Genomic DNA, 243,793 nt, shown 5'->3' on the forward strand with positions numbered 1-243,793 from the left:
ATGGGCAGTCCGTTATCGCCAGTACTAGCCAACTTTTTTATGGAGAAGTTTGAAGAAGTGGCACTCGACACAGCTTTGGCTGTCCCTAAAGTATGGTGGCGCTACGTCGACGATGTCTTCGCTATTTGGCCTCATGGAACGGAGAAACTAAACGAATTCCTGGACCATCTTAATTCTCTCCACAGCAAAATTAAATTCACAATGGAACTGGAAAACGAAGATAAAATCCTGCCTTTTCTAGATGTGGAGGTGATGCGTAAACACGATGGTAGCCTAGGGCATACTGTATATAGGAAACCAACCCATACGAATCGGTACTTACACGCTGATTCACACCACCACCCAGCGCAGAAGAGAGGACTTATCCATACATTGGTGACCCGAGCGACCAGAATATGTGAAGAACATAAAATCGGAGCGGAACTTACGAAGCTGACCGATGCACTGGAGCGTAACGGTTACCCAGCAAGTCAGACTAGGCAAATCATAAGAGCCAAATCTGCACCAAACGAAGACAGAATTGAACAAGAGTCGAAAGGCTGTGCCTTCCTGCCTTATGTGCACAATGTGACAGACAGAATTGCCAGGCTATTGAGAAAGGAAAATATCAAGACTGTCTTCGGAACAACAACTAAGATACAGGACTTACTGAGGTCTGCAAAGACTAAGTTTCCTCTGGAAACAGATGGGGTGTATAAACTCAGCTGTTCCGGATGTGACAAAGTCTATATAGGCCAGACAGAGCGGACTATCTCCAAAAGGATTTCAGAACACTTCAGAGCTTGTAAACTTGGCCACCCTGACAAATCGGCAATTGCCGAGCATTTGATTGACACCGGGCATTACTTTGGATTTGTTCCTGAAATCCTGGGGAGACCCAAAACTTATAGAGCACGGCTGATTACGGAAGCCATTGAAATTCATAAAAATCCCGTAAACATTAATAGAGACGATGGAGCTAAGCTCAATAGTTCTTGGTATCCGGTAATTGACGGATACACCAGAGCTAAACGAAGAAAAACCATTTTAAATAATAAAAAATAAAAAATAAAAAAATGATACATTAATGTTAGCTCAGAGGGTTGGAGCTGGCAACACGGTAACACAACCTCATACTTAAGCTCACATTTTAACACAACCTCAAATAACACATCTGCCCTGATGATGGACACTGCAATGCTGTCCGAAACGTTGGCTAAAGAAGGAGTTAGCGCAACACGGCATAATACCCCAAAAACAAATAACAAAAAAACATTACATCATATTTAAATGAATGGAATGATTATAAACACATTACATCATATTTAAATGAATGGAATGATTATAAACACATTACATCATATTTAAACGAATGGAATGATTATAAACACATTACATCATATTTAAATGAATGAAATGACTATGAACACATTACGTCATTTTTTAAATGAATGGAATGATAATGAACGCATTATATCAATATTTAAATTAATGGAATGATTGTGCACACAATACATCATATTTAAACGAATGGAAGGATTATGAACACATTACGTCATTTCTTAAATGAATGGAATGTTTATGAACGCATTACATCATATTTTTATTTTATTAATCACGCATTTATAAATTAATGTTAATGTTCAGAACTTTAACCTCAATAAAAGCGAATATGTTTAATACGACCGATCCGCAATAAAAACTAGCACAGCTATATACTCGGACAGTTCAAAGCTTAGCGGAGCTTAAGCCTTGAAAATTTATGACATGGTTTGGAGTGCAACGTCGAGCGAAAATTAAGCTTAGCTGAGGTTGGTGATAGCGGAATTGTGGGCTTTAGCATTTTTTGTTCGTGGATATTTACAAAGGTTAAAATGAAGGACGCAACAGTATAAAGAATGAAAATAAATTTTGGTAAATAATTATATTTTTAATTTAATATTCGGCAATCGCTAACAGCCCCAGGGTGACAAATACATTAAGTCCCAGAGTATAATTTAATTTACGAAGTTTCTTGGGAAGTATTAAGTTTCACATTTAAACTTTTTTTTCTATTTTTCGTGAAAAGTTTAAAATTGTCTTTTTTTAAATTTTCTTGGTGTTACTGTGTGAATTCTAAACTAACTAACTACCCATCACGCCGTTTCCTCGCAGGGGTAGGCAGAGAGGACGGGCCGCCAAACAACTCAGTCTTGGCACGCACTTCTTGCATTCATACATCGTCTAATGCATACTCTTCTGTTATTTTGACTCAAGTATCTGGATCACGTGATCATGCCGTGTCTCCTCGAGTGTCCCCGAATTCTTCTACCATTCAAATTCATGTCATATATTTTTATTACACTCATTTTTTCGCTCATTCGCTACAAATGCAAGCGTTCACCATCCCAAGCCTCCTAGCATTCTTTGCGAATCTCCACATTTCCTACACGATTATATATAATAACTAAATGGAATCATTTCAATTTTTATTTGACAATTAATGTTGTTTATAATAATTATTTCACTGTTTTCTAGCGTCTATGGTAAGTTTTGGAATGCAAATACAAAGCGGGGCGTTCTCTCCTTCTAATACTGTTTAAATAATACATCTCACCATAATACTCAATGAGATATCATTATTTTAAGTGAATTACTTGTTGAGTCCTTGTCAGGCTGAGAGAAATGTCTCCTGCAACGACTCTAGGGATTAAAATTATTTACCTGGACTAACTCATCAGTGTAGTCGAGAGAGACGCTCCTTCGGATATGTTGAATAGATAGTAAAAATTGCAATCTTTAATTTTTAAATTAATTACCTGCAGCCAGAACAGTTGCTCCTCCAGCTGGAATCCCAAGTCCAAGGTTCGTTTCCCGCCTCTCTTCAATAAACGCCACACTCCCCATCACCAGAGCTGATATCCCACAAACGATCTGAAAAAAAAACAAAATTTATAATAACAAAATAAAAACAAAAATTAGTCTGAAAATCACTTCTGTGACTCCATTTTAAGTCATCTCCCTTCAAACTGACTATCGAAAAATCTGCTAAAAGTAGCAATTTTGTAAAAGGTCATCGGAAACGAATTAGTAATTTGAATCAGCCGCCAAAAACTATATATTTATTGTTTCATTGATTGTATTCTTTGCCTCTTACTACCAAGAGCCAAAGAATACTAATTGGCGGCTGATTCAATTAGTAATTTGAATCAGCCGCCAAAAATATAGTTTTTATTGTTTATACTAATAAAAAATAAAAACTATATATTTATTGTTTCATTGATTGTATTCTTTGCCTCTTACTAATAAGAGGCAAAGAATACTAATTGGCGGCCGATTCACTTAGTAATTCGAATCAGCCGCCAAAAATATAGTTTTTATTGTTTATACTAATAAACAATAAAAACTTTATTTTTATTGTTTCATTGATTGTATTCTTTGCCTCTTACTAAAAAAATTCTTATAATTTTACAGAACTGATAAACTACCATTTACGTTAAATTAACAGTTTTGTTAAATTTAAAACACGTTTATTAGTATAGCTGTAGATGTTTAAGAATGATAAAAACTAGGGTAAACTAGAGTACGATTGCCCACAACTAATGATTGCCCACTCTCATTCTGATTGTCGTTTTCTCAATAACGTATGTAAACATTTCACTTAAATCTTAACAGACGCCTATATTAATTTATTTTTTCCTCACAGAAGAGATGGAACGAAAAAGAGAGCAATCAATATACAAGCCAGAATGCTTTCAAGGCGGTTCTACCACGGTAGCGAAGAAAATTGCTCTGTACTGCACTGCCCTACCTGTACGTCTGAACAACTGTAACATAATACACTGTAATGCAATGGGACAAGCAGAGGTTATGCTACAACAATGCATGCAGGCAATGCTTACAGATTCTCTTCACTCGTTCCCGGCCTTACTTCGCCACTGCCAGCTTCTGGGGCAGGACGCGAAAATCATATAACGTCTTCGTCGTGTTTACTACCGAGTGGCTCAGCTCCCCACTTACTGTTGCGGCGACCTCCCTGATGGACGATCCTTTAATTTTAATTTTTCATGTAATATTTTATTTTATTTTTAATTGTCATATTCACATAATACCTCTCGGCTCATATACTGCAGATAAATCAATTGAATTGATTTTCTGTCTCCTGAAGAAATAATTTCGAAATATGAAAAATATATCAATCTCACCAGACATAGGTAAAATTAACTTAACTTCGGAACAATGACACACACACACAATACTCTTTTATAAACTTGGGTTTGATTTGTAATTGGCATAATATCGCAAATACGAGTTCTAGAGTTCATTGGACCAGAATTACGCAGAACAGACACTCAACTTAATTAAGAATTTTTCACTGGCTACTACTTTGACGGTCCATTGATTTTGATAAAAAAAATTACATTCATTGCTTTAGACAACCAAGATTGCCTCGAATGACTTGGGAATGAATACTGGAAAATACAACTATTGTAAAGTTGAAGTTCTACTTGAAGACAAAAAAATATAAAATATGAAAAAAAAATTAAGTTTAAAAATCATAAAGTCTCATTTTTTTGAAAAATTTGCAGAAAAAAGTTTTCTTTTTTAATCCGAATGGTAGTTTCTACATGTTAGAGTGTATTCCTTATCTTACCAAGAACAAATATGCAGTTAGACAGATGTATTTACATTTTATTTGTCCTGGCAGGATTTTTAACGTATGACCTTTGGGCATAGAGTCAAGGATATCGCGAAGGTTACATCTCTGCCACGGAGGTCATTGCAAAATATTGAGAACACAAAATAAATTGACGCTCCTGCAAAAGTCCACAGCTGAAAACAAATAAGGTTTTGAAATAAATCGAAAATGGTTAAAGAGATTTCTGAAAAATTTTGTTTTCACATTTGAATAACTGACATACTGCTTTGCAAATCAAAAATTTGGGAGCTGCAAATTTTAATTTGTTCACAGAGATGTCACACAAATCTGATATAGAAAAGTTTCTTTTGGAATAATTTTAATAGTATATGCCGTTAGTTGAGTAATTTTACTGTATAATATATATTAGCATAAAGTAATATTTATGTAAATTCCCCTGCGGGTGTAGTGTGGAGTTGGAATTGATTAATTGCGTTGTTTTTCAGGTAAAGCCACTTTTGTGCAATTCTGTTAATCATATAATAAAATTATCTTACTAAATCTGTTTAATGATTATTGTATTTTTAAATTTTATTTTAGAAACTCGATTGTACCTCCCCAGCCAGGAGCACTCTTGTCCCGGTGAGACCGGTACACCAGGGGGCACTCTTTTGTTAGAACTTGGAACACTTACTCAGAATATTTGAAAGAGGTTGGAGTTTAATCAACCGATATACATGAAAACCTTATAAGCCAATATTGGATTTAGGATGAGCAGGAATAAAGCATTTGATTTGGCGTTATTGTTTCTTCTTTGTGTCGTCCTTCTTCTAGCCTCTCATTTCAGTTGCTTGCCTCTGCTTGACTCTTCCCGGTTCATCTTGTCTCTTCTTGGCTCTTCTTGACTCTTCTGTTTCTTCTTGTTTTTTCTAGTTTCCCTTGGTTTTTTCTTATCTTTTCTTGTTTCTTTTAGTTTCTTCTCAACTCTTCTTGGCTCTTCTTGCCACTTCCTGCATCTCCTCACCTTTTTTTGGACTTTTTCTTGGCTCATTTGGTCTCTTCTTGCATATTCTTACGTCTTACCGCCCTTTCTTAACTCTACTTGCCTCTTCTTGCCTCTTCTTGCAACTTCTCACACCTTCTTGGTTTGTCTTGTCTCTTCCTGGCTCTTCTTGTATCTTCTTACTTCTTACCGACCCATATAGCCTAATCTTGCCTTTTCTAGCCGACTTCTTTTTCTTACTTCTTCCTGGCTTTTCTATTATCCGTTAAATACTTAAATAAAATAAATTAAAACTTACCCAATAAATTTAAAAAAATAAAATATTAACAGTTAACTAGGTTTCAGAAATTATTATAAGATCTGCAAAACTGAAATTTTTCTTTGAAATATCTGGTGACTGATTTTAATATAAATTTTACCTGCCAGGTTAGTTACATGCTAGGAAATGATTTGAAGTAAAACTAAAGATATAGGATATATGTATATATTTATGTAGTGTAAATGTATGTGTATGTACATGAACGTGTAGGTGTACCTGTGTGTATGACTTGTGTTATGTAGCGGAGAGGTGTGAGATCGCATTGATTAAGTTACGAGTTATGTTTTTTCTTGTAACGGTAGGGATTCAAAATATATGTCAAGAATTCTGTTGTGACAAAAATTTGAGAATGTTTGTAGAATACGGGAAATTGGTGAGTTTAGTGAGAATCTTACTAACATACCAACATAAATTTCAGCAGTTGCTGGATTGAAGGTTCCCATGTTAACACAGAAATACTCAATCAAAATACTTCGATGCTAATAGAAAATAGATAAAAAATATGTTAAATCATAATAGTTATAATTTTCGATTGTAAAAAGACGGGACATTTATTATAACAATTTCACAATCTTGAAAATATTAATATTAATTTCCGCAGATATACAAATCTTGAAACGGATGCAACATCGTAAATCTGCCACGAAAATACATCCAAGAAGAATGGATTTTATAAAAACTATAGAACAACTCCACAACCAGTAGGTACTTAATACAGTACGAACACCGGATCATATTAATCATATGAACGGTTCGCAGAGCATATAAAACAAATAACAACCATTACACGCCATACCAACAGTAGGAATTCAGTAGAATTTGGATTCAATTCAACGTTGAAGTACACCTACATTCATGCATACTCGTATATAAGAGTGCAAACACATATAAATTCGTTTCAGAGTACCCTGCACTTTCATGCCAATATCGCCCATTCCATTCAGAACAGAAATGTTGCTTTATGAATTTACTATTCGCAGTATCGTTCGTGACCAGAAAAGTTAAGCGACCGATTCAATAGAATTCAGCCATTCAGATTTATTTATCCGTATATATAGTACACTTTTGTATTTCTGTTAGCTCAGATGAAAATCTACGTAACGTATTTTATTTCAATGCACCGTGTATTTTGAAATGAAGAGGTGTGATATATTGAAGTTTTCAAGTTTTAAATAGAAAAAAATTGTAATATTTAAACATTGAAGACAATATAGAAAAATCAGAAAAGATTTGGTCGCATCTAGGAATTGAAACATTGATATGCGTTAAGAAAACGAATTTAGTGTTGGTAGCTTTTAATCAAAGTATGACACAGTTAAGTATGACCGAAGGGGATAGGATCAAATTATGAGTCCCGGCAAAACTGAGGTCGTGGGTTCAATTCCTAGTTCACTTTTTTCATTTGAGAGTCGTGAATGTTGTCCCAATGATTAAAGAAAATTATGTTATTAGATTTTCAGGAAATATATTTTGTTTATTATTTCTCCGATTTATGTCCGGGTTAAATCTTCCCCACAGGAAAAACTAAACCCTTCCACACACTTTTCCACAAATGATCATCTAGTCAATCCACATTATGCAAATGCATTATATAAGCATAATAAATACAAAACAATACGTCAACTCACCATAGATCAAATGGGAACATAATTCACCGACTCCAGATATTTTCATATCAGAGGGTTCGTCTCGGTAGAACTCCTAACTGGACCTATAAATCCTACTGATCCCTCAGTATAAATGTTCAAAAAAACTTTCGTAATCCTAAATGTATTTAAAATGACTGATTTTTGTATTTTTATACTTAAATTCTTTGACAGATCTAATACGCCTAAAGTTTTAATGAGAGAGCTAGTTATAATGCCAGTAGCCGAAATAACAAATGGTAATATTTTTATAGTCTGAGAATGCCAAATTCTTTGAATTTCATTTCCTAAATCTGTGTATTTTCTTATTTTTTCAGAATCAGATTTTTGAGTATTACAGGAATTTGGAATAGCGACATCAATGATATAAGTTATTTTTTTATAACGATAGAATTTATGTGATTATATTTATTGCTTCTCTTGCTATTTATCGCCTTGTCACTAAAAGAGGTAGGCCCTATCAAATGAAATAATTTAACGAAAAACCTCGTTTACGTTTTTGTGCAAAAATATTCGATATAACTGTGAACAAAAAATGACGAGTAAAACTGGGGCGATAAAAGCTTATAGTCGAAAAACTTCACGTTGAATTATGATACTTTCCAATTTATTTTTGTCTATTAAAAATTGGTAACATTTTGACAATATTAAACGAAACACAATAACTCTTTGTACAGCAATTTTAGGCGCGTTAATTAAAAAATGTATTTCGTTTCATCTTTGTATCGGCCGTAGAAACGATACTAATAAAAATATTGTTAGAATTAAATTGAAGGGATTATTGAAAATTACAATTATGATGGTGATATACAATATATCGTGGGTATTCTGTAAAAGAGCATCGAAGTTTTGCTGATTTGACTTAAAGATGCAGTTATATTGTTCCGCGGTCTCTCTTTAGGCTACAAAAACGCACTGTATTATACCTATAATACTTTTCGAGTTATTATCTGAAATAAGCCAATTTTGTATAAATCTATTCAACGAATGAACACATTGAACACTAAGGGACTTCATGCATATTTCTTTGCTATATTTGCCGTGTAATATTTCTTGAATATATTATACCGTGTAAACGGTGTAATATTTCTTGGCTATATTATACCGTGTTTTATTCATTCGCTATATTATACCGTATAATATACCGAGAGAAATAGAATTAAGTCGGACTTTTGCAATTTCGCTTGAAATATGTTTTCATTTTTCTATGATGGTTAGGTAGTTTCTTGCTGAATAAATTGAATAATTATTTACAGAAAAATAAAAAATGGCTTCAAAATAAAATGAAAATGATTTCTTGGCAGTTGACAAGAGGTTGACAGGTTAAATGGTCTCTAGTCCAGTCAGCCTGTGTTTTTATATGTAACTAAATAGTATAAAGCTAATTTTTTCCCCATCGACTACTATCATCTAGACAAGTGTTTAACAAAAAGTCCCCGCCCCTACCCCTCTTGCCTCCCCCCCTGTGCCACCCCAAACATGAAAAGTGTAAGGGTTTCGTAAATCGCGTCTATCTCAATTACTAAACAACATATCGGATTGCAATTTTTTTTATTCTCTTTGCTGTACCATTTTCTACAAAAAAAGTTCAGTCAACTTTCGTCGTAACTTTTACCGTTTGTTTGTAATTCGTATGATAAGGTAAAAATTTGTATATTTTTTGGCACATAATTTTACATTTTGTCACAGAACTTTTCAGGCCGACATTTTATGAAAAAATATTTCCTACAAAAGTTGTAGCCCCTATTATTACCTTTAAAATGATATAAAATAGTACTTACTTTTGTTGGAGATCCAGCGAGATTATCATGGCGGGTTCGGTCGAGGTGGGGCCGGCCGGCGCGGCGTTGCAATGCAGATATTGTTGTATAGTGATAGTGTTTTTTATCTTCAAGGTACACTATTGCATTTTCCATAAATAAAACTAATCGAGTCTCGGTGAAACCTAAATTCCCCACTTTTTAAATTTGTTTCAAATAATAATAAGTTCTTGTATACAGCGAAAATAGGTATTTTAAATAGTTTTTGGTTTGAAAATGCATGTAATATTTTTTAAAGATGTTATTTTAGAACAAAATAATTGCGGTATCTTAATTTGATCATATCCTAAACTTCCATGAGAGGTTCTTCATTTTCCTCGACTTCAACCAAAGTTACATTGCTGCATGATCCACCACAGCTCCCGCACATTTCTGTGCAATCAAGTGATGCTTTAAAGCAGCTACAATTATTTTTGCAAGCCTTTTTGCAGTTGCAGGAAACTAAGTTTATAACTTCTTCAGGTGCCGGTGGTTTTTTTGAGTGCACTGGGTACAGCATGTTGTCTGTTAAAATCCATCCCCAGTCCGTAGCGCTGATTTCCTTATCTCCAATCCATTTTTGAATCTGATAGTATGTTCGATAGGCGTGTTGTTCAGCAGCATCAGATGTTGGAGGGAGGGACGCCATTTTAAATTTGGATTTTAATGACATTTTTGCAACAGCTTTAAGGTACATTGAATATCTACTGTCATTCATTCATCGGGTGTAAACTGCGATGAAGCGTATGATGTAGGAATGAAATGCTTGAAAGACATCGAAGGAAATAATTTTGCAGATGTTAAATTGAAAAGAAAAAATAAAGTTAAAACTATAGGCTCCGTAGTAAGTGGTATAAATGTGAGATCTGAAGAAGTGCCAATTAATCCTGATCAGCTGTTTAATAGGGTTATATGTATGCCTCAAGGAACAAATAATCTCAAACAATACTTCAACTATGAACTTAGCCCATACCCTTTGTCTTTATTTGAAAACAATAAAATGATAAGAAAGGGAACTAAATCAAGTCTTATGAAAATATTTGAAAAGTGGACAGTTAGCAACGAAGTTTTTAAAAATTTGCCCCCAAAAATATATGTAGTAGATGGAGGGTATCTTTTGCACAGTGTTATTTGGCCTGACAAAGTAACATATTGCGGCATCATAGAGAAGTATGTTGATACTGTAATGAAACGGTATGGGAAAGATTGTCATGTTGTGTTCGATGGGTATCCTGACTATCCCACCACAAAAGGGGTCGAACATATGCGGAGAAGTAAAAAAACATCTCTAGAAATGAAATTTAACGTTAATATGGAATGCTCTGTGAAGCAAAATGAATTTTTGGCAAATCCAAAAAACAAAAGCCAGCTTATTGAACAGCTCTCTCAGAAGCTTAATGAAGCAAACATTCCAACCATTGTGGCGGAGGAAGATGCAGATACTAAAGTGGTCGGAAGAGCAATAGATGTCTCCCAGATTCAAAGTGGGAGGCCTGTAGTTGTTGTCGGACAGGATACTGATCTTTTCGTTCTATTGTTAGGGCTACCACAGTGTCAAAATGTGCAACTATTCTTTAACAAACCCTCTGGCACACCATCAACGTATGACATCAGCAAGATTCGTGAAGAGATTGGTGATATGAAGGATGTGGTATTATTTTTGCATGCTATCACAGGATGTGATACCACATCTTATTTATTCGGCAAAGGCAAAATTAACGCGTACAAATTGCTAAGTTCATCAAATGATCTCCGCACAAAAGTTTTACAGTTTTATGAAAAACAGGCAGACAAAAATATTCTCAAAGAGGTAGGAGAGGCTTTTGTCTTGAAACTATATGGATGCACAAGGTCTGCAAGTCTGAATGACAGTAGATATTCAATGTACCTTAAAGCTGTTGCAAAAATGTCATTAAAATCCAAATTTAAAATGGCGTCCCTCCCTCCAACATCTGATGCTGCTGAACAACACGCCTATCGAACATACTATCAGATTCAAAAATGGATTGGAGATAAGGAAATCAGCGCTACGGACTGGGGATGGATTTTAACAGACAACATGCTGTACCCAGTGCACTCAAAAAAACCACCGGCACCTGAAGAAGTTATAAACTTAGTTTCCTGCAACTGCAAAAAGGCTTGCAAAAATAATTGTAGCTGCTTTAAAGCATCACTTGATTGCACAGAAATGTGCGGGAGCTGTGGTGGATCATGCAGCAATGTAACTTTGGTTGAAGTCGAGGAAAATGAAGAACCTCTCATGGAAGTTTAGGATATGATCAAATTAAGATACCGCAATTATTTTGTTCTAAAATAACATCTTTAAAAAATATTACATGCATTTTCAAACCAAAAACTATTTAAAATACCTATTTTCGCTGTATACAAGAACTTATTATTGTTTGAAACAAATTTAAAAAGTGGGGAATTTAGGTTTCACCGAGACTCGATTAGTTTCATTTATGGAAAATGCAATAGTGTACCTTGAAGATAAAAAACACTATCACTATACAACAATATCTGCATTGCAACGCCGCGCCGGCCGGCCCCACCTCGACCGAACCCGCCATGATAATCTCGCTGGATCTCCAACAAAGTAAGTACTATTTTATATCATTTTAAAGGTAATAATAGGGGCTACAACTTTTGTAGGAAATATTTTTTCATAAAATGTCGGCCTGAAAAGTTCTGTGACAAAATATAAAATTATGTGCCAAAAAATATACAAATTTTTACCTTATCATACGAATTACAAACAAACGGTAAAAGTTACGACGAAAGTTGACTTAACTTTTTTTGTAGAAAATGTTACAGCAAAGAGAATAAAAAAAATTGCAATCCGATATGTTGTTTAATAATTGAGATAGACGCGATTTACGAAACCCTTACACTTTTCATGTTTGGGGGGGCACAGGGGGGGAAGCAAGGGGGGTAGGGGCGGGGACTTTTTTCTAAACACTTGTCTAAATGGTAGTAGTCGATGGGGAAAAAATTAGCTTTATACTATTTAGTTGGTCTAAATGGTGTTCTACGACACAGGCTGACTGGACTACTCCCTCAACCAGTCTCTCCCGACCCATGCCCCCACGCAGTAAGAAGGCAGACGCACTCGCCGCCAAGACATAGAAAAACCTCACCCATCAAACTGGGCACCCCTGCTAAGCAACAAAATACAGTTAACCACTCGAGGTAACCTATGACAGAAGTGTAGGTTATCCAATAAATAGTTCCCGGGCGGCAGTACCCATACCAGCCTACCAAATGTGAATACAAACTTTATAAAAAAAAAACATATTATTAAATTTAAAATTTTACACCATGATATTATTTTTTCATCTATGCTTACCATAATTTATTAGCGAAAAGGCATTGAGTTATGCAATAATTTTCTAGTTTTAAAAAAAGCAAGACAAATTCTATTATTTTTATTTTTCGGAATAACTTTATTGAGTTAAACCTCAAATTGTAATATTTAAATATTGAAGACAATATTAGTGATTTCTAAACGAAAATCTGAAAAAGAAAAATCAGAAAAGGAAACGGTCACATCTGGGACTCGAACCCAGGACCCTTGTCTTTCCGGGACAGTGCTCTACCAACTGAGCTAATGGGACCCTATTCCCCTCGGTCACTTTTAACTGTATCATACTTCGAATAAGAACTACTAACATTGTCTTCATTTTTTCACCGCACATTTTTACACACAGTTAAAAGTGACCGAGGGAAATAGGGTCCCATTAACTCAGTTGGCAGAGCACTGTCCCGGAAAGACAAGGGTCCTGGGTTCGAGTCCCAGATGTGACCGTTCCCTTTTCTAATTTTTCTGTTTCAGATTTTCGTTTAGAAATCACTAATATTGTCTGCAATATTTAAAAATTCTGTTAATTTGAACAAAAGTGCGGGCATCAGTAAACAATAAAATAATCTATATTATTCACTATTCGTCACTACAATGACGTCAATACATTTTTTAAAAAAAACTAAATATTAATCAAACCTGAAATGAAATTATGTCGAAACTGATTGTTTTGACTTATCGGTTTTTGCAGAAAGGCCACGATATTTTCACAGTGGGATTTCGGTATTACAAGTCAGGAGTCACTACAGGAGTCTACCAAAAAATACTAGGAAAACAAATCTTCAGGGATCATCGGGATTAAAAGCAGGTGACATTGGTAACTTTTCTTCCGCCTAGACTCACGATACTTTTCCAGGTAGGGATATATAAAACTACCGAAAAGCCTCTTAGAGGTTCGTTGGAAGCTTTTAAACAAACTTCGTAACATTTTTTGTATGGGTATATTCAAAACTACGCCAAGTCAATGTGAATCTTGGAAACTGGGTTGCCTTAGTGAAAAAATAAGATACCTACCCCGGGCGAAATGGTAACATTTCATTTTTGTTTTCATTCAATTTTTCCAATATCATTAAAAAGAAAAGAGTAATTTAAGCAATATTTTATTATTTCCTAATGTAATCTGATGCTTGTGTTGTAGAAAGGTGGCGTTCGTTAATATAAGAAGAAGAAAATGTACTTAGTACCTCTAAAGAGACATAAATTTCAATTTAAAAAATTACCTAAGTACGTAAATAATAAAAATAAGTGTGCTATTTAAAAAATGAAAATGTTTTATGCGTGACATAAAATATCTTGCTTGCATAGTTATATTTCATAGGTGCATGAGATAAAATATTCGAAAAAATCCTTCATCGGTATTTGTACAGCCATGTCAAACCTCTTCTTGACGATCTTCAAGATGGGTTTAGACCCCAGATGTCAGTATCATCAAATCTACTATGCATTTCCGACTTACTATCAAGAACTCTCGACCAAGAAAATCAAGTAGACGTTACATACTTTGACCTTGAACAGACCTTTGATAAGGTCGATATCGATGACCTATTAAAAAAAATAGCTAGGCTTGGCTTTTCCAAAAAACTTTTATTACTTTTTGTTTCATACTTCACTAATCGCAAACAATACATTTTTTATAAAGGTTCTCGCTCTGCTGAATTCCTGTTTTTTTCTAGAGTCCCGCAAGGATCAATTCTAGGACCGCTATTATTTTTGTTGTTCATCAACGATATTGGCTCAATCATCACTCATTCCTATTATTTATTGTTTGCTGATGACCTAAAACTCTACCGCATAATAAAAAATCTCGCTGACTGTGTCCTCCTACAAATCGATGTGAACTCTGTCGCAAACTGGGCAAAAATTTACTGCTTAAGCTTCAGTGCACCTAAATGCAATGTAGTCTCTTTCACAAGGGCAAAACAGACGATCATATTTGAATATTCAATTAACGATAACATTTTTCATCGCCTTAGTCAAATAAAAGATCTAGGGGTTACTTTTGACAGCAAAATGACATTCCACCAGCACACAAATGACTTATGCAACAGAGCATATAAACTGCTGGGCTTTGTCATTCGCAATTCACGCTCATTTCAAAATCCACTAACAATTAGGCTACTTTACAACTCACTGGTGCTAAGTGTACTGGAGTCGAATTGTATTATCTGGGCGACATTTGAAGCATCTTATATTTTAAACATTGAAAGAGTTCATAAAAAATTCCTACGTTTTTTTTTATTTTTACGCCTCTATGGAACATATCCATATTTATATCCATCGAGATTTATTCTAGGTATGACTAACTACCATTATCTAGAAACTCGTAGATGTTTTGCGTTGCTAAAATATTTCTTTCAATTAATCAATGGCCTCGTCTCTAACGGTGAGATTCTGGCGCAAATCAATTTATTTGTCCCAGAGTCTCACTCTCGGGCACGTCACCATAACATATTATATTGCCGATTGAGTCGTACAAATCTATACCCGAATTCGCCCGTGGGAAGAGCAATACGCTATTTAAATATATTAGATTAAAATTTCGACATATTCTTCGGAAAATTCAATGAGTTTGTAAGGTTTTAAAATGGTACTTTTACAATTAGTTAGATAAAATATCTGTAATGTTGTAAAATTTTTTGTACACAAATAAAATAAAATATAATTACATGCGTGACATAAAATAAGTGTGTTATTAACACTACTTATATGAGTGACATAAAATATCTTGCTTGCATAGTTATATTTCATAGGTGCATGAGATATAATTTTATGCGTGACTTAAAATAAGTGTTTTATTAACACTATTTATATGAGTGACATAAAATATCTCGCTTGCATAGTTATATTTCATAGGTGCATGAGATATAATTAATCATACTTTATCATGTATAAAATCACTTATAAATAGTATATCTCACATTAAAACAAGGTAAAGCATGCATTTTACGTACGATTTAAACATCGGAATATCAGTGACTATCGTTGTATATAAGGTGCCCGGGGGTAATGTGCGCTAACTTCGGGAGGTGATTTTAACTTGTGGTAGAAGAAAAAAAAACTTTTAGGAAGTTTTTAAGTAAAAAAGTTGATTTTTTTATGGGAAAATAAACATTCATACATGGAAAAATATTTTTGTGCCGGAAAAAAAGTATTGTAATTTAAAAAAAGATTTTTGTGTTTTTTACTTGTACTATCATATAGAATCACCTCCCGAAGTTAGTGCACCTTACCCCCGGACACCCTGTATAAATAGAATAGTAAGGAAATGCCATTTCAAATATATTCGAAATCGAAAACATTGAAATAATTTTATGTTTATTTAGTAAATAATTAATTACAAATTTCAAATTATAATAGTATGCAAAATAAATATTTTTCCTAATTATTCTACAATTCCATAAGGTGAGCTTCAAAAGCAAGTGTTTGTGGGAGGAGTAAGTATTTACAAAAAGTTAATAATTTTTAAAAGGTGATGTGTGAACAGTATTCAAAGTCTTATTAAAAACTACACACGTAATTCAACATACTAATTAACATAATTTAATATTTAAATTAGCTAAAAACATAATTCCGTACAATATATCATTTTCTTTTGAATTTTTCAAATTTCAATGTTTCCTTAATTTTGGTATATAAAAATTGCCACACTCCGAAAGGTTACTCTTATCACAATATTTTATTTGACCTCGCAAACACATTAAAGTACAATTTTTTTTTTATATTTTTCAATATTTTTCATAAAAATAGTTATTTTGTTTCAAAAATGAAAATTGATCATGGGGTGACCGGATGAATCATCACAACGATAATTCATCGCATCTTTAAAAAGTTATATAAAGTCATGGAAAATTATGAAACAAAAACTTTATTGACTGTGTTAAGTAGGTTAGGTTAGGTTAGGTTACGTTAAAAAAAATTTCATCGTTACTAATGACTTTATATCACTTTTTAAAAGTGTGTTGAATTGTCACTGTGTTGAGTTATCATGGAACCAAAGGGTAAAAGTCTTATGATCTCCTATAATCCCCGTATTGATAGGTAAGTCTTCCAGGAGTACAAACTAATGCAATTAACTATCAGTCTAAGTATTTTAATGTTGATAGTTAACTTTTATGGACATTTGAAAACGTAAATGGCTTGAAGGCAATCTTTAATAATACAGGGTTTTATTTTAATAAGATATGTTATTCCAATAAGAGGTATTATTTTAAATAGCCCGCTATTTCGGTAGATGTTACTTTTAGGGCTGTAATTTTTTGACATTTGACAAGTAGATACTACGCCATTAATAAAAATGGAACGATACACGCTTCAACAACGCATTGAAATTATTAAAATTCACTTGAGTGAATCAAATGCAAATCATCTTGAGTGATGAGGCCCATTTCCACCTCGGTGGCTTCGTCAACAAGCAAAATTGTGGCATCTGGGGCTCGGAAAACCCAAGATTTATTGTTGGAAAGCTTCTCTTTCCTCAACGTGTGACTGTTTGGTACGGTTTATGGTCCGGCGGAGTCATTGGACATTACTTTTTCGAAAATGAGGCTGGAGCAACAGTTACGGTGAATGGATTGCGCTATTGAGAGATGTTTAATGATTTTTTTATGGCCGGAATTGGATGGTATTGATCTGGAAAACGTTTACGTTCAACAAAACGGCGCTACTTACCACACAACAATGAAACCATTGATCTTTTACGATTGAATATCAAAATAAAACTTCTTATTGTAAAAACCTGTAGTTGCAAGTTTAATGGTATCTCGAGTATAAAAATAATACATTATTAACATGTAAAGTAGATAAATAGGGTTAAATTTTAAAAATTTCTTCAATAAAAAAATAAAAACACAAATTTACTTTTTAGTTTTATTTGCATGGAATAATCACATGAAGATGAAGTCTACGCTGAAAAACGCTGGGTGTCTCTTTGGTAGTCCATCTGTAAGACCTGCTCGCTCTGGGGTTATAACGGAAAAAGAAAGATTGATGGAGTCGCGTTTCTTTCAATATCTCTATCAATCTTCCCACATCTCCTAAAAGTTCTTCCCAAATGAAATGAATTAATTTCCTTGTAAATGTTTAAATAATTACACCAACGGTAACGAAAAAACTTGCTTACTATAGGTTATCGCTTTATCTATTTAGTTCATAGTATAAAAATTAACAAGGTTAAATTGGGCCACATTTCATTAAATATATTATTCTTATTAATTAATTCAACTCGGTTCACCGTAATCTAAAATCCCATAGAAATCATAATAAAATTAAGAAATTCTGTGCCTACTAATATTAAATTAGTACATGTTATTCTCATACAAATTAATTTCGCAGTGATGTTGTTGAGGGTTGGAATATTTATCGGAATTCAATTTGAAGTATCTTCATGATTCGCGCATTCTTGTACCAAAATATATGTAAAATGGATCTATTGCTGACATAGATAAATATTTGTCTAATGATGTTTGCTATTACACGTGTATCGCTCTCATACGTTTAGTGTCAACACTTTGTAATTTATACCCTGTAAGCTACATCTATTCGTTTTGAAATTTAATCAGTCGAGATGAAGGCTACATTTAATAATAGGCATGTTGCGTATCATCTGTACATGTGTAGCAGGTATGAGTAGCTGCTGTGGGTTTTTAATAGAATCGTTTCACTTTTTTTACCTATCCTATGCAAAATATCATCAAATTTAGACAATTTCTTGGCCACTCGGTCTATTCCAACATGCAAAACATCGTCAATTCTGTCCAATCTAACAATTCCAGTATGCAAAATATCGTAATTTTTTTTCCATTTGGACAATATTCTTAATACAATCAAACTTTTCCAATAATGTGCAATATTTTGAAAAATTTGTCAATTTGGACAATTCTTTGATTATTCGAACAATAAAAGTGCAAAGCGTCAATATCGTAAAATTTTTCCACTTGGATTTCAACAGTTCTCTTTGAAAATTATAGATGGTAGCCCTTCTGTTTGTAGCTAGCACGTGGAGGTTATGTACTCAGGGCCGGTGCTCAGCAAAACGACGCCTGATGCTAGTAAAAAAGCGTCGGAGCTATACTTAAAACTCACCTTTTTAGAGAGTCATATCCATAAAGGCAGTAACTAAGGCCCGGTATATCGGTTGGTTTGAATGTTGACCTTAGCGCGGCTTGAAACATAGCCCGTATATAGGTCGGAAACCTAGATATCAGTAATATGCACGTATTGTCTATGATTTTATTAGCAAAAAGTATTTGATTTTCTATGCTGCGTGAGTGGTATATCGCTCCTACGTCATCTTGAGGTCGAGAGGTTTCAAGTGTCAAATGTTTTAGGCGGGTTAATTTAAGAGCTTATTTTTTGATAAAGTTCCCCACTTCAATCGACACGGTGCTATACGTGAGGATACTAATTATTATTTGGTTGGATGTAGACAATGCCCTATTCTTGAAATTATCACAAACAAACCACTGATCATACTATCCTAATGTTGAAATATTCCTCGTATAATATACTATTTGTCAATATTTCTATTTTTGAAATAGAAATATTATCTATACTATCATACTATCCTACTACTGATCATACTATCCTAATGTTGAAATATTCCTCGTATAATAGACTATTTGTCAATATTTCTATTTTTGAAATTCATGGTGGAATTCCATTATGATAAAACAAATATGAAACTTTTTTCCACTATAATTTTACTGGCCGTAACCGGTTTCAGCTCGTTAAAGCCATCCTCAGACTGGTTACCAGTTTAAAGTGGAAAAAATTTTCATATTTGTTTTATTATAATATGTTCTATTTGTCTATTTTAGTTTGATTATCAATTAATAACATCAACATCCCCCATCGCTCGATGAATGTAACAGTCCATACTAATAAAATTATGTAAGTTACGTATATTTATGTGTGATCGGAGTAAGTGATTTCTTATGTAAATGTAATATTTGACATTACTGCTAGCTCTTAGGCGTCTCAAAAGGTAACTATTCTGCGGCATTAGCGGTTGGTTTAGCCCGCTTAAATTTGCGCGATGAATGTCGCATATAGCGAGGATACGGACTGACTGATATACCGGGCATAAATATGTAAAAAAATAAGCATCAAAAAATTGGTAAGCTTTTTAAGGTCATTTCATAAAAAAATCTCCAGTCCTAAAGAATGTTAAATTTTCTTTTTCACAGAAATATCAACTCCACTTTTGCCACTAATCTTCTAATAATTTAATATCTTTATGTCCTCGGCGTGCAAAGTCATAATAAAAGTAACAATAAAAGTTTGTTTATATTTAAAAAATTTAAAAAAAAAATGTAGTGACATGCCAGATAAGTATGTTTTTCTATATATGTTTGTGAATCATAAAATTAGTTAGAGCCTGGGAACTCTTGTGGTGAATTTTCACAAAAACGGCGCTTCTCGAAATTATCATTTACTGGCATTAAAGTATATCTAAACCAAAAAGGAAAATTCAGCTTTGGTATTTTTGCTGAACTCTACGTACAATATACTTTCATTAAGATAAACCTATTTAAGAGAGTTCATTTTGGTCACAACCACGCAATTAGAATTAAATGTACTACACTTTATGAATAAATTGCAACCGCGAACAAGAAATGAACGATAAAATTTATCGTTTTTCTTATGGAAAAAGAACGCTAGACTACATGATACCAAATTGTTTAAATATGTTACCTGCAGAAATCAAAAAATGTACAAATATAAAAAGAAAATTTTTGTTGAAAAATTGGCTAGCTGAAAGAAATAGTTTGTACTAGACTCTAATACAAACTATTTCTAACTGCATACGCTTTAATTGTTTTTTGTTTTTATTTTTATTGTATTACACCTCTCATGATATGAATGTATACATTTGATATAATCTGTTTAAGTTAAAAGCACCCAACGACAAACTACTTTAAAGTAGTTTATTGGGACTTTTTGATTTTTGTATATTATTTTGATATTAAATAAAAAAAAAAAAAAAATAAAAAAAATAAAAAAAAAAAAAAAAACAAAGGCGATGCATTACGTATTAATGCAAAATCATGTGTTTTGGTTTTAAAATTTGGTCGCCTAGAATGTTTCAAATGCTTTAATTAAATACTGCGAGCAGAATACATCTTTGCCTTTGAAATAATCGAGTATTTTTTAGATAAGTCTTTTTATTAGCACAGAAAAAAATAATGTAAAGGCCTATGAAAACTGCTTTAAAGTTCAAAATCTCCTACTTACGAACGCATTTTCGGTTATAATTTTATTGTATAGTGTGGCAAATTAAGTTATTTATTAAATGATCGAAAAAAAATTAAATATTTAGGCCTGAACATCCACAAAATAAAATAAAAGGCACTTTTTGGCCATATTTTTTTCATGCATAAATCAAAACAGGCGGATGGTGTTAAGCGGGAATTTAAACTTTATCGCCATCTACGTAAGGGTTGTTATTGATAGCGGCTGAATTTAAATTATTACACGACGTAGTGCATCGCCTTAATGTTTGTCCTTCATCATATATTGTGAGTTCCTTTTTTAAAACTTTACTATAGAGCAATCACATGACACTTCAAATCAAGTACCATTAGCCAAACTTAAAAACACAATATAATTGTTCACAAATTTGGATCAGGGGTGGTATTTTTACTTAAAATTGATTCTTTAGAAGTTGTTGAAGCGACTGTATGCATCCCTCTTTAACACATGTTCCTGCATTCCTTCACCCAATTAGCTTTTTTACACTAACCTCACTCAGGAGTCCCTGAGGAAAATAATTTATTGATTATGTCAGTGACGGACGAATGCCCTATCCCTCCCACTGCGGCAGAAGGTGATAGGTCGAGAGACCAGTTGGAGAAAGTCTCCCCAAACCATCTTCTCCCGATCTGGCACACCAGGCAGATGGTGGGCAGGTGCATTCTGTACACACCTCTCCCGACCAACTCGGGCACCCCTTCTAAATCACCATACACACCGAACCACTTAAGGTGATCTATGGCAGAGATATTGGTTATCCAATAAATGGTGCCCGGGGCGGCGGTACCCAAACCCGCCTCCCTAACTGAAATATTAAAAATAAAAAAATCTGAATACAAACGGTTCGAAAAAGTTGTTCATCTTCAAATACACGTAAGTAATATAACTAAATGATAACTGTATAAAGATTCAGCAATATTTCAGATTCGTCAGTTGGTCACATGGTTGTACCGCATACAATAAAATACATTCTATACTGCATACAAATATTTAGTTCTCTGTTTCTATGAATGTCTCAATCTTCAAATTCCTTTACGATACAGAATTTCGTAGAGCTTTCGGAATCCTAAAAATGCCGTTAACTCCACCAAGATATATTTCAATCTAATTGATGGAACATTTTTTACCAATAATGTATTTATTACATTATCCGAATTTCTGCTTTTCAAAAGATTGGGTTTTGTTGACTATAGATTATTTATGCACACTAGAGGAAAATGTTTGCTTTGAAACAATAGATGACATTATATTCAGTCACGTATGGTTAAAGTTAGTTACATATAAATTTATTACATGTAAATGTAGTAATACGCGGCGCGACTCGAGCTAAGAGCAGGGGTCGGTGAATTTTTTGGATAATCCAATTTTTTTTTACATCATCAGTGAACGTAAAGTGACGGTTAATTTATTTTCATAATTAAGCTTATTTATTCCACTCACTTTTTCTTTAACTCCATGAAAACCGAAAAATTAGAATTGCATTAAATTTCATAGTAGTATCCAATGTTTTTGTGTGGGAAATATAGTCATTAACTTTAAATGTTTGTAAATAACTTTACACAGCTAAACCTCTCAAAACGTAAAAATTAGTTGAATATCAAGAATGTCTAAAGAGCCACACAATTATGATAAAGAGCTTTGGAGTTAATTAATTAATATATCATTTATCTGGAAACAAAATCAACCCGTAAAAAACTTTTTTTTTACTATGATACAGCTAAAATTAAAAAAAAATGGTTTGTCTGAGGTTTATATCTTCCTTTTCAGGGACTGGTGTCAACTGCGCTAACAACCTCGTCAAATTCCGACCGGGTAGTACCAACATTTAGTATATTACTGCTGTAATGTCATCCAATTTCAGATAACGTATATGTCCCCGTGTGCGTATTTGATTGCCACTAAAAATTGAATGCCTTGTCTTCGGTTCTATCTGTCGAGTTTCAACTCTATCGGATGTCAGGAAGTGACTTGAATTCAGATTCATTTAAAAATAACTATTTTCATTTTAAAGCTATGTTAATTTTCTATGTTGCCTCTAATTTAGACCGCATAAGGTCATTTACCACAGTTCCCGACCTTTTGGGCTAGATTAATTAAACTCTAGTAAGCCATAGTAGAGTCGAGTTGACTTATAAAAGCTAACAATATCGGAAGATACTCGGTCTTTGTTAGGGTGGTATTGAAGCACCTCGAAGCCACAGTATTGTTAAACGTGGACATGATTCTGTCTCAGCTTTCAAAATTGTCTTTCAACATTGTTCTAGCATCTTGTTGTCTTTGTGAAGTTTCCCTTGTTGCATCAGATCGTAATCTAGTCTTCCCGTTGTTCTGACGCCTCCGATCGTCTTGCGAATGACAAGATAAACTAATTAAATTGACTTGTAATCTTACGCTCGTTAATCTACCATTTAGTCGCTTCTTTTAAATAAGCGTTTTCAGACAACTTGGAGACAATAAATCTTTGAAAATAAGTATCAAATAAGTTGGTTCATTGTTATATTCAGAAATATTATTGAATGTTTAGTTGTGCACTTGTTTTTTTAAATATTTTCAAACCGAGAAAAATGTTAATATATTTAGTAAATTCCTCAACTATTGAAAAGTGTAAAGATCATCTAATTTACGTTGTACTAGTGGGCCCGGGCAGACTTTGTCCTACCGCTGACAGTCTTTTATGTAGGGAAGTTAAAATTTTGTTTTTTTTGTACGAGAAATCTAAAAAAAAAAATCGTTTTTTTTTCTTTTAGATCTCGACAAAAGCGCCACTTATCGGGTCTAATTCTATCCCATATTTCAAGCTGGAACTAACCATACACTTTTTAAAAAAACTTATCTCTGCACTGATACGGAATCGAATAAAAGTCGATGTGATGTAGTTTTTTTTATAGTGACGATGTGGTTTTCGATGACACGCCATGACCAAGTGAAACAAAAACTTATAAAAAGTATTTTTTATTATTTCTAGTTACTCTATTTTTGGGTAAAAGTTAGAGTTCAGATGTGAAATTGAGGTATAATTATTAATTCGTTTGATCGTAATCTTTGCCATTAATACTGCATGATGAATTTTATGCACGGACCCATTCACCGTTTGAAAAATCACAATACTTTGTAACCGACTGATTGATAATTCCTTTATAACCGGTCCCTGAAACTTCTACCACCTGCCGATCTTATGATGTCTCCCTCTAATTCCTTATTCAAAGATTACGCAGTATTGGTCACCACACCACACTGAATGCCGCCAACTCTTGTAGGCAAACAAATATTGAAAAAACAATTGTAAATTAATACGTTTTGTGTTGTAAAAAATATAATCAAAATATATCAAACAATTCATGAGTTGTGTTGATTCGAGTAAAAGCTACATTTTCCTTATTTCCACAACAGAGAGTACATAAAGATTTTATAATAGAAAACAACAAAAAAAAGCATAACAAAAGCAATTGTTTAAAATGTCACCAAGAAATAAAGGAAAAAAAATCAATAAAATTTTCAAGGAAATTAGAGCGTTCCATTGTGGTGTTTTGAATACTCACATAAATAAATGAACGAAACGAACGTGCTCCAAAAAAAATTTTGGTTGGAATAACAACATAAGATTTATTGACAGGCGGGCTTGAAGTAAACATGTTCCCACGGGAAGGAAGAAAAGCAGAGATCAATGGTACAGTCGGGTTTTGAATTTGGAGATGAAGAGAGCTCCGAGAAATGAATTAGAATGATTGGTGATTTAAAATAATGTGTGAAATTACGTTCGGTTAGTGAATTCAGATGGTGTTAAGAAATTGTGAAATACTAAATTAAAGTGAAATATTATTGAATCGGTGTTTGTGTGAAGTGAAAGTGGTTGTACTCAGTGAGGATAGAAAATTGGATAATTTGTAGAGCGCCGTTTTGTGAAAAAACCACCTCAGGGGCGCTAGGTGTTGTGCGATCGCGATTGTGTTATAAAGTTGTATTGATTTAAGCGTGATTTCGTATACAGTTCGGACTAGATTGCTTGTCTTAAAAACTTGGAAATAATAATGATAATGATTGCGTTTAAAACAGAGTGAACGTATTTAAAGGCAGGAAGTGTTTGATCGGATTAAGGAAGAATTAACGATTGGCGAGATGGCGTTCTAACCACGGAGACCGTAATCCAGAGAATCAAACAAATCATAAAACTCGGGTTCGAATCCTGACAGATTGACGAATTGTATTTACAGAATTATTTAATTACCCTTTTATAGGCGTAGGGAGGGGACCAAAATTGAACGAATTACAAGGATTTCGCTAAAAGGAGGATGGAATGCCGGTAGGGAGGAGGCCGTAAAACTAAACTGATTTATCTATTTAGTGTGTAACCAGGTAGACTTCACGCTGAGAGTGGGAGATGGCTAACTGGGTGAGTTTTTTTATATTATTTATTAAATTTCTAGAAGACCCTTTAAAGGATGGATACAGCATCCAAGTTTACAACCCCTGCCGCCCAAATAATGTTTCAAAAGGGAATGTGTCAATCAGACTATCTATCAGCTGAAAAAGGGAGACGGGCCAATGACCTTTTCATATATAGGCCAAAGCGCGGTGTACAGTCAGTCGAAGGAGAAGTTTTGCTAGCGTATGACCGCCCGAATAGAAAGCGATCGGATGCAACCAGACAGAACAAAATGAATACTCTTCTTCTGTTATTTGACTTTCTTATTTGATACTTTTCATCTATTGTTTGACTTTCTAATTTACAAATTGGGGTGCACAAAAACAAATCTAGAGTCAAAAGGGGGAGATGGTAATCTCCGAAATAAAACTACCATCCGAACAACTTTTCTCAACAGGTTCCTTTCGAGAGGTAGGCAGCCTCTTTAAATTAAATGCCAAAAATCAAACCAATTGTCCGTTTATACCTACCTGAGAGGATAGGTATTCAATAGAAGTTACCCATACCTAATACACGAGGATGCTAGTATCCTCATGAAATAATTACTGGAACCAAATATTAAAATACAGACAGTCCTCATCCTAAATTTGGCATTTCGAGTAAACCTTTTATATATTTCACATGATAATTGGCTGAATGGGTAGGCACACAACCTATCGATAGAAACGTGCTAAATGTCGACAAGATCGTCGTGTGTTCTCTATCTTATTGACCTAGAAAGGGATGTAGATTCCCGACGACGAGGAATTTACAGCGTTTTCTAGAGGTGGCACGTAATTTAGGACCTTACGTGTCACATTTTCGCGACTAGATTCGTGACAAGGGATGTCATGGTTTTCCCCTTCTACACTCAGTAAAGTAGATTTTCCTGGAGGTGCATGAGGTTGGGGCAATTCTGAAATTGGTAAGGAGACCTAGTTTTCTTTATTCTGGCGTGACGGTTGCCGATTTGGAACAAGGGGAGACCCGGCCGGTTGTGATATCCAGACACGCAGATATCGATCGCCTTGTTCAAATTATCATCCATCGGTTTTGTTTGGTAAAGAGGAGGAGCCAATCTTAACTTGAACAAATTCATTTCCTTTCCTCTCCTTCCCCTCCCAAAATATATACATGGATGGCGCCGACAACTGACACCATAAATTTATCGTATGTTTATCACACATATAAAATCTAACACCTTGTTATACTCACATTACCCTACGATAGATAGAATCACGTAGCTAGTTGGGAAGCAGGCGACTTAGAAAATAAGGTTTATGAAATAGCTTTAAAACACAGCGGTAATGGATTAAACTCACTCTATCTCAAAAGAACCGAGGGGTACCACACACATACAAAGATAACTAGGTTTCTATACCGAGAAACAAAAAAAGCCAACACAACGTTCGGTGAAACCTTTTTATACTGAACCGTCACGTGAAATGATTACGTTCAAGATCGTAAACCACGTAGACAAACTAGGGTGCACACACTTGAAGGGGTGTGTAATAAAGAGAGGGGCAAGGGCTTGTAAAGACGGCAGGGAGGACATTCCTACCCCGGATATATACATAACCAAAGCCTTATGGAAAAGTTACCTATGGGACTTGAAGAAAATTTATCGTAGAAAGAAGAGAAGGAAAAGTTTGAAAAGGACAGATCATTACACCATATAATAGTACCTAATGGGTACATACTAATAGTATTATCAAAATTACTAATTTCAATTGTGACCATGTCTGTCTGTTTATAGTTCCGGTTCAATGAATTCTAGTATCATTTTGAAAAGTTGACGTGTTTGTTTGGAGAATTCAGACAAGAGGGTAAAGTACCTACCTATAATACGATATTTTATTAAATTAATTGTCATTTTCAAAATTCACACTATTCCATGATTTTTCACGGCTCTGCGCTGACAAATTTTAAAATTACTAAATGCCCCACTGCATCAATTTTCCTTCCAGATTACGGACCCCTTGCGATAGATTAATCATAAGATTGATGGCATATCACTGTGCGATTTTAATATAACGTGATAAAACACGTCAGTAGATAGATCTAACATTATACTACAGCAAGTCTGATTTATAGTTCCTTATTAAATTTGTGATTAATGGCTAATATTTGGAATATGTTGGAATTGAAAATTATTATATTAATACGTAGAATTTAGAATATAATCTTGAAACCTTACTCCCTGTTTTTTACTGAACCCCTTGTCCCGTTCTAAATGATGGTAGCAGGAACTGATAGCTGACTCCACGCCCCGAGAGAGAATCGACACCATGCCTTTATAAGAGATAGGTGCAACTTATATTCAAAGCTTGATAACCCTTACACTAGGGCCCAAACGTTGGATAGTTTACTACTTATAATGCACTGGCCCAACGAATATTACACTGTTGCCCTACCACTTATATTACACTGTATATGTTTAAACAATCCTTTTTTTTTTATTTGCCACACGGCTTATGAGAAAATTAGAGAAATGATTTCCTTATTTTCCTTCCAACATTAATTATTCTAGTTGTATAATAGAATAATTTCAGAAACAATTGTTCATCTACAATTCGTTACCTGTGTTCAAGTATGTAATCAAATTACACTTTTTTCCAAGAACCCGATACGACATTATAAATTAATCATTCGTTTAATCTTGACTGTAACAATATTTTAGATTACAGAAATAATGGTAGTTACTTCCCCGTTAAGTACTATACACGTATTATTGTACTCCTAAACAACTTATCCACGACAATGTATATGTTACAGTCATAGTGATTGAATAGCTATTATATTACAGGGTTTTCCAATAAGAGGTGTTATTTTGATATTCAATCGTAAAAGATCAATGGTTTCGTTGCTTTTGTGGCACGTAGCGCCGTCTTGTTAAAAATAAACGTTGTCCAGATCAATACTATCTAATTCCGGCCATAAAAAATCATTAATCATCTCTCGATAGCGCAATCCATTCACAGTAACTGTTGCTCCAGCCTCATTTTCGAAAAAGTAAGGTCTAATGACTTCGCCGGACCATAAACCGCACCAAACAGTCACAAGTTGAAGATAGAAAGGTTTTTCAACAATAACTCTTGAGTTTTCCGAGACCCAGATGCGACGATTTTGCTTGTTGACGAAGCCACCGAGGTGGAAATGGGCCTCATCACTAAAGATGATTGGCATTTGATTCAATCAAGTGAATTTTAATAATTTCAATGCGTTGTTGAAGCGTATATTATTCCATTTTTATTAATGACGTAGTTTCTACTTGTCAAATGTCTAAAAATGACAGCTTCAAAAGTAACATCTACCGGAATAGCGGGCTATTCAAAATAACACCTCTTATTGGAAAACTGGTCATTTTATATAATAAAAAAATTTTTTAGACAATGTGATAAATTAATCACTTTATCCGGATATTATTCATAATATCGGGTCAAAGTAGGCTTTGTTGTAAAACCGATTATCAGCAACGAGCTTAATTCAAGGTACTAAGTTGTATATGTAAAAGCCTTCAAGGCGTACATAAATAAATAAATAATACTAGACTTTTCTCGGTGTTCAGTGTTGGTCGGGTCCATAATATTCCAATCGCCTACTTATTAAAATTTCAATCCATCACAATACAAATCTGTTTTATATATTTATTCATTTCTTTGTTTTTTTAATCAGAGAGTTGTGAGAAAACGCCGGAGATACAACAGTTTCATAGCAACTCTTTTCTTATCTTGACTCATGGCATGGCCCAACTCATCTTCGATTCAAATGATCGTGTTATATCTTCTTCGTCCCTGACTTTTTCTACCATTCACATTCGCATCATGTATTTTCCATACACTCATTCATTACCCTCTCTACTATTTTTCGTAACGTTATGTAGTGTTGGAGCATTCCGATAGATGGTGCTAGTTCGGTTTACGACGAAGATAGCCGAATATTACCGAGTGAAAGCTAGCCCAGCAACCACTCCGTCAACATCAACCGGCAGCGGGTAGAAGCTTTCTAACTGCAGAAATAGCTCAGCCGTTTACACCTCTGTAGATATTTCAATCTCGTATCGTTATATTTAATAAATAAGTATTGTTATTGGAACCACGTGTATTATTATTATTGGGACCATTCAGAAGACAATCCCTTGATCTCATAAATAGAAGAACATTTCACGATTTTCTTGGAGAAAATTTAGTTATAGGTCACTCCAATCAATGTTATACGTAGTGTTTCAGGTCCAAAACCAACAATAATCGATTGCACTGGCACAATTTTTTTTGCATACACATCAATTCCTTCATCAATTACCTTCGCTCTTACGATGTTTACATGCATGGTTTCATAATTGACTATATGGAAGTTATACTAACTCCGCTGCAAATTAATAAAGCGACACTAATTTGTGTATAAGATCATCCTTATTTACAGCCAAGTCCTCTGGGCCATATTAATGGTGTAATGATTCAAGGTATGCCCTAACGGGGCTCAAGAGAAGAGCAATGAAGTCATCATATTACGTAACTTTACCTAGACATATCATAGATGAACACAGTACGTAGGGAATACGATTACAGGGTGTTTAAAAATGTACTACATTATTGGAAGCATAGCTGGGTATCTCGATATAAGTATAGCTGGATATCTCGGTAAATCAATAGAACTCTATATTAATACGATATTGACGATATCCGACATCTATGGTCATTAACGGTATTTGCGAGTAAGGTCACATTATGATTTTTTTTTTATAGTGAATACCTCACAAGAGTCCCAACTGCTCCCGTCTGGAGCCAGTGAGACTATGGCATCCCCAATTGGGGGATGTTGTGAGGCTGAAGGTAAGTGGGGAAGGGAAAGAGGAAGGTGGGGAAGTACCTGGCTATTCAGATCTAGTCACTAAACACGGCTAAAGCCATTTGGAGCAACGTTTCAATTCTGAATAGTGGTCTTACACCAGGGCGATACTGATAGTATCTTCCACTCTGGAACGTGCCGCTAATATACTATATATTATTTTAATTAATTAATTGTGAAATGACACAAATTAATCAAATAAAATTTATTTGCGCACGCCGGGTTCGAACCCGCGACCTTCGGAATGGCTGTCCAATGCGTTACCACTGGACTATGCCGGCCGTGATTGACTGATTGCGACGGTCGGTAGTTAAAAGCCGCTTCTTTTAGCTCCATGGTTCGTTATTCAATTTAACTGGCTAATTAATGAATGGAAGTGAACTAATGAAGCTCTCAAAATTGAAAGAAATTATATACACGATCCATAGACTTAATTAATTCATCTAAGGCGCGATCAACTGATTCTGTTCCGGTTTAAAAGTTGTTAGTTATGACTAAAGCGTGATATCCTCCGAAATCGAAACTAAGCTAGTATCAACTTAGCTTGCATCGTAACGAGCCTTTTTCATACTTTCATATACGCTCGTGGGGGAAACGAAGCTTCGTTCGCGGTGGATTTTGTGTCTATATCGGTTCGGATATTGACGGCGCAACCGTGCTCGGAATATTGATATGAAATCTTTAGAAGTTAAGTCCATCGATGTGATATTGTTAAACAGTTAACTTGATCATGCTAAACCCTCTGGTTTACTCCCAACTGGTCCCAACCGTTATAATAATACAATCATATTATTTCCACATTAAAATGACCAAAATTTTCAGTTATTTTCAATATTCCAAACCATTCATAACCTCGAGCAATGCCAGATACACGTCAGTATTTAATAAAATTCCATTGCGAATAATTATGAAAGATATTTTGCCATTAATTTATTTTAATTTTAGGGGTGGAAGGGTGCGATAAAAGATTCTTAAGCATTAAAATTTGTGATGTAATCAATTTTAACGAGATTTATCGTTTTTCTGCCATCAAAAAATAACCAACTTCGAATAAAACATTTTTTGTTTCGGACTTCAAATTTGCCAACGCTTGAATAAAATATAATTATTCAACAACCGTGGCATTAATTCCGATCCCAAACATCAGCGCTGTTATTTGTTTATTTGAGAAACGTTTTAAATCAAAGTGGAAATGTTTTAGAATCAAAATTCATAACTTGCTTTTGAAAAGCCGTTAATTTTATTTGTAAAAGGTAGATTAAGTCGGCTCTACCCTGAGCTGGAGAATAAATAGATATAAATAAATAGCTTTGATTTGAATGTGATATTTAACTCTCTGTTCAGGAAAATCATTTTAAAGAGGACACGTTTGAATTTATGTGTGTACGTCGATAGTATCGAATCAAAAGTTTCCGTTTGCAGTCCACTCTTATTCTGCAAATGCAATCATTAAATATATCATCGATAATTTAAAAAATATATTTTCATCTAGCATCACTAATTATTTTCATCATTTCCATTTGGGAGGCGTCTATGATTACGACCGTCCCGGTGAACCATTTATTGGATAACCTTACCCTATCATAGTTCACTTCAAGCGGTTCGCTATGTTTGGTGACTTAGCAGGGGGTCTAGGTCCTGGTGGCGGATGCGTTTGTCCACCCTGCGTGGCAAACCAGATCGGGAGATACTGGTTGAGTCAGACCTCTCCAGCCGGACTCTCTCTCAGCCCATCGCCTTACACCGCAGTCTGAGGGATGGATTCATACGTCCGTCACTCTGAGACACAACGACCCCCCCCCCTAGATTCCTACCGACCCCTCATACCATTTCCCTTCCCATAACTTCCCTAAAAGGACCCTCCACACAGCATAGATCCCACAGGCCCTGAAGGATTTTTCCCTCGGGGCCTCGTGTGTAGAGCTGATGTAAAAGATTCGAAATAATACAAAATTTAAGCAAACATAAATATAAACAGCCAATAAAATACGCGTTAAGAAAATGAAGATTTTTTTTTTTTTTTTACAGTATTACCGCACAAGAGTCCCAACTGCTCCCGTCTGGAGCCAGTGAGACTATGGCATCCCCAATTGGGGTATGTTGTGAGGCTGAGGGTATTGGGGAGGAGAGGTAGATGGGGAAGAGGAAGGTGGGGAAGTACCTGGCTATTCAGATCTGGTCACCAAACACGGCTAAAGCCATTTCAAGCAACGTTTCAATTCTGAATGGTGGTCTTACACCAGGGCGATACTGAGAGTATCTTCCACTCTGGAACGTGCCGCAAATATACTATATATTATTTTAATTAATTAATTGTGAAATAACACAAATTAATCAAGAAGATAATAATGATATGATAATAATTACGGGAATGATTACATTTTTATAAATCCCGACCAGAAATTATTAGATTCGTGGTCAATTAAAATGATACACACAAAACACTTCAATTAAATAACTTGATTGATTAACGTAATATAGTACCATATTATGAATAGGTACGAACCAAATTTATTTTTATAAAATATATTATGATAAATCTACTAATAGACCGAACGATTAGTCATAATAGACCCGTTATAGTTTTACATGACAAAATTTAAAAAAATAACTTATATCATTGATATCGCTATTCCAAATTCGTTTAGTATTCAAAAATCTGTTTCTGAAAAAATAAGAAAATACACAGATTTAGGAAATGAGATTAAAAGAATTTGGCATTCTCAGACTATAAAAATATTACCATTTGTTATTTCGGCTTCTGGCATTATACCTAGCTCTCTCATTCAAAATTTAGGCGTATTAGATCTGTCAAAGAATTTATATATAAAAATGCGAAAATCAGTCATTTTAAATACATGTAGAATTACGAAAGGTTTTTTTAAATATTTATATTGAGGGATCAGTAGGATTTATAGGTCCAGTTAGGAGTTCTACCGAGCCGAATCCTCTGATATGAAAATATCTTGAGTCGGTGAATTATTTTCTCATTTGATGTCTAGTGAGTTGACGTGTTGTCCTTGTATTTATTATGCTTATATAATGCACTTGCATAATGTGGATTGACTAGATGATCATTTGTGGAAAAGTGTTTAGAAGTGTTTAGTTTTTCCTGTGGGGAAGATTTAACCCGATATTAAAGTAGTTCTTAGTCGAAGTCTGAAAAAATTAAATATGAGCGTAGGGGATAGGGACAAGTTAACTCAGTGGTAGAGCAGAGCCCCGGAAAGGCGGAGGTTCTGGATCCAATTCCTAGATGCGGCTGAATCTTTTCTGTTTGAGAGTCGCTAATATTGTCTTCAATGATTAAATATTACTATTTGAGGTTTTGCTCATTAAGTTATTCCTAATATAAAATATATAAATGGATTGTAAGTTTTCCAGATATCAATGCGTTGCTTCTATTGCGTACGTGGTCCCAGTGTCCTGTTCGTGAGATGATATACTTACAACGCTAGGTCGTGGCCTAGAAAGTGTTATTAAAATTCAATAAGAAGATAATAATAAATACTAAATTGAAATAAATTAAAATAAATCCATAATGATTTCTTTTTCTGGCAAATATTAGTAGTTGTGGTTGTATAAAATGAAGTGTATATTGGTTTTGTGTATTACGTATATATGTATATAATATGTATTTTAATAGTTTTGTATATTACGTGTATAAGTATATAATGTGTATTGTAATGGTTTTGTGTATTACGTGTATATATCTAAACATAATTGGTTATTATTTGAATGGTCCTTAAGTGTTCTTTTATTTTAATATCAAGAGAGCAATCACTAAATTTTTTTAATACTTAATATATATCCTTTTAATATCGTCAACTATCTTTATTTATTTTCCTTCAAAAACACCATCATGTTATCCTTCAATTTAGCAATTTGTCAACAGGATGTTCAATGACATTGTTAATAGAAGTTTACATTGAGATTATTAATAATTTCATTACGCATCTAATGACATTAATAATAATTTCATATACTACATCTGCATCCAACATTGATATGATCTACTACATATCGCGTACAGAGTATCTGCACTAGGCGAGCCATGTTTTCAGCATCTGAATCTAGTTGGTAATTCACAATTTTTGATGTTACTTGGTAATATGTTGAATATTTTAAGCACGATATACCCAAAGTTATCCGTCCGTATTTATAGTTTTATTTTCAAAAATTATTATTTATTTATTTCTATTTTTTTCCTATGCATAGTTTACATAAGTTTTGTTAACACCTCACTAGATATCTCACTATACTGAATCAATATTCTGCGCCATAATAAGGTCTACGCCGGCAATATTTTAAAGTTCCGATAAAACAGCGAAATTTATATAATTTTATACGTAAGACGTACCATCATAATAATGCTAGGCTTATGTGTATGGGGGATGTGTCATTTAGTTCGTTATTTTTTTATGTGTATGCCAAAGTATTCAGTTTATATTTTCAGTGTACCAATTTTAGGTACATTGCAACAAGATTGTACTCTTCCAGAGAACATTAAAAAAATGTGATAATCAAACAAATTTCAATTTTAAGAAGAATATTATAATTTGGAAAAAAATTAATAATAGTGCCTTTACCGGTGCCCTCACCCAAATTCGAAACTATTGATCCAACAAAAATATCGAGCGATTATATTATAAAATGTAGTGTAGGTATACTCATATGTATATAAATTAACTATTAAAATGACTGCTTCAACACAGGCTAGCCTAGTGAGGCAGGTTGTAAAAAACCTCAATATTATCTATTTGTTAACATGTATTCTTAATTATATTTGCGATTTTTTTTAATAAAGATAAATTTTTATTATGGTGTGTTTTCAAGTTAAATTTAAAATCTCTGTTATTATTCATATTTCGATAACTTCATGGTAATGAATAAAAAAAATATACCCCGTGTCTAAAACTAATTTTCAAATTAAAAGAATTGTTCAAAATCTTCGCAACAACCCATCCTAAGATATGAATCCGATCAACCGAAATAACGAAGACAAACGCCACATTTTTTTGAGAAAATCCCTTTATTTCCGTTAAGTATGAAATACCAAATAATTCGGAACACACAATATCAAAGGAGACGCGCTTACCGTTTATCTCTACGATTGGTTGAATATTGAAAGAGGCAGCCGAAAGAAACTACCATCCGGTATTTCTGTTTAATGATACAGAAACTTTAAAACATTTACAAATAATGGGCGTTGTAGGTACTATCAACCACGGATTCAATGAATTGGAAAATATTTGGTTTACGGCGCGTTCTCCGTAACCTAACTTCACTTCAATTCATCGGAAGTTTGATCAAACAATTTATCGCTTTAAATTTTTTTACCTTCATAAATCAATTTCCTCAAATCATTTTTATTCAATTTCAACAAGGAAAGCCCAATTCTCATTCTTACTTAATGATTTAATTTGGCTACTGTTACTTTTACCGGCTTTTATGAATTAGTCATTGATTTTCAACGTTATGAATTCGTTAATCGAGAAGTTAATACATATTTTCTACACCCATTCGCTTAGGAGATGGATGATTGATCGAAAATCTTTGATGAAATATTAGTTACACCAAAGGTAAAAACACATAATAATTCGAATTTTTCGACCTCATTGGAAGAAATGCGTAGAAAATATTTAATTATTAATGATAATAGGTATAAGATATTTTTAAACGAATATTTGGAACAGAAAATATTCGGTCGCATCTAGGACCTGAACCCAGGACCTTCGCCTTGCTGGGTCGCTGTTCTACCAACAGAGCTAATGGGACCCTACATCCTTCGGTCATTTTTAACTGTAACATACTTCGAATAAGAACTACCAACATTATCTTCATTTACTCACCGCACATTTTTATTGGATGCTATCTTTATGTATGATCGCAAGCTTCACCTCGAACTAAATGTAACCTAGATAGTGTCATGGATAAATATATGATATATTTATGTTAATGTGCAATATCTATTGACTTTCCATGTCTACGATGATTTTTTTTAAATAACTTAAGGTGAAACGCGACGCTCGGTGTTCATAGATGGCGTTAATTAATTTATTTTATTAAAATACGCTTATTAAATAATTATATTTAAATTTTATTAAATTCTTTTCATTCAATTCAAACTAAGTATTCATATTTATATTGCGTATGTACGGGCGCAAGCAAATAATTTGTCTTAATATTGTAAATATTGTATATCTTAATACCTTGCAAAAAGCGTGTATTAGTAAAATAAATTAACTAACGCCATTATGTTATTTTACCTTTATTATTAAAACATCAAATTCTAATAAATAATTATTTAAGATAATTTATATATTTCATTTCAGAAATTCTGGGACCAACTACCATAGTATTCCACTTTGGCCATAATACTAATGGAGAAAACAATTATACTATAATAAGTCAGTGGACATCTTCAATTTATTTTAAAAAAAATATAAAATGTTGTTAATGAAGCAATTCAGTTATGTATATCTCTTGATATTCATGTGTAAAAGCCCCGAAAAAAGGCATTAATAAATAAGATTAGCAATTTTTAAACCAAAATTTGAAACAGAAAATTTAGGAATCTTCGCTTTGCCGGGGCACTGCTCTACCAACCAAGTAAACGTAAAATACAACAAACACAGAAAAAAACGTGAACGATGCATAGTTATACAAGATTTACATTAGCCAAGCAATTCGTCTTTCGCCCGACATCAGCTAAAACTGGCAAAGCCTTTTAATAAAAAGTTTTTTCTCTACCCTATTAGACAGCCTAGCCGGCTAAAATTGGTTCAAACGAAACACGGTCGGTATCTTAAATATGAATAAAAAGTGTTGTACAAACAAAAACATTGCTTTTTATGTACAATGTCGGACGAAAAAATGAGCTCTCTATAAAAATATTTAAGAAACGTTTTTTTTTGTGTTTACTTTGTAGAACGTCAAAAATTATTTTGTGTTTTCATTACAAGCTTAATAGAGGTAACTTATATAAATACATAATTTATCTATCAGGGACTTCACTGCAGTTTGACAGTACCATCAGAAGGCAAAATAGCTGTTGTGCGTAATCACAAATAATTTATATCAAATTAAACACACATTTTAATCCACCACTTATATTGAATTAATAAATGACAGTCAACCAGGTTTCGCTTATCTCAAGCTTCCATAAGGCTTATGTATTAACTAATCATAATTACATCAGACACATAATATAAAGAAAATAATAATAATAAGAAGACATCTTATTGGTGAAAGAAAGAGATACAAATGGAAAAGAGGGAGACAGTTTACCCTGCCATTTTTTAATTCAATAAAAGTGGTATATTACACGGAGATACCTGAGTATTGCGAATCTCTTCAAATTATTGCCAATCCGGTTAAAAACGGCATAGCAAGCTATTTCCTGACAAACTTTTAGTAAATTCGTAATATATTGGAATACGTGTTCATATACGTGCATTTGTCTTAATAATATATAGTGAGGAAATGCGAAAATTTTAGGATTGTCATGAACGGTTCCATAACAACTCAACACAGTGACAATTCAACACACTTTTAAAAAGTGTGTTGAATTGTCACTAAAAACGACGAAAAAATAATGTTAAAGCTAACCTACTCAACCCAGTTAATTAATTTTTTGTTTTATCACTTTCCATGACTTTATATAACTTTTTAAAGATGTGAGGAATTATCATTGTGATGATTTAATAAACCTAACCTAACCTAACCTACTTAACCCCGTTAATAAAGTTTTTTTTCATCACTTTCCATGACTTAATATAACTTTTTAAAGGTGTGATGAATTATCATTGTGATGATTTATCCGGTCACCGTCATGAACACGTGTTCATGTATGATAGTCATTTACTAAAGTTTATCAGGAAACCTATTAATTCATTGGCCTGCAATCCCGCTTTTAACCAGAATACAAATAATTTGAAAATATTCTTAATAAATAAGCAATAGCCATTTTACTCCTAAACAAAGTGTAGTTGTTTCATTTAATATACAATCACACTCCAAAGTTGATTCCTTCGAAAAAAAAAAATAATATACTTAGTTTAAACTTTTATATTCTTTTAGAGTATTTACATTTTTGTTGCTGTTTTTCTCTGTAATGCACACTTTTATTTGTACGAACTTATATACTAAGTGTTTGTGTACTAGGTAAAATTTAACGATCTTTTTCCCCTGCGTCATTTATTTTATTTGTTTTTAATTTATTGTTTGTTTACAAATGTCGAAGAGAATGTGACCTTACTTGGGTATTAACATATTAACCATTGTAAAATCACATAAAAGCCCATCTAAAAAAACGTACGTAAAAAGTAATAATAAAAATATATCACCCTAAATAATAGCTTTCACCTTGAATTCTGTCAGCATCTTTCTAATAAATGACCTCCTAACGCCTCAGGCCATCATTGACTGTCAATATGAACCAATATGTCTGACATATTCGTTTCTTCCACTTGGTTGTCTTTTCCATTAGCTTCTGCCATTAGCCGATAGACGTCACTTAATGTCTGGAATCAGTTTGATTTATAAAATGGGCTTTCTTTTAACGCATTGCGTTTCGCAAAACCCAGAGCGTATGAAAGTAAATCATTATTACAATCCGCGATCGAATGAAATGATTTCATGAAATCAATCATTTCACCCTCAGACTAAAATGAAATCAAAATCACACGACGTAGAAAAAATATTGAGAAACAGATTATTTTTAGACAGATTCTTTTGAGATACAAAATATATTACTTTCTCTTTAAAATAGGCGTTGTAAATTGGACTGATAATAAATCTAAATAAAAATTTGTTACGAAGTATGAACGATAGATATTCTGTGTAAAAGATACAATATTCTGTCACCACAGTGAGACATTTACAATTTTTTTCTCTCAACGTATTTTCGTAACTGTGTTTTGGTAGAAACCAGAATACGTTGATATGGTTGATTTTGTTATAGGTCAGTTTGATCCAATGACATTTAAAAAAAGCACAAGAAAAGTTACACTCATATTAATCGAACAAAATATTGCATCCCTTGTGAAAATGATAGTCATTCAAAAAATATGTGTGTACAAATGAAACAGTAATACCTAGTTTAGTGAAACCATATGAGTTCTCAGTAACTTAACTTTACTTTATTAATTCATCTGAGGTTTGATGAAACAATTTATCACTATCAGGCCGATGGTCATCTCCAATGCACAGACGAAGTATAAGCTTACTATGTCCTTTTTACGGGTGTTATAATTGGAGAAACTATCAATATTGACCCACTGTGCGATGGTTAAGCATATATGTAGATATTAGGTGAAAAGTATAGAGGTAAGCCGGTAAAACAATCCGTTTATGAATGTCTTCCTACAATCTATTACTTTAGCTGACTCATGCAAGGTTCGGTATTTATAATTTAGTTTCGGAAGGGGTGCTGGAATGTTTTTTAACGTTTATTTAGATTAAGATATCAACTGAATTTCAAAATTAAAGGTTTCTTCATCAGGATACAAAGAAGGTATTCTGAAAATGAAGACATATAGGAATAGTCAAATAAGTGCATATTTAAAAAGATATGTTTTTTTATGTGATTACCGCACAAAAGACCCAACTATTCCCAACCGTCTGTAGACAGTGGTACTATGGCATCACCAATTGGTCTATGTTTTGAGGCTGAAGGGTAGTAGGGAAGGGGTGGAGATGAGGAGGAAGAACTGGGAGTACCTGACTATTCAGATCTGGTCACCAAACATGGATGAAACCATTACAAGCAACGCAACGTTTAAATTCTAAATGGTGGTCTTACACCAGGGCGATACTCAGGGTACCTTCCACTCTAAATAAAAACCTTATGAAATAACAAAAATTAATCAAATGAAATAAATTTTCGCACGCTGGGGTTTGAACCCGTTACCTTCGGCTAGCTGGTTGAAAGCCTTACCCCTCAACTACAGAGGCCGTCAAATATAAGATTTATTTTTACATTTTTCATTCGATATTACGTGGTTTTACCACACAGGGATCTCATTTTTACAGCATTCAGACTAAAATAATACAAAATTAAATAAAAATAATCAGATAAGTGTACAAATCACAATGTTTTCACATATTTATAACATATCCCATGTGCGAATGAAAGGTTTTTGGGAGGCTTTTAATGTGTGGACATACATGACACTACATAACCTAACAACCCCACCACTACGTTTGTCCAACCCAACCCATACCATCGTTCCAAAATTGATCTTATTTTTCTCTTTTTGGGCTATCTTTGATTTCTTAAAGTAAGAACGGATAGGATTTTAATTGTATAAAACAAACAAAGAAATGTTCGACGATATGCAATACAAAGAAGAAAACAATTCCTTGACATCCAAAGCTATTATTTGCTGATATGAATCTTGCCATCTTTATTCTTCTCAAGTATTTGAAAGCCTGAACAAAGATTCTTTTGTTTGCAATTGATTTAGAAAGTTCTTCAGAATTACCTATTTAAATTCGTGAGTTTTCAGTTCTCGTCAAAAATCAATAGGTTTTACATTGATAGCTAATTTTTTTAAATTTATTACTTTTTTTCCTTTGTCAGATACCTCTTAAGATCTCCCCTGGCTGTATTCACGTTAAATCATTGAGAACGTTTATTAAAATAATAAAAGAAATTAATCTTACATTATATCTTCTTACAGATTTTTCTCTTTCTCCCTTGCCTACTGTCTTCGCAATTGTTTTTCTTACATGTCTTTCAGACATTTCGTTCAAATCTTCTATTTCCCTGAAGAAGGGAAGACTGGTTCCGAAACTACTCAGCAGCTGTAAAGTCAAATAAAACAGGGTACCTACTATTCAAATATATGTGCTCAACTAAATTTTATTTGATGAATTCATTATTTCACAATTTATTAATTTAAAATAATAAATAGTACACTTGCATCACGTTCCAGAGTGAAAGATACTCTCAGTACAGTATCGCCCTTGTGTAAGACCACCATTCACATTTTAATATTTGCTTGAAATAGCTTTAGCCATGTTTGGCAACCAAATCTGAATAGTCAGATACTCTCCTTTCTTTGTTTTCCGCATTTCCTTCCCTCCCCACTACCTTCAGCCTCATAACATACCCCAAACGGGGATGCCATAGTCTCACTGGCTCTAGACGATTGGGAGCAGTTGGGACTCTTGTGCGGTTTCACATTTAAAAAATCATAATAAATCTAGTACTGTGTGTAAAGGGGGTATTTTAATATATTCGTTTTTCCTTAATTAAATATTAAGTAGCATTAGTAGTATCCTGTTAAAATATCATGAAAAGATTTTCACCTAATTTGGTGCTACAAGTTAAGGTAGAAATAATACGATTTTCGAAAATTTTAGACAGATAATGCACATATTTAGATCATCATTAAAAAATATATTATTTAAATTTACATATTAAAAACGAAAAGGGTTTACAACAGGATGCAATGTTTTACTGCAAATTAATAATAACTAAAATAAACTTTATACTGTCAATTATCCCCTGACCGGATATAAAACAACGATTTTAATAGAAACTTCCCGCCGCAGACACATTCAGCTAATAGTTTGTAAACACACAAAGTGCTGCTGCTCTGCTTTATTCCAGCGCTGACGCCGCTACCCAGTGGCGGCAAAAGTAATCTCACTATGTGAATCTGCCATAATTTTTGCAAATGGCGTAAAATGTCATTGTGTTTTGACATTTATGCTGTAGATAGAGATAGGATTAGTTGACAATAGGCGATGTACCGATACACACCTAAAGAACGCGGAATTATTGTTACTGTTTATTTGACCAATTTCCGTTCTGTTGTTTTAATGCAGCTTGAATTTTGTCGTCATTTTCCTCTTCGTCCTGCACCATGTTCGAAATCAATCAAGCGTTTAGGTTAGGTTAGGTTTGGTTTGACATTTATGTTGTAGACAGAGAGAGAGCGATACACTTTTAAAGAAAGCGAAATTGTTTTTACTGCTTATTTGACCAATTTCCGGTCTGTTGTTTTAACGCAGCGTGATTTTCGTCTTGCACCATGTGTGCGAACAATTAAGCGTTTAGCTGAGCGTCTCGTGCAAACCTTCAAAACTTTCCGAAAAAACATAGCCCAATTTTAATTTCTAACAAAATCACAGCTAATTCACATTAAGATTGTAGCCGCTCCTCGTAGTTCGAAACATATATCATACGCCATTTAAAGTATAAATAATATAAAATAATAAAGATTTCTAACTTCTGGTGAGAAGAATACCTTAAATAAGTATTAGTAAACGAGTATAAAAGGGCTAAATAATTAAAATATTTACATTTTAGGTGCAAAGACTTCTTTTTCTAGATTTTATTTAGTATGCAATAATCACAGAGCGCCTCTGCTTTCAAATATAATATGTAACAGAGCAAGAGGAAATATATTCCTAACTGCGTTATACTAGCAGCGAGAAACAACTACAAACAATGACAGAGTTCGAAAATTTTGCGCATTTAAAATCTAGTTATGAAACTTGTGCAATCTCGTGTTTAAAAATCTAATTTGGGAAGCTTAGTGTTTCTGCAAACAAATAATATGAAACTGAGATTGAAGCTTTCACGGTTTAAATTTCCTTTAACGTAAAAATACAAAATTTTCAAGCTTTCTTAAATAAGCTTGTTTTGGAAGAAACTTCCACGATGTCACATTAAATTATAACTTGTTATAATAATCGATTGGAAAAACTTGAAGAAAAATGGGAAAGTTCTTTAATTTTTAATACGAATTCTGTGGTGTTACGTTATTATAAAAAACTTTATCATTCGATGAAAACTTTTGCTTTAGGTGTGGTGTTTTTTATTTTTTTAGTAAATAAATAAATGTATTATATTTATGTATTATTCGAAAAGGGCAATGATTGAAAATACTCTTTTATAAAATTCTGTTAAATTACAATGGGAGAGGCAACTTTTAATTTTATTCATTCAATGCACGCGAAGCATGTTTAAATTATTAAAATTGTAAAATATTCATAGCAAAATTACCAAAAAATATATTGTGTATTTGCGAGCATGTCAGATTAAAAAGAAGAGAAATTAAGAAAAACATCAAAGATATTGTAGAAAAGGTAAAAGAAGAGATATACGAAGGTTTATCAAAAACAATATTTTGATGTGTGAGACCATACGTTACGTTTCATTGTAAAATGGAATATATATTCAAATTTACTTAGTGCTTTTCAAATATTGAGACTTTTCGAAAATAGGTTCATCTATCTATTTATATATTACAAAGTGTCTGAGGGTGGCTTTGTTTTTTATACAAATCTATAGTTTTATTCCGAGATTGATGAAATTTGAACTTCAAAACAAGAGTAAGGTCAGTGTCAACACGAGATTTCAAAAACTACCCTAACTACCCCTTCCCCAGCTCTTTAACTACTTATGTAATGAAATTTTGTGCGCTTGCACGGCCTTCTGATTGCCGGACAGGTGTCAAATCCGAATCATCCATATAAATTTAAAAAATCTTCCGAAAAAAAATAATTGCCGCCGACGGGAATCATCAAACCCGCAGCTTTCTGATTGCCGTTCAGGTACACTAGCCACTATTCTACATCGACTGGCAATCGGAATATGCATTAGCCGACGTAGTATAGTGGCTAGTGTACCTGAACGACGATCAGAAGGCTGCGGGTTCGATGATTCCCGTCGGAGGCAATTATTTTTTTCGGAAGATTTTTAAATTTATATGGATGATTCCGGCTAATGGATTATTGCTTATAATAATTTGTTATCTTCTGTGCTTTCCATAAAAGCCTTGTCATTAAAAAATAGGAAAATTCTTTTCTAAATGCGATATCAACAAACTCTCTTAATATATAATAATCACGTGTCACCGTGTTCGTACACGCTAATCTCCGAAACCGCCCAACCGATTTAAATGAAATTTTGGGAATATGTATGGATGGTTCCAGCATGAAATAAATGATATTTTTGGACCCGATAAGTAGCGCAGTTGTCGATTTCTAAAAAAAGATATTTTTTCAGATTTCTCATCCGAAAATACATACAAACACAAATTTTAACTTCCCTGCATAAGGGGCGGTCTGTCTGCCCGGGAGATAATACGAAACATGAAACAGAACAAGACACAAAAAATAAAAGTTGTTCCAGAATATTCATTTAGACTTTTAAAAAGTCAAGTTATCTCATATAAATATAAATCGGAAATGTTTATCCTATGCACCAATTTCATTGGAAACTTTGTTTCTATTTAAAAAGGTATGTGCCAAAATATGGAAACAAAATATGTAGTTGTAAGATGATACTGTTAATTCTGAATTTAAAATGAGATCGACAAATATGACGTTTGATAATCAATATCCGTCCCAATGGTCAAGTTGGTATAGACGCCAGTCTCGGTAAAGCGAGAGATGCTGGATTCGATTCATAGTTGTGACCGTTATATTTTTTTTCTGTGTCTTGTTCTGTTTCATCTTTCGTTTAGATTTATCAGAATTATCTTCTTCTTTAATGATATATTACATTTATGGGTACAACCTTCAAAATAAGTTAATAAGAAAAAGTTGTTCCTAAATATTATTTAATCGTTGTTTTATAAGATCTAGCTTAAAAATTTACGATTTTTCATACTCTACGATATCTCGTCTCAAATAATTCGTTCATTGATTTCAAATGGACTCGTTTCGTCTAGAAACTTTGTATAGAAGCTTCAAAATACATTTCGAACTGGTTTTTAAACAATTTCCGATAGTTTCAAAATCCAAGTTTTTTCATGCAGGTGATTACGTAACCGATAAAACATTGATTGAAAGAAGAATAATGTAGCCAATATTAGTACGGTGATTTACCCGTTAAAACTATTTTCAGGACTAATTAGCAGTAGGTGATTTTTATAAATTACAATGAATTTGATAAAAATACGAGTATATCACTTTGTGTAGACCACAATCAAAATAATCGACATGTTTCAAAGCTAATAGTTTCTTCGTCAAGTGTGGTGAAAATAATAAATATAAGAATAGACAAATAAGTAGCCACCTATAGACAAAAAACATAAAATTAATAGTGATTATTTAGTCAACATACTAAAAAAAGGTCATATAAGAATTTTTTAGTAACTCAATGAAATTGTTATAAAATAGGTAATTATTGTTTTTATGAAATAAAAACTTTTATCAAGGAGTTACTAATGATGAATATAGGTATTAATGTGATAAGTGCTATTTTTATGTGAATACAACATTCCAACTGGGGTATGTTGTGAGGCTGAAGGGTAGTGGGGAGGGGAAGGATATGGGGAAGACGAAGGTGGGGGAAGACCTGGCTATTCAGATCTGGTCACCAACCACGGCTTACACGATTTCAAGCAACGTTTCAATTCTGAATGGTGTTCTTACACCAAGGCGATGCTGAGAGTATCTTCTGCTCACATTGTAGGTACGTATTATTAAAATGATTTTATTTAGAACTAACTGTACCCCGCCACGCGTTGCTTCATTCAGTCTGTCTGTGCAGATAGAGAAACAATTCCAACAGATGGAACTGTTGTTGAAAAAAAATTACCTGTCATAGGTGACATCTATATAATATAGATAGTTTATAAAAACACACTTATGTTCGAATGCAACATTGGGTCAGAATGCAACATTGGGTCAGAATGCAACATTGGGTCAAAATTTCAAAGCAATCGATGAAGAACTTTCGGAGATTTAAGATTTTGAACAAACGAACATTTACATTTTTATTTATATAGATGGATAGATAGATTTCTCACAATCAGCTAATATTCTTAGTCGCTAGCTTGATTAAGCTTCTGTAGAATACCAAAGGACGTCACTAATGTTCCTCTCTTGGAAAATTCTAGATGGTAATGTTTTCTGTCGTGTATTCTGAAGACGCCAATTTAAAATCTATTTACATGTTGAAAATCGTATTTTTGTGACTACAGATATTTTCAGTAGACCATAGTCAACGTACAGAAATAGTAATATTCAATATTGCCTTAAACAAAGGCAGGGCAATTTCAATTACAAAATTTACGCATTTATAAATTATACAAAAAAATGTAAAAAGAAATATAGGATAGGTGGTGCAATATGAGCGGATTCATTGGCTTTAAACAAATGTTAGCAGTTTATAAATATGTCTCCATATTTAAAATAGGAGGTACGATTTTTGAAATGCGGCTCAAATCCTCTACGGCTCAAGTCGTTTTTTGCGGATGAATTATTGTCAGTTTATTAATATCCCGGGAATTTTAATCTTCCATTATGTAATGATAATTGATTGCGTACCTGTAAAACCCGTAACCTCAGCACGAGTGCGAAGGGGTAGGTGTTAAAGGGGATGCGACTTTCCGAGTCTTCAGCATTGGGCCGCAGCGGGGACAAGTCTGTGGTCAGCCGGATAGTTGACTCCTTCCGCTGACTGAGACCTACCTGCGGATATAAAACACATCATTGATTAAGTTTTATTTAACATATTTATTTTATTCAAAAACAATGGCCAATTAACGTAACAGTGGACGCCACGTAACCCAATTTCACCACACTCGTCCTAATTCTCCAATCTTCCATTCGCTCTAATTCTTACTTTTACCCTTTAAGGCGATGCCATACGTAGTAATGCAAAATCATGTGTTTTTGGTTTGAAAATTTGGTCGCCTAGAAATTTTTCAGATGCTTTAATACTGCGAGTAGAATACATCTTGGTCTTTGACATAATCGAGTATTTTTAGATAAGTCTTTTTATAAGCCCAGAAAAAAATAATATATAAGGCCTATGAAAACTGCTTTAAAGTTCAAAATCTCCTACTTACTATTTGTATAATGTGGCAAATTAATTTATTTATAAAATGATCGGAAAAAAATTAAATATTTATGCCTAAACATCCACAAAATAAAATAAAAGGCACTTTTTGACTATGTTTTTTTCTTGCATAAATCAAAACAGGCGGATGGTGTTAAGCGGTAATGTAAACCTTATCGCCATCTACGTAAGGGTTGTTATTGATAGCGGCTCAATTTAAAATATTACACGACGTAGTGCATCGCCTTAAATTAGATTTTTGTTTTCAAAACGTATGCTGTATGGATGGTCTTTTGGAGGAAAGTAAGAAATGAACCTAGATCTTGAAGAGGCCAATGTTCTAGAAGGGAGGAAACACAGAGGCCGGAAAATTATTCTACACCAAGTACGAGTCGTAAAAACGACCCGTTCTAATGTTACAAATGTATTTGGCACTCTCATGGTGTTCTTCTCGGCTGTGCATCTTCCATTGACAAAACAAGGACAACATTCCCACCCGAGCTCTAAAGATTGCAAAACGTCGGTTAAGATATAAGAATCTATCAAACGGATCGACCGTTTATGCGCACTCAAGGGTTTTGTACGGGTATTTGGGTGCTCCACACCAGAGGTGCCCGCTAGATTCAACCGTGAGGCGCACTTGCGATTACAACAAGGTTAGTAGTTGGGATGATTTTCATAGCGCCGTTTTTGTGCAAAATCATCTCATGTGCGAGACTAAGACTCTAATAACTAGGGTTTGCCCGACACTCACATTTTAATTATTTCTGATGAACTTAATTATTTTATTTATGTATAAAATTAATAAAAACAGGACCTTAAATTTTATTAAACGTTTTTCAACTATTAAATTAGTGGTAAGAACCAGATTTTATTTTTCTGGACAAAGAATTAGTAACTTCACGAGAAATCCCTTTTTTTAAGGGCGGAGACGGTTTACACGTAGTTCCCGTGAGCACTTAGGCCATAGGCCCATTGTGATATCACCCATTTTACCTCAATCCTTTAACAACAACCCAGTCCCTTTAATAAAGTTCGCTAGGGTTGTTATTGTGTATGTGGCTATGTCTTCTGGTTCTAAAGTATGTCTCCCCAGGTATCTGAGCCTAGTTCCCACCAGGGCAGGAGATTGACACCATAGGTGTATTGGAGTCTCTTCATCCTCTTCACATTTCCTGCATCTATTGGTGTTTTCCACTCCCAATATCTGCATGTGTCTAATGAGATGGCAATGTCCCGTTAGTAGTCCTACCAGTTCCCTGAGCGAGTTTCTGTTCATATCGAGTAGTTTCTTGGTTCGTCTAGAGTCTGGTCCTTTAGAAATCCCTTTAGAAACATTTGTGAATTTAGTAATACGTTCATCAGAAATAATTAAAATAAACCCCAGGGAATGATCGATTTTCTAGCACTGCTAGAGCAAAGTCGCGCTCCGAATATTGTTTTTATACGTGTTCATCATTGTAGTCCTTAAGATTCCCACTGTATCTTATAGATTTGATAGGACAAATTCAATCGCAGGTCTGTCCAATGCACCAGGACCGCGCGTCGCATACTTTTGTGCACGGCTGCTTCACTTACGTCGTTTTGATTTTGGCTTTATTTTAGGGTATTGTTTCATCTCAAAGTATTTGCGGGCCAGGACAACTAGTAGAGTAGACGGATCCTTGTTCCTGCACCATTCAGGGTGATCTTCTTTCAGTTATTGCGCCTTTTTTTCTTGAATAACAATATTGATGTCTTATTTTTTGCTCTCAACCCACATCTCAACTCAAGTTCTAATATCATTTACTGAAGGGTTTATCTTTCTTTTCTTTTAAATTTGTGTTTCACTGTAATTTTACGCCTTCGCTCACCTTTGTACAAATACTAGCCCATCATCCATTAATATGCTACTAACTGTGTTGTGCAGGAACTCTCTAGGACCTTGAGTAGTTTTACAAACTGGTTTTGTTTAATATAAAAAATAGATTTCGTGTGAGACTCGACAGGAGTAACTTTCAATCAATCTCCTCGGGTGTACTCTGTACAGTGTGTTCATCTTCTGACAGGCTAACATAACTCTGGCTTCGATGGAATCCCCGTTTCAGAGCTGGTCATTTAGTCGTGCATATCGATGAAAGGATTGTTGAATGAGAATTTCATCAAAATGCTTTGTTTTGCCTGCTATAATATATAATTTTTCCAACTAGTTTAGGAACAACCCGACATTCTATGCTAAAACGTAAAGAAACGTTAATATTAAAATTAATGTTATTATGACAACTTTTTATTCAAATTTTCGTCAAAAAATGTGACTGTAGATAGTAGTAAGTAGAAGATTCAGATATAAATAATTCTTCCCTCCCAAATTGAAGCGACGACAACCAATTGGATTATGATAATATTATATAATATCCCTCAGTAAGAATCACGAGACTAAGGCTGTCATCTAACGAGCGAGACTTGACAATCAACCACCCGGAGTTATATTTAAATATCTAATGTGAAATCGAAAATCTCAGAATTTGAGAAAATAGAGGAATTCGTAATACCGAATTTCAATATTTGTTTACATTTTCGATGAGAACTTTGGAATTTTTACCCGAAAATAATAAAATCACTACGTCAAAACTAACGCTCATAATAAAAGCTCAAATATCTTCAATAATATATTTAACGGGAACAAATTTTTCTCTTAACTTATTTTGAAGGTTATACTAAACATATATATTTGTAATGTAATACGAAACATGAAATAGAATAAGACAGAGAAAAATAAAAAGTTTTCATTTTGTTTTCATGGTACATCTTTGAAACACAGATAACTTCACTAGGTTTCTAATGAAAATTATATGGAATTTTGGCTCAATTCAGTTCTAGAAAGGTTTTTCAATTTATTTTTAACCTAACCTAACCCAACCAAACCAAAGTAAATAAAATGGATTGATGTATTATGTAAAGACATGTATTATGGAGTATCTCTTGTTACAATAATATATACCTAATACCTGTTGTTAATTGTAATAAATATACTTTTGATTACATAATGTATTAGAACACAGGTTCTCAAACTTATTTCGCACATGTTCATGATATTCGAAAAAAATCTATCTATAATAGTGTTTTACTTAATTTTAAAACTAACTAACAAATTGGCGAACACCCAGTTTTGTTGTAAAAATTGTTTTGTTATTTTGAAGAAAAATAACTATTATTATTTAATTTAGCTAGATTCCTAGATTCAGAATTTTAAAGACAGAAATTGTCTGCCGTCACCCCTCTAGATTGACTTAACGCCCCATTTCTTTGACACTGCCCCCCTGAAAGCCTCCGGCGCCCACAAGGGGGGGTTATCGTCAACTTTAAGATGACTGTATTAGAATATTGAGATAATCCATAAGTATTGGTTGTACACGAGAAATGTGACTATTGCTAATTTGTTAAGAATATCGTAAAATTATTAGTAATTTCGGTTAAAAACAGGATTGCAGGCCTTACGCATAAATTAAAAGATTTACCGATAAACTTTTAGTAAATTACGAAAATATTATTATGATTTCGGAACACGTGTTCCAGAAATTCTGAATTTTTTTGATTTCCCTCTATGTATACATCAATCACATTGTAAACAGTTGATTTCCCTTAAATAAAATAAATAAATTAACAATCCATCAAAATATGTACATTCATTATGAAATAGCTACTTTTGAGCAACTCGTGTTTCACCTACGAAAATCTGTTGGATTTAAATTTCAACCAAGTGAGGTCTTATTGCGAATTCATAATATTCTTCTGTTTCCCGTATGTACACAGTTTCCCGTATCTACTTCTGAACAAGCGTTTCCCGAGACGATACCACGGCGTGTGGTGGATACAGCACCCATAACGGTTCCAGGCAAATACACCATTCCGTTTGCCATTCTGCGAAAATATCATTCATCAAATTTTTTTAACAAAAGTTTCTGAAGGAGAAAAAATATACTTTTTCCAACTGCCAGCAAATATGTTTGGTCGGTCGTAAATTTGAATCATTAATGTAAAACCGAGATGTTTTGAATGTTAGTAATATCTTATTTGTGCGTTTTTTGTGCTTTTGCACGGTAGTTATTCATCATTTTGGTGTCAGAAAAAAAACAACAATGTACATTAATGTTTTACGTGAATACCGCTAAAGAGTCCTAACTGTTCCCAGCCTTCTGGAGCCAGTGACTATGGCATCCCTAATTGAGGTATGTTGTGAGGCTGAAGGTAGCGGGGAGGGGGAGCAGATGAAGAAGAGAAAGATGGGGAATACTTAGGTATTCAGATCTAGTCACTAAACAGGGATAAAACCATTTCAAGCCACGTTTCCATTCGGAATGGTGGTCCTACACCAGGCCAATACGGAGAGTATCTTCCACTCTGGAACGTGCTGAAATTATTCTGGATTTATTATTTTTAATAAACTAATCGTGAAATAACAGAAATTCATTATAAAATGTATTTGCGCAAGCCAGGATTTGAACCTACCACCTTCGGATTGCAAGTCAATTTCTACCCTCGACCACGGAGGCCGTCAAAATATGATTAATTCATTTTATTAATAAAAATTTTCCGTTACTAAATGGGAGCTAACTTTATAGATTGTTACAATAAGAGGAAAATAAAATTTCTTCATCAATATCGGAACATCAAACTCATCATTAAAATAATACTAAAGAATCATCAGCTTTTCCTGAGGAATCTCTTGTTCGAAGATTTGTTTAAAGTTTTTCATTTATATATTCAATAAAATGTACATTATTATTACGTGTGACAGCTGTTTCTTCTTCCGAAGGCATTATCAAACTATCTGTAATAATAATTACACGCCAGATCTTGTACTGTTTTTTTATAAATTGAATAGTAATATTATTAAGCATAAAAGAATAAGTTTAAATTACAATGGAATTCTACAAATAAAACTTTTTTAACAATAAATAAATCATAACAGACAAATAAAATATATGAATTCGTGTCTAAAAATAAAAATACTTTTTTTTGCTAAGAATTTTTTATTATTTTTTTGATAAATTAATGTTTTTAAGACAAGATTTTATTTATGCATAGCACAAAGGATAACAATTATTTTTATAAGCAATAATTGTTCGCCTGAAACACTCATCCACATTGAAAAATCTCCTGATAAAAGATACATGACGCCAACGGGACACGAACCCGTGTCCCTTCGATTTCCGGTCGAAAGCTCTGACCACTGAGCTATGGAGGCTTATCTCTTACCCGCGAAATTATTCAATATATGCTAGTGTTTCATTCAACAATTACTGCTTGTTACATTTACATTACATGTTCGTGTACCGTTGGCGTCATGTATCTTTTATCAGGAGATTTTTCAATGTGGATGAGTGTTTCAGGCGAACAATTTTATTGCTTATAAAAATAAGAATTTTTTGTTTTGTTAATACAAATAATTAACACAATGTTTTTCAATTCATCTTGATGAAAAAATGAGTAATATTTATTATAAATATAAACGTCTCTAGATAGTATATTTAATAAAGTTTCCTCTTAAATTATTATTTCACAATCATTACAATGGAATTCTCTTTGTATTTTCACGAAATTTCCAAAACTTCATGTTCATGTTGTATTAATATTCTAATAACTTTCGAGTTTGATTATGGAAAATTTTTCGTAATTAAATAATTCGGGGGTTTAGAATCACAGGAGCCTATGTACAGAAATACTTATTTATTCATTTAGTGATATTATAAAATAATAACAATACTATTTATAATTAATTTTTCCCAGTGATTTAAAAAAATCATTTCGGGAATTAAAACATTAATTAACATTAATAAAATAGAAGAAACCTATTTTTACATGAGAAATGAATTTAAAGGGGAGTTCGATGAACAGTGAGCATAGATTTTAAATTAGACTAAACAGACTTAACACGGTTAAATGGAAAATATTTCATAAATACACAATATAATCTCGCGGATTGTAATTGAGGTAAATTTAATTTGAAGGCTTTACTTAAGTCTATCCATAAAGCACCAGTCTCTAAATGTAGCTGCTTCCTGCGATCGTGTATACAATACATATTCTTCCCCTGGATTGTAATTTGGGTAAATTTTGTATATAGGCGAGTCCATTTTTTATGAATTCCTCCGATTCAGTTTGGCAAATTTTGTGACATGGTTTTGAGATACACGGAAATAAATATTGGAATGTTCATATACCCATCTGTATATCTTAAACGGCTTATGTACGAGATAGAGTTTCGTTTTACTAAAAAATATGATTATGACTTTACCAATAATGATGAATGTAAGTAAGTCTAAAGTAATGGTGTTTGAAAGAGAAAGTACGAAAACAGTGTGCAATATAGCTGTAAATGAGGAATACTTGGAGCAGGTGGATGAATTTGTGTATTTAGGAAGTATGTTTACGAGAGATGGGAAGGCTGACAGAGATATTGAAAGAAGGGTAAATGCAGGTAATTCCGTTAATGGAGGACTGAACGCCGTTGGCGCTAACAAAAAATTGTCCAAAGAAGCGAAGTTAGCAGTCCACAACGGAGTGCTGGTACCTACCTTGATGTATGGAAGTGAGGCATGGAACTGGCAAAGAAAGGATGAAAGTAGATTAAATGCTGTTGAAATGAGATCCCTGAGGCGTATGTGTGGTAAAACCATGTTTGATCGTATGAGGAATGTGGAGATCCGCAAAGAGTGCAAGGCTGATGTAAGCGTAATGAGTAAGATTAAGAAAGGGACGCTTAGATGGTTTGGGCATGTAGAGCGAATGAGCGAAGATAGGAGTGTAAGGAGGATATATGATGCAAATGCGAATGGTAGCAGAAGTCGGGGACGCCTGAGGAAGACATGGCACGATCAAGTGAATCAGATACTCGAGTCGGGCCATGTCAAGAGTCAGAATAATAGAAGAGTATGTATGAGACGATGTATGAATGTGAATGAGGCAAGAAGTGTGTGCCAAGACCGAGTTGTTTGGCGGTCCGTCCTCTCCGCCTACCCCTGCGGAGAAACGGCGTGATGGTTAGTTAGTTAGTTAGTTATGGCATTACCAAAACCAAACTTAACTCAAAACATCAATTTTTGTAGTTAGGCCACTGTGATCCTAAGCCCTGAAATTGAAAACAATATTATGCAAAAAAATTTATTAAAAAAATATTTCAATGATCAGTAATGCTGAAAACTATTTTGCAAGTTTAAATAGTCAAGTCCTACTTATTTTTATTGAATCGCGGATCCATCGCTGTGTACACAGGTCTCCCAGGAGTCCCAAAATGTTGGGTCTACTATCCCAAAGAAATGTTTAAATATCACATGTGCTGGTTGTATGAACCTAGTTAAAGCTTATGATTAGGTACCATTAATATTTTTTGATTCATATGGTACTTTGTTTGGTAGAAATTGGTAGGAAATTGAAATCTGTTTTCCTATAAAAAAGGGAAAATATGTACTTACTTCATTCTCTATACTCTTTAAGTACCTTTTAATGATTTATCTCTAAACTTATATAAAAAATATTTGCACACTTTTATTTGACACTGAGCATTATCTACACACAAAATAATTTTCTTTCGTACTTTTTCCTTATTTACATGTAAAAAAATATTTAAAATTGATATCTACGAGAATTAGTTAGGATGCAGGCGAATTCTTAAGTTAATATTCTTTTAATTACTGTCTGTATCTGTGTTTTCTCCTTAAATCAATAAATAACCCAAAGTAATACAGAGTTGAAAGTGGACTGCTAAAGGTATAGAAATCCTATACGAATAACGCAGTAATTTTGGTAATAAACGTTAAATTTCATATTCCAAAAACATTATTTTCAAACAATAATTTTATTATTAAAAAAGTTTGTTAAAATAATAGCGCAGGTATTCTCAGATCGTTAGTTTATTTCGTTTTCAAATCAGAGCACCGAATATCAAAGGGGTTGGATTGGGGTAGTTGGCGAAGTTGGGAGATATTTCCGCCATAATGAACGGCAGACATTTTGACTCCATCAATTCACATTTCCGTTTCCGCTTGCAGTTTTATTTAAAATTGCAAGAATAGTTGAGTTATTTAGCCTTTTTAATTAGGTGCAGCAACTCTACAATTCAAGCCTTATTAATGGATAGAGAATAAATTAGTTATTGCCTTCAACCAATCCGTCAATAAATTCATGTTTACTTTGATCCATCCCTTAGCAAATAATTCTAATCTATTAATAAATAGGTTATTGTGTCTATTAAAACCCAAACAATTCAATTCACTTAAAATGTGTGTATGCACAACCTTATTGAAGTGAAGTGAAGCCTAAACTAACCTTATTCAACACAATCATGACTTCTCCAAAGCCAAAAAAATCCAAAACTTTGTTCCTAACATTAATAAAATATCCCATAAAAATATTAACTTTATTAAATTGATTGTTTAATAACTAAATCCCTGTGGTCGAGTGATTAAGACGCTGTGCCAACAAGACAAGAGATCCTTGGTTCGATTCCTAGTTGTAACTGTTATTTTTTTATGTTCTGGGTCTTGTTCTGTTTCATGCTTCGTTTAGTTTTGTTAGTATTAACTTATTCTTCAATAACTAGGCGGTTAAGACGCTGTTCCAATAATACAACAGAACCTGGGTTCGATTCTAAATTTTTAACGTTATCTCTTTTTTACTATGTGTATTTTATTTTATTTTATGTTTTGTTTAGATTTGTTGGTAGGTATTATTGTATATTTGAAAACAATAATGTTTGCGCTATTGTTTAAGGTAATGTTTGTGAAAACGGTCGCCGAAGACCCGGCTTTATAAACACGTACTTTATAATTAAGCAACAATTTAATTTAACACTATTTTAAATTTTTCACCGAACAAAAGAATCGCAAATAAACGTCAGCCACGTATATTGTTAACGTGAATCAATATTTTAATTCGCAAAATCTATTAACATCGCAATTTCAGTTACAAATAAATCGATTGTTAGTCTTGTAAAACTATTTTGCAAAAAGGTTTGGTGCACAACGACAACATTCGTTTTTTTTAAATAGTTATTTAAACCGTGAAAACCAGTGTAATAACAGTGTAGGTTTGTAACACTTTGTAATACATTTGTTATCAACAACAAAATAGGTATATAAAGGTACAGCGTTTTTAGAAAGCTCATAAAAATGCATTCAAAATAATTGTTGCGAAAATATTAAAAATACTGTAGCGAAATCATTAATTTTTGGTATGACGTAACCCTACCAATGAAAATGTTTTGATAAACTTGTCAAATTCCGGTGCACACAAAAAATATGTGAATAGCACTCGGTTTCAACTTAATTACTACAAGACATAAGTATGTTTGTGGTGGAAGATGGTAAAATATGCATTAATATCCATTTTTTCTCAATCGAAGTTAATTTTGAAGGTTATGAAATACTCTTAAATTATTAAAATAACTTAAACTAAAGCTTATAAATCTATTTTGTGCATTTTTACATAAACCCACGATTGAAATGGTTGTCTCCATTAGATATTTATGTTACAATCGAGTGTTTTTTTTAAGAGCATTTGCATGCAGCTAAATTCGACAAGTTTCCCCTCAATATCAGGTGGATATAAAACATAGAAAAAATATATATTTTTCCCCATTTGTTCGAAAAACGAACAGGGGTTGGAATAGCCGACTCAAGGGCTATTCCACACAGATAACAAATCAATTAATTATACGGTTTTTGACAGGCGAATGCGGAAACACAATGCGTAACGTTACTTCACAAGCAACTTACCGGTGAAATGATGGTGAAATCTGCATCAGCCTCATCTGTCAGCACTGGAACTGAACTGTCGTTCGTTATCACTCGTTATTTTAGATTAAATTGCGATAATAAATACGTATTATGATTATTCCGATAACACAACCGGGGATCGATAATTGACAGGTCGAACCGTTTTTGTGCAACTGGCTGGGCTCCCGGCTTTCCGTCGTTTTAGCTGACTTGTGCGAACTTAAACTAAACAGTTCAAATCCTGACGATACGATTGGTTAGTACACGGCCTGTCAAAAGCAATTGGCGTTACGGAACATTCCGCCCACCAAAATACAACAACGTGTATTTTAAATAAAATTTAGAAACAAAACGGGCAATGCTGTGGAACGTTGCGTGAACGAAGAAACAGTGAAAAGAGAGAAGAAAAAGAAAAAAAAATATATTAATAATAATAATGAAAATGATAAGAAAGAATGCGCCGCGGAAGCGAAAATGATTAGTCACATTGACTAGGCAATGGACACAATTTGGGTAATGGTCTCGTGAGAAGAGAACCATTCAATGTACGAACCGTAGCGATACGAACAACGCCGTCGGGGCCTGGATGACAATGTTCTCGATGTAGAGCGTCTATCACAAGAGAAGTAAGCTTAGATTCGCGAGGAAATAGGGCAGGATGTTTATACTCGAATTCGAGCCCAGATTGAGATAACCTGCCACCCACCCTGAGCACACCGTGGTCGTCAATGAAGGGATTAAGCTTCCGCATTTGTTTCGACATAAGGTTGCCCTCTTTCAAGCGTGTGATATCATTATTAAAATGTACATGATGAGTGCGTTTAACTACTGTCAAAAGTGAAGTGTGAATTTCGGCACGGTTTAATGGAAGATACAAACGACGAGATTCTTTATTCTGTAGGTTGTATATGAATCTAAGACAGTAACCGAGAATGCGTTGGATCTTCCGAATCGAAGAAAATTTAACTAATAATAGGTCCACCAGATTTTCGTCCTGTTGGACAAATAAAGATCGAACTCGTTCCTCAGAGTGAAGTTCAATTTCGTCGAAATTGCCATCGAACAACGGCCAAGAATCGGATGACTGGATCAGCCACGAAGGCCCCGCCCACCATAACGTGTTATCGATCAGATCGGCTGGAGATTGACCACGAGAAGCGACATCCGCTGGATTATCTCCAGATGACACGTGATGCCAGGAAGTCCCTTCGAGGGCATCTTGAATGTGACTGACACGGTTAGCCACGAAAGTCTTCCAGCGACACGAAAGAGAACGTAACCAGGCGAGCACGATGGTTGAATCCGACCACGCAAAGGTATTGGAGATCTGAAGCAATGGTACGTATAAATCTTTGACGAATTTTAATAGATCTGCTAGAAGAACTGCCGCACACAGTTCAAGGCGAGGCAATGAAATCTTTTTTGTGGGGGTGACTCGAGACTTGGCGCAAACCAAATATATTTGGACTTTATCGTTAACATTCATGATTTGCAAGTAAACTACCGCGCCATATCCAAGTTCCGAACTATCTGAGAAGCCATGAAGTTGACACGACTCCATGTGAGGGAATGACACCCATCGAGGGATTTTGAACGACTTCAAGAGCGGTAATTGTTTAGTATAACGATCCCATTGACGAACAATTTTAACAGGGGGGGTGTCATCCCACCCAACCTTTAGAACCCACAACTTTGGTACTAGGGATTTGGCGAAAAACGTCAAAGGGCATAGAAAAACGAGAGGGTCAAAAACCCGAGCGACTTCACTGAGGATAGTGCGTTTAGTGCACTCGCGATCGAGGCATAGGACTTCGAATGAAAATGTATTATGTCGTGGCTCCCACTTTAATCCCAATACCTTGAGAATGTGAGAGTTATCAACATCCATGGACACCAAGTCATTGAGGCAGTATTCCGGAGGCAGATCGGCGAGTAATTCTGGTTTGTTACTAGCCCACTTCCGCAATTCGAATTGACCTCGTTTAAACAGCTCGATAACTTCGGTTTTCGTTTGTTGAGCTTGTTCTAAGCTGTTACAACCGGTAACGATGTCATCTATGTAAATATCCGAAGTTAGCACACGACGCGCTAGCGGTAAATCATAACCTTCATCTTTGGTCAACTGTTTGACAGTACGACAGGCCAAAAATGGGGCGGAGGAGACACCATAGGTTACAGTGTTTAGTTGGTACTCGTGGAAGGGTTCCGACGAATGAAAACGCCAAAATATTCTTTGGAAAGCGCGATCTGGTTCTAGAACCAATATTTGGCGATACATTTGTCGTACATCAGCAGTAAACACTACCGATGGTATACGGAATTTTAGCAAAAGCTCCAGCAGGTTCTTTTGAAGCTTTTGACCGATAAGCAAGGTATCATTTAACAAGGATCCGTTAACATCCGTCGCTGAGGCGTCGAAAACGACTCTTAAGTAAATGCTAGTGCCGCCTGGACGAAGAATGCAATGATGAGGTATGTGATACTTTCCCTTGTGCAAATCTTCTCCAGGAACACGAGTCATGTGACCACTGTGTAAATAATCAGTCATGAAAGCAGAATATTGTTCACGTAAGGTTGGATTTGCTATGAGTTTGCGCTCGAGTGAATGGAATCTACGTAAAGCGATCTCACGCGACCCTGGAAAAGAGATATCCCTTCCACTTTCTCGGAAAGGCAAGGATACGATGTATCTTCCCGAAGATCCGTCCCGTGAGTGGTCAGTGCAGTACATTTGTTCACAAAGTTGTTCCTCATGAGTGAGGTGTGAAGACTGGGGAATGGTGTCTAACTCCCACAGTCGCTGGACCTCTTCGTGGAGCCGGTCCTCGTTAGTAACGATGAAAGATTTCGTTTCGTGAGCAGTGTCCGAACCAATTGAACCTAGAAGAAGCCAACCAAATGCAGAATTGAAAGCTGATGGCTGACGTGGACCACCATTCACATTACCAGGTCTCAGAAGACAAGAGAAAACCTCAGCACCCAGAAGAAGATCAATCGGTCCCGGTTTGTGACAGTCAGGATCGGCAAGAGGCAAGTCTCTCAACTGATGCCACGATGACTTATCTAGACGAACAGTTGGCATGTTGCCACAGATACTTGGCAGCGTAAGTGCCTTGATGTTGAAGAGAACCCGTCCCTTAACACCGATCTCTAATTGAATGACTCCTGACGTGGTTGCGGAAGATTGGCCTAAGCCGCTAACTCTCTGAGAACTGGCTTGACGAGGGATGCCTACGAGCTCCGCAGCACGATCGGTGATGAAGTGAGCTTGACTGCCCGAATCGATCAATGCGCGAAAGGTTTGGAAACGGCCGGATGAATCGCGAATGCCAACATTGGCGGTTGACAATAGTACTATGGACTTGTCTCCTAAGTTGGTGAGGACCTGAATTTTAGAGTCGGAAGAAGGCTCCTGGTCCGTAGACGCCGTGGAGTGTTGATACTGATCTTCCAAAGAAGCGTTTTCGTCTCGATGGAGCAAAGTATGATGTTTTTGCTGACATTTTTGACATGTAAACAAAGATTTACAATCTTTAAGATAATGAGAAGAATGAAGACAATTGAAACACCAACGGTGTGATTGAACAAACTGTAGGCGATCCTGAACTGACTTGAGTGCAAATACCTTGCACTTGGAAATGGAGTGGTCTTCCCCGCAACAGGAGCATTTCAGATAAGTGGTGGAGTTCGAGGACCTATTTGTTTTAGGCTGTCCTTTATTAAGATCGCAAAGAAGCGCTGAAGTGCGTTTTTTGGCAGCCTGATTAAAGTTCCGTGCAAGAGGTTTGTCAATAGTACTGCTATCGCGAGTCGAAAAATGTAAGTCTCGTACAAGAGCTTCGCATTTGTTATAAAGAAACTCTTTGAGTTTCAAATATGAAGGCAGGTCGGTAGGAGACTGCAGTTGTTCGAATGCGCATCTTGTAGGTGAATCTAATTTCGACAGAATTAAATAACAAAGCACGAAGTCCCAATTATCTATTGGGAGATCCAATTCTTTTAAAATTGTTAAATCCTCATTAAATACATCGAACACGCGACGAAATTCAAAAGGATCGTTAGGCGGAAAATTTAAATTTAGCATTTCCCGCCAACACGTAAAGGCGAGTTCACGCGCGTTACGATAGCGCGCGATTAATCTTTGATATGCTTCAACGTAGTGAGCTCCTTGTACTGGAAATGTCCGAATTAACCCTAAAGCTTCTCCAGATAAACATGAGAACAAATACTGCATGCGTTCGATGTTGGATAAAGATTTGTTTTCATGAATCAGAGCGTTAAACATGTCGTAAAATTCGGGCCATTGCTTGACATTTCCAGAAAATATTGGAATGTTTATTTTTGGTAATTTAACGTTTGTGCACGCATTCGCGGTCTTACAATCGAGAGGCTGACTGGTTAACTCCTGGTAAATTTCGACAATTTGATAATACATCTCGTCAAAGGTTTCACGAATTTTATCCTCATCAATTTCGTTTGTGTCATCTAAAGCTAATATTTCCGCGTGAGACGTTTCAAATTCAAGAACTATCTTTTCCAGAGTAGTATAATGCGCTAACAATAAGTTGCACTTAGTTGCATCGTGCAAAGCGCTTTTTGCTATTTCATGTGTCTTGACTAACCTATTATTCGCTAATGTCCGTTTCCGGCGCAATGTTTGAATGGCTGGGGCCATGTTGAATAAACGCGATTGGAAACGTACCTAAAAACGAAACGAAATAAATGATAATAATTTAATCTATTATAATTATATACGCGGTAGGTCGTAAATACTATGAAATCGTAAATACTATGGTCGTAAATAAACGAAATAAATGATAATAATTTAATCTATTATAATTATATGCGCGGTAGGTCGTAAATACTCAAGAGCTAGGTACCTACCTAATTACTGTTCGAATTGATTATTATTCAAAATTTAAGAAACATTCCACAGCATATATCCGTTTTGGCATAGATAGATTATAATCTTAAAGTTCCCTGGTTTCGGCACCAAAAATGTTCGAAAAACGAACAGGGGTTGGAATAGCCGACTCAAGGGCTATTCCACACAGATAACAAATCAATTAATTATACGGTTTTTGACAGGCGAATGCGGAAACACAATGCGTAACGTTACTTCACAAGCAACTTACCGGTGAAATGATGGTGAAATCTGCATCAGCCTCATCTGTCAGCACTGGAACTGAACTGTCGTTCGTTATCACTCGTTATTTTAGATTAAATTGCGATAATAAATACGTATTATGATTATTCCGATAACACAACCGGGGATCGATAATTGACAGGTCGAACCGTTTTTGTGCAACTGGCTGGGCTCCCGGCTTTCCGTCGTTTTAGCTGACTTGTGCGAACTTAAACTAAACAGTTCAAATCCTGACGATACGATTGGTTAGTACACGGCCTGTCAAAAGCAATTGGCGTTACGGAACACCATTCGTCAACATTTTTCCATCTTTCGATTTTATCACTTTCATATTACTATTTTCTGGATCACTCCGGATTCTTTTGACTTCCTTCCAAAACAGTTTAATGTTTTCTTGGAAGTGGTCGGTCATTTTGATTCCCTCTTCCCGGCGTTTCTGTCGTTCTTTTATTCCAACTCTTACTCTTTTCTTGCATTCCTTATACACTTCTTTCGCTCAATCCTCTTCGCTGGAAGAACTGCCAGCCGCTATCAGACATAACCGTGCTTTTTTCTTCTCTGAGACCAGTACTTTAACCTCATCATCCCACCATACATCACCTTTCTTCCTACCTTGCGTACTCTTTCCATACACCTCTCTAGCAGATTCACAAAGGCTCACCATTATGTGGTTCCATCTTTCGTCTATGCTTAAACCGTCCATTTCCTTCTCATTAAATATCATCTCTGTACAATTCACATACTTAGTTCTCACATTATCGTTTTAGAGAGATCAGAAATAGATAATATACTAACACCAAATACAGATTGAAACCGAAACCACTCAACTGTACTAAAAAAACACAACATAATATATATTATTTATAATTACTTCATATTATTCAAACCATTTAATTTAAATGATTTGTAAATGAAAACACGGGAGATCCCAGTGAGGATATAATAATAACAATAATAATAATAATATATACATGTAGGATAACAAAAGATTTTTTAAATATTTATGTTGAGGAATCAGTAGGATTTATAGGCCCTGTTAGAAGTTCTACCGAGCCGAACCCTCTGATATGAAAATATCTGGAGTCGGTGAATTATTTTCACATTTGATCTCTGGTGAATTGACGTGTTGTTCTTGTATTGTTTTGTATTTATTTTGCTTATATAATGCACTTACATAATGTTGATTGACTAGATGATCATTTGTGGAAAAGTGAGTGGAAGGGTTAAGTTTTTCCTTTGGGGAAGATTTAACCCGGACAACTAAATCGGAAGTTAAAAAAAAAAAAAAAAATATGTGTTTTATTATATTTTTTTTTGTAATAAAAAGATATAATGAAATCCTCACTGGGATCTTCCGTGCTGAGGATTTCATTTACATATTATGTATAATTTAATTATAAGAAAATTAATATTACATCAAAGTTACGTATGAATTTAATTATGAACATATATCATGTAGTATAATTTTTATTTTTTGTTAAATAAGTAAGATAGTGTTTTTTTGTATAGTTCAGTTGATTCTGTTTTAGTCTGTGTTTGATCTCAGTAAATTTTCTATTTCAGATCTCCCTATGTTAAGTATCCAGCTTTTTATTTGAGATTTAAATGTTAAATTGTTGAAGTTTTTGAGTGAGAGTGGTATTTTATTGTAGAGTTTAATACTATGATATAAGAAGCTTTTTTGCCCAAAAGTTGTATTAGTAGTTATTTGTTGGATAAGTTTAAGACCATAAGATCTAATGTTTCTATTGTACATGTTAGTTTGTTGTTATTACCTCTAGTTTTCACAAAAAGAATAATACGCGTTACTATTAATAGATACCATACAGGTGTTTTGATATCAAAATTGATTGGATATTGGCGCGCGCTCACTATTTCAATAAAAATATACTCGTACTTCAAAGTATCAAATACATGTTTGGTGCTATTTTTCGCCAACGTTTTATAACAGAATAATTTTTTCAACTGTTTTTTTCAAAAAATTTTGTTATCTGAAGTTTTGAACAGTGTCCTATTGAATTGTGTCTTGTCAGACCACTAAATATTTAAATTTTCATATGGACTCAAATGACCGTATTACAAATGTAAAGAATTTGGAAACAATGCAAAGGGTAATGAGCAATTTTAAGAAAAGGACGCTTAAATGGAAGAGAGTATGAATGGAGCGCAGGAGAATAAATTTTGGAGAATATAAAATATTGCTTTTTTATTAAAAATGTTTTCAAAATATTCGTATTACCGTTAAAAACGGGACTGCAGGCCTTTGACGAATGAATAGATAGATTTTCTAACAAACTCTCAGTAAAACGCGGATGTGTTATGAGGTTTTCGGAGCACAAAAACTCAGATATTTTCACATTACGTCATTATATTTATAAGTAAAACAAGTAAACAAGTAAAACAAGAACGGGTAGCTTCTACGATTCGTTCTTAAGTTCAACAACTCGGCTGTGGAACGAACTGCCGGCCTCTGTGTTTCCTCCCTCCTACAACATGGGACTCTTCAAGACCCATGTTCACTCCTTCCTCTCCACAAAAAGACCCTCCACACAGCATCCCCAAAGATAACATAGGCCCTGAGGGAAATTATTTTCTTCAGGGCCTCCTGTGTGGAGTTAATATAAAAATTTAAAAAAAAGTGTTTCGATATATTATAAATGTAGTAATATTTTGTTAGAAAATGACATGCCATCATGTTTGGGTGGCAGTCCATCTTCTACGCCTACCCTTCCGGGGAAACGGCGGGTCGGTTAGTACGTTAGTTGTTTATTTAATAAATAAAATACCTTATATTTCAGAAACAAGAAGATCGTGTTTTGACACCCCTTTCGTTATACCGAACAAACCTGTGTACAAAGTAACCCCCAACGTATTGATCAAACACTTTGTAACACTGTATTCCCTGCACAGTAGCAAGCTGCGAGGCAACCAATTCAGTTGTTTTAGTGTCGATGAGTATTATTTCTTAACGGTCAGACAACATGGCGGAATCTGAAGAAAAACTTAAAGCTGTCGAGAGCGCTGTAGATATCTCACAAGAGGAAACATTGGTGCAGTGTAAGACAAGACTTATCTTTTTGTGTATTGATTGATTATATCTCTTTCAGATTTCACACCCTTCTAAGGAAAAGTGAACCTTTTTTTTAATCGTTTTCTAAAATTTAAGCAAGAGTTAAAGAAACGTTTTTATACTTATTTTAACTCAACCTTAACTAAAAACATTATAATTTATTCTTTTTAAAACATTATGGACCATATTTTTATGTTTGTTTTAAACTTCCGCTGAAAATGTCTTATGTTATGTTATTTTTTTATTTTGATTTCACTCACTTTTTTAATATTCTGTTTTTATACCATTCATCTTCTAGGAAAATTTTTATCTTAATTTTATAATTAATTCAACAATAATAATGATACTAATTTCTATAGCGCCGTTTTTGTGAAAAATCAAATCAAGAAATGTGATAATAATTATTATAATACCGACGCACATGCTCTGCCTTTGTGGGATTTAGATAATAAATATGTTTATCCCAATTTGGGAGGCGGTTTTGGGTACCACCGCCAGGGAACCATTTAATGTATAACCCACACAACTGCCATAGGGTGAGGTGTGTTCAGGATGTGCCTACCCACCAGTTACGTGACATGCCAAATCGGGAGAGGTTGGTTTGGGTAGACCCTTTGACCTCTCCAAGTGATCTCTTTGGACCCATCGCCTTGCGCTGCAGAAGGAAGGGTGGATTAAACGTCCTTCACTTCTGAACACATTGATCTCTATATTCCTACCAATCCCTCGTACCCTTTTCCTTCCTCCCAGAACTTTTTTTTCTCAAAAAACTCCTCCACACAGTATCCTCAAAATGACATAGGCCCTGGAGGGAATTATTATTTTCCTCGGGGCCTCCTGTATGGGGTTAATGTAACAAAAAAATAATAATAACTGTTCCAATGAGATGTATCAAAACATTGAAAAAACACAATGAATGTCAGCTCCTATTATAAAAATTGTGACATCAATAAAGTTTGTAGTGTCAATTACTCGTATGTTCAGTTACAGTGCTAATATGTCGGCAAGATTTACAGTTTCGCACAATAATATTTATTATGTAATTGTATACCTTACTCTACCTACCTCGCTACGTATAGTCTGTTCTGGGGTAGGTGACAGAAATGTACTTTAAAATGTTTCAATACAACATTATTAACAATGCCTTCGTACAGTTTTTGGTGTTTTCGGGGATATCATTTTCAAATGTGTGGTACGTTGGTTGATGTTATCAACCTGATATGATCTTTTATTAGCGAACTTACATAATAAAACATTACTCCACTTCGACTAACAGGATGACTGATCTAAACCCCTGGCCCCTGAGCAGTGCGGCTACTTCATGGACAGTTGCTATCTTCCAATTCATGTGAATTAAACGAAATACAAGTACCGTACTATTACTTAAAGATTATATTGAATGTGAAAATAGGCACGATATCATTGCAGGACATTTTTTACATACTTTTTACTTTTAAAATTTCGTCCTAAATCAGTACATTTAAAATATTTGCGAACATTAATTTGTTGGTTTCTTCTTTTCAGTACAGGCCAGTGGTAGTGCCGTGGAAGGTGAAGTCGGAGAAGGTATTTCAAAACCAAAACCTTTCCCAGACTATGAAGTCCCCGGAGTCAGTATTCTGACGTTGAATGAACTCACTCAGACTTCGCTTGGACTTTTGGTGGGGATTGACGTCACCGGGGAGTACCCTTGGAAACGAGTACAAAAGGAACTTATTTATGACAACATTCAAGTACTAGGGGATGATTCTCCATTTGCTCCCCTGAAGAAAGAACTGGACGCCTACGAAGATTCCGAATTACTCATCGGATATCTTCTCGATGAAACCAATGACGAGGATGAATTCTACGTGTGCCTTACTCCCGAAGCCAGGGAACATTGCCATGAAGAATCAGAAGCCTTCATGGAGAAGCAATACGCCAAACTCGAAGAATCCGTTGTCAAAGAATGCAGACCGTGGCCTTCACTGGGTAGTGAACAAGAAGTTGATGAAAACATTCCCAAGAAAAATAGACCCTTACTGAGAATAGAAATAAAATCAAAGTTTCCGGTCCCAAATCAACCTAAACGGTTTTTGGAAAGAAACACAGAGGCTGCAAGAGATGGATACATTGAACTGACACCAACTAGATCCAAGTTTTATAATGTGGCTAAAAAACGAGTTGATGCATCCATTCAAGCTAACCCTGAAAAAAGTACTTCCTTCGCTCAAACAGTTCCAAGGTTCCCACAAAATGTTTGGACACAATGTGAATTAGAAGGAGATTCTGGCGCTACAGAAGGGACGGGGGATGCGGGGAGTGGCGGTGCAGGAGGAACTACTGCAGCAACAGGAGGGGCTGATGAAGATGCAGAAAAATCTAAGGTAGTGGTAGAACCTTTATCAAGGAAAGCCGAAAAGGAAAAAGAAATGGCCATTGCCAAACTGAATAATTTTCTAACGGAAAAATCAAAAATTGTTGAAAGAATTCTTCAATTCAATGGAAAAGTTGACATTTATAATTTGGACTATCCAAGCTTGGTAAAAGATGAAGAGTTGAGCAAAGTAACTAATATGAATTTTCAGGAATACGCGGTTTTAACCGATTTCAAAGCAAAGGGGAAATTCATTTCTGCAGCAGCATGGCATCAATTACATGGTACACTAGTAGCAGTCACCTATGCTGACTCAGTTGCAAGCATCATAAAATATCCAGACGAATCCAAAGACGAAATAAACCGAGCTGTATACGGCGAGAACCCAGTGTTTGTGTGGAGCCTATCTGATGCTCTTAAACCAAAATTATATCTAGAAAGTAATAGGGAAGTGGTTTCGCTGTCGTTTTGTCCATATCACGAAAATATTTTGATAGGTGGTTGTGTGAATGGGCAAATAGTTATATGGGATTTAGATGGACGACTTGAGGAAACTGAAGATTTTGAATTACTTTCCGAGTACCAAGAAAACAACCGAATTGCTATGAATTCGAAAATGAAATGGATGAAGATTATTCACGATAAATCTGTCGTTCGAACAACAGCTGCATCCAATTTAATGTTCAATCACCATGCCAGTGTTTCAGATATCACGTGGATATCTTCTCATTTTGAAATATCAAACAAGGGAAAACTTAAACTGCTACCGGAGAAAGAAAAATCAATGCAATTTGTTTCGATTTCTGTAGATGGAACTATTTTAATTTGGAATATTAAGAGCACGTCGTCTGACAATATCCCGGAGAAATTGAAGGATTCAAAACGAATCCCTAATCGACCAACTAACTTAATATTAGAAACCTCTCCATTGAGGGTGTTTGATGGGATATTGAAGCCGATTTACAAAATATTAGCGCAACATCCTGGATCGTCGAAATTAGACTCTCTGCTTTGTTTAAACATCGAGTATCCTTCAGTGAATACAATTAAAATACGAACCGATAATAACGTGCCACGATTGTATGAGGCTGAGATAAATCAAAATGATATCGATGAAAAAAAGCTACCAATTATATGCACAACTTCGATGTACGGGGATTATTTGAAAATATCGTGGGGAGGAGGTGAAGCATCTGCAGGGGGAGGGGTGACAACTGAAATTGCTAAATATCTCTGTAGAGCTCGAATCCATGGAGGACCAATTACGTGTTGCATCCGAAACCCATATTACAAAGATATCGTCGCCACCGTGGGAGGGAAAACAATTGCGATATGGTCCAGTAAATCCCTGGAAAAACCATTTATCTGGAAGAAGATGGATTATTATTTTACAAGTGCCGCATGGTCTAATCACATTCCGAGTCAAATCTACATCATATCATTCAAAGGAACAATAGAAATTTGGGACTTTTTAGACAGAAGTGACCTACCTGTACGCACGCAAGTTATATCTGGCAATTTTATGACGGGCATTTATTGTCACAAATTAATTCAAGGTCAATTTTATTTTGTCGGTTTGGCAAATTCATTTGGTTTCTTCCGGTTATTTTACTTACCGCGATCTCTCGTCAAAGCTGGACCCAATGACGTACACTTGACCAACAAGTTTTTTGAACGGGAATATGAAGTCAACACCATATATCAAGACTGGACAGAAGTCTGGGAGAAAAAAAACCAAGATTACCTCATTCAAAAGAAAAAAGAAACCGAAGAGATGTTCTTAGAAAGAGATGCTAACACCAAAATAGCCGCAAAGAAGGAAGAAGACCGAAAGAAACACGAATCAGAGGCTGCGGCAAAGCTGAAAGCGCAGGTCATCAGCGGAGATATGATGTGGAAAAGGCTGCAATGGGAAGGAGTAGAAATATCTATACAGGTAAGAAAGGCATTAAATACCGCGGAATTGCTCTTTCAACAAAAGCCATTAAGAGACATCGCAAGGCAGAAGTTCGCAAAGTTAAAGATGATGATGGAAGGTTTGAAGGGTCGCCAAAAAGTTTTTGATGAAGCAGTGGCTATATTATTTCCAGAAGTTATCCCTAAACCAGCCGAAGCCGTAACAATTAAATCCGTCGAAGAAATGAATGAAATCCGAGAAAAATATATGAGCGAATTCTATGATATATCGGTCGATGCACAGAAGTTCATGCAAACACATTCTTACGATTATAAATTTGTGTGGAAGAATGTAGCACAAGAGGGAACACAACATAGAAGACACTTAGACACCTGTGCAAAAATTTTCACTAAGAGGACTGCAAAGATTGCGCAAAGGATCACAGATAGCACGGCTTAAAATAAATAAAGGGGTTTATGTATTATTATTTATTTGCTTCGTTAAAATTACCTTACGATAATTGTGAACGAAACATTCAAAACAATGAGTAGGTATTTCGTACATTTGATTATTGCAACCCATAAAGAATACTACTATAATAAAACTATTCTTAACACTGCATTTAAAACATCTTCCACATACCCCTTCCTTTACCTTACACTGTTATCTACGCGGGTGAAAATATACAGTTTCCCTGAATTTATAAACCAAAGACAGATGACAGAAAACTAATATAATTGATAACATATTATAATTACTATATATAAGTTAGAATGTTTAGACACATAACGACATATATGGTAGTACGTCACTCATTTAGATTCGTCTGTCGAAATTTCAAAATCACTGACTAGTTTAATTTGATACCTGGCCATCCGTCGACAAAGGAAAATTAGTTGAATGCATCAGTGTCGTGCTCGAATACTTCCTTGTCGATCCCAGACAACATCTTTAGTGATAATTGGATGGCTGGCGTTACGTCTTTTACTATTACATCAATATAACAATGTATACTATGTATGTTTCGTTTCTATGACGACCACACCTCAGTAACGTATTGGGCATAATCAAAGATAAATCCATATTAATATGTCGTAAGCATGTTGTACCTATTTTTTCTTAATTGTGTTGGAATTGGATCCTACTTGTAGGTATAGTAAACCGGTCAGTGGCTAAGTTGGCATCGACTTTGGGTCCCACCTAGTGTGCTCAATTAGTGTGTTCAATTTCTCGGCTGGCTAAGTCCTCCATCACAACACAAGCAGCATTTTCCGCTTACTGTGGTGGTAGTAAGAGATTTTTAAATATTGTCAGATTATTCGTAACCCGGAAATTTTTGTCTTTCTTTTTAAAAACAAAATGTTTTCATATGTGTGGTAATATTAAACTAATAATTATAATATTTTGATGGGTTTTATAGCGTGGTTTATGTGAAAAAAAATCAAGGGCGCTGTACAAATATATTAAACAATATTTTTCAACAATATTCTATCTCATTACTAACTATATGCTAGACAAACTATTATTACAACTTATTGTCAACAGATTGTATCCACCAGTTCATCGATCACTAATGCAATATGTACCTACAATGCATTTGACCAATGAACGTGATGCTGAGTTAGAATGTACATATATAATTATATTTACACATTGATATTATATTGGTTAGCATTTCTAGGAAGATCTACACTTTTTTATTTGTTAATAAGTTCCGTGATTTTGACTTCCTTCGAAAGGGAAGTCCTATTTCACTTTTTTTTCTTGTATAAAAATTATGTTTGTGTTAATTTTTAATAAGTTTTTGCATTATTTCTGAACTTTGTTGTCCGTGAAAATTTTTTATAAATAAAAAAAAATAAAAAAATGTTAATTTCAAGTATGCACTTTTATGTTTAAAAGATAAAAGTTTCAGATCCCTATAAATGTGTTTTATTTTTTAAATTTTGTAATTTTTTTCTAAAATTATTCTCACGGCTTTGTGGTGGCAGGGGTAAAATTGGCGTCTTCTCTACACACCCGCCCCTGCCGTAGTGTGTAACTGATTGTGGCTCCGGTACCGATTTCGGAGTTAGGGCTGAGATCTAGAGTGCATCCCACCATTGCTCCGATGTTTTCTCCGATTGCAGAGAGGTGTGTAAGGCCTTTAGTCTTCTAAAATTCTCTTTTTGTGGCGAAAACAAATTATTGCTACACTAATTAATATAAGGTTCTTCTGATTACTCAGGTGATCTAGGAGTCTAAAAGTCTTTCGTAAACTAGCGATGTCAATTTTCTTTCATTTCGGTATGTAACACTTACTGAAACGATCTGTTCAGCGATATTAGTATACTACCTATTTGAACGTTGATACTTTGTTTTACTTGAAATAAATTGGATTAGTGTATTTTTCCAGGTTAGTAAAAGATCTTGTCAGCATGACTTACATTTTTTTAAATCCAATACATTACTTCTTGTATAGAAATAAATTAATAATAATAGAGAAGAGTTTAAACCATATTTTTTTATTGCATTATCTACCGTAGAGTTTTCTTCATTCAATCTACCTACTTTGTATTTCTCGTTTGGGAGATAAATATTCTTGAGACATTTCATTTACTTTGAGGGTTGTGACTCCCACTCGAGCTTGCCCTAGATAAATAATAAAAAATATATAATTTACGCTTTTTTTCTATCTGTTCCGTGCCCGGTCAATCCTGTCAGGATGGTAGCAATATTGGATAGTACCTTTTTACTGCGCCAGATCTACGCATAAGCGTTACGAGCTGTAGAATCGGTAATCAACATTACACAAGGCTTACTGTTCACAGAAATTCTTGTTATTATAATAACAACAATTACGATACTTTTATTTTGGGATATGTGCAAGGGTTTTCACAGTGCAATATAATCCACATTGGCAAAGCAAACAGTATAAAAAAGTACAGGTACATTAAAATAGCAAAAGTTTTGCAGGAGTGATAACAAAAAATAAAAACTATAATACCGAAAAATAACTTATAACAGAAATAACAAAAAAATGTTCAACAAAACAAATCTTCTTTCAGTCCAAAATTTACAATATTCTTTGCTAAAATTATTATTAAACTAAGCTAAATACGAACAAAGACATGGCATATCAAAGTCATTATCTATACAATTTCTCGAAAAAAATTATCTGTTATACATCTCTATCTGAACATAATAAAATAGTGACACGTGTTCATAATACAAGACTAATTGCAAACGATGGACCTGGAGTTCCCAGATACTGGAATAAATACGGTCAAAGAACTCTAGAATACCTCGTTCCAATAACTTACAACATGTTACCCAACTCAATTAAAAGCTGTGATTTGACTCTGAGAAGGAAATTTATGTTAAAAAAATGGTTATGTGAAAGATTTATTTTTACTAATGTTATTATGTGTATATTTTATGCAAGTGTTAAAATTGTATAGGTATTTGTTTAAGTAATTGTTAAAAGAACCCGTTGACAAAATGATGTCAATCAGTTTTTTGTATTTCTTTGGCATTCACTATGTAACAATTTCTAGACATTTTTTGTTTTTAATGAGTTTTTATTATTCACAATGTACATTTGTTACGTATAAATTTTTTTAATATAAAATTAGCGACCGGTTTCGACACGTCCGTGTCATTAACTAGCTATTTTAAAACTAAATTTTTAAGTGCAGAAATATGGGGTTTTATTTAGTTTGGTTCTTTGATGGGAGGGATTTGAGGGAGGGGGAGGGGGTTGAGAGGGAAACGGAGGGAGGAGTCAACATAACGGGGAACATTGTCAATAGAGGTGATTTGCAAGGTGCTATTATTTTATTTACTATATTAATGTTTGAATTAATTTTTTTGTTGATTTCTAATGTTTCTAATGCGCACAAATTAAAATATTTATTAATGTTAGAATGTTTAAACTTAGTTTTATCCCGGTTGAAGCTATGGCCTGTCTCTATCAAATGATTAGCAAACTCGGAGAAATTATTATTTTTTAAACATAGTTCGTGTTCCCTAATCCTGGTTTTGAAATTTCTTGTAGTAACTTGTAGTAACTTGTTGTAGTAACTCGCAATATGTAGGTATGATCTTGTAGTAACTTGTAGTAACTTGTTGTAGTAACTCGCAATATGTAGGTATGACTACAAGAAATTTCAAAACCAGGATTAGGGAACACGAACTATGTTTAAAAAATAATAATTTCTCCGAGTTTGCTAATCATTTGATAGAGACAGGCCATAGCTTCAACCGGGATAAAACTAAGTTTAAACATTCTAACATTAATAAATATTTTAATTTGTGCGCATTAGAAACATTAGAAATCAACAAAAAAATTAATTCAAACATTAATATAGTAAATAAAATAATAGCGCCTTGCAAATCACCTCTATTGACAATGTTCCCCGTTATGTTGACTCCTCCCTCCGTTTCCCTCTCAACCCCCTCCCCCTCTCTCAAATCCCTCCCATCAAAGAACCAAACTAAATAAAACCCCATATTTCTGCACTTAAAAATTTAGTTTTAAAATAGCTAGTTAATGACACGGACGTGTCGAAACCGGTCGCTAATTTTATAAAAAAATTTATACGTAACAAATGTACATTTTGAATAATAAAAACTCATTAAAAACAAAAGATGTCAATCAGTTTAAAGGGACTTAACCCTTTCCTTACCAGAGTGCTTCTGGAGGAACACGAAGGAAAAATAAATATTTCTCGCTATTTTATGAAACAAATAGCCCCGTATTTTGCATGTCGCTTGAAGAAGATATTGCTTATAAGGAATAGAACAAATGTCGTACTGGAAACACATAATATTACTGTTATTTCGAATTAAAAACGCGTGTTTTGCAGCTTTTAACGGTTTGACATTTCTCGGATTTCAACATTATTTTTAAGGTAAGATATCGCATATTTCTGTTGAAAATAATTATTGTAGTGTATATACATGTCTAATCTTATATGTAAATATGATTTCCATTCAAAAACATTGGTTTATCATTTTGTTTTCGGTAATAACATTCATGTTCCTGAGCTGGCACTTTGGTTGTTCGTGGATGTTTTTTATAGAAATCTTTCTTTGGCCTTTAATATTGTTTTTATTTGATTTTTTCAAGATGTATTAATTTATTTTATTATTTTCCGGTAGACTTTAACTTATTTTATTCATTTTTATAGATGGAGCATCGTGGTTTGACACATGAGGAGATCACCGTGATGCTGGAAGGAGATATTTCCGACGTGGAGTTGGAGTTGGAAGATGAAGATGAAGAGGGCTGGTTAGTTGAATATTTCCAGGATGCTGCAGAGGAAACCAATTTGGAGGCATTGAGCCAAGCTCTTGGAATGGATGTGTCATTATTTCTTATTGTTATAATACAGCGATTATTGCGTTTGATGTTGATTTAAGTATGAACAAATTTGGGGTTTAAATGAAACCATAAAGTATATATTTTTAATTATAGACTTTGGAAGAGAGGCAGCAGCTAGTGGAAGACGAGCCAGAGTCCTTCGCCGTGCCGCAAGGACAGCCCAGTGAGGCATCAGCTTCCCATGGACTGAGAACCGATCTACGGTGGATCAAGAAAAATGTCAATCATGTGGACTCCTACTGTGATGTTACTTTCTCAAAACCACCACTGGATATGTCTGCTCTACAATATTTTTTATGTTTCATAGATGAAAATACTATAAAAAATATTGTTGAGCAGACAAATTTGTATTCAGTTCAAGAAAATAGCACCAGCGTGAACACCTCGGTCAATGAAATGAAACGATTTCTAGTAATGCACATCATGATGAGTATCCTTAAGTATCCGGCATTCCACCTTTACTGGTCCAATGATACGAGGCTCTCTCTCATCGTTGATGTCATGACTAGAAATCGTTTCACTAAGTTACGCTGGTGTCTTCATTTAAATGACAATAGCTCGTTGATTCCAAGAGGACAAGAGGGTTACGACAATTTATTTAAAATAAGGCCTATGGTAAATGCCCTCCTTGAAAATATGGCCAAGATCGAACCTGAGGAATTCAATTCTGTAGACGAGCTCATGATACCATTCAATGGGAGAAGTAATTTGAAACAATATATTAAAAACAAGCCACACAAGTGGGGCATCGAAGTCTTCTCCCGAGCGGGAGCCAGTGGGTTCGTCTATGATTTTGAAAGTTACACGGCCAAAAGCACGAATGTGGGCGTGTGTCTCCAAAGAGAAAGAAATTGTTTTGTTTTATTTCATCATTAATATTTTTTGTTCTTTTTGTTTGTCTTACGTTAATTTAGGGTAATGGTCCGTTTTTAAAAAAAATATATATTTTGATTATTTCTTTTTTACTAAAGTAATTTTAGCATAATATTAAATTGCAATTTAATATGATTGCTTTTATAGATTAATAGAATTGATTTTTGTGTATTTATTTACTATTTAAACAATTAAAAACACTTTAAAATTATGTATGCGCCTCGTACTACCCGTTCTTTGACTTACACCCCCTAAGCCCCAATGTTCTTCCTCAGGAACATGAAATATTTCGAAAACCGTAAGGAAAAAAAAAAAAAAAGGAAAAATATTGATAAAAATCACAGAACTCAATAATGTATACAAACATTTTTTTCCTTGGCTGGAAAAAGTCTGGTATTGAAAGGGTTAATAATAAAAACTGTATTTTTGAAAGTTAATAAAAACGATAAAAAAAAACAACAAAAAAAAACAAAACAAAACCGAACCTATACACTAATGTGAGGTTCTTACAGAATGCGTTGCATAGCATTCTCTACGTGATTACAATCGGCTTATTCCTTTTGAAAATCGAAATTGAGATCTATACCCATTTGAAAGAAACTGATGTCACTAGTTTAAATAAGACTTCTAGACCGCGGACAGATAGTGAAATTGATTTTCTGTTCAAGATAGAATTTCGATATTTGAGAATTTTCGAACAATTTCAACAGAATTAAAGATAAATTGCACTTACTTTGGACGGATACACTTTCAATGCATACACTTAAATCAGTTTATCTCTTCAGTACCTGTCATGCTTTCTCTCTTCGTCACTTATTCTACAGATATCTTAAATATGGTATATTACTTCTGACATCTAGATCTAAAGAATTAAAAATTTGTGAACACAAGTTACTAAAAATAAATCCGGAAAATATGTTAGTTTTTCTATGACCTGAAATATGACCATTTTCAAAGTAATTTTTATTGCCGCTATTTTTCATTTAACAAGATCTATCGTACTGTCCTAAAAAGCCGTGGTTGACTTGGCAATGAATTAAAATCGAATTAAAAAATGGTTTTCAACAATATTACTATTCAATTTTTAAAAAACAGTTCGTTTATAAACAAGCTGTGTTAAATATTATAACGCGTGACAGTTGTTTCGCATTCTGAAGGCATTATCAAACTATCAATTTTTCATGACAATTTGATAATGCCTTCAAAGGCTAAACTGGTGTCACGCGTAATAATAATTGCACAGCAGAACTTATTTATAAATAAACTGTTTTTTATGAATTGAAAAATAATATTCATGAATCTGTAAAAGAAAAACCTTAAGTAAAAATCGATTTCTACAAATTAAACTTGATAACAATAAATAAATGGTTTGGTATACAAAATAAAAAACCTTTGCGTTTCTGGTAGTACCGCTTCAAAAGCGTCAAGCTCTCCACTTTGCTAACGAACAGGGTTGCTTTAAATGCAGTGGTTCTTAACCGGTGCTCTGCGACCTTTTTTTACATATTTACAGTAAAATTATTGTTTACTTAAATAATAATATAAACTTTTTCTTGAAAATTTACGTACATATTTTTTTTTATATTAGCGTCCGAGGTCGAGAGATAAGGCTCTTGACTAGCAATCCAAAGGTCACGGGATTAAATCCCGGCGTGCGGAAGTAAATTTAATTTGATTTATTTATATTTATTCACAATCCAATAATTTAAAATAATATAATGTATATTTGAGGAATGTTTCAAGGTGGAAGATTATTTCCCCCGGGGCCTATGTCATCTTTCAGGATATTGCGTGGAGGGTTTTTTCGAGAAAGGAAGGACAGGAGGATCATAGAAGATGCAACGTATGAGGGGTGGGTAGGAATCTGGGGGTCAGTGTGTCCAGGAGCGACGGACGTTTAAATTCATCCATCCCATTGCGGTGCAAGGCGATGGGTCGAGAGAGTCCAGTTCGAGAAGTAAAAAGATCTCTCTTAACCAGTCTCTACGAATCCGGCCCGCCACACAGTAGACCTAGACAATCCTCACCCCCGTGAATCCGGACACACCCGCTAAGTAACCAAAACGTAGGGAACCACAGGGGGTTTATTGGTTATCCAATGAATGGTTCTCAGAAAAACGGTACCCATACCCGCCTCTAATAATTAATCAATTTACAGAGTATAATAATGTATATTAATTAAGATAATCCATAAAACCAGTTTTCAATGCTTTTGTTATTTTAATGTTTCTCTTCTATAGAAGCTGGAGCTTGTGTTTAAAAGAGTGTTGAGCATCAATTAAGGCGATGCACTACGTCGTGTAATATTTTTAATTGAGCCGCTATCAATAACAACCCTTACGTAGATGACGATAAGGTTTAAATTACCGCTTAACACCATTCGCCTGTTTTGATTTATGCAAGAAAAAAACATGGCCAAAAAGTGCCTTTTATTTTATTTTGTGGATGTTCAGGCATAAATATTTAATTTTTTTTCGATTATTTTATAAATAACTTAATTTGCCACATTATACAATCAAATCATAAACGAAAATGGGTTCGTAAGTAGGATATTTTGAACTTTAAAGCAGTTTTCATGGGCCTTTACATTATTTTTTTCTGGGCTTATAAAAAGACTTATCTAAAAAATATTCGATTATTTTAAAGGCCAAGATGTATTCTACTCTCAGTATTTAATTAAAGCATCTGAAACATTTCTAGGCGACCAAATTTTCAAACCAAAAACACATGATTTTGCATTACTACGTATGGCATCGCCTTAACATAGTTTCATCATTGTGGTATTTTTACACTGAACTTCTCCGGCTACTGGCTTTTAGTAGTTGTTTATCATTTTTGGATTGATCTGATGTTTTCAAGTAGGCTGTTGAAGTATTTTTTCCCAAGATAGATGTAATAATGTACAGTAAAAGTGGTGTTACATTTTTGTGATGGAAATAAATGTTTTTGACGAGTACAATTTTCAATTAAAATGCCGAGATTTTGTTTTTCTTTTACTATTTGAATTATTTTTTTTTTCGGACACGATCATTAAATTTTAATACTTTAAATTCTTCAAAAATGAAGTGTGTTGGATAATCTCTTGGTTTTTTCAATATTATTTTTATAATCAGACGTTGGTTGTTGGTTGTTGGTTGTCAATTTCAACACGGAGTAGATTTGTTTTGAATGCAGCTCCCCAGCTAAATACAGCGTATTGGAGATTTGATTGAACTAAAGCGTGGTAGACCGATGTTAGATTTTTTTGTGAGGAATTTTCAAATTTCATTTTCATATTTTGTTGACGGTTTTGTTGATTTGATCCTTCCAGTTTAGGTTTGTGTGTATTATTATTCCTTAGTATTTAATTTTATTTGAAATTTTCTGTGTGGAACAGTTGATTGTACAGATATTTTTTTTATGCTTTTTAAATTATCATTAAATTATCATAAATTATTTAAATTAAATTAAATATTTAAATAAATATTTAATTTAATAAAAATAAAAAAATAAATATATCATAAATTATTTAAATTAAATTATTATTAAATTATCATTAAATTATCATTTATAATTTTGTGGAATGTCATTTGATTTTATTGCAAATGGTATAACATGAGTTTTTTCGCTATTTAGAGATAGTAAGTTTATGTGTTGCTTTTAGTTTTACTAATTCACATGTATTATCACTTTCAATGATTACTGTATCGTCCGCATAGGAGGTTTTACTACCATGAAGTGATCTTTAGTTAGTAGTTTCAGTGTGGTGGAAATGCATGATATAGTTTCTTTGTCGTGTGGGGTGTATGTTATTACATTCACCGTTTTATTTCTTGATGAATTATTCTTTAATGCGGCTTTTGGCTGCATTAGAATGTGTAGTATATGGTTGTTTTATTGTCATGAAGTCACTTATTGCAAAAGCTCCGCGAAATTCAAACAGGCTCATCGCAAGTACAAGAAAGTGCTAAAAGTTAAACAGTTCAAAATTAGTTAAATAATATATTATAGTTATAGATTGCCAACAACAACATGTCTAATATATTTTTCCTACTTGGTTTATATTTATAAAGGGTCTCGTAGCTGTAACTAGGCCTGTTAAAATTTATTAAAGTTATCAACTTCGTATTTGTGTTAACTCTCGACAGTATAAAAATTAAAAAATACGAAAGACTTACCAATGTAGATGGAGAGTATAATAATTACAATATATAAAATATAATAATAATAATTAAAGTAGCTACATAAAATATTATACCTAATGTGCCTGAAATCTGCAAAAGCCGACAAGCTCATTTATTACGTCACAAATAATTTTATTCCAGTGTAATACATGTATTTTGTTTATAATATAATTTTTTTTATGTTATGTAATCTGTTTAATTTAAGTTAAAATTATGTAGTGTTGTTACCTCAACTCTATTACGATTTGAATTAGCTCCAAATCGAGTTCATCGCTCCAAAAAAAATTATTTAGATTCTAAGTTCCTTTTTTATGTTTTCCTCGGAAATTCGCTATACGCCCACCCTCTTGCCCCACTCCGGTATTGATTTCGGTACTCCGCGATTTTTTCTTATGTGCTTCCTGACTTGAAAAAGGTTAAGAACCACTTATTTAATATCTTGCTTCTTTGGCCGGAACTGTAGACTGGGTGGTCGTTGTTTTTGCTGACGGAGAACCTAACCTAACCTAACGACCCTCGAGTCCCATCATCGCCACCTGAAAAAACCCGCTTGACGGTTCAATTTACTCCTCCTTTCATGATTAAACATTTTACGTCTGACACTCTTTGATGTTACTGTCGCTTTGTAGCCTTTGAAATGAAGATTTTAAAGTAAAACTGATGGAAAGTAGCGCGATTATTTTAAGTTTTTAAATATTAATAGTTTTAATGTATTTTAAGATTTCTCTTGTTAACCACATATAGTAGGGTTTTGATTTAAGAAGTGGTGATCACATATTCATCATCTGTGTATGTAATTTAATAACATTTTTTTAATTAAATTCTGTTTTCTTATTCAGGATTTTATAAATGAGTTTATAAACCGTTGTTTGACCACAACAAATGATTGAACCTCCACTCTTAAGAATTAGCTATTTATCCAGACTTAATGACAAAATTCTCTACAGTAGTGACAATTTTTTTTGTAAAAATATTTCTAAATCAAAGACCTATGTTATAATTAGCAAAAAAAACTGTCATTTTACTCTGATTCATTTTACAATCCATCCTCCGTTGACCCTTGCAAAATCCTGAAGCAGGGCTTTCCTTAACCAAATCATAACTTTTAACCTAACCTAACCTAACCCAACCATACCTAATCAAAGCTATGATCTAGTCAAAAGTCTAAAAAAGAATTTTTTGCAAGAGCACTCGGTTTTCAAAAGATGCCAGAAGCTTTTTGACTCCAAATATGTATAAACACTTTGAAGATTAAAAGCAACACTCAATTTTCACCCCACAAGAGTCCCAACTGATCCCAACCGTCTAGGGCCAGTGAGTGAGACTGTGGCATCCACAATTGGGGTACGTTGTAAAGGTGAAGGTAGTGAGGAGGGGAAGAGGAAGAAGGTGGGGAAGAACCTGAGTATTCAGATCTGGCCTGACAAATACGGCCAAAACCAATTCAAGTAACTTTTCACTTTCGAACTGTTGTCTTACACCAAGGCAAATTATACTATATTACATTATTTTAAATGAGTAATTATTTGTGAAATAATACAAATTAATCAATAAAAACAAATAAAATTTACTTCCGCACGCCGGGATTTGGACCCACGACCTTCGGCTAGCTTTTTGAGAGCCTTACCCCTCGACCACGGAGGCCGTCAAAATATATATCAATTTTTTTTTTTTTTTTTTTTTTTATTATTTAATAAATGTTTACAAGTTACATGTTTAGACATTTTTTTTAACTACCATACTAGGCTAATGCCCGTGTTGTGGTAGTTATACATGAAATAATAATAACAATGACATAAAAGAACTAAAAAATACTTATAGTAACATAAGTATGTAAGTATAAATCATAATGAAGTAATAATAATAAAAATAACTTAGAAGAACTAAAAAATACTATTTTATAGAAACATAAGAAAGAATTAGAGAAGAAAAAAAAGAAAAACAAATTTGATGATAAATAAAACTAAAAACAAGTATATTAAAATTAATAGTAAACTGAAAAATAAAGAAAAAGTATATGTATATTAAAAAGATACAAATAAAAATTAAAAATATCAAACATTAAGATTAAAATTTAAACATAATTAATGTAGATTGTTTAATGCATATAATTGTTTGTGTGCAAGTTTATATAACTTAGGTATTATCTATAAGACAACATGTTTATGTTCAACACTTAATTTTAATTTTCGTGATATGAGACAAGTTGGAAAAGAAGTTTTTAATTTTTTTTTTGTGTTAGGAACTCATATAATCTTTGAAGAAAGGTCGTCCCCTTTCAAATATCCATTGATGTACACGAGCAGTAAATATGGATATAGAATTACTTGACTTTAAGTCGGTACTCAATGCATTGTATATTTTAGGCGCGATGAACCAGAATTGCCGTTGAGCGAAAGAGGTTTTAGTTTGAGGAACCACGCAACCCAGGTTTGATGAAAAGCGGGTGTGAGCTTGGTGTTGTGGAGCCAACAGTAGGTTATTTTTTCGTATGTAACAAATGCTTACCTTAGTAAATAACTGTCGTATATCTAAGACCCTGATTTTAGCAAAGAGTTCATTAGAGGGATGGGTAGGTTGGCATTTAAATATAATTCTCAAAATTAGTTTTTGAACTGTAATAATAGGATTAATAATGGATTCAGCACAACCACCCCATCCCACTATACCATACGTTGCTATAGATTGGAAAAGGGCAAAGTATACGCTTCTTAAAGTCTGTAAATCAAGGATGGACCTAAGGGAGCAGAATACATGGCAGAGTTTACGAAGTTTGTTTACTGTGTCACTGATATGGGCTTCCCACCGTAGTTGGTTGTCTATGATTATTCCCAAATATTTAACTGCATTTGATGATTTAAGGGTAGAACACGTGCAATTTATATTAGGTGTGATTTCGTGAGTGTGTAAATTGAATGAACACGAGTGAATAATAGGTTTAGGGCAGTTGTTGGGTACATTATGTTTGCGGATGGAAAATGTCATATATTGGGTTTTGTCGATGTTAAGTGTGAGGAGGTTTGTGTCCAGCCAATGTTTTACTTTTAATAGACCATTATTAGCTTTGTTAGTGACTGATTCCCATGTTACATCTTCAAATATTAGAACAGTGTCATCGGCAAATGATAATATTTTACCTCCAATATTCATGGCACAAAGTGAGTTTATGTATACAAGAAATAAAATTGGTCCTAGTATACTGCCTTGAGGTACACCAAAGGACATAGGTAATTTTTCGCTTATATGTGTTTTGTCAGAGTGGATGAGAGTTTGTTGTGTTCGGTTCATTAGATAGTTTTCAAACCATGTGTAGGCTACTCCTGTTATTCCAACCCGATGTAGTTTTTTTAGCAGTAAGGAATGAGAGACCGTATCAAATGCTTTCGCAAGATCGAGAAAGACAGCCAGTGGTTTGCGACCAATGTCAAGATTATAGGAAACGATTTTCGTGAGGGCAGCTATTGCATCAGATGTACTTCTACCTTTGCGAAAGCCATATTGGTTGTCTGATAATATGTTGTTATCTTCGAGGAACTTACACAGTCTATGTTTTACAGCTTTTTCTACAATTTTAGATATTGTGCTTAGTAAGGATATCGGTCGGTAGTTATTTACAGATAATTTGTCACCTGCTTTGAAGATTGGGATTATTGTAGCCTGTTTTAAGGAGTTAGGAAAAGTACCAGTTTTGAAGCTTGAGTTGATTATGTGTTTAAGAGGGGGGGCGATAAATTTTTGGAGGTGTTTAATAATTTTTGCCGAGATGTGATCTATTCCGGTGGAGTTACTGTTTTTGAGAGATGCTATTATTTCCATAATTTCTGATTCAGTAGTGGGAGTGAAGTGAAACGGGTTGTAGGTCAGAGTACTGATAGGTATACCATTTGCAAGATCTTTCTCTGAGACGTTTTTTCTGGCTAAAATTTTTTTTGCTAAGTTGGGACCGATATTGCAAAAAAATTGATTGAAATGGTCGGATATTTTTTCAGGTTCAGAATTTACATGTATTGTTTTGTCTTCGATATTAATTTTAACAATAGGTGTGTCGGTTTTATTAATGTTGGCTATATCTTTTATGATATTCCAAATTTTTTTTTTATCGTCGGTAGCTTCACTGATTTTTTTTTTGTAATAATCCCTTTTAACAGTGTCAATTATTTTTTTGCAGTTATTTCTATAACGTTTGTAGAATATGAGAGATGCATAGTCGCTAGGGTTTTTCCTACAGAAGTGATGGATCTTATCACGCTTTCTGATACAGTGGAGAATACCAGCAGTGATCCATGGTTTAATTTTTGTTTGCGATCGGTTTGTTTTAGTTTTTGAATATGATGTTGCTTTGGCCAAGTGGTTATGTAAAGTATTTATAAATAAATCGCATGCAGAGTTGGCATCAGTACAAGAATAGATGAGTTCCCAATTTTCTTTCGAGACATGATCTAGGAGAATTTCATAAGAAATCATTACTTGGGGTGGAGCATTTTGAGTTGGTTTGTGAATTTTTTTGGTGATGGAAGTAATGATTGCATAGTGGTCTGTTATAGTTGATTGATATACAATGGATTTGTTGTCTAGTTTACTCTTAACGAACACATGATCTATACAACTACTATTGTTTATGTCTGATTCTCTTGTTGGAGAGGTGACAGCTGGCAAATATCCTAATAAAGTTAGTGCATTTAGGTATTCGTTGGCTTGAGGATGCGTTTTGTTGATTATATTTATGTTAAGGTCACCAATTATGTAAGTGTTTTGGCAGTGTTTTATGTTTGTTACTATTTCTTGTAGTGAGTATAAGAATGGGGTTATATTATGTGTATTCGGAGATCTGTATATAGTAAGGATTGTTATGAGGTTATCAAGTTGTATTTGAAGGCAGTTGGCGTTTTTAATTCTGATCTCTTTGACTGAGTGTGGGATGTGATTTTTGATGTATACAATAACGCCATCGTTTTGAGTTTGGTTATGTAGTGTGTTATAGTGATTGTAGTTTTTTATTGTTTTAGGAATGAAATTTTTTTGAATCCAGCATTCGGTCAAGACAATTACATCGAAATCTAAGGCAAGGTCAGTAAGAAGAATGGATAATTCATCAAAATTTTTGTTAATACTTCTAATGTTCATTGAAAATATCATAAGGGTAGAATTAGTTAATAATAATTGACGTACAACTTCAGAATCGTTGGTTGATGAACATGGGATAGGTGTTGTATTATCTAGTAGATCTGCTAAGTCTTCCATTTTTTGGTTTTTTGCATTGCGTTAATTATTAATAGTAAAGATGTAGTGACAGTGATATCTTTATTAGTAATATAGGTATTGATTTGTTGTGAAGATGTAACATAAGAATATAATTTATACTTGGTCATTTTGAAATTAGGAAGATTATAGAAATAAGAATTGAAAGCAATGGTATAATGAATATGTGGTATACATGGGATTTGAAATAATGATTTTGAGATAAAAATCTTGTTTGTAGGTAAAAATAACGCACGGTTAAGTAATGTAAGAAAAAAAAAATATTTCCGAAAATTCTTATTGTTCGCAGAACTAAAAACAATAAAATTTAAAAAGTTAATTTCATTCTTGTTAGTAATTAAAGTAATATTGCATTTAAGGGTAATCGTATCAATATGTAGAATATTATTAAAATAAGTTGTACCACTGGTTTCTGTTGTTGGCAATAGTCGAGAAGGAGTTCGCCAGTTATTAAAAGCAATAACAAAATAAGCAATGTATATAATTGTATAAAGCATAGTAAGTTGTAATGGTTTTGATGCAATTACAATAACACATTTTCTACATGATAAGAAAAGTAGATTACTGGAAAGAGGTGATTGTATTAAGTTATTTGATCGATTAAAAACAATGATGGGGTACATGCTTTTGTTAAATGTCTTTGGGCTAGAAAAATCCAATAATATGTTTTTTGTAACAGAGAGTATCAAGTAATATATAGATGAATATATAATAGTATACAGGAGAATCAAGTAAAATAAAAGTATACCAAAGGATGAAAATTGATTATAAGTTATTTGGTGAGGGAGATAAAAGGTTTTTGGTTTTTTCATTGATAAGTATAACGGGCGTCCCAACGTCTTTGCGTACATATACTTGTCCCCCTCTGGTCCAGGCAAACTTAAAAATATTGTCTCGTGTAGCCTTACGTGCAAGAAACCAATGATGTTTAGCTCGAAATGTCAAGTGTTCATTGATATAAATCTGAGAGCTCTTTCCTGCCATTCCTATGATATTTGTGTTTAGTTTATCCTCCCGATTTGCAGATCGCTTGTTAAATGTTTTTATGTCATTTAAGAAGATGTCACGGTCATCGTTTGTTTTGAATCTGAGGATTATTGGCCGTTGTAAATCCTTGTTGGTTTTTTGTCCAGTACGGTAGGCTGCTTCCACGTTTTTCACTTCTGTTCCGGCATTTGTAATTTTTTGGATATTGAAAACAACATTTTTTAAGTCTTCTCCGCTTATTTCCGGGATTCCTCGTATTTCTACGTTTTTCGACCTGTTTTCCCTGTCTAAATTTTCAAATTGTCCTTCTATTAGCTCTAAGCGCGCTTCAAGATCACAGTTTTTTTTTCAAGTTTTTTGTTTATATTCTCGAGTTCGTGGACTCGAAGTAGAATATCCTCGTATTGTTTACTCATTGCTGAGATTGTGGCGAGAATTTGGGTGTTTTGGTCGAGTATTGCGTTTTGTTTTAATAGTAGTTCGTTGTCCAAAGTTGAGGCACCGCTGGCAGTGACATTGAAAGCCGGAGTGTCAGATAGGCATTTCTTGCATTTAATTTGGGCGCGTCGTTCTTTAGTGAGTCGACGGTATGAGGTCTCTGCCACTCCGCTGCAGTGCAAATGGAATATTCCCTTGCACACGGCGCAGGTAAATACGGACTCGTCGGAGAGAGTGGGTTCTGAACAGGCTTTGCAATTATTCATGTTGTGGTTATGTGGTTAGTTAGGTGGTAAAGTTGTCCTTGCGCCTGTTGGCAGTCAAAATTCGTAACGCGAGTGATAAATTTTGGTTCTGATGTCTCCAGAATAATTGTATTGGGAAAGTAGAGTTGAGTAGTAGTGAAGACCGCTGCCCGCAACTGAACTAAATTCACTTTTATATTGGGTTAGTAAATGATCCAATGTGCACTAAAAACTTTGATTTCTATTATTTATAAAAAAAATAAATATAATTTTGATGTTTATAAACCTGTCACCATCTATTGGGCAATAGTTGAATTAAAAATATTTTCCTTCACAAGTTTGCAAGCATTGCCATCTATTGATTCGTAGGCGTAACTCAATTTATTTTATAATTTTAATGTATGTAGGTATTTACTGACATCTATTGACTAGTAGAGTAAATATGCCATATGTAGGTAGGGCATCCAAATAATTTGTTAAAATCTCAGTTTTTAAATTTTTTTGTAATGAGTTTATCTTGAATGCGGTTCAGTACATACATAAAATTAGTTCCAGAATTTCCGCCGCACTATGATGCACAGATACACAAGTTATATAATATTTACATTAAACTTTTGCGCTTTGTTCCACTATTTTATACGGAGCAAAATTATACTTGACGTCTGTCATTGACTTTGTTGCACTGTATGTGAAGTTAAATTCCATTTTTTTATTTCTTATATATGCACGAAACCTCTTAAAAGTATACCTAAGGCTTCGTGACAATAAAAAAATTAAAACAATATAATACATGTTAGAAAAACACAACAAGAGATAAAATTGCTTTTTGTTTCAATTTGAAAATTTATTTAATTCACCCCAAACATATATTTCACTCAATCAACATTTACATTTCATTATACTGCCGGAAGCCACATAAGATTTTTCTCGGTTTTATAATACACAATATGAATCAATAATGAAGAACTTGAACCAGCTTTGTTTATTTTTTATGTTTATTTCTGTGGTGGGTGTGATCTATTCTCATTTAAAAAAAATGAATATGTCAACGGAAAATATTTATAGGAGAGGCTACGATCTTTGATATTTTATATCAGTTTATTCTAATAAAATGTATTTTATCATGCATATCAAAATTAATGATAAAAAGATAAAAATAAAATTTTAACTCTATCGTTTATTTAGTTTTATCTTTATTTCGATTTCTAATATGTTTTTTTAACCATAACAATTTCCTTTTCCATTATGTTTTATTATTTTTATTCCTACATAAATCATGTACGATACCGTAATACTGGCACGAGCCTAGTATGGTAGTTGAGGAAGTCATCAAAATTATATTTTTTTAACATTTATAAAATAAAAAAATAAATCTAAATGTTTTTTTTTGATTGGAAGACAAGCATTTCAGGGTTAAAAATAACCTGACAATATTTGAAAATTTACTACCACTACAGTAAGCGGAAAATTTGTTTGTGTGGGAGGATTTGACTGGAGCCAGCCGAGGAATTGAACACACTACGCCTGAGTGGGACCCAAACTCGATGCCAACTCGGCCAATGACCTTCTTTGTTTGTCCCTTAGACTCCTAAACTACTGAACTGATTTTGCTGAAAATTTCAAAGCTTGTTTTGAAAAAATTGATTTAAAAATTAGTTTAAGGAATGTACAAAGCGTAGTTTGAATGGTAAAAGAAGTGGAGAACGCCCTAGGAAGACTTAACGCATTATCTAAGCACTGGAAAGAGACACAGAGTCGAATAAAAGTCGATATAATGTAGTTTTTTAATAGCAACAATGTGGTATACAGTAGAGGATGGTGGAAATCAGGGACGCTCGAGGAAGACATGACACGATCAAGTGAAATAAAAAATTTAAAAAAGTAAACTTTATCAGTTTTTTAGAATATTATTTCCACCTTAAAAACAGACCCAGCTTTCAGGTACACTAGAATTCACAATCACGATATTCGTATAAAAAATCAAATAAAAAAATAATTATAAAAATAATGAAATAGCGAATATACGATGTCAGGCAGTGCAAGAGAGAAAGAGTTTATTTGTTGTCTCGATCTAATAGTCTAAAGGTTCTAAGTCAGTGGAGACATTGGTTTCCATTCAAATCTCCATGGAAGGCATTCATATCTGAAGCTTTGCATTATCAATTCAGTGCTTACAAACGGGTATGAAATTTGACTCTTTTCCTATTATTTACGCCAATAATGGCTAATTGTTGATTCATAGAGAATTAGTTTACTGTCAATGAATTTTTTTCCCGACCTCCCTTTCTCCTCTCCCCCGTGTCCGGGCATTCAGTCCAAAACCAACAGCCGTGACGCGAAGTGAATAATATTACAATCGCATATAGCAATCAGAAAATCATCACAAACGCATCGCAATAAATAAAATTTGTTGAACCAAAACTATAGTGAAAGTAGCATCCCAACAAGTGAATGTTCTTCAACCTCTGTAAGTACCTTCTACCTTCTAAAACTCATTGCCAAAGTAACGATATCAACATAGAATAATTCATTTTTTATTAGAAGGTCCACAGTTTGAACACGTATTGTTAACAATAACACTAATTATTAAAATCAACTCTTTCTTAGTCAATATGAATTCAGGCTAAGAATATTGATTTTAACTGAAAATATGTTAAATTCCTTTAAGATTTCCTCATTGGCCTCATTCTAAGGGGAGTTCACGAGCCCTGTGGATTGAATAAAAACCATATCTATTTTCTCCGTTAATAATTGAACCAATTTTCTCGTTCAAATATTCGCAGATCGGCTGATGTTCATTTAGTTAACCGCAATCACGCCGCAGGATGCCGAAAATAACATTATCATTTTAGAAACCAGGAAGATAATTCAATTGAATGTCTTCATTTATTTTAATTGATAAAAGACCGCACACAGAAAAGAGGGTTTACTTTAATTTAAGTTAATCGATCTTCCCTTTCCAACAAATATGCTTGTCGTTGTAAAGTTTGTAGGGATGTACCGATTCATGTTGTTTAATTAATTCATTATTTCCGCAATTAGAAACCCAGTGAGACTATAGAACGAGTTGAAAGTAGTGTTTAAAAGAGAAGAAGGAGATGCGGAAGAGTAAAGTGGATATGTTCCTGGGTCTAGATCTGCTCACCAAATACGGCAACAGCTATAAGCCTTTTATCGGGGCTATACTACCATTCAAATGTTAACTGATGCTGCTCTATTCATGCAGTACGTAATCCATAAAACATCTGAAAATGAATCAATCTCATTTCTCCAAACCAAATAATGTATTCTTCTAACGGAATGAAAACATTAATCCCAGGGCTCGATTAATTATAGGAGAGACTTGACATATTGAAGTGAAACTTCTTTACGCGCGTCATGCATTTACGAGGACCGGAGTAAAACCATGACCATCACGAAAAACAGTGATCATTTGGTGGTGGGGGTATGGGACCCCCACCACCGCTCACCGTTCACTGTCGCTCTCTCACCGTAGTCGCTTACTGAGGTGAGGGAGCCACTGACGAACGTTCTCTCTCTCTCTTCTCTCTTTTTCTTTCTCTCTAGCCAACGACGTCACGCCAGGCATCAGCTGATTGCTTCGTGTACTGCGCGGTGAGTGTAATACGAGTGAAATACGTAATTGATTGTGGTTTATTTGATTTGGAACAGAGTTTTAGTGTCAAAAATGAGTAGTGACGAGATAGAAGTGAGAAAAACATTCGTGGCACAAGAGGAAAATAAATATAATCGAAATTTTTAATTATATTATTGTTGTGTATGTAATATTTAATAATTGTAAATAGTATTGCATAACTGTAAATAAATTGAAAATTTTTGGAACTGTACTTATATCGAAATTCATTCATGTATAAGAAAATATTAAAAAGAGAAAATCTATGATTCGTCGTTGATTTATTTGACCTATAATCTTCAAACTAACGTAAGACAGAAAAAAAGAGAGAATGAAATGAAAAGAGAGAGAGAAGAATACTAAAAGTTTCACTTCCGTCGTGCGTAGGCTTGCCACACACTGTATTTTTTATTTAAATTTTGTATTCATAAATGTTATGTTATTCTGAAAAATAGTATTCTGCATTTGACGTTATTGGTCCGTCTAGATATTTATGTAGAAAATGGAAAACCAATGCCCACAGACGGAGCAAGGGGGGGGTTCAGGGTGGTATAAATCACCAGGCAGATTCAATTAGAGAGATCATCGGGTGAGGTGTGTACAGTATGCGCCTGTCCACCAGTTGCGTGGCGTGCCAGATCGGAAGAGGCTGGTTTGGGGAGACCATACGACATCTCCAACTGGTCCCATCGCCTTGCGCCGCAGTGGGAGGAATATATTCATATGTCCGTCACTCCTGGACACACTGAACCCTAGATTCCTACCCATGCCTCATACATTTTACCTTCCTAGAATTTCCTCTCCCTCCTTACCTTCAAAAGGATCTGATCGGGCCCAGGGTTTATGAAGGGGCCGCACCGGCCCCGAGCAATCGTAGTTCTTACCTAACATCAATACATTCGTTTTTTTTAAAGCATTTTTTTTTATGATAATAAGCCTATGAAGGTTATACCTTAGAAGTGGGGTTATACTAAACGAACATGCAAGGTGAAAAAAAGCCAATCAAAATCGTAACGTTAAAATGGATTTAGTCACGTTTGGTGACTAGATCTGAATAACTGAAACTTCATAAATTCCATATTAACCCCTCCCCCCCCAAACTCCCTTCAGCCTCACAACACATCCCGTCGGAGGTACCGTAGTATGGCTCCGGGCAGTTAGCACTTTTGTGTGGTATTCATATTTTAAAAAAAGCGTTCAAATACATCAAATAATTCGGATAGCCACTGTAACAACTATTACTCACAAAATCATCTGGGCTTCATGTATATTTTTTTTTAATTTCTGAGACCTAAAAATAGTGAAAAAAATTCAAAAAATTTACGTCAGTTTTGTGCAATTATATTTTGTTCAGGTTTCTTACCCTGTCTACCAAATTAAAAATTAAAAGGTTTCTAAGATATTTCTATCGAAGAATGAAGAATAGTGAATAAGTCTAATAAGAGTTAAGTTAATATTAAGACCCACCTTGAAATTGGAAATGCTTCCCTAAAGGCCATCCAGTAAGAAAATCGTAAATAATTATAAAAAACAAGCTTAGGAGGGAGGTATTTCAGACCCTAGTGCTCCGATTTTAAAACGCTCCCAAAAAAGGTGATATTTTTCTCTAAATACTTTCGGAAATGTTTTAAATTGGTTTGAAATTTCTAACGTAATCGAAATAGTTTTTAGTTGATTTTTCTTTATTTGCGTCGTGACGTTTGATCGATTAACAAAATAAAATAATGCGACACCCGACTAGGCTCACTAAAACAGGTATGTACTAGAAAGAGATTTTTTAAAAATTAAAAAAAAAAAAAAACATTTTTCTTATTTTTGTCTATCTTTTATGACTATTGAGTTTAATGTGTGGAATAACTAATACAATTAGCTGCGTTTCGAAAGATATCGATTTGTACGATAATTTTCGCAGTATTCTATGGCGGCTTTTAGATGCTAATTAAAAATATTGTTGGCAATATAATCTGGAGTATTTGAACAATAATTAACCGTTTGTTGATTTTGCTTTATAAAGTATTTTGATATTGAGAAACAAAATACATATATTTTTTTTTTAATTCTACCGAGAATAAATAAATAACTTGACAATATTTTAACTCCATGAACTTCGATCGTTATAAACAGAAATATTTACGAATACAATGATGAGCTGATAAACGAGCAATATAAATTTCCCATTGGCGAACTTGGCTCTGGGAAGATATTAATGCAATTATTTACTGGAGTATTGATATTCCAAATGTGATCAAGTATGTATTTTACGAGTTCTCACAAGACTTATTTTAATTACAAAATGAAAAATCTCTAGTCTAGTTTGTTTTTAAATCTATAAACACTCTTCATTAAAGTCCTCTTTAAATTCGTACTCTTATGTAAAAAATAACTTCCTTTTAATTTATTAATTTTATTTATTAATCTTAAGTTAGCTCACATCTTTGTGTGTGCTAATAGTTTTATAAACATATAAACATGTACATTGTTTGGCAAACATAATCTTTCTTTAAATTTTTCAATAAAGTCACAAAAAAAACATTAATAATTGAGATAGACATATTTTCTTAATTCATTTTTGAACTTATTAATATTTTCTATCACAGCAATTTCCTTCGGGATTTTGTTATAGAGTTGAACGGCCTGGTACATCAGAGATTTTTGGGTGCTTGTTTTTTTTCTTGTTGGCAATCTAATTTGCTTAGAATTTCTCGTTCCGTGTCCGTGTATCTCGTTATTGTAATTTATTTTTCTTTTCAGTTCCTTAGACATCATCCCTATGTTAATTTTATGTATAAAAATAAGTACATTCAAATACACAGTTTGCTTCACCGTCAAAATATTCAGCTCCTTTAACATGTCTCTTATCCGTGTGTATATGTTGCGCTTAAGTATTATTCGCATTGCTTTATTTTGCAGTATTTGTATTTTTTCATTTTCTCTTTATTGCAGAGAAAAAGAATACTTGAACAGTAATTATAGTGTATTCTCATTAATGTTAATGTTGTTTTTCCCAAAATGTTTTTTATAAAACTCACTGGGAACAATGTATTATAAATATAATTGTTATAATTTAAAAAATATTATCACAAAATAAATATTAAAAAATAATTTCTGTTAACTTAAACAGTTAACAGTTTGCAGAACTCACTTCAAACACAATATTTGTATTTAATTTTACTCCTTTACATTGTGAAATAACATTTATATTTGGTTATATTATGATTTCATTAATTCAAAATAATTTAAATGATTTCACTTGATCGGAATACTCGATATCTATAGAATACTAATCAAGACTTTTAATATGGCGCCCGGGGCCTGTTCCCGTATCCCAGCCGTTGCCCGACTCTGTTTCAAGTGCCCCGGGATTTCACTTTCATTTGAAAACTTTTAAGGCAACGCAAGAGAGATTGCTGTCCCGAAAATATAAAGTTCTCTCGCACAGGACAAAGAGAAGTTCAAATATTCCGTCTCAATCTCTATCTCAAAAAACATAATATCTAGTTTTACTTTTCATGTGTTGAGAGTTTTAGGAGTACCTTATTATTTGTTTTTTGGTCATTCCATACCGTTTTTATATCTGAAAAAAGAATAGTAGAACATGCTTTCCGCGAATAATGAGAGGTAAGCCATTTAAACTTTTTCTTATAGCAAACAAATCTAAATACTATTTCTAGGATTATCATCTTTCAAAGGTGGATTAAATACCCTAATCCAATCGTATGAGGAACGACTACAATACTTTAAATTTCTCACATTAGAAAAAAGGAGACGATCAACTGACTTAATATATTTACACAAAATTATTCATAAAAAGCTTGAAACCATTCATTGTCTAAGTAATATTCACATAAAAGTTCTTAATGGAAGTTATTTAAGGAGTCAAAAAACATTTCATTTTGAGTTATTTAATAACAATATTTTTTTATTTCAATCCAATGTCTTGAATATTAAGAATACATAATAGGCTGGAGTGACATTTCAAAAATCAAATGTCGGTATTGTAATGGCAAATAAGACGCCTTATATCATCCATATTAGTGTAAAAATTCTTTAAAAAATCGATATATATATATGTCTTTATACGGCAACCTGTGGATTTATGAATACGAAAATCATATTTTTTTCCTTTTTTCTCAAAATCCGTCAAAAAGTGTCAAAAACTACTGAAAATATTATATTCTTAAAATTTCAGTGTCTTGATTGAACGTACGTCTTATGAAAATCTTTCTCTGAAAACTTTCCGTGTAATTAATATAATATATCGATTTTTAAAATCTGTTGGACAAATTATCAAACGTTCACATATAAATAAAAATAATCACACAAGTTCTAGCTCTCGGTGGAAGCTTTAGCGAAAATAGTGATGAATAAGTAATCGAACGATGTTAGCCGGTTTGCCTTTTAAAAAAAAGATTTTCAAAAGACGTAATATTTCAGTCATTTTTTACACTTTTTGCCAGATTAGTGATAAAAAGGCGAAATTGCGTTTATTTATTTTAATCCTATTTAATAACATTTATATCCCATTAAAGTTTTCTGCTTATGCTTGACGGTTTTTGTATTGATGGAATAAACAATCTTATTTTAAAATATAACAATTAGTTAAAATAAAAATAAAAGTTATTAACCAACTAACTATCTACACATCATACCGTTTCTCCAAGGAGTAGGCAGAGAGGAAAGGCCACCAATCAACTCGGTCTTTATCCACACTCCTTGCCTCATTCACATTCATACATCTCATACATACTCTTCTTTTACTCCGACCCTTGACATGGCCCGACAAAGTATTGTTTTGTTGTTAAAGTGGTGTTTCCTGTTGTGTTGTTTTTTAGAAAAGCATGCAAGTTATTGTTTTATAAAAGTGATGTTTACTAAATAATCGTTTTTATAAAAGTGGTATTGACTAAGTTACTGTTTTCCTAAATGTGGTGTTTACAAAATTATTGTTTTTGTAAAAGCGGTAATTACAAAATTATAGTTTTGAAGTGTCTGATCATATGAAATAAAAAATTGTTAGCACTTATCCAATATGAAACTGAAATCTGAAAATCTGACTTTCAACACAGAAGCAATGCACTTCAATCCGGAGTCACCCACTGTGCAAAATCAAAACGTAGCTGTAAACCATGGTATCCTTTATCCCACCTAACAATAGTTACCAATTTAGAGTACCATTTCCCACTGCTTCCAGGCAGACGAATTCATGTATTATTCCGACGTCTTAAGTGATTATACCAAAAAAACACAAAGCATAAGCGTACGATACTGTGGACCCAAAAAAATCGTACATTTTACTGTATCTAAATATAAACAAAAAACATAATATTGCTGTCTGTATTCTTTATTCCTGGCATAAATACTTAGGGCAGAATAAAGGGCTAACTAGATGTGTCTTTCCACAGCGGATCACGTATTACCCATCTACCTACCCACCATTTATGTAAATGTGTAGATAAAATTTTATTGATTTCATCCTTTCGCACCTTTCCTTAGATGTACTCTTTGACCCTGGGAGAATACAATATAGTCACCACAACCCCAGAGTATTCACCCGGACAAATTACACCTACTTATACGGTAAAGAAAGTAACGACTCCTCCCAAATGCGTTTAACTAAATATCCATTGGTCTATAAAATACTGTACCTAATGAAGGTATTTAAGAATTCGACTATAGTGAGATCAGCAGTCCTAATCCCGGGGTCTATCAAATATGGGGTCGCCAAAAAGTCGCCTTGATTTTGTTTTATCGAATTTTATCAAAGTTAAATTTACTTACAAGTAATAAAAGATAATTAATTTATATTAGTTAAATTAATTGCTTGTTTTTTTCCCCTCTTCTATTTAATAATTGAAAACTGTTTGAACCTTGACATCTCTAGCGACCAACCTTTGTGTAGCTTATAAACTTTAATTTTTTTTTTCTTTTGGCTTCGCTGAAAAAACCTTTTTTTTTTTTTTTTTGGAGGTTAGGAGGAAGAGGTGGGAGGCAAAAAGGTTGCTGACCGCTGATTCAGACAATAGGGAAACTATCTCAAAGCTTTAATACACGGAGTAATAAAACCAACGAACATAATATAGTTTATAAATATATTACCTATTGTAAACTTTCTAAGGCTATGTAAGGTGAACTTACTCGTGTATACAAGAAACACAAGATATTAAAAGTTATAATCCCAAGCGAATCAAAAACTTTTGTTTGGGTAGATTTAACACAAGTACATTCCTACTCTACCATTAGTATTAGAAAGTATTTTTATTAGTATCACAATAGATTATTTTTTTCAATAAACATATGAAAGAATGAAGCAGCTTAATTAAAAAATATAAGTACGAAACGTTAAAAAATTTCAAAAACACATAGGTAATTCTTATTATTTTCAGTGCATGTAATGAATTTATGCCGCCGTTCTTACGATAGTTAGTGATATAATAAATGGTCACCATTATTGCCTTCTAAACTGTTTAAAACTTCCGAAGAGCTACTGTTGTAAATAAACCCCTAAATTTACGTTAACAGGGACATTATTTTTTTTATATTCTTTGTGAACATTCATTTCAGTTTCAGAGGTAATATCCCATATAATATGTAATTTTTCACGGATCTGCGATAATAATAAAATAAATGCCAGTATAAAAATAACGAGAAAACACGAGAGCTTATAAATATAATGATGATATGCTTTTGGTAATGGAGTTTATACTTTATTGACGAAAAAGCGACAAACGCCGACAATGAACAAAATAATTCACTAAGGCTTGGAAAATGTGTGCTACAAAGTTACCTTTTATTTGCGGCACAATATTTTATTAAAAACTATTAATTAGGTACTTCTCAACTCTATTCTAATTTAAAAATGTATAATCAAATATATTTATGGCGTGCTGTATATGTTTGGACAATTCAAGTATTATAGATATTTCATGGTTTTTATAACTCATAATGAGCTAGATATTATATTTTCGATGACCTAGAATTAATTGAAAAAATTCTAATCTCATGGCGCCTGATTTCACTGTTTGAGGTGTTTTGCTGCTGCAGGACAGACACAGTCTTACATTTAAAATGCGTATCTCGTGGCGCCTGAATTCACTGTTCGAGGTTTTGCTGCTACAGGACAGACAGCGTCTTACATTTAAAATGTTTATCTCATGACGCCTGATTTTACTGTTTAAGGTGTTTTGCTGCTGCAGGACAGACACAGCCTTGCATTTAAAATGCGTAACTCGTGGCGCCTGAATTCACTGTTCGAGGTGTTTTGCTGCTACAGGACAGACAGCGTCTTACATTTAAAATGTTTATCTCATGACGCCTGATTTCACTGATCGAGGGGTTTTGCAATATGTAAAATATTTGTTCTACGGGAATATCTTATCGATCAAGATACGGTGATCAGGTAGGATATTTTTCCAAGGCATTGGTACATATAAAAATCATTATAATAAAGGTTCAAACGACGAACGGTTAAACAAAACATCGATCGGATAACTACCAAGCACGTGACACAGTTAGCAAGTGACAGGTGACAGATTTTTCATGTGTCCCGATATAGGAATCGGCATGAAAAAAAGTATCGCGTATGTGGCTCGCGAGCCGCGGTTTGTCGATCCCTCAACTCTGGGGAAATCTCTGAATAAACTTATTAACCACATCAAAACCGAGTTAATAAGGGTAAGTTTGAGACAGGGTACATCGTGTAAGTTGGTAAGTAAGTTAGTTAGTTCTACCATCTCCAATCCCTGCAGACTACAGACACCTTGCTGAGCAACTCCCTTGATACTACTTAATAAACGCAGCATTGCACTCTAATTTACTTTGCAATAGCATTTGCTAGTTGGTACTTAGCATATTCGCTATGGGACAACTATTTGCTTTGGAACTTTATGATAATGAGATCACCTTTGTTTCATTTGCCCTGGGAAATTTTTACATTGACAACAGCTGCAATATTTTATTTTCTCTCATAGCTCGAAGCTTTGGAAATCAATACGTACATCTGGGCCTATAAAAGTGTGCTAAATCCCATAAACGTAATTTTTATAGAACTCTAAATTAAAGTGTTTTTTTTTAATATTGAAAATTATGTTTTTTGAGTATTTAAAGAGACAACCAGCCTTCATATCCTTACCGACTCATTACCAACCCTACCTATCGAATGAACACCGCTAGTATTTTTTATTTTTTATTAAAAGTATACAATACAGAATATAGTATATTATATAAAGCATTGTACTCCCAGGAGTTAATAAACTCATTGCGGGAATTATACGCATTACATGAAACATATAGCTGTATGTATTAAATGGACATATGATGGGACATACACAACATTATTATTTCAGATAGTCATTAATAAGATGAAGTTTGAGCATGTTAGTTTGGGTCTTTTTACATTGACTTGCACATTTGATCTCGTTGGGTAGTTGATTATATTTTGTGTGAGCTATGTATTCTAGGGATCTTAGTCCATATTTTGTTGATTTGATTTTTGGTATATGTAGTTTGTTGTGATTTCTTGCGTTGTGTTGGTGTACGTCGTAATTGTAATAGAGTGTAGTGTTGGAATGTGCCGAGTGTTGAATTACTTGTAATATAGTTTTCGTTATTTCAAAAGTGGGAATGGTATTAAAATGAAGTATTTGGGTGTTTCTGTAGATGTCTTTGACATGTGTGTCCCAAGGTAAACTGAAAATATTTTGCAGGGCTCTACTTTGGACGACTTGGACTTCTGAAATCTTTTTTTTTGTAGCAAATCCCCAGATTCCGGCGAGATATATTAGATGTGAGTGAATCATAGCATGGTAAATCGATTTTAATAGAGAGGGAGGAAGTAACCCGCGAAGTCTATATAAAACACCAGTTATAGGAGTAATTTTGGATAGAACATGTTTAAATTGGTGATTCCATGTGAGTTGTGAATCAATGAAAAGGCCAAGATATTTTGTAACATCAGCCCTTTCAAGGCGGTTATTATCAAGACTTATATTAAGACTTACATTTATTTGCAAACAGTATGTAATGTGTTTTTTTTATGTTTAGGCTAAGTTTGTTTAATCGTAAAAATAGTAAATAATAATTTAATAGTAAACTTTAAAAATCATCAATTATTCAGATTTAGATCTGTCAAAATTTAAACAAAAGAAAAACGTATTTGAAATAAGGAATTATTAATTATTTAAATATTTTTGTATATAATTTATCGCTGGTATGATTTATACATTAGTTTCAATTTGAATTTAATAGTTTTAAGAACACAGAAATACAATTTCAAATCACGAAAGCACTCACGCCACGCACGGACAATCTTAAATAGTACGTTTGTTCAATACCTTTTCCTAACTAAAGAACTTCATTTTATGAAGAACTACTTTTTATTTTAACTTACTTTGAATGTCATTTATTTATTTATTTCACGCCTATTAAGGCTTTTACATACATATTTATAAAAATATTTACGAAATTATACATGAAAATAGTGCAGGAAACGACTATTTAAAACAATTGCAGAAAAATAAATATAAAGTCAAAATATCACTGAACTTGATCTATACAGCATGAAGGCACAAAACATAAAAAAACCAAAATATTTTTTTCTGTTTCAGTTGACAAAATTATTATGTGTTAGTCAAATCAAATTAAATACCTTTATTAAAATATTCAACTACTTGATGAAAAAAACTTCAATAGGGAATTTTTTTTTATTTTTTTTTTTATATTTACTCCACACAGGAGGCCCTGAAGAAAATAATTTCCCTCAGGGCCTATGTCATCTTTGAGGATGCTGTGTGGAGGGTCTTTTTGTGGAGAGGAAGGAGTGAACGTGGGTCTTGAAGAGTCCCATGTTGTAGGAGGGAGGAAACACAGAGGCTGGCAGTTCGTTCCACAGCCGAGCTGTTGAACTTAAGAACGAATCGTAGAAGCGACCCGTTCTCATGTGACAAGTGTCAACTGTGTACGAATGTTGGGCGCGCGTTTGGCGTGTATCCCGACTACGCACCGGTGCCGAAGGGATCAATGACGCTAGTTCCTCAGAGCATCTTCCATTGTAATACCGATAGAACAAGGACAGCATACCTACCTGACGCCTGTGCTCTAAAGATTGCAGTCCGTTTGTTAAGATTGGGGAATCTATCAAACGGACCGCCCGTTTCTGCACAGAGTCAAGGGTTTTTTTCAGGTATTTTGGGGCTCCAGACCAGAGATGGCTGCCAAATTCGACAGTAGGGCGCACTTGCGATTTGTACAGGGTGAGCAGTTGGGTACTATTAAAGTATCTGCGGGCCCTGTACAGTACGCCCAGCTTCTGAGAGGCCAAATTTACTCTGGCCTCGATGGAGCCCCCGTACCTGAGCTGGTCACTTATAGTTACACCAAGCATATCAATGGAAGGCCTGTTCGGAAGATTGCTTCCGTTGAAGGAGACTAGATTATCATTTGGATCCCTTTTAGACGTAATCAGACAGGATTGGGTCTTTGAAACATTAAATTCGACGAGATTATTTTTACCCCAGGAGGAAATACTCTCGAGAAAACCGTCCATTCTCTGCTTCAAAGCCCTCCGAGCCGTTGGAGTTTGTGTGCCCTTTGGGGGCCTGTCAAACAAAAAGCTATCATGAACTGTACTGTCATCCGCGTAACAATGAATCGGTGCACATGTCAAAAGGTCATTGATGTGCAACAAAAACAAAGTCGGAGACAGAACCGATCCCTGTGGGACGCCAGCATTTATGGAGTGCGAGGAAGAGGTGAAACCGTCAGCAACCGCCTGAATCGACCTATCCCTTAAAAAGTCAGCAATCCACGTACACAGGGATGCGGGAAGTCCGTAAGAATGCAATTTGTTGACAAGTCCTCGGTTCCAGACCCGGTCAAAGGCCTTGGATATGTCTAGTGCGACCGTTTGGGTCTCACCGTGACGTTCCAGGCACCGCCCCCAAACATGCGTCACATACGCGAGAAGATCACCGCACGAGCGGTTCCGCCGGAATCCGTATTGACGGTCGTTGATAATTTTGTTCTTCTCGAGGTATGTGAGCAGTTTGTCGTTGATCACACGTTCCATCACTTTGGACAGAACTGATGTGATCGCTATGGGGCGGTAGTTGGCCGGGTTGGAGCGGTCACCTTTCTTGGGAATAGGGTGAATTACCGCTTTTTTCCAACCAGAGGGCACAGTGCCACACTTCAGGGACATTTTGAAGAGCTTTGTCAAAACTGGAACTATTTCCGCAGCACACCTCTGCAATACCAGGGCAGGTATTCCATCAGGTCCACTAGGTCCACAGGGAATGCTTATATATTGAACTTGATGTACTAAATATATCAACAACATCGTAGTATTTGTTTCCTAGCTGTTGAATCCGTCGCATAGGAGCGTGATATTGTATATAATTATATCTATATTATATCCATCTATGTAATATATCATTGAAGAAGAAGATAATAATATTCATTCTAAACGAAACATGAACCAGAACAAGACACAGAAAGATAAAAAAGATAACGGTCATAACCATAATTGAAACCAGGATCTCTTGTAAATAAAAATCGGAAATGTTTATCTGAGACACTATCTGGGTTACATACTAATTACTAGTTGTGACCGTTATCTTTTTATTTTTCTGTGTCTTGTTCTGTTTCATGTTTTGTTTAGATTTATTAGTACCTATTATCTACTTCTTCAGTGATTTATATCATTAATTTAAATAAAAAATCAAATATTTGTTCGACCGTGTTCCGTTCGTGAATTCATTTTTACGTTGGCAACACGGAATTATTATCTGACCGCTACTTGCAACATACACGCTTGTAAATCGTTTCATACATTATATAATACCCTTCTGTTATTTTTATCTTTACTCTGGACATGTCCTGACTCAAGTATTTAGTTCACTTAATCGTGCCTTGTCTCCTTCGGGTGTCTCCGACTTCTGCAATTCAATATTAATCTTAATCCGTTCTACATTTCCAAATCATCTTAGCGACCCTTTCTTAATATTCTACATTACATCCCTCGCATGCTTCCCGGATCTCTACATTTGCAATGATCAAGTTCTAAAAGTATCGAACTTCATAAAGAAAAATAACCTTTTTAACAGTGTCTGTTTTAACATTAATTCCATAATATTGTCAATAACATCGTCGACTTGTAAATCTTTTATTCTGGTTAAGGAAGGAGTTCGGTACTTTTGGGTAAAAAACTTTATATTTTTTAAAGAACTTTGTTAGTCTAAACTTAATACTGGAAAAAGTCGACCCTCAAACTTTTAGCAAAAGACCATAGAAAAATAAATTGTTTTCAAGTGGTGAGAGGAAATAAATGGACGTTTGTAGAAACGGGGCTTAGAATAAGGTGGATTATTTAAAAAACATGTTATTTCTCAATACTAATACCGATATAAATGTGCCAAAATGGTGTCAAAACGAGGTTTTAAAATATTTCGAAATTCTAATGCGATTAATTACATCATTTAATTATAAGGGCCACGGCACACGGAGACGCCCCACTATTGTAATGATGAGAGATACGTCTGGCTCAGCTGATAGAGTGCTGGCAGTAAATAGCTCGTTGCACATAGTTGTAATCATAGTGATGGAGGAATAGAGGCGAATACAGGAATTGTAATTTCAAGTTATTAGGTGTTGCTTAGACGAGTTTTAAAAATTGAATGTTGTGTATTCATAATGTCTTCTACAGGTGTGCGTGTGACTCATTGCAAAAACATGTTTTTCAGTTTTAATGCAGGTAATATTGCCAATAATACCTTGCCTAGTAACAGCCTTTCGCCTTTATAAATCTTACGATTTCGTTTTAGAAAATAGAGTCATCGAACTCACAGGTGTTCATTTAGCTGGAAGTATCTTCTATTTGATATTTCAAATAATGCTATTTATTAAAGTAACAACATCATTATTCATGTTTGATATATATACTTTGCATTTAAGAATTCGTGTACTAAACGTCCCAGTTTTGATGAGGCGTTTGGTGAGTGTGTGAGGAGCACCCATTACACAAAGCGCAAGCGCGATATTTCAACGTCTCTTGCTTCAAATGATGTTTTCAATTCTTCTGTTGTGCCTCAAACTACTGTCTAAAACTTGTGATAGATATGGAGTGTCAGACGTAATGTTCCACTTATTGACAAAAGTAAGCCCCGTAGAAAACGTAAGAAAGCAAGAGAAAATATTTCACAAAAGGCAGAGTTTTCCAAATACCCGCAACATATTTTGATGGCCGGAAAGATAAAACATTAATTTTCATGAACAAAGGGGGAAACATTTCGGAGAATGAATCCTAGAAGTGAATATTTCATTGATAGAAGAACCAGACTCTACTTATTTGGGTTATATTTAAAACAATAAAAAAAAATGATTTATAACTATCGATTATTTTTTGAAGGAATAAAACCACTTGCACTCTTAGTTGGCTATTGAATGTGAGGGATCTAACGTGATCATTGGAAAACATGGAAAAATAATAAGATTTTTTAAAAACGTTCGGATAAACCATCAAAGTGGATAATTTGCTTGCTTGACGATAAAAATCGTAGCCTTAGACGTATTCAGGGACAATGCGACAAGCTTTAGAAAACTATGAAAAAAGCCATTTTCAGAAAATTGTTGGAGAGTATTCTGAATTATTTACTTGATACAGAGTTGATTGAGTACAGATCAGTTATATTTGTAAAAATATTAAATTCTGTTACTGTGGGGGAATGTTCTAAAGATTTAGACAACAAATCTCCAGGAAAAATGTATCTAGATGGTTACGTGTGATAACCGAATTTTTTATGTCTTAACCGAAGTTTCTTCAAAAAATCTTACTATCTTAGAAAATTTTATGATACTACTTGGTTCAACATTAAAACTAAACCCACTTGTAAAGAAGGAGCGCGTTACCATTGAAAGTTAATCTCAGCGTAGGTAGCGCTAGACACTAAAAACCATGATAATTGAATAAGTCGTAGAAAGAAATAGCTACTTCGCACACCCCGAAAATTTGTTACTAGCAGCACAAGTAAATTGTCTCTCTACATCTGCAGTGTCATACCCAAGCAGTTGACAGAGCTGTGAAGACGGTGACTGAAGTCTCGAGTACTTCATGAACAAAATTTGTAAGAGAAGGTTAGTCTTATAAAATTATGCGATTATTAAATCAATAACGTAAAGTATTAAAATATATTTTTTATTGTTTGTTTTTGAGGTGTTATGCCGTGTTGCGCTAACTCCTTCTTTAGCCGACGTTTGGGACAGCGTTGCAGTGTCCATCATCAGGGCAGATCCGGTAAATCCGAAGATGTGATTAAAATATATGTTGTTTTTACATAAGAAATATATAGATGGCTGTTCCGTCACGCCGATTTGCTTTTGACAGGCCGTGTGCTGACGAATAGTATGGTCAGAATTTGAACTGTACAGTTTGAATTCACACACGTCACAACTATAATCACGGAGTGCCGTGAGCCGTACAATCGCATCGAAACGTTCGTCTTGTCAAAACCAATGTGTGTACTCTCGCCGGTTATTTATCGAAATAATCCCTTAAACGTATTTTATCGCAACTATCGCAATCCAATTCAACATAACGAGTGCTACCGTACAAAGATCACCGTTCCAGTGCTGACAGATGATTCTCGAGATGCAGATTTAGTTCGCCACCCGGTAAGCTGACTGTGAATTAACCTTACAAATTGTGTTATCGCATTCGCCTCTCATAAGCCATAGGCTTTATCCATGCTTTATCTGTGTGGAATAGCCCTTCAAAATACGGCTATCCCAACCCTTGTTCGTTCCTCGAACAGATGGCAGTAAAACCTATTTTTATAAAACTAAATCAAATTTTCCAAGGTTTGTAAATTTTCAGTTTCTAGATATGATATATTAAATTTATGCCATCAATATATAGAAAAAAGGAGTGTGGGTTTTTTAGACAAATGTTTGTTTTTTGCTCATATTTTTGTCTTTTGGACAAATGTTTATTTTTTAGACAAATCTACAGTTTTATTCAAAGAATGGCGAAATTTTGCATACATACAATTTCGGAGGCGGGCTGGAGTACCTACCGCCGCCCCGGGAACCATTTATTGGATAACAAACACCTCTTTTTGTCGCAGGCGCCATCGTGGCAGCCAGCAGCGTTTTATAATCGCTCTTCGTTTGTATCAAAAATATTTATTTATTACTCATTTACGCCCTATCGGATTTTTACATAGGAAATTGACAATTTATGTATGTAAGTGTAACATAATACATGGATAATAGCATAACTATATACAAAAAAATGCTAATACTAAGTTAACATCAAATCCAAATAATAAAACCTAATATGGTAAATAAACAAAAATATAAAGTTAGTATGTCTCTTTAGGGTGAATTGCCTAATACAAAAAAAAAAAAAGTTAGTATGTACATTGTACATTCGTATACGCATATAATTATTCATGTTTGTGGCAAACCAGTAAGACTGAAAACAGGGAAATAATTTACTCGTTAAGTAAATAAAAAATAAATAAATTATTAACACCAATATAATATACTGATATGTATTATAAAACAAATACATGCATACAGTCATTAATAAAAAAATATAACAAATAAACTAAACAAGACTTTATAAAAAAAAACCTAGGTAATAAATAATACAAATTAATAACTACCAAATAGGTCTGAAATTAGTTGCCTTTTGAGACTCACAAAATTATTTAACACCAAATATATTAAAAAGTTCAGTGTTTGTTTGAATGCTTGGAATTGGTAAATGCATATAGTAGTTAGTGTTGAGGTTATTGTTACATTTAAAAGTGTCTTTGCTTCGAGTTTGTCTGGCAGACACATTCATATAAATTAATTCCAATAATTCAGGGCTGTCAATTAGAGATTTGATAATTTTGAATAAAAATAATATATCAGTTAAAACTCTTCTATGTGATAGTTTGAGAAGTTTGGATTCGGTATGTAAGTTATTATAATTTATAAATGCGATGGAAATATTCATTATAAAATTGATGTACCGAAGAAATTTATTTTGTACCTTTTCTAAGGCTTGAGAATGGACTTTGTAGAACGGTGACCATACTGTTGTATTATATTCTAATTTACTTCGTACTAATGAGCAATATAGATGTTTTAAAGTTAACACATTTTAAAACTTTGCCCCCATTCTCAAAATAAAACCGAGCATTCTCATTGCATCGCTTGTAGTTCGAAATTCTCAATTTTTATGGTGTATAAATACCATAAAATAATCATAATCATTTTTGGGTTAAGTGAAAAAACTCCAAATAAGTAACTAGTGTGGACGTAATTCGGTATCTTAGAATAATTTGTGTTACAATTTTAAAATCAATCTTACAGTGTTTCTTAATACAGTGACATAGACCGAATAATTTGTGACCTGACCATCGACCATTGACCACATGTTTTGTCCCTTCCGGCGCTGGGTCAAGAGCAAGGGTTGACCAGTAGTTTTTGTTTTTGTGTTACTGGCAATATGTATTTAATAATATAAGTATGGTAGCTGGTTTAGTTTATGGCATCAGTATGGTGATTTTGTACGACAGAGCAGAACTAATAGGTTTAAAAAACACTTGCGTGGCATTAAAACCTTTGGCGGCTGCAGAAATTGACTTTTACAACCTAAATCGCAACACTGCCAAGGAAATTAGATTTAAAGGTTGTCTAGAAGGACGAAATCGTAACAATAAATCAGGAAAAAATAGTACAGTAATAATAATGATGATCGGATTATTTGTATAGCGCCGTTTTCGTGAGAAAATCACTTCAAGGGCGCTTAACAACTTAATTTATGCATTTAATTTATTCCTTAGAATTATAACTTATTACTTTTGTCTGGTAACTTAGTTTCATAGCTAGTGACTCATAACAAGTGGCTTACAATCCTGACTATGGGAAGACAGATGAGATTAAAATTTCAATAAGAGACGTATCCTTACAGCGCCATGCAAATTTACAAACCCGACGTCTCGCAGTGGCAAATTGGAATGCACGCCCAGTGAACAACAAGGTGCATTAGATCCAATTCCAACGTGGCTTCTCAAAAAGTGTCTGACACATGTATTACCCTTCCTAGTTTACCCGTACAACAAAACTTTTGATTTAGGCGAGGTACCCCAACTGCTTAAAAGGGTCCTTGTCTCACCAATTTTAAAGAAACCGCAACTAGATTCTGTGGATTTAAGTAATTATCGTCTTGTTTCAAATTTATCTAAAATTTAAATCCTGAAAAAAATGTGTTCAGGCAAATAACCGCCTATCTGATGAAACATGAACTGCTGTCAAACTACCAGTCAGCTAATAGAAGGTACGGAGCTACAGAGACTGGACTATGCGCGTGTTGTCAAATGCTTGCAAATAAGTCAGGTAAACCAGCTTTGCTATCATTATTAGATTTGAGTGCAGCATTTGACAATATCGACCACAATTTCCTGATCGATAGACTGGAAAAAACTTTTGGACTGGGTGGTGAAATTATTAAGATAAAATCATACCTCTGTGGCCGAACCCAATCTGTACAAGCGGGAGGTAAAAACTCTGCCTATTTAACCATCACTTTTGGAGTCCCCTAGGGTTCAGTGCTTCAGTGCTCTTTATGTTGTCCATTTTCTCACGTATACAGCGCTATATAAATAATCCAATCATTATTATTCTTATTATTTATCGCCTTGCGCCTGATTGGGAGGGATATATTCATTTGTCTGTCACTCCTGAACACTGATCCCTAGATTCATTCCCACCCCTCTTACCTTTTCCTTCTCATATCTTCTTCTCCTTACTATCCTCAAAAAGACCATCCACACAGCATCCTCAAAGATGACATAGACCCAGAGAGAAATTATTTTCCTCAGGGCCTCCCGTGTGGGGTTAATGTAAAAAAACATGATCTTCTGAACAAGACTAAGGTCATTGTCTAAATGCAGCCCCTTTTCCCATCCCTCGAAGCAGAATTTTGACACTTTTGATGAAATTTTGCTTACAATAGGAAAATTACTGTCTACATCTGATTTAAAAAAAACTATGCCAAAATCCCGGGTTAGTTTAGTAATCGTATAAAGAAAGATTCATCGTTAGTGACGTCATCGTTCTAGTAGCTTCTGTCCTCTACGTTTTCAAACAAGACATGTGAGAAGGAAATTAGAAGATCGTCAACGAAGTACATACGACCTCTCTCTGTGACTATTTGAGATTAAATTTGTTTTTGATCAGGGTTGCAATCCCCGAATGAAGGTTGTAGAAAATCTTAGAAATCATATGCACAAGGGGTACAAGCATGCACCGTATTTCAGGATGGTAGGATAGTTTTCAGGTTGGTTAACTTTAGGAAAAAATATTAATTTCCGATACTTTATTTTCATGGCAAACATTATGTCACCCGCTACCAATGGCTAGCTAAATGCGAAAACTTTTTACCGACTGCAACCTAACAACTGATTGGCTACGCACAAACTTTTCTCGCGAATGGGTTGGTAAGTCACGCTACTAATTCAGCAGTAATTGTAAAGCTACTAAAACAATGCAAGTTTTCGACAACTTTCAAACAAATTTGGAAAGTAGAATAATAATTGCTCTGTTTTGGATTTTTTCTAGAACATCGAGAATAGCCAACTGCTGAAATATTGCTACACCATCCTGAAACACGCTCTAGGAAGATATTTATTACAAAATAATTCAGTCTGCTTTTTCAGCACCATTATTTATTTTCAAAATCTATTGTAGTAAGTTTAGTTCTGATGTGACAAACTTCTTGGTAAATTTCTTGCCGGAAACTGTTCTAAATGCTCAATTAAATGGGAAATTAACTTCTGAACAGACCATTCAATGAATGTTTGAATAGGTTCGATGTAATATCCTATCAATAAAATACAACATCTTTACTTAACAATACTAATTAATATGTTATACACTAATATGATTTTGCTTGAGACACAGATGTTTTACACAGCGGAGTAATATGAACAAAACTTAAAGGAGTAATATAACAAAAACATTTTTTTTATTATTAATATCAGCGTTAAAACAGTGTTTAGTCATATACAAAGTGTATGCCTTTTATCAAAATATGTGCACTGATGAAAAATGATTCTACCACGAATCCTCCGACAGTTGTCCCTCCGACAGTTGATCCCACGGGCAGTGATCCCTCTGCCAGTTAACCCCTTGAACAATTGACCCCCCAAAGAATTATGTCGGCTGTAGGTACGTACTCATTGGTAAAATAAGTATGCAGAGAGGATATATGGCATCCAAATTGTCAATCGTTGAGCCACGCGGATGTTTGTGTTCAGCGGTTACAAAAAAAATCAAATTACCAAGCGATAAACATATCTAAGTGAAGTGAAAATTATAAAAATCTTTAGGAGAAAGTGCCAGACGTAATCTCAAGTGTTTTTTTTGTAACATTCAATTAAAATAAACCGTTAAAACAAACAAACAGTTCAAAATTGTGAAAAATACCTGCATATTATTATTGTGACATTCATCGACAGTTCTAACGTCTCAGTTTGCGCATAAATGTGTATTGTGTAAACATAACACACAGTATATACCTGCTTACGGGCACGTTACTTAGGCGGTCGCTGTCACGAAAAGGGGAAGCTGGTGCACTACCGAACATAAATTCAGATATCAACTAAATCTAAATCATGTCAACCTCTCATAAATACTTAAATGAAGCTAAGACAGTTATTGATGAACTGATAAGTGTTGTTCAAGATGAAAAGAAAAAATATAACAAGGATCAAATAAATTTTATTTCCGGGAAAGCCCAACAATTATTATTCCTTATAGGACACTTCGGAATTGAATATACTGAAATAAAAAAAAACAAATCGCAACAGAACCTATAAGCAGTAAGATGACGCTGAAGCCAACAATATATAAAAAAAACTCGGAGCAAATAAATGAATTCTGCATTCTTATCACACCAAAAAACAGCGGTGAAACAAGTGAAACTCTGAAAAAAAAAATACAAGAAAAGGTCAAGCCGGGAAAATTAGGTGTTCGTATCAACGCTATAAAACAGATTTCATCAAACAGACTCGTCATAAAGTGTCCCGAAAAAAAAGATGTAGACAAACTATCAAGTATGATAAATAACGAAGTCAGGGAAGCAAATGCAGAAGAAATAAAGAAAAAACAACCTACAATGATCTTCAAGGGAATTTCCAATGACTACAATAAAGAGGACTTTGTTGAGGACATAATCAACCAGAATGAAGGCATAAAAATAATAACTCAAGGTCTAAACAGAAGTACCCTATTTGAAATTAAAAAAATAATAAAAAATAAATTTAATGACAATGTTAGCTACATTGTCGAAATCAACAACAAAGTCAGAAAAGAAATAATAAAAGAAGGAAAAATCAACCTGGGTTATCAGCGAATATACGTGGAAGACACAAATCCTGTCGTACAATGCTATTTTTGCCTTAAATTTGGGCACACATCAAGCAGATGCCTACAAAAGGTAACAAATAAAATGTCGTGTATGCACTGTGCAGGAGACCACTCCTACAAGGACTGTGAAAATAAGGAAACTTCTCCAAAATGTAAAAATTGTGCCACAACAAATGAAAGATTCAATCTAAAAATACCAACAAATCACCTAGCAAATAATAAAGCTTGCCCATATTATCAAAGAATGCTTAAAATAGCTTTGGAAAAAATAGAATTCTGACTATATCATAAAACTAATTTACTAGTTAGATTGTATTATAAAAACTATAATATACCTTCAGTACTTTATATAAAATTCTGTATATTAATTTCCAATAATTTACATATCAATTTATTTCCATTTACGAAAAACTCTCATTGTATACTACAAATTATAATATCGTTTAAATTCTTCAAAACTTTAAATGTGTTTAAAGAAAACATTTCACAACCGTTTAAAAACTATATACAATACAATTACCAATATCATAATATTTTTAAAATATATTCCTTCGCTTCACTGAACAAAAATGCATCAAACGCTTATATATTATTTAGTCCTTTTGCTAAAACTAGAAATGGATGACTACATTATTCAACATCTGGAAAAAAATTTTTACGTAAAAAATGTAATTTGCGACAACTCTAATGACTGTAACACAATACTTCAAACGACTCCAGATTCATTTACCGTAATGCATCTAAACATACGATCTATAAAGAAAAATTTTGATCATTTTCTAGTAAACCTAAATTTATTAAACAAATATCCTGACATAATCATACTGACTGAAGCACATTTAAACACCAACTCAATCATCCCAACTCTCCCCAATTACAACTACTTTCTTAGCTCACATTATATTAACAAAAATAGTGGTATTGTTATATACACGAAGACGATATTTAAAGACGTACTCTTTACTGAAACGAATATGACTAATGCAAACTGTATTATTATAAGACTGAGCATTAATAATAAACTACCTATACAAATAATATCAATATACAGGACACACTCTGCTGTTATATCCACTTTTATTGGAGAATTGAATAATATTATTTTAAATAATAAATGTACAAATAATTTTCTAATTGGCGATATTAATATTAACATTGCTGAAAATAATCACATTATTGAAAAGGACAATTATATTAACATGATGACCGCTTTAAATTTTAAACCCTGTATTAATAAATATACTAGAGAATTTAATAATCAAATACCATCAATTATTGATCACATATGGTGTAATTCCAACTACATTGATAATCTTCAAACAATAATATGGAGAAACAACATAACGGACCATCATACATGTATTCTTAACCTTAACATAGAAAAACAAAACATTAATAATAGTAATAAATCTAACATGCCTAAAATATCGATAAACCAACAAATACTTCATGAAAAACTGTCTCACGAAACATGGGAATCTATACTCTGCACAGAAGATGTAAATAATAGTGCTTTAAAATTTCATGACACCTTACAAAAGCATATAAAAGATTCAAGCTGTGAAATACACAAAAAAATATATAAAAAAAAATTCAAAAAAATTAAACCATGGATTACCCATGGTCTAGTGGTTTCCATTAGAGAAAAAGAAAAATTATTTAAACTTACAAAAAAATTCCCACTAAATAATTCGATTATTTTACATTTTAAAAAATACAGAAATAAACTAACGGCACTAATTAAAATGACCAAAGAAGAATTCTACAAACAAAAGATGTTAAATTCAGGTAACAGTGGTAAAAAAATTTGGAAAACAATAAATGAAATAATTGATAAAAAAAGAAAGACAAGTGACATTTTAAAGCTGCACATTAACAATAATATGATGCATGTTTCTGATAACCCAAAACTATGTGCGAATGCTTTCAATAATTTTTTTTCAAATGTCGGAAAAAATCTCGCAAACGAAATTACTAACAACATAGATAATACCACCACATCAGGAATTCCAGTAGCTTCATTAAATAAAACGATAAAAACATTCGAAACGATAACCGAACAAGAAACTGTTGTTATAATACAAAACCTAAAAACTGAGTCCGCACCAGGTTTTGATGGGATAACCGTTGAAATTCTGAAAAAAAATCTTAACTTTTTGAAAAAACCTATTACACATATCATAAATAATAGTCTTAAAAAAGGAATCTTTCCATCTATTTACAAAAAAACTATTATTTCACCGATTTTTAAATCAGGTGATACTAAAGAAATTAATAACTACCGACCTATATCAGTATTATCAAATATCTCAAAAATTTTTGAAAAGGTAGCAAAAAAGCAACTGCTAAAATTTATTGAAACTAATAATATATTGAGTGACCAACAATTTGGATTTCGCGAAAAAATAAGCACACAGGACGCAATTATAGATTTAACAACAAAAATACATCAAGCACTAGACAAAGGCAAAAAATCTCTTGCAATATTCATAGACCTAAAGAAAGCCTTTGACAGCATAAGTCACAAAAAATTACTCTACAAGCTTAACAAAATAGGAATTATAGATAATGCCAAAATGTGGATAGAAAGTTTCCTGAACTCTAGAAGTCAATATGTAAAAATAAATAACACTCTCAGTGAACCGAACACAAGTGACTTTGGAATACCACAAGGCACCATATTGGGCCCTCTTCTATTCATATTATATGTTAATAATATCTTTAAATTACCATTAACAGGAAAACTCATTTCATATGCAGATGATACTGCAATTATATTTCAAGCGAATTCATTGAATGAACTAGAAATAATTGCTAACAATGATATAAATACGTTAAAAGAATGGTTTGATAAAAACTTATTAACATTAAATATTGAAAAAACATATTATATAATTTTTAATATAAACAAAATAAACCCTTTTATTACATTAAATATTAAAATACATTCAAAAAAATGCATATCAAAAAAATCTACTTGCCAAAATAATGACTGTTTATCCATAGGAAATAAAAATGAAATTAAATATTTAGGTGTAATAATAGATAGTCAACTTAAGTGGAAAACTCACATAAACAATATCATAAATAGATTAAGAAAACTCATTTACATATTTATTAGTCTAAGAAATATACTTAACTTAAAAATTCTTAAAAATATTTACTACGCTCTAGCCCATTCAATAATACAGTATGGTATCGTTGCGTGGGGGGGAGCTTACAAATCATCACTTTTACCGCTGGAAATCACTCAAAGGTTGTTAATAAAAATTTTAATAAAAAAACCATCAGACTACCCAACCTTACAACTTTTCCAAGATTTTCAAGTCCCATCACTAAAAAATACATATACGAAAAATACGCTACTTCAAATCCACAAAGATCTGTATAAGAAGTCACACCATGCCATGGTTCGTGTCGAGAGCAATAGGCAAAATACAATGGGTCGCTTATGGACTCCATTAATGCATACCAGTTTTGCACAACACTATTACACGTACACTGGAGTGGTATGGTTTAATAAATTAACGACTGAGATGAGATTAGAACCGGATTTTAATAAATTTAAAAATAAAATTAACCTCACTACAATAAATAATTTAACGAATTAGAATGACGATGATATCTCACTAAATTATTTTATAAATTATTATATAAAAAAACTAAAATCTCTTCACTTTATATGTTTTTATGATTCTTTTTTTCTTCTATTTACATATGTATGTTAAGTTTTTATTATTTTCCCTTTACACACGAGTTTTAGACTCTTGTAAAGGTAAACATGTTAATTTTTATTGAAATATGTTCTTACTATGTAAATTTAAACATTATACTGTATTTTATAAAATAAATAAAAATATTAAAAAAAAAAAAATGGCCATATAACAAAAACCTATTTCCTGACATCTGCAGTCGTCTTGATTGAAAATCAGTTGTTCAAATATTTTTGCTGACACTGATGCCGTGTCCCGAAGGAGTATTATTTAGTAGTACATTTATTTTTAAAATCTATAATATGTTTGTAAATTAAATAATAAAATTAACTTCTCTTTTAGAATCCAATCAGAAAACAAAAAAGAAAAAGTTGCTAAATTTTATATTTAATTGTTCGGATATGTTCGGCTTAGAATTTTCGTTCCTCAACAATGGACTTAGTTTGGCAAAGTATCTGGTCTTGTTACCGTTTTGCTTGCTTTTCTTTCAGTTGCTGGGTACGAATTAATACCATGCCGATCGCACACAGCTCAGCAACGAAAACTTGTAAACTAATTTATTTCGGCACATTGCCGCAGGCGTACTTCCCCGAAGGGGCATTAGGAAGTACATCACAACTTAATTTTACAAATTCGTTCTCTTATAAATGCGATAATAGGCGAGAATTTTGTATAAAATACTCATTGGCTTAGTTTAAGAGAACACGGACTCATAATATATTAAACACGGATTTATGACGATGTTCGTGTTTTGTGTTAATATCAAGTTTAGAATTCGCAATAAGAAGTTTTTAACGTTTTAATCCCTTGTGTTTGGGGAGCTTTGTATTATAACTTCAGGAAGGCGAACTTGTTACGAACATGTTATCGAAATTAACGTGGCATGAAGAATTACCTCGTAGAGAAAAACATCTATGATGATGCAACCTAATGCTAATTTGGGAGGCGGGTTTGAGAACCGCCGCTTCGAGAAACATTGATTGGATAACAGACACATCTGCCGCAGTCACCCCAAGTGGTTGGTGATTTAGTAGGTGTGCCCAGGTTAATTGAGTAAGGTGTGTTCAGGAGGCGCCTGCCCTCCAACTGCGTGGCGTGCCAAATCGGGAGAGGCTGGTTTCGGAAGACCCTTTGACCTCCCCAACTGGTTTCTCGACCCATCGCCTTGCGCCGCAGTGGGAGGGATATGTTCATATGTCCATCACCTCTTGACAAACTGATCTCTAGATTTCTACCCAAACCTCATAACTTTTACCGTCCCAGAACTTCCCATCCTTCCTTTAATTAAAAAAGACCCCCCACTCAGCATCCCAAAAGATGCCAGCGAATCGATTTTCCTCAGGGCCTCCAAGAAACACTGAGACGCAAGGAAAACGACAACAACTTTGTAGGCTACAGTTCATTAAGTGCAAGTGGTCTTAAAGCTTAACTATATCATTCAAAAAAAAGACCAAACGCAAAGCGTTTTAAAGGGATTGTCATCATTGTTGTAACACAACATGTCGATCAAATCGTTTCAACTACAGAATTTAAATCCTCACGTAGTTAGATAAAATTTACGCTGTTAGAGATAACTTGGTGAGTTAAACATCGAAATTGTTTTAAAGTTACGTAGGTAGTACTTCATTTTCTTTGATCATTTAAGATAATGTTAGCGACCCTTAAACGAAAATTTTATTTATATATGTATACAACTCTATCATATTTGTATTGGCTGCTAACTTAATCGAGATAGTAGCTATATCCCCGGAAAGGCGCAGGTTCTGGGTTCAATTCCAAGATGCGACAGAATCTTTTATGATTTTTCTATTTATAATTTTCGTTTAAGAAGAGTTTAAATTGTCGACAGTGATAAAATATTACAATTTGAGGATTTACTTGCTAAGTTCTTCCAAATATAAATAATTATTTCATTTTCGGTTCATTGAAATGGCAATGATGATTGGTTATTCTCCGCGGGAACCAGAATGTAAAATGTGGAACTAAAAGTTTTTTTAACTTCGTGTAATTTGTTGAAATTGGACATAGTCCGTTACTAAATAAATAAAAGCTTGATAATCATTTAATGAAAATTTAAACAAACGCAAGTGAAAATATAAATTATTATTTGACAGAACAAAACGTGTTGTAGTGGTTAATTTTTCGGGTACTATGCCGTGTTGCTCTACCTCTTTATTTTGCCAACTTTTCCGGCAGCATTACAGTGTCCATTATCAGGGCAGATTTGTAAATATTTCAATTAATTATGCTTACACATCTGCCCTAATGACGACTGTAATGCTGTCCGAAGCGTTGACTGAAGGAGTAGGTAGCGCAACAAGGCATAATACCCCATAAATAAACCACTTTAATATTTATAATTACTTCACATTATCAATACTACTAAATTTTAATAGTATTTAAATGCGATCCCCAGCACGGGAAATCCCAGGGAAGACAATAAATATAAAAAATCTTCGAACGTTTTTTCTTCCGGGAAATTTATTCTATGGTACTACGGTTTCTTCTAAACGGGACCAAAAAAAATCACTGCTTGAAAAAAAATACAGTGTGTGGCAAGCCTACGCACGACGGAAGTGAAACTTTTAGTCTTCTTCTCTCTCTCTTTTCATTTCATTCTCTCTTTTTTCTGTCTATTGACATATTTATAAGTAAAAAAACAAATCGTTGATAAAAAAAATTAAAAGTTATAAAAATATGGGATTCCACCCCGGGTCCTGCATAACGAGTGTCGAACGCTCTGCCTCTAGACCGCGAGGAGAGATATTTCGCGCGACGCGGGGTTATCGGCCTTGATTAGTAATTTTAATGATTCAAAATAAAAATAATTAATCAAAATACCGAGCGACTCTACCGGCACGATTTGTAAGCTATATTTCGACCAAAATATGATATAGGTAGCTTAAAGTAAATTAAATTTAAATTAACAAATTTATCTAATTTTTTACTAAATTATTACAAATCGTTGATAAAACAAAATTAAAAGTTATAAAAATATGGGATTCGAACCCGGGTCCTACATAACGAGTGTCGAACGCTCTGCCTCTAGACCGCGGTTATTACGTATTCGACCAAAATATCATATAGTAAAAATATCTAAAAGTCGCAACACGAGAGCATTTTATCACTTTAAAAAAATTATTATTAAAAAAATCACAAAAAGAAAAAAAAAATAGTTAAAGCGGGGATCGAACCTCTGTTCTTCACGACGACAATCGGGCGCTTTGCCTCTAGACCGCGAAGCTGAGTTTGGAGAGCGACCGAAAGTAGGTATATAATATTGGCTAGGCTCCTATAGCGAAATGATCACGGTTTTTGATGACGGTCATGAGTTGGTTTTACTCCGGTCCTCGAAATTGCATAACGCGCGTAAAGAAGTTTCACTTAAAAAATTAAATTTATTATTATTATTTAGCCACCACGATGATCATTTTCTGTTGGATGATAATTTTTTTTCCTTAGTGAAAATAGAACTTGTTAACATAAAATTGAAATATTCAGTTTTCTTTATTGTTAAAACGAGTTCTCTTTGATACCGCATTCGGAAATGAGATTAAAATCTTCATCTCTATTATCCAATGGACCAAATTGAGTCATGTTCAATCTTGTTCTTGCTCTTGATCTTAAATATCTTGTGACAGGATTAAAATCAAATCTTCGGACGTTCTTTCTTCCTGTAAATTTATTGTACGGTATTACGGTTTGTTCTAAATGGGACCAAAAAAATCACCCCTTGAAAGAAATTAAATTATGTATCGTAAACGTAAAAAATACAGCGTCTTAATTATCTTCTAATGAGATAAAAAGATCGTCTACAGTAAATAATGTTTCTAATTTAATTTACTTTGCCTTTTAATTATAATTTTGTTAATTTCTTTCTTGGAACATTTTTTACTCATTAAGATATCATTTTTCTTGTTTAGCTTCAATTACTCGTTCTCTGAACGATTTCTGAAATAATAATTGTATTTTAATTACATAGTTACAAAATTAAATTGAAATATTTTAATTAAATTAAAATATTTCAGACATTTAAATAATCTCTTCATTTTCAAAAGTAAGAAAACTTTGTTCGCAACTAGATTGGATGTGGAATGTATTGAAGGAAACAACCAACGACCCTCTATTTCAGTCATACTCAACCTGCGGCCCGCCGAGCTATTTTGTGCGGCCCTCAATACATTTAATATCAGGAACATGATTTACAAAATCTGGCATTCTATATCACGTTAAGTTGAGATTAATTGCGACTTTGACGTACAGACATTGAAACCCGAAGAGGATAGTATAAGTATAATATACTATCTATATAATATAATATGGTATAAGAGTGTTGCTACTGCACACCATAACTGCACAAGCTTGGATCTATCTCTAAAAAACAAAGATTTGACAGACAAATATGCGCGCAAATAATTTTGCTCGTGGCAACACATAAATTTTTGACATTTCCAAATTTAAATGGTTACCAGTGTTACTTGTTACTACCAACGAAGGCGATGTATCGCCATTTAGGCTACTAAACATAACAAAAACCTATCTTTATATATCTATTCTATTTGATATTAATATTTTTTGCGGCCGGAAATTTTCGAAAACGGAATTCCGTAGCTACCCCCCCCCCCCCCCCCATGGATTTCGAAAAATTGTTGTGGGGAATTACATGATGCTTTTGGCTGTGCGGAATTTTTTTTCAGCAAAGTTCTGTAACAACCCCCCCCCCATGGATTTGAAATATTTCGTGGGGAGCACTCATTTTGAATTTTTTTGTGGGGAATTATTATGTTTTACAGAAATTCTCTAACGACCCCCCCCCCCCATGGATTTCGAATAATAAAAGGGGGAATCAAGCTCACACCGTTGGCAACACTGACCAGTATAGTGTTGCGGCCCGCGTAGCTTTACAAACATATGAATGTGGCCCCCAGAAGAAAAAGGTTGAGTATCACTGCTCTATTTGATCAAACTGATATCTTTAAGGTTAAAAGTAACGTACTTTATAATCCCCGCGTTCATATATGGCGTTAATTTTTTTTGATGAAAATACGCTTTTCATAATTAATGTTTTATGAATATAAATAAATAGTTTTTTTCTGTATAAAAATTAATTTCTTTCAAGAAGGGCATACAAATACAATATTGTATTGGCGATTCAATCCAATATTGTATTTGAATACTTTTCTTAAAAGATTCGGCAATTCGCAAACAAATAATTTGACTTAATATAGTTAAGTAATACCTTGCAAAAAGCGTATTTTAGTCAATTAAATTAATGAACGCCATCTACGAACACGCAGATCATAACGAGCGTCGTGTTTGACCTTAATACTTTAATAACATGTTTGATGTGTGGTTCCTGTCTCACTAGGAACTCCTGTGTTAAGAGCAGGCTCAGTTTATAACAGAAGTAGTTATAATAGTTTACAGTAGTAAATAACTAAAATACAAATAACAAAGACTTCAGTTTTTATTTTAGTCTACTTTCGTCCCTCCTGTGCCAGTTACATGTATCACTGCCATACATCAGGGTAAGTACCAGCACTCCGCTGTGGACTGCTGATTCGCTCTTTTGGACATTTTTTTGTTATACCAACCGCGTAGAGTCCTCTATGAATTGAGTTACTTCTCTTTTTTTATTCTTCTTTCAATATCTCCATCAGCCTTCCATCTCTCGTAAACATACTTCCCAAATACAAAAACTCATCCACCACCTGCTCCAATTATTCATCATTCACAAATATAAGCACACTGTTTTCGTACTCTCTTTAAAACACCATGATATTAGACTTACTGGTATCGAAAAAAACAACGAAAATTACGTTAGGTTGTACTTTTTGGCGTTTTTAATTCCACTATGTGTAATTTAAACCGGTGTAATCCAGTCCATGTGTAATTTCATTCATGTATAATTCCGTCAGTGCGTAATTTCACGCCTGTGTAATTTCTTCATGTAACCTGATATAGTAATGCTCTCGATTAGCAATCCAAAGGTCACAGGTTCAAATTTCAAATTAATTTGCTTTATTTCACAATTTATTAATTTAAAATAATATATAGTGAAAGACACTCTCAGTATCGCCCTTGTGTAAGACTACTATTCAGAATTCAAACGTTCCTTGATATGGTGTGGTGCGTTTGGTGACCAGATCTAAATAACCATGTACTCCCTCACCTTCCTTTTCCTTATTTAGATCCCATCCCAACTACCTTCAGCCTCACAACATACCTTAATTAGCGATGCCATAGTCTCAATGGTTCCAGACAGTTGGAACTGTGCGATATTCACATTAAAACAAAAACCAAAAACATATCACATTAATGAAGTGGTAACACAATTAGCAGAGGATGTGTACCTACCTCTACATAAATCAATTTCTCGGTTGACCTTTCGATTATGAGTTCAACCGAATACATTTCGAAATCACATTTCAGAACCCATATTCCACAAATTACGTGGTTTCATCCCACAGGGATTATGATATTCGCTGATTGGGTTGATTCCCTGGGATAAATCCCAACTTCATAATATCTCCAAACTATATTTAAGTCATTCCCATCACTGAATTTTAAATTAAGCTAAACTTCGTTTGTTAAGCTCTGATCATTTGATAACAGCGTTCGTCAAAAGTTCGTTTTTATAAAATAAATATAATTATACTTACAACGCTTAGTTCCTCCATTCTGTCGTTAGTCTTCTAAAATATCACGGTCCACTAAACACTATGATATAATCACTTCACTTCAATTTGCTAAAACAAAACGTTAGATTTTCACTCCTTGGGTTTAGTTCAATCATGGTCTGAAACAAATTAATAATTACTTTTTAAATAAAAATATTTTGAAGGTTCTTTGTGACACCATTTTAAAGTAAACGATAATGAAACACTTGGTTTTAATCACTGTGTTAATGATACAAATAACAACAAATAAATAAAATACAAAATGTTTCATCAGGATACAAAATAACCTAATTGATGGAAAGAGTGAGATTAGAAGGAGGGGGTAACTAATTAAGTGTTAATTTATGTTAATTCATTCGTTTATGAAAAACATGGAATTTAATTGATATTTTTAAACATTGAATCACCATACTAGGTAATTGCCTGTTTCATGGTGATTTTAGGCCGTACTAATAAACGTATTTCAAAATCTACATAATCGATAACCAACCCTTAATGTAGAGTAATGGTTGTTCCTCAGCTGCAAAACATCTAAAACACGCCCCTTAGTAAGGGGGTAAGAATATAAACATTATAAATAGATGTAGCTTTTTATAAATGTAGTTTTGAATTCACGATTTAATATCTTCATAAAAACGCCTTTGCTCAAAACTACTAATGAGAAAACCAATATAGGAGGTGGCTGTTAGTAAAAATTATTTGGTTACTAAGAATATTTAATTCACTCTATTAACACGTCATTTTCTCATTTCTAAAGTTTGTAAAAATATATATTTGTAAATACTGGGGTTTGTATGAAACATTGCTATTTTTTCTCGACCCTTTTCTATATCAAAAGAATGTTTAGCTTCCAAAATATGGCTGTCGAGTTCAGAAGTATTATTAATATTTGAACACTCGGGTGCTTCTTAATTATAATATAATATTATCAATAAATGACAACTGTGTGGGTGTTTTTATTTTTATTTTTTTTATATTTATTATCAATATAAAGTTTTTTTACAGGTTTTTTTTTCGATGTCTGTCTCACTAGGATAAACCTGTGTCGTGACAGACGTATTTGATACATGAATTAATTTTTACATTTTTTTTGATACATAAAATATTTCATTACATTAAATGACATTGTGAAAAAGATAAAAAATAATAAATAATAATAATAAATGATAAATTTGTTAATCAGCATCTAGTTGGAGTGCATACTTATGTAGGGATTTTTATAAAATTTTTGATCATAGATCTGTCTTGGCTGATGATCCAAGACTTGATGTCTGTTTTATATTTCAAAAAAAATTCGTTCAGTCTAATGGCTAGTGGGAGAGCATTATATAGCCTTGTTGCAAAATATCTAAAATTTCTCTGGCCAAAGGTTGTTTTAGCGAAAGGGATTTGTAAGAAATTATGTCCTTTGGTTCTAGTATCACGAGCAGTTTGGATATTGTCAAAAGTAGTTTTGTGTTTGAAGAGGTTTGTTAGTATGTTTTTGGCATAAAGTTGCCTAGTGTCCATAACACAGATTTTCCTAAAGATTTCATCCATGTACACTGACCAAAAAAGTTTTTCTAAGTTATTATTGTAATTAATGATTTTTTTGTAGCTGTTTCATATAATTTTGTATTGAACTTAATTAATCTTAAATCCTGTCTTATTTTTATAATATCTTGTCACCAATACATGACATCTTCAATTATAATATCTTGTCACCAATACATGACATCTTCAATTATTATATCTTGTCACCAATACATGACATCTTCAATTATAATATCTTGTCACCAATACATGACATCTTCAATTATAATATCTTGTCACCAATACATGACATCTTCAATTATTATATCTTGTCACCAATACATGACATCTTCAATTATAATATCTTGTCACCAATACATGACATCTTCAATTATAATATCTTGTCACCAATACATGACATCTTCAATTATAATATCTTGTCACCAATACATGACATCTTCAATTATAATATCTTGTCACCAATACATGACATCTTCAATTATCACCAGTAAAAAGCTTTATAAAATATATATATATATATATTTTGGTGACAAGATATTATTTTTATAATATCTTGTCACCAATACATGACATCTTCAATTATCACCAGTAAAAAGCTTTATAAAATATATATATATTTTTTGGTGACAAGATATTATTTTTATAATATCTTGTCACCAATACATGACATCTTCAATTATCACCAGTAAAAAGCTTCATAAAATATATATATATTTTTTTTTTTACTCGTCGAGCGATTTTTTATACTATTTTCTTATAAATAATTATTTTTTTTATATATGTTATCTTTTAACGTCACAAGGAAGATATTCATAATTTTTTTAATTTTGACTATGTATACTGATAAAATGTAAGCAGTCGATTTCCCGAAAATGAATAAAAAAATAAATGAACTTTCTAGAAGACTTCCCTATATAAACATAGTAGCAAGCAATTATCTATAGACCCTTGATATGTTTAAAATATCATCCGTATCCAGATTATTTAAGGTATCATTTTTTTAAATTTGTTGTTACAATACAAACCTGGTTAAATAGTAATAAAAAGGTAATTTCAGGATTTTATGAAAAACATTTTTGGGTGATCGTCGCACAAGAGTTTTCATTTTGTTAATCTAAATGTAGTGGGTAATGGAAGCAGATGGAAAAAAAAGGTTTTAATGGGAAGTTGTGGCTATCCATGAACTGGTAACTACTCAAGGTTATTGCCCTCTCTAGCAATTTTTCAATGTTAAATGGTGCTCGTCCATCAAGGCGATGCTTGTCGGGAAACTAAAGATGTTTCAATTAGAATTAGAATTGTGAATTATAAACATTGTTAAAAAAGCTTTTGTAATTGTTAACCAACCAGAAAATATAATATGAATTTCTATGAAACTCTTTTTAAGTTGACATTAAGGTGAAGAATCTATTATTGAGCATTCATTCAAACTCTGCTATTTGGCAGTTCACCGAGTATGGGATCGCGCCCACAGTATCTATTCGGGATACTGAGATGGAGTCGGTAGCTGATTGAGAGGAGAGCGTTGATTTAATTTCACCCAACTAAATAAGGAGAGATTTGGTTGCTTTTGACTACTGGGAATAAATAGACCAAAGATTGAAACGTGCTCATCGCCCGAAAGGCTAATATCCTTGCATAGAAATAGGCCTTTGGAAAAACTTGTTAGAACTTTCTGGACCTATTTCAAAAAAGATATTCTTCGGTATAGGTTTGCGTTTGTAATTTAGTCGTTAATTTTTTTTTGGCTAGTACTGGGCATTATACATCAACGAGTGGTTCAACCCACTCGTTGTTCGTGTGGAATGACTTCTGACGTTTGGAGTATGTAATTATGTAGCTTCGATGAGATTCAAGAACAAGATTGTGGACTGTCGAAGGTGATTGCGAGCGGCCTGGATTGCAGAATCGATTCTCAGGTAGATAATTTTATCGGGCGAAGCGAATGAGCTGAAATTTTCAGGTGAATATGGTACATAAGTGGGTGGAAGAAGCAGTCAAGAGACGCCCGGGAAAACGTGGCCAATTCTGTGCTTGTGACATAATTGAAAATGCAGATTACATTTAATATCTCTGCTTAAATGTTGACCATAAAATCATGGCATTGAATCAACTAAAAAATATTTATTTGTCAAGACATTCTAATGTATGGAATGTCAGTGTGGGAAGGAACATCAAACGCGTACTTAAAACCACTTAAAATAAATCACAAAATCATAATTATAATCATGTTGAAAAGGGTGTACGAAAGAACATCTAGTGATTATAAACAAATTACTAGTCGATAAAAAACTATTAATTATGAAAATCATCTATAAAAAGTGTGTCAAAACATCACCTCACCGAATACCTCACGCGCAATATATGAGAGAAAAAATAAACAAACCCTTTCAAGTACCCTAAATCAAATCAACTTTCGCAAAAAAAAAAACATCAATTTTACCTGGCACCACCCATATTCAATAATTTCTTAACACAAACAAAAACATCCATCACCCCAAATAATCTGAATTGGCTGTTCAAACGATTTGTGATGTGGTTAACTGAAAAAAAATTACATTATGTTACAATATAATAAAATATACAGTGTACTGCTTGTTGGCATCGTGTCATTGGCATATATTCACTGTATTTATAACTTTTATATGTTTATAATGAATTGTGTGTTAATTACCCGAATCAGAACAAACTTCGTGATGTGGGTAAAGAAAACCTTGTAATAATAAAAATAAATTAAAAACGTCCGAGTTGCCTGCACTAAAACTGAGATTCATTTGAATATCAGAAGAGAATCTGATGATGGACACCGCAAGATTGTAGAAAAGTTTTGACCGCTAGAATGTAGATCATATCCAACAGAACTTAAAGTTTGAGACAGAAAAAAAAATCAAGAAAATATCTTTTTTCTGTTGTTTTTATTACTTAATTTGGGAAAATAAAATCTGAATTCAATATAGTAATCTATTATATTATGTTACTGTAATATAAAGTTTGGGATAAAATACATTATACGGAGGTGAGTTATCGAGGGTCTATTTCAGGAAGATAATCCATTGTGGTCTTATCTAGTTTATGTGGCCATTGTGTTGGGAGATCCCTCCAATCAGAGGGCTTTGCAAAGAAACCACAAATAATGGCCAGAACAAATCTTAATCACCGCCGATATAAAAAGTCTAGCTGCGTGAGAATGGATCCAGGTTGGGTATTAGATCAGGAGCCCATGAAGACTTACTTATAAATATATATATATATATACATATTTATATAATATATCTACCTATGTCTAAAGTTTGTATTCATTCCGACACGATCTAACAACAGATATAAAATGTCTAAAATACGATAAATCAGATCTGCTAAAAAAACAAAGTTTCGTTGCCAATATCGCCTTTATTTAATGAATTAACTAACTAACCATTGCGTCTTTCAGTAGGCAAAGAGAACTAGGTAAGGGGTAAGGCTCTCGACTAACAAACGGGAAGCGAGGGTTCAATTCCCGGTATGCGCAATTACATTTTATTTCATTAATTTGCTATTTCGCAAATTACTCATTTAAAATAATACATAGTATATTTGCGGAACATTTCAGATTGGAAGATACTCTCATTATGGCCCTAGTGTAAGACCACCATTCAGAATTGAAACGTGGCTTGAAATGGCTTTGTCCGTGTTTGGTGATTGAATAGCTAGATTAAAATTACTTTCTTAAGTAATTTTAATTTGAAATGTGTATTTATTTCGTTCAACTTTTAACAGACGTCTTAATTTTTCTTGAAGTAAAGTTTACTAACAGCCGGCGCGCGTTCATTCGAAATGTAAATTTCTGATCGTTTCTTAAATTGACAGTGTTTTTAAGAGGCAATGATCCTCAATCAAACATTTGTTATAACCACTTTCAGCTTCACAAATCTGCTTGGTCTGCACTAGTAATATAATAAAATGAAATGAATTGTTGAAACTTCTTAAAATAAACCTACAATATAGTGGTACTTCATACCCAAGAACACTTATTTCTAATTACCCTGAAACCATAGATAAAAGAACATACGACGTGTTTCGTGGTCCAAAAATCTGACAATTCTTCGCTTAAATTTAGTATGCAGAACTGTATTTCATCATCATTATGAAATTCAAATGGCATGGCGGTACACAAAGCCAGACAAGTGTAAGAGAAATATAGCCCTTGCTAATGAATGCGCTAAAACCAAGAGGCAGGTAACTACTATGACAGTTACGGCATTGGTTTCCTTTCAAATCTAAGTGTCCAATTTAACCTTCAAATAAACTTATTTGCTTTTTTGTTTTCTTCACAAATTAAGCAAGACGTATTTTTTTCAATGTTGTGTTATTTATTTTTGTTACAGAACCTTAAAAAAACCTATAATTATAAGTAAACCTATTTATTTAAATTTGAAAAAGAATTTGGTTTCACCTTTTCTAAATGCTTCAACATTAAAGAAACACACGGAGAGAGCAAAAACACTTGAAATTGAGTTAAGTGCCACTCAACTGTTGGACGTTTTACCTAATTTGTGTTTACTCGTCTTTATCTTTCATTGTTTGTTTAAACACTGAAGTGCTCAGGATATCTTAATTACATCTTCTCGGTTCCGGTACTCTCATTTTTTTTTACAAAATATAAATATGTACTCAGTGTGCTTACTGCCTTCTTAAAAGCAAAATGTTAATCATTGAAGAAAATATTCGGGACTGAAAATCGTAAAATTGAATCAGAAAAAATCAGAAACAGATTCGGTCGCGTCTAGGAATTTAACCCAGGCCTTTCTGTGGCTTTGCTCCAGTGGCGACTCGTGACTTTCGGATGTACTACAGTGATAATATTATAAAAAATTACATTTCTGATTTTGTTGTAGCTAATAACCATTTTTAACTGAAATTTCGTAATCAAAAGTTTAAAAAATCGATTTTATCGCAAAAATATAATAAATCATTTAGTAAATTTTGTGAAATATTAGCAAAATATATTGAAAAAGTAGGGCAAAATGCTTCTTTTCGTGTCATAAGCCATCAGAAAATAATTCACTGAGCCCTATTCCTCATGTCTACGATTCATAGTTTTTAAATACGTATCGTAACTCGTAGCCTGCTTGACACTTACTAGGCTCATTGTTGAGATTAGACTGAGGATTAGTTATTGTTCTGGTCGGGAGTATGTAAACTCAATCCAACTCAAATCTTAATACTCGTGTGAAGTTATTAAATTACATGACATGTCTCCGCGCTCCAGCTTACCAACTTTATGTCGAATGACACCACACTCATATGAATAATTAGCATGATTAAGTTAAAAGCTGATTCGATAGTTTAAACTTGAAACTCCCATTAAAGTTATGTGTGATAGATGATTCGCAATCAGAATCTAACCCGAGCTTATCCTGAAGCCATTAAAATACGAGGAAACTTTTAACCGAGGGCTCAGGTAACTCAGATTAAGGATTACTTTAACCGTAAGGTTAACTACGTGTTGGTGATTGGCTGTTTTTCTTTAAAAACTTATCCTATCTTTTGAGCAACCAATAAGTAGGTATATAATATAGAAGGACAACAATCTATGGAACTAGAGACCAGAAAAAAAAATCCACCTGGAATTTTTTTTTCGGTTTTTGCCATTGTGACTATTTTTCTAACTTTTTTTACTCCGAAACCGGTCGGCGTTTATTAAAAAATTAATTCGATATAGTGGTTTAAACAAATTTACATTTGAAATCTTACATCTGAAAAATAATTATATGGTGGTTCAAACAAAGTTACCTTTGTTTGATTTCAAAAATATTTTTACTAAATTTTGATAAATTTTTATCACACATGAGCTGTTTGTTTGTACGTGGTTTCACCACGATTTGGGTGGCGAAACAGTTGTCGCACGAAATTGTATTTTCCTAGCAGAACCAGTTTTTTTTAAATAGTTTAAAGTAGTGTATTTAATTTTTAACATTTTCAAAATTGTATTGAAATAACTTTTAAAGGTTATGTTTAAGAAAATATTTAAAAGGTAACGGGAAGTTGCAACCATTACCTTTTCATATTCTGTGTTTTTTTCTATTCATGTTCGTTCAGAATTATTAGTATTATATTCTACTTCAATGATTCTGCTTCATTTTTCAAAGACATGATTATTGTCTTGAATAAGTTGTGTATCCTACGCTTTGTACTTTACAACGTTCTTTGTGAAACGTCCATCAGTCTTTAACGTAAAATTTTCTACAAAAAGGTTTAAAAATATTTTATTTTTATTAAATATCAAACTTGAATGATGTACGGTTTTTGTAACTTTGCGCATTGGTTAGTGAGGTGAAACACCAACTTTTTATACTTTAATATACTCCATTACCTTTGAGCAAAGTTAGTTTATTTCACTCCATCTTTCCCCACGTCATCAATTTATACTCCCCAGTAAAATTCTCTAACAAAGTATGAGGATATATTTTTATTTTGACTGTTACCGGCAAAACCACCATTCGGAATTGCTTTGAATGAAATTGTCACTTTAAATGACTTTAGCCATGTTTGGTGACCAGATCCGCATAGCTAGGTTCTTTCTACCTTCCTCTTACCCATTTCCTACCCCTCCCCACTACTTCCAGCCTCACAACATTCTCCAATGTTGCTATGGCTCCAGACGGTTGGGAGCAGTTGGGACTCTTATGCGCTATTCACTTTTTTTTAAATCCCTCAAATGTTATATATATATAAATCATATTTTATGAAATAATTGCGTGAGTCTGAAGATGGCTACAATAAGCTAAAACCGGTAACGGTCTCAAAATAAAAATTAAATTTAAAATTGTTTCAATATAACGGAATTACGCCACTAATTGTGAGAATAAAAAATAAAAATATATTAACATAGAATTGGTAAATCAGATGTAATCTGGTGACGTCATTCAATGGAATTGCGCTATTTATAAAATTATTTAGACTGTAAAATTTAAATTGTTAGCGGGCTTTAAAATCATGGCTTGGCGAATTCGTAACAATGTAATTATTTCTTTTGCGAAGCAAAACGCAACGAATAACGACTTCGTTAATCATCTTAATTGTAGATATTTCCGGGGAAAAAAATCCCTCTCGGGGCATTATGGTACCGTTGTTCAGCGAGGGATTATAAACAGGTTGATTAATTTAAAAGTGAGGTAAAAATTTGCATTTTTATTTGTGATGATAGCATATAATTTCACTGGTGGAGCAATTAACCGAAAGCAGTGGCGGCTCGTGACTTTTGGGTCCTTGCGGCGCAACTGAAATTTCCTGAAAATCTTCATACAAAAATCAAATTAAAAAATATATATATATAAATTGTTTTCAGCTACAACAACATCAATAATTGCTATTTTTTGTAATATTAGCACTTTAGAACACCCAAAAGTTACGAACCGCCACTGGAAAATTATAAGGTTCCATTTAAAATTTGGACTACACCCCAATACATTCAACTGTCTATAACTCCACCATATATAAATTCACCTTCCATTTCTCGATCTTTTAAAATGATGGCCTAGAATACCCATGAGGTGTGAAAGCCAGAAACAAATGTTTAATGAACTCATGAGTCATTTTAAAAAACTGAAATTAATTGTTTTAAGAATTCAGATAAAGTCGCTAATTACATATAATATAAAATTTTAACAAAAAAATATTTTAATTGTCATTTATAAAAATACAACTGATGTGTCAAGAATTCAGACTATCCGGGGATTGTTCACGGGTCTGCGCTAGTATTATACTAATGTTATATGTGTTGATTTTTTATGTATGAATCAAGATAACTTCTGATGCTTTTGTAGTTATGTTTGGTATTCTTTTTATTAATAAATAACTATGAAATTCGGTCCGAAAACAATAAATAAACGTAGAAAATATAACAAAATGATTTACAAAAGGAAGGTTCGAGAATGTTCAAAATAATTAGATCTCGATGTCGTGGTTGCTGGTACTGTACTGACCATTTCGTTCACGTTGTTGCTTATCTAGGTAGAAAATAAAGCATTCTCGAACATTCCAGTTGCTACAGAAACAAATATTAAAAAATAAAAGAAAATCCAAGAAGCTTGTTTGGAAACTTCTAGAATAACGGTCGAGTCAAGTAGTGGCGTACCATTACACTTTTACCATGAACTTAAACATGTTATTGGTATCCACTAATAAGTAGGAATCCACTAATACCTACGACAAAAAGTTACCCGATAACATCGCTATCATGAATTGCTTTTGGAAACATGTCGCTATTTCGTCATTTTATGATTTTGAAATCAATCAATTCGTATTTTGTTTAAGCTTCTAAAATTCGATCATAAGTTCATAATGTTTGATAATGGTCTGGTGAACAATGGTTGCGCAACAATGGTTTTTATTTTGCATCGAACAAATCACGAAATTCATTTAAATAAATCTTTCGTGCACGTGATCAAAACATAGTGAACTCATTTACGAATATAGGAGTATGATTATGGAATCAATCCACCCAGATCATTTAGTTCAATAAAGTGGGCTGTTTCAAGTCATGAAAGTGACTAAGTTTAACCCCGTTCTGACTCAACAGAATTAAACTACATCCTCGACAGGGACGGCTTAAGAAATTAGAAGGCCAAATTTGCCAGTTTCCAAAGACCAAAGATCCATTAAACTAATAAATGGTATTTGTACGTTTTTTTTTTTTAATTTCACTTCAAAAATTATAATCCTGCAAGACGTCATAATAAAATGGTGTATAGCTGATCACAGTGAAAATGGTTTGGTAAATAATCGAGTGGAAAGAAAAAAATAGTTTTTAACCGCAATTACTGGACCAGAATGAACACAAATTAAACATGCTATTTTCGGTTGTCAGTGCATGCATGCGTGATGTGAAATATAGCGTTAAATTAATCAAGTTCAATGAACTTAAATTTTATAAATTGGTACTTTTATAAAATGTTGAGATTTATAACTAGGTTAACTAGAAATTTCAACGTTAAGTGTATTAAACTGTTATACTTGTAGAAGTCAAGTATTTGTTGGAAGTCAACTTGAATGAAATCCTTCTGGAACCCACATTCACGTACAAGCTAATGAAAGAATACAAAATAAATTTAAAATTAAACAATAACTTTTTAAACATCACCTATAAGTGATGTTTACAAAGTTATTGTTTAATTTAAATTATAATGTCACATCACAAAGTAACCGCTTCATATGAAGAAACAAAATAAATTATTAAGTTTTAAAATAAGTACTCCAGAAATTTTGATGAACGACAACACTTTTAAATGAACTGAATGTGCTTATTGTCAGACAAAAAGATTTTCAATATCTTATAAAATTATATTTCTATATAAAATTCTAAATGGTGCATTTGACAGTACAGAATTGCTTGCATTGATAAGCTATTGGATTCCAATACGTAACACTAAAAGTCGAGATTTATTCCAGTACATAAATTCTTGGACTAACTTCCATATGTATTCCTCATTTCCCAGAATACTTATGGAGGGAAATAAGCGCCGCTTTTGTGAGATATCACCTCAGGGGCGCTTTACAGTTGATGCAGGTATTACAAAAAATTGTAATATTACAAAAATAAAGTGAAGTTAAGTTAAGCAAAATGAAAAACAGGAATAGGCGAAACTCTGCAGCAAGAATCCTAGGTGGTGAAAAAACTGGACCAGCTGCTGCAGCGAGAGTCTACCTTGTCCACCAACAGTGCCAGAGTGAGGTTCGTCATCCGTCCAGGTATGTGTCTGCTGCTAATGAAGCGCTGACACAATATCCTCACACAAATAAAGGACTTTGGCAGCACCGCTGTGACGTTCAGCGAGTCCATCATATCTAGTCTCTATTGATAATAATAATAATAACACTTGGATGATCCATACAACGCCGCTCTTGAGCAAAATCACCTCATCTCTCCTAGTCTCTTTTAGTCTCTTCTAGTCACTTATTAGTTATTCATGCCACTCACTGCATCTTCTCGAACCTTTTAGTTTCGTCTTCTAGTCTATTTCTATCTCTTCCAGCTGACTTCTTATCCTAGCCTATTTTGCCTCTTCCTGGCTCTAATACCTACCTTAATAAAATAAAAATCCAACATAAAAATTAAAAATTACAATTTCTTCTATTGTATCGCTGTCCAACGATTTCATACCTCTGTCTCAGACTTAGAGAGCTAGCTTATCGCAGGCTATCATAAACAAAAATCTTGAACCAAAATCAAAGTGAAGATAATGTATGTCTGTCATCTGAAACAAAAACAAAAACCAAAAACAAAAATCTTTCATTTATAACAAAAACAACAAACAACGTACAATAAATACTATATAATTTTTACTATTCGTATGTAAAAACCCCGAAAAGGGGCGTGTAGTGATTACTGACTAACCACCGGAGAGATGTATCAATAGTAGTATGCAATGTTCCCTCTAAGATATGCGGCCGCACAAAACTTAAGAGTTGTCCACACACATGTTTTCATCTTCCTCACATACCTTGAAAAATCTCCAATATCGCACTAGCCTCTTTCTTCCTTTCATATCTTACACAGATAAGTTGATAGGTCACATACGCAATGAAACATTAGAGGGAACGTTGGTAGTATTATCTGGGCTTCTCTGTCTGCCCGAAATAGGGTTATTTTTACATCGCTTCAAGTTCAATGATCAAACATTTTTAAATATTAATATTCTGTCTTGAAGGTCATTTCATGGACTTGTCTGACTTCTAATAGTTAAAAGGTCTTATTAAAAATTCTTCTAACCCTACACTTCTAAGGGTTTTCTGTTCAGTGGCTAAAACGGCCCTATCTCTTAGACGTGGAATAAGACAGATTTCAAATGTTTAAGCGGCCAAAATAATCCACGACTTCCCTGTGACATTTTGATAACGGTTTAACATACAAAACACACCGACTTAATCTTAGGTAATTAATAGACCTTCTATATCTGTATGGTTTATATATCGTATCATCTCTGCAATTACTAAGGCAATTACGCGTTGGAGGTTTATGCCAGAACAGTATAATAAATTATACAAGTAAGTAGGGTAAACTATACTTTGATTGCCCGCAAGCTGTGATTGCCTACTCTAATTTTTTTTGTTCTTTTGACACTAACAAAATTAAATTAGGTATTAACATAGGTAACGGTAAATCAATTAAAATCGACAGAATTTCGTAAGGACAAATTATACCACTGATTTTGTGAAAGCGCGTCGAAGTCTCTACAATTTGGCAGGTATTTATTTTATTATCTTGATGTTTTACCTGTTATTATTGATAATAAAACACAATAAATAAATGTGTACCATGTTTGGATTGTTTTATCATCGAATCACAAAGTGGGCGACCACTGTCAAACACTATGAATAAGTGGACAATATCTTTACATTTAGCAATTTTTTTGGTTCGTTTCAAAAAATTGTCATTTAAATATGGTACCATACATATAATCGACGGCAGGATTTGATGGTGGTAATTAGTTGAACGTTATGCAACTATTTATTGTTTTCTCATACGGTACGACCAAATGACCACGTATTCAACCGGAAATTAATATTATCTTGTTACTAAACATGGCTTCAACCATTTTAAGCAAGGCAATGCTTTCATTTTAACCGCACTGAGTTTTTATTTTTATTATATTTCGGAATTTAGAGACTTTCTGTCCTTTCACGGAGATAGTTATTATTTTTTGTTTGAATGTGTTAGATTTTAAACATAAGCGATTTTAAAGTAAAAATGAGTAGTGTTTTTAGTGTTTAACAAATGTTGTCATTGATTTATCTGTGACAATATACCTGATACAAACTCTGTCAGCTTGGGCGTTTTGCCGATGATCGTTAATTGCTTTGGCTTACTGTTAAAAAGCTATAAGTTTAAAAAATCAATCATATTTCGTGTTAGATATGTTAGATATTGTAGAAATTCTTTTAGAAATGTACGATTATTGGTATGAACAGTCGAGTGCTGTGAAAATTTTCGGACTTGTGAGATAAACAACTGTCAAAAATTAATAAAAATGAACCCGTCAGAAACAGTTTTTTTTAAATGTCTTTTAAAACTTAAAAAAATCTTTGGTTGACTGAGGAATGAACCGTCCTACCCATTAACTGGAACTCTACCAACCTCGCCAAATTCCGATTGTGTGTTTGTGATGTTCAACGAAATGATATGAGATTGTATTATCTATTCAATAGGTAGGTTATGGAATGCTATTTATACAGTCAATAGGAAGTTTGTGGACTGCTATTTATATAGTCAATAGGAAGGTTGTGGAATGCTATTTATATAGTCAATAGGAAGGTTGTGGACTGTTAATTATGTAGTCAATAAAAAGGTTATGGACTGCTAGTTATATAGTTAATAAGAAGGTTATGGACTGCTATTTATATATTCAATTAGAAGGTTATGGAATGCTTTTTATATAGTCAATAGGAAGGTTGTGGACTGCTATTTATATAGTCAATAAGAAGGTTATTAAATTCTATTTATATAGTCAATAAGAAGGTTATGGACTGCTATTTATATAGTAAATAAGAAGGTTACGGACTGCTATTTATATAGCCAATGGGAAGGTTGTGGACTGCAATTTCTTGTTATATAAATATAATAATAATAATAATAATAATAATAAAAACGTTTATTTGACAATAATTTTTTACATGTTTGCATATAGTTTGTACACATACATTTAGATGATTATATTGTCAAAAGGGCAACTGCTCAGCTGTACATTCCGGATTTCTCCGGGAATGTAGCTGGTTTTCAGCAGTGCCTTTAATATAATGTGTTATAAATCGATAAATACAAATTTCTTTAAAATAAAATAAAATATAAATTCAGGATTAAATTTACATAAAATACATAGATAAAAATAAAAAAAAATAATAATCACATATAAGTTACATTTTAATATTACATATTAGTCTTGGTCATGTATTATACCATATTATACCTTATTTATAGAAAGGAGGAGCTCTTGTGCCTGATAAGGAAGCCATTTTCTTACTTCAATCGTTTAATAATATTTATTTTTCTATTTAGGAATAGTGTTGGAATAAATCTTTTACGTGATCCACAAAATTCGCAAAGTTAATATTAAATAGATCGACATCATCTAAGTATTGGTTTCCCATAGTGTGAAACCGTTGTATTTGGGAGTTCGCAATGTAATGGCGCTTACGTGCGTTGCAGGGGAATAGTGTATTTTGTCGTGTTGTTATTGTAGGTATTCGTAAGTTTATGAGTTGCAGAAGTTCGCAACAGTCGAATTTAGAGTTTAGAATTTCAATAAAACAGTCGTTTATTTTACGCTTGTCTTCCAATGTGTGTATTTTTAGAGTAATTAATAAAAAAATGATATTGTAAATTGTAAGTCTTCTAGTGAGGTATTTCATTTAAAATTTACAAAACGTAGAATTTTTTTTGTATTCGCTCAACGTTATTAATATGAATTTCGAAGAGGGAGACCAAACTACTGAGTTGTATTCAATTATGCTTCTAACTAAAGATATGTACAGTTTAATGGCTTGTATGGAGTTAATGTTTTTAGTTGTATATGATATAGAATAAGCCCACTTATATTATAAGGTTGTATCTCTCGACTGAGACCAGCTTTATTTTTCTCGAGTCGTGCCATGTCGAGAGTCAGAATAATAGAAGAGTATATATGAATGTAAATGAGGCAAAGAGTATGTGCGAAGATCGATTTGTTTGGCTGTCCATCCTCTCTGCCTAAGTGGCGTGATGGTTAGTTAGTTTAAGAGCTATGAACATAAAGTTTTCAAATCTGTGAATGGATATAGCATTCTGAAAAGAAAGGCTTTTAATTTCACTGAATATTCTGTAAAGTTTTTTTTCACCAGATAGGTTTTTTTTGTGTGAGTCCAGTACAAGAGTCCCAATTGCTCCCATCTGTCTGGAGCCAGTGAGGCTGAAGGTAGTGGGGACGAGAAGGAGATGGGGAAGATGTAGGAGATGGGGAACAGAAAGTTGGGGAATAAGATAAAAAGCTGGCACTTCCGATCTGGTCATCAAATACGCCTAAAGCCATTTCAAGCAACGTTTCGATTGTGAATGATGGCGTTTCACCAGAACTTAATGTTTCTATCACTCTGGAACGGTTGCAAATATTTTAATGTCGCGATTTAAACTCACGATCTCTGGATTAGCCAAGGATCGTAACCAATCAACCATGGAAGCCGTTAATAAAAGGCACATAGAGAATAATTGCAGTGGGTATGTTCTTCGAGAGTAGGTATGTACCTATGGGTGTCGATATCATATTGCAGAGAGACTTTTAATCGAAATATGGTCAAAGGGCAGTCATCGATAGCGAAGAATAAAAAGTAATTTGTTGCAGAGAACTTTTATTTTGAAGACATTAACAAGCGTAGGTAGGTTAAAAAAATTCTTTGACAGAATCATACGATTCAGATGATAGATGTCGTATATATTAGAAAATCGCGAAGACAAAAAATATCATTGGGCGTCCATAAAAATAATCTGGAACCCAATCACGACTTTCATCAAACATATATTTGTATTTTCATTTGTCGTTTTTTAACACAACTCACCGAAGGTTATAACATTATATCGGATAATGGCCTGGGTATATCCCCTTTTAAGTTGTAATAGAATTACTAAAATCATTAACAAGTACAATACTGTATTATACTGCAAAAACTGAGTCATGTATAATATATCAATAGTTACTAGATGTCTTAGGGCCAGTTGTTTAACACGAGTTATTTTTCAATTTCTGTGAAACTTATATTCGGGTTTTGTTTTATCATCACGTGTCAGATCTTTCGCAGAACTAAAATAATAACTGATCTCGAATAAAACTTTCAAAAAACTTAAAAATTAAAAACGAAATTTGCTGAATTGCTCAAATTCTGTGACACAACCTTAGTTGAAAAGCTACAAGTCTTAGTTGTAAGTCACCAACTTTAGATCTTAGATTTAGACAATTAGTAACAAATCTTAGCTTACTTTATTAGTTATAAGTGACAGGTAAGATAATTTTGCTTTGTGACGGACTCCGTGATCGAGGAGTAAGGTTCTCGACCAGCAATCGCGAGGTCGAATCCTGGCGTGCGCCAGTAAAAATTACTACAGATTGTTAAAATTTAAAATAATACTTGGTATATTTGCGGCAAGTCCCAGAGTGGAGATTACTCTAATTATCGCTCTGATATGGCTTTAGCCGTAGTTGGTGACCAGATCTGAACAGCTAAGTAATTCCCCACCTTCCACTTACAATATCCTTTCCTCCCCACTACCTTCAGCCTCACAACATACCCTGATTGGGGATCCCATAGTCTCAAATTGAAAGGTGAGGCGTATTTATCGTACCCAATAAAAGTACCGGGTATTTCCTTGCGATACTTTGTACTAGTGACCGATCTCCAAAATACCTGGTTCCAAAATACTCATGAGTATTTTATACCGGGACTAAATATTTTTAATAGATACTATAACCAGGTATTTTTGATGGGTATTTTCAGTACGTATTTTTGATGGGTATTTTTAGTAGGTATTTTTTATAGGTATTTTTGATGGGTGTTTTGATGGGTATTTTAGATGGGCATTTTTAGTAGGTATTTTTGATGGGTATTTTCAGTAGGTATTTTTGATAGAATATGTTTGATGGGGAATCACATATGATTTTTTTGGCTGTGCGGAATTTTTTTTTCAGCGAAGTTCCGTAACAACCCCCCCCCCCACGGATTTCGAATAATGAAAGGGGGAATCAAGCTCAAGTAGAATGTTTGTGGGGAATATGTGGGCAGAATTTATGCGATCAGAATTACTCATTCTGAATCAATCCTCAGGTCGGGATTAAATACTTCTGAGTATTTTGTCACTGTTATTTTTACCAGGTATTTTCCTGTACCTGTACTCATTGTACCCAGTAACAAAAAGTACTCATAGGACCCACCTCTAGTCTTAATGACTCCAGACGGTATTCGTACAGTCTGTATATCTGCGGTATTCACACTAAAAAAATTTAAAAACAAACAAAAAGCTGCAAAATGATCTTGAAGTGACCGAGGAAACGGTCCCACATAAATAATTAATTTAACGTTACCAAAACCACTTATAATAAATGTTATCAATATATGAAAACAAATTATTTAACCAAAAAAATATTATTTCAGGTCCGTTTATTTTTCAACTAAGATAGCCTTTTAATTTTAATAATCATAATGCTAATAATTATGACAAGCAATCAATTTAAATCTTATTGTATTATCATTCAATATAACTATATTATAACGATATTTTCATAAGTGGACGTCTGTAAAAACCCAGTATAAATAAATAAAGACTGCCAATTAATTCGAACGATACTCTGTTTTAATTTTCGTATGTAATCATTATTTTTCGTTTTGTAGATATTAGGTTTTGTTGAAAGTCATCAGTAGTAGTTACTTGTTGCAAGTTCTTAATAATTAATTATGTTATTTTTGTCACTAGTTATATGATTGCGTATGGGAGCGTTGCAAAGAATCAAAAAAACTAACGAAAAACAACAAAGCTGAAGACATATGAAGGCGGCCTATTTTCAAAGTAAGACAACAGAATGATAACGAAGACGAAGGATAGTTACCTCTAGTAGATCATAAGATAAATTATATTTGGAATTAATTACTTACTGTTATGTAAGTTTTAGAGAAAAGAATATTGGATATTCGACAAATTTTCATGTGAATAGCGTTACATTGAAATTCCCTATTAAATATATATAAACATTATGATTAATTAACTTATGGAACCACTCGGTCAGCCATTTTGATCGGAAAAGAGAAGTTTTGTAGAATGGGTAGGATTTGTTTTCTCACTAATTACATCATTAAGTTGAATCAGCAAAATTTTGCCTCAAAAACCTTTTGGTGGTATTCCCAAGTTTGTTTGATCAAAATATCATTAGCGTTCCTCCACTATTATGATTTGCTTAGCTTTTGAATTTTTGCTGAAAATTTTTCTGTTAAAGTATAAAATAAATAATAAGCATACTTAAAAAAAAAAGTTGTGCTCCGTAAGCTTGCTCCAATTCTGGAGAACTCGGTTCTTCGTGAACATGCTGGCTTCAGATTAGGCCATAACTTAGGTCTAGCACGATCAAATTAACAATATCGAATCCATACGCTCGACTTCGACTTACGATGATTTTATATCGATATCCCTAGCAAGGTTGCGCTGTTGATAGCCGTACCGATATTAACACGAAATAAATAACAAATCGTTTTAGGATGGCAACACCGTCGAATCCATCTATTCCTAAACGTAAAAAGGCTGCGTAAAAATTAAAAATACTAATAATTTGAAAATGTCGAATTGAAATATTAACTTTAATAAACATTTTTAGTCGCATGTAGTTTTATACCCTAAAGGGATACTAATTAGTTGACGAGGTCTTGTTATGTCGATGGAATCGTATTATTCTTAACCAATTATATTTGAACAACTTTATTTTCTCCAAGCTGGAACGGAATCAACTGATCGCGTTTTAGATGAATTCATTAAGTTTATCGATCGCTTACACGATTTCTTTAAATTCTAGAGCTTCGTTACTTCACATCCATTATTTAATAAATCAATTATTTTACATAAGGAACGACAGTATCCAAAAAGTTGTGTATTCTGACAGCTAACCGACACCTCGGAGGCCGCGCTGAAAGCGGTGGCTTTTGTCAACCGACTGCCAGAATCATATGCTAACCGTGTTCACAAATATCGCTAACTGACCGTAGATGACGGATGTAGTCAAGAGATGTAGTTTTAGTGATTGACCGTGCTAGATACGCAGGTGTTAGCACTGACAACACACATTGAATCTTTTTTTGTTGTTTGTTTTTGGGGTGTTATGCCGTGTTGCGCTAACTCCTTCTTTAGCCGACGTTTCGGACAGCGTTGCAGTGTCCATCATCAGGGCAGATCCGGTAGATCCGAAGATGTGTAAATTTTGGTTGTCGAGTTTGTGCTTATTTATTTGTGGCCTGGGCCCGTCCAAGTGCGAAATGCCAACGGAAGTGGCGACATCTTGTGGCGAATTCTAAAAGCACAGTATTTATGATAGCCTGGGGCCCATCCAAGTGCGCACTTGTCATGGAATATTTGTATATTAACTAACAAATATACATTAGATATAAAATGTAAAAATTTATAGCTAAATAAAATTCACTTCAAATAAAAAACGAGATGTTGACCGCCTCTGATCCCCCAACCATTTAAAAAGAGAAAAATTTAAAAAAAATTATAAATGGATTCAAGTAAATAAATTAAATAAATTATTTTATTACCACTTCAGATAAAATTAAAATAGTAAGATCTAGCGCCGTCTTATTGAAAGTAAACGTTGTCCAGATCAATACCATCCAATTCCGGCCATAAAAAATCATTAATCATCTCTCGGTAGTGCAATCCATTCACCGTAACTGTTGCTCCAGCCTTATTTCGGAAAAAAGTAAGGTCCAATGACTCTGCCGGACCATAAACCGCACCAAACAGTCACACTTTGAGGATAGAGAGGCTTTTCAACAATAATTCTTGGGTTATCCGAGCCTCAGATGCGACAATTTTGCTTGTTGACGAAGCCACCGAGGTGGAAATGGGCCTCATCACTCAAGATGATTTGCATTTGATTCACTGTAAATTTTAATAATTTCAATGCGTTGTTGAAGCGTGTATTGTTCCATTTTTATTAATGGCGTAGTTTTTACTTATCAAATGTCAAAAAATGACAGCTTTAAAAGTAACATCTTCCGAAGTAACGGGCTATAAAAATAACACCTCTTATTGGAAAACTGGTCATTTTATATAATAAACAAAATATTTAGACAATGTGATATGCCCTACAAAAATTTCAATAATTTGTAATTAAGTCTTATATCTTTGATATCAGTGTCTGAGCTCACACATAGATGGCACTAGATTAGTAGATTAGGTTACGCATAGATGGCGTTAGCTGTCGATTATTTTAAAGACCGGGGGGATTTATTATCCTTATTATTATGTGTAATACTTATTTACTATTATGTGGGAACCTGAAAGTCGGGGTCCACACTATTCCAGCCGCCTGCTGATTAAAATTAAGGGCCCGTTGTCCATCTATCACATTAAAAGACCAAGTGTTTTGTTGAAACCACAGTTGTATTTAGTAAAATAGTTTGTCAGAAACCTTGAAGTTATATATTTAAGTGCTGTTATTATTTCAGATTTGTGAACATTTGGCCAAAAAATTTAAAATAACAGAACTTGAAAATAAACTCTGAAATTTGTTGAATTGTTTAAATTCTGTGAAACAACCCGTCCTAAGTATTCGGAATTTTGAAATTTTACCGATAGAAGAAGAAGAAAACAACAAAAAAAATTATTTGAAAAAGTCAGCAAAGTTTCGGTCAAGACTCGAGGAAAGCTACAAAATGTTAGAAATTAGATCTCGCACGATTCACAAGAAATTCAGTTATTTTAATTGAAACGAATTTAGAGCTTATTTTTAATCACGAGCTGTAAAGCTGTAGACAAATATTTACGTAACTACAAAATTGAAATCAACTGACGTAAAACTGACATAATTTAAAGTTTTCCTTCATATATTCAATAATATTATTTTTCAACTTATAAAAATCTGTATATTTATAAACAAGTACTGGGGGCCTACTCTGTATCTTTCAAAACTTTCCTGGCGCCGTTTTAACCACATCACAAACCCGTATTAACCCTTTCCTAACGGTATTAAAAAATTCCTTGTCCTCCGGTCCTATACATTCGGTAAATATTTATATATTGTAATTACTTAATGCAATACATAAATGTATTGCGGAGGAATATCTAAAATTTAAACTCTGTGTTTTGTGTATTTAGAGAGATATTTTATTAATTAGAGACGATGTTCACTCAGTTGACAACACCGGAAAGGAAAGGTTAAACCACGTACTTTCTGGTTTGTTAACTCGAAAGATACTAATTTATACGTGCGACAGCTGTTTCGCTTTCTGAAAACTTAAAATTACAATGGATTTCTTCGAATTAAACTTGATAAAATAATAAAAAATTAAAATGTTTATTTTTAAAACAAACTTAATGCAATATTAATAATTTCTTTTTTTTTCAATCCTATCATCTGTTGTCCCTGCCTTTAAAATTTATCGTTAAATATTCAATTTGGAAAAATATTTTTGAGCTAAATTCATTTAAAACGTCATTTATATTTTTAGAATCTCATAAAATGATTCTCAGAATTAATAACACTGATTTAAATGACCAGACATTCAGATTTCAAAACGGTATTAATTTATAGCGATGAGATTAAAAGGCCGAGGTAAGTTTATGGATAGCCGTCTGTTTCACAAGTTCAGGTGAAATTAAAATTTAACAAGCTAACCTTCAAATTCCATCCTTTCCAAGGGAAGCGGGAATTTTTAATCAAATCTGAAGGTACAATCATCCAGAACGACCACAAGCCTAGCAACCCAGTGGTAGACTCAGTAGGGCGGGAACTTGGGCACTTTTAAAACATAGGAAACAGCCGGAATTCTACAGATCTCCGTGGGATTCTCGGCTGCAAATCCAGAGGTCAAGAGTTAAAATCCCGTCGTTCAAAAATAAATAAATGTTTACAAATTTAATTCAAATTAATTCATCTAGAAAATATATAAATACTTATGGAAATACATGGAATCACTTCAATGTTTTTTTTTATTTCGCAACAATATTATTATTTGTAATATTCAGAGATGTGCTTTATTTCAAATAAATCCATTTCAAATGGACATGCAAAATGGGTATTTTGCATTTAAAATGCTTTTCTAAAAACCATTTTGCATTTTAAATGCTTTTTTTGCAACATTCTTCCTACTATCTCCACTCATCTTTTTTTCATAAGCCCCAAATATCAGTCGGTCCTCAACCTCGCTATGAGAGATAATTTACATTTGTCAAGTTGCTCCCTGGCAATTGAGTGATACCAAAAATTGAGTGATTACAAAAAATACTGATTCAAATACTGAACTTGGGGCCATGACGCTGTAATATTAAATGTTAGATAGCAGTTTCTATGTTTTTACGTTGGCAACATTATTCCCGCGCAAATTTTTTGTGGTTTCATAATCTGTAGTCGTGGTGTTTTTGGATTTACCATATCATGTAATATGTTTGTTCTACATTGATGTCCATTATTAAATGACAAAATTGTTTAAAAATTCTATAATTGTTTGACCTGAGAAACCATTTTGCATTTTAAATGCATTTTGAAAATAGGTATTTTGCATTCTGCATTTGAAATGCTTTTCTAAAAACCATTTTGCATTTTGTATTTTAAAATGGAAAAGTTTTGACCCATTTCCATTTTGCATTTCAAATGGTTTTGGGTACCCATTTTGCACATCTCTGGTAATATTTAATTATTGAAGACAATATTAGCGATTCCTAAACGAAAATCTGAAACATAAAAATCAGAAAAAGAAACGGAATCACATCAACCCAGGACCCTTGCCTTGCCGGGGCACCGCTCTACCAACTGAGCTAATGGGACCCTATCTCCTTCGGTCATATTTAACTATAATCGAGTAAGAATAAGAACTACCGACATTGCCTTCATTTTTTCGCATCATACATTTTTATTGGCAACTATCTTTATGTATGATCTCAAGATTCAACCGGTACTAAATGCAATCTAGACAGTGTCTTTAGATAAATATATCTTCTTTTTTTATGTGCGACATCTATTGACTTTTATTGCAAGTCTAGGACAAATTGTAATATTTCATTATTGAAAACAATATAGTATAATATTGTTATATATTAGTAATAATATTGTTATATTGTCTTCAATAATTAAATATTATAATTAAATATCATTTGATGTTTTACTCACTAAGTTATTCCAAAAATAAATAATTATTTGTGTCCCGTTCACTCAAATCGGAAAAGATATTTGTTATTAACTGATGCATGTGACCAATGATACTAATGCATGCATTAACAATTATAAATCCCACAATAAATTAAAGAAAATGCTTTGTTTTTCCATTACCCCTTTAGAATCACACCACCACTCATATTCTGTATTAAGTGCAATTCTATCTGAAACGAAGCGCAACACTTCATAATACTCCAAAATCATACCAACACGATAATGCCGTGCCTCTCGGGTAAAGGGGTATATCTCAAGTTTTTGCTCAAATGAACAACTACATAGATCTAATGCTAATTTTTGTTTATCTTCGTTTGATTGAGTAAAAGGGAATACGATATTACTTTGTATACGTGGAACGCGGGGATGTGAAAAGGGAGTGAGAAAGACAAATGTGATGCAATGTTTGTTAACTAAAACTAACTAACCATCACGCCGTTTCCCCTCAGGAGTAGGCAGGAGGACGGACCGCTAAACAGCTCGGCCTTGGCACACACTCCTTGCCTCATTCACATTCAAAAATCGTCTCATACATACTCTTCTATTATTCTGACTCTTGACATGGCCTGACTCTCAAAGGAAATATTTCAAGATATATATTTTAAGGAAATCAACAGCTTTGAAAAATAAAGAAAAATGTGGTGTTATATTTGAGAAAAATAAATAATTGAAGATGTACCTTTTCACCCAAATGAACTGCAAAAAAAACGTCAAAGAAGAAAGCTTGTCAGATAAATGTCAGGTCACATTCATGTTTGACTTACAGTAGCAGAATATTGATTATTGAAAATGTATTTACATCCACAAGTTAACATCAAAATACGAGTATAAGCCATGTACAAGGTTTTCGGGGGTAAAGTGCGTTTACTTCGGGGGTGAGTCTACATGATGGTAGAAGTAAAAAACATTAATAACTTTTTTCTAAATTTCAACTTTTTTTTCCAAATTCCAATTTTTTTTCAATATTCCAATTTTTTACAATTTTTTTTTCCATAGATGAACATTTATTTTCCCACACAAACAATTGAACTTTTTAATCTAAAAAATACCTAAAACGTTGTGATGTAGAATAACCCCTCCGAAAATAGGGCACTTTACCCCTGGACACCCTGTATTGTAGTTCAACATTTGGGTATAAAGATATAACTTTTTTTTAACTATAAAGAAAGACAAACATTCCCGGGTTACGAATAACCTGATAATATATGAAAATCTCCTACTACCACCACAGTAAGCTGAAAATGTTGCTTGTGTTGTGATGGAGGACTTAGCCAGCCGAGGAATTGAACACACTATACCTGGGTGGGACCCAAACACGATGTCAACTCGGCCACCGACCGGTGTTTTGGATGTTACAACTAAAAGTGTAACATCTAAAACACTTGCAAATATGCATCATTAGAAAAGTGATTCTTTCGAAGTAGATTAGTCTATAACGTAGGAATGTTTTTCCTAAAAAAAAGATCAAACTTTGTTTTTTGTTTTATATACATACCCTTTTACACGAGACTTACGGAATAATTATCGCGTTGATCTCAAATCATATCAACTATAAAATAGTTTACAAATAACTGCCAATCGACAATAAAAATCACCAATTTTTTTTTTATTTTCTTAGTTCTGCCTGAAATTATTTTACTGTCGATTGGCAAAAGTGAATGGTTTTCCTTAGTTTGAAATCAGAGTTTCTTGAAGATCAATGAAAAAAAACGTGAACGAAGACAAATAAAAAATATTTTATGAATTTCGATCATTCAGCTATTTTATTTTTCTCTCTATCTAGACAATATTTCAACTGCCCGGAGACAAGAAAACTATGGAACTCCTAATTGGATACATTTTAAGGGGCGGAAATGGGGGGTGGGAAGAAATTGGGAAAATTTAGGTTGGAATACAAATACCAGCCATCTAGGATCAATCCGATACTTCCCCACTACTCTCTTTCCCATTACATTCTCCTCAACATACCCTTCATCCTCACAACATATCTCATTAGAATTTACCATAGACCCTAAAATACGCTTTTAAACCCGTTTCGTATCAGTATCACACATAAAAAGTATATTTAAATGTGTAATAGTATATATTCACTATTTCCACATCATAACGTTGCAGGAATTGTTAATTCCTACCGTCAAATATTTTATCGGATAAGTAATTTCCGTATCTTGGTAGAGTGATAGGTATTAGAAAATGGGCACGGAATGTTTTCACGTGAGAGATCTATTTATAAAGCAATAATAATTATGTGCGTCGATAAGAACTACTTAGGAAGGCTTATAATTTATTTTACACCGCTATCTGCGAAAAAAATGCTGCCCATTTAAGTCAAGATAATATTTATTTAAAATTCTAACTAGTCATACCATTTCTTGGGGGGGGATGAAAAGATTCACATGCAAAAGTAGCGTCATACTATTCCATTAATCCGATTCTTAACGTAACTTGCATCCAGCATTCAATTCACTTAATTGTGACAAGTATTCCTTCAGCGTTCCCGACTTTTTATTCTACTAAAAAATCAAATAAAATATGCTGTTCTTTCTTCTTTAATACAGTCTGGTATATGACGTAATGTTGTGAATGCAAATTTTTTTCTGTCTGATCACAAACCATGTGAAATGATCCGCTGCCATGTCAATACGACCAATTTCATTTATGCATTAATCAGCATAATGTTTACTTTAAAAGCTAACCAACTTACTAAACATCAAACAACACAATGGATGGACCGCTGTACAACTCCGACACATTCATACCTACATCGTCATTCAGTAGTTCGTTCCACGTCTTCCTAGGTCGTCCCCAACTTGTTCTACTATTCGCTCTCACAGCATTTAGTATCCTGGCATCCCTTTCTTTAATGTCCAAACCATTTATTTTAATTTTTAATCGTGCTCGATACACTTGCATGCTTTTCGGCATTAAAAATAATAATAAAAGAAATTGGTGTTTGTAGAAAACAGGCATGCTTGTACCAAAATATTACCATAAACACATATCAACAAAACATTCAATATGTTACCAAGTAATATACAATTGTACATTTCCAAATAGATTCAGAATAAAGCTGAAAACATACCTAGCTGCAAAGGAGAGATACTTTACACTTGGCGATTTCTTTAGAATTGTCAATAATAATAGTCTTTAAATTTATATTTTTTACTAAAGGTAAGCTTATGTTTCCAATATAATATTTTTATGCAGAGCACAAAGGATAAAAAAATATTATGAGCCATAATTATTAGCCTGAAACAAAAATATAAATTGAAAAAATCTTCCGAGAAAAATAAATATTTTTTAATCAAATTTCATTTTCAATAATTTTTTTCATTTTCTATTTTTATTTTAGGCTAATAATTATGGCTTAAAATAGTTTTTATCTTCTGTGCTTTGCTCTGTCTTGTATACATAAGTTTACCTTTAAATTTAAGTAATATTTTAACTTTTGAAGTCAAAATATGTCACCCTTAAATGAAGATAGAATATATCTCGACGCCATCTAGTTAGAAATAAAGTATTTAACAATACCTTTCCTAAAAAAATACAGTTGGTTGATTTCAGGTGAACAAAATAAACCAACAAGCAATAATTGTTGAATCAAATACTAGCATTTATTGAATTACTAGGCAGTTAAAAATAAGCCGACGTAGCACAGTGTTCCGTGCAACTGACCGGCAATCAGAAGATGCGGGTTCAATTCCCGTCGGCGGCATTTATTTCTTCTCGGAAAATATTTTCAATTTATATTTGTATTTCAGGCTAGTAATTTTGGCTCATAACAATGTGTTATGGTCTGTATATTTATAATTAATATAATATTTATTAATATAATATTAGTTAATTCGTTAAAAATAAATTAATATAATATTATTAAATAATTAATTAATTTAAAATAACATTATTATGTATACTTGTACTTCCATTATAATTGAAGATTCTGTTGGCCAACTGCTTAATTGCGGTTTAACTGAATAATAATTTGAAAACAAAAAATAATTTTATTGTGTTTGTAATCTATACTATCTGCTTACTAATTTAAAAAAAGTTTAATTTCGAATATCAGCCTACAGTGCATCGCATTATTGTGATGTTTTGTCAAAATCAGAGTGGCTGATGCTCTCAGTATCACCACCATTAAATTTGCTTGAGATTGTTTTAGCCGTTTTTGGTAACCATGTTTCAATAGCCAGTTACATCCAACCCTCCTCTTCCAATTCTCAATCTCCTTCCCTTCCCTTTCGCTTCAGCCTCACAATATACACAGACTTGGGTATATTTTATTTTTTACATTAACTTTTGGAGGTCCTTTTTAAGGAAAAGAAGGATTAGGAATCTGGGGGTCAGTATGCCCAGGAGTGAAGTATGAATCCATGCCTTCCACTGCGACGAAAGATGCATCCACTGTCAAGACCTGAACAAACCTCACCTATGAACACGGACACCCCTGCTAAGTCACCAAACATAGTCAGAGGTGTTGGTTATCCAATGAATGGTTCCCGGGGAGGCGGTTCCCATACCCGCGTCATAAAAACCGGCTCCAGATAGTTTGTAGCAGTTGGAACTCCTGCACGGTATTCACATAATTCAAATAATTTTTATGTTCTAATAATCTCAACTAAATTCCTACCATATAAGCACCTACCTTAGTAAAAATTATGCACTTCCTTTATTTATAGTTAAAAAAAGGTTATTTAAACATAAAAATTATTTATTTTCGGCAAATTTTTACGAAAAATATGATGTAATTCTTTTATAAAACACTAAACAATAAATACTTTTCCAAAATAATGGTGCAGTATTTTCTGCAACACTCCATATTAAATATTAACGTTTTTTTATTTAACACACAAAGTAAATTTCAATAAAAGTATTCACTTTTAAAATATCGTTGATCATCTTGCGAAATAACTTTTGCACAAAACTCGCTGAAACTTTTTCGTTGATTAACTTCGACGCTCACTGGCGTCTGGGTTGTACGGACGTCGCGACGTTACTGAGACCGCGTAGAGTTTGACTGGGATGCGACGGCACAGCTTCCAGTATACAGCCTTCGTAAACAGCCTTCTATCAGGAAAACATATCGTGAGCGGATAAGAAAAACATCACGAAAGGTGATTGGTTTCTCACTTTTGGGGTTCTCCCCATTTTGATTAACATTTATAACGCATATAATGTCATGTATATATGTTTGAATCTGTAATCAAATACGTGTTCAGAGCGTGATGTCTTAGTCAAATATAAAAGTGTTTTATTATTTGGAAGCAAGAGTTTTTGTTGATGTTGTTATGTTATCTTATATGCGTATTATATTTTAAATGCCTTGATTTATACCGTCTTATAAGAAACAGGAACTGCATTAATAAATTTATTGCTTTAAAAAATTATTACTGTAGATCAACAAACGCTGGTTCTGAATACATAATTTTAATTTTATTTTATTTGTTATAGGTAAAATTAAAACGCATAAACAACCATTTTATTAAAATACACCTTTTGGTTGGTATGACTAATCTGCTGATTAATAGCAACCAGTCTACGTCACTAAGAATCTATGGTCTAAATTTTATATATTAGGGTTGCAATTCGTGGAAAATTCCCCAAATTATAGGGAATTTCTAATATTTTTCAAGAATTACGAAAACACGGGAATTACAAGAAAATACGGGAATTCTGAGCATTTTTTGACTTTCAAATAATATTAAAAATATATATCCAAAATTATTGTGAGAACGCCCTATATTTCGTTTTCGTTCACAGCTAATTTTAAAAAGTCTATTATTAAAGTCATGAATGATAAGCCTACATAAAAAAATAAATGTTAATTTCCGTAGAATTTCCTTTCATTTTGGAGGTAAAGGAACTTGTGGAAATTTTATGAGATATTTGTAAATCTCTTCAGCTCTTGTGGGTATTTTATAACAGCATTCAGCAAAAGCGGGTAATCTTAAGAATTAAAAAACGTCTCAACTAACATACAAAATACAGCGCAAGGTTGAAAAAAAAACGTAGGCTTTTTGATTGGTGATCCACAGATTTGATGCGTTTTTGGAAGACCCGGATAATTAAAACTTTGTAAATGTTTTTAACTATTAAAACTAACTAATAGAAATTTAATGTAGTATTACAAAACGATATTTTTTTCTTTACACACCCTCCTTGCTTCATTTCCATTCTGGCATCGTTTCATACATACTCTTCTGTTATGCTGACTCTTGTTATGCTTCCCAACTCAAGTATTTGATTCAGTTGAGTACGCCATGTCTGCCTTGGGCGTCCCTGACTTCTTCTACAATTTACTTCTAACCGTTTAATTTACATCATATCTATAAAAATAAATGGTTATGGAGAGTTGGCCATGGTCATTATATATATCTCTCTGCGGCAGAGTAAGTGATTTATGAATCCCCAAATACATACATTACCATTTGCGTGTGCAAAATTTATGTTTCAAGATAACGACGCGATAAAATGTGGAATGTTTCATTTTAAAATTAATTTATTGCTTTTCTAGAAATTACCCACCTCTATGAATTAGTGTACCCACAGAAATTCATAAATAAAACTATTAAAAATAATAACGTAAGCAAGTTAAATTGCATTACATTCTACAGGCGCCCTCGCTGGTTATTTATTAAAGGGGAAGCTTCCCTTCTAGATCTGATCTGAGTAAAATATTTATTATTTTTTAGTGTTTTTAACACTACCCAACCCCTTATTTCCTATCTGCTTCCCCCTCTACATACCCTTCAGAATCTCTCTGGGTCAGACAATTGAAACACTTGTGTTCGTTATTAAAGTTAAAAAAATATATTTAAAAAAATAAATCTGAAAATCATCCTTGTAAAGCGTTATAACTAAAATACAACCAATCAGAATCGACACGTTGCTTGAAATATCAGATCTGAATAGGCAGATACTTCTTAACCTTCCTCTCCCTTTCTCCTAACCTTCCCCACCCTCTTCAGCCTCACAACATACACCAATTGTGGTAACCGGAAAAATCAACACACTTTTGAAAAGTGATATAAAATCATGAAAAGTGAAAAAAAAGTTAAATAGTTCACGTTAGGTTGGGTTACGTTAGGAAACGTTGGCTAAAGAAGGAGTTAGCGCAACACGGCATAACACCCCAAAAACAAATAACAAAAATACTTTTGGCCATGAAAATCTTAAATCATACGTTAGGTTAGGTTCTCTTTAAATGACTTTATATCACTTCTCAAAGGTGTGTTGATTTTTTCACTGTGTTGAATTGTCATAGTACCATTTATTAATGACGCGATATTCCCACTGGCTTCGGGCAGTTGGAACTCTTGATGACATAAAACAAAATCTCCCTTCTAAAATGCCGATAGTTTAAACTGCAAGGTTGCTAGAAGTCTACATTTTGATCAAATATTAATAGTCCGGTAGATACACTCGATAAGTCATCGATGAGGTTATTAAAAACGTTCCACAGTGCGTTCTACCAAAACGAATGAACCCGCCCATTAATTTTAAGTTTATTTTTAGCCCGCAACAGCAGTCGTCATTTACGAAGCAAGATACATTAAAAAATTACGACTTTGTCTGAGAGTATAAAAGTCTCGCCTACCTAAATGCGAAACATTTTTCGCGCGATAAATAAATTTTAAAAATCCCTCCATCGTCGCCAGAGATATTATTTGTCTAATTTCGATGAAACTTCAAAGAAATGAAAAATGTTGTTCTGTACGAAGTACCTATCCAATTTCATTGGTAAATATCGTTTGAGATATTTAGCTTTTCTCATAATTTTTCTCACAATATTTCTTTTTTCCATCTTACTTTTCGAAACTTTACTTTGGTGATTTGACGCGTTGACAGCTGAAGGTTCAATCATTTGTTTTTTTGTAGTTTTAAAGCTCCTTCAATAGGACCAATTCAAATCGGGCCTATCACATTCAAGGTTCATATTTAACCCCCAACTTGGCAATGACTGAAATATTCAATTAAAAAATATATTTCTTCATTTGGCATTTTGTATGAAAATTTATTTGAGAAAATAAAATATATCATTGTATGACCATGTATCTTTTTAGATAACCCACGTCGAAAACAAAATACTATGGTGTTTTGGCAGAGTACCTTTTTATGCACATCAAATTAAAAATGTACTCCAAACGGTTAATATTTTTTCCAGATAAATAAATATGGGACAGAATATTAAGTTGAACTTCGTTTAAGTCATGTCATATATCAGAAACTCAAACAATATCTAATTTGTGAACTTATAGCGGTTTTAATAAAGGGCTTTTACAACAAACTTCTAGAAATTAAAGGTGTCAAGTTTGGCAGTAGTTAAAAACCATATGTAATTATTTGATAGACAATCAGTAGACCATTTTACATAAAATTAACAGTAGTTCAACACCACAGTAGAATAACATCAGAAAATACGAAGGACTTTGTTAATGAGCAATTTTATTTAGTTATATTAATGATATACAACATCCAGTTAAGGGTTGTAAGTTTTATGTACCTTGAAAGGTTAGTAAAGATAAAAAAATAAAACACTGAAGAACTTTTATCAATCATATCAAAGGGTATAGTGTTTAGATATAATCCTACATTTAAAAAGTTTTTTTCTGGGTCGTCCACTATAATATTTAAAAATAACAGCTGTTGAAAGAACGGTTTTGCGAATTCTTTGCTCAGCGAAGCTTAATTTTATCCGTGAAAGGAACAGGAATAAAATATTCAAAAGGTGGTCCTTTAAAAAAATATCTCACAACAAAGGCATTATCATTTTTAAAAGAAAGGTTCGCCAACAATATTTCTACAGTGGACAGCGTTTATAATTCAGCTTTCAGAGAGTCCCGCGGGACTTTCTTCAACGGCATGTAAACGAGTAGGTAACCACTTAAAAATAATAAAACTTTTATTTTCTTTCAGTTGCGTGTTGATGGATTATACGAATTTTTGTACTAAACTTGAAAAGGTACTTTTATTTTGGTTACATGGGCCAATAGAGTGCCTTGGGTGTGATGAAAATTCTTCTGATTGCAAAACATTTAAATGGTTTGGCCTGAACTGTGAAAACAAAACATCCAGCTGTGTTTTTTTCTTGCATAAATTAAAACAAGCGGCTGGTATTGAGTGGGAATTTAAACCTTTTCTTCATCTACATAAGGAGTGTTTTTGTTAGCATCCCGATTCCAGACGTTGTAATATACATTTACATGTACATAATTTATATAATACGCTCATATACAGTGCAGTACGACTGACATATTAATAAATTAAACATTTTACAAAAAAGAAAAAAAAATTACATGTGCTTTAAATATAAAAGTATCCATACAATTTGATCAGCCATCAGTTCAGCCATCGAACTGAAGTTCTCTTTCAAATGTAGAGTCAAACAATTTGATCAAACTAATCAGCTCTACTAGATGAAACAAAACGTATTACATTTAATGAACGTAGGTCGGAGACTATGGAATAATAGTGAACGTATGTCCTGATGAATGTACGACGCGAACCTAGGTATAAAAGGCCGGAACGCGTTTTCATTGTCCTCTTTCCATTTTGACCGTTTACCAGGGTGTTATAATTACTGCACGTTCCACTGAACAAAACACAGCCATTATATTAAAGAAAGCCTGTATTACATTAATGCCTAAATACGTTAACAACCTTCGAGTATTTCTCTCCCAAATTTTGAATCCACCTCATAGAAGTATAATATTGTAACTTTTAATGGAACGGCTGCACGGCCTTTTTCAAATTATTGTTATTACTTATTTCTTGTCAGGTCGATATTAGTTCCTAGCTAGGCAGATTGCCCGTTCTAAGGAACCAAATGATGTGAAAATGCTAATGAACTGTTTTATGTAAATTTAAATATAACAAAGTTTTTAATAAGACACTCTACTAAGTGCATCGTTAATATATTACATGATATTATTAATATAAAACTTTTAAAGTTTTAATTTGTGGCCGAAATATCCAATTTTGATTCATTTCACAACGTACAAACGCTGAGGCTATTATATAACACACTAGTCTTAAGTGTATTGGACTCAAATTCAATCATTTGGGCCCCACACGAAGCAACGTAGGTATATTTTGTGCATTGAAAGAGTCCACAAGATTTTTATTTTTGCGTCTCTAAGTACATTACCCCTGGCTATTCACATCTACTTATATCCTGGGTGTGACCAATTATCACTCCTTAGAGACATGTAGAGGTCAAATATTTAATACTCTGATTAAATGTTTTTATCTCTTAATAAACGGTTACATATCTAATAATAGCAATGAGATTCTGGCTCAAATAAATTTATTTGTACCAGAGTCTCACTCTCGAGGACGTTGCCATAACCTCTTTTATTGCTGAGCGAGCCGCATCAATTTGTTCATGAACTCACCTTGTGGAGAGATCCACGTACTTCCTAAATGTTCCTTCTCTTACAAGGTTTTTTTCATTGCAAATGCATTATATAAACAGTTCAATTATAACGATCTAGATCCCAATCTTATAAAAAACGTACAGAAGAATAAAATAAATATATAAAATATGTGCTATTTTATTTATTTGTGTTTTAATTTTTTATACATTAGCCATTAGAAAAATAATATTGCCTAACCTATTAAATAAAATATAAGGTGAAATTAATAAATGAAACATCGTGAAAAATAGTTTTTTAGGTGGAAATTTAAATTTATGTACAACAGATTTGTGTTCCAACGTAAATCGGTCGTTCATCGCATCATTTTTTTATTATTTCATTGTATATATAGAGAAATTCATATTAGTGAAGAGAGCTAAATTATTTTTTTAAGTAATTCTCCTTAACTCAAAAATACTTGCCAAAGTTACCAATTAAATCATGAAAAATTAATTCCATAATGATTTATGATTTAAAACAAAAATAAATAAAGTATTTGTTTTGTTTTGCTCTATCTAAAATTAATTTTAAATCATATTTATTTTAAAAGTTTTATAAAAATAATAATTTGAGCCTTAAATCCAATTTAAAGTATTGTAAGAAAAAGGACGCGCAGCTTTTTCTCTTAATAATAATACCCTGTTTCCGCAATAGGAAGTGGTAAAGATTATTCAAACGAGGTGGGAAGAGGGAGGGTGGAGATCTTCTCTCACCCTATTAGAATGCATTTTCAGCATATTTTCCTCATTTTATCTGCCCGCATCCACATAATAAAATATTGCGGAATCTACCAACGGCTCCACAAGGGGTTTTAAAAATGCAGAAAATTAGTTATTTTACAGGGACTAGTAGATATTTTCATCATCCGAGCTAATGCTATAAATGTATTACATTTTCCACCGAAAAATACTATGTAGGATTTAACGAATTTATTTTTTTCAGTTTCGAATTTTGGTCTTGGAGAAAGATATCTGTTCCAGTTTTTTACGTGACGTGAATTTTCCAGGGAGATCCCACCATCAAGAATCAGATATATCGAGGGTCAAGAAATGAGCCTTCTCAAGTAACAAAATTAAAACTTTAGGGTGGATTGGAAAAACTTGTCGGTGCGTCCTTGATTACAGGAAGAAAATGAAACTTTATAAAATACACAAGATCGTAATAATTACTGACCAACTGGAAAAAATATATAGTTCGAGAAGATCTAGAAATTTTGAGAGACTATGGAAATAGTTTTTTTTTAAATATGAGATATCCTTTTGAAGATTTTTGAATTGAGAAAAGGTTCGTTACTGAAGTTTTGCCCTTTTGCACTTAACAATAATAACAGTAGTTTCCTATTTTTGTCCAATAACCCAATTGCGATATGAAAATCGTAGAGCGAGAATAATAAAAAAGGATTGCAACAAAAACATTTGGCTGTCATCAGTTGTTTTGTTTTGCTCTATCTAAAATTAATTTTTTAACATTCTTTTTTGTTTTCTGGCAAAAAAAAAGTGTAGTGTGTTGTGCCTTGAGGTTTCTTCTCCCTCCTGATCTTCCAGGAGTCACTTTTCGCTGCTGATTTCCAGATATTTATAAACTTTTCTTACTTCTGTCATTTTCCATACTATTATTGTAGTTGTTTACTGTTGTGAATAATGGAGGAAGATTTCCCTCCTGGACCCCCTACAAAGCCTCCAGATCCCTCTCCAGACCCGCCAGATGGGGAAAATGGAGAAATTTCTGACAGTGATTCTGTCATTTTGACTACCAAAAAAAGGAAATTTACTCCTTCTTCCCCAATAAAAATTGACTCTCCTTCGACTTTACAGTCCCCACCAGCACTTTCTCAACTTCCTCCAACAAACTTTCATTCTCCTCATTTCCGTGGCCCATTCATAGTATACGCCCAAAAAACTGAGCAAGGAAAAACCATCCACCCTCTTGAATTTGGCAAATTCCTATCAAATAGCAAGAATCTTTCAATCAAGCCTGGAGGTGTAAAAGCCGAGGGTCGCTTCCGAATCTCCGTCAAATTCCTCTCAGGTTAAGCTGCCAACAGTTTCATAAAAAATATCTTCATTTCATCTAATTCAAAGTTCAAGGCATATATCCCTACTTTCAATGTCACTCGCATGGGCCTGGTCAGAGGTATCTCGACCGATCTGTCCATCGAAGAAATTCTGTCTTCACTTTCAACCCCCTAACACATTGGCACTCCCATAAAAGCCAGGAGGCTAAATTACAAGGACTCCTCTGAGGGTGTAATTTCCTGAAAGCCCTCCCAATCTGTAGTTATCACCTTTGAAGGTCAATCTCTTCCCTCCCATATATATTTATTCTTTAACTCATTACCAGTTGAAATGTATACTTATTCCACCACTCAATGTTTCAATTGCTGCCGTTTTGGTCACACCAAAGCTGCATGCAGATCTCCACCCAGATGTTTTAAATGTGGAGAAAACCACGCAGCTGACCAATGTCCTTCTTCCTCCTCACCCAAATGTTTTAACTGCTCAGGCTCACATACAGCTATCAACACTTCTTGCCCAGAACAATCTCGCCAAAAAAATATTAAAATTTCTATGGCCTCTCAGAACTTGTCTTTTCTGCAGGCTTCCAAACTATTCCCGCCTGTCAAAAATCATTTGCTGAGGCTTTATCCAGCAACTCCTCATCCAACCCTCTTCCCTCCTCTACAACAACTTCTTCTCGTTCAACTAAATTCACATACAAAAACGCTATCTCTAAACCGGCTCCGGGATACGATCAGCAACAACACAACTCACTGCTCTTAAATCCCAATGGTTCATCTCTTTCAAATGCCACAAATGGGTGTGCAAATAATTATAATCTGTCCTCAATGAACTCTCTAAAACTTTCTGAAAAACTCTCCCAAGACAATTCTTCATTTATCCAAACTCTCATTATGCTTCTAATTGACCTTATTTCTTCTCAAACTAATCTACCGTCCAACGCTGCTACTATTATTTTCACATTAAAATCATTTATTCAAAGTGACTCTTCAAGATTTCAAAATACTTCAGTGGAATAGCCGAAGTGCTATTTCTAACAAATCTGATCTCCTTAACCTATTAACTTCCAACTTTATTTCTTTGGCTGCTATCTCGGAGACTTGATTTACTCCATCCACCCACTTTAATGTGGGAGGGTATTCCTGTCTCCGCGACGACCGCCCGGAAGGTTCGGGCGGCGGTGCTGCCTTTTTTATTAAGAAATCCATATCATTTTCCCCAATAAATAATATCAAACCCCCCAATGCTGACTTCCAAATGGTTGCAGCTAAAATATAGGACACATCCTTTATTTCAGTCTATCTTCCCCCAACAGCCCACTTCAATAAACAAATTTGGTTGCAAATTGTAAGTCAACTAAGCCCTCCTTTCTTTATATTAGGTGATTTTAATGCCCATTCCCCCGTCTGGGGTTCTGCTTTCTCCGACCGAGATGGTCGAAGTGTGATGGATTTCCTAGATCAATCCAACCTTTTTCTTTTGAATGACGGATCTCCTACTAGGATCTCACGCCCCAGCACAAACCCCAGTGCAGTGGATCTCTCGATATGTTCTACTAGTCTGGCTTCTCTCTCCTCTTGGGTGGTGTCCGCCGACCCTTGCTCCAGTGATCATTTCCCGATCACCATTACTTATCAAACTTCTTTCCAATCGGACAAGTCTCATATTTCGACAAAGATTAAAACGAAACACACCAAATGGGATGAATTTAACTCTCATATGGACAAGTTCCTACTAAATTTACCCGCCACCGATATATTTTCCGTCAAAGATGACTATAATAACTTCAAATCAATGCTCATAACTGCAATAAAGAAATCGAATCCTCCTCCTAAAACTAAATCTCTTTTAAAAAAACTCCCTCCAACTCCCTGGTGGGATGAGGAATGTTCCAAAGTAGTAAGAATTCGGAAAGCTAAATCTCTTTCCTATCGTTACAATATGACTATGGAGAACTATCTTATATACAAAAACGCTGAATCCAATGCCAAAAGGGTATTGAGGTCAAAAAAAGATCCGGGTGGTACAATTTCTGCAGTTCAGTATCTCCGAACACTCCAATTTCGGAAGTTTGGTCTATGATCCGAAGATTTAGATCCTCCTTCAGTTCACCATCTCCTCGAGCGTCTCATTCTAAATGGATAGATGAATTTTTGGACAAAATTGCCCCACCTTCTGTACCTAACTTAGATGAAATAACGCCCATCTATAATACTCCTATGTCTAATCATTGGCTAGACTCTCCATTCACCTTAATTGAGCTAAAAAATTGTTTATCAATAGTCAAGGACTCATCTTCAGGCAGAGATGGTATACCTTACAGCATAATCAAAAATAGTAATGATAATGTTCTAAACCACTTCTTAAGCATCTTAAACAAAATCTTCCAGACTGGTATAATGCCTGATGACTGGAGTTGTCAAATAATCATCCCTATTTTAAAAACAAACAAATCACCAAATTCTGGATCCAACTACAGGCCAATCGCTCTTTCATCCACCCTCAGTAAACTTTATGAAAAATTAATTAAAAACCAATTAGAATTTTTTGTCGAGAGTAAACAGCTTCTCTCTCCATCTCAATTTGGATTTAGGAAAAAAAAATCCACTCAAGATAACCTTGCCATCATCAGCAATGATATTAACTTATCAATTTCTAAACAGGAAGTTTGTCTTGCCGTTTTTATAGATATGGAAGGCGCCTTTGACAATGTTTCCATCCCAATCCTGAAAAAAAAACTTCTAGGCCTTGGCCTTCCCCCATGTTTGTTCAATCTATTATTAATCTATTTCTAGATAGAAAAATTTTCATTGAACTTCCAGATATTTCTCCTCAAAGTAGGTCTGTTTGGAATGGTTTACCACAAGGCGATGTATTGTCCCCCTTACTGTATAATATATACACATATGATATGCATGTCACTATTCCCCCACAAGTAAAAGTTATTGAGTTTGCAGATGACATAGCTTTCTTCTTATCATCCAAAATCATCCCTCTCGCCGTCAAATATCTTAACGAAGCCATGAATGCCCTTTGCACATGGCTCACCTAAAATGGTTTTGAACTTTCAATCCAAAAGACTCAGTGTGTCACCTTCTCAAACCGCCATAAAACCCCCCCATTCAAATTTTATTTAAAAATTCTCCAATCCCCAACGCTTCTGAAGTAAAATTTTTGGGAGTAACATTTGATAGGAAACTTAAATGGTCTTCCCATATTAATAATTTAGTTACTAAATGCGAAAAAAATTTAAATATCATCAGATCATTATCTGGCGTTTGGTGGGGAGCTCACCCTACTTGCATTAAGTTACTTTACAACGCACTTATTCGAAGCCATCTCGATTATGCCTGCCCTCTTTTTAGTACTGCCTCAAAAAATGTACTTGATAAATTAGACAAAATTCAATCTAAATCTTTGCGAATTATAACTGGAGCGATTCAATCGTCACCCATCAATTCCCTTCAAGTAGAATGTTCTGATCCTCCTCTTTATTTAAGGCGTCAACTATTTGCTGACAAATTTGTTCTTAAATGTTTAAATTCTAAATGTCATCAGGTTATCCCCAGCGTCTCGTTTTTCATTGACTTAACCCTTTCATCTACAATCAGAGCTTCAACTAAACCTATTCCTGACATCTGTAAAAATTTTAAGTCTCTCTCAGAGCTTTACATCATCCAAAATGATCTACTTCCCTTATACAAATTAAAATATAGTCACGTCACCCTATCCCCAACAATATTTGAAGGGATCGGAATCCTTAAAAGTCATTCCAATCTCCCGGCCCGAACTGTCAATAATATTTTCAATTACATTATTTCATCTAAATGGCCCAACTTTTCTCTTTTATTTACTGATGGATCCAAATCTCCCGACTCTCCCAACTGTGGTATAGGTATTAACGTTTACCACAATAATTCTAATGACAGAATATTTCATTCAATTTCAAATCAATTTTCAATATTTTCAGCCGAGTGCATTGCGATAATAGAATCTCTCAAATATATAATCAAAAATAATTTCGAACATTCCCTCGTTCTCTCTGACTCTCTCAGTTCCCTCCAAAAACTTAAATCCAGTCCTCTTCTTCATCCTGATGATCACTTTGTATGCCTTATTCGAGAGATGATAGCCTCCATTCAAAGCTCTGGTAAAACTGTAACTCTGATTTGGATTCCTGGACATGTTGGTATCATGGGTAATGATATTGCGGATGCCTTGGCAAAACAAGGAGCGTCCAACCCTGTTGTTACCCTCGTAAACCACATTCCCCTATCTGACATTTTTTCCATCATCAAAAATAGATCCCGCAATGTTTGGTCTGAGTATTGGCACATTGCTAGTCAATCCAAGGGAGCCTGCTATGCCTCAATACAAAGGACTATTCCATCAAAACCGTGGTTTCAGCAATTCCCTCATTTTTCCAAAAAAGAAATTTCTTCACTCATTCGAATGAGGATCGGACATTGTTCCGTTCCTTCCCATCTTTTTAAAATTCACATCGTTGACTTCTCAGATTGTACATTCTGTGGTCTAGAAGTGGGAACTTTAGATCACATATTTTTTGGTTGTCCCTCTCTAAACAAATATCCTCTCTTCTATCAAGCCTGATCTAAAATTGCCTCCCCTCCATTCAACATCTCATCTCTTCTAAGTCTGAACTCGACTCCAATTTTCATTATAATTTTGAAATTTGCCCATTTAAATAAAATTAATATTTAAATTCACCTTTCATTTCTCAATAATTTTAAATGATGGCCAAGAACACCCTTGAAGGGTGAAAGCCAGAAATAATGTTAAAAAAAAAATAATAATAATAAAAAAGATTCGATTACGATCAAGAATCGAATTCAGAACCTCAACATAGAATCCATATTGTCCATTTGTTAAATCAGATTATTCTAATAATATTTGGCTAATTTATTTAGCGAAAAAATTTATAATGTGCCAAATTATCAAATTTGCCGTTTTTGACAATTTTAATTATTCAAAATTTGTCCATTTTTGCAGTTCTTTTTCCAATCGTAACAACGATGTGAAAAATGTCTTTAAAGTTTTCCATTTGGACCTTTTTAGGATGTGACAAAAATCACTCTAACTTCTCCTCCGGCATCTAGCTCAGAATAATACTTAAATATATTGCATTTTATACTTACCTCTTCAGCCGTATACTCTGCCTTCTCACCAATTCGGGTTGCTTGGGTGGGGACTAGGGAGGTGAATTTAATTATGAACATCTATTAATTATGAGTCTCGATTTTAATTAGGTTTGTCAAATCTTAATACTAAATCTAAATTATACTTAGATCTACTTACATCTATAACTTAACTAGTTGTCATATGGTTCGGATCACTTCTTCACTATTCGCATTGTCATTGTTCACTGTAGCTACACTGTTGTCACTGAGTTGATTCTGTTCGATGGCCTTAGTAAGGCCGAAGTCCTAGGTGGCAGCTTCTGCAGTTCTGCAGCTCAGGCCCTCCCGGCCGCGTCTGATCACCGCACTTTCTTCGTCTCCCGCCCAACATAACGTCGCCGGGCGGAGGATAACACTTGAAAATCACTTTCTCTAACTCGACTGTAACTTCTTCATCCGCCGCCCAGCATCACACCGCTGGGCGGGGAGCGCGTACTTCACCACCACTCCTGTCTCGGTCTCCTCTCTCTCCCGCCTCGATCTTGACTGTCTTTCTTTCTTGAGCTCGTAGGACCTGTCGCCCTACCCCGCACTTCTCACTTCTTTCTTTACAACCCCTGTCTGTCAACACTTTCTTTGTCTTTGGGCGCACACTGCGGGACATACTTAGTTTAACGTTCAAATTTATTTGTGACGAAATTTGATTCGTCACAACACCCCCTTCGTTACAAAAGAAAATTATGGTTTCCTACAAACATAATTTTCTAATTCCTTTTTCCCATATGACAACCTTCTTAACTCTAAACATGGTAAATCTTAAATTATAAACAATTCAATATTCTAAATTTAACATTTCTTATCATTACTTATCCTCATCATTTTTTTTCTCTTTTTCATCATATCTCATTTTCAACGACAATCCTTTTCGCTACACGCTCTTTCAAACCCACAACAAAACTCAAGTCAAAACATTTAGCCTATCAACATAAAATAACATGAAAACAATAAAAGTGACAATAAACACATTAAAATCAACGATGAATACTAACACCTCGACTAACATAACACTTCTTATTTTAACTAAGTGATCCAATCCTCTCCAGACACTTGAGGATATAAACCCTTTCAATTTTTGTTTACAAATTTCTTCACAAGCATGTGACCAAAAACTAATGACAAGATTTTAAATGACAACATGAAATTTTCAAAGAATCAGGATAGGGAAGGAGTTGGGAATTCATACCTACCACTTCAGTTTAATCTCCCCTCAGTTCTGCTGGCATGTCTGAAGTATAATAGAATTCCATACTTACATACGCATAACTCCTTATCAATACACGTTGATCACTTAAACCTAAACCTTAGTTGTACTTTGCAAAAGAGGCCGTTACTAATCTTTATTCACTCCTCATTTACCTAAATCTATTAACGCCTACATCGTCGATAACAAAAACAAGAAATCATACAAAGTACATCTGAAATGAAATGAATGATAAAAAACTAAACAATATATGGTAACAGAGTTGTAGTGTATCTCCCGACGTGATACACAATGGAAAATTGAGCGCCAGATAGTTTCTATTACACGGAGAAACCACCAAAACCGGATACTCTGTCTCTCATTCAACCGCTTTTAAGATGCAACCTCAACATGTCACATTTTATCATTCCTGCTGGCTAATGCTTCAATGCATCATCCCATTTTATTTAAATTTTTCGCACTTTTACATATTTTACGGTCTTTTATCACGCGCGCAGAATTCTTTTCAGATATCGAGACTTTTAGGTACACACATACTAATTTCAACGAACGCGCGTATTTGTTCCACTCAAATCATGGAACGTTCAGTGCTCGCTTTCGTTTTCGCATTTTCGCTTGTGGACGCACTTCTACCAATACTGGTCTTTTATCACGCATGCAGACTATTCAGATATGGAGACATTTAGGTACTCTCATAGTAATTTCGTCAAACATGCATATTTGTACCACTCAAATCGTGGAACGTTCAGTGCTCCTTTACGTTTCCGTTCGCATTTCACATTTTTTTACTTGTGGACGCACCTCTACCAACACCGGTCTTTTATCACGCACGCAGATTACTTTTTAGATATGGAGACATTTAGGTACTCTCATACTAAGTTCATCAAACGTTAGTATTTGTACCTCACAAATCGTGTCGGTGGTAGGTGCTCCAATTCGGAACTAACGCAGTTCGTCATCACATTCGCACGCGCCCTTTTATTTTCTCATCTGCGCAGACTACTATCCGAAACATTGCGAGACTTTAGATACAAGATAATGTACGGTTTCGCCGAACGAAGATATTTGTTTTTCTCAAATCGCGTTAAGTGAATGCGCCTAACCCTTTCTCTCCCCTCTCTATCGGTCGCCTTCTGCCATCAATTTTTAATTATCGGATTTTTACCGAACACATAAAATTGATCGAAATTGTGGTATGAAAATGAATTTCTCCGAATGACATATAGAAAATACATTGTTATTCTTATGCCGTTCATACACAGCAAATTTTAGATTTGCTGACTCAGCTCACCACAATCTTGATTTGATGACCTTTGTCAACGGGACAAAATAATCCTAATCCTTACTCGGGGTCAAACACCCCTGCCTAAAACGCAACAAAAAATAAACTCCAATGGGTACCCTAAAATTACTATCATTAATACATTTTAACAACAAAAAAATTAGCCACTTGACATCTCCCGACTTAGTTGTTTTATAAAAAATGAAACATTCCTGAAAATATCTATCGGTGATGAGAGAATTAACGATCTCCAGGTACCTACAGTCCCAAATGTGTCGAAACGCCGAGTTTGTTTGATAATGATTTAACTGCCCCCCGACAAAAAATAGCACTTGACATGCATCTGACTTTATCACAGAACATTTGTTTACGCTATACAAAAAACGAAACACCCAAACAACGGTATGTAACTCGAGACAAAACATGACAAGGGCGAGAAACAGTGCAGAAGATTAAATATAATAAGAACATGCAAATATTTACCTTGTTTTCAGGGATGGGTTTTAAGAATGTCAATAACATTAGTGATAGATATAATAAAATATCTAAAACCGCTTCACATTGGGCGCCATTGTGACAATATCACGTTATCGTCTCCTCCGGCATCTAGCTCTGAATAATACTTAAATATATTGCATTTTATACTTACCTCTTCAGCCGTATACTCTGCCTTCTCACCAATTCGGGTTGCTTGGGTGGGGACTAGGGAGGTGAATTTAATTATGAACATCTATTAATTATGAGTCTCGATTTTAATTAGGTTTGTCAAATCTTAATACTAAATCTAAATTATACTTAGATCTACTTACATCTATAACTTAACTAGTTGTCATATGGTTCGGATCACTTCTTCACTATTCGCATTGTCATTGTTCACTGTAGCTACACTGTTGTCACTGAGTTGATTCTGTTCGATGGCCTTAGTAAGGCCGAAGTCCTAGGTGGCAGCTTCTGCAGTTCTGCAGCTCAGGTCCTCCCGGCCGCGTCTGATCACCGCACTTTCTTCGTCTCCCGCCCAACATTACGTCGCCGGGCGGAGGATAACACTTGAAAATCACTTTTTCTAACTCGACTGTAACTTCTTCATCCGCCGCCCAGCATCACACCGCTGGGCGGGGAGCGCGTACTTCACCACCACTCCTGTCTCGGTCTCCTCTCTCTCCCGCCTCGATCTTGACTGTCTTTCTTTCTTGAGCTCGTAGGACCTGTCGCCCTACCCCGCACTTCTCACTTCTTTCTTTACAACCCCCGTCTGTCAACACTTTCTTTGTCTTTGGGCGCACACTGCGGGACATACTTAGTTTAACGTTCAAATTTATTTGTGACGAAATTTGATTCGTCACAAGGATTCTTTTTCTTCTGTTTGTAAATTATAGATTGCAGAACTTTTGTTTGTATCTGGCACGTGGTGAGTGAGTCCTTTTCATTTATGAAACTATAAAACAATAATAAAAAAATTAAATCTAAATCTAAATTATTCTCCTTCTTTTCGTGGAACACTAACTAAACTATTGTATAATGTACTGAGCGCCATGGTAAAAAACATGTGAGTATTATCTCAATATAGAATCCATTTGGACAATAATTTGACGATTTGGATTATTTTAATGTGCAAATAATCAAATTTGCCTTTCCTGACAATTTTATTCTTTAAAATATTGTCAAATTTGTCCATTTTTATAGTTTTTTTTCCAGTCGAAACAACGATGTGTCTTCAAAGTTGTCGATTTGGATCTTTTTGGGATTCTTTTTCCAATTAGACAATAAAATTGCAAAATGTCAGTTTTCCAAAAGTTTGTCGAATTTTATATCATAACTATCGACGAATAATAGAAAAAAAAAATTTTTTTCTACTCTTGGAACTTAACTATTTATAATGTACTGAGAGCCCATTGTGAAAAACCTGCGAGTCTTATGAAAAAACTTCGAGGAATATGCGTTTCTGAATTGGCGTTGAAAGACAAAATTCGTGAAAAGCGCTTATTAACAACACTGTACACTGCAAGTGCTTATGAAAGGAAACACTTTACTTGTGTGCAATGCTCTCAGAGGGTGTGAACCTGAACAATGTCATAGTTAGTGGAACACTTTACAGTTAGGGAGCAAACGAGTTTCATGTGAATAATCAAGTGAAGGATAATAGTGGAACCATTCCAAGTAAAACCGTTTATTTTTCTAAAGATATAGAAAATCTCTTAAGTCTGGAAATGATTTCCCTAAATCGAACAATTTGATGTGTTGAGGCTAACAGTCGAACATATAAACCGTAGGAAGGACAAGATGAATCCTTCGTCAATCGGTTCTCCTGTCAATGTTAAAGTTTGTATCAAAAGTAGCTAGGTACTCATTAAAGATTCTGAAACTGTCCAAGTATAACAGGCATAGTACAAAAACAGAGTACAAATTAGGGAAATTGAAAAGAAGGTTGCCCGATTGGGAAAAGTTGCGAAAAAAATTGGACATTAAAAAAATAGGGTATAATAATAGATAATACATATAGATAATGTATTTAAACGGGTTTGGGTAACGCAATTGCCGGATTTTTTTATCGTAGATTCTATGTAGAAGTTCTGAGTTTGACTCTTGATCGTAATCAATTATTTTTTTTATCTACTATCTGTACCCTGCCACGCGTTGCCACGGATCAGTCTGTCTGTGCAGATAGAAAAAACATTTTTTTACCTGTCACAGGTGATATCTGTAATATATAGGTATATAAAAACGCACGCATATTTGAATGCAACTTTGTATCAAAATTTCAAAGCAATCGGTGAAGTACTTTTGGAATTTTAAGATTTTGATCATTTACTATTTTTCACATAGATTACATCATTTTATTAATTTATATCAATGATTGATTTCAGCAAATCATTCATTATTTTTCATTTTTATTCATCAAAGGAACCTCTTAGATAATGTCGGTATAACTCTAAAAAACTATGTCGGGATTATAAAGTGATCTGCGATTTTACATAATAAAGTGTTTTGAATTACAACATGAGAGTAGCCCAGAAAATCTTAAATTGCAGACAAAAGCACCAAGATCCCAAAAGCAACAAAGAGGACACAACGTGAGAAAAGAGTCACAGATTTTTAAATATCAACCATTAAAAAACATTTTTTTTGCAATAATACATCTATTTTCAATTTTCGACCCTGTTGCGTCATCAACTCTGCAACTGGATTCAACCGCGCTAACAACTTCTCCAAATCCTAAATGGGTAGGACCGATATTTATTTCGTATATTAACTGCTATAAATTCATGCAATTTCAAAGAAATGCCTACATTTTCTCGTGGGTGTGCTTGATTGCCACCAAGCCACAAGTTGATAACATGCATTGTGGTCATCTGCTGAGCTCGGTCGGATGTCAGAAAAGGGGTTAATTTCCACTTTCAAAATTTGCATTCATCATTGATGTATTTAAAAATGATATAATACCATAAAAAAATAGAAAAATAGCAATTCAATCCACCAATTATTAATCTTGTAATCACCTTATTAATAGGTCGCGGTTCGAATTCCGGCGTGCTCAAGTAATTTTTTTTTTCGGAATAACTTTATTGAGTAAAACCTCAAATTGTAATATTTAATTATTGAAGACAATTTTAGCGATTTCTAAACGAAAATCTGAAACAGAAAAATCAGAAAAGGATACGGTCACATCTAGGACTCGAACCCATGACCCTTGTCTTTCCGGGACACCGCTCTACCAACTGAGCTAATGGGATCCTATCCCTCTCGGTCACTTAACTGTATCATACTTCGAATAAGAACTAAAAAAAAATAAGATAGGTTTATCTAAAAAAAAACGCTGTCTAGATTGCATTTAGTTCGGGTTGAATCTTGCGATCATACATAAAGATAGTTGCCAATAAAAATGTGCGGTGAAAAAATGAAGACAATGTTGGTAGTTCTTATTCGAAGTATGATACAGTTAAAAGTGACCGAGGGGGATAGGGTCCCATTAGCTCAGTTGGTAGAGCGGTGTCCCGGAAAGACAAGGGTCCTGGGTTCGAGTCCTAGATGTGACCGTATCCTTTTCTGATTTTTCTGTTTCAGATTTTCGTTTAGAAATCGCTAATATTGTCTTCAATAATTAAATTTTATTTGTTTAATTTGTGTTATTTCACAATTTATTCATTAAAATAATATATAGTATACTTTTGGCACGTTCCAGAGTGGAAGATACTCTCAGTATCGCCCGGGTATCAGCAATGAGAATTAAAATTTATTTTTTTAATTATAAACTGATATTTATAAAACAAGGTTTTTTATGCATAGCACAAAGGATAAAAAAATATTATAAGCAATAATTAGTCGCCTGAAAAATCCATCCAATTATTGCTTATAATAAACACTATTGAAACGTTGCTTGAAATTGCTTTGGCCGTGTTTGGTGACCAGATCTGAATCCTCCCCACAACTTTCAGCCTCACAACCTCCAATTGGAGATGATATAGTCTCCAGATGGTTGGGAGCAGTAGGGACTCTTGTGATGTATTCATATAAAAATTAAAATTAAAGCATTATAAAACTATCAATAAACATGTTAAACAAATATTGATGATACAATCCCCAAGAGTTGTTAAAAGTGTGCAACAAAGTTAGTTTTATAAAGCGCGAAGCAAAGCGGTTTTCTTGTATCGCGCCATATAAAAGGCGAATGGAATAAAATAACCGTTTATTGAGAGAGCACGAAAAATCGTGCCGCCAGTAAATTTACCATGATCAATTTTATTTCCGCGAAATCGGTAAAACGCCTCGTACCTTATATACAGAAGAATGATTGCTTTTACTGTTTATCATTGCTTCGAATATTCCATTTCACTCTGCACACAATTACAAGAGAGACTGAAAGGGATACATCTATATTTGCATCAGTAAGGAAATATCCATTTCATTCCCACAAGAATTTATTTACGGTACCTTCATTTATTTGACCTTAAATTGGATTTTATGAATTTAAAATAAAATTTGTGTTAAAGACAGACACAGCAGGTAAATAGTCTCATGGTTATGAGTTACGTATACGGTTCACAGCAGGACTACGGCATCCCGAAATGGGGTAAGTTGTGAGTCTGAAAAGGGTAGGTAAGGGAAGGGTGTGGGAAAGTGGAAGGTTGGGAAGTATCTGTCCTCCATGACAGATCCCTAAAACCCTTTATCCATTTCCATCTAATCATCATATATGTCCTTCATTATAGAGCAATGATACTCTGATAGGACTCTTCGATGACAGAGCCCTGAAACTCTTTTCTTCATCCATTCACTATATGTGTCCTCATTGACAGAGCCCCGAAACCTTTTTCTTCACCCATTCACTATATGTGTCCTCCATGACAGAGCCCTGAAACCCTTTTTTTCACCTATTCACTATACCTATGCGTCCTCCATGACAGAGCCCTGAAACCCTTTTCTTCACCCATTCACTATATGCGTCCTCCATGACAGAGCCCTGAAACCCTTTTCTTCACCCATTCGCTATATGCGTCCTCCATGACAGAGCCTTGAAACCCTTTTCTTCACCCATTCACTATATGCGTCCTCCATGACAGAGCCCTGAAACCCTTTTCTTCACCCATTCACTATATGCGTCCTCCATGACAGAGCCCTGAAACCCTTTTCTTCACCCATTCACTATATGCGTCCTCCATGACAGAGTCCTGAAACCCTTTTCTTCACCCATTCACTATATGTGTCCTCCATGACAGAGCCCTGAAACCCTTTTCTTCACCCATCACTATATGTGTCCTGCATGACAGAGCCCTGAAATTCTTATCATCATCCATTCACCATATTTGACTTTATAAACATGTGTTTCGTCCATTTTTCCCTTTCCGCTATTCAGATATGATCACTAAACACTGCAAAAGCTATTTAAAGTCATGTATCTTGGAAGTTCTATCACTCTGGTAAAAAGATAATCTTATAAATGTTGAACATATTATTAATATTTCGGTTAATTTGGAATGGTCGATACAGCCGTTGGCGCTAGTGAACTGGCGGTCATGCCAGCTGTCAATCTTTATTTATTCCTCAATGTCGTATTGTGGCTTTATGCTCCTCGATGAAATCTGAACATTGGTTTCTAAGTTATATATACTTTTAAATAATAGGTTTTGCCTCAATAATAGATAAATTTAAAACATAAAAAATAAGGCACGGCAGTGAAAAGATTTTAGCTTAAAAAAAATATATTCATATAGATCAACAAACGCTGATTCTGAATACAAAAGTTTTATTTTAAATTATTATACATAGAATTTACAAAACTTCATTTAAAAACTAATAAAAATCCATGTCATTAAAACACACCGATTGGTTGGTATGACTAATGTGCTGATTAATAACAATCAGTCTATGTCACTAAAAATCTATAGCTTAAATTTGCTTCATAAGGTTTGCCAATTCATGTAGTACCCCGAGTCGCGAGGAATTTCTAATATTTTTCAAGAATTGGGTTGTTTTGTGGGAAGAACTTTTTGTGGGGATAACACGGGGATTCTGGGCATTCCTTGATTATCCAACCATATTGAAAAATATTAATTCCAGTAATGGTGAGAACGCACTATATTTTGTTTTCGTTTGCAGCAAATTTTCAAAAAAAGTCTATTTTTAAAGCCTAAGCGAAAGAGTAAATCCGAAAATGACTACAATAAATTATCAATTTAAGAGACGGGCATGGGTACCGCCGCCCCGGAAACCATTTATTGGAAAATTAACGTCCTTGCCATAGATCACTCCAAGAGGTTAACTACGTTTTGTGACTTAGCAGGGATGCCCGGGTTCATGGGGTAAGGATTGGGTAAGTCTTGGCCGCGGATGCATTTGTCCAATGTTTGCGGGCTAATTTAATTTAAATAAAATGCTGATTTCCATAGAATTGCCTTTCGTTTTGGAGGTAAAGGAACTTGTGGGGACTTTTATTAGATATTTAAAATTCTCTTCATCTTTTGTGGGTATTAACAGCATTGGCAACTCTGGTCCACGTTCATATTTGAACCGATGAAAATGTTTTAATGCAGGATTTTAAAGACCGGTAAATTGTTTATCAGGTGCAGTCATGGATGCATGTTTGTACTTTAACTCAATACGACAACATTACTGACGAGATGTTAACATTTGAAGTAGTGTTTTTCAATGCTAAAAGCGGGCAATATTAAAAATATAAACCTGACTGCCATACAAAATACAGAGCCAATTGAAAAAAAACGGCATGCAAAAAAATAAAAATACCCGAAAAATTAAAACTTTGTTATTTATTTTAACTACTAAATCTTACTATAATATAATAGAAGTTTATTATTAATTTAAAAATATATATCAAAAATGGACTGCAGTTCTTCATTCTCGTAATTTTAATAAACATTTTGTTACATCAGACTACGTGATGCCTCTAGAATCTGTAGTAGAGTCTAATTTGAGAAAAAATAATTCTAAAAGCAATACAAATTAGCACGACTACGCCACTTTCAAAACTTGAGAAACCTCCCATTTCAAGTTTCCGTCTCTAAAAAAATCGACGGAAAATTTTCATTTCTGTCGGCCGCGGACGACGCCCAATCTGAAATGAAACATCAAAACTTGTATCTCATCTTATTCTGTTAAAAGTGTGTGTAGATATACAAGTTAATAGGAAAGTAATCTGAATGAAGTTGCGGTTATTAAGAAACGAAGATTTTAAAAGAGAAATCAATCAAAATATGAAAAAAGTTTCAAAAACATACATATATTATCAAATATTTATAAGCAATAATTAGTCTCCTGAAATACCAATAAAAATTGAAAATATCTCCCGAGCAAAAATAAATGCCGCCAACGGGAATTGAACCCGTGCCTTCTGATATCTCCCGAGTAAAAATAAATGCCGCCAACGGGAATTGAACCCGTCACAGAGTCTCCTGAAATACCAATACGAATTGAAAATATCTCCCTAGTAAAAATAAATGCCGCCAACGGGAATTGAACCCGTGCCTTCTGATGTCCGGTCAGGTGCTCTGTGACGGGTTCAATTCCCGTTGGCGGCATTTATTTTTACTAGGGAGATATTTTCAATTCGTATTGGTATTTCAGGAGACTAATTATTGCTTATAATTATTTGTTATCCTTTATGCTATGCATTAGACCTTGTCTTATAAACATTAGTTTATCATTAAAAAATAATATATTATCACCCCAAAATTTTAGAAAATACCAAATTTAGAATACATATTCCAGAAATACCAAATTTAGAATATATAAAGATTTCTAGGCATTATATTTACATACACAAGCATACGGCATTCTTGTTAATAAAAAACATAACTTTCATGGATTTCTTGTTAAATTCTCGCGGTAACAATCAAGGAAAGATTGTTTCCTTTCCTTTTCAAGAACGGAACCTCATGTATCAGTCTGCCGAAACGCGACGCTTCCAGTTCTTTCGCACATTTTTTATCACTAAGATTTCAAAACAGAAAATGAGCAGTCTTTATTCACGGTTTTCGGTGTTCACACATTGAATATTAAATATCTGTTATATAGGTTACCGGTTCGGTGGTTGTTTATGCTCGTATTACTATATTTTTCTATATTAGTGGGTATTCTTTAAATCTTTTTCAATGCATTTTCTCTTGAGTCGTGTTTATGCACTACCTTCTCAGAACCCAATCTCCGATCAGTGTCTATATGTCAGTCTGGTGTTACTTAGCCACAAGAATTGACCTCTTCATCTCCTTCAAACTCGATGTGTCTCTTTCTTTCATTAGCCTACTCACTATTATCTATGTATATTGTATGTTCGTATATAACATGTTACATTATGGTAATGGAAGGAGCTCCGGCAGTTGATTGATGCTTTCTGCTCCGTGTATTATGACTTTTTGTATGAAAGCAACGACGACTGCCGGTACATAATGCTTTTATGAAGTGTGGATGTCGTTGACGAATGTTTATTATATTTTGGTTTGTTTTTTGTTGTTGAGAGTTTCAATATCTTAAATGCACACAATACAAAATACGGGCACACCTAGTATAAAGTTTAAATACATACCAAGTATGCACGGAGAAAAATCAGTTTTGCTAATTTATGTTTTGAATCTGGTTAAAAACGGGATTGCAGGCATTTATCTAATGAATTAACAGTTTTTTTGATAAACATTTAGTAAATTTCGAATTTATTCAAAACTTTTCTCCGTGTATATTTGAATTAAGAAAATGGATGATCGCGTTACAATATACATAATACCAGTAACAAATACGTCCATTATAAGTAGGTGCATTTTGTTATCCTATAATAAATATTTTGGTATTCCTCTTGATCCGCTCTACGAAGCATCCCTACCATTATCTCGCTCACTAATAGTTGACTATAATACTTATAGTCAACTATTTCACCTACCAAGATACTGCAGCGCCATAGAAAAGTCATGAACAACCAAATGCCAAAATATTTTAGGGATGAAATTGTTTTTACTAGAGATGTTCATAATTACGAAACCAGAAATTTAAACAGAATTAGATTGCCACATATGAAGAAATAAAAATGTACAAAGGACTAAAGACGTATGATGAAATGCCTGAAAATCTGAAAAATGAAAGAAGAATTAACTTATGTAAAAAGAAACGTTATGTTTATTGTAAATACATTTAAAGTTTCAAAATGAAAAATTATCTTTTTTATATTAGTTTATATTCAAATGTTGTGTAAACTAACTCAATAAATAATACAAAATAAAATAAAATAAAAAAGTCCATAGAGGGACGAGTGCATTATTTCTGAGCTCTTCTCCGCCACCTTATGGGGAGCTTATGGCGCAGACCATACCAATCCAAGAATAACATCATCACTGTCATGATGGCTGCATGGGCGTAGTTCCCTGATGGACCGATGGGAGACGGAAACGTTCAAATATCCTCCATGAACGATGAATTCCATAATTTATTATATTTAAGATTTTCTCATTCCGTTTCTGTTTCTTTATTCTACATATTGTTAACTTGCTTATTTTTTTCTATTTTATTACTCTAGAATGTGGAATGTATTGCATTGCACTACCCCTGCATACTTTCTGGAATAAATTATTATTTTTATCATTGAAGACAATATAAGCGAATCTCATACAAAAATTTGAAACATAAAAATCAGAAAAAGTGATTGTCGCATCTAGTTAATGAACTCAGGAACTTAGCCTTGCCGGGGCGCTGCTCTACCACTGAAATTATAATTGTTCTTTAACTTACATGGGTCTTACTTTATTTTCAGTTTTCCTCACTCGTAGTAATTCATTTAAAAACAAACAAAAATAAAGCGATACATACTCTCAGTATTGCCCTGGTGATAGACTTCAATTCTGAACTTGTTCGTTTAGTGACCACATCTGAATAGCCAAGTAGGTGTATATAGTCCCACCGGTTTCAGGCAGTTGAGACACTTGAACGGTATTAACATTAAAAAGGGCCCAAGTACCAAAAAAATAAACCAATCTTTGTACGGAGAAATATTAAATTTCTTGGAGCAAAACTATATAACGCCCTAACAAATCAAACAAAAAATAATAGAAACTGGTTAACATGGCTGAGAAAACGACTTGCAAACATTATGAAGGCATCTTATATATAAAAACTACAACAGGCCCTCAGAACAGGAAACCTTGGTGAGGAGGTCTGTAAAAACTGTAACATTATTCTTATCTATATTGGGGTTTTACATATGAATACTATTCTTCCATAGAAGCATTAGCTTGTGTTTGGAAAAGGAGTGCACAGTTGTAGTTATTTATAAGGAATAAATAATATTATGATAGGTATTGCTGTACACGTGCTGTATACGTGCTGTTGAAAATACATTACAGTAAGTAAGTTTAGAATAGTTGTTCTTTGATAATAGTTTTAAACAATATATAACTTAATGTAATTACAATTTAAGTCTTTATCATGCACAAACTTAGCTTAAATAGAAAGTAATAAAAAAATATATCCCAATTTTTTTGCACGAAACAAGAGAAGAGAAAGGAGCTTTTCGATACTTTTTAATATTTGTTTCATCTATCAAGTCATGTGACGAATTATAATGCTACAAAATAAACAAGATAAATTAAAAGTGTCAAGTTTACGTATTTGCCAAAAAAACCGAATCCTCCCTCGTCAATATCAATTTTCAGGTACCTGCATTGGATTATAAAAGCCCGTGTCGGAAATTGTTAAAAGCTATTATTTCCAAAGTGCGTGAGCCGTCAAACCGAACGGAATTCGTGATAATATGAACTTTTTTTAACAGGAACGCGGTCAATTCGTTTTTTTTTGTATTTTTCAATTTAAAAAGAAAGTCAAGCATTCCCGGGTTACGACTAACCTGACGATATTTGAAAATCTCCTAAAATCTTATGGAAAATGTTTCTTGTGTTGTGATGGAGAACATGCCTAGCCGAGGAATTGAACACCAATATTTTGGTGGCACCCAAACACGATGTCAACTCAGCCACCAACCGGTTGTACGTATAATTTCTCCTTCACAATTTTTTTTTATTTTTATTTCTTGCTAGAGCAATCTGTATGAGTTACAAACTTGTTCATGAATGACTAACTTTTCCAGTGCATTAAACAAGCAATAAAAAAATATTACTTGAAAAAGTGAATTATAAAATTTCTTGTGGCAAAGTTCAAAAACAATAGGAGATTACAGACAGCAGAAAATTACAAGGAATGAAAAATCAAAAACAACAAAGTGCAAAAGGAAAAGAAAAAAATTAAAAATGGTTTGAAATTACGTCAGTTTCTATTGTAAAATTTCCCGTAAAATGAGTAGGTATATAAACCTATATACCTATACAGATATAGATATTTTAATGTACCATGTTTATTTACTTTTGGTATTGCCCTACTAGAATACCACCATTCAGAACCGGAACATTGCTTCAAATGGCTTTAGCCGAGTTTAGTTACCCGATCTTAATTATCTTTTTCTTCCCACATACTCTCTCTTCAACCTCCCACACACTCAAATTGAGGGTTCCTTAACCTTACTGGCACCGGGCAGTTGGTGCGGTATTAAAACATAAATAAACTAAAACGTTAACTGAACTAAATTGGCCAATTAAACAAACGCTGACCTTGAACGCGATGATATTTATGCATGAAATAATAAACAACTTGTTACCATAATACTTTTAAAACAAAATTATACACAACAAAGACGAACAATTAAATCAGGCTACCGAAAGAGGGATTTACCGTACTACGAAAAGTTAAGGGATGAAGTATTATAATGCGCTACCGAAAGAGGGATTTACCGTACTACGAAAAGTTAAGGGATGAAGTATTATAATGCGCTGCCGGTAACTAAAATCTACACAAATTGGTAGATTTAAGAATTATTATAGGAGCCACTAGCAAGATAAAAATTATTTATAAATAGTCATAGTGAATAAGTAAATTTTTAACTTGACGTACTAAAATAAAATTAATAAATAAAATAAAATAAAAATCGTATTTCAAGAATTGAAGCCACCAGTATTGCTGCTGAACTTTCGGAAGAGAGCTATTTCAGAAGTGATCTAAGAAGCGCTATAAAATTGCTTTTACGATCACGAGTTCTTTAATTCTATTTATAACTGAACGCTTTCAGTAAAATGTAAAAACCGTCTGGAAATTATCTTCAATAAAGAATTTATCCTAAACACGTTCGGGGAAGGTTCTGTTGAAAAAAATAATGTTGAAATAGTTATTCCATGATGCTTACATATTATCAATATTTTTTTATTTATTTATTTATTAATGCCCTTTTTCGGGGCTTTTACATGAGAATATTAAGAAATATACATTATTTATTGTACATAACTGAATTACTAGTTAAATATCGTTAAATACTTATTCTTTTTTTTTAAATAAAACAAACACTTTGTATTTAACAACGAATATTTATTATTTTACACATCGACCGGTTTCGCTTAAGCCAAGCTTCATCAGCATATAATAATAACTCTAGTTGGTTTAAGCGAAACCGGTCGATGTGTAAAATAATAAATATTCGTGGTTAAATACAAGTGTTTGTTTTATTTTTAAAAATATAATGTCTAACCACAAAGTAATTGCTTCTTATGAAAAAATATTTATTCTATGATACCTACATATTATATATTTAATAGTTATTCCATGATGCTTACATATTATAAATATTAAATAGTTATTCCACGATGCTTACATATTATAAATATTAAATAGTTATTCCATGATGCTTACATATTATAAATATTAAATAGTTATTCCTTGATGCTTACATATTATAAATTTTAAAACCACTAATAATCCAATTCATCTTGCCTTCATTTTTTATTATTTTTTATATTCATTGATTTATATAATCCGCACGCGTAAGGGTTGTCAAAAATCTTACTTTTCGAAAGACACTAGATTTTTTAAATAGCGCATTGTTTTTTTGTACAAACGGAGGCCTTGAGGAAAATAATTTCCCTCATGGCTTATTCATCTTTGGGGACGCTAAGTGGAGGGTCTTTTTGAGGTGAGGAAGGAGATGTAGGAGAAGGAAACTCAGAGACTGGCAAACCGTAACACAACCGCTCTGTTGAATGAGTCGCAGAATGACCTGTTCGAGTGTTGTAAATTTTTCACAAAAAAAAAATAATTTCAGAAAAATGCAGAAAAAAATGATAGAATGTATTGTCATTGACAACAAGTCTGGCGAGTTTCAGCTTGATCGGGAAGGGGGTTAATATCCACTTCAACATTCCATTTCATTCATTCATTCATTCCAATTATGAAAACCAAATCGAAATTCAAATAGATGTAAGAAGAGAAAATAAGGTACAAAAATTCATATTAAAGTAACACCATTAATCTCCATGACGAGTCATGTCAGTAGATTGCTAATTTGCTTTTTAAAATATTCGATCCTGTATGTATATATTTCTATGTAGTCACATACAATAGTATTATACAAATGGCACATTAGAGACAGTAGATTGATGTTGACAATATCGTTATTAAATAATTCAAGATGGAATATACATGACTCCTTAAATACGTATTATGATATTATGAACTTTAATGCGGCTTAGACAATGAGTGGTTTCAAGCTCATCATGAATAATTGTATGTATCTAAACATATTATAAACTGTTTGTGTCTGAAACATGAAACTAAGTGAATTAAGAATAATTTTATGTATCTAAACATATTATAAACTGCTTGTGTCTGAAACAGGAAAATTTTTTTCTTTTGAGATAATATCTATACATTTGTAGAGCCGAACGGTTATTATATGAAATTCCCTTGATAAAAAAAATCGCTAAGTGTGCTTAAAAAATTATTGAAAACACGTTTGTTCTGTTATTAAATATGTTACATATATGAAAAAAAACACAGTGTATCTTGCAATGCAACTTAAGCATTTGTTGAGATTTTTACCTCTATTTTAAACTAGTCGTGTTTTATTAAATATTTTCAATTTTTTTTTAATTACTATCATTTTTAGCGTTAGCGTGCTCCATCTAACATTCGTATTTTCATATCTCCCTATCAAACCAATTTCTTATTTTTGGACCCTTACTACGGAGCTTTGGCAATGTATTGTATTTTATAAACAAGATGTATTACAATTTTTTTTTCAAATGACAAGTTGTTGCAGGTATTTGTGGATTCCACCGAAATTCCGAGCAGGTTTGGTTGCGAGTAGCGGCTCTGGCGAGGTTATTACATTGTTCCCGGTCTCCAGGCGATGATGCAGTTTATCGTTAGCGCTAACAAGGGCGTGTTTGCGTGCCGACGCGGCGGGGGCGTTGAATAACTCGTGTGTCAATATTAGTGCAAACATCAGCACCGGGTCGTTTGTCGACTGCCGCCCTGCCGTTCCCCGTTGTGCGCCGCGCCCTGCTTTGCCTTTGCGAAATCAGCGGGCATACGTTATAACTAGTACATATATGTGGAGAGCTAGGGTTGGTTCTTGTGTAATCCGACAACAAGAGAAAATCATTAGTTACACGGTGGCGTAACATACATGGTTTGTTAAATGAAATTTTCGGCGGTTTAAAATAAGCCCAGAATACATTAATCATATGGCGTATGGCTGGGAGGCATGGACTGGCCAGTGGCGCAGCCGAGGCGGTTGGTGGTCTAAACGCTTAAGTTTTGACTAGTAAATTAAATTTTAAAAAAAAATAACTGAGTAGTTTTATAAAACTGATTTTTTTAGGCATTTGCGGCTTTCTTTTTAACATGTAATACACGTTAAATATTACCTGTAACGTCCTGAATAAATGCCGAAACTCGGTTCCCCAAGTTTATTTTTATATTACATCTCTCAGCTATGTCACCACCCAATTGGGCAACATTGTGAGGCGGGTTAAGCTAGGGATTGTAGGAAGAGATTTATTTATGCGGGGTTTAAAGAGGCAAAGATTATATGAAGGAGGAAAACAGACGCCGGTACCTTGTTCCACAAACGAGCCTTCTTACAAAAAAACGAGTCGAAAAAGCGGCCCGTTCTCATGAATCAACTGTGAAAAGGTGTTCCGCTAGTGTAAGTCGAGTTTCAATGCATTGGGGATCAATGCTGCTAGCTCTTTGGAGTAGGCTTTATTAAAATACCTGTAGAACAGACTCAGCACGCCCACATTGCGTCTGTGCAATCGGTCTGTTAACAGTTGATTGTCAATCAGACGGACCACCGTCCTTTGCACAGAATCAAGTAGGTTTATCAAGTATTGTGGGGCTCCAGCCCAGAGGTGGCTCTCAAGAACAATTGCTGGGCGAACTTGAAAATTATAAAGGGTTAACAGCTGGTCACTTTTGAATTATCTGCTTGCCCCATGGCCCCTTCCAGTTTCTTGGAAGCCAGATTTACTCGAGCGATTTAAATCTATCTAGCTCTATCTAGCCAAGTTTTCTGAAGAAATTGAATCATAGTTAACTGTATGATACGCCCCTGATATTACTTTACCCGTAGACGCCATGTTTGCACAAAGTACCTACATCATTACATTATCATGTTAGCAATAATGGTTTAATACATGTTGACTGTTTTTCTCCGGAAAACCACCGACAACTTTTCCATTTTCCTAATTGAAAAGCGATGTTGGCGTAATGGACGACTATTTATCTCACTTTTTCCATCATCTACTACAAAAGCTAGGCACAAAACATTTCGCTGTCTGTAACCACAGAATAAATAAACAAATATAAGTGTTTTGTCGCCATGTCTGTTTGCCCGAAGTAAGCTCATTTTTTCTTACTTGTGATGAAATTGACCCAACATTTTCTAATGCTGAAATTCTATTCAAATTTCATTGGCTTGTCTGGAGTCTAGTAGGCAGAATGTAAATTGGCAATATAAGTTTACTTTTGAATCTGCATAGAGAGATACAATTAGAGGCGCTACTGCGAACAAATATCTTATTAAAACGTGATTCACTATTAGAACGCGATAAGCGGTGCGCGTAGACCTGATTCGGGTGTTTTAGTTAGAGCGTTGGAGGTAAAAAACGTGGAACCCATTTTTTCGCCTCATGTCTCATCTAAATATAATACATCAAAGACAATGTAATATCCTTGATATTAGTGTAAGATCTCACCCATAGATGGCACTAGATTAGTCTATTAGGTTAACCTTAGATGGCGTTCAGCTGTCGAGTATTGTAGAGACTGAGTGTATTATAAATAAAGTGGCAACCTCAAGGTCGGGGTCCAGATTATTCCAACCGCCTGCTAATTAAGATATCAGAGCCATTATCAATCTATCACATTAGGTATGTGTTTTGTTGGGCCGGAGTTTTATTCAAAAATAAGAGTTGGTGTGAGAAAACCCGGAGACTTAACAGAGTTCAGTGCCTGAAACCCACTTTTCTAGCCACTTCACTAAATCTTAATCAAATGAAATAAAGTACGCTTTATTGTGGGTTTTTTTATGGTTTCTTTATCCCTAAATGGTTTTGCTTGCCACCAACTTAACCCTTAGAATGCCACCCACCCGCGATCTAGTAGTAAAATGCCAACTGCCCGCGGTACGCTGGCTGACACTATTTTCGTAATAACTTACTTTATATTTTATCAATATTAAGTGTTTTTTTTTAAATTGTACCGTCCTACCAAGTAATGTGTGTACGTATTTATAAAAAATTATAAATCTATGTATTTTCTCCAGGATAGTTACCTATTTTCAGAGAAATGTTTTTTTCTCTAATTTTATTATAGAATATAGTGTAATGAAGACGTACGAAAATATCCTTTGTGTTATTATATTTTCCAGCTAAATAAGCGTTCTTCACAATAAAAAAAACAAGTTCCATCAAGTTTTCACTTTCGAAAATCGGAATTATCACATTTTATATGAAATATTGGGATGCGCTTTTTCACAGATAAAATAAAAATATTTGCAAGTAACAAAAGACAAGCTAGAATAATATTGAAATAAGCCAAGTGAATAAATATATTTAACTATGCTATGAACATTATAAAACATTTTAAATTTTATATTTTGAACATCTGAACTGTGGATACAATACCTCGTAACTACCAAAGTTCTGCAGTACCTCCACGAAGTTCACAGAAGGGAGGGTGCACTCATTCCCCGCCTTACTTACCCCGCCACGGACTAGACAGCTTCTGGGGCGATTCGAAAACAACCAACATCATCTTCGTGGCTGCTTCCGAGTGGCTCAGCTCTTCACTCAATAAGCAATGGTTGCAGATCATGCGGCTACATTCCTGATACGATCCTTTTAATTTTATTACGTTTTTTTTCATTTGATTTTTATTTTTCACTGTTCTTATTTTTCTCTTTAAAGAAATAGTTCGTAAATATATATTGAAAACTGGGATTGCACTATATGCTCCTAGTCTTGGTGACTAAAGAAGGGTTCAAACTACCATAAAATCGGGGCAAGTGCGGTGAGTTACTAGCAAATCTACGGTGAATTCGTCGGCACACGACGAGTACAAACGTTAGAAACCCACGGTGAATTTGTTGACACACGACAGGTACAAACGTTAGAAATCCACGGTGAATTTTTTGACACACGACAGGCACAAACGTTAGAAATCCACGGTGAATTTGTTGACACACGACAAGTACAAACGTTAGAAATCCACGGTGAATTTGTTGACACACGACAGGTACAAACGTTAGAAATCCACGGTGAATTTGTTGACACACGACAAGTACAAACGTTAGAAATCCACGGTGAATTTGTTGACACACGACAGGTACAAACGTTAGAAATCCACGGTGAATTTGTCGGCACAGGACGGGTACAAACGTTTGAAATGCACGGTGAATTTCTTGGCACTCGGGAGGTTAAGCCGGCTTTTACTTTCCAACACTTTTATGAATGCCAGATATAATAGTAGACGTAATAAGTAGTTACGAGAGGGAAACATTACCTAGTTTATGACATTTGGTCAAATTGCCTTTTTAGCGTTTCTTTGGAAAGTGGTACAATGCCATATACCATCATCTTCGAAATTTGAAATAAAAACTAAGGAATAACAAACATTCCCAAGTTGCGAATAATCTGACAGTTTTGAAAAACCTCCTACTAGCATTATTTTAAGCGAGAAATGCTGCCTGTGAAATAATGGAGGACTTGTCTAGCAGGAGACGCACAACGTGCTGAGTTGTGAGAACCGCGAGAAGTAAGTTAAACAATATTTGAACATTCATGGGAATCGGGCGGCTCGGGACGTTGGGCGGGCTCCGTGTGGATCTATATATATATACATATACATTGTGTTAAGGAACTTACTTCTTATACTTTAACCAGTGATTCCTGAAGTTATTTGGAGTAAAAAATGTAAACGAACATTTAGCGAATTTTTTAATGTTTTTTTTGTTCTAGAAAAAAATAGAAAATCAGTAGGAATTGAACAGCCAGGGTCAGTGACCACTGTTAACAATTGGAAGACTTTTTTTATTTATATTATTTATTTATTTTATTAAATATAGTTATTTTTACCGTAACTACACAATTTAATTTACATATTACACATCGAATATTAAAAAATAGCTTTTCCTCACCAGAAAGACGGTTCTTGTGTTTGATGAGCGAATTCAAACCCAAATGATAAAACAATGTGAAGAGTTAATTAGGTAATAACATATTGCAAATAAAAAACAAGAAAATTAATCAGAAAAACTAAAGATTTATCGATAACAGAATGAGAAGATTTTTTAAAAATAATAACAAATATGGACTCTAAGAAGGGTGTCAAAATAACAGGAATCAAATATATAGAGGTAAGTATTTTGAGTATGCTTGGTGTTCAATTTTGGGATTTTAATGTGTAATTCCATATCTATTAGATTCTATCTGAAAGCCTTTTACCTGTTTTTCTTTAAATATTTGAATTATTGAATTTTTTTATACGTTTTGTGGATACATTGATAAAAAAGGTTTCAGTAGCAATGTGCATGTTTTTTCCAAGATTTACTTTTTTTTCAATTTTTGAATTATTTTAGGTGGATTTAAAATATAATAAAATATTTAAAACATTTTATTGGTTTGATATGATTTGAGATTTTCACAAAAGTATTGTAGCTATTGATTTTGGTTTATTATGCTTTGTTGCGCAACCTCCTTCTTTAGCCAATGTTTCGAACAGCTTTATAGTGTCCATCATCTGGGCAGATTTGTAATGTTAATAATAATAAACTATTTAATCAATAATATACTGTAAAATTATCCGAAACATAAACATTCGTCAGCTAGAAGAAGGAGGTTGCGCAACACGATATAATTCCCCAAAATAAATCACTACAATTTTATGAATTAGATTAAATCATTCATGTCATTGGCAATAACAATTAATTAATTAAAGTTCAAGTACAACCTTCTCCAGGCGGTTACAAAGCGATGATATTATATTAATATCAAGTTCGGAGCTTAAGCTCCAATTGCAGAATTATTATTATTCTAAGATAAGGTTCTGTCAAGAACACTGCACCATTATCCTCAGCACAAAGGCATGCCCTGAAAAACGTTTCTAGCTTTGTTTCAGGAGTGCCGAGAGGATCTTCATCTAATTGGGACTCTAATGAGACGATCCTGTTTTTTAATGACTAGAGAAAGAAAAGAGCGGGTACTTTAAAAATAGATCGTAATTACGCAAACTTTGTGAATACTATAAACTCAGATGTAGAGTCAAGGGGGTTAAACTTACACAATTTTTACATTAGATTTTTTATATTAAAAGGCTGTTATTATTATTATTAATTATTTATGATTTATTACGATTAATTATGATTGCTCATTAAGGTATATCAAGCAAAGACAAAACCTTAGAAGGATAAAAGATAAATAAAACCTTAATGATTGCGTACACTTGATCTACGTGCGGGGTAAGCATATGCATGCCGCAATATAAGTGCACGCACTTAGCTTTAAATATTGCTTTTTTACACATACACGCGGAATATTCACTCTAAAAATTAAATTAAAAATGAAATATGTAAAATGATTAAAATCTTTTTTATACAGAGGGGTTAGTGCACACACTTAAATATCGCATGTATATAATATAATATAATCACATACGCTTACACTCGCACACTTACCCCATCCTAAAATAAACTAATAAAATAACAGACGAACGATTATCTGTACGAGAATTGCCACTCTGTAAAAATGTGTTATTAACCACACCGTTCTGACACAATTGCGTACACAATAGCTCCCATAGGTAACATAGACGAAACAACTAATAAAACCACAACAAAGTTATGATTAATGATTGGTGTAAAATAAACTGCATTGAACCTTATGTTGACGAACGCAAAATTTTGTCCTTTTATAGAGCCAAAAATCCTGTCCAGATTGACTAAATAGTGTTTGTCTATCTACTGTCACATCTATCAAGGACCTTAGAATCCGTACAATATCGCTTCCTACGAGGAATTGCTTGGAGGTTAGGACTTAGAGGCGAGTACTCGTATGATGAAATTGAGCATACTTTTTAAAAATTTCTTTTTTAGAAAAACGTAGAAAAGACTCTGGTCTAATTTGCATATTCAAAATTATCAACAGTATTACTGACACAACTGCTTTGTTGCAAATCATCAGGTTCAACATCCTTCCCCGTAGACTTCCAAATAATGAATTGCTGTTCCTCAATCAACATTCCACTAACTATGGTTAACATTCTCCTTTGTCCGGAATTTCGAGACTTGTCAACTCACCTTCAAGTCAAGTATTGAATTTTTAGGCGTAAGCCTATATGAATTTCGACAGTTGATACGTAATTTTGTTTAATTTGTAAAGTCCTTTAAACCTTCTTCATGCATTGTAATTGTCTTGTAACACTTGTAATTGTCATCCATCTGTACTTTTTATATTATATGTATATTGTGATTGCTCATCATTTATATATGCTCTCCTTTCACTGCCATCTCTATTTCTTATTCGCGTAAAAAATATTATATTGTTAATGGACTATTTGTCCGTAAATAAATAAATAAACAAATATTTTTTCGTTAAGGTATACATATAACGAGGAATTGGGAAATGGGCGCAGGTGAAGCATGTACGAATTAGTCTAAAACATCACCGCGTACACTTACCCACCGCGCACGGTTTCCCCACGTGACTACCTACTTACTAACAAGCATAGTTACTACCCCTTTTCCCTAAATGGGAAGGTAAAGAGTATGGACCACCACACAACTTAACACACTTCCCTCACGTCATTCCCGCACGTTGTCTCATTCATATCGACATGATTTGACGTTCCACTTGCAAAAGTACCATTGTATTTTTTATGCCGTATTGCACTTAATTTTTCTTTGGCCAACATTTCGAACAGCGTTACAGTTTTCTTCATCAGGGAAGTTGATGTTTTGATATTATTAGCATTTGACATTTTCACGATATTACTTTTTGCTGTGAAAATCTAAAATCATACTTTCCAATGCACATATGTTTCTGTGAAGAATTCGTGAGTCGTGTGATCTCCAAGCGCTTAAAGTTAGTTAGTCTATATTGAATAATACGTACCATCTACGTGTAAATCCGCAGATTTCTATATAATTATATCAACGGCTGCCGCCAACTGCTCTCAACTTTATTGTTAACCCCAACATGCCCAATATGCCCAAAGGAATCGATTATGTAAGTTACAACTTCCATGGAACATATTTTATTCTTTTAATTTGATTTTTTTTATTTTTTTGCCTCTGGTATTACAGAATGCCCGAACGACTAAATCACAGTCTCTATACCTAAGAGAATTAACAATATATTCTAAACTAGTATTTAACAATATCGAAACATAGACCAACTGGTCGTAGGTAGGCGATATATTTACTTACTTTCCCTGAAATCCAAAACTTTAAAGGCATAGATATGCCTTTAAAGTTATATCTAGGAATGACACCGAACTTTATGACAAAGTAAAGCAACAATTTTTTAAAATACATCTATCTTAATTTTAATTTGGTTTACATGAATGAATGAAATGGAATCTAGAAAGTAGAAATTTACCCACTTTCCGACTACGTTGTCGATGACAGTGAATTCTATCTACTTTTGGTGGAACTCACGCACACACACACGCATTTCTGTTTGAACATTCATGTTTACTGTAATGGTATGTCGTTTGCATCCTTAATTCGTATTATAGGGGAGTCGTCACTTTTTCTTAGTAATTTTTTTTCGTCCTTCGTCCATACATATTTGTATACCAAAGCTTTTGTCGACTTTGCCAACCACAGGAGCTGCTTATTTTGTGGGGTTAGCTTGTCATTGATGAAGATCTTCTGCGTTGACTCCGAGTATTTTATTTCTTTAGGGGTGAGAATTCTTTTAATATTTTTTTGTTTAATGACCTTTTCCTTTGCTTCTTTTGAATTGAATTGGAGAGAAATAATTTGCTTGGCCGGATTGTTATAGTAGCTTATCAAAGAATTATCTTTCAATAGGTCTTGGTAATAAGCAGTCTAGGGCCGACATCAGTAGTTCGATGGGTTTTTGTACGTTATCATTTTTCTACACTTCGATTCCTCGTATTTCGATAGAATTTTCAAGCGCGCTCTGTTTGATAAGATTTACAGATAGTTTGAGGTTTTTAACCGATTTTTGCATTTCACCAATTTTCGCTTCGTTTTTTTTTTGGTGGTCGTTTGTTTTTTATTTCATTTCTTTTTCGAAATCATCAATTTTGCTCTAGCGGAATTCTACGCTCTTAACTAGGTCTTATATATCGTTTTTAATATCAAAAATAGATTATTTTTGTCTTTTTTTATAAAATTTTGCCGTTGTTGATCAATTCTATAGGTCATTGTTTCTAATAATTGTTCTTTGAAGCTTTCAAATTTTTGAAATCACTTTTTGAGGCCGTTTTTAAAGATGAAAGACTTTGATATTGATAATTTTTACATATTAAATTTTATTAAGTTTTTGAAAGATTTTGCTTGGTAAGTTTTGCCGATTACGCTTTGTCCACTGGTCGATAGATGGTGTAGTACGACAATAATAAAATTATAACGAATGAATTATGTATTTTTTATGTACCACTTTTTATTTTATTTTTTTTTTTAATTTCTTTAAAAGAAAGACAAACCATTCCCTGGTTACGAATAACCTGACAATATTTGAAAATCTCCTACTACCATCACAGTAAGCTGAAAATGTTGCTTGTGTTGTGATGGATGACTTAGCCAGCCGATAAATTGAACACACTACGCCTGGGTGGGACCAAAACGCGATGTCAACTCGGCCACCGACCGTTCGAGTTAACATCGCGTATTTATTTTTGTTATTTGTTTTTGGGGTGTTATGCCGTGTTGCGCTAACTTCTTCTTTAGCCAACGTTTCGGACAGCATTGCAGTGTCCATCATCAGGGCAGATGTGCTATTTATAATAATGTTATTTATTTACATATTTATCAACACGGCATAACACCCCAAAAACAAATAACAAAAATACTTTTGGCCGTTAAAATCTTAAATCATATCGCGTATTTTGTTGAATTTATCAGCAGATGATCTGATGCAATCCGATGCAGTGTCGAAACACCGTATTTGTTCACTTTTACTGTTGTTTTTTTAACTATTTTAAACTGAAAAATGGTGTTGACAAATTAGATTTCAAAAGACCGCGTTTTGTTGAGTAAAGTTTTTAAATTGATATTATTGTTTATTTGAAATTCACTATTTTGTTTATTAAACTTTGATTATTCACTACTGTAGTTTTTATTTTTTATTTTACTTTAATTACTCCAGTTTCAAACAAAAATCGGGAGATATTCTGCACTAGGTAGGTAGATTTGTAAAAAATTACTGCAGGTAATATTGAAAATAAATCTCGGCAGCATCCAATTAGGATTTGACTTAAGTGATAGCTTGGTACTCTTTTTAGTCAGTCCCTGAAGAGGGAGGTCAAATCCTCAGTCAAACCAACAAAATAAGATGGTGAATTTTTATTATTAATAAAAATAGATGTATTCTGGAAACAAAAAAAACTTTTCGGGTTTTTTTTTTAATATGCAACACACATAACATAACTTAACATGAAATATATTTTAATTGTACCCATACATACATTTACTAATATAGCTGTTGTATAATTCACAAACCATTGAGTTTTACAGTCGCCTATTAGTTTTATAAATAGCTAATGGACATAAACAACAAAATTTCCGTTGCTTTTCAAGATTTCAAAAGATTACGAACTTCAAAACCGACTTGATCTGGCACTTCTGGTAACCACCTTTGGGAAAGTGAAATTTCCTAAGTCTTTTAGTAGCTCAAAGAGAATTCTAGGAATTCCCAAGTCAGGCATAACTCCGTCCCAAAGGGTTAAGGCACAGGAAATGGGTGTGGTAACTACGCAGCTCTATCGGGAAAAAGGGGTTAATCAGAATGTCGATAGCTGTGTGGGGATATCATTTCATCGTTCGCCTGCATAATTTTATATTAGGAGATGGAAAAAATCGTAAATTTAGATTTTGGGGTCCTTAAAGATACGGAAAATGCGAAGAAGGTTTGGCGTAGGTGTATTTATTTGGTGCGTGTGTGTGTGTGTAAGCTTAATCGAAGATTTTATTGAAATATTTGGTTTTTTATTACGTAGAAAAAACAAGAGAAAAATTTCCAAATGTTACAAATAATAACTATCGAAGTTTATTGGAAACATGTCCGTGTTCCGGTCATATCCGAATCTTTAGTAAGACAGTTTATTGGAAACATGTCCGTGTTCCGGTCATATCCGAATCTTTAGTAAGACAGTTTATTGGAAACATGTCCGTGTTCCGGTCATATCCGAATCTTTAGTAAGACAGTTTATTGGAAACATGTCCGTGTTCCGGTCATATCCGAATCTTTAGTAAGACAGTTTATTGGAAACATGTCCGGGTTCCGGTCATATCCGAATTTTTAGTAAGACATTTTATTGAAAACATGTCCGTGTTCCGGTCATATCCGAATCTTTAGTAAGACAGTTTATTGGAAACATGTCCGTGTTCCGGTCATATCCGAATCTTTAGTAAGACAGTTTATTGGAAACATGTCCGTGTTCCGGTCATATCCGAATCTTTAGTAAGACAGTTTATTGGAAACATGTCCATGTTCCGGTCATATCCGAATTTTTCGTAAGACAGTTTATTGGAAACATGTCCGTGTTCCGGTCATATCCGAATCTTTAGTAAGACAGTTTATTGGAAAGATGTCCGTGTTCCGGTCATATCCGAATCTTTAGTAAGACATTTTATTGAAAACATGTCCGTGTTCCGGTCATATCCGAATCTTTAGTAAGACAGTTTGTTGGAAACATGTCCGTGTTCCGGTCATATCCGAATCTTTAGTAAGACAGTTTATTGGAAACATGTCCGTGTTCCGGTCATATCCGAATCTTTAGTAAGACAGTTTATTGGAAACATGTCCATGTTCCGGTCATATCCGAATTTTTCGTAAGACAGTTTATTGGAAACATGTCCGTGTTCCGGTCATATCCGAATCTCTAGTAAGACAGTTTATTGGAAACATGTCCGTGTTCCGGTCATATCCGAATCTTTAGTAAGACAGTTTATTGGAAACATGTCCGTGTTCCGGTCATATCCGAATCTTTAGTAAGACAGTTTATTGGAAACATGTCCGTGTTCCGGTCATATCCGAATCTTTAGTAAGACAGTTTATTGGAAACATGTCCGTGTTCCAGTCATATCCGAATCTTTAGAAAGACAGTTTATTGGAAACATGTCCGTGTTCCGGTCATATCCGAATCTTTAGTAAGACAGTTTATTGGAAACATGTCCGTGTTCTGGTCATATCCGAATCTTTAGTAAGACAGTTAATTGGAAACATGTCCGGGTTCCGGTCATATCCGAATTTTTAGTAAGACATTTTATTGAAAACATGTCCGTGTTCCGGTCATATCCGAATCTTTAGTAAGACAGTTTATTGGAAACATGTCCGTGTTCCGGTCATATCCGAATCTTTAGTAAGACAGTTTATTGGAAACATGTCCGTGTTCCGGTCATATCCGAATCTTTAGTAAGACAGTTTATTGGAAACATGTCCGTGTTCCGGTCATATCCGAATCTCTAGTAAGACAGTTTATTGATAACATGTCCGTGTTCCGGTCATATCCGAATTTTTCGTAAGACAGTTTATTGGAAACATGTCCGTGTTCCGGTCATATCCGAATCTTTAGTAAGACAGTTTATTGGAAACATGTCCGTGTTCCGGTCATATCTGAATCTTTAGTAAGACAGTTTATTGGAAACATGTCCGTGTTCCGGTCATATCCGAATCTTTAGTAAGACAGTTTATTGGAAACATGTCCGTGTTCCGGTCATATCCGAATCTTTAGTAAGACAGTTTATTGGAAACATGTCCGTGTTCCGGTCATATCCGAATCTTTAGTAAGACAGTTTATTGGAAACATGTCCGTGTTCCGGTCATATCCGAATCTTTAGTAAGACAGTTTATTGGAAACATGTCCGTGTTCCGGTCATATCCGAATCTTTAGTAAGACAGTTTATTGGAAACATGTCCGTGTTCCGGTCATATCCGTATCTTTAGTAAGACAGTTTATTGGAAACATGTCCGTATTCCGGTCATATCCGAATCTTTAGTAAGACAGTTTATTGGAAACATCTCCGTGTTCCGGTCATATCCGAATCTTTAGTTAGACAGTTTATTGGAAACATGTCCGTGTTCCGGTCATATCCGAATCTTTAGTAAGACAGTTTATTGGAAACATGTCCGTGTTCCGGTCATATCCGAATCTTTAGTAAGACAGTTTATTGGAAACATGTCCATGTTCCGGTCATATCCGAATTTTTCGTAAGACAGTTTATTGGAAACATGTCCGTGTTCCGGTCATATCCGAATCTCTAGTAAGACAGTTTATTGGAAACATGTTCGTTTTCCGGTCATATCCAAATTTTTCGTAAGACAGTTTATTGGAAACATGTCCGTGTTCCGGTCATATCCGTATCTTTAGTAAGACAGTTTATTGGAAACATGTCCGTGTTCCGGTCATATCCGAATCTTTAGCAAGACAGTGAAACAAAATGTTATTAAGATTTTATACATTCGTGCTTTAACCCCTCAGGCTAATTTGTTCGCTTTTGAAAACAGCTCACAAATGGTCTCATAGAAATCGTTGTGTCTCCCTTACTTTCATGATTATAAATATGATCTAAACGATGTTAGAAATAAAAAAACCATGATTTGTATTCAAATCTAGAAGTTAACAAAGACTCCTCTATGAAACCAAAGGTTCCTACAGCAATTTGAGAAAAAATTATGAAACTTTTTGTATTAATTCTTTTGTACGAAATGACAAAAAATGAGGTGACTAATGTTTATAATGTCTATAAAAGGCGTATTTTCGTTCAATAATTTTAAGTTGATTGTTCAGACGAAAAAACGTAAGGTGAGCACAGACATAGGAATTAATAGACGAGAAGATAAAGGCGAGGGGTAAAATCAACTGTTGAAGAACGAAGGGAGTGAAGATGACTGTGATTCGTCAATAAATCAATCTGACAGTAAATAGGCATCTCGCATTATAATATCACCATTTACTTCTTAAAAGTAAAATCTGCTTTGAATGAATAGACATTTTTACATGGGAGCGCAAATTACTCGCCACGTTATGAACAAATTTGCGAAGTCCAAATTCGGCAAAGTAAGGCAGCTTCTATATTCAGAGTCGTAGTTAGTTTCAGAGTATTTAGTTAAGACACTTTTATAAATGTTCATAATTTACTTCCCAGCAACCAACCAGCTTTGTGTTTCGCGTCCAGACGTTTCTCGATGTGATAGTAACAACTGATTCATATTATACGATGTGAATATGCTTAAAATAAAATAAAATAATGCTTATATATGGAATGTAATACGACAATTGGGTTTATTCTCTTTTTTCGCATCTATTTTTACCAGTTTTCATAGTACAAGTAAACATTTTGCCGTGTTATTTCGTAAAATGAACCGATGATGCCTCGACCATAGTTCGCACAAGAATGATGACGTCACGTTTTCAAATATCACTTGAGGCCGTACGCGAGCCCAGCCGGCTCAATGGAACCGTTATGGGGAGTGGGGATAATACGCTTTTAATCACTTAGGGCAGGTCTACCTAATATTCATATGTCTATGAAGGTGAGCCATTTTTAATCTTTCTATGATAGCATTCCAAGTTTTAATATTTCTTAAATTTCTATTAATTATTATAAATAGAAAACAGAAGCTATATAAAACCTGAATTGTAATATTATGTTCAAAAGTTTCATTATTAAAAAAAAATAATTGAAAATTTAAATAACTATCTTCTTGTTTTGTTCTAATTATAATATTTTGTATTTCATCACCTTTCAAAACAGTTTTTAGTTATCGGATGAGTTCATAAATATTCTATTTATTTGGATTTTATTGCAAAGCGGAAATCTTGAGAAAAACACAATAATCCAAGGGGGCTGAGGGGTTAAACAAGTTAACATAATACAGAGTTAGAGAGAAGTTAAGGTAAAATGAGCTTACTTCTTTCGAAATAACTTTTTTCGAAATTTCAACGCTTTGGTAATTTTGAAGTTAGATGAATTGTTCAAATTCTGTGAAACAACCCGTCCTTATTAATAAGTAATAACTGACTCAAGTATTTGATTTACTAGCACTTCATAGTATATTTTTCTGAAACTATTTTCTTCATCCGTCCACTCTGCGTACACTAACCATCTTTGAGTTCCTTCCTTTAACTTAGGTTTTTTTAATCTTACTCTGCGAGTTCCATTCTTGAGAAGTCATTGAAATCGTTAAATAAAGAAGCTGTTTGAGATTTATTTCGGTATCCAGATAAATCGCCTTCGATTTTAGATTGAATAAATAACGGTATAATGTAGTGTTAAAGGTATTTATGTATATCGTACAGAATATTTATTTGTTATTATTATGTTCCCTTTTTACATCGTTTAGTTTTATGTCCAAGTAAAGGGAATCGAGGAATATGTTTCACTCGTTTATGCGAAAGGCTTTATCATCTGGCCGGATACACTTTGCGTTTGTATTCAAATTAAATGTTCGAGGAATTACACCGTTTCCCGTTTTCAACCAACGCGTAACGTCGAAAACAGATGGACTAATTTTAAATGCGTGTTTGTTTGGTGTTATATATACTTTCACAATTACCGAAACTACGGCTACGTTACCGAAGTAACAACTATTGTCATATAATACATACGTATCAAATCTCTAAATTGCAAGCTTATGTGCGTGATATATTTTTTAAATTTATTTTCTCTATACATTATAGGTATTTCGGGTATTTATACTAGGTATTTAACAAATTAAAAATATTAAGTCCACTAAATCTTGACTTAAGGAATTATCAGAAAAATAAATTACTACTGTAATATAAAACACACGTCATAGAATTTACTTAAAATATCCTACTTAAACCTTAAATTTGTACCATAGAAGACACTAAAAACCCTATATTCAAAGTGGCGAGGCAAACTAGGACCTCACCACATATTCTCCTGGAGACAACAACAAGTAGATATGACGATATCCTCATTAAGATCTCCCATGCTGAGAATTTCATTTTCATGTGATTAAAATTTAGTAGTGTGGATAGTATAAATATATTGAATAGTAATTTTTCTGAAATAATTATAAATATATTACATTGTGTTTTTTTGTTCAGTTGAGTGGTTTCAGTTTCAGTCTATATTTGGTGTCAGTATATTATCTTCTGATCTCTATATTTTGTATACAGCTTATTATTTGAGATTAAATGATAAAATATTGTTGTGAGTTTTGAATGAGAATGAGATTTTGTTGAAGAATTTAGTACCAAAGTATAGGAAGATTTTTTGCCGAAATGTTATATTTGTAGTTACTTATTAGATAAGTATTGTATCAGATTCACCAACTAAACATCGACAGAGTGCAGCATAAATTTTTGAGATTTATTAACTATAAATTCCGGTCGAAGATCTTAATTAGACATTTTTTAATGGACTTACAAACCTTGACCGACTTATCACAATGATTGATTTAGTTTGTCTTATCAAAATAGCGAATGGCAGATTAGACGTCATGGATTTAAAGAACTTTATTACTTTGCGTGTACCCACGCTAGGGTGTCCCAGGACATAAGGAAGAATTTTTCTTCATGAATTTAAATATGCATACCCTCTTATTTTATTCCATTTGATCCCAATAACTCATATGATAAATATTATTTTGATTAAACACCGGCAACCCGTGCCGACTTGATACCAAACATATGGTACATAGTTAATATGGAAGGATTTTCAACTTTCATTTTTGTCGGATAAATAAATTTTAAAAATGCACAAATGTTCAATTATGTAGTATTTTATATTTAAAAATGGTTTATTGATTAAATTTTTTCTTCATAGTTTGTTTTTTACAGTCAGGATAAATCTTCTGGTGTTCCTGAACGCATGGTAACAAAAATTATTTTTGTTCCTCTTTGACCGTGAGATTAAGCCATGAAAATCTTGCATTAACTTAACAGTTCTTTCAGCTGTATCATTCACTACACTCAGCGGCGACACCTTCTTTCTGACTTCTTGATACAAAGCATTATTTGACCACATCGTAGGGAATTCGTTAAGAAAACTGGCATCTGTTTTCAAACGATCAAGAAAGTCACTAAATTATAATATGAACAAAAACCTCAATACAAAACATAATTTAAACTACTTAATAAACTTACCATACAATTTACCATCAAGATCTTCCTTCGATGGGATGTAACGTTTGTCATGGGTTGATAAATTATTTTTTTTGATATTTCGAGCATTTTTATTTTAGTTGTTTGATCCACAACGTCGTCAAACAGCGATAAAATAGATGCTGCCATTGAGATGTTTTCATCAATTTTTTCTTAAGCCTTCATCGATTTCAAAAAGCACAAGTCCTGGTAAGGTGCTTTAACTACTATAATACATTGTAACCATGGCTTAACATAGGATGTTACTATGAACAGGCAAACGTCTAAAAGTGCCGCCTTATCCTTACCGGTAATTTTAAATTGCGCACAAATTAATGATATTTTCAAGGAATAAAGCGCCTTTGCCATCCATCGAGCACCTGGAGGCCGAATCTTAAATCTTAATCTTTTCTCGCTGTATCTCCTCCTAAAACTATCACAGCTCTAAAAACTCTCAATAGTCATCTAAAAGTATTTTTGTTGTCAGTGCAGTACGGTAAAAGTCAAGCAAATCATCGATTTCGGAAGCGGTTAGGTGCAATGTGAGATTTTCTCTGTAGCACTGAATTTTATCTACTTTTTTACAGGTCCATTAGATGGCAGTTTAGAAACCGATATTTGGTGTTTTACGACTACTAAAAATATACTCTTTTTAGAAGTGCGTAAATCTAACAACATTTTGCATGAACGAGTGATTTTCGTTTACTAACAAAATTACAAGTTACTACAAGCTCATCAACATGTTTGCTCGCTGGCGTCTTAATGTACAAGTACTGACATCTTTCGATGCAAGTCGGCACGGGTTGCAGTTGTCCAAAGTAAACGAAAATTTTTTTATAAGTGTTTTGTCATTATTAAAACAAAATTAGAGGGTATGCGTTCAAAAATAACAACTTTGATTTTTTTGGAACACCCTAACCCACGCGTAAGACAAGACAGACTGGTCTCTATAAAGTTCCAAAGTCTGTCAATAATTATTTCGAAGATTTGCCATTTCAGAGGCTACACAGACTAGATAAAAAGTATAGTTCAATTGATGTTTTCTGCCATCACTTTACGTTAGAATATTTGTAACTAATCTACAATACTTATTTTTTCTTACACGCACACTTAGCCTGTATTTAATTTTTTTTGTTTTTCATAAAACACCCAATCAAGCGTAATAAATGTTTGTAGATTACAAATTTGCTTTACAACAAACCGTTATTGATTATTCTTATACTAATGATAATTTATGCTCTGTATAATACCCAATTTGGCATTATACAGGTTTGCTAAATAATAACATGATTAACAATAAACATTTCATATTTATTTTAGTAACATCAACAAAGTTACTACAAATTGTTCCGCTACTACTTTCATGGTACCTTAAATGCCAATCTTGTAACCTTATTATTATATATTATTTATTGAACAACTATTACTTGTTTTGTACCGGCTTATACTGTCCTTACTCGGCCTATTATGCTATGTAATATACACTTACTTATCATCAACATTGTAAACATATAAAAGTTTTCATGGCGTGAATAAATAAATAAATATTCAAACGTAAATGTCTTGTTGACGCAACTATATGCATTTCACTTTAACTCATGTTCTTGCATTCCTCCACCCAATTCCTCCTCCGCACCTGTTACCCAATTACCTGACCCTGCCTGATAGTGTGGAGTACCTACAAATCAATATCATTTACATTGCAACAGTTTATTACATATTACCTGTCTGTTAAGAAAACCTGTGCAGCGTACATCTTCACTATTCAATTTCAATTTGGAAGGCGGGTTTGGGTAACGCTGCCCCGGGAAACAATTGTTAGATAACCAACACACCTGCCATATGTCACCTCAAGTGTTTTTTCTACGTTTTTTTTACTTAGCAGGGGTGCCCGAGTTCGTATGGTGAGGTTTGTCTTAACCTTAGCACCAAATGCCTTTGCCCACCAGGTGCGGGCTGGATCGGTAGGGACTGTTTGAATGAGACCTTTTGACCTCTCTGACTGAAATCTCTCGACCCATCGCCTTGCACCGCAGTGGGATGGATTCATACGTACGTCACTCCTGAACACATTGACCCATAGATTCCTATCCACCCCTCATACCTTTTTTCTTCCCAGAACTTTCTCTCCTTCTTTTCCCTTAAAAGACCCTCCACACAGCATTCTCAAAGATGACATAGGCCTCGAGGGTTTTTTATCCTTCAATTGGTCTTCCTGCATGGTGCTAATGTAAAAAAAAGTGTTCCCTCAGTGTGTTAAATTCAAGTCTATTACGGATGATTGTGTAGCGATCACCGCAATGTCCATCAATGCCAAATATCGATTTGCAATAAGACGTATACAAAGATAAGTCAGAATACCTTTCCAATGTTAACTGTTAACCACAACTCCTTATACTCAAATATTAATTACATTCCACAATAAAACCATAAACTCCTCCGCGCACAATATATGTGACTCGATGTCATCTTCTTAAAATGTAAAAATTACATAGTAATTATTACTTTAAAAAATGGTCATCCATAACAACATTTTTGACTTTATTCACTATCTGTTTTGCATATTTAGTTACCCGTTACGCATATGTTTATATTTTACATGGTTTTTGGGGGTTTTTGTGGTGTTTATAACCTACCTCTCCGTATAGACTACATACCTAATCCATTTTCCCCTCTAAATAGCAAATTATCCAAGTAATAAACACATTGTGTTTACATATTACAAAATAATCAGTGAAATGCTCGGTTTCCACCAACCTCCAAATAATTTACTGCGTTTCCATAGGGGTGTGTCATAGAAACCAAATTTAAAACGTAACAACTGACACATTTTGTGGTCTAAGTTTTGAAGAAAGTATTACCACAAATAATTACAAGATGTGTTGCACAATAAACGATTTCAAAAGCTTAAATAATATAATCCACGAAAAATGACAACCCAACTCGAGCGTAATATCACCACAGCGTTCATAAAATAAACCATTCAGAAATGCTTTCTACTGGACCAAGGATTTCCACCTGAACCATTTGATGAGCGGCATTCATGGCTAATTTATCAAAGTCACGTTTGTAATTTATTTTATTTATGAGCTAACAAAGAATACAAGCTCAGCTCGAACGTAATATCAAAACAATCAAATTGCTTTGTTATGTTGTGAATTTCAATCTTTCGCTATCATCAATTTGACGACAATAGTTTAGGACAATTTAGCGGTTTTATTAAAAAATATATTTATATACAATCGAAATCAATGTAAACGACGTGAATTTACAAACCTTCTTGTGATAGTGGTAGTGGCAAAAGTATTTATTTTAATAGGCTTTTAGGACTCTTTCAGGACTGGAGAATTTTCATGAAATGACTTAGGTACTCATTTTTAGGTGTATAATTTAATAAAGTCAAATTAATTATAATAACTATAAAAATCTTCACATTTCTTAACCCTCCGATGAGCGACAAGGTCTGGTCAGACCTTATCGATTTTAAAAGTGCAAAACTTATTTTCCTGGCTTGTTGGAACGAAACAGTTCATGACTTCTTTAAAGTCAGTGCGGCAAACGCATTGGGAGCACTAAAAAATTCGTATATTTTGGATTGCAATTTATATTTAAAAAATCATGTAGAAACAATAAGATCTGTGCAGACCTTATCAATATTTGCAGGAATTTTGTGTGTATTCTCACTATCGGATGCTTGTTAGAATGTGTTTTCGAGGCAGATGTATTTCTAATATTATTTTAAATGCTTGATAGAGGACTAGCAGAGATTTGAGATCTGAATAGGAAATCCAACGTATTTTCTAACGTGGCCACGTTAACATTTCGAACTGAATAACAATGCCACTATGGCAAAAATAATCTTTTTAGTCTACAATTAAAAACCTTCCAAGGAAATTACAATATATATTTAACTGCGAAATTAGTAGTCTTTTGGAGCTGGGTAATGTCGCCACAGAAATCCCTTATAAAATATTATTTGAAACCGCTATTAAAAGCACCATTTTCGTCCCTGATGGATCTGAAAACATAACAAGCTTTTAGCACACAAAAATATTCTTACATTATTATTTAGTAGACACTTAAACCCTACATAATTGTCGGTGAAAACATAAACGGAGAAACAGTGTCCTTTTATGATAACGAGAACAGCCGTCCAAAAGTATCGTTGTCATTATTTTTAAAGTGTCTACGTAATTTGTTTTAGAGTTATTTAAAAAATAAGGAAAATTCTTGAGAGATCCTTGTTGATATACTGTTCCATTGTCTCTCACTGACTACTTAACAGTGCGTACAAAACACAGCATTTCTCCGAAGGATATACATAATCGAAACTTTGTGATAAACAAAACGTCATAAATTATGATAAATAAGCTTGTGATAGGCAAAACTCTATTAACCTTGAAACATTTTAAAAATGAAATCATCTATCTTCTTTAAAGAAGAGTGTCTGTGGAGGGGGGTTAATTGTTAATTAATTAATGTCATTAATTTTAATTCAAATGTATAGTTTTATTGTCGTGAAAGTGTCACCTGACCATAAAGCAAGAGGAAATTGCGAAAAATTTTGCGAAAAACCCGGGCAACGTCGCGGACTCCAGCTATTTAAAAACATGTTGAGATATTGACAAAAGTTTTAACATTAAATTTTAGGGGAATAAACTATTTTAAACAAATTTTTTTTTCTATATGAAAAAACAAAGTGTTATCACAATAACTGGTGTAAATAAATGGTGTGACGGAATTATGCAATTTTTCGAAAAATTTATTATGATTGTAGGTAACTTGCTTTTAATAAATGGTAGTCTGCGAAAATATACCCTTTTATTCCAAAAATTTTGCTTTGATATCAAAAACAAAAGTGGTTGAGGGTATCAACCACTTTCACCGTTTTGAGGACCAGGTGGTCTAACACAGTGAAATCCATTACATCAAAATATCGGATCGATCGGCGTAAGTACCGATGATTTTATACCGATTTACCGAGCACGGTCGCGCCTTTGATAGCCATACCGATAAACACAATAAATTATTGATTTGTCACACAATAGCAACACTGACGGCATTATTATCATAAAACGTCAAACAATTACGTAAAATATTAATAAATTGACAATGTTGAATTGAAATACTAACTTATGTATGCATTGGCAGTTTGCATTTACTTTTTGACACTCTAGGCCTTACTTAATAATGGTTGTTTATCAGTCGTATAAAATTTAAAACACGTTTATTAGTAAGGTGGTAAAAAGGGAGTCAATTAATTAATGAGATCTTTATTCACAACTCGTTATGTGAAAGAATTTCGATTCCGTAAGCCCGAACCAAGTTAGCGTCATTATTGGCCCGAACGGATTCGAACGCCGCGTACACGAATTATTTCAATTCTAAGAGCTTCGTTAGTTTCACTCCGTTCGTTGATAAGCCAGCAATTTTACTATTAAAAATTTATGTACATTGACAGTTAACCGAAGCCTATCTGATACTATATGGAGGCCTTGTTAAAACTTGTCTATCGTTGGTCGGAATATCGGTGACCATACGAGTAGATGACGGATTTCGTAAATATCCTCCTAGACCTCCTGATGGATCACGCTATCGGTTTTCACGTCCAGTATCTACATTTTTAAAACGTGCTATAAGCTAGGTACTATAAACATATTATAAACGCCCCCGACTGTCCCCGCACAGCACAACATAAATGTACAATATATACCAAGAACGAAAAGTTCTGCCCCAAATTAGAAGATTATCAGAAGAGAAAACTAAAAAGGGAAAACACATTTCAAAAAAGTTTCCGTGGCAGCGGACAGTATAAGAGCAAAATCTACAACAAAAAAATTAAATTGACACAAAATTATAATGTTTTTTAAACATTATCAGCACTTTGCTCGTCCTGAGGCCCTGATTTTATAATTTAATAAAATTTATTTATTTATTGTAAGAAACAAACAGCAATTTTATACAGGATGAGTTATACAAGAGGTTAAATATGAGGTAAGCCAAAATAGTTTCTTATGCTAATGTTGGTTAATATGATATAATACAAAATTGTAATTGGTTATAAGTTATAACCATTAACTGAAAATGAAATTAAGAAAAAATAAAAAAATAAAATCATAAAAATATATTAGAAGGAAGAAGGAATAGGAAAGGGCAAGAGGCAGAGGAAGATGGGATGGAGACAGGAGATGCTCATGTTGTACCTTTTCTATAACTGTGCATTAATTTAATTAACATTTTTTGTGGTCGTACGCTTGACTTCGTTTCGGTATTTCACAAGAGTATTATTAAGAACATCGATATTGTTAAATTGCGTGTTATATTGAGCGCATACAAAATTTAATATAAAAATAATATGAATTAATAAATTGAAATAAAATAAAAATGAGATTGAATAAAATAAAATAAGCCACATAGGTAAAAAAATAGATAAAAAAATAAATAATAAAATATTTTTGTTTATTGTAATGGTAGGTGTATTGTGTGGGTTTTTATTTTTATTTTTTTACGCCCAGAGGGCTTTTACATATACACATAAAGGCAGTACAACTTAACATGAGAAAGAAATATACATACATAAATGAATTAAAAATAAAAGCAACAAAAAATTTGTATTGCAACAGTATTACGTATAACGTATATAGGTGTGTTTTTTGGATTAACTTAATGACTAAAACCGCAAATTTTTATATTTAATTTTTGAAGATAATATTAGCGATTATTACAAAAATTTTAAACATTGAAAGATTCGGTCGCATTTAGGATTTGAACCAAAGTCCTGTGTTCAATAATTACAAATATATGTTTTATTATTTTATGCCAAACTTTTTATTAAATATTGCCTTTTTTGTTCACTAAACCATCTTTTAATTTTGCACATTGATATTAATTTAGTAGTTTCTGGCAAACTACAGGTTTGCTATTCAAACGATAGTTTACAATAAGTTTCAAGATTTTAGTTGTTAAACTGAGAATAAGAAATATATCAATCTAAGAAAAAATACCATGATTAAAATATCTTACCAGTGAATGGATAAACTGGTCTATTACACTTGAAAGATGGCACTTGGAAAATGAACATTATTATGAATTTAATTATGATCACAAACTTTGTCCGCTTTTATTAACACTTAATCAAAACGAAAAGCTTTTATCGCTCTAATTTACGAAATTAAAGACTCCAGTTTAAAAACAATCCGATTTTAATACTGTTTCTGCTATTATTAAAGATCTGGAGGCAATATGACTCTCAAACGAAAGATGTGAAACAGAAAAGACAGAAAAAGATTCAGTGGCATCCGAGGTTCGTTTGAGAGTCGTTAATATTTTTTATTGAAAGTTTTGACACAACATTGGAATAATTATATCCACCTCAGGCATACGGAATCATATTTAATACTTTAGGTTTTTGTAAAAAATTCACTGTCTGGCTATAACACAGGCTCGGGGTATCAGATCAAAGAAGAGTTTGCATAACAGAATACGTATATTCGACTTGTACAAAACTACTTTGAATCTGATCTACCGTCGAATGAACTTCGCGTTTTTTTAGTTACAATATGTTACATTTTCAAAAAGAAGGAATGTGTTATTTAATTGATTTTTCATAAAAAATGTGAAATATAATTATTTTTCATAGTGTTAACTTCATTCTCATGATTTAAAATGATCCATCTTATAATATTTTCTATCAGGTTTTCATGTTTTTGTTTGAAGTATCATAGGCGTTTAGGTTAAGATTTTTATAATTTCAGAGATGAATAAAAAACATGAACAAGAGCTGTTACTGCCTAGGATTTCAAATAAAATTTGCAATGCAGCCATGGTTAGGGCAGTGATGATGATGAATACATGCAAACAAGTCGGAATGTTTGAGTCTGGACACTATGGATGTGGATTCAGATGGTGACTGGAGGTGCTGCTGATAATGATAATAAAACATGGTCACTATCCTAAAAGTTCTTGGGAATCCAATTATCCTTCGCCTGAACAAATAGATGTTGCTAGATGTTATGTGCTAAAGTTGACTGACGTCAATGCCACCATTAGAATATCTCCAAGAAAGAAGTATTCTTGGTTCTGGTTACCATAAGTTCGCCAAAAACTGCAAATTTTATAACCAACTAAGCTTTAAACTTTAACCAGTTAAAGTCTCGTCTCTTGGGTATAAGAAACGAACTTTTGTTTTTGTTCACAATGCAAAGTTTTCCTATATTTTACACAAGATAGAAATTTTAAAAAAAAGTTAATTTACACACGATCTATTACATTATTTTGTTATTTAATAATCTCCCCATTTTTCACGCTTTTGTATGTGACTCAGACTTCAAGTTTCACATATGATACCCTCCCCATTGCCCTTATCGGTAGGTTTTTTTTTAAATGTAGTTTCTCTATTTTTCCATTCATAAAAAAACGGAACAAAAAAACATTATTATGTCTAATGCCTAAGCCCTCGGTTCTAAGGATACAAAAAAATGCATTTTAGTGCGTAGCAAAAAAATCCCACAAAAGCAAATCCTGTGCGTGGGTATTATAGTAAATTATAACATTAGTTGGATTAAGTTACAAAGCGTAATATTACAGTATACATTTTCTCTTAAGATAAAACATATAATATGAAGTTATCAAAAATAAAACGATATGTGAAATGTAAAAACTAAAGTGTAAAAAAAAGAAAATATACACGAGTTGTATATTCAATAAGGGATACATTAATTAAAAGCTTGAAACATATATTATATATTTACCCTTAAGCAGATCATTTGAAATAACATTCTGTTGTACACCGTTATTGGACGGTTTTACCTCGTTATTACTTTGTTATTTTCTTAATATTAACCCTCTGTCTGATGAACCCTTACTAACGATCTTATAATATTCTTCTATCAATATGTATTATTTGTTATCACCCTCTTAAAAATTTTAAATTAAATTGACAAAAAATGCATAAAATGTGACATTTTCAATGAAGTTTTAAACTAGACATAAAAATATGGAACCTACTAATGTTGTAGAAAGAAAAAGTTTTATAAAAGTATGTAAAAATTGTGCAATCAAAAACATGAGCCATATAATCATGAGCAAAAAAATTTCTAATAATACTACTAGTATCTTCTACTCTGATGAATCGGATTCCGACGCAGAGAAGATTGAGGCTGAAATTGACCTTGGCCCTAGTGATCCATCAGAACACAAAATTTTCTCCGGGACACAAATTGCGTTGAAAGGACCCATTGGCCGAAAAGCCATCTTTTTTTATTTATTTATTTCTATATAATATTTACAGTGTTCACATAATTATTTATATTTTTACATGATATATTTCAAACTTATAACTATAATATGTTGTGTAAGGTGGGTTTGAGAAGGTGAAACTGTATGTAAGTAATATTGTATGTTTCGTGAACACCTCGCTAGGAGAACCTGTGCTGAGGTGTTTACGTAGTATATTAAAAGTATATATTTCCACAAATGATGGAGAAAACATATTATCTAAATATTTTGGTAAAGGTAAGAGACAAACAGCTTATACATAAAATATAAATATAAATATATTCATGTTAAATACAGTCAAGCCAAAAAAGACATTTTCTTCTGTCTGTACCAAGTTAGAATAACCTACTAATGATTCAATGCCTAACATAACTGAACGCAACCAAAGCAATACATATAAGTGTTTTTGAGTCAAATAGATTCCAGTAAAGGTCCTGGGCCTGATAAAATTTCTCTTTTCTTCGTCAGTTGCTGTGCAGATTCTTAATGTTTACCGCTTTTTATTATTTTAATGAATCTTTAGAGCGGGAGCACACAGAGAGCGGTCAGAGTTCTGCGTTCTAGTGACCGTTGACCGCTCAAGAGTTCCAAAGCACACAAGCGGCGTTCAAATTCTCGCGTTCTAGTTTCGTTTGGGTCTTTGCATATGCAACATGTCACTAGAAAGTTCATCATCCGATGAAGAATTATTGCTCTTGTGGAGCTTAGCAGCTTCTAAAAAGAAAAGGAAGTATTGGGTGCACCCAATCAATACAACGCGAGAAGAACAAGGCGAATTTACTAGTATTTTTCAGGATTTACTTAAAGATAAACAGCGATTCTATATTTATTTTCGAATGTCGATTAATAGTTTTAATGAATTGTATAACATCATACAACCCGATATCGAAAAACAAAATACTAACTGGAGGAACTGTGTTTCATCAAAAGAAAGGCTGGCTGTATTTTTAAGGAATGTATTTATTTATTAAGGATAAGAAAAGACATTAGAATATTTATAAATAATAACAAAATATACGAATAAATAATTAACATCAGTTAAATCGTATAATAAACTCCTTTCCCTAACCAATTCAATGAACTTTTCCGTGTTTGTAACCTCAGACATGGCGGCGTTCTGGCGTTCTCTGCCTCGGCGGGAAAAGAACTCTTAGAACGCAACGTTCCGTTTTGACCGCCGCGGTCTGACTGCCCGCTGTGTGCGTTGTTGTTATGGTACCAGTACATTCTAATGAACGCCGAACGCGGAACTCGGAACTCGGAACTCCTGACCGCTCTCTGTGTGCTCCCGCTCTTTTTTTAACCACGAGAACTTTTCCTGAATTGTAGAAAGCGGCGCAAGTGGTACCAGTATTAAAAATCAAGTGACAAATCTTCAATAAAAAATTACAGATCAATTAGTATACTCTCATGTTTTGCCAAGGTTTTTCGATTACTGATATATAAAAATATTTTTTCACACTTTGAACCCTTTTTCTGCGCCAGGCAACATGGGTTTGTTCCTCAGAGATCTATAAATTCAAATCTTTTAAAATGTTGTAATTATTTTAATGAAAAATTACAAGTAGATGCAATTTATACCGATTTTCAAAAGCTTTTGATAAAGTTAACCACTCCATCTTACTAAAAAATCTTGATCATATAGGAATACATGGAGACCTATTTCGCTGGGTAAATTCATTTATTAATGGATACAAATCATCCCCCATATTTGTAACTTCTGGTGTACCAGGTGTCAAATCTTAGTTATCTGTTTTTTCTAATATTCATAAATGACCTTGGTTCAAAATTAAACTGATTATGCTTGATTTACCGATGATCTTAAAAAAATTCGCAGAATTAAGTCTGTTTCCGATCATGAAGTGCTTCAAAATTACCTCGTCACACTTAATAAATGGCGTAATGTCAATTAAATGCACTTAAATGTTGTAGAGGTGAAAAAAATGATAAGACTTATTGTTGTGGTCTATATAGATCTATTTTGATTATACGATGTACATCATGAATACTTCAAGATGAACACACTTAAAATTAGAAGGCAACTGACTGATCTAATATGTTTACACAAAATAATTCACGCCAATCTTGATACTGTATTATGTCTTAGCATTATTGAAATAAATTTTCCCAATTCCCATTGTTTAGGACGCCATAGCATGTTTCACCTGAATACATTCAATAATATTATCGGCTATTTTAGCCCTCTGACCCAAATGTGTCGGCTACATAATAAGATAGAGTGTGCTGAAGTAGACATTTTCAGAAAAAAATTCTGCTATTGCTAATAAATATTTTGCACTGATTATATTATGTATTAATTGCGTCTCTATATGTGTCTCTATTTGTCTATTTTGCCTCAATTTTCTGTAATATTTGTCTTTCATATAATTTTATCTTTTTGTATTTTTTATCTTTATTTGTTTAATATTTTAATCTTTATGAAAAATAACACAGAGTTGGGAAGAAACCACCTGTTGCGTAACAATTTTAATGAAGCGATATTGTTGAAATATTATTTTTTTCACGGAAGAGCAAACTTTTAAAAAAAATTCACTCCTTAAAATTAAAGAATCCGAATGAAATTCCCGTAAACCGGTCGTTTAAACACAAATTTGTCACTGTTGAGGAAAACTTTTTTTTTAAATGACAGCCTCCGTGGTCGAGGGGTGAGGCTCTCGACTAGCAATCCGGTGGTCGCAGATTCAAATCTGATTTGTTTAATTTGTGTTATTACACAACTTATTAATTTAAAATAATATGTAGTATATTTGCGGAACGTTCCAGAGTGGAAGGTATTCTCAGTATCGCCCTGGTGCAAGACCAACGTTTAGAATTAAATCGCTGTTTGAAATGTTTCTAGCCTTGTTTGGTGACCAGATCTGAATAGCCAGGTGCTTCACCACCTTCCTCTTCCCCACCTCCTTCTCCTCCCCGCTACTTTCAGCCTCACAATATACCCGGATTGGGGATGCCATAGTCTCACTGGCTGCAGACATTTGGGAGCAATTAGGACTATTATGCGGTATTCACATAAAAATTATAAAAAAAATACTGAATCTGAATAAAACGCTTTCACCATTCGAAAATTATTTTTAATAAATCGAAGATTATAATAAAAAAAATCAAGTTAGAAAAAGTTTATTAAAAATTATAATTTTATAAAAGTGATTATCCTTTGATGATGATAGCCAACCTCCGAAAGGGTGGGGCACCAAAGACTATTCGATCGTAGCAAAAGCGTTTTTTATTTGTTGTTTTTATGAAACTCACACAAATATTTTGGAAATTTTATTTTCATAACTTATTAAAATAATTAATTTCTCAGGTACATAATGTATTTATTCAAGTGTAAATACGTAAACAATTCCAAACAATATTATTAACGGTAAAGCTGAAGCCTGGATTTTGGAAACAGAAATCAATGAAGCGAGTTGAATTTGCCGGATGAAGGAGTCTTTTCAAATGTCGGCATAAAATCGTTTCAGTGAAAACGGAATAACTTGAATTCTTCTACCCTTATTTTTTTTAATATAAAATGGTGATCATTTTATTCAATGTGAACACACTTTCGGAAAATTCTAGTAATGCAATGACTAGCGTCCATGTCCAACGCCTTAAAATTTGGCTGTCCTGAAACGGGAATCCTTCCCAATTGGACAGACAAAGTTTCATTTTGTTTTGTATTGTTTGTAATTTATACATATATAAAATAAATAAATCGTTTACGGTAACTACAAATCCGCAGAGAGTGAACTGAACAAACTCCAAACATCAGGGATAGGTTTTAAATTAATTTGTTATCAACAATTTCGATAATTAGTCGTTACTTTAGAGTCCAATAAAATACATATATATTTAACCGGTCAGCAACGTAAGCAGATATACACGATAAAATAACGATAGCAGTCAAGTACAATAAGCGTGTTTACACGTCAACGCGTGTGTTTCCACAAAAATCGTCATAACTCCGTTATTCTTCTAGTGACATCCCTAAAACAAAAAGTAGAATATTTGTATTGAATGAAGCTTCACATTTCTATTCAAAGTTATCCATAGAAACCCGTAAAAAGACCTACTCAGTGGAAGCAAATTTTACCCGCCAAATCGTAAAACGACGCCAAGAAAGCCGTTTGACATGCCGACCCGCCTCGCAAGTTTAATTATTTTTTTTTAAATATATTTTGTATGAAATGGTCAAAAAGTGAAGTGACAGAATTGTTTATTGTACATTTGTACGATGAAATAAGTGGTTTTTTTTACATTATCCGTGATTTTAGTATCGTTTTTACATAAAACATTACAGGTGAGTCATTTTTACAATTTTTTCATGTTTCCATTCTAAATTTAAATATTTACAAATGTTAATATTTATTTATGATACAACAATTTGAAAGCCTATTTTGTAACCTTTCTAAAACAGTTTTTACTATTCGGCTCCGTTCAGTAATGTTTCATTTATAGAGCTTTGATTGTGAGGCGGTAATAACACAACGTTTTCGTGAAATTGACATTTCGGTAAAGACATCTTAGCTTCAAGTTCGCGAAAAGTCGGAGGGGTTAAACATGCTAGTATGACCGGAAAGTGCTCATTACGTTTGACAGTAGTTAATAAGACAAGTCGATAACATATTCGATACATAGTCGAGAGCACATACCACTTTCCAGACCAGATGTGTCCCACTATAGGTTCTCCAGTCAGAAATCTACTTTTTTAAGCAAAGCTACTATAAAATTATTCAAAACTTCCTCAAATGTCCCAGCAAAGCACAACGTAAATTTATGCACACCAATAACGTAAAACAATGAGAGTTCTCAGTTATCGACCAAAGCATTGTGTTTCTACTTAAGAGGAATATAAAAGCCAAAAATATTTTTGTTCTTTCAATTTTTTTGTAAAAATTATTTGTGTCGACTGCGCGAAGCAAGGAATTGTAAAATAATATAGTCGCCGTGCTGTGGGACACTGTGGGTCCCTGCAATAGGTAGAAAGCGCCCGGCTTTTTTTTAAATGCTTCATTTTTAATTTGTTTTGTAGATATATTTAAATGAATAATCATTAAAAATAACAAGAGCATTATTAAATTAACCCTTAAATGCATGATTTATTAATTTTTCTGGAAAAATATATATTTTGTAGATATTTACATGCATATGCAAGGAAATATAAAGAATTTATTTTTTTTTGCAATTTTTAAATGATATTTAATTTTAAAAAAATTGTTGGAGATTTACAACACCATGTATTTAATAAAAAATAATATGAACAATTTACGTATGAAAAAAAATAAAAAAAACCTAAAAAAATTCTCAAAACTAATAAGTGTACCGGAAAAATACGAGTTATTTTTTATTTTTTTTATGCTTATATTGTATTATTAGTATTGTATTATTGTATCTACTTACCTAAGAAAATCAAAATAATAACAGCAAAACCAAACTGTAATTCTAACCTCCAGCCAATTTTCGAGAATCTTCACTTTGTTAAAGAAAAAGTGACATTTGACGTTCGCGAAAGAAAAAAAAGGTGATGCCACTCGATAAAATATATTACCGTGAACTTGATAATTCTAAAACGGCATGCATTAAGTATACACCAAAGAGTTAAAGGTGGTTTGAACGGTATGTTGCCGTTTTGCAACAGTATGCATTTAAGGGTTAAATATATTAATACTGTATAATAACACACTTGAAGCACAAAATCTAATATTCACAGTAAGATAAAGCCTACTTTTGTAATAAAGACTCCATAAACTGAAGTTAAGGTCAGTGTGATCGTGTCTCGAATCATGTGTTCTCCGTATATATATATATATATATATATATATATATATATCTGGAAGTTAGAACCCTTACAAAAATATCGATATCATTATAAAATTATCGCAAAAGCAATGCCTTTCTCTCCATTCAAATAGGACCAGCGTAAGAGGTAAAACTCCCCTCCCGCCGAAAGTGTTTTTTTTAATAGAAAGGCAAACATTCCCGCATTACAAATAACCTGACAATATTTGAAAATCTAACTAACATTACTTATAAACTACCATTAAAGTAAGCGTAAAATGATGCTTGTGCCATGATGGAGGACTTAGCCAACCGAGGAATTGAACTCACGTCGTCGACACCTGCCACATTTCCAATGTAATTTTTCATAGAAAGATGTGCTGCAAAATCCTTTGGGCGTTTAAAAAGAATATATATCATATTATATTTAAATGTAACTTATGCATATACTTTTATAAAACTTACATGCACTTTACCAAATTTGCGTACTTATATCACTATAAAATCATTTTACAAATGCAATTAAAAAAGAACAATTAAAGCAAACAAATCTCAGTATTAGAAATTATCGAGGAACAACTCACAACCATCTCATATCGTCGCATTAATTCGTAGAATGCGTAACCACCAAATGTAAAATTTTACAGGAGGCACAAAAAACCTCGTAGTGAAAAAAAATGAAAGACGGCTCATTCTTTTTATTTTTGTTTCGAACATATAATATATTTCGAAATTTATTTTCAATCATTATACTTTTCTAAGTTAAGGCTTTCTATTTAAAATCGGAGTTAGGAAGTTTACATAAAAACTGAGAATGGAGATACGTATTTTACAAAAGATACATACTTTTCTGCGAACAGTTTTATGAACAACCTAGCGGAAAATTTGGGAGATAGGAATTTTTCATTCACAAAATAAAACACAACAATGTATGTATATGTCGAGACAGTCTATTTAGATGCATTTTAATGATTTTAATGATGCGGAAGGTTATCGTAAAAGGAGTGGTAATCCTTTTCTAATATCTGTTTTAAGTCTTGTAAATGCTGGTACTTTTCCTTCCTTAAGGGATTAAATCTGACTCTCAAGTGAAATCTTCAAACTCTGGAAATCATTACAGATTCGGCGACGGTTTTGTGCTGGGTGAGATCTACACTGACCGGGAGTAGTCGTGTCAGAGATGCTCGTTAAGTGACGCTTGGGGTTGATGAAGGAGATTGTAGAAGAATTTGATCTGACATTGTCGATCACCCTTGTTGTCCTGTAGAAATAAAACTGATGTACTTACTAGGGTTTGCAAGACCCGAGCAAAGAGTAGCCATGACAGGAAACGTTGTGAAAGAGACTCCTCAGAGTGTGAAGGTAGGTGGGAGAGACTTGAAAGTGGAACTGGTGAGCAAACATGTGCTTTAAGCGTAGAAACTCTTCATGCTCAGCATCACTTTGGAGTAAAGTGAACGCTTCATCTTGCCCGGCTGGTCGATCCCGAGGCGAGAAGAAAGGACGTCGATAGATGCGTGCGTTCCTGCGTACAATGCAGGACAATTGACCCTCCGCCATCATCTCATGAAGCGGGTAATCTTAATGTTGTGACAACCTGGAGTCGCTTGGCAGTTGATGTTACTCATTTCGGTAGGAAATGTTTACTCACATTTATCGATTGCAGTCCGAGTAGATTTGCCGTGTGGCGGGAAATCGAGTCAGATAATGCAGCTTCGATTATCAGACATTTGGAAGAAGTGTTTCGGGAAAGAGGCCCGCCCAAAGTAGTTCTCATGGACAATGGTACTGCATTTTGTTCCTACAGTGTTACAGATAAGTGTAAGAGATGGAATGTTCGTCAAATATTTCGCGCGGCATACCGACCAGCTGGAAATGGTATAGTTGAACGACATCATCAAACAATAAAGAGAACTGCAGCCAGAAGTGGAAGCGATCCCCTGCAGGCAGTGTTTTGGTACAATCTTTGGCTGCAAAAAGTCAGGATGATCAAGGTGTTGCGCTGTCTAGTATAGTTCACACATACTCGTGGAGACACCCTTCTGCGCAAGTGAATATAGAAGAGGAAGTATTGACTGAGTTCTAAGTGGGCGATCTTCTTTCGGTTAAACCAGTAGATGGGAGATGCACATTGTGCATGGAAGGGTGACAGGACTTACTTCAGTCAACAACATCGAAGTAGATGGCATACCAAGACATGTGCTTGACCCGCGGAAGATGCCTGACAGAGAACGGACTGTGTCTGAGAAGAGACGAGATGGAATTGCCGCACATTCCACCGTCAATATTTTGGGTTTGTTTGAAGAAGACAGTGAAGAACCGGATCCGGATATGCATCAGGAGGAGATCCACTTGCAAAGAGATGGTGACCTTGAAGAAGAGATAGTCACAGAACAACGACCTATTAGGTAGGACGCGAAGGGCTCCGGGTTAGTTAAATCAATTCGTGCAGTGATAATGACATCAGGAGGGCGTGTGGTGATAAGCAGGTACCACTGTAAAAGCGGTGAACGCAACCGCAGAGGCACATAAAACAAGAAAGCTACGGCAGAGCGTCACTCGGTGCAGAAGACGTCAGTTTAGACTACAGATACAAAACACTATTCGTGACTTCACAATTAAAATTACGTTTATAAAATGTTCAAAATTGATTAATCAACTTATCTCAGTTAATTTCACGGTAAAACTATTACACCGTAAATAAATTTCCTCAGTCAAAAACACAAAAAGCGTGCACGGCTCACCGGCCAATACTGAATTAAGGAGTTACGAAGTATTCGCGAGTAAAAATGGCACCATAATTTTACGCAGTTTCCTAATTTGTGTTTATCTAAAAGGTTAATTTTTTTTAAATTTTCGAGTTTTACTAGTCGATGCGGGACTAATTTTAACACCAGATGGCATTAAAAACGTATTTTCGAAAAATTTGGAGTTACGCAGTCTACGAATTAATGCGACGATATGAACTCATAATTCTTCATTCAATATATCAATTTGTGGATCGACACAAATTATTATATATTCTTTTAAATTCAGGAAAAAGGATATTATAAATGAACTTTCACACTCTTGTCTGAGAAAAATTCAATTTACAGTTTTTATATTCTAATAGGTACCGAGATAAAGACCTAACCAGACCAAACAAGTTAATTGCACGACTAGGTTTGGTTTTTCGTGAATTTCAGTACAACTTTACAAAAAAATACTGAATTACTTTAGTAGAATAGTCATTTTTATGTCATTTTACCAAGGTTAAACTTATGAACCAAAATTAGGTTGAAAATTGAAACGGAGAAAAGTAGGTATAGTGTTTTAAACTTGACATACCTGGAATTTATTTTTTATTTATAGTATTTTTATTTCTTGCGTGCGCAATAACAATATATGAACAAATGTGGCCAACAAAATTTCGTCAAATTAAATAACTAAGTATTAAAAACTAAACAAAACCGTAAATTGGATTACACACCTATTGTACTTCTCTAACGCGAGTCCACATTTCCTAAGAATTTTTTTTTTGTTTTCTTAGCTTGCTTTCATTTGGATATTCGTTTTGTTTTTACTCCCCATTTTCAAATATGAACCTATAAAAACTTATTATTAGTAATTATAAATACAAAGAGAAAGTATTTACCATGAGATATAAATCATTAACGGTAAACACGGAATAAAAACATCAATTAACAGGTAGTATTTAGAAATTCAAAAAATAATTTACTAAATAATAATCATTTTGCAGTATAAAAGTATTACAAAGAATAATCAATAATGTTAACTAAAATAATTCATACAATTAATTTTCACTGCTTTTGATTTTTTAATGTTCCTTTTCTATAGAAGCTGGCGCTTGTGTCTAGGAGAGTGGTGAGCATCAAGATTAAGAATATTTAGTGTTTGTAATTATGAATATTAAAATTTCTAATTAATTAAAAACATAGTTTCATCATTTTGGTATTTTTACATTTAACTTCTGTTTTATTGTTTTTAGTGGGTGTTTATCGTTTGTTCTGATATTTTCGGGTAGGGCTATTGAAGTATTTTTTCCCCTACTCTTTAATTTGTATATTAATGACATTAAACATGTCATCAGATATTTTGATTTCATTCTTTACGCTGACGAGGTGAAAATATACAAATGCATAAACTCAACAGATGATTGCATTAAATTGCAAGAAGATATTAGTGGAATTAATGAATATTGCAAAGAAAACCAATTATTCCTAAACATAGATAAATTATTCCTAAACTAAACATGTAATTGTGTAATTATTTTAATTTCTCCTCAACGGACTGAGATGTTGTTTTTTGTGAAGTGAAAATGCAGAGGAGAGTGACAATGGCGTTACAAGGCGTTTTATTAATCTCAGCCTGTTGGAGAGAGAAAAACGACAACCTGCCATCTGTCCTTAAGTCCAAACTATCTGAACCACAACACAACTCAGTTTCAACTTCGGGTTTGGATCTTTACTTAATTTTAACAGTAATTCAATAATATTTTCACGTCAATGTCACCCAATCATCCATACTTACCATCTAAAACATGTCCCTCTCCAACGAGTAGAAAAAAAATATAGTATGTGGCAAGCCTACGCACGACGGAAGTGAAACTTTTAGTATTCTTCTCTCTCTCTTTTCATTTCACTCTCTCTTTTTTTCTATCTATTGACATATTTATAAGTAGCATGTGATAAAAAAAATTAAAAGTTATAAAAATATGGGATTCGAACCCGGGTCCTGCATAACGAGTGTCGAACGCTCTGCCTCTAGACCGCAAGGAGAGGTATCTCGCGCGACGAGAACCGCGTATACAACGTGTACTCCTCAATTGACTTGTCCCGCGCAAATTTTCGTTTTCAAACACGGCAAATGAATAATATCACATAACGTCTCGTTAACGCTTTATATAGGGTCGAATCGAAGATATATCGGCAGTTTGAAGTCATATCTGTCGTTTTTTCAAAATATTTCCGTATATTTGTCCGTTTTGGAAAAGATCTATCGTGTTTTAACAGTCTCATACCCGTATGGAGTCTGAATTTGAAAAAGATTTCTAAATTTTGAAAAACTCACTTACGGCTGTGTTTTTTACTAAATAAACTTGTCACGCACGTCTGCGAGGGTAATTAGTCGCGTTATCGGCCTTGATTAGTAATTTTAATGAGTCAAAATAAAAATAATTAATCAATATACCGAGCGACTCTACCGGCTCGATTTTTAAGCTATATTTCGACCAAAATATCATATAGGTACCGACCGTTACTTCTAGCCAATTACTCGAGTGAACACCTGTCGGTCTAGAGTCTCACAAAATGGATTTAGACATTTCGGGAGACTCTCGGTTAAAATTAACAAATTTATGTAATTTTTTACTACATTATTACAAATCATGTAGATATCTTCTTATATGTATGCCTGACAAAGTCGCAGCACGAAAGCATTTTATCACTTTTCCTCGTATTAAAAAATTCACAAAAAGAAAAAAAAAATAGTTAAAGCGGGGATCGAAGCTTGGTTCTTCACGACGACAGTCGGGCGCTCTGCCTCTAGACCGCGAAGCTGAGTTTTGAGAGTGACCTAAACTAGGTATATAATATTAGCTAGGCTCCTATAGCGAAATGATCACGGTTTTTCGTGACGGTCATGAGTCGGTTTTACTCCGGTCCTCGAAAATGCATGACGCGCGTAAAGAAGTTTCACTTCAAAAATCAGAGACCTTGGAGTATTACTTGACTCTAAATTACTTTTTAAAGATCATATTGAAAACATTTTATAAAAAGCCTACAAAAAAATGGGCTTCATTCTACGAATCACAAAACCATTCAAAAAACCTTTTACACTTGAACTACTTTATATGGCATACGTAAGATCTCATCTCGAATTTGCATCTGTCATTTGGAATCCACAATACCAAACTTATATTAACCGAATTGAAAATATTCAAACAAAATTCCTGAAACACCTGTCGTATCGTTTTGAAAATCATCAATGTAATCCTATTACTCTTTACAAACGAAGAAAAAATTTTGACGTACTGTTTCTGTACAAAATTGTGAACTGCTTTATTGACTCCCCAGCCCTGTTAGAAAGGATTGCATTTTATTGTCCTGAACGCAATACCAGATCAAATACCTTATTTTATATACAACATTTCAAATCGAAATACGCACAAAAGTCCTTGCACGGGCGTATCTGCAAATCTTTAATGCCTTAAGCGATATTGACATTTTCCACTGTACCCTTAAATCGTTTAAAATAAAATTAACCTTACTATGTACCTAAGTTAAATATATTACTTCTGTATTGTTTAGTATTCTCATTTTAATCATTTCACACACACTATGTACTTTATTACTTTTAATTAATTTCTAGCTTTTATAAATATTATAAATGGAACTTAATTAAATCATGTTCTATATTTTATGTTCAATTATTTTTTTGTAAAACTGTATGTTTCTGTAAATAAACTAAAATTAAAAATAAAAAAAATATCACAAAGGAGAAAAGGGATAATTAAAAAAAAATGATTTTCCTTGTGTATCCTAAAACATCAGAGGTACCAGAGTTAGAATATTTAATAGATTTTTTGACATTGTACCTAGAAATTGAGCAAAAGTGGTGTGACATTTTTGTGTTCGAAATATATGTTTTTGATGAGTACGACTTTCAGTTAAATGATAACAGACTGTGATTTTGTTTTTCTTTTATTATTTGAGTTATTATGTTTTTTTTTGGAAAAGATCATTAAATTTTAGAAGTTTAAATTCTTTAAAAATTGGTGTGTTGGATAATCTCTTGGTTTTTTCAATATTATTTTTATAATTAGACGTTGTACAATTTCAACAGGGAGTAGATTTGTTTTGTATGCAGCTCCCCTGACTGCATGTTAGAATGTTGTTAGAATTTCCAATGAGAGAAGATTTTTCAAAAATATATAAATTAATTTTCTTATTTTGTTGACGGTTTGGTTAATTTGATCGTTCCAGTTTAGGTTTTTGTCTATTATTATTCGTAAGTATTTAATTTTATTTGAAATTTTCAATGTGGAACAGTTTATTGTACAGTTTTTTATGTATTTTTAAATTGTCGTGTATAATTATGTCAAAATTTTGTGGAACGTCATTTGATTTTATTGCAAATGGTATAAAGTGAGTTTTTTCGCTATTTAGAAATGGTAAGTTTATGTCAAACGAGTATTTAAGAGTGTTTATGTCTTCTGTTGCTTTTAGTTTTACTAATTCCCATGTATTGTCACTTTCAATGATAACTGTATCGTCAGCATAAGAAGTTATATTACCATGAAGTGTTTGAGAAAATATCCAGTTTACATATAAGATTAATAATATTGGACCCAGTACCGTACTTTATGGGATTCCATAATTAGATGTATCCTCATTGCTATATACATTGTTTATTTCGACATATTGAGGGCGATTATTTAGGTAGCTTTTTATCCAATTTGCTACATTCTTTTTAATGTTCAGATTATCTTTTTTTTCCATAAATTTTGTGTGGGATATACTGTCGAAAGCTTTTTCAAATTTTCTTCTTTCTCAAATTCAGGTCTAAGAAAATACCAGCACATTTTTTGCTCATGTCTAGGCTTTCGTATATGCGAGATGTGAGATTTGCAATTGCATCTTGTGTTCCTCGCGCTTTTCGGAATCCGTATTGGTTGTTGTGAAGTATTTTGTTGTTTTCAACAAATTTCATTAGTTGAGATTTTATAATTTTTTCAAAGATTATGCCTATATTTGAAATGAGGGAAATTGATCGATAATTTGATACATTTTGGGTATTTCCACTTTTAAATATAGGTGAAATAATTGCTTTCTTATAATTAGACGGAAATATTACATTTTTGAGACTTATATTAATTAGGTGACTTGATGGTTTTATCACATGGTCTTTAATAGATTTTAAAATTTCATCAAAACATCAAAACTCACTCAACAACAGTAAACTAAACCAGTCACGAATTATTTCTGTCCACAAAATATTTAAAATAAAACTTAACACACTATTCCTGTGCCATTGTGTTCCAGTGTAAAAGTTGTGAATCTGTTCATTTCTTTGTGTCCTCAACAATAAAATAAAAGCCCGAAGTTTTAATAACAAATAATAATAACTTTACTTAAATTCAATATTTAATATTATTGTTACACCAAAGGCAGGTAACCTGCATTTCCGCACGCCTTGTGACCGTGGTGATACCTACTCATTACTACCTGTAAGTGAACTTGATTCCAGACAGTAATCAGGGGAGTTCAACCTACTATTAATTTTTAATTTTTATTAACCTAAATCCGAACTCATCATGGATGCGCAGACATACATATCCCTTGCACAAGATGCCATCAATGCACTAACAAATATTGTAATGGATCCCAATAACAAATTTACCAAGGAGCATATTGCCAAAATAATGCCCAAAACTAATAATATCCTAGGGTCCATAGGCCAAATGGCTGCAAGAATGGCTACCCTAGAAGGCGAATTATCAGTGTACAAAAATATTCTTTCCGCTGTTACCACTACTAATTTGCAAACAAATAACATCTGCGATATTATTGCTGAGATGAATGATCAAAATTTAAGGGAAAAAATATTATAATATGTAACTTCCCCGAAAGCAAAGCAATAACCCAGACTTATATTATGAAAGACGACACTACCAGCATAAAAAAATCATTTTCGACCTGGACAACTCTACCAATTCTCTTGACCTGAAAGTTTATAGAATCGGGAAAAGGGATACTAATAAACCGAGGGGTGTAAAAGTCGAGTTCCCTGAGTCTAAATGGCCGAAAATCTTACTCGGCAAAAAACACTCGCTGAAGAATAACATCCGCATGTACCCTGATCAATCGGTTGCTCAAAGGAACTATCTAAATAATTTGAGAATCGAACTAAAAAATAGGCAATCATCGGGTGAGCAAGACATTACAATCAAGTACATTAATAATCACCCAACAATTGTAAAATTAAATCCAAAAAACTGACCCACAAACTAATAATATATTATCAAAATGTAAGAGGACTGAGAACGAAACTTCAAGAACTAAAATGTAGATTACCAACGATGAATTACGAAATTTATGCTCTTACTGAAACATGGCTAAATGCTGGCATAAACGATCAAGAACTGGGGTTTTAAGATCATTTCATTTACAGAAACGACAGATGTCAAAGTTCCAGCAATAAAACAAGAGGTGGCGGCGTACTATTGTCAGTATCAACCAAACTGAATTCGAAGAAACTGAAATGCCTTTACAAACATCTTGAACAAGTGTTTGTAATGGTTTCCTTAAAAAATGAAAAACTTATAATCGGTTGCACATATATACCACCATCCTCCGGCCTGCAAACATATAAGGAGCACCACCTTGAAGTTGAAACTATGCGAAGAAAATTTCCTGATGCTACATTTATTCTAATGGGTGACTACAACCTCCCAAATATTGTATGGGACATTGAGAACATCGCGTCCTCGAGTCCGTACAACATCAATCATGGCTCCCATGAAATTATAGAAATGTCGAACTTTTTAAATCTGCATCAGAAAAACCATGTGTACAACATCAATTCTCGTCTTCTCGATACTTGTCTTTACAAATTCTTCTAATGTTAATGGGTATGCCTCTGATGAAATGATTCTTCCATTCGATAAATACCACCCCCCTCTAATAATCAATTACCTCAATACTTATGTTAAGGTAATTGACCCCACGATTGTCAAGCGTAATTTTTAAAAAGCAGATTACCCAAAGATTGTAGAATTTTTATCTACTTATAATTGGGCTTATGATCTCACTTGTAAAAGCTCAAGTTTAAATGAGGCCTTAGAATACTTTTATAATGTAATTTATCAAGCAATCGATAGATTTGTACCCCTAGAAAAATATTACACTTCTAAATTCCCTAAATGGTTCGATTCTGAACTAATTAATCTAACGTACGATAAAAAAATTGCCCACAAACGTTATAAAATAAATAGAACGCTACATAATTATATCGCATTCTCCATTCTGCGTAAAGATTGTACTAGGAAATCGAAAGTATGTTTCAAGAAATACACCAACAATGTTGAAAATTCTATTTTAACAAATATTAATAAATTTTGGAATTACGCTAACTCCTTTCGGAAAAATAACTCTAACTTTCCCGGTACAATGTTTTATGGGAAAAAAGTGGGTCATGACAAAAACGATATTGTAAATTTATTTGCAGATTTCTTCAAGAGTGTATATGTTGAAGACAATGACAACATATTATCTGATAAACCCCAATTTACCGAAAGCTCACTCAACTTGCATAACATCCATGTGGTAGTAGATGATGTTGTGACTTTTATCAAACAGCTGGATACCAGGTCGAATTCGGGGCCAGATATGATTCCCTCAATATTACTTAAAAACTGTATTCATCTTCTAGCTCTTCCTATTACTATAATTTTCAATTTATCCTTATCTACAGGTTGTTTTCCTGAAATTTGGAAAAGTAGCTTTATAACACCTATTTTTAAAAAAGGAGATAAATGTCAAATTGAAAATTATAGACCCATATGTATTATGTCATCACTACCTAAACTTTTAGAAAAGATTATATTAAGTAAAATCATGCATCAAATTAAACCAATTATATCAACATTTCAACATGGTTTTATGCCAGACAGATCTACGTCATCTAACTTATTGCTTTACGAAAATTTTATTTCTAATGCACTGTCCAAGGGTCTTCAAGTTGATACAATTTATACTGACTTTAGCAAAGCCTTTGATACTGTTTCTCATCGCATTTTAATGGAAAAATTAGAACACTTGGGAATAAGCGGCAACTTTCTCGAATGGCTTAGAAGTTACTTATCATACAGAAAATTATCTGTAAAAATTACCTCCACAACTTCTTACACTTTTTTTGCCTTAAGTGGGGTCCCCCAAGGTTCCCACCTAGGACCAATTCTTTTCCTACTTTTTATTAATGACATTTCACTAATTTTCGATAATATTCACTTTCTTCTATTCGCCGATGATCTAAAGATGTTTAAATCGATCGGTAATTCTTCTGATTGTTTAACTCTACAAATGAACTTAAATAAACTTTATGAATGGTGCATCGTAAACAAATTACATCTTAATATCAACAAATGCAAAACGATCAGTTTCCATAGATCTAAAACCCCTTTATTATTCGACTACTCAATTAACAATGCCAATCTAAAAAGAGTTTTTGAATTCAATGAGCTTGGAGTTATCTTTGACTCCAAATTACGCTTCTTGAATCACATTAATAGCATTACCAGTAAGGGATTACAAATGCTTGGATTTATTCTCAGAATCGCTAAAGACTTTAATAACATAAAAACTATAAAATTACTGTACACGTCTCTGGTTAGAAGTCAGGTTGAATACAATGCAACCATTTGGTGTCCTCATTTCAACTCTCATTGTTTACAAAATGAAAAAATTCAAAATAAATTTTTACGTTTTATTAATTTCAAAATTGGTATTCCTATTATTAAAATCAATTATGTCAATTTACGCAGTAAACTTAACTTATCGAAATTATCTGAAAGGCGAAAAATATTTGATCTTCTTTTATTACATAAAATTGTTCATTCAAGGTTAGACTGCCCTGACACTATAAACTTGCTATCTTTACATATACCTCCAAAATATACAAGACGGAATATTTTATTCTACAACAATAACTTCGCTACGTTTCGCTAATTCTGTGTTAGAAAGAATACATAGGTTGGGCAATGAACTAAGTGATGTCGCTGACATATTTAATTTAAACTTCAATACATTTAAAGCCAAATTAGTCCACCACTTTTTAAATGTAAATAATATATAAGAAATCATTATATTTTATTTCGATTTTCCATTGTTTGTTTTATACTGTTGCTAAAAATGAAATTTGTAATTTTTATGTACTTAAAAGCCCAATAGGGCGTCAATAAATAAATAAATAAAAAAAAATTGTACTCTTATATTGTCATAACCTAAAGACGACTCTAATTTCATATTTTCAATTATGTTTAAAATAACTACTTCGTTGATCATTTTAAATTGCGATAGTATGTTTAGATTTTGTATATTTTCTATAATTGGTTGTTTATTCGATCTTTTCGTAACATTATTTTTTTTTACTAGGTTTTGTCCCACCTTTGCGAAAAATGAGTTGGAAACATTGGCACATTTTTTTGGGTTTTTTTCGGCATTTATTATTACGTTATTTTCATATTTAATATCATCGATTAACTGTATTTGTTTATTGTTTTCTATTGCACAGTTGATTGTTTGCCAGATTATTTTATGGTTGATTTCAGAGCTTATTATTTTATGTCTGTAGTAGTCATCTTTTCTGATTTTGATTAGTCGCGTCAATTTATTTTTATATTTTTTGTAATTACTATCTAATTCTATGTCCTTTGGGTAATTAATTGTTTGTTTGTAAAGCTTGCTGTTTGTTTGTAAAACTTACTTATTGAATTTAATAGACCCTGAGTGATTCACGGTTTCGACAATTTATTTTTTGCCAGATTATGATTTGGAATTTCAGTTTTAGATTTTTCTATATGCGTGGATAAAATGTTTTCAAAGTTCTTTGAACATATTTCAACCTCTTCACAATTAATTACAGGCTGCCAATTTTCAGTTTTCAAGTTGGTATACGATTTGTTCACCAACAAGTTTTTTTGCCTGTGTTTTTTTTCATCCTCATACAAAAATATACACGTTTGATGGCCGGTAATGTTATTTTTCCAGACAACGGTTTTTATTTTATGGAGATATTTTATGTTAGAATTTGTCAAAAAATGATCTGTAGAAGATGTTTTCTGACCTTGAATTTTTGTTAATGTTGATATTGAAATCCCCGGTGAATATGCAAGTTTTGTTTTGGAATTTTGATATTATTTGTCGTATTTGTTCGATAAATAATTTGGCGTTGGACCCATGAGTTCTATAGATTGCTATTAAATAATAATTCATTTTATTTTAGTTGAGTTGAATTTCTATGCACTTAGTTGAATCTACACTGTATTCTAAAATATTGATACAATGTTGTTATATTTTTTATTAATGAATATTGCGATACCACTGTTTTTATTAATGTTTGTGTTTATTTGTATCAAGTGTAATCAAATTATAATGCGGAGAGTCACTATTTGTATACGTTTCCGTTAACACTATAACGCCCGGCTTTACTTGTAGATTATTTAAATTGAGAATAAATTCTTCGATATTTTTTTGAAGGATCCGTATATTAAGATGAAGTACTTCTATACCGCATAAACTATCAGTGGTGATTTCGTTGCACTCTTTTGCACTTTGCCTCTTGAATTCGTTGATTTTGATGCTGTTTTTAAGTTGCGTGCTTACGAAGTCGTCCATTTTGCTGTACATATTATATTGTAGATGGGTATAGAAACGATGCTTTTTTTCACCATTTCATGTTGCAGGTCATTGTAATTTTTTTTTAATTATGTGCGAGTCTTCAGATTTACGAGCTAGTAATTTTCCGTTTTTGAACCAGATGTATTTGAATTTTTTCTCCTTTGCCCATATTTTTGTATTCCTTAAAAGATTTTTGTAATATAGCGTCAGGGATTCATTTACATATTTTTTTTATTAGCGTCTGTAATTTGGAATAAGAGATTTGTACTGGACACCTACGCCAGTGACATCGACTGTAAATGCCGGTTTCCTCTCGGGGGTACCGTAGGTAAGGATTTTCTAAGAAACACAACTTGCGAATGTCGTCGGACAACTGATTGTGCCAGTTGTTTGCATATTTATTAAGTTCAAATCCAACACGTGTTAATGTACAGCAATTATATTACTTATCTCTAAACAGGATGCATGAGAGCATTAAGGAACCAATAAAAATAACCAAATTTTAATTTCTACGGTTAAATCCCATTTGACACATAATACGTGTCCGGTGATAAGCTTCAAAAGGGATTCGGCGTCGTTAAATGCGAGATAACAGTAAATATTTATTTCCTTAATTATTTTTATAATTATTTTGGTACATCCACCTGCTTTCCGGTACAACATTGGTTTTTTTTGGCACTCATCATTGTTATTTTTTGCTTTCTTCTTCAAATTTAAGTATTAGACGTGGAGGTTTTGTTTCAGTTGGTTTTAGATATTTGAATTTGTCCGCTGGTTCTAAGTTTATTCCGAAAGCAGAAGTAGTTCTGTTTTCAATTTCATGCGGCGGTTCATTAATCGATACTTTAAATCCTCTACTGATTTTTTAAATTCTCTTTGTTCCGATTCGGCTATTTTAATTTCCAAAGCAATGATTCTTTTTTCTTTACTTTCCAAGTCTTTTATAATTTTTTGGTGTTGTTTTTTAATTTTTCATTGATTTCATCGTATCTTTCGCTTACAAATTGGGTAGCTTTTTTAAAATCGACTAATTCTGTCTCGAATTTTGAAAACATTTGTGATTTCAACTCACCTAGTTTTCGATCAATGTAGTCCGTGAGCGAGTCCACGATTTTTTTATGTTCCATAGCAGATCTTGTTGAAGACATAATGTTTGTAATTTAATTAAATTAATAATTAAATATTCCAGTAGCGTATAGCGGGAATCAGGTTCCCTAGACGCCGGTTGAAGACAATTTACGGCGTACCTTCACGTCGCGTCGCGCGACAACACAGTGTGAGAAATTGAAAATGTTTTTATGATTAATAACAATCGTTTGTGTTTGAGATAATAACTCACTGCACTTTTAGCCATCTCAGACTGTAACTTAAGTTAAAGTAGCACTTCACTGTTTGCTTTATATTATGTTTTATGTAGTAAGTGTAGATGCGGTTTACAATATATTTTATATGTAAGACTTAACCATGAATTCGGCTGTCAATGGTTGTTTGTTTGTGACGCTCTTGTCAATCAAATGTTAAAGATATTCATTTGTTTGCTAAAAATGGGCAGATAAATAGCGGATAAAAGTTTTATCAGAAATACAAGTCACAACATCAAAAAAATTTCTGGAAGATATATTTTAAGAATAACAAAGGTTTAATGAAATTTAATATTCCAATAACATTCTCATACTTTACAAAGTATAGGGTTGTCTGAATGAACCAATGTTATTCAGTCAGATGTATTTAATATATTTTTTAAACATTTAGCGATCATTTTGTTTTCTTTGTTTTCCAGGGGAAATAACAAACTAAGAATTTTGTTTTCTTAACAAAGTATGTTCCATCGGTATGCGTAATTTATATAATTATGTAATATTTAAGTGACCGATTTAACCGTAAATACCTAGGTAATTGTAAACAATAATATCTTAAGAACCCAGCGTTGCGCGAGTTACAAGCCTACAACATGACCTAGTATACACGGTTGTACGATGGACGATGAGTAATGTTGTAGGTACCTACTAATAAATAAATCGTTTATAGAAGCACACTTGCTACACAGGGTGTCTGGGGGTAAAGTGCGCTAACTAAGAAATATAATTAACTGTTTTGAAATTGCAATGTTTTAAGGTAGTTCTTAGGTTAAAAAAGTTGAATTTTTTGCATGGGAAAATAAATATTGGAATTACGAAAATGGTTATTTTTCTTTATTACTTCTATCATCATGTAGAATCACTTCCTGAAGTTACGCACTTTACCCCCGGAGTCCCTGTATGTATGTATTGTAAACCATAAACAGTGTAAAAATTAATTTTGTTCAAAATTCTGCCTCGATACAGGTTCGCCTAGTGACTGGTACTGATGCTTGTTGATGCGGTAGTAAGGCAGGTTATATCTAACTTTAATATACCTATTTTAAAGGTAAACATATGTTTACAATACAAGGTTTTATGCAAAGCACAAAGGATAACAAATTATTACAAGCAAAAATTATTAGCCTGAACACACAAATTTAAATAAAAAAAAACTTCGTGGAAAAAATAAATGCCACCGAAGGGAATTGAACTCGCACCTTCTGATTGCTGTTCAGGTGCACTGCACCACCGTGCTACGTCGGCTTATTTTTAACCGCCAAATAATTCAATAAATACTAGTTTGTCATAGTAATTCATCATAATTAATTTCTTCTGAACCATGCTGTAGACATGGCCTGTTGCGGCCAGCTGCGCAGCGCAAGCTTCTTATAGCGGAATGAATACGATGTATCTGTCTCGCTCTAAAATTGCCTAACCCGAGAGACCGTCTTTTGGCGAAATTTGAATTTCCGCCCGCTGGTTTTTTTTTTATTTCTGGCTTTCACCCTTCAAGGGTGTTCTTGGCCATCATTTAAAATTATTGAGAAATGAAAGGTGAATTTAAATATTAATTTTATTTAAATAGGCAAATTTCAAAATTATAATGAAAATTGGAGTCGAGTTCAGACTTAGAAGAGATGAAATGTTGAATGAAGGGGAGGTAATTTTAGATAAGGCTTGATAGAAGAGAGGATATTTGTTTAGAGAGGGACAACCAAAAAATATGTGATCTAAAGTTCCCACTTCTAGACCACAGAATGTACAATCTGGGGAGTCAACGACGTGAATTTTAAAAAGATGGGAAGGAACGGAACAATGTCCGATCCTCATTCGAATGAGTGAAGAAATTTCTTTTTTGGAAAAATGAGGAAATTGCTGAAACCACGGTTTTGATGGAATAGTCCTTTGTATTGAGGCATAGCAGGCTCCCTTGGATTGACTAGCAATGTGCCAATACTCCGACCAAACATTGCGGGATCTATCTTTGATGATGGAAAAAATGTCAGATAGGGGAATGTGGTTTACGAGGGTAACAACAGGGTTGGACGCTCCTTGTTTTGCCAAGACATCCGCAATATCATTACCCATGACACCAACATGTCCAGGAATCCAAATCAGAGTTACAGTTTTACCAGAGCTTTGAATGGAGGCTATCATCTCTCGAATAAGGCATACAAAGTGATCATCAGGATGAAGAAGAGGACTGGATTTAAGTTTTTGGAGGGAACTGAGAGAGTCAGAGAGAACGAGGGAATGTTCAAAATTATTTTTGATTATATATTTGAGAGATTCTATTATTGCAATACACTCGGGTGAAAATATTGAAAATTGATTTTAAATTGAATGAAATATTCTGTCATTAGAATTATTGTGGTAAACGTTAATACCTATACCACAGTTAGGAGAGTCGGGAGATTTGGATCCATCAGTAAATAAAAGAGAAAAGTTGGGCCATTTAGATGAAATAATGTCATTGAACATATTATTGACAGTTCGGGCCGGGAGATTGGAATGACTTTTAAGGATTCCGATCCCTTCTATTATTGTTGGGGATAGGGTGACGTGATTATATTTTAATTTGTATAAGGGAAGTAGATCATTTTGGATGATGTGAAGCTCTGAGAGAGACTTAAAATTGTTACAGATGTCAGGAAGAGGTTTAGTTGAAGCTCTGATTGTAGATGAATGGGTTGAGTCAATGAACAACGAGACGCTGGGGATAATCTGATGACATTTAGAATTTAAACATTTAAGAACAAATTTGTCAGCAAATAGTTGACGCCTTAAATAAAGAGGAGGATCAGAACATTCTACTTGAAGGGAATTGATGGGTGATGATTGCATCGCTCCAGTTATAATTCGCAAAGATTTAAATTGAATTTTGTCTAATTTATCAAGTACATTTTTTGAGGCAGTACTAAAAAGTGGGCAGGCATAGTCAAGATGGCTTCGCATAAGTGCGTTGTAAAGCAACTTAATGCAAGTAGGGTGAGCACCCCACCAAACGCCAGAAAATGATCTGATGATATTTATATTTTTTTCGCATTTAGTAACTAAATTATTAATATGGGAAGACCATTTAAGTTTCCTATCAAATGTTACTCACAAAAATTTTACTTCAGAAGCGTTGGGGATTGGAGAATTTTTAAATAAAATTTGAACGGGGGGGTTTTTATGGCGGTTTGAGAAGGTGACACACTGAGTCTTTTGGATTGAAATTTCAAGACCATTTAACGTGAGCCATGTGCAAAGGGCATTCATGGCTTCGTTAAGATATTTGACGGCGAGAGGAATGATTTTGGATGATAAGAAGAAAGCTATGTCATCTGCGAACTCAATAACTTTTACTTGTGGGGGAATAGCGACAAGCATATCATATGTGTATATATTATACAGTAAGGGGGACAATACATCGCCTTGTGGTAAACCCTTCCAAATAGACCTACTTTGAGGAGAAATATCTGGAAGTTCAATGAAAATTTTTCTATCTAGAAATAGATTAATAATAGATTGGACAAACATGGGGGGGAGGCCAAGGCCTAGAAGTTTTTTTTTTCAAGATTGGGATGGAAACATTGTCAAAGGCGCCTTCTATATCTATAAAGACGGCAAGACAAACTTCCTGTTTAGAAATTGATAAATTAATATCAGTACTGATGATGGCAAGGTTATCTTGAGTGGATTTTTTTTCCTAAATCCAAATTGAGATGGAGAGAGAAGCTGTTTACTCTCGACAAAAAAATCTAATCGGTTTTTAATTAATTTTTCATAAAGTTTACTGAGGGTGGATGAAAGAGCGATTGGCCTGTAGTTGGATCCAGAATTTGGTGATTTGTTTGTTTTTAAAATAGGGATGATTATTTGACAACTCCAGTGATCAGGCATTATACCAGTCTGGAAGATTTTATTTAAGATGCTTAAGAAGTGGTTTAGAACATTATCATTACTATTTTTGATTATGCTGTAAGGTATACCATCTCTGCCTGGAGATGAGTCCTTGACTGTTGATAAACAATTTTTTAGCTCAATTAAGGTGAACGGAGAGTCTGGCCAATGATTAGACATAGGAGTATTATAGATGGGCTTTATTTCATCTAAGTTAGGTACAGAAGGGGGGGCAATTTTGTCCAAGAATTCATCGATCCATTTAGAATGAGACGCTCGAGGAGATGGTGAACTGAAGGAGGATCGAAATCTTCGGATCATAGACCAAACTTCCGAAATTGGAGTGTTCGGAGATACTGAACTGCAGAAGTTGTACCATCCGGATCTTTTTTTTGACCTCAATACCCTTTTGGCATTGGATTCAGCGTTTTTGTATATAAGATAGTTCTCCATAGTCATATTGTAACGATAGGTAAGAGATTTAGCTTTCCGAATTCTTACTACTTTGGAGTATTCCTCATCCCACCAGGGAGTTGAAGGGAGTTTTTTGAGAGATTTAGTTTTAGGGGGAGGATTTGATTTATTTATTGCAGTTATGAGCATTGATTTGAAGTTATTATAATCATCTTTGGCGGAAAATATATCGGTGGCGGGTAAATTGAGTAGGAACTTGTCCATATGAGAGTTAAATTCATCCCATTTGGTGTGTTTTGTTTTAACCTTTGTCGAAATATGAGACTTATCTGATTGGAAAGAAGTTTGATAAGTAATAGTGATCGGGAAATGATCACTGGAGCAAGGGTCGGTGGACACCACCCACGAGGTGAGAGAAGCTAGACTAGTAGAGCATATCGAGAGATCCACTGCACTGGGGTTTGTGCTGGGGCGTGAGATCCTAGTAGGAGATCCGTCATTCAAAAGGAAAAGGTTGGATTGATCTAGGAAATCCATCACACTTCGACCATCTCGGTCGGAGAAAGCAGAACCCCAGACGGGGGAATAGGCATTAAAATCGCCTAATATAAAGAAAGGAGGGCTTAGTTGACTTACAATTTGCAACCAAATTTGTTTATTGAAGTGGGTTGTTGGGGGAAGATAGACTGAAATAAAGGATGTATCCTTTATTTTAGCTGCAACCATTTGGAAGTCAGCATTGGGGGGTTTGATATTATTTATTGGGGAAAATAATATTAATTTTTTAATAAAAAGGGCAGCACCGCCGCCCGTACCTTCCGGGCGGTCGTCGCGGAGACAGGAATACCCTCCCACATTAAAGTGGGTGGATGGAGTAAACCAAGTCTCCGAGATAGCAGCCAAAGAAATAAAGTTGGAATTTAATAGGTTAAGGAGATCAGATTTGTTAGAAATAGCACTTCGGCTATTCCACTGAAGTATTCTGACATCCTGAAGAGTCATTTTGAATAAATGATTTTAATGTGGAAATAATAGTAGCAGCGTTGGACGGTAGATTAGTTTGAGAAGAAATGAGGTCAATTAGAAGCATAATAAGAGTTTGGATAAATGAAGAATTGTCTTGGGAGAGTTTTTCAGAAAGTTTATGAGAGTTCATTGAGGAGGGATTATAATTATTTGCACACCCATTTGTGGCATTTAAAAGAGATGAACCATTGGGATTTAAGAACAGTGAGTTGTGTTGTTGCTGATCGTATCCAGGAGCCGGTTTAGAGATAGCATTTTTTTACGTGAATTTAGTTGAACGAGAAGAAGTTGTTGTAGAGGAGGGAAGAGGGTTGGATGAGGAGTTGCTGGATAAAGCCTCAGCAAATGATTTTTTGACAGGCGGGAATAGTTTAGAAGCCTGCAGAAAAGACAAGTTCTGAGAGGCCATAGAAATTTTAATATTTTTTTGGCGAGATTGTTCTGGGCAAGAAGTGTTGATGGCTGTATGTGAGCCTGAGCAGTTAAAACATTTAGGTGAGGAGGAAGAAGGACATTGGTCAGCTGCATGGTTTTCTCCACATTTAAAACATCTGGGTTGAGATCTGCATGCAGCTTTGGTATGACCAAAACGGCAGCAATTGAAGCATTGAGTGGTGGGAAAAGTATACATTTCAACTGGTAATGAGTTGAAGAATAAATATATATGGGAGAGAAGAGATTGACCTTCAAAGGTGATAACGACAGATTGGGAGGGCTTCCAAGAAATTATACCCTCAGAGGAGTCCTTGTAATTTAGCCTCCTGGCTTTTATGGGATTGCCAATGTGTTGGGGGGTTGAAAGTGAAGACAGAATTTCTGCGATGGACAGATCGGTCGAGATACCTCTGACCAGGCCCATGCGAGTGACATTGAAAGTAGGGATATATGCCTTGAACTTTGAATTAGATGAAATGAAGATATTTTTGATGAAACTGTTTCAGCTGACCCTGAGAGGAATTCAACGGAGATTCGGAAGCGACCCTCGGCTTTTACACCTCCAGGCTTGATTGAAAGATTCTTGTTATTTGATAGGAATTTGCCAAATTCAAGAGGGTGGATGGTTTTTCCTTGCTCAGTTTTTTGGGCGTATACTATGAATGGGCCACGGGAATGAGGAGAGTAAAAGTTTGTTGGAGGAAGTTGAGAAAGTGCTGGTGGGGACTGTGAAGTCGAAGGCGAGTCAACTTTTATTGGGGAAGAAGGAGTAAATTTCCTTTTTTTGGTAGAAGTCAAAATGACAGAATCACTGTCAGAAATTTCTACATTTTCCTCATCTGGGGGGTGCGGAGAGGGATCTGGGGGCTTTGTAGGGGATCCAGGAGGGAAATCTTCCTCCATTATTCACAACAGTAAACAACTACAACAATAGTATGGAAAATGACAGAAGTAAAAAAGTTTATAAATATCTGGAAATCCGCAGCGAAAAGTGACTTCTGGAAGATCAGGAGGGAGAAGAAACCTCAAGGCATAAATTTATAATGGTATAACATTATTTTTAGATAGAGCAAAACAAAACAACTGATGACAGCCAAATGTTATTGTTGCAATCCCGCCCGCTGGTTATTTGGCCTTAAGTGACTCCGGGAAGTCACCTGTACTTGGGGACTTATTAAACACGTGAACCAGGAAGGGGACTAACACGTTGCAACATTTCTTGAGAAGCCACGTTGGGATAGGGTCAAGAGGAAATTGCTTGTTTACCAGCGTTGTAGATTTAAAGGATAACAGTATTCCTGTGAAATTGGCTGTAAATATTAACGGTGAGCCAGAAGATGTGGAGGTGCTTATAGTTTATATTTTTTCACAGAAAAACTTAGAAAAGTCCTGCGGTGTAATTTCTCTAGCAGTTTGCACAGTATTCAGAACAAGAAACAGAAAAATACAAAGGTAACTGTCTCAACTGGGAATCGAACCCACGATCAACCTGGAACAATACCTCTAACCACTCGGAGAGTTGTAAAACGATAACGATAGCGATAGAGATAACGATAACGATAAAAATATAACAGTAATACCTAACAATTACACTAACAACACCGATAACAATACAATAATCACGTTAAATCACGAAAATTAATAATAATAAAAGAACATGAAAATAGACTCGAGACCGATACACAAACTCGGAAACTTTACTACTAGGTGTATCTATTGCTGATATTGTTCCATTAATGTTCTAATGAAATATGCTTTATCTAACTTACTAAGTAAGTCTAACTTTTGTTCCGTGTGGGCAGCAGATATTCCGAAGAACATAACATTATAACACAACACTATATCACACAACACTCAATACACTTCGTTCAAAAGGCACCAAGATTCGCGGTGTGCTAAATTTATTACCTACGTGCACTCAAAACACATCTCTCCAAGGTCCGATGGGTATAATCAGAGGCGGATTTGCCCTTAGGCCTATGTAGGCCCGGGCCTAGGGCGGCCAGATATTAGGGGCGGCCAATCGTGACAAAAAAGTCACAGATGATGACAAGAAATTACTTCCCAAGTACCTAAATATTCTACGTACGAAATAGCGATATGCAAGAGCGTATTCACACACAGCACACAGCGCGCCCCCACGCCCCGCAGCCGCCCTCGCCAAACCTATCATGCTCCGTCGCTCGCCCGCTCGCGTATTTCCAATCCCTACCGTGATTCAGTTGCGCTAGTGACTGAACCGCGTTAGGTATTGTTATGCATAATAGCGTGTTCACACACAGAGCTATAATATGCGTGGGATGGCGTATTTCACCATATCGCTCGCCATACTTTCCGATTTGGAATGTACGGCGAGCGATTTGCCGAAATACGCCATTCCACGCATATTATAGCTTTGTGTGAACACGCTCTTAATCACCTTACAAAAGCTATAATAAATAAATAAATCAGAGATTATGAAATAATACAATAATAAGATGTTATTTATGCCAATTATGAACTTTCCACTGATGATAGTGAATAATAAAGTGTGACATTATAAAGGTATTTTCTTTAAAAAATAAAAAAAATAAAATATTTTTAGTTAAAATCTATGAAAAAGGGGGGGGGGTGGAGGAACGTAGGAATAGGATTAACCCTCCGTCAGGCGCACTTATGGACGAACCGAAATCGGGCGCACCCGGCCTGAGAGGCCACCTATATATTTTTAGCCCCCATCTTTCACTATATTAATTCTAATACAAAATACTTGTCGGGTAGTCTATACTAGGATCTATAGAATGGAATTAAACCAAATATAGCATAACACAGAATAACCAGTTTATCAAACATTACCAAACATAAACTAAAATAATCAAACTAAACAATTTTTCGAAAACACTGTTCAAAATAATTGGTCAAACCGAGCTCCATAAAAGTAATTTATTTATTTATTTATTTATTTATTTATTTTAGGAACATTAACAGTCTTAGTAATATAATATACATAAGAGAATAACAAAAAACAGACCAATTATTAATGTTCACAGATATATATAGAAACATAAAACTAACCTGCAAACGATAAACCTATAATATGCCTACCATAAACAGCAATAAATAAAAGTGATTTTAACTATACTTAAATAGACTTGGGTTGGAACGGGAAAGGGGAGGAGAGGGATGAGGAAAAGTTGCCACGCAGGTAATATTAAAATATTAGGTACAATCATTTTAACAGTGGTTAATATGAGTTAGAATGTGATACAATGAAATTCTGTAGTGATAGTAACTAGCAGTGAATATGTCAGCACGAGTGTCTATATTTGCAAATTTATTATTATAGTAGTTACATGTCCTTTGCATAAATTCATTTTGGTTGGAATTGGTATTGCATCTATCAATGTAGAAAAGGGTATTTTGTCTGCTGTATCGAATTGGCGCATGGAAATTTATTTTGTTCAGCAACTCCGGGCAGTCAACTTTAGAGTTAATAATTTTATACAAGAGCATCTGATCAGCGACAATCCTCCTGTTGAGTAGTTTCGTGATTCGAAAATGTTTCTCGATTTCGTCGTAAGAGTTGTATATGTTAAATGATTTAAAATTGAGGAATTTGAGAAATCGTTCCTGAACTCTTTCTAACCTGTTAACATAAACAATATAGCGCGGGTTCCAAACCGGTGAACAGTACTCCAGGTGAGGACGAACATGTGAATTGTAGAGAGTCAGATATGTCTTAGTATTTTTGAAAAATTTGCATGTTCTCAGTACAAAACCTAGACTTTTTGATGCTTTGGTGACAATGTTATCAACGTGTTTATCAAAGGTAAGTTTAGAGTCCAAGAAAACCCCGAGATCACGCACATAGTCTTTATTTGTTAAAATCGATCCAGAAATGGTGTAATCATGCAGTATTTTCACACGGTTACGTGTGAATGTGACTTTGCAACATTTAGAAATATTGATAAAAAGCTTATTTCTGAGACAGTAATCCGTCAGTCGATCAAGATCTGCTTGTAAACGCGCAGAACAGTCCGGGGAGCTTATAGGAAGGTATATCTTCATATCGTCAGCAAATAGTAAAATTTGAGCGTTGTGAAAACATGTCGTAATATCATTAATATAGATAGAGAAAAGCAAAGGACCCAAAATGGACCCCTGAGGCACACCGGAAGTAATGATTTTCCAGACCGAGGAAAATCCACCCACTGTCACAGCCTGGGATCTGTTTGTTACGTATGAGGATAACCAACGAAGGAGATCTCCATGAATACCATGATTAGCAAGTTTTCTAAGCAGAATGTTGTGGTTGATCTTGTCAAAAGCCTTGCTATAGTCGGTATAGATTGTATCAACTTGCACACGTTTATCCATGGAGGCAGACAAGAAGTTTGTAAAAGTTATAAGATTAGTAGCAACAGAGCGACCTGCAAAGAATCCATGCTGAAATTCGTTGATCGAATTCTTTACCACAGGGAATAACTGGTCATAGACTATGTTTTCGAACACCTTTGAAAAAATGCAAAGCTTGGAAATGGGTCTATAATTATCTGCTTCACACTTAGTTCCCGATTTATGAATTGGTGTGATGTAGGCTCTTTTCCATATATCTGGAAATGTACCAGTCTTGATCGATATATTAAACAGTATTGATAGCGGGAGTGACAAATGATTTGCGCACTCGGTAATGAACAGTGGTGGGATACCATCCGGCCCAGCTCCCTTGCTAGAATCGAGCCGTTTTAAATATTTGGACACGAGGTCAGCATCGATAAAAACTGATCCCATCGCACAAACCTGCTTAACTACAGAGTCATCGCAGGAAATCCCCAGAGGGTCAGCCGGTTCGTAGACAGAATGAAAGTAATCAGCAAATAAATCACAGACTGCCTGTCCACCCTCGGCTGTTACATCCTTAAGATTTAATACGCTAGGAATAGATGCTGATAGTTTTTTGATTTAACATATGACCAGAATGCCTTGGGATCTTTGGCGATATTCTCTTCAGCATTATTAATAAAGTCTTCGTGACACTTTTTTGCCATTTTTTTCTGTCTGGTGCGTAGCCTTGAAAAAGTAATGTAATCGGAAGGGTTCTTGTAGGTTGTATATAGTCTGTGAAATTTCTGCTTTTCACGAATAAGTTTTATTAATGATGAGCTATACCACGGGGGGTAGGAATATTTACCAGTACGCCTCAATGGAACCTTATCAGCGATCAAATTATTAATAATATTGTAAAAATGCGATACTGCAGGATTGACGGAATCGGTAAGGTTAAGTGCGTTCCAATCTTCTTGTGCCAGGCTATCTCTTATGTCATCATAATTAGCCTTGTGGAATGAGGGCCGTTTAATTGAGTTTTCCTTTATGACCGGGGGTTCAACGAACTCAGCAGTGATAATGATGGATTTATGATGAGCATCCTCAGGAACCAACGGATCGTTCGCGGGAGCTACGCGTACCAAAAAATTACAGAGAACGAGATCAAGAATTCTTCCTAATGTATTTTGAATACCATTATATTGGTGGAGGTTACAGTAATTAATATTGTCGATAAATGTTGAGCTTATTGTAGAAGTGTAGTTGCTAGGAATCAGGTTAACCTCACCCACAGGAAGAGTCCAGGTAATATCGGGTAGGTTAAAGTCTCCCATGATAAGAAACTTGCCGTCTGGTTGATTCAAAAGCTTAATACCTAGATCATTCGAGAAGGCGGTGATTCGAGCATTGAAGTTGAAACTTTTTGACAGGTATGTACAACAGAGATGAACGTTAGTGAATCCAGTTGCACGTGGGATGCGAAGAGTAACCCATATGTCCTCATCCGTAGAACACCATGAGTAATTACAAATTGCATTGAGTTCCTTTTTGACAGCCAGGAGCACACCACCACCCATGGTTACACCTTCGATACTTCTGTCGCGTCGGAATACGTTGTATCTTGAGTCAAAAAGCTCACCATCTGAAATAGTATCTGTAAGCCAAGTCTCTGTTATGCCGATAACGTCATAATCACCGCTCGTAACACTACGAAGAAATGTGTCAGTTTTAGTCCTCAGACCGCGTACGTTCTGATGAAAAATACTTAAAGGCAGTGACTCTTTTTCAGTTGAGTGTCAATAACAGAGAATGCGTGAATAGAATGTGAGGTACAATATAGTATTATCTGCAGAAAATAAAATAATAGTAATATCTCTAAGTAATTGTTCGTTACGAAAAGGAGTGGATCCTATAGAAGCATAATACATTGTGAGTAACATGTGCACTTGGAAATGAACGCTTAATGAGCCATTCGCACATCAGTATTACAGAATTCCGAGTTAAATTATCGAGTGACATTTGAAATATGAAGTACATAATAATATGATGTGTACAGAAAGTGAGAACATCTTGCAGTTGACAGGAGTTGTGAACATGATGATATAATAAGGTAATGTTGTGAGAGTATAATAAATATAATAGTAATGCAGTTGCAACATGAGAGGGAGGGTAGCGGGCGTGTGGAGGGAGAGGAAGGGTAGCGGGCGTGTGGAGGGGGAGGGAGGATAGCGGGTGTGTGGAGGGAGAGGGAGGGTAGCGGGCGTGTGGAGGGGGAGGGAGGATAGCGGGCGTGTGGAGGGAGAGGGAGAGGGAAGAGTAAACAATAGTAATAGAATGAGCAGTATTTTCTTATGAAATTTTCTGGAGGTCGTCTTCCCTCCTGACTAAAAAAGCTGGTGAATTATCGTTTTTTCTCACTAAGATCTTACAGTCCTTTACCCATACAAATCTGTAGCCTGGTTCCCGTGCCTTGCTTTTAACTTTGGAGAGCAGAATCTTATTGTTGATTGTTAAGTGGTTGTTAACATAAATTATTGCTTCTGGTCCGGAATATTTCAGGTCGGTACTGGTGATCTTCCTGGCCTTCTTAGATAGTGCAAGAAATTCCTCCTTTCTCCGTTTGCTTGCAAAACGGATGATTATCGGCTTAACCTGGGCGGACTTGGTAGCCACTCGCGTCACTGTGTCCACATCTTCTGGTTGTAGTTCAAAGCCAATCTGTTCGCCTATTTTCTTGGCTATGCAGAGTAAGTTTTCTCCCTTCGTCATTGGCACGTTCTTGATTTCTAGGTTTTTCACACGGGAGAGCTGATCGCGCTCGTCCAGTTCGTATCTGAAGATTTCCATGTTCTTCTTGATGGATGCAACCTCCGAAACTAACTTTTCGACAGTCTCCAGTCTCTTCTCAACCGCCTCCACCCTTTTTTCCGTATCGGACATAGCTGCTAGAGCAAACTCGAGGCTCTTCTTTATGTCAGATATCTCTCCCCACATGGGCTTGATGCGAGTGAGCTCGACATCGATTTTGTTGAGCTTCTCCATTATTTCGGCTAGAGAACTAGCCGGTACCGTTTGTGAGGACGCTGCTGGAGTTACAATTGGAGACCCACTGCGGGCTGCATTACGCGTACACGGCTTCATAATGTTGTTATAGTCGGTTCACTTATGTTGACTGGTCCAAATTGTGTTTATTTTATACACAGATAAACACTGGATATTACAGCAACTGTCACTTGATCGAAAATAGTGTTGATAAGTAGATAAGTTACTCCTGTCAGACTAGCGCCTGTTTGCCGCAATCCGTAGGGCACAGTTCAAAATCAGACACTTTCGGCCAATAGCGAGATAGATGAAGACACTTACGACCAATGGCGATATAATGACAACACTTGATCTTAGCGCCTGCGTGTTTAGTCTGTTTACGATCTAAGAAATGTTTTTATAATTTTTGCTTTTTTTTTTTAATCACCACACAGGTCACTACACACTTTGTTTCACAAATCTAACTGACTATAATCGTCGAACACCAAGTGATTTCAATTATTAAAAACGTTGTACTAGATTAACTTGTAAATCCTTATCGTTTAGGCAATTTTAATGCGGAGTGTATTTCGATGTATTCTAGACGGTATGTCTGTATGTACTTGTGATAAAAGTTTTAAAGTAATAAAAATTTAAAGGTAAGGTAGGTGGTAGTCTCTATTGACTACAGCCGTAGCCAGATACGGACGATGAGGTTCCCAAATCAGCAGCCGAAAAACAAGTTTGGCACAGCGCGTTTACGTGGAGTAAACAGATCGGTTGATGACAACCTAAACATTCGTAATTCGTCATCCTCCTAAATCCTAATTCAAACACGCATATTCCACACTTTCGCCTTTTGGGAGGTGTTGTAGGGGATGTGGGTTTTTTTTCTCGTGAGGAAAAAACCTTTACAAGCGAATTTTCAACTGAATCGGCATTCCACTTGTATTCAGACTTCGCCGAGTCAGTTGTCCGATATCGCTCTCATCGCCTAAATCTTCAACCAAAGCTAGATCTTCAGAAGCATCATCATCTAGAAGAAACTTCACCATATCATCAACATAATTGCGTTGAGAGAGATCATATTTTCTAGCCATTTCGGCAGAAACATATGTATATAAAATGCCAGAAAAGAGAATAACTGAAATTATAATTCAATCGGGCGCACCCTGCCTGAAAGGCCAGGGTCTAATACAGCACTTATTTCTCAAGATACTGATAAAGTTCATACAGAACAAGCATAATTGAGTATAATAAACAACTGCACATAAAAATATCCTTAAAAAAGTCACCTTCAAAATTGTGACGTAATCGGGCGCAGGCGGCCTGTGAAGCCAGGGAAGGTGTAAGTGAGCTGCGTAAAGACCGACGACTGATTGAAGACGGGCACCGTGTGAGGTTCCTAAAGTTAGGCGAGTAAAATTAGGGAAGGGGCGGGGGGCCGCCTTTGAGAATTGGAGAGGGAAAAAATGTCTTTCGCTGGCCTCTGAGGCCGGCTGCGCCCGACGGAGGGTTAAGAGACAAAGGATTTTTATTTATTTTTAGCATTGTTCTAAAGTAGCCTACGGAGTTCGGATTTGTGACATCTATGGTCAAAATAGATAAAGCATTGCAATTTGCAATAGCTCCGTGTCAAAATAAACGGCTGGCCAAGAAAATGTTTTAAATAATTACAATAAATGTTTTACGAATGGTAGGAAATGTGGTCCATTTGTGGACCGAAATCAATCGCAGAAAAATAAAAGTGGTCCGTTGTCCATTTTTCGACCGAAATCGTTCCAGAGGAACAAACCCGCGTAGGGATTGGAAATACGCACCCGCTCGCGACAGGCGACAGCAGTCAGTGCATAAATAAACCAATCACAGTCAGTGCCGGCAGTGGTCAGTATGCCAGTATTGCCAGTGTGCGTACAGCAATTGCAGCGAGTTGACGAGCGTTTTTCTAATTTCTTAAAGGTATTCGCGACGCGACGTGTATGTACTGCAATATTAACAAAATATTTTACAGGACGTGGACGATACCTCACGTAAAAAGTGTTAAAAAGTAAGAAGCCTAAACAACTTCCAGGCGAGAATAATACAGGTGAAGAGATGCAATAAAAAAACGGCCGCGAAAATTTCAGAATCGCTACTTTTTTAGTAATAATCGATTCCTTATCAGCAGAACTAAAAAAACGACTGGGTGCTTACAAATCACTTTATAATAAATTTAATTTTATTACTCAATTGACAAAACTAAGCCCGTCTGAAGTCGAAGAAAAGGCAAAATCATTGCAAATGATTTATTCTAGTGATTTAGAAGCCCATTTTTCAGAAGAATGTCTCCATTTTCGTGCTCACTGCAGTGTGAAAAATAAGGATCGAAACAATGCTGTCAGTTTGTTAAAATGGTTACGAACTGAAGATCTTCAAACCATTTATCCAAACGTGGATATTGCTCTTCGAATGTGTGTGTGTACTCCCGCCAGTAACTGTTCTGGAGAACGATCATTTTCTTGTTTACGACGTGTAAAAAATTATTTACGCACAACAATGGCGGAGCAAAGGCTGAACAATCTTGCTTTGCTTAACATAGAAGCAGATTTTTTAAGGAAATTGGATTGCGAAGATCTTATTAATGATTTTGCTGCACTTAAGTGCAGACGAGAATTGTAACAGCCAGATTTTTGTTTTGAGTTCAGTTTTTTTATGTTAGATAATGCTTTACGTAAATTTTTTTACCAACGTTTTAATTTGTATTTTAAGTTTAGTTATTATATTCGAATATGTACCTTAAGTTGATTTTTATTTAAAAGAGGTGCTGATTTCTTTTATTTGTTTGGAGACTTATTAATAACTTTTTATCCAGCCCGTATCTGGCAACCCTAATTGTAACTGTGAAACACGTATATATTATTGTATGAGAATAAACCTGAAACTAGTTAAATAAATTAAACCTAAAACTGTTTTAAATGTTTTATTCAAATCCTTGAAACCTTAGAAAGTATTACAAACTAGCAGCTATTATAGGTAACTAAATTTCTGAATCGATTTCGATAAAAGTTGTCAATAAAGTAAATTCATTATGTAGTCTATAGTCTATATCAGGGGTCTCCAAACAACGGCCCGCCAATGTAATCAATCCGGCCTGCGACAATCGACAATTATACAGTAATTGAACTAGCGAATTTAGCAAGCGTATTTTTTTACATTAATTCCACACAGGAGGCTTTGAGGAAAATATTTTCCCTCACGACCTATGTCATCTTAGGTGATGCTGTGTGGAGGGTCTTTTTAAGGAAGGGAAGGATAGGAAGTTCTGAAAAGGAAAATGTATGTATGTGGGTAGGAATCTGGCGATTAGTGTGTCCAGGAGTGACATACGTATGAATACATCCCTCCAACTGCGGTGCAAGGCGATGGGTCAAGATAGTCCGGCTGGAAAGGTCAAAAGGCCTCCCTCACCCAGTCTCTCTCGATCCGGCCCGCCACGCAGCAGGTGGGCAGACGTATCCGCCGCCAAGACCTGGACAAATCTCACCCCATGAACCATGAATGATAATGGCAGGAAAATTAAAACGGTTTTGACCCTAGGAACTTACTGAAAAGTTTGGATACTCCTGGTCAATATGATCGGTACTGAGAAAGGGGCGGCTACATGGTCTTGGGCCTAGGGCGGCCAAGACTGCAAATCCGCCTCTGGGTATAATAAAGGCCTGTTTGTTCTAACAATAAGTTATTATCGATCGGTATTGGTACTCCGAGAAATTGCGAAAACGGATTTTGAAATTATATTGGGCCTATAAATACCTACATTATTGTGGTTTTCTATAAACCGCTCTATTATATTCTATTATTGTTGCCTCTCATTATCATAAAAAGTTAATAACATTCTCATATAAAGTTGGTATCCGTCTAACTCTAAACTTTAAAAATAAGACGTTTTAGCTGAATTGGCTATTTCGGCTGGATGTATGAATACGATAACAAACTTTCCATACTCTTGCCGTACAGAAAAAAACTTTTTGCATTAATTTAATTTTTCAATACAACCGTGAAGTTAGTAAATACCGACATTGTCATTGATTTCAAGAGTCTATTATTTCATATTTTCTTTATGGCTCGTCATAATTTACAATAAAATATATAAATTCAGTTAAATTCAGTTGTTAGTTTTAATATTCTCCTGACGAAGGAAGGGTGCTTCCGAAACCGATAGAGTGCAATTAATATTAAAGTGGTCTAAAACAAATTTATATCTTTTATTGTAGTCTATTATTTGTTTATGGTAAAGTTTTGACGTTAATTTTCTTTTATAAATTCTTATGTGGGCAAAGCAAATTATTAATTATATCAAATTTTGTATTGTTTTAATAATTTTTTTAATAATAGCGGCATCTTAAGTTTGATACCACAAATAAAATTACGCATTCTGCATTGTTTAGTGCCGAAATTAACCTTTTTGTTCACTGGCTAAATTTGTGATTTGGTTTTACTTCTTGTCAATAGATGGCAGACTAGGAAAACTTTTTTAAGTTTTCAAAATTTCAAAACACAAAATAATGAGGGCCAAACAGCGCCTTGCGCTAGTAAACACCCGAAGGGCGCTGTATTAGTTTTGAGTATATTATCAGCGCTTTGGCTTCTTTGCACATTGACTCGTTGGCGCTTTGGCAAGTCGGCGCAAAGATTGTTGAAAAATCAAGGGTAAATCATATAGACGATATTGCGTACCCGAAATATCTTCACCATTATCACGAGAGTAGCAGTGCGCATTGACCTGATTCGGTTGTGAGTACTGGAGGTCAATTTGGACTGATAAGATGTAAAAAAGGGGAAATAATTTTTTTGCTTCCGTGACTCATCGAAATATAATACATCCATGGAGAATGTCTTAAATCTGTTCCAATTTTAGAAATGGCAACTGCAATAAATTTCTGTTAAAAACATTGTATAAACATACTTTATGGCTTGACTGAAAACACCAAACAAACACGTACAATATTAAAATTAAACTTAAATTCAAAACAAAAATTCTAGAGTTTATTGAATGGAGTTACAGAAAGAGGTATAACCGAAATAAGCATCAAGGTTAAACGGGACATTCGTTATATTCTATGTGTCATAGATGGCATTAATTAATTTATTTTATCAATGTATTGATTTAAATTTTAA

The 243,793-nt window shown here is 33.9% G+C and overlaps 2 protein-coding genes across 2 annotated transcripts; one reads left to right on the top strand and one right to left on the bottom strand.

Annotated features, from left to right (window-relative positions):
• The first annotated feature begins 64,914 nt into the window (after positions 1 to 64,914).
• On the top strand, positions 64,915 to 237,240 carry mmm (missing minor mitochondria). The gene is made up of 6 exons (XM_089633007.1): positions 64,915 to 64,990; positions 66,528 to 68,372; positions 69,066 to 69,295; positions 74,428 to 74,601; positions 74,715 to 74,896; positions 237,171 to 237,240. The coding sequence occupies exons 1-6, from the start codon at positions 64,915 to 64,917 to the stop codon at positions 237,238 to 237,240; spliced, it is 2,577 nt and encodes an 858-aa protein (XP_089489133.1).
• Positions 237,241 to 237,964: 724 nt separating this feature from the next.
• Positions 237,965 to 238,657, bottom strand: LOC149422847 (uncharacterized). Its single transcript, XM_089633008.1, has one exon. It carries the CDS (start codon positions 238,655 to 238,657, stop codon positions 237,965 to 237,967), a length of 693 nt encoding a protein of 230 aa, XP_089489134.1.
• Between the last annotated feature and the right edge of the window lie 5,136 nt (positions 238,658 to 243,793).

This window comes from Hesperophylax consimilis, chromosome 6 (genome assembly GCF_061612785.1).
Source record: "Hesperophylax consimilis isolate HC1 chromosome 6, BYU_Hcon_1.0, whole genome shotgun sequence".
Taxonomy (NCBI): domain Eukaryota; kingdom Metazoa; phylum Arthropoda; class Insecta; order Trichoptera; family Limnephilidae; genus Hesperophylax; species Hesperophylax consimilis.

Coding starts and splice junctions, on each gene's coding strand:
- mmm (XM_089633007.1), top strand. CDS start 64,915: ATGGCGGAATCTGAAGAAAAACTTAAAGCTGTCGAGAGCGCTGTAGAT. Junction 64,991..66,527: donor AGAGGAAACATTGGTGCAGT/GTAAGACAAGAC, acceptor TCTTCTTTTCAG/TACAGGCCAGTGGTAGTGCC. Junction 68,373..69,065: donor GAAATTAGACTCTCTGCTTT/GTTTAAACATCG, acceptor CCATATATCAAG/ACTGGACAGAAGTCTGGGAG.
- LOC149422847 (XM_089633008.1), bottom strand. CDS start 238,657: ATGGAGAAGCTCAACAAAATCGATGTCGAGCTCACTCGCATCAAGCCC.